Raw genomic sequence first — 288,358 nt, 5'->3', positions numbered from 1 at the left:
TCTATTCTTTGAGTTTCCAGATTTCATCAAGAATTTTCATTTTCTTCAAAATCTCTCTCCCTCTTTATCCTCTCCACCCGTGTGTGTGTGTGTGTGTGTGTGTGTGTGTGTGTGTGTGTGTGTGAGTGTGTGTGTGTACTTGTATTGATAGAGGCTGCACCTAAGTACTTGAGTATGCAAGACATGCAGTTACTAGTGAATTTTGCCCAGTCATGTTTATTTCCCTCTTGATTTTAATATAGAGTCTCACTATATCTCGCTGGAGCCCATTCTGTAGTCCAGACTGGCCTCGAATGCATTCTGTTGTCCAGATAGCTTTCAAACATATGATCCTGCTGACTTGCCAAACCAGCTAAACAAGATTACAGGTCCGTGTCACTATCTTTTGTCTTAAAATATATCTTTATTCTCTCTCTCTCTCTCTCTCTCTCTCTCTCTCTCTCTCTCTCTCTGTTTCTCTTTATCTCTCTCTGTGTATTTGTGTGTGTAAGAGAGACACAGAGACAGAGAGAGGAAGAGAGAGAGGAGAGAGAGTCTATGTGTGTTTTGACTTTTGGCTAGTTTTCTAGAAATGGCAATGCTTAAAATACACACTATGTACCAACAAAACCATAACCTAAATTAAAAGAAAAAAAAACCTATGGGGAAAAGTGACAAAATAAAAAATTGTAGGTGAAATGAACTAAAATATCAATATTTGGAGAGGATATGCTTTAATGTGAATTGAATATATATATGGGTTATTTATTCTTTGCAATCCAATAATAGAACATTTTTTAAATCCAAGGCAAATAAGTAATGAAGAATAAATATTAGCTCTCATTGGCTCTAAAATAAATAATGGTAAAGCTTATTGGAAAAGTTGATGGCAAAGTACTTAGGAATCAATACCAAAGTAAGTTAAGATTCAAAACAATTACTTATTATGGAATCAATGTACTTGTTATATATTTCATTCAAAAGTAAAACTCTCAGCTGTAAAGAATTACAGCCTTAAATTACATTTGATCACATGATTTCTTCTTTTCCTTGTTGTCTGTAAATACTAAACATCATTAACCAGGTGAGACATTCAGCTAGATCTCTGTGAGACTTCTGTGAGGCTGGCTGTCTCTTCCCTTCTGAGATATACCACAGATCCCCTTACTTGTCTTTTACATTTGAGAAAATATTATACCAAGTAGTCCCAAACATATTCTGAGCCTAACTTTTTGCCACTTATATTTTTCTCTTGATAGTGATACTATTTGTGTTATCTCTAATATCATCAGTGCATGAAGCTGTTTCTACATCACTTCTACTTGGCATATACTGTATGCCTTGAGTAGAACAGGGCTAAAAACCACTCTGCATTTTCCCCTTTCAATCCCCTGACCAAATAATTCTGTATGTGGTGTTGCTGTCTTCCCCGGCGATTGCACAAAAGAGAGGCTGGCGCAACATTGTTCTGCCATTTGCTGCATTTCTAGTAACACCCCAGTCAATGTGTTTCTCCTGTCTCTCCACAATGCGCTAGCTATCTCCTAGCGCTCTGAGAATGCGACCCTTTGCTATCTCATCTGTCCTATTAATCCTACTCATGTATAAGATGTTACATGAAGCCTGCCCTCCAGACTCTTTTTTTTTTTGTAAATTGGATATATGTGTGCCATTTTATTTGTTTGTTTGTTTGTTTGTTCATTTAGATATGCTTAATGTGCATCACACTGATTGTTTCCATGGAAACTTGTGGAAATAAAGCTAACAGTTAAGTAGTGCCTAATCTATACCATCAAATTGGCATAACACTTACATAACCACCAAATTCTATGATGTCCATATCCTTTACTCTCCATTACATACATTTGAAAATTGAAGCAAATTGAGTATCTTCTGTGTCAGACATGTAAGTCAAAGATGCAAGTAAGATATGTTACAGAAACCCACAGAGACAGCTGACCTGAACAAGGAGGAGCTAATGGGCTCTGAGACTGATAGCTGGGAATCCAGCATGGGACTGACTCAGACCCTCTGAATAAGGGTCTCAGTTAGAAGGCCTGAGCAGTCTAAGGGACCTCTGACAGTGGAACCAGGATGTATCCCTGGTGCACAAAAGGACTTTGGGAACACATTCCCCATGGAGGAACACTCCCTTAGCTTAGAGGCAGGAGAGAAGGCCTAGTCCCTACTCCAAATGACCTGATAGATTTTGTTGAACCCTCCTGGAAGGCACCAACCTCCTTGTGGAGTGGGAGGGGGAGGGAATGGAATGGGAGGGTGGAAGGAGGGGGGTAGGAAGAAGGGAGAACTGGAATCAATATGTAAAATAAGAAAAATAAACAAACAAATAATTAAAAAAGATCTGCTATTTGTCTGCTGTTTCTTCTGCTTCCTTACTTAACCTACTTCAAAAGAGTAATAAAATTCATAAAACTAGATAATATTAGAAGGCTAATGCTCAGAGTTGTGGTAATAATTAGTAATCTCATTCCCAAAGGCCATTCATTGGATGCTTTGAAACAATGTTTTTGACAGATCACCAAGACTTGCACATGATGCTCCATGTAATTTCAGGCTTTGAAATTTAGTCACCAGGAAGTAGATGAAAATTAGTAATGTGAATGGAAATTAATCTAGTCATTTCCGGGACAATGTATAATATTCTGAAAATTATAGACAACTTTTAAAAAGCTAAGGAAACCGCTGGAATAAAATAAATACAAGAGAAATTATAACAGGAAGAGAATTCATTATCAATACACAGGAAAAAAATGGTTGAGCATTTTTAGAGACTTGTTACTATAAATTTCAGGAATATGCATGCTGCCTACTAGTTCACCAGCATTAGAAGGGTTAAACTAGAAGTAAATAGCTTACCGCTCAAAAAAAAATCTTCTGTGTCAGATTAAAAGTGTAGTTTTCTGTATTTTGTAGGGTCCATCCTGAAATAAAGTCTACTCCACTGTGAAGGTGATGCAGGAGAATATAATACTATGTGAAATCCCATATAACATCTAGGATACACTATCTCTGCTGGGGGGAGGAGGATGGTTTGAATCAGAGACAAAAGAGTATTTTTTTTTTATCCCTCATGGCAAAAGAAATAGCAGAATAATTGTGTTAATTTTCATAAGTCTCTCATGCTCCTATCGCTGAATAGGACTGGGCCAAATCCCCATAAAAAATGTGTGTAATAGGAAAGGACAAGCACTGGGCATGGAGGACGGTGACCAATGATTTCATAGTAAATAAAATCGCATCCACTGTTTGCCAGAAGAAGACATTACCTCATCCCTCAATGTTGCTACACACCCAACCCTCCATTTGACCTGGTTGACGAAGACCTCACACTGTTGGAAAAGCAACCAAGATTATTCACAAATAGGCAGGTTCTTGCTCTGTTTGTTTCCATACAGGCACAAAGACTGATGGGAATTAGGATTCTTTAGGTATTCCAAACTGACTGATTACCAAGCAGTTAATCATAGATAGAGGCATTTCAGTAATATACGTTGTATATAAAAGAGTCTGCAAGCAGTGAGTAATGAATAAGATTTTTGTAAATTAAAAACATGAAAAAAAAACCCAGCTTGTTCTAAACCTATTGAATCCAGGTGGAAGTCATGTGTGTCATACCCCTTCTTGTTTGTATGCCAGAAGAACTAACCTATTTGGTACAGACTTATTTATAACACTTCCAGCGACAAGAAGAACCCATTTTTCAAGTTCAGAATTGCCCAAATCAGCTTTTTCCTATGCAGGAATTTTCATTATATTAAAAAATAATAATAATAACGGGATGGGGGGGACTCATATTCTCAGTGTTTTCAATAAGATAAAATTTTCTTCTACTGCAAGAGTAGTAGATGAACCAACATTGCCACCTAGTGGACATATTCGCTTGTCTAATAACATGAATTCTGTTTTCTATGGCTCTACCTGCTGTTGTGTCAGGAAACAGACAAACAACAAAAAATAGTTCCTTAAAACTACAGCCCAATCAGATTGTTACAAAGAATGAAGAATGATTCTTACACACACACACACACACACACACACACACACACCCTTGTAAATTAATTATTATAGATAAGAGGACGGTGTGCAATGGAATCTACCTGTAAGGGGTCTTGGTTGCAGGATTAAAATTAAGAGACACAGAGCTCTAGGGAATTTCCATAAGGAAAGCAAGCTTTCTTTAGAGAGAACTTGAAGTCAACATAATGTTTAAGTTGCTGCTGCTGCCTAAGTTGACATGTCAAAAATATGTCTCTAAGTTAGTTATGAGTCACAAAGCCATATACAGGGTTTTCGGAATGTTGAGGTTGTACCCATAAAAATGTAGCATCTTACTAGAGACAATGTGGACAATGTTACAGCTGTCAAGTAATGAATAGCAATACTTGTCTTTATCACTTTCTAAAGTTGGTATAATGTTCAGGTCCCCCATGGTGAAGAATAGAGAAATATAGATGAAGCAGAGAAATGGAAATGATTTTGAGGCTGACGACTCTGCCGTCTTGAAATTCTCCAAGTGAAGCAATCTGCCCTTGAAATTAAGATCATGAGCAGCGTCAGCGTATAGCCTGTGAAGTCGTTTGTATGAACCAAACTGGGTCAAATAGTGATAGCTCTAAAAGACAAAACTTACGTTAAAAATAAAGCTCAGACTGTGGCCTTGTTGTTTCATGAGGCAAGATTATTTACTTTACACCTAGGCCATCCATCTTCGCCACGAGGAAACATGCCTCTCAGTGCACCATTGTCATAGGGAAGCAACAGAGGAGCATAGTGCTTAGTAACTTGGTGCTCTACAGTGACTGCACAATGAATGGCTGATGGTTTAAGGTAGCTGCTCAGGGTATGGTTTGTGTAACTGGAGAAAGGAAGCTTGCTCGTCAGCTGTCCGCTATTGAAATATCTGAATGGCACATTGCAAAAACCACCAACTGCCTCCTTATGAGCTACCTCCTTTCTCTTAATGCTCTGCCTTACCTCATTCACCCACACACTTGCCCCTTTAAATAGCTATCATGTTAACCGGCCTTTTTCCCCCCATAGTTACAAGGGATTTGACAGAGTGCTTTCACCGAAGGATTAGCAGCCATTTTTGAAGGCTTCTGTGGATCTACTTTTCTTTTACTTAGACCTGAACAACTAGCAGACTGTGGTACATCTTCCTTCTCTCTTTAATGTCAAAGGACATTTTGTGACGTTCACTCTTTCTGATATGTAAATTTACTTCTGTGTTTATGAGATCTCGATATGGAAATAGAGATGAAACACTAAGTCCTAGTAAGCTTATGTTCTTCTCATTATATATATATATATATATATATATATATATATATATATATTTAACAAAACCTTGCCAAAGACATTTTTTTTCTCAGAAGTAATTCAGTTAAGAAATTATGAGCACAAATAGGAGCCTCACTTGGGAGATGGTCCTCTGGATAAAATATGATTCACAGGCAAGTGTGAAAACCCGCAGTCTAATATTCATCACCAAGCAACAAAAAGAAAAATCAGGCAAGGTAATGCAAGTTCCCACAATCCCAACACTGTGAGAAGTAGAAACATGGAACACGAGGACCCCTGCAGCTGCCACCCTCTTAACTAGCTTGACTATCAGTGAGAAACCATGTCTCAAGGTAAGACAGTGAGTTTATAGAAAATGACAACCTACATCTTTCTCTGGTTTCTCCCTACACAGGGGCAAGCACACCTGAATATACCACATTCACACATAAGTACATTAAATAAATACATTCTAAATAAGATAGCACAGTATGCAAAGTCATATTGCCTCAGATAAAAACTAGCCAAGCATATCAAAGTTATATTATCAAAGACATACTAGTTAATGTTCCCGGTTTCTTTATATGTGAAATGGGAATGACCACATTTGGCGGACATTGTGTAGTCAGAAACACAGACAAGAGTCATTCTTCAGGGAGCGTTATTTGTTGTTATGGGGGAAAGAAGCTTGTTCCAAAGTTCAGGCTGTGAGGAGTCCAGTGAGTAAGGAACTAAATGCACCCTTTCCTTCATTCTAAAAAGGCCCCGGTTGACACGAAAGAGCAAAGGCTGACACAATTTCACTCCCCACAGAATTTACAATGAGAGGATCCTGTCAGCAGAACCCAAAGTTATGGATCTCTTGCTGTTCATAAAAGTGTCTCAAGGACAAATGGACATAAGGAAGAGAATATCTGCGAAAGGAATTGCCTTGTGAGGGCCTGAGGACAGAGGTCAGCCTGATGTATTCAGAACCAGGGACAGCACACTCCAAGCATGCCCATGTTTTAAGCTTCTTAAGGTGGGTGCCTTTGGAAGTAGGTAAATCAATGTTCAGAAATATTGAGCAGTGTGTTTCAGATGACTACCACAGAACATGTTCACTTTAGGTGTATGATTCAAACGCAAATCCACCTCATTCTTGAAGTACATGAGCCTGATTATTTATGTATTTATTTTATTTTATTTTTTGGGTTGTTTTATCCTTTCTTACCTTTTATGTGAACAGGACTGTGAAGGGTTGTTAAGCATAGCAGATGTACATATAATCTTGTCGAATATTCTCTCACTTTAATGGAGAACAGAGGTATCTCAAGTAAAGGGAAAAACAATGGTCTATAAGGATATGTATAGTCTACAGAATCAATACCTACAGGGTAGTTAGGAGAATTAGTTAATGTGAAGGTCAATTGTGTGGGTTGTGGAAATACTAGTCAGGTTTGTTTATTTTTCTTGTGTCTTGTCCTTTTACCACCTGCCTTTTAAGATCTGCATGCTTTCATTACTGCTAACCTGGCATCTTGTTTCTCCCATCGAATCTCCTCCTGGTATAAATAAGCATCCACACTCAAGAAAAGACTCACCAATGGCTACTGTACCAATTTCTTGAAAAATTCACTGAAGTAGCCTATATTGAAAAGATGTTATTGTTGGGGATTTTAAGTTATAATTTTTATTAAAAACTTGAGAAACTCATACGATGTTTTTGATCCCATTGATTCCCAAACATAACCTCCCCTAACTCCTCCCAGATCCACTTGTATTTCCTTAGCATACCCACTTTCATGTGTATTTTGAAAAACAAAAGCATAATCCATCAAGTCCATATTTTGCTGCCCATATACATGCAACCATCTCTTGAGTATAGTTGTCTTACCAGGGGTAACACTCTTAAAGAGACAAGAGACTTTCCTCCAATAGCTGTAAGCTGCCTTTCTCTAAGCTGCCTTTCTCAAATGGGGACTCGTGAACACATTCCTCCATGGAGAAATAACGAAGGCTTTGATCTCATGCCAGTCTTGTGCAGTCGGCCATTGCTGCTTTTACTTCCTGAGCGTAGCGGTACTGTCCCACACAGAAGAGAACATTGAGCTAACATCTTCCCCAACTCCGGACTCTTATAAGTTTTCTACCTTCTCCAGCCTGATGCCTCCTGATGTATGGGTTGGGCATAATAAGAATATCCCATTAAGAAACATCTAATGAGGCCCAAAAGCTGTCCCAATCTAAGGGTAGAACACCCAAAACATAGGCTCTTGGTGAGGTTTACAGCTAGGCGAATGGGTGTATAATCTACAAAAAGTTACTCCATGGCATGTCTGTCACTATTGTACCCATAGGCAAGCCTGGCACCACTGCAGCTGACAGGCTCAGCTGAGTAAGACTGTCAGTGACCATTTTTTTTTCACACAGAAGATTATAGTACCTTTAGGCAGGTGGTGTTGGCACATGCCCCTAATCCCAGCACTAGAGAGGCAGACACAAGTGGATCTCTGTGAGTTCGAGACCAGTCTGGTCTACAAGAGCTAATTTCACTAGTTCCAGGACACAGCCTCCCAAGCCACAGGGAGAAACCCTGTCTCAAAAAAAAAAATAAAATAAAAGTAGTCATCAGGGAGGCAATAACTTGATTTCTCCATGTCCTCTGACCATTCACTGTAAAGGCTTCAGCAATAAGGACTCACCAAGATCAGTGGCAATAGTCTGTACTGTTTTGAAGCTCTGCAGAACACTTCTGGCTGACAGCTTAAGGAGAGGTATACTATATCTGGAACTTAGATTTTTATTTGGCAATTATGGCTTCTGGAAGAAACTTCATATATGAATGTTTTATCATGATAAAAATATCATAATAGGATATTTTACATTGATTTTGTGTGTGAGAGAGATCCATATGTGCCATATGGAGATAGAAAGAAGGTTTTCCCTTCTACAATGTGAATTCCAAAGGTGGAACCTCAGTCATCACAATTGCCTGTAAATCCTTTTGTTCACTGAGACATCCCATTGGCCTCTATATCTTTCTTTATAGTCTGCATATATTCTAGACCATTCTACTCCAAGGCTCTGGTTGAGAAAACTCATCTCACATTATACAGTTTGAAGTATGTTGGACTCACATTTAAGCATCTCCAGGTATTAATGAGGAGTTATCTAATCTATCTATCTTTTAACCATAGAAAAGCATTATTGAGCCATTAGCATATAAATGAAGGGTGGTGTGATGATCAGCAATCAGAAACTGTCTGTGAATTCTTATATCTTCTCTATGAACAGAAGTTCCACATCTTTTAGTAACATCAATGAAATCCTTATCTCCTCCAGTTTCCTTAGATAACTGTCACAGAAATGGAAACAGCTTGCACTAATCTGAAGGGTTCCCTGGCGAATCAAAAATTCGCCTGTGTCTAATGCTGAATTGCCCAATGCATCATGGGTTTACTATCAAGATAAGACTATTCCCAATCACCATGAGCTGGACAAATATCTTACTGGCATTTGGAAGAAAACAGAGCCATTCCATTTCATCTTAATGTATCTCCTACAATGTTTTGGTCACTTACAGCTGTAAAATTAGAGCTAAATCATCAGGCACAAAAATTGAGATCTTCAAAATAAAGTGTCTTGTCATTGTAGTTATTGAACTACATTAATAAATGAGAACTTTAGTTCGTATTTCCACCAAGGAATAAGGAATATTACATTTAGGTCTTTACAAAACCATTCCATTACAAAGCATTAATAATATATGGATTTCAAATTCTGACATCAGATAAAACATTTGTCCATGCAGATAAGGGCTATAAATATTTCCAGGCCACTTTACAGCAAATGAACAATTGACAACTATAGTTGGTTTTTTACTCTTTGGGGGCCCACCATCCAACTCCCCAGTAAACACACAGGAATATTTCCTTACTTATGAGTTGTTTGCCATGCCCTGACTTATTTCTAGGCAGCTTTTCTAACTCAAATTCTCCAGTTTCTCTTTAAGTACATTTTGCCTCTGGGCTTTTTACCTTTCTTTATTCTATACATATTTTTCTTTTTTCTTCCTATTAACTGTCTGGCTGTGTGGCTGGGTAGCTGGGTGGCTGCCTTGATCGGCTCCCCCTCCTTCTCCTCCTCTCCTCACTCTCTTTTCTAGATTTTCCTCCTATTTATTCTCTCTGCCAACCAACCCCACCCATTTCTCTCTCCTGCCTATCTTTGGCCATTCAGCTCTTTATTAGACCAATTGGGTGATTGAGGCAGGCAAACTAACACAGCTTTACAGAGTTAAACAAATGCAACATAAAAGAATGCAACAAATCTTTGCATCATTACAAAAAAAAAAAAAACCCACCGCATAAGAGTATAACATATCTTAATCTAATATTCCACAGCAGACAACTAGAATCCACTAAGAACAAATAGTCTACTAAATTTCTTGCTCTAAATCAGAAGTTTTAAATAAAATCTATTCCTCAGAATCAATATGGTTGTGGAATTATTCCTATAAAGAGTAATATATTGACTTGATTAATGCATTTTTAGGAACATGAAATATATAGATAAAAGGGGGACACTTGTAAGACATGTCCCATCCCTGCGATATAAGACACTGTTTAAGCAATAATCATAGACATCTGTATTCAAAATAATAGAAATGAAACTAGTGTAGAAAACACAAAGAGATGGAGGAGATAAAATGCAGTGCTATCTTTGAAACAGGGAGAATTAAAGGAAATAGGGAAGAAAATTTTCAACAGTTTTACCTGTTTTAGTTTTGTTTATTTGGAATAGGTTCTGACTATTTAAGTACAGGGGATTAAAAATGATAGAGACACAAAACAGGAAAAAAGAGGACAGTAAAATTAACCAAAAGAGGTATGACTTCACCTTAGAGACAAGCCATAGCAAAGCAAGTAGACAGGAAAAACAAATCCCTTCATTTTGTAGTAAGTAATTTTTGAGTAAGTTATATTACCCAAATTCAATTATCGATGTCCTTTACCCCAGAACTTCATAATGTGGTCTCATTTGGTAATAGACCAAATATAGAAGTAAATTGCTAAATGGGGATGATGTCATAATAGAGGAGGAGGGCTTTAAATTCTAATCTCATGGGTATTCTTATAAAATAGGTAAATTTGAACAAAAAAAAAAAGAGGAGTATAACAAAATTGACTCCTTAGCTAGGCTGTATGTTATGATACTTTGTTAGAAGTCCCATAACAAATGTATTTACTGATCCAGATATTAGCTGGATTCAGTTTAAATGTTACATTTATCTCTGTTGATCAATACATTCTATGTACCCAGCTATCTTTGTTAATTTCCAGGGATTTTAAGCAAAAGAAAGACACAGAATCCAGGGAGAATGGAAGAGTACTAAATCATGGGGACAATAGTACAGTTCTCAGGCTGATGACTCTGGTTCGGTGTCACACTGCTGCCCTACATGGCTATATGCATTATCTGAACTTTCTGTCTTCCTATGCCCTTCTCATACTTTCCAGACAACACACAACTCTCAGCTCAATAGCATTTGAGTTTTCCAGCTAGGACCTATCTGTTTAAGATAAAGTAAGGCTATAACTGGTATTAATTGTTTGTTTGTTTTACATGACTGCCAAATCCAATATGAAAAGATATGGTTGCCCAAGGAGCCATCGTGTGCTTCGGATGCTTCTTATCTATATGAACTCAAGTGTTGAGCTTCTCACCACTTACCTGAAATGCATAATGAACTTGTCCAAACAGCATGGCAATTTTCAGAAATGATACAACTGTTATGTAATATTCTTAGGCAGTGAACCCTTTAAAATGCATTAGCCCTGGAAGGTATAAATCATTTTTTAAAAAAAACACCACAGAACTGAAATTTAAACAGGAAATGACTTCAGGAGCAATTTCTTCTATTTTCAGCTTGTAGCTCACCAGCGTTGTAAACTTTCCCCACCAGGGACAGCTATGTAAGAGATTCTGTCACAATGCCAGTATAAAAGATGACAGGTAACCCAAATGACAATTCTACATTAGGAAAATGACTCCTTCCACTTTATTGTAACTACGTCTTCAACAGGAGAATTGGCAGAAACAAATAGGCATAGTTACTTTTGAAAAATACTTCCCCGAGTCATATACTGGAACTTGTACTACTGGTAATCCAGCTTCATTTTACTACAGAGAAGAAAACTATAGGATATATTGTTTTGCTTATTGTAAATGTCTTTAAACAGAGAATATTAATTTTTTTCTAATCCAATACATGACCACAATAGAAAAGCATAATGTCAATGATGATGTCACTCTCCTGGTCTGTTGACTATGAAGTCATAGACATGGAGATGTTGAAACTATTGAAAGCAAAAATAACTGTGCAAGGACTTTTCCAATACTGTGTCTTAAGAGAATGTATACTTTTCAGATTCTGGCATGTTTTGGATCATTGTGACTATCATAGTTTTACCTCCATTAAAAACAGTTGAAGTTCTACCCATGCTCGAAAATTTGTTTCATAATACTTGGTTCATGCTGTGCTTTTAAAAGAGCTTTGTTCCCCTCAAAAAGTTAAAATGTTGGAAGCTTGATCAAGGGGTATGTTATGGCAACAGGTGCAGAAATCTTCAGAGGTGGGGCCTAGAGGGAAATGATTGGATCATTGTAGGCTTATCCTTAGACTGCAGAATTCGAGCTCCTCTGGGTGATGGAATCGCTTTCTCTCCTACTGCCATTTTCCATGATGTCCTCAGCAGAACTGGGCTAACAGCAATAGCAGGCCATGCAGTGAGCAAAATAAACCTCTTCTACTTCCATAGTTAGGCTGCCTCTGATATTTTGTTCAAGTAACATAAAGTAGACAAATATAGCTCAGTAATTCAATTAGTTCAAAATAACTTAATATAGATTAACAACTTTGTTCCTTAATTTGATTCCAGTTGCAGAACATTTAATTTTCTACAGATTTTACTCTTTTCAAACCTTCTACCTATGTCAACTCCAGCAAAGTTTAACAACTTTAAGGTATAGGCATAGGGGCACTTAACTCTTTTGATCTTTGTGTATTTCATAATTCCTATTTATGTAAAATTTATTGTAAGTAATGAGCCACATTACTTAAAGGATATGCAGGCCCAAGCTGAAAATACTTTTTGCAATGAAAATACTTCCTACAATGTGTCATAAATCTCCAGTAACACTGCCTCTCCTCTTATTTTTACTCCCTAAAATTCAACTAGATTTTGGGAGGCAACGGTATATATATAAAACACCACAAGAAAAAATTACAAATAAAACCAGGAATTGTATAGTGTTCCTGCCAGATGTGGTATCTTGAGAAGAACTCATCACTTTTATTACTTTTCAGCCGGAAATGCATAACCTGAAGAAAACCACAAGGCTTTCTCAGACACACACACAAATTAAGAATCAGCCTGTAAAACAACTGCCCTAGATGACTCATCAGAAATCAATGTCATGGGGGGTAAAATAAGATTTAGGAAATTTCTAGGATAAAGCACACAAAGCTTTCAGTATACGTTATACGTTCTGTGGCTAGCAACACAATACAAAATACTGTCTAATTCTCTCTCTCTCTCTCTCTCTCTCTCTCTCTCTCTCTCTCTTTCTCTCTCTCTCCACAATAGGATTCAATTATGGAGCAGAACACTATCTTGATAATCTGATGGGATCCTGCAGATATCATCAAATAAGGCTATCAGTAAGTGAAGTGTGAGAGTACTTGGCTACCATGGCTTTGATCCCAAGCACCAATAAAAGAGGGATTAGATAATCTTTTTAAATATCTAAGTTATTTTGAAACTCTTGAATTGATGTTGATTAGATTATCTTGTTTTTTTCTGCATGTTTTAACATACATTTAAAGTATTTTTTTTAATTTTAAAATTAAAACATTTGGTTGGATGTAGTGGTACATGCCTTTAATCCCAGCAATCCAGAGGCAGAGGCACGTGGATCTGAGTTCAAGACCATTCTGGTCTACATAGCTAGTTTCTAGGCCAGACAGGGACACATTGAAAGACCCGCTCTCAAAACAAACAAAGAAACAAAAATTATTTATAGCCAGTGATGGTAGCACATACCTTTAATCCAAGTATTCAGGATGGAGAGGGAGGTGAATTTCCAAGTTATGAGCCAGACTGACCTACAGACTGAGTTTCAGGAGAGCCAGGGCTACACAGACAAATCCTGTCTGGAAAAATAAAAGAAATTTAAGTAATATTAAAATATATATCAAAATATATTATATAACTGAGAAAGATATGCTTTCACACCTTGAACGTACACCTATGAAATGGTTAGTCTAAAGAAGATATTAAAGTATACTCTTATGGACCTATTGAAAGCAATTTACAAAACATAAGATAGCCATAGGTGGCTTAGATATATTATGCCAGCTACCCTGGAAGCTGAGGTGGGAGGATTACAAGATCAGAAACTGTCAGGTGACAGAGTGAGTTGAACTTCTAGCCATGGGCAACTTAATAAGATCCTGTCTCAAAAACTAAATAGAATAGTCTGAGGTTATAGCTCATTAGTGAGTGTGTGTGTGTGTGTGTGTGTGTGTGTGTGTGTGTGTGTGTGTTCCCTTAGGTTCCAACCTAGAATCCCCACCCAGACAAGAAAGAAAGGGAAGGGGTAAGATAAAGACAATGAGACAGAAAAGAAAATTCAGGAAGCCAATGTGAATAGACCCTGCATATTCTCTACCCTCATATTAAATAAGAAGGTAAAGATGAGCGTATAATCTTTGTATGATCAACTTCCCCCATTAAAGTATTAACCATGTTTGTTGAAGACACAGAAAAAAAAAAGAGTGCTGTAATAATAACAGTGAGTCTAACTCCTCCCAAATGAGCAAAATAAACACAGCTAGACAGGTACCTCGGGTGTCTTTTCTTAGGGAAATAAAGAAAATAAACTGATTAAAAAGAAAGATCCTGTATTCCCAGCATTGCCCACATGTTCACCAGCATGTCAACTTAAAGTAAGTCTTCATTTCTTTTCAGTTTTCCATGCCCTGGTTTGAATCACTCCATTGGCACCCAGCTGAGCTCAGTCAGGCTTTCAAGGTTGAATGTGCCTGCCAGGCAGGCTTAACTATTTCTTGTGTGTCTTAAGGGATACTGAAAAGGTTACTGCTTAAAATTTTTGATATAGAGGAATTAAGATCATCTGTCCTCAAGAGTGAGCTGGCATGTGTTATTTCTGAAGGAGATGCAATCTGGCAATAAATAGTAAATACTGAAGCTGTCGTTCAAATAAGTTGGCTGTCAAGTGCACCTCCAGGATGAGTTTCTCAATGAATTTTATTGACAGTGACTTAAATAGCATGTAGGCCACACCATGATGTTTTCCAGTTAGAGCAAACATGTAAAACACACCCATGTTTTAATTACCGGCCATAAAGATGTCACATTTTACTAATAGTTGAATTCATATGTTCCATAATCACAGTGCAAATCAAGTAAAACTCAATTTTCTTTGCTTATTATTTTTTTAATTTTGATGATTTTTATTGTTTTTTAAAGAATTCTTCCCTCATATATATCATCCTGATCACAATTTCTCTTTCTCCTCTCCCCTCAGATTCTGCTCCCTCCTCCCCTCTTCCCACATATCCAGCCTCCCTCCATCTCACCTCAGAAAAAGAGCACACTTCCAGGGACATGGAACAAATATGCTATTTATAAGACTGGGCACATACAATCAAATCATAGTTGGATGAGCCAAGCCATCAGGAGAAAAATGGTTACATAAATAGTCAAAAATGTTAGGAATACCACAAGAACATCAAGCTACTCAAAAATAACATATATGCAGGGGACATCGGTCAGACCCCTACAGGCTCCTGGATCTCTATGAGCACCTATGAGTTCTGGTCACTTACCTGTGTGGCCTTTTCTTTTGGTGTTTCTGGTCCCTCTAGCTCCTCTGCTTCTCCCTCCCCCTCCTCCACAGGACTCCTGAGCTCCCCCTTGTATTTGGCTGTGGGACTCTGTATCTACTCCTATTAACTGTTGGATAAAGTCTCTTTGGTCTCTTTGATGAGGATTCTGCTACACTATGGTACCAAAAAACTTCAGGTTGGTCATATGTTTTGTGGCCAGGTTGGTGACCCAATGCTTCCATTGAGGCCTTGCCTGTTTGCTGAAAATAATCAGTTCAGACTCTGTGTCTCGCATTAGTAGGAGTCTTTGTTAGGGTTGTTCTCGGCGAGTCCATGGAGTTTCCCTTGCATTGGGTTTCCATCTCACCCATCAAATTCCCCCAAGTTCCAGTCATTTCTCCCAGTACATACCCCCTTGATCCTTCCTGTTCGCAACCCCATCTGCCCCCAGTCCACCTTCAGTGAAATGGTTGAATGCAAGATTAATTTTTAAAGAACCAGTAGCCCTTCTATATAAAAATAACAAGTAGATCAATAAAGAAACCAAGGAAACAACACTCTTCACAATAGCCACAAATAATATAAAATGTAGTGGGATGATGCTAACAAGGCAAATCAAATACCTATACGACAAAGATGTCTAGCCTTTGCAGAAGGAAATTTTAGAAAATATCAGAGGATGGAAAGATCTCCCATCCTCATGGATCTGTAGGATTAATATAGTAAAAATGACCATGCTACCAAAAGCAATCTACATATTCAATATAATTCCAACACAAAATTCCAACACAATTCTTTACAGACCTTGAAAGAACACTACTCAACTTCATATGGAAAAGCCAATTTTTTAAAAAAAAGTATAACTAAAACAATGCTATACAATAAAAGATCTTCTAAAGGTAACACTATCCCTGATACCAAGGTCTTCTATGGAGCTATATAGATATAGTAATAAAAACAGCATGGTATTAGCATAAAAACAGATATATTCATCACTAAAATCAAATTGAAGATCCACACACCTATGGACACTTGGAAGTTAATTAAGGGACTTCCATGGTCCTTTCCTTCCTTCAGTGGTAATATAATCTTATTCATCCCATATCATTTGACCCAGGAAATAGGATCCAAGCCCAAAGCTAGTCTTATTAGTTTATTCACATTTAAGACATATTTGTATACAATGTATTTTCGCCATAGCTACCCTGACAGATCCACATCCCCATCAGTACTGTGTCCTTATAAATATTTTTAATAACTCACCAACTCTAATCCATGCTGCCCATATATTCCTGGATAAGGGGTCATCACTAACATATGACAAACCTGTCAGAATCTACAGTCTTAAGCAAGGTCTGTACTCACACCATCCATCCCATAGTTCTCCAGTTAAGGGTAAGGGCTTAAGAAACCTTTTCTCTGCATGCTACAATGTCAACTGCCTTGAAGCCTGTAGGTCATTTGCAGGCAAGCTCAGCTGCTGTGAGTTTACTACTGTGTCATGTACTGTAATAGCCAAAAGAGACTGTTTGCTCTGGTTCTCTCCATCTTCAAACTCTTTTAAATGTTCTGCCTCCTCTTCTGAGATGGTCCCTGGGGTTGAATTGGATGTTCCTTTAGTAGCTGAGGAAGCTATTGGCATTTTGACTAGCATGCATTTCCATCTTCTGCTTCTTTTACTAAATATTATGCTAGCTTTTAAAAAGCACTAATGTTTAAAAAAATCCAAATCAAAATAGAATTTCCTTATTTAAACCTAAAGAATATTTCTTTTACTTAATTCCTCTGCTTAATAGAGGTAAGTTTTAACTATGGAACATTCAAAATGCAGGCCAAATATAGTAGATTTTGATTGTAATAAAACTGAATATTTTAAGATATATCATCACAAATATCTACAAATATAAATATTTTCAAATTAATTACTTTTGCACATAACCAGATAAAGTCTCAGATTTTCATTGTAACATGAGTCTATCTAGTGTTTAAGAGAGCTTTATAATCTCAAGCCTTGGAAAGTCTTCTTCAAGGTAAATTGTGCAGAGACTTAAAAAGCAGGCATCCTGTGAGCCATACTTCACGGTGTCTGTCTGTGTGTGTGTGTGTGTGTGTGTGTAAATATTGTGTGTGGCAAAAATATAAGTATTTCTTATTTGACGCTCAAGTATGTTACTTAAAATGAAAAGCTCAAGTGCTTTCACATTACACACACAGACACAGATGCGGGTACATACACACCCATTGAGTGGTTAGCATGAACTTTGACTACATACATACAACTTAATAATATAATAGTACATGTTTCACAAGCATCAATTTCAGGATCCCAAATTTTATAGAGTTGGTAGAAACTCTACCAACAATAAACAATAAAAGGCAATGGTGACCTCAATGTTCTTATATTAAAAGAAAAAATGCAACTAGATTAATCTTAAAAAATTAAAAATAGGAAGTATGTAAAATTCATTAGAAGTTTTCTCAAAAGAGGTGGGAATATTTCTTTCAAAATTCAAACTTCTTTTACAGAGCATGGTAAATTTTCTTTATTTTTAGTTCAAAATCTGTTACGAGAAAGAGTTCCAGGGAAGAGAAATATAAATGGCAGCAGCAGACCTCCCAAACACTGCAGATTCTTAACGCCTCCAGGGATGGCAGTTGTCTCTTCGCCTACAGATTTCAATCATTCCTCCACCCTGTCCTCAAACCATCTGAGGACAACTCATCAACGTAAGAGATAAGAAACACACCCTGTGTAGTGGAAGGGAACGTTAACATTGAACATATTCAAACTACCATTTGCCCCCAAAGACACCTGACATCCTGGAGATGAGAAATATGGGATTTAGCTTTGGTTGCAATTTGAATGATTAATAGCATAAACTATAGACTGGCCTCTAGAGGTTATATAGGTGAAAGAATTATTGTTCAATACTTCATGTCATAAATGTAACCCTTTTGTCCTGGCATCTTCTTTCAAAGAATAATAATAATGTTGAATATTCACTTCATATTTTAATAGTATCATTTATTCTATATATATATATATATATGTATATATATATATATACAGAATAAGTATTAGTGGTAGATAGATGCTTACTCTAATGTTAATACTAATTTGCAAGAAAGTTGAAATGAGACGAAATGTGATCAAGGGGGAGGTCATGGACCCCAGAATGATAGCTGGGAAACCAGCATAGGATCAACCCAGACCTCCTGAGCGTGAATATCAGTTAGGAGGACTGGGCACTCTATGGAGCCTCTGGTAGTGGATCAATATTTATCCCTAGTATACGAATGGACTTTGGGAGCCCATTCCACACAGATGGATACCCTCTCAGCCTAGACACATAGGGGAGAGCCTTTGTGACAGACTTTGAAGACTCCCCATGGAAGGCCTCACCTTCCCTTGGGAGCAGAAAGAGGATGGGATAAAGGTTAGTGGGGGGAAACAGGGAAGAATAGGAGGGTGTAGGAACTGGGGTTGACATGTAAAACAAGTTTGTTTCTAATTTAAATTTAAAAAAAGACAGGCAGAAGTGATTTTACCTTATTAAAAAAGAAAGAGAGAGATAAAATAATCTTCTCTCGTGCTTGATAGCTTTTGATGATCCCTCCTGGGAGGCATCATCCTCCCTGTGGAGTTGAGGGGTGAATGGTATGGGAGGGGTGGGTAAGGGGGCATGGAAGGGAGGGAAGGAGAGAGAACTGGTATCGATATGTAAAATAAGAAAAATTAATAATTATATATATGTAAAATGTGTGTGCGTGTGTGTATATATATATATACATAATTTTTTTAAAAATAAAAGATCCCCAGTTCACAATTAGAGACCTTAATGGATTGGAAACAGAAACAAATAGACTATTAACTTTGCGCTTTACTCCTATACACATTGATATAATGAGCATGGCATGGTGAGCCACACAGGAAAGTTAAGAAAATAGATTGTAGAGCCAGACTGGCATCCTATGTTGACTTTAATTAGGATAGAATTATTTAGCATATTGTTTCTGAAAGTTACATATTTAAGGGACCCAATATCAGTGAATTGTGTAAAAATTAGTAAATGCACTAGAAATACACGAAGAACTTTACCACACCTAAATGTTTGAAATTAAACTACATGTTTGTATTTGACACCAATATGTTGTGTACCAAACTTATAATGTTATATATAGATGGAGTGAAATTTCCATTGGAGATATTTGGAAACATTTATTGTGAAAGCAGAATTGCTTCCTGAAGCAGAAGGCTGGACCTCAACTCCAACATCAATAATCTTACCCTTTGCTCTGTAATTATATTTCTATAATACCTTACTTATTTTTGTGACTTAATTCTTTGTAGACTGTAAATAAAATCTATAAGCTTCATACATTAAAAATAAATATCCTTATTTCCTCTGGATTCTGTATAAATTCTTAAAAGAATACTTCTTTCCTAATGTCTGTGGCTATTTTTAAATACTATATTAGGAAGGTAAAGCTGTAAGAATGTATCAATTTGGGAGCTTGGGATTTGGTGCTCAATGGGTAAATTTCTTGCTGAGAATATATATTCATATTCCCAGGACTCACATAAAGCTGGTTGTGGCAGCTTGTGTATATGATTCTAACACCTCTGTGGGGAGATGAGACCCAGAGGCTGCAGAATCCCCAAAAGCTTTCAGGACAGCTAATGCTGTCTTCTAGAACACAGCAGCGAAGAGCAAGAAACACTAACGAAGTAGAAGGTAAAGAGCAATAAGAGCTTGTCCTCTGACCTCCACACATCATGCTCACACTGACATACATGAACACACAGAAACACACACATTAGCACGTGCCCCCACACACACATTTGAAGAAAAAAATATTGATGATTTCATACAATGATAGGAGGGTAAAATTAGAAACAACAGTGGTGAAGAGTGATCACTGGAATTGAGCCACTTAAATCTTCATATAAAACTCACTTGGGTTTAATGAAAACTTTACTATAAAGAACGTGCAAAGAAACTATTGACAACAAAGTACTAAGGTTTTTTTTTTAGGAATTATCATATCTACTTAATATTTTTATATAGATGAAAGGAGATGTGGGTTTCTTCCAGGGGAATTCTTCCTTTTGTTTTTGTTTTTAAAGATATTTAATAGGTTGAAGATATATGTAAGGAATTAATTCATCCAAATTATAATATGGAATATTTCATACTAGAAAGAAGAGAAAGTAACAAAGTAATTGGAGTAAGAAGCATAGAGATGGAAGCCTGTAGATCAAGCCCTCTGTCCCCTTTCTGTTATCTCTATTTGTTCTCAACATTCATTTGGCCTTGGAAGTTCATTTTTCCTCCTTTTTTGAGATGCTGATGCAGAGCTATCTGAACATGCGTTTGCCAAGTTGCAATTCCCAAGTCCCTGGATTCCGGGACTTCTTGGTAAGCTCTTGATGCTGTGAAAGACTGTGCTTAAGCGACACATCCGACATTGACTTCGGGTCTCTGAATGCACATACAACACAACATGTTTGACTGTGAGCAAATACACAATACATTTACTTATCATATGTGAATCTATCTTCCTCTCTTTCTCCCTCAAATAATAATAAATGCCACTTCATGACAAAGGAGAAGACTTGGAATGACAGCTTTCAAGCATGTGCTCTATGAAGGGAGTAGTACAACAGTATTTCAAGGTGGCTTAAATGATTATGAAGTCACGGTGAAAGGCTAAGGAACTTTTCTTTGCACCCTCCAATGATTCACTAAAATTAACTGAAATAGATTAGCAGGAGATAAAGGCATCTCTATTCATTCATACCCTGCTCTGAATCCTGATGCATCCCAGAAGGAAAACTACTCAGTAACTCACTGAGATTCAGAAACTCATGCACCCTACTCCAGAGAAGGAAGAACAATGGTCAGCTGTAAGTATGTGATAAGGATAGTAAGTGATTATTTATGGAAGAAATAACAAGGAATGAGAAGGGAGGAACTTCACTATACACTAGGAGATCTTATGTTGCAGACAAATTCTCTCAGGCATACCTACTCACAAGCATATGAAAGCTCTAACTACACATGTGCAACACATTCAGACTCTTTTAGTCCTTGGGTTGAATCTTCCCTCATTGTTTAATGAGATTTGGGGGGAGGTATTTTAAGACAATCATGTTTCCTTCAGTCAGATTAGAGTGATATAGAGCCAGCCCTCCCCTATGATCAGAGAGAAAAGCGAGGAAATTCAGAGAGACTTTGAGTCCCAAGGCAACTTCTAAAGCTTTTAGCCTTCCTTTCATCCAAGAGCCTAGCATGTCAAAGTGTCACACTTGAGACATATTTTCTGAGTCAAAAAGCAGGAAAAAAAAGAGTAAAACAAAGAAAAAGAAAAATGGATAAGTATTTATTAAAATGGCTGATAACAAACTAAATAATTACTAATTACCTTAAATTAGAATGGCCTACACAGATCAACTTTAAAACAGATATCATTGTGTGTATTTAAAAAAAAAAAGCAATCAAGGAGGAGCTTTGTAGATGACTCAGTCAGTAAATACTTGATATACCAGCATGAGGACCTGAGTTGAGATATGCAGAAACCACATTCAAGTTGGGTGTGACACCACACTTCTGTAACCTCAGAGATGGGTGAAGCAGTATCAGATGACTTGAGCTAATTGGCTAATCTACATAGTTGAATTTAGGAGCATCAGTGTCAGGAAGCAAGCCTGCCTCAATAATACAAAGGTGCAGCGAAATAAGGAAAAGACACCTAATGTTGACTTCCATCCTCTACACACATATGTGCATATATGTGCATGTGTGTCTGTACACATATGTGCATACACATTAGCAATCACATCACACACACACACACACACACACACACACACACACACACACACCAATACACAAATTCTAAATGGGCCTGTTGGAACAGGGTACAATCCTAGCTACTCTGTAGGCTAACATAGCTGCATTCCAACAGCAAAGCCTGCATAGGATGGAGGAGTTCAGTCCCTCTTGAGCAGGTTAGGAAGATCCTCTCTCAAAGATAAAGAGTAAAATCCAAAAACAGAATTGTCTACACTGATGATCTGTAAAGCACAAGGCCCTAGATCCAGACTCCAGTACAGCTGGGCGGTCAACAAATAAATGTATACATTCTCCAGTAAATCCACATTAAGTGTGAAGATTCAGACTAAAAGGAAAAAGTGACAGAAATACAATGCTCATCAAAAGAAGGCCACAGTGTCTATAGAAATATGAAATGAAATTAAAAGAAGTGCACAGTGGCATGTATGAGAACTCCATGCACAATTGTTTTTCTGCCCTAAAACCATGGACACCACATATACTTCCTTTACCTTTCAAGCCTAGACATCATCCATCTTACTGCCTTTAAAGGATGGAGATTTTCTTTTTCACATCACAAAGTAATAACCACTACCAGGTTCACAGTGAGCTATTGTTGACCTACGATATGGCCTTGCAAGGTTGGTTTGATTTCATTTAGCAACATTCACTTAAAGTTTGCCCTCTGTGTGGTTTAACACTCCATTTCTTTTTAGGGGCTTAATAATACTCCGGTGTCCTAATGAATCTCACCTCATCCTTTCATGCGACTGAAGGGACATCTTTGTTACTTTCCAGTTTGGGTGATTATGAATCTCATGTTGTAAATATCTCTAATTTTAAAATCAGGTAGTGCCAAGGGACCTGCTAGATCTTATGGTTAAAAAAAAAAAAAACAAAAAAAAACAAGTCTATTCAGTTTTACAAAACCCTGCGAAATTGTCTTCCTAACTCGATATACTACTTTATATTATGAATGTCGTGGTTGTTTAATTTCATGTCAGCATTTGATGCTGTTAAACATCTCCAGTGCATTTCCAAGTTGTTTGACAGATAGCCAAGTGACAGTCCTATCCCAACTCAGAGCTCCCTGTGCACACTAGAATAATTGAAACAGCATTCTTGGCGATTGTCACTTAGAGTATATGGAACTAGCCTGCAACGATGCCCGTATACTCTCATGGGTATTCTGCTCTGCCCTAACAGTCTTCCAGATGACAGCGACACCACCTTAGTGAACCAGCCACACAGCTTGCCAAGCTGCAGCACCTGCAAACCTGAATGAAATTAAACATGTGATGACCCTGTCTTCGTGGATATCTCAACACATAACCAGTCAGGTAGATCCAAGCACCTGCAAATGCCTGTGGTAGTATCCAACACAACTGGAAGCCCATCATTCAGCTGATGGCCAACTACACTTACAAAGGTCCACACTGTCAACAAACAGTCATCCAGGTGATGCCCCCCCCCATCATATTGGAGCTAGACTACAAGTCACAGACACCAAGGGTCTAGTATGATTATGCAAATTCAGACATTAATGACAAGGAGTACAGCTAAGGAAACTGCAAAGCTACAACACTAGCTTTGACTTTAGCTTGTCTACTATCCAAACATGTAAAAGGAGTTCTTAATTGGTCTAGATAATAAAAGGCTGGAGTTGGATAGAGAGGGAAACGCTGAGAGATCAGAGAGAAGGAGGAAGCCATAGCTTACCTTACCTCCTAAGTGTGTCCACAGAGAAGAGAGTGATTTCCTGTTTGGCCCTGTTTATATCCTGTTACTGCCCAGCTGTCACCTCCTGCCTGTCTGAAGAGACCTCCAGACGTATATAGTTAGCTAGTGGCAAGTCATTCTATGATAGGCTTTATTTGTACAAGAAAGATATCGTCACACCAAAATGTGAAATCTATTCCAAGGAAAACCCCTATTTTTACGGAAAATAGCCTCACAAGAGAGAAAAAGGTGACCCTTGAACCAGGTGTACAGATATCCAAATAGGGGAGAAATAAATATGAGAACAACAAGGAGACTTAGAATCTCTTTAAAAAACACAGTGGGCTTTCTAGTAACAGATCCAAAAAGAAAAATAATTGATGAAATATCTAAAAATTAATTCAAAAGGCTGATCTGAAGGAAGTTCAGCTAGACACAAAATAGTAAAAGCCATTTTGTAAAAAATCAAAAAGGTAAATCATTATTTGAATTAGTATAAACGGAAGATTTCCTGCTGAATTTTATGACTGGAAACATAGTGAGTGAGAGCTGCAGCAACAAACTATGTAATTTGGAAAGATTTCTGAACTTGTAGACAGATCTTTTGAATTAGCCAATTCGGGGAGTGAAGGAAGCTTTGGGGACTTACATGACACCATTAAGCTAACAAATACTCATATTATGAGAGTCCACAGGGAAAGGAGATAGATAAAGGTATAGAACTATATGTGATGAAAGACCAGCTGGGAACATTCCAAGTATTCAAAGGAAGATGGATTCCAAGATCCAGGAAGCTCAGAGCCCCAAAGGGGCCCTCATCGAGTCACATTATATTCAAACTGTCAAAATTTTAAGACAAAGAGATAATCCTAAAAGGATTATAAGAAAAATGTCAATCACATATAGGAGATCTAAATCAATATTAAATTTCTCAACAGAAACCACGTAGGTCAGAGTAAGTATAAAATACTGATGATATATCGAGAAAAACATGAAGCAAGTTGAAGTAAAAAAACAAAACAAATAAAATGTGTAACCGAGACTCTCAATCACGATAAAGACATGCTTCAAAGCTGTGGCCTCAGAATCACTGAACCAGCCTCACTAACATGCTTAAGGGAGTCCTGAACTATGAGCAAGAAGAGATCAATCATCGCCATAAGGAAAACATTCACCAGAAGTACTCATCTCACTCAAGGTATCTTTCTGTAAAGGAATAGGGGTACGTGCCTTATTGGCTACACTGAAACCTCCAGGTCACAATTATAAATAAGAGACGACAAGTACAAAGCATGTAAGAAGCAAGGAGAAAGTGATGGCCTAAACAGCAAGAGCGATAAGTTAGTTACCTAGGAATAATAGCTTGGAATGTAAATTAGTTAATACCCTTTATAAATATATTGATTGGGTTAGTGGCTAAATGAACTAAAACGCTATCAAATAATGTTCTTCATTCTTGTTTTGTTTTTTAAGGCATTTGTCTTTCCAGGATGGTTGGAGCTAAATAAAAGGAAGACACCTGGTAAGATCTGAAGCCCTGTTGTTGAAAATAGATTGACCTTTCATAATTAAGAATAGAGCCTAATGTATAAATTATCTCAGCCTCTGTGTCTCTCTTTGTGTCTGATTGTCTCTGTGTGTCTGTCTGTCTCTGTCTATCTTTAGGTCTGTCTGTCCCTCTTTGTCTCTGTGTCTCTCTGTGTCTATCTCTCTCTGTGTCTGTCTGTCTGCCCACCAACCCCCCCCAACACACAAAGTGTACCTAGAAAACCCTTTTCATCTTTTAACCTAGTGAATAATTTATTTGGCAGCACTCAGCCCATGGGTCACATACTCCAAGAGGCTTCCTTGACATTGGTGTGGATTTTAAATGACTCTGCAGCATCTTATGTCCTAAACAATAATTTATATTTGTGTTTATCTCTCCCTCTAGTCTAAAAGTGTCATTCATTTTGTACCTCTATAATTAAAAGGACGCCTGATACATAATAGACTGTCAAGAGATAGTTAATGAACTTACTTGAACTGAACTAGCCAGTAATTCTTCTCAGGATGTAGCCAAATTGGAGCAAGTGTTCCCCACCTTCTCCCCTCACATGCCAAAAGGTAATGAATCCATTTGAAACATGAAAGCCAAATTGAAAGAAAGTGTCACAAAGGCCCTTGTCATTTTCATGTTATTAAAATCACTTTCCATTTACATCTAAGTGCCTTTACTATTGCTTTGAGAAGACAAAATAAGAGATTTAAAACAAAGAATAATGTCAAAGTGATTCACAAAAATAATTCTGCAAGTCTTAACATTTTTAAAGTACAAATTACAATTAGTATGGGAAAAACATAACTGCTTATTGCCAAGATAATGCCTTCATTGTGAAAGCTTGTGCATATCTGTATTATGGTTACTAATTTGCCATTGGCTCCAAGTATTGCAGAAGGCCCTACCCTTTTTCGGGCACAGGATATTCCACTCTGATACTGTTCATCTGCACTGGCAAGAAAATCTTGTGCCTAATGTAAGTGCTGAATAAAGGTTTAAGGCTGTGATAATTCTGGGTTTATGTAATGTTAATGTGTTTCTATTTTATTTTCCAATATTCTTTGGATTAAATATTAATTTTAGCAAAGAGTTACCAATGTAGCATAAAATATAGCTTTTTTCCCCTTCAAATAAAAGCATCAACAATAACTGAAGAAAACTGAATGTTGAGGCAAAAAGTGATTTTAATAACAGTGTCATGGTCACAAAAGCCTACTGTTTAAAAATTAATTTTTAGTTTGAAAATGTTACTGGCGGCACCAGGAGTGCACAGAACATACGCTCTCATTACCAGAGCTGATTCGTGGAGCATAAATACTCAGAAGAAGGACAAAGGACACTGTGAGCCCCATAAGATTGTGAAAGTGTACACAGCTGTCTCCCAACTAAAATTTCCTAAGTAAAAATGCTTATGAAAACAAAAAGTAAACTGAAACATTGTTACATGAATAAGTTCGATATATCACAAGATACATTTGCAGTCCTTGATTTGAATAACTAAACTATTCTTTAAGAAAGAAGAAACATGATGATACTTTAAATCAGCAACGCAACCTTGGAATATTTCCTTTTAGGACATTTGTTTCTTTATTCAACATTATTTGTCTAATGTAAACCTGGGGCCAAAATAGACGGCACATACAAAGCATAGCTACTAATATCCAAGATTCCTTACTTATCTGGGTTCCAGTCAAAAACACAAATGGGGCCCAATTACAAAGACAGTAGATGCTGTGGGACTAGTATGATGATTCTCTGTGGAGATGAGGGTGACTTAATTCAAGAGTTTGAGGAATATATGTAGGGTGGGTTGCATCCAGCATCCCCACCAAATATATACAGTAGTACATGGACAGATCTGAGATACCCTCCCTAAGTGAAGCATGCAAAAACCCTTTGATATGAAATGGAGATGCTTTTACTAGCCTGGCTTATCTTTATCTTTCTTTGCCTTTGGTTCTTAAGTAATCTACACATGTAAAAAATAACTCACATCACATTATACTGATGGGAGCAAGTTTTATTCACATTAGTGCAAATTATATCTGATTGAGTGAAACTGATTATGGCTCTGTAGGTATCAGAGGGTATTCATAGTTTGCACCCATTTGTAAATCTATTGTAGCATTCCTTATCTGAATATAAATGTGTGCCTGTTCAAGTTATCTAACAAACCAGTTCTCATATATCACTGGTTCCTTTATTCATTAATGAGTCAAATAAATCTTTGACATCTGCCTGTTTTAAATCTGTTTGAGAGTCATAAATTTATTACCCCCTTCCCAACTTTTGTTTAATTGCCCTTTCACAGCTGAAAAAAGAAACCTTAAATCAGAATAAATGTCTGTATTCTGCTGTTGCTTACATTTCAACGGAGTGATTCCGAATGCACAGAGGGTTCACAGACATTTATCGATGGTACTTTTTGGCATTTATTCCTTTTGAAACTGAGAATGATGACCCAAAATCATGGGTTCCAGGAAAAGTGTGTCTGGGTTAGTAGAAAGATGTACGGTGAAAAATCACATGGCAAATATTTAAAAAGGCAGTTGAGAATGCAAAATATTTACTCTGACCAAAATGATGGAGGCTCACAAACACCCTCTAGGATGCAATGTGTCCTCTTAGAACCACACTGCATCAATGAGACATGTGGTGGTCATAATTGATGGAGGCATTTAAGGTGTCTCCATTTGTTGTCACAGCAATAACACTTTTTCAAATAAAGTCAAAGTCCCACTGTTTAAATTAAATCACTCTAAGACTTAAAAAATGCAAGCAAACTTAAAATGGAAGGAAATACAGGCCCTACATGTTCTTTGAGTTAAATGCAATCTTCTCATTTACCAGCTTGTCAGCAATATGCTACAAAATAGTTATAGATGTGTATAGATAGAGATATATGTAGCAGAGACTTAAAATGGAAGATAGAGCAATTTCCAAAGTCGTACAGAAGTTAGAAAGTACTTGGCCAAGAATGGATGAAGTGGTTTTAAAATCCCATGCTATAGGAGAAATATAAAAAGAAAAACAGTTAGAAAGAGGATTTTAAATGTAGTCAGAATATAGAAATTACAATTTAAGGTGATTCCTCTCTACCCTCCTCTAACATTGTTTCTATTCCTCTTCTGTAATAAGCCCTGTGTCTTGGAGGGGGCTGACTCAGTCAGGTCTGAGTATTCAACCATCACTATTTTTACCAACTATGAATCTTTGCATTATCCATCACCCAGTGCAAAAAGAAATCTCTGGCTAAAGCTGAGAGCAGCACTATTCTACGGGTATACTCACTATAGACAGAAACATTCAGAAAGAATTGTGACCATATTCCACTTATCAAAACACCAACAATAGATCCCCCTTCTGGGGCTATGAACTCCCCAGCCTTAGACATTTGTCCAGGTTTACAGCATCCGACATCAACTCTCTCCTGTAGAGTGGGTCTCAAATCCAATCAGCAAGCAGTTTGTTAGCCCTAAAACTATCTTTAAGTCTACAGCAGGCTGCTTTCTTGAGGGATATTTTTCCTGCCAAGTGATACACAGACCTATTTGGAGAAACTCTTCAGTAAGGGGACTATGGTCTGTCTCTGCTCTTCACCAAAAACCCTCTTACTCGATAGTGAGCTTGTCATCCTTTAGACTTGAAACAGTCATATCTCCGTCAAGATTCAGTTCTATTCATTTTGCCAAAAAGTATGGAAGAGAAAAGATTAAAAAGAACTGAAATGTAAGGAAAAGGGAATCTATCCATTTCACCAGGAAGAGATAACTCTTCCTTTATGGACCTCAACAAGAGCCTTGCTGTGTCTACGCTCTTCCCTTTTGTATTATTCCATGTATTATTTTAAATGTTAAGGAACTGTGATTGTGATGCTTTCTCCTTTTCCGTCAGAATGTCTCAATCTACAAGGAAGAACTGTGGTATTTCCTTTTTCTTTTACTTACCACTATTCCCTCCTCTTCCCCTCTTCCCACCCCCTTCCTCTACTCCACCTCCACCCCCCAATGGATTCCTCCACTGTTTCTGTTCAGAAAGGGGCAGGGCCACCATGGGTATCAACAAAGCATGACAAATCAAGTTTCAATAAGACTATGTACCTCCCCTTGCATTAAGGATGGGCAAGGCAATCCAGTATGATCAACAGGGTCCCCAAAGCCAGCAAAAGCATGAGGGAGAGTCCTTGTTCCCTCTGTTAGGAGTCCCACAGGTAGACCAAGCTACACAACTGTCACTTATATGTAGAGAATCCAGGTCAGTCCCATCCAGGCTCCCTGGTTGTTAGTTCAGACTCTGTGAAGTTTTATGAGCCCAGGTTAATTGTTTCTGTGGGTTTTCCTGTGATGCTTTTGACCCATCTGGCTCTTTCAATCCTTCCTCCCTCTTTTCAGCAGGATTCCCCAAGATCACCCTAGTGTTTGCTGCATCTGTGTCTATCAATTAGTGGATGAAGGCTCTCTGATGACAATTGGTGTAATCTATGAGTATAGGAGGATAGCCTTAGGCATCATTATGTTGACTTTTTTTTTCTCCAAGCATGTTTTGCTCTGTCCCAGGTCTTTGGGCCATCCAGCATCTGTGTCCTGGTGCTCCAGGCAATGTCAGTGGTGGGCTCACTCTTGTGGCATGGGTCACAGACCAGGCAAGTTATGAATTGGTTATTCCCATAATCTCTGTGCCATTCTTATCCCGGCACATCCAATAGGCAGGATAGACTACTGTAAGTCAAAGTTTGTATGGCTGGTTGATGTTCCAGTTCCTCCAATGGAAATCTTGCCTGGAAATAGGCTCCCTATACACTGCCGTTAGGAGTTTTAGTTGGGGTCATCATTGTTGATTCCTGGGAGTTTCCTTTGTACTAGGTTTCTATCTGACCCCAAAATGTCCCCCTCAGTCATATCTTTCAGTATGCTGCTCCCTTGCTACAAACTACAGAATTATGCAGTGAGGGTTCAGCACGTACTTCAGGAGTCTTCCCATCAGAGATGTATTTATCTCACGGACATCTAGACTCATTTAACAAGGCTATGAGGAACAATATGACCAGATATTCACATTGATGAAGATACCTTATTTAGCAAGGCAATAAGGAGTACTGCCTTCTGAATGTGTTAAGCTGTCCTTGGTGCAGACTTCTTGTGTGAAGAGTTCTTTCCCTCACCTTACAGCTTGGGGATTCTTCCCACAGCACCCCAGTGTGTTAACTGTTTAATGGGCACATGTTCTGTGGATGGCCTGGAAGATGACTTTTTATTTAGCCAAGTGATATACAGAATATATACTGGGACATATTCCATAACTAGATTTATTTGTCCCACAAGGATGGTGGACTCTTAACAGCCTGCCTTATTCTCCTGCTCAGACTGCTACACACAACTAGCTCACTCTCACCTCAGAGCAAGTTCAAACTCGACTAAAGGCTTTTTGTACAAAGAAAATTTTAAGGCTTACACAAGGTCAGAATCACAGATGTCTACCAAGATTACTAAGAAAAGCATGCTAATTCTTTGTTTTCTAGTCTCCTAACTAAGTCTGTGTCTTAAAGGTGTCATTGAGCCCTCCTTGTCTGTTCATGGGTTTACTCCTATGGCCTTAGACCCTTGTGTTGCCATGGGAAATGGCTCAGCTCCTTATTGCTTTTTCTAGGAATGTACTTTTGACCAATGGGAGAAATTTTTTTTTTTAATCACCTGGAGGCTTCTGAAGGAGAAGAGATTTTAGAATAGAAGAAGCATGGAGAAGTTAGAAGTAGACCAGGGTTATTAGAGTAGAAACAGAACAATAAAGAGCATGGCCCTCATATTGTGTGTGAAGTAACTATAGAAATATTTTACCCTTCCTTCACTCCCAAGAAGCATTTCACCTTTGGGGCCCTGGATAGGGGCTGGAGCAGGTCTCTTAGTCCTTACACGCCCCCTCCACCCATCCTAACAACAAGATCCCTCATGCTCCTATGTCCACTCAGCCCTCAGACCACTAAGGAGATCTCTTCTATTTCCTCTTCCCAGAGAGATTGCTCCTTGTTTCCTAGCCTCTCTAGGTTTGTAGATTGTAGAATCTTTTGCTTTCCAGCTAATAGTCACTTATAAGTGAGCACATACCATAGAAAACAAGATATTTCATGACAAAATCATATTTGCCACTATTTTTTACTTGGACAATTAGTGTATTATTGGAGACACAGAATTTGAGTCCTGTGCTCAGTATGTGGGAGAGATTCATCCTGAATGAGCTCACATATGCTGATTTCTGTACTCTAAAATTAAAATACGCAAACAATTCCAAATGAGCATAATAATGTTAGCATGCCAAAGTAAGCCAAGAGTGTGATAAACAAGGAAGAGAGAGAGACTCACACAGCAAATATACTCCAGAGAGTACTTAGCTAGTGGTTCCAGAGGGAGAAAGTTTAGTGATGAAATTTCATAACCAGAACTGTAAACCTGCCTGCCCGGTTTTCCTGATTAAATGTTGTTAATGTACTGCCTCAATTGTTGTTTTTTTTGGTTGCTTACAATAAATATTTACTAGAAAACAAAATCATTTATGATACCTAGAAATGTCTGTTACGTTGGTGTCTATCCAACAATTCTCAGTGATTCTTTAATACTATGAGTTATTGAAACATTCTTTATAGCATAGTAGACCATTTAACAGGAACTCAGTGCTAAGAAAGATCCAAGTATCACAAATGGGAGAAACTTTTCACCATTATCAATTGAATGACGAGAAAGGATTGTTTAGCTGATAAAGTTTCCAAAGAAATCTAACAGATCTCAAGATAGTGTTTAAACTCTGAGGCATGAAATCAACATTCACTCACAAAGCAATAATGTAAAAACATTTCCTTCTTTTTGAAATGTCTTGTTCCTATTTCAACTTCACCCTGGGGAAAGAGAAGTGAGCTATTTAGAACATTTGGTTTATGAGACGGGATGGGAAAGTAGTTCAGAAGCTATGGCATTGTCTATCTTTACATACAGGCTTCACTGGCTATGCAAAATCAGATTGTTTAAGGACACTGAACATAAAAATATAGACTGTCCAATCATGTGCAATTAATTTAACATAAAGTTTCCAGATGCTCTCTCATAGTGTTCCATGATGCATTGGTCATATTCTTTGTATGTTGAAAAGAGAATTGGATAAAACATGGAATAATAGTGATATAGGAATATCAGGGTATCATTGAGAGTGCCTCAGTTTTCCTTATCCTTGAATAGCTTGGATCTTGGATCTAAGGTAACACAAACTCCATGGCCAACAAATCTGATATGACTACAGAGGGTGGGCTTCCAGAACAAGGTATTTATTACTGGAACAAAGAAAGACAGGGAGGGTTCCTGCAAAGCAGAGGGGGGTTTCAGAAGTGAGACACAGTCCGAGTGATAGTATGAAGTGTTCTAAAATTAATTATGGCAGAAAATAGGCGAGGCATAAAGAGGAGGATGACGTGGTCAGTCCACCAGGCCCAATTGTGAGGTACCCAGGGGTCTCTCCTCTCTTTTAGACACATACACATCTATAGGCACTAGGCCGAAAGGTCTCAACCTGTGTGTAGCTATCACTTTGAGGGGCAAAAATCCCTTTCACATGGGGTCACTTAGGACCATCAGAAAGCAGATATTTGCATTATGATTCATAACAGCAGAAAAATGTGGTTATGAGGTAGCAATAAAAAAATAATTTTATTGTTGGGAGTGTCAACAACATGAAGTACTACATTAAAGGGTCACACCGCTAGAGAGGTTGAGAACACAAAGAACCAGAAACTAGAACTAGCTCCTCCTCCCAGAAAAAAAAAAAAAGGCATGTTTTCTAAACTTTTGCTCTGAGTTCCCTTCACTACAAGAAGTGATCTCCACTTCTCTTCAACTGCAAACTATGTATTTACTAAAAATAACAATAAAACAAAGAATATACTCCATGGAATGGAAGTCAGCTTGAGTGACCATTTGACTGTGTGACTCCGGTACATTCATTGCCATTATTTTTCATGGCAAAGGTTCAGGCAGACGGGGGTGCCAACTCACAGTGGTGGCTAGAATTTAAGAGATCCTTACATTGATTGACAGATGGGCTATCATGTAACTTAGACAAAGATGGTTATGCATGAGCCATTCTACTTTTTTTTTAAGAATATATGTGTCCAAGATACATACACATGATGTGATAAATTGTTTTTGTTTTTTGTTTTCCTAGAATGTATCTTCAAGAATAGACTGTCCCTCATTAAATTTTTATTTAAACTGGCCATGTGCATTTCAAGTTTAACAAGGAAGTGCCATAATACCAATTATCCACAGGTAGGTTATTGTCCTAATGGAAAGAGCTGGCCAAGAGGATGTTACATGCCATTCTTGATAACAGGTGAAAATAAATGCACTTATGTTGCAGCCCATCAGACCTGAGATACAGTCCGAAGATAATTGTTGATGCCATTGAATCTCTCAAGATTTCTTGGAATTTAGATAATATACTTGGCCTTAGAAAGTTACAGCCTTAATTATTTATTTCATAGGAAGTCATCTTCTTACCTATCATGTATAGACAAATATTAATTGAAAAAAATGGAACATTATATTGTTTACTACAAAAATAAATGAGTAAGTCTAATAATGTAAACTAGGAAGTATGTAGTATTTCCATGACACATGCCTATGTGCATTATTTTTAGATGTTTCTTTTGAAAGGGAAGAGAATCAAATTATTTCACTCTGGATGATTTCTCGACTCATGTAAATGGGGAAATTGATAGATGTACAGATGTTAGACATTGAACCAGGGAACAGAGATATCATTGAAAGTATTACTAGCTTCATATTACCCTGCCATCTCCTTTATGTAGTTCAAGCATTTTCTTTCTGTAATCAAGAAGGCTTCTCTCAACCATGTCTTAAATTCCTAAATTCCTAAAATTATATGAAAGATTATATATATATATATATATGGCAATATATATATATTATATATATATATATGGCAATATAACTATTTTAAACTAAGGAAAATGTTTACAAAGTATCATTTGTTCAAAAAGTATTGATTATATGTAGGTAGTTACTTGCTTGTGAGTAATAACTTCTCACTAAACAATGCATTCACCCAAATTTTGGGACTGTTGCTTCAGGATTAGATATCCGTGGCTTGCAGAGGGTTTTCACAGCCCTCCTACTGCCTTCAGTCCTACAGTGTTTGCATTTTCTTGGCTTATATTCACATTTGGCTCTTTGGCATTTACAAAACCTCTCCCACTGTCTCTGAAAATGTAATATTTTAAAATGTGCAGTGTTCCTCCACACTTGGTCATCTCTTTTGTTTCTGCTGATGGGATTTTCTTGTAGTTAGTGGTACATTTCCTTCCTCCTTACTGCGGCTAGAGTGAAGAAAGAAAACAAGCCAGGGCCATCATTCAGAGCATGTGCAGCAGGCTTTCCTGCTTCTGAATTGATGCTAACTAGTAAATAATTCTTTCCTTAGCTTTCCAATGGATTGTCTAATTCTAAATATTAAAATGGTAACCATGGCTGTGCGGTGGGGAAGCATGCCTTTAATCCAAGCAATGTGCTGAGGCAGAGGCAGGCATAGAGCAAGTTCCTGGTGAGCCAGGGTTGTTACACAGAGAAATCTTGTTTCCAAAAACCAAAACAAAACAAAACAAAAGATGTAAACATCGTTAAGAATAAAAATGGCAAAAGATGATAGCAGGAAAAGAGGAAGGGAGGGAAAGAGAGAAGCGGGAGAAGGGAGGGAAATGAAGTACTTTGCGATCATTACAAGTGCAGAGGAGAGAAAAGAGGGAGGGTACACACAGGTAAAATGAGGAAGAGAAAGAATGAAAAGCAAGCAAGAACGAAATGAGTGAGAAAATTCAGATAATTATAGAAATGAAAATTTAGGGGTCACCCTACTGTGCTCTTTAGAAATCAAAATTATGAAAGCTGGTTCTTTCCAGACCACGTTTGTGAGATACTTGTTTTTATTTGCGTTCTTGTGTAAAGGTATTCTTTGCAATCAATGTTGTAATCACATATGATACACACGTAATATGCACATTTGCATTAGTTGTATAAAAGTATTCCAAAATGTTGTCTTCCACATGTATTCTGATACTAACACAATTACATTTCATTATGATTACAGCACGGTATCTAATTTTGAGGAAGGTTTTAATAAGTTTGTGCTTCACCATTTTTGTCATAAATGTAATGCTTACTGATATCTGCCCGGTAGCATTAAGTATTAATCTGCCCATTAGGATTAGTGTCACATAAAAAAAAAAAAAAACTGTGTCTTGTATAATATAAATCCCCACTAACAAAGTGAAATCTCAAAAGTGAATTAATAGTAAATAAATCTACTACTATTTCACCTACATTGATCTGTGTGACTAATTTTAAAACATTAAGGAAAAGATTTCTTTCTCAGATTCCTCATAAGCAAATTATGAGGGTTGCTTTTGTTTGTTTGTTTGTTTGCTTGTTTTAAAAAGAGGAAAGTCGGGGAGATGGGAGATGACTTCAGGTCAGCTGGGGACTGAGACCAGAAAAGGAAGGAAGTCAAAATAGAATATGTAAATGAGACTGTTGCAGTTCTGATCAGCTGGGGATTGCTAAGAGAGGCTGGAACACTCTGCAGAGTATTTCACCCAAGGAGTACTACAATGAAATCTTTATCGAATCAGTCTTTGATATGGAAGACCATAACTCTTTGTATGTTTGAGATGCTTCACACACATGCCATTCAGCAAGCCCCAGTGGAGGATGGCTGCAGGAAGCTTTGCCTTAAGGAGAAAAAGGTATAGACTGGGAAAGTGAAAAGCTAAGAAGACGAAGGTGACTTATGAAGTGGCTAGTTACACATCACTGTAGGATAATGGTGTCTATACATCTAATGACTTCGTAGTTACCCAACTGTCACAAAGCGAAGATTTGAGAAATGGCTGTGTTAACAAACTGAATTTCCAAACTCCACAAACATTACCAGGGACTGCATGTAAAAGCATAGGACCTAGTCATACAAGAATAGAGTCACCGTGATTCACATTTTCCACTTTCTTCTCCCTCTTATATTTGCCTCACTACTTTGAATTGTCTCAACTTCTATAACACCCACTTACCTCTCTGGTAAAACAATATAACAGCGCCTGTTTGGCCGCCACAGGAGCAAAGTTTGAGGTTTACATCTGGTAGAAATCGATTGCCGCACTCAGGAAGGGTAAAGTTCAAGAAATCAGGGGAAAAAAATTTAATTTTAAGAGACTCACAGAAAATAAATGTGTCTTCTCATACTAGCTGTGATATTTCAGCAGAAACAAATCTAGATAAAGATAGATTTTTAGTTTATTTTTCTCACTGTGATCAGATCACGGTTACACGCTGAGATAATCATATAGATAAAATATGTATGCATTTATATATGGTTGAAATCATATTGCTTTAGAAATACAGGATCTTTCATAATTTTTGAAAGTCCTAGGCTCTCCTACTATAGAAATGGCTTGCACTGTGAACAGAATTCTCAAATTCAGTCATACGCAGTCTAAAATGACATTGTAGTAAAGAACAGGGAACACGTACCACAGTGATTAAGTGGATTCACAATGGAGCAGAAAGGAATTCACTTCGAAGTAATATTGTAGCCATTATAAAGTATTGAAATGCATTCCTCACTTGCAGAAAAGTATAAACAAATAGACACTGCTACTGCATACAACTATATATTTAGTACATAATACTTGATAGTTATAAAAATTATTGTTTAGGTATTTGCTCTATTGTGTGTTTTATTGTTTATTTACTATGCACTTGTGTTTATTAAATTTTATTGCAAAAGAATATACTGTCACAGGTCTCCTGTTTACCACGTATTATGATTACTTTATTTTCTTTTGTACATGGTTGGTTAAACATTATGTTGTTTTCCTTATCATGGCCCTAGAAACAATCAGCAATGGCCCACACTATATAAATATAGGATATGGGCCATCTCTATGATATATAAATACACGTATATATGTATGTGAATGCCATATAGTCTACGTATGTGGTGGAAAGGTAATCAACACCTTGCTAGATTTGTGCAACTATACTCCATGATGCTCATGCTACAAGAAATAGCCTAAGAGTGCATTTCTCTGAATGTGCCCCTGCCATTAAGTAATACATGTCCATAATTTGAGAGGATGTGAGAAAATTGTCAGGGTTTAAATACATAGATTTACTCCTTGGGAGCCATTACATAGTGCTGGCAATAATTATAGACCTTGTGTTTGAGCTTTAATAACTGCAAACATCCCAGCATGAGTTCCCAGCTATTGTCACTTTCTCTTTCATTCTTATTTTATCAAATTAGACCAAGAGGGATAGTTGAGGGTCACATTTGATTGGCATTAATGAAGTATGGTAAGCCATCCTTTGAAGGAGTTAGTTAGCTTGGCGTGCCATAACAGTATAACCATAGACTGGGTATATGCTACAAACAGAAATTTCTTGCATTTCTTGATCCTGGGAAATCCACTATGATGGTGTGGGTACCATCTGTGCCTGGTGAAATCCTGTTTCCCAGTTCATAGATGGGGCTTCTAACTGCATTGTCATATTGTTTTTAGGTCAAAGGAACTCTTTCATGACTCTTAAAAGATTCATCTCATCTCATTCATGAGAGACCTGTTCTCAGAGACAAGCCATTTTCCAAGTGATTCATTTCTTTATTTTATGATACTCTTTTAAATTTAAATTTGAAACAAGGTTAATTACATGTCAATCCCAGTTTTTTCACCCTCCCCTCTTCCCCTGTTCTCCTACCATCCCTCATACCATTTCCTTTCTGCTCCCCACGGAGGGTGATGCCTTCCATGAAGGATCTTCAAAGTCTGTCACATCATTTGGAGCAGGGCCAGGGCCCTCCCGCATGTGTCTAGGCTGAGAGAGTATCCCTCTATGTGGAATGGGCTCCCAAAGTCCATTCCTTAACTAGGCTTAAATACTGATCCACTACCAGAGGCCCCATAGACTCCCCAGGCCTCCTAACTAACACCCACGTTCAGGGCATCTGGGTTGGTCCTGTGCTGGTGTTCATGAACTCCCCCTTGAACATATCAGCAGTTTCTATGGGTTTCTTCAGCCTGGTCTTGATCCCTTTGCTCCCTCTCTGCAAATGTATTCCAGGAGTTCAGCTCAGTGTTCAGCTCTGGGTGTCAGCTTCTGCCTCCATCAGCTAATATATGAAGGCTCTGGGATGGTATGTAAGATAGTCATCAATCTCATTATCAGGGAAGGATGATGGGAGATGTCATTATGTATATATGTTTCCCATACTGGTTTAATGAATAAAGCACTGTTGGCCAATAGGAAAGCTAGATTGGCGGGACTAGGAGACGAGGAGGTAATAGGAAGTAGTAAGAAGGAGGGTCAAGATGGAGACTCTGGAGAGAATAGAACCGCCAGCCTCCTCTCGCTGGTAAGACCACGTGGAAATACATAGAAATGGGTTAATAATTAAGACAGAGCTAGCCAATAAGAAACTAGTAACTGGCCAACAGAATTATATCAAATACAGAGTCTCTGTGTGTTATTTGGGGCTGGCGTGGCGGCAGGACAAGACCAGGTGGCAGGTGGAGAAGCCATACTCCTCACAGAAGGACATTTAAGGTGGCCTTTCCACTACTGCTTAGATTGTTAGTTGGGGTCATCCTTGTAGATCTCTGAACATTTACCTAGTGCCATATTTCTCTTTAAAACTATAACGGCTCCCTCTATTATGGTATCTCTTTTCTTGTTCTCCTCTATTCTTTCCCCAACTTAATCTTCCCTGCTCCCTCATATTCTTGTCTCCCCTCTTCTTCTCCCCTTCTCTTTCTCCTAACTCCCTCTCCCCTACCACTATGCTCCCAATTTGCTTGGGAGATCTTGTCCCTTTCCTCTTCTCCAGAGGACCATATATGTCCCTTTTAGGGTCCTCCTTGTATCCTAGCTTCCCTGGCAGTATGGATTGTAGGCTGGCAATCCTTTGCTCTATGTCTGAAATCCATATATGAGTGAGTACATACCATGATTGTCTTTTTGTGACCACTTAGGATGGTTTCTTCTAATTCCACCCATTTACCTGTGAATTCCAAGATTCTATCATTTTTTGTTTGCTAGTTTTTTCCTGTTGAGTAGTACTCCATGGTGTAAATATACCACATTTTCTCCATTCATTCTTCAGTTGAGGGGCATTTAGGTTGCTTCCAAGTTCTGGCTATTGCAAATAATGCTGCTATGAACATAATTGAATGGATGTCCTTGTTGTTTGAATATGCATCCTTTGGGTATATGCCCAAGAGTGGAATTACTGGATCCTGTGGTAGACTGATTCCCATTTACAAAGTGGCTGTATAATTTGCACTCCCACCAGCAGTGGAGGAGTGTTCCCTTCTCTCCCCATTCTCTCCAGCATAAAGTGTCTTTGTTGTTTTTGATTTTAGCTATTCTGACAGGAGTAAGATGGTATCTTTTCTAGTAGTCACTTTATCTACATTTTTGTGAAGCACATATTTAGACATTCCAGTAGATGAACATGAGTTTCCAGGTAGTTTGTTCTTAGAATTTTCATCTCACTTTATAGTAGTAAATTAAGTGATTATTGATTTTCTCTTAGTGCCATTGATCCAGAGGTGAACCTTGGTTTGCTGTAATGTATGCAACTGTGAGTACTCATCTTCAGTCCTCTGGTAGCACTGAAATCTAATTAAAATCACCAGCACTTATAATTCAGGAGGGCTGGAGTTAAAGTCTACCCACTGCTATTATTATTGCTGTTGTTGTGTTTTTAACCTGTGAGCAGCAGTAAAAACAACTCTTCAAGAGAGGCAACTGAATCACATCTTAGGTGTTCTGATGATGCACTATCTCTCTCTTCACTGTTTCCTTATAATTAGTGCTGTTAACTCATATGGAGTCAGCACTTTGTGAACATATGTTGACAGTGTGTCTTCCATTTGTTTATTTTTGAGATTGTAGACCAATTACAATATTTCCCCATTCCCTCTCCTCCCTCTAAAGCGGTTCATATACTCCTCTCCACTCTCTTTCAAATTCAAGGTATTTTCATTAAGTGCTATTGAATGCATATATGTATTTGAATACACATATATTCCTAAATATAACGTCACTAACACATCTAGCCAGAAGTCATGGATGATAGCATAGATGACAAGGATAACACCATCAGAGTTGTCAAACTGTGTGGGGGGAAAGCCCATGAGTCCTCATGCCCACACAAAGAACTACAGACAACTGACTAAACTTGGGAACATGAGGACAGGTGATCATTCCCAGGGAAGAGCATATCAATTGCTTGCTGACAGGAATTTGACCACTACCATGCAAAGATAAGGTACAACTAAACTATGTTTCATGTTAACTTCACACTTCCATTTTAACTTTCTTAGTCATTTTATATTTTAAGTTTCCTTTAAATACATGAAAATTGCTGTTGAATAAAAATTCAGATTAACTGTTTAAAATTACCTAAAAATTGCAAAAATGCAAGTCACATGAAACATCCAGCTATAGTGGAATGATTAAGCAAATGCATCATTGTTTCTCCACACTAATAGTATTGAAGATATAGATGATAAGTGTGGATGTAGATACATTCATGTGTAATGTAGGAATATCTTCATCAATACTAGAATTGAAGGTATAATAGCTTAATTATATATTAGCATGTACATAGCGTCTCATAGTTCTATTTCTTTCACTTACCCAGGGACCTTAAATATGGGAGTTTGCCAACTTTCTGAGGGCAATACTTAAACATTACTACACAATAAACTTTGGAATAAGAAGGAGAGATTTGTGTGATTATAGTTACCCCTTCAACATTGCTATTAGATAAATATCCACAACAATGTAGACAGCTATAATAGAATCAGTAACAGAGTTAACCCATTTTGAGAAATGTAGAACCTCCCAGACACATGCACCCCCTCCACTCGGACAACTGCCTTTTAAGTGATTGTGCCTTGATCCTGATCAAGCGTCCAAACTTAGTTCTGTATTGGACTATCATTCCCTAACAATGTAATTTGATATATTCATTTCTTATTAGATAAAACAGAAGATTTACTAAGTTTGTGCTACAATATTTGCATGCTACATTTCCAATAGCAAAATGGTAAGCAACATTCGATGCACTCTTCATTGCTTTCACACTATGTGATGGAACTTCACAATAATAAAAAGATGAAGGAAATGGAGACATAGTTCAATTAGTGAAGTGATCATTGGGCAAGCATGAGGATCAGAATTCAGATCTCCAACACACTTATTTAAAAACAAATGTTAAAAGCCAAATATAGCCTTAAGTGTCTGTAATACTTGTGTAGGAAGGTGGAGACAGGCAGATAGGTGCATGGAGCTTACTGGCCATCAGGTTTGGTCAATTGGTGAGATCCATCCAGTGAGAAAACCTAACTCAAAAGGTAAGGTGAAAAATCATGATTGTACAGACCTGATTTTAGCCTCTTGCCTCCACATAGGCACAAACACACATGTACTTATACCTAAATATGAACAAGTATATATGTTCTATACATACAAGCACTCACAATCACCTTCCCACACCCAAACGCTGATAAACACAGTTTTTTCTTGCATGAACTTCCATATGAACTAGCATAGTCAATTTCCAATTCAAGTAATTACGCAAATCATTAATTTACATTGTTAAACAAGAAAACACAGGGAGTGTGTATTTTCCCAATCTTCCTCTTTCACACCATGACACCTCTGTAAAACTTTCCCATTATCAGAGGTGTGCATTTCCAGTTTATGGCTCTTTTATCACTCAGATTATACTACTAAATTGAATTTATAAATGCCCTTCTTTCTTTCCAATAAAATTATCTCTTGTATATAAATTTGAACAGAATTTTTGCCTTTGCAATCAAATAGTTCATTGATAACTCATGAACACAAACTTTATAGATAAATATATATATTGTATTGAATTTTAAAAAACAATCTAAATTACAGTAGAATATATTTTTTCAGTGTTAGGAGAGGAGCTTAGGATCTAGTGCATGCTAGGGCAAGTAACATACCATTGAGTGACTTCTCCAGTCCAAGAACATGAATTTATCCCATATGCAAAATTATTGTTTTTTAACTACGAATTTGGAATGTTAGTTTCAGCTAACAATACCAAAGAAAATGATTAAAACTGGTTATTCTGCATGTTTCTTCACAAAAAATACATTATGGCATATTGTAGAATCTGAAATTCTTTGGCATACTCAAGCAATGAAAATTAAAACATACTATAGAAACCAGATCTTTTCTAAGTCTGTTCAAATGTAAGACAGTCACACTTCATATATTTTTCAATTAAATTGTCAGGTGCTCCAAACAAACAAACAAACAAAAAAAAGCAAACATAATTTTCACTGCATAGTAGATCCAAAAGTATCAGGTACTGATTTTTCTGACATCTTTGAATCTCAATGGGTCTTAAAAATCTAACTGATAGTTCTACTATGGACAGATAAGAGTCTTTCCAGCAAGAAAAGCTAATTTCTAACATGTAGACAAATTTCATTCAAGCCTGTTTTCAACTTACCAGGTTTCATTTTCTTGGTAGACAACAAATATAACAATGATATCCACCTGAAGGAATGTCAGACACCTTACACTCTTGTAATTCTGGAACTTGCTTACATGTCAGCTATTTGTTCCCAAGTAGAGTTTTTCATGTTCCACACAGTTTAGGGGGCCTTTTTTTACGGACTATGAGTGTTTTTGACTGATAAATTCCTGTAGGGCCCATTGGTCTGTTGTTAATGGCTAACAACATTGTTAGCCTACTTTATTGTGTAGGATAGCATAATCTTCATTCACCAGAAAATAATGAATAAGATATGATGGAAACACCAGCTGGGACCTCCCTATAAAATTAAGCAGAAGCCTCATAGATTGAGTCTAAAATATACACAGGACTGATGGCTGAGATGGTCAATTCTGGCTTCTTTGTACCATACAAAGATGCTGAGGAACACATGCAGAGGGAATGTTTGGTTCTGGAGTAATGTCCTTCTTTTATACTTCATCCTAATAGTCCAGTAGTTCTCTACATTGATGACCAAAAATCGGAGCAGCTTATTCACATTCGCTCATCTATCAAGTCTGTGTGTATCCTTCAGAGTCCTTAGTTCCAGGATTGCAATACTTTCAGTGCCAAAAGCAATATATATATATATATATATATATATATATATATATATATATATATATATTATATGTATATGTTTTCTGTCCTCAAGGTCATTTAGTTTCGGGGCTTAATTATTTTCCTTACACCTAACTCCCTTAGACTGATAGAATGCGAAAGTTCAATTATTGGTTCCCTTTTCTCCAGAACGCCCTGAGCTCCCTGTGAAAAATATATATTAACTGTTATCTAGTTACCAACTCTGAATTTCAGTCAAGGAGCATGTACCAGACAATTCCACTTTTAAGCAAGCTCTAATTCCCGGAGAGCCCAGTTGATTTGCATTTGCATAGCCAAATGTGTGATTCCTCTCACTTCTACCCAGAACATATGGGAGTTTACTCAATTAAAGCAACAACAGAAACACAGACGAATCCATCCATTCTGTTTCAGGCAGGGGAAAGCAGGTAGTATTGTCTGCTGATTAAAGTGTCATGGGACAAGAACAGACAGTCTAATAGAAGTAGAATGTTAGATATTGATACAATTTTCTATTTACAAGTAGTCTCCATTCCCGAAAGGAAAACATAAAAAAGACACAAGAAGCTTAAGTACTATATCTTATTCAACCCAATTTTAACTATATGCTATTGTTTAAATATTTTATCAATGTTCAAACATCCTTTGTTGATGTTAAATGTTCAGATTTCAGTTTCTATTCATACTGACATCTTATTCTGGGCCAGGACCATTTTAACACTTCAGCAGGCACTGTATCCTGACAGTAGTCAAGTTGCTCAGGGGAATTCTAGAAAGAGACTACAAACCTCTCACCCCAGATTTATGTCTTACTGGCAAGGTAAGCAAGAGCCGTTTCACAATACCCTATGTTTCCTTTCCTCTGCACACATGAAGAACACAGTGGCAATGGCTGCTAGTTCAAATGGTTTGTATTTAAGAACGGGGAACAAGCAGTATTGAAACAGGATAAATTAATGAATGTTCTCAATGTTCACCTCTGGAAAAGAAGTTACAACATACCAGCCTCATGTTTTCCTAAGTTTTAAGTCCTATTCTTTTCCTTTTTTGTGTGAGAGTATATCTAGTTGGCTTTCCATTATGACTGGAGAAATTTCAGGCCACAAGGACACTTTGTTTTTAATGTATTCAAATTTCCAAATCAGTACATTTTAATTAAAACCCTGATAATACCACTCCATCTTAGACTTGTTTCTTTGTTCTGCATTCACCTCATTCACTTGCTCATGATACAATCTGTATGCGACATCTTTTGCTGAGATCCTCATTTTTTTTTGTACTTCATGTGACCATATGACTAACCTCTGTCAAGTCACTTAATCTCAATAAAACACAGTTTCCACATCAGTAAAATTAAGATAACAAATCCTTCCTTTATGTTCTCTGTGTTACCAATCTAAAAGATGGCAGCCATTAGTGTAGGATTTAAAGAAGGGCCTTTAACTCTTGCCCAATGCCTTAAAATCTTCCTTCCCCACTCAGTAGTTGTTCATACAATTACAAATAGTGAGTGCATATAAAAAGAGGATGACAAGATAAAACTCTAGTCAACTTCAACTGTTTTACACTGGAATCTAGGTTTCTACTGCAACATTCTATGCAGATAAAAATAGACATTTGCATCACCAGGAGACATGCACACAGACACATATGCACACACAGAGAACAGATGGTCAGAGAAACTTAGATCTGAGAAGAGACTGTCACAATTAGAAAAATTAATGTGTCTCCCATGTTTTGCAGCTGATATGACAGAATTCCAGAATGTTTATCATTTCCAAGGTCATGCTGATACTACTGGTTAAAAACAGAAAACCAAACTGATAACAGTTTATGTTTCATTCTACTCACAATCTATCATATGTCCTAAAGAAGAGAACTAACAGAATATTCCTCTTGGTTTTATGCCAATTATGCAACATTCATTGTAGATCTAGCTTCTAATAAGTATTTAATTTGGCATTCTTTCATTTTAAATGTTTCTTTAAGAATAAACATGAGATAAAAATGTAAGAAACAAGTATGAAAAACTCATTTTTTTCCTAGCTAAAAGAAATTTGATTTGGCAAATATTAAGCAAGCCCTTGCATACAATCTTCATTGAGGAAGTTAGTATCTCTGATACCTGAAAAATGTCAAGGAAATAAATATAAAGAAGTTGTCATTTTAAAATGTACTATAAATTATCCCATTGGTTGTTAACATGGCTGTATATTAAGTTAACCTCTGAAAACAGTGAGAATTTCGGAATGTATTACCATTAGAAACTACAAGACAAATCAAAATGAAAAGATACAGAAGTCCTTTTAAAATCAACATTTTCCACTACTATACCCCTAATCTATATAACATAATATAGCATATTTGTAAGCACAAGAAGTAATATCTAAAATAGCTTCATAAAATACCTATGTTTATATTACAATTTATGAAAATAATTTATGATTAAAGTAGATAATCCTGTGATAATGGTCATAAGTAATTTTCCTTGTATACTTGTATTAATTATTTCATTCTACTTAGAGTAACATGAACTTTATCTTGAAATGGTTTGCCTCAGAATTTCAATTAAAATGGAAACACATATTTTTAAAAATAAATGGTGTCACAGATGACATGTAATTTTCCTAAATAATGTTAGGAAGAAATTAATAAGTATCATGATATTCTTTCAGTAAGGTAAAACAATTCAAAGATCTATTAATATTCAATTATTTTTTCTTCTTCTTCCAACTTTAGACATTGCTACTGATATTGGGTCAAGCTTCAAGCTGAATATCAGAAAATCAAAGCAGTCAGTCACCAGCTCTCACCTCTACCTCAGTTTGAAAGGGCTGATCCATACATGAGCTCTTCACCAAGTCTCAAACTGCTGCTTCTCCTCAGTGTGTCAGGAGAATGAATCCCTCTACTTCAGTGTGGTTGGAGAATGAATCCTTCTTTGAGACCTTGCTTCTGTCTAATATAGTTCCCTAATGTTGGGATTAAAGGTATACGCTGTAATTCTCTTTTAGACTTATCCACTCTTGTGTATGGCCTTGAACTCACAGAGATCTATCTATATCTTAATCTGATACCTAAAATTAAAGGTGTGTACCACTACCTTCTAGTATCTGAATGTTGGGATTAAAGGTATGTGCCTGGCTTCTAAGATTTGTGGCTTACTTTTTTTCTGAATCCTCAGGCAAGCTTTAATAAATCATGAACAATATATCACCACAGCAACAACCAACTACTTTTAGAGCAGTCAAAAATTTCTCATAAAAACATAAACTGGAAACCAAAGTAAAGGGAATACATAGAAATACATTATTTCACATTTAAAAAAAAACTTAGGACATGTTCTATATGCATAGGGATGTAGATTTAAAATACCAGTCCTTTACCAAAAAAAAAAATGAAAGAAAGAAAATAAAGGAAAGAAAATTGGTATTCAAGAGCCAAGGATATAGCATAGAAGCAGAGAACTGTCTATAATGTGAAAGGCCCTGGGTTCACAACACATACTGAAAACTAGAAAAACAGATTTCATAACACAAGCAAATGGTTTTCTTGATGTAAACAAATTCATCATATTGTCTGTTAACTGACGCATCTTCACAATTCTTTAGTGGAAAAGGAAAATAAAAAATATTAACTATATTATCAGAGAAGCTCAATGGTATATTTTATTGCTACATTTATTCATTTGTCTGTTTGTTTATGGGGACAGTACACATTTACAAGTGTGTGAAGGTCAGAGGTCTGATTGAGGATGTCAGTTTTCCCCTTTCACGATGTTAGTCCCAGAAATGCACCCAGTCATCAGGTTTGGAGACCAGCATCCTCATATACTGAGCCAGCTATTTGGCCCTCAACGGTAGGTTTGAGGTGGCAGAAGAAATCATCATTCTCAGAAGAAGGAGGGGTGAGGTAGCTAAAGGAATATGGCACAGAATCAAGACTAGGAAAGACTACGACAACTAGAGCGAGAGGAGGGATGAAGAAGAGAGAGAGAAAGAAAGAGGGGGGAGTATGTGAAGTGTGTGAAGAATGGTCAAAACTTCTACCACATTCATTAAAACCAGTAGTCTACATTTTAAAAAAAAGTCCAGGGAATGTATATGGAAGAAAACTAGACTCACATAAAGATATTGCTGTAGAAGTAATCTACCTTCCCACCTAGAAATCACTCTGCACACTCTGAGTCTAACAAAGCCGAAGCTCCCGAATTACAGCGTGCATCTGGCTCTGGCTGATGTTCACCTGAGCAGAAGGTTTTGCTAACGTACATACCTTAGGCTTATGAATTGCACGTATCCTCTCACCTGTATATCTCTTCCAGGTCCTGGTCCCAGGATTCACTCTGAACAACTTAAACAGACACAGGAGGCTGAGAGTGTGGCCACGAGGGTAGACGAGAGATTTACAAAGCAGTTAATTACCCATTAAGTGCACCAGTGTCGTTCGTTTGAGTACTTGTTACCTGGGTTCATTCTGCCCACCTGCCAGTACTGGGCTTTTCCTGGTAACAGCACAGGAGAGTTAATGGCAGAGTAGGATGTAATGATGGTTGTGACCCCACACTGCCTCCTTGAGCTCCTCATTAAAGGTATGCTCTCTGATATGGGGAGGCGCCTAATGGCAGGTTGTAAGTCAGGCTTGTATCCTTTTGATATTTGAACAGAGCTTAACTGAAGGAAAAATCTTAGTTGAACAAATATTATTAGAAATTTCTGAGCAACTCTAAGCTTTCATTTTTGCCCCACCCTTCTTTCTTATAGTTTTCTAACAGACCTAGTCAGTACACTACTTACCTTCCCATCATATTGGGGCCAGCGCTCATTTAGCTAAATTCAACTGTATAACTTAATATTTTATAAACAAGCTTATTAGTATCCCTGCATAACATCAGTTTTGTTATTTCAGCTGTCTTATGCATAACAACTATTTGAGGCAGTCTACTCAACTGATTTTTAGGATGGATTTACTATCACATAGGTTACCAACAGTATGTGTGTCAGCGCGTTCTTAAAATGAAAGTAAGTATAATTGCGAAGAAATTGAGGTTTGAACACACATGGATGTGGTCTAATTGTGTCAGCAAACCCTAGAAGTCTAAAAGGCCTGTGATCAGATGATCTCTCCGGCTAACATTGAAAAAAAGGGAGCTTCAAGACTTTAATTTCTTTATTTTGCTTAAACATTCCTTTAAATTAATTTTATTTAAATTAAAAAGAATCTTATTTTGCAAACCAATCCCAGCTCCCTCTCCCTCCTGTCCTCTCATTCCCACCCCCAATTCACTCCTCAGGGAGGGTAGGCCTCCCACAGCGATCATCAAACTCTGTCACATTTGCAGCACTCTGTCACATTTGCAGCACGACCTGGGCCCTCCTCTGTGTGTCTAGGCTGAGACTGTATCCCTCTATGGGGAAAAGGCTCCCAATATCCATTTGTAAACTAGGTATAAATACTGATCCACTACCAGAGGCCCCAGACAGCCTTTACTGGAAGCACAAGCAGAGATCCACAGCTAAACACTGAGCCAAACTCCTAGAATCCAGTTGCAGAGAAGGAGGAGTGATAAAAAAAAGGGGGGGGTAGGGGGTTCAAGACCAGGCTGGAGAAACCCACATAGACAGCTGACCTGAACAAGTGGGAGCTCATGGACCCCAGTCTGATAGCTGTGGAACCAGTATAGGACCAAAGCAGGCCCCCTGAATGTGGGTGCCAGTTGGGAGGCCTGGGCAGTCTGAGGGGCTTCTGGCAGTGGATATATTCCTTTTGTTTGTTGGGCTTGGTGATCTTCCTGCCTATCACTGTTAGGGACTGCTGTCCAGCACTTCATTGTACCACCCCAGATCAAATACGCTCATTGCTTCTGAACATCTGAGAAATAAGAAGGGACGAGCTGTAGGGAGAGTATGAAGTAAAGACCGGACTCAGTGTGTATTTTTGCAAGGGCACTGACTTTGGATGACTTCAAGAGCAGCTGACCCTTAGAAAACTTGGCAAGCTGACCCTTAGGGACCAAGTTGAGTCCCAGCATCAGTGTTTATGAACACTTGTACAGTGAGTGCAAAGACTAAGTACTTGTAGGTGTTCACAGGTAGAGACCTCCCACCTTCAGAAACCTCCAACAAGTCCTGCTAAGATTCCCCCTATGCAATACCTAACAAGAAATTGAGATTCCGGGTTGCAGGCAGGGATAGCACTAAAGAACACTACCAGATTCCAGCTTCGGTCTTAAAAACCAAAAACACCCAGTAACACAATCAAAATACATCAGGCAAAAATGAACAGTATTAGAAGAAGAAGAAACGGACAATTCAAAAACTATGAATTTTTCCCTATTACATTCCCAGGGCTTTGTAGATAACAATAACTCTAGCACGGAGCCAATAAAACTGAGTTCTAATTATAGATAGAGCAAGGAATCGATGCATGGCAACACTGTAAATTAGTCTCGCCGGTATCTGTGGATCGCAGGAATAAAGTCCGTCACGACGGGGGAGCATGACTACACGGAAGCCCAGGGCACACATGCTCAGCTCTAGCAAGAAGCAGACATCCAGAGCAGAAGTGGGGTGAGACCGTAAATGCTCAAGCCTGGCCCAAATGCAATGTTTCCTCTCCAGCATGGTCAAACTTACTAACAATCCCCAAACAGTGCCACCAACTGAGAAGCGAGTGTATAAATGCCTGAGGTTATAGGGAACCTTCTCATTCAAAGAGCTACACAGAAAATCTGAATTCTAAATCCGAGAGCAGGAGCTGGACACACACCTGGACCTTAACCGTTGGCGAGCTTGCGTGTCTGTTTCGGAGTGTTTTCCTAAGCAATACTGAACTGCGTTGTGGTGTCTCCGCAGACACCTCCTGTCTGCATATAATCTCCTCATGAGTGTGCTGCTTCCCATTTATACTAGAATTTCACCTCTTTAATATCCTACTTTGTCTCCCCCCCCCAAAACATGAGGAAAATGTTTTATTCTTGGTGTAAGTGAGCTTTGTTTTAAATTTTTTTTATTATATTTGTCAGAAAAGGGTTTAAGTTTTTGCAAGACAGTTTACAGTCTGATATATAAATGACCAAGTCCCGGGCATTATCATTTCTAAGTTACACTTGACTTGAAACAGAAGCCCGAGGAATACAATAATAAAGATCACATGTTTAGAATACAGGCGCTCAGCTAGTCAGGAACGAATCAACAGATTCATCCTCAAAGTGTTGTTTATACCACCACCACCCTCCTATTCTTTATACATCATCAATCGAATGTTCTACATGTATCATGGCAGTTCAGTGTTCTACACGTATCATGACTCAAGCCTCATGCTCATTTTTACTGCACCCCGTTATTGTTATATTTTCTTATCTAAACAGTTGACACTGTTTCCCAGATGCTCACCCGAAAGATTGGCTCATGGCTCTTCCAAAAATGCTAAAGTTAGTTATATTAACAATACTTTTTAAAAAAATGAAATTCTCAGCACATTACCCCCAATGATACGTTGCATGTAATTGTTTATCATCTAAACTGTTATGGAGGCAACGGAACTCTGACACATAAATAAACCTCATATTAGTTCTTGAGTGAATACATTTTGGCAGTTTCTGCATTGTTTGAGGGTTTAGGACGTATTAAGAGAATGATAACTGTAAGTTACAAAATATTAGGCCCAAACTCATTAATTGAGGAGTTACTCAGTCTTAGCCTACTAAAATATGCCTAGCATAATGGACTAACAAGAATTTGAAGATTGCCACTATCCAATTATTGGTAATATATGTCTTGGTCATTGGTCAAAGTTTACAGAAAGGGACGAACATCTCTATCAGTGTTCAGTGTTAGACTATCTCTCATATTAAAGATGAATGCACAACCTATTGAAGAACTTCTCCGGAACATTGTAGACGCGCGTGTGTGTGTGTATGTGTGTACACACTAGGAGGATACAGGGGGACAGGGGTTCTTCTTTGTGCTTTGATGTGAACGCCAGAGAAAAGCCTCAGATATTGTCCTCTGGGCACTTCCCACCCTTTGTTGTATAAAACAGGTTCTGTAGTTGGCCTGGAATTCATCAAACAGGCTACTAGTCCAGAGAGTCCCAGAAGCCTACCTCTTTACTTCCCCAGTGCTGGTATCACACAGTATGTGACAAAACTGGACTTTGTTTATGCAAGTTTTGAGAATAAAAAATGTTTATAATGCAACCGCTTTGCAAGCAGAGAAGTCTCCCGGGCTTCTGGCACATTTCTGAAGGTATAATACCTGGCATTTTATTTAGAAACTGCTTATTTTTCACTGCTATAATTGTGGTCAAGAAATACAAAACAGCTCAGATAGTATGGTATAAACAACAGCCTTAAATGAGGGGCATTTGAGAAAGGAAACTATAAAGTTGCTTTGCATTAAGCAGTGTGGAACAGAGACAAAAGAAACCCAGGGAGAAGAGGCAGAGTTAAGAATGCAATTAGGATCAATAATCCAGAGCTATAGGTAGCAGCAAAACACCATTGATTGGAGATGGAATTCTAGCAAATACTTGAAATTATTCACGCAACTTGCCATTTTATATGGGCTACAGAGTTTGTGATATATATATATATATATACATATATATATATTACATAATATATATGTGTGTGTATATATATGTGTGTGTATGTGTATACATATACATATGCACACATATGTGTGTGTCTATATCAGCATATATGTAGTGTGTGTAAGTATATGCCATGTGTGTGAAAATGTCCATGGAGGCTAGAACAGGGTGTAAGATCTTCTTGAGCTGGAGATACCAGAAGTCTGCAACCTGCCTGTTGTGTGTGCAGAGAACTGAACTCCAGTCCTGTGAAAGAGCAGGAGTAACACATAAGCGCTTAGGCATCTCTCCAAATAGGAAACATCATTTCACCCACACAATTAATATGGCCCTCTCGGAGGATGGAGCTATTTGGACAGATTTTACATAAGACAATTGACATGGCTGTATGAAGTCATTTGTCGGGTAGACTAGGAATAGAGATGGAGGCCAAGAAGTATTTTTTTCCTTTAATTTATTGCTCTGTGTGTGTGTGTGTGTGTGTGTGTGTGTGTGTGTGTGTGTGTGTTTCTGGTCATGGAATACTGTTTCACCCAAGCTACACAAGCAGCATATTACTGAGCCACATCCTTAGATATTTGTAGACATTTTAACAGTTTTGCTTGTGAGCTTATTAATGCCTTATTAATGGTTTCTGTATTCATTGATCACTGGATAAATAATCACTTGTAGTGTTTTGAATAAGAATGGCATCCACAGGCTCATATATTTTAACACTTAGTCCCTAGTTGATGGAACTGTTCAGGAAGGATTAGGAGGTGTGGCTTTGTTGGAGGTGGGCTTTGGGTTTTTTTTTTTTTTTTTCAAAAGCCCATGCCATTTTGAGTTAGTTCTCTCTGCCTCCTACTTCCAGATCAAGATATGAGCTCTAACCTATTGCTCAAGTTGTAGGCAGCCTGCAAGCTGCCATGTTCTCCCACAGTGAATGTGTAGACACATGCTATGAACCGAAAACCAATTAAATAATTTATCTTAGACATGGCCTTGATCATGGTTTTTTTGCCCCAACAATATACAATCACATAAGACACTGCTTGATGGCTGTCTATAGGGAGGAGCCATGCCTTCCAGAGAATTTGCTACAAACATGTAACTTAGCAGTATTTGTTGAGTGACTACTGACTCTAGGAAGAGTCTCTCAAATTGTGGCCCCTACCACACATCCCTAGAAGTTATCTGAAATGCAGAGTCTTGAGCACCAGATATCCAGACATTTATAAGGTGAATCTTAGAATCATTACCATCACAATTGATCGTGGTGGTTCTGATTCATACGCAAGTCTTAAACCCACGGCTTACAGCATAGCATGGGTCATATAGACTAGACAAAGACAAGTTTCCTCAAGGTGAGTGCGTAAATTGCATGCCAAAAGTACCTCACTATGGGAAATAATCCTTCTAACTTGATTACTCACTGTGGAACAAATCAAATTCATTTTTATATTTCTCTCACTTAATATTACCTCTCTGGCTATGTAAGCTGTTTTTGTTTTTCATTTTTCTTTCTTTCTTTTATTTTCTTTTTTTGCCAAAATGCTAAAACATAAAACAAAACTATCAACCTAATACTGAGTTTACTCACTGATAAACCTTAGGCACCTTATTTCCATAAGAATATCACTTTATACGTTTATGATCTTGCTAAATCCAGTTGCATTTAATTATATTAGCTCAACAGTAGAGCTAGAGGTGCTGTAATAACTCCATGGAAACTAGTGTGTCATTTTCTGTGCATTAAGTATTTAATGGTATGAAATATAGAAAATTAAAGAAAGCTTTTTTTTAATGTAATGATGGTACATACTTTAGAGAAAATAACAAGCCACTGTTTTTTTTGTAGAGTTCTTCAAATCAAACTGCTTCTGTTATGTACGAACTGAAATGCTTATCTATGAGATTCCACAGTTTTCTCTTGGCCAGTGAAGAAGTCACTATGTTAAGAAAAAAAAAATAAATAGAATGACATTAATAAGGAAAAGGCCATAGGTAACAAGCCAGTAAAGTCAGGGTAAAGCTAGATTGGCAATTGCTCCAGTCACCATAGCTTCTAACAAGAACATCAGCATCCTTATGAGCTACTTTGGTGAAACAAAAATAGAAGAAAGAAAGAAAGAAACCTTCGTGAACTTTGACTTCACAACAGACATAATATGTAACTAGGTCCCAGCTAGGCTTCTATACTTCACAAACTTTTATCCCTTGGCTCATCTTAAGTCATACTTGCTACATGTATTCTGTCTGAATTAGTGTGCTTTTTCTGTGTGTGTGTGTGTGTGTGCATCAAACATTTAAGAGAAAAGCAGAGGCAGATAAATATTAAAATATTTCTAATTCTTAGATTTCCCGTATCCAGGGAAGAAGAAAAGGAGACCTGCTGAAATATTCCCTCATAATTAGATGCTCTGAGCTCCTCCGTGAACAAGTAGAAAACCTTAGCAACCTAAGATGTGAGCTTGTAACTCGCACTGACTCTGTGTGACAACATGCTTGACAGAAGCGACTCAGGGAAGAAAGGTTCGCTTTGTCTCGCAGTTTCACAGGCGTCCCTTCCATCATGGAAAGAAAGCCCCGTGGAGTTCGTGGCATCAGAAGCACCAAGCAGAGGCTTTTTTAAAAAAACGGTGGCCCAGAAGGGAAGAACGTGAGGCAGAAACGAGGGGGCATTTAGAATTACTTAAAACAAACATGTCTGGGTATATCTAGGGACATTTCTAGAGAGCTTAAACTGACATGAAGAACCCCAAAAGTGAGTGGAACCATTATATCACCCGGGGTCCCAAACTGAGTATAAAGAACCAGACAAGTAGAGTCTCAGCGTTCATCTGACTCGGCTTCCAGGATGTAGACAAGATTGGCCAGCTGTTTCCTGATCCTGATAATCTGCTCAGACCTAGAGACAAAATAAACTCTTCATTCCTGAAGTTGCTATTGTCAAGTATCTTGTCAACAACCATTCCAGGGACTATTAATAAGAAAGGAATTTCGGGACAGTGTTCTGATTAGGCACGATGCAGGAAAACATCACAAATATAAAAATTAACAAGAACAGTCCTTAAAAGAAGAGGGATAAATAAAGACTAAAGGGAAAGGCTCAAGGCATTAGGCTCAAGTGACAGGTAGCAAGCCAAAGAACACTGTGCCTGTGGCCTGAAGGCATTTATTTGTAGGGTCTAAAGCTTTACCCAAGCTGATATCCCATGGCAAGTTCTAATAAGTAGGTTTGAAGAAAGCAGATATTCCCTGAAGTAACCCTTAACTGAAGCATGGTCAGATGCAGCTGATCTGTGCTAATGAAGCCATCCGGATGTTGCAATTATATGCTCCAGGGTTGATGCTAAAAGGCAACAAGTATATAAGTGTTCAGTGCAGACACACACACACACACACACACACACACACACACACACACTGACCACCCTAAAGACCTGGGGGAAGTGGAATTATGGTCCTGAAAACCATGTTAAGAATGACCAACTCCTGTTTCTGATATAGGAAAGTCCGTGTTGAAATAGATGACATGGTAATGTGTATTTATTTTTGTATACAAAGGAAAATAATATTAACTACAGACTGAAATAAAAAGATCTTACCAAGTATAATGGCTAGCATATAAAGGAGAAGCAAAAAAAAAAACAAAAACAAAAACAAAAAAACAAAAAACAAAAAAAAAAAAAACAAAACAAAACAAAAAAAAAAAACCAGTATTGGGTATTTCTAAAAAAATATTAAATATACCCAAAGTTTTAGCCAAGGAATGGTAGACCTTTGTTTCTAGTATTTCACAATTATACTCATCAAATAATGTTTTATACAGCAATTCTCAAATATATAGATATAACTGTTCATTTAGAAATCAAACATTATTAAAAAGGGATGAGAAAGTGTCCTATCATACAAACTATATACTATAAGGGTTACTTTCTCTTTGATATAATTTAGGGATTACATTAACTCATCAAGAATTAAACACATTTTTGATTGAGTTAATATAACCTCACTAAACACAAGAGGTAGAAAAACGTGCTAGACATTCAGTGGTAGAGATCAATGTAGCTGTGACAATGTTTGAGCTTGGACAGCAGGAAGCCTGAAACAAACCAGTGTGTTCATAGCCATAGTTCTTCTTGTTCGTTGAAAAGAAAATCAGGTATCAAAAGTAAACTTGCACAAGCGATGAGAGTTAAGACGAGTTGTGAATACATAAGAGGCCAGTAGGCTGTTCCAGTAATAGTTGGACTAAATAGCTCAGTCTTGGGGTCTAGGATACCTTGTATGTAGTAGTAAGCTTTTTAATAAGATGGTATGGTTAAGGCTGAAGAGGTATTAGCTCAGAGAAGATAGGGTGGATGTGGAGATGTCTTGAGACTGAAGACAGTATGATATGAATTCAAATTATGTAGGGGTGAGTTGTCAAATCCTCCTAGCTCTGTGCTGGAAATTTTTAATTGTCTTGATCTCATACAGGTTTTTGTGCGAATGACCATGGCTGCTGTGAGTTCATGTGTAATAGTCATGTCATAATTACAGGAAGCACTTCACAGCTGTAATCAGGCAAGCAAAAACCAAACGCAAAAATACACATTCATTGAGTTTGATTATTTTCTCCTTACCGGTAGAAGAGATTTAATAAAGTTTTTTTTTTTCTTTCCCTAAATGGAAAAGATTAAACCAAGTAATTTCCATTAATTGAACTTTATTCTCACTATGAAAGATTTAATGATCAATTTGAAATGGTGAATTTTTGCAGAAGAAATTCAGTGCACACGCACAGACAGCATGTGTTTCAGTCTGGTGGTTTAAACTGGTAAATTAATGAAACAGAGGTCCAGAAGCCCCCGTTAGATTGCTCCCGTGCATAGGGACCTGGGCTCCAGAAGAAGGAGAAAGCAAGGCCATGAATCTTGTGTAATATTCCCTCTCGGGTGAGATTAACTGATAACACGAGAGCATTTTCCCTGGCTTCCCTGACAGGAGCTTGATCCATCTTTCAATCGTAGCAATTTTTCTACCATATTCAGCAATAGCAGCTTCAGAGGGGCTTTCTTAGCTTATTTCTTACTCATCAATCTCAAGAGGACACGTCGGAAACAGCAAAATGCAAATCTCTTTATAAGAGAATTAATCCAGTTCTTTCCATTTGTCTTTTATAAGACGCAGCCTCGTTGTCAGCGGAACGTGGGTAACAGATGCTTGTCATTTTGGAGTGCTCAGAGGACAAGATCTACAAGAGAGATGGCGTCTTTTGACAAAAATATGTCACCCCAAGAAATCACCCTTTTCTCGCTTATTTGTCATAATTCTTAAAAAAATAATACTTTCCTATAACGTAGAGAGGAAGGTTATGTCATTACTTCAGGTAGATGATATTTGGATGGGACGTATATCTTTGAATTTCTTAATTTAGCACTTTCTCAAAGGGGTAAGAAACGTCATATAATTGCATTGTCTCATTTCTTTTCCATAAAATCTCCTTATTAATATGCAAATTTTAGCCTTTAACCTGATATTAACCCAAAATCCTGCACCATGAAATTTAATTGAAGAAACATACTTCATAAAATAAGAGCAGTTTTCTAGTAGATTATGTTTGATTTGCCTCATCTATTTCTATCATTTGACATTTAGAAATTTTCCTAAGGAAACTATAGGAGAAAACGTGTTCAGTTGTATGGTTAAAGTATATGTAGCCTGTAGAAACAAAATTTTATAAGCAAAATCCCAGTGTCTTTAATATATGCTTTTCTTTTTCTCTCTGCATTCCAAAACAGTTTAACATGCTTAATCAATATTTTATCATCTAATGCATAGTAAAACTCTTATGATATGCAAAAAGGGTTATGCTTATATTTCACAATGTAACTTACAAGTTAGAATTACATTATTCCCCAATATACCTTAAATTTTCTCTCCCTTGATAGCTTAAAACTTTTATTTGAGTAATATTTTTTCTGTCTTGTATGATGGTGTTTAATGAATATACAACACTATAAATTGGCCTTATACTTGGCTATAAATAGTACATAAGTTATTAATTACAAAGTGGATTGGTCATCCCAGAATTTCGAGCACTCTTCAGAGACATGCAGTATAATACAGAATAGAATAGGTTAAACAAAATTATTACAAGAAATGTATAGATACAAAAACTTACTCAAAGATGAAGCCTGTTAAAATATTACACCATAGAATTAGAAAAATTGACATTGAAAACAATGTCAACTGCCAACTATTCAACAGAGAGCAGAGGGTGGGAATCCCAGGCAATATATATTTGAAATCTCCATTAAGGTAGATACAAATCAACTACCCAGAAAAAGCAAAATAATTTTAAATATCTTTAGCATAATAATGTCTCCTAAGATTATCCAGGAAAACAACAAAAACAAAGACAAACAAACAAACAAAACAAAAACAAGCCTCGGTTCTGCCCCAACTGATGTGACAGACTTTGATGATTCCCCACAGAAGGCCTCATCCTCTCTGAGGAGTGGATAGGGGGGTAGCATGGGGACATAGTGCGGGGCAGGGATGAGATGGGAGGAAAAAGCTGAAGGGAAAGGGAACTGGGATTGGTATGTAAAATAAGACTATTTTCAAATTAAATATTGGCAAGGCAGACTTCATTGCAACAGGTAACATGTCTTCCTGACCGCTGAGTTGTTTTGATGATATTTTGAGAAATAGAATATGCCAGAAAGTAAAAATTAAAAAAATGTATTCCTCAGTGGAATTTAGAAATATAACACTCCTGTTGGGTGTTAACAGCAAATGCTATCCGACAGATGAAAAGGGTTAGTAAGCTAAGTAGCATGTGTGGGTGTGATCTGAGTGAAGGGCCATACTCATCCACTTAACAGGAAAGTAAGGTGGTTTACTTTACACAGAGATTCCCACTCACTACACAAGAACTTTGGATCAAGCTCAACAGAAAAAAATGGACTGTTCAACTCTACACTACAGAGGAAAGGAAGAAGCTCGCGCTGTCTTGTGTCTTAGGAAATACGACCTTTAATAACAGGGACTGTCATTACAATGGACACTTTTTGCATTACCTACACCTCCCTGCACACAAGAGGGTCACCTACCCTTGGCTTGATAGTGTTATCAAATTGTACAGGTTGAAAATGAAGATATTGGCCAGACATTGTGTTGGACACTGTTCACCCTGGGACTCGGGAGGCAAGGGCAGACAGATATCTGTGCATCTGAGGCCAGTCTGGTCTACATAGCTGGCTGGGTTCAGGCTAGCCAAGGCTATATAGAAAAGTCTCATCAAAACAAAGAAAGAAACCCCAAGTCATATGGTTAGAAAATACTGAGACTAACAATGAGAGTCAGAATTCTTGGCTGCAAATGCTGAACAGGATTCAGAGTGTGATGCTGTCTGTATAAAAACGGAGTAATGTAAAGTGATTTTAGAATTCACAAAGTATATAGATATATATTTGCAAAAGAAGAAAAAGTATAATTTGGAATTATTTTTTTTTATGCTTGAGGAAAGCTGATCTATCTAGAGGGGAATATTTGGACAGTCATATTACCTATCACTGACAGAGAAACAAGTAGAAAAGAAAGTGGCCTTGACTATTTTACAATAGCAAAATATAAGAAATATACAGACAAACTATACTAATTGATTTTTACAAGTATATCAAAAAGTTCATTATTGAAATTTAGGGTCATAAAAGTTTAAATGACTGAATAATGTAAAAATAAAATTGGAGAAAGTTGGTATCTATAGTGGTATTAATTTTGGTGCCAAATGTACAGTACACTTTTTCAAATTTTTTTCATTTTTATTTTCTGATTTCATTTTAAATCTCAACCATAGTTTACCTTCCCACACCTCTCACCTCCTCCCACCCCCTGTTTTGATTCCAGCCTCCCTCATCTCCCAACTAGCCCACCCTCCAATCCATTCCTTCTCACAGGTAAGGACTCCAACGAGAAGTCAACATAGTCTGCTACAATAGGTTTGGGGAAGGACCAGGCCCCTCTCCCTTGCATTAAGACTGAGCATGGCATCCTATCATAGGGAATGGGCTTCAACAAGTTAGTTCACGTACTGGGGTTATGTCATGGTCCTACTATAACGGAGCATGGCTTTTTACCTTAAGGAGTGGGCTCCCTCAAGCTTGCTCATGTACCAGGTTTGTATCATGGTCCTACTGACAGGGGTCCCTCTGATAGTCCAAGCTTCACAACTGTGTCCTGTATATGGGGGAACCTAGTTCAGTGTTCTGCAGTCTCTACAGTTATAGGTCTAGAGTCCATGAGTTTCCGTGAGCTTGGTTCAGCTGTCTCTGTAGATTTCTCCATCATGATCTTGACCTCCATTGTTCATATGTTTCCCCCTCCCTCTCTTTGAATGGAATCCTGGAGCTCAGTATGGTTCTTTGCTGTGCATCTCTGCATATGGTTCCATCAATTGCTAGATGAGGGCTCTATAATGATAGCTAGGATATTCATCAATCTGATTACAGGGGTAGTCCAGTTCAGGCATTCTCATTACTATTGCTAGGAGTCTTAGTTGGGGTCCTTCTTGTGCATTCTTGGGAGTTACCTTAGTACCAGGTTTCTCCCTAAGCCCATAGTGGCTCTCTCTATTAAGATTTTTCTTTTAAATTTCTCTTCTACTGTATCCCTCCTTGCCTAGGTCATCTCATTCCCTCCTGTTCTCATCCCTCCATCTCTTCCCCTTTACCACCCATAGTTTGTTCTATTTTGTCTTCCCAGGGTGATCCATATGTTCCTCTAGATTCTTCCTTGTTACCTAGCTTCTCTGGAACTGTGGATTTTAGCCTAGTTATTCCTTGCTTTACATCTAATATCCATTTATGAATGGATTCACACCACGTTTGTCTTTCTGACTCTGTGTTACCTCACCCGGGATGTTTTTTTCTGAAAATTTCAGGCATCACTTTTTACTGCTGAGTAATATTTCATTGTGTAAATATACCACATTTTGCTTATCCATTCTTCAGTTGAGGGACATCTATGTTTATTTCAGGTTTTGGCTATTCCAAATAATGCTTCTATGAACATTGTGGAGAAAATTTCCTTGAGGTATGATTGAGCGTTGTGTAAATGCTCAAGTGTGGTATCACTGGGCCTTAAGGTAATCGATTCCCAATTTTCTCAGCAACAACCGTACTGATTTCCACAGGCTATTTCTAATACAGTTATATGTGGTTTGACTCAGGTAAAGAGAATTTCAGAATATAAATTTAGAATTACTTACTTTGAGTAACTTGAGACATCCTAGGTTGTGTAGATGGCCCTTTAATGCAAAGGAAATTGTCCTCCTAGGAAAAGAGACCAGACAAGAAGAGCAAACATTCCCACACAATAAGGACAGAAATCAACATTTTTGTCATCCCCACAAACCAATCTCTGGAACCATTAAAAATGAGAAGAACAATGAAATATGTCTCCTTGGTTCCTTGGAGAGACCAGAGTCTTGTCAACCTTGATTTAGGGGCTCTGGCTTCCAGCAGCCTGATAGAATGAATTTCTGTTGTTTAAAACTATCAAGTTTAAGGTTAATTTGTTTGAGCTGCCTTAGGCTAATACAGTTTCTGTCTACATAGATATTTCAATATTCTGATAAAAGGTCAATTTCAATTCACAAGTCAGTCTCACTAAAAATGAAATCGTGTTAGTGGTCAGAAATACTCTGTTCACTTAGTAAGCAGGAAAAAGAAAACTGCTGAAATGAGAAAAAGTAATGTTTGCATATAAGAATCTATGGATAGAGTATTACTGTTCTTTACTTGAAAATGTGATAATGAGAGTATACAATTTAACTTATCAGAAACAATAAGTTTAAAGAGGATTGTCTTAAGGTAGATAATTTTCTACTCACTGACAGTATCATACTCTCACGGACCCATTAAAGATATGGCGTATTAGGAACCGAATCCATATAAGAAGCTAGACATCTCAGTTGTGCAGTTGAGTACTAAAGATCTACCAGAGCCCTAGGAAGTGATGGCAATTGTCAGAGACATGAAAGAAAATGGAGTTCTTATATACGTTCACACTGGCTTCTTTCAATTCCTTAAATCCCAACATTCCATTGGAAGTATCACCCACATTCAGGTCAGGTCCCTTCAAATACATCACCTTCCCTGAGGTCAGCCTTCCATAGACATACTTCATGAACACATCACACCCGTGCCTATCAGCAGTGCTATACATCTATTCACACAACCAAACTGGTGACTAAAACATGTCATCGTAGCTCTAGTGAATGTGGAGGAGTAGTGAAATACAGGAACTCTATTATTATTATTATTAATCACTGTTATCATTATCATTGCTATTATTTTTATTTGTAAATTGCTCTGGATCGTTCCTCTATTATATTTGTATATTACTTTGGGATTTGTTTGTCATTTATTATTATTATTATTATTATTAACTCATTACTTGTTACTCAGTTTTCTTATGTGCATCCTCCTCATGTTTCCTTGAACCTTTTCCAAAGGTTGACAGAGGCTTGCATCTTAGGCTTAAAGAAAGGATAATTTCAGAGGAAAAAAAGATATATCTTTGTAATGTGGCATTTGTCATATATATATATATATATATATATATATATATATATATATTGTATATTGTACACCAACAACATATTTTAAAAACAGAGCTATGTTATCACCTTCCAGAGGAAGTGTTATATACAATAATGTATGTTATATACACACCTCATATGTTTTGTATGTACACATAAATATAATCATATACATTATAAAGTATAAGATTATATAGAAACGCCAAGATGTTCATGTTACAAAATGTTCTAAGCCAACTGCGGTTTTTTTTAAATTTTAAAAACAATCTTTTGATATTTACACCTGAATACGAGTACCCACACATTCCAGTCCTCCTGCTACCCTTCCTTCCCCCTACCCCACTTCTATCCACTCCTCCTGCTACCCTTCCTTCCCCCTACCCCACTTCTATCCACTCCTCAGAGAGGATAAGTCTTCCCATGGGGAGTAAGCAAGTTTTGGCATCTTACTTTGAGGCAGGACCAAAGACCTTCTCCCATACATATCTAGGCTGAGCAAGGTATCTGTTAAAAATTGGCTCCAAACAGCCATTTCAAGGACTAGGGGTAAATCTTGGCCCCACCCACCAGTGGCCCCAAGAATGCCCAAGACACACAACTGTCACTCACATTCAGAGAGCCTGGTTTGGTCCTATGCAGGTTTCCCCACTATCAGTCCAGAGTCAGGGAGCTCCCACTAGCTCCGGTCAGCTGTTTCTGTATCCCCAAACTGGTCATGATACCTTTGATCATGTTATCACTCCTCCCTTTCTTCAACTCAAATGGTAGAAAGACACTTAAGGAATTGCTCAACATCCTTAGCCATCAGAAAATGCAAATCAAGATCACTCTGAGATACCCTCTTACACCAGTCAGAATGGCTAAGATAAAAAACATAATACAGAATACCTAAGTCGTGGATAGTGTAATATATTTGTGCAGTTGATAAAGTCGACAGTATATTACATTTTATTTGTTTAGTTCATTTAGGGAATATGATGTGCATATCTTTTTTCACTTGGGAAGGGAGAAATTCAGTTACTTTGAGCTTACTTAATAATGCCCCATTCCACTAATGTATCATAGTTATAATAAAAAAAACACTGAAACATGTCATTTAGTCTAAAATTGTATGAAGATACAATTCAAAGTATATTATAGTAATACCTGTTGACATATTCCCATTATAAGACAGGCAGTGGCTGTGTATCTGAAGATCCTATATCTTACTAATTACACTTAAATTCCTGAAGTGATGCCTGGCACCTGAAACTGAGATCCTATCAGCAGGGGGTTCTGTGGATGTGTCTAAGTATGTTCCATAGTAAGATGGGACTGGAAAACTGAATTTGGAAACCGAGTTTTCAGGCAGAGATTGCTTGCTGAGGGAATTCACAGAGCTTTGCTGCTGTGTGCACCTGTATCTATATGAGATCTTATTTTCCATAAACACACAATAAAACCCAATTTAGAAATATTGAGCCGGGTGATTTATCAAACTCTTGTATAACTCATAATTGACCAAAACAGCTACTGAATCCTATTTTGGTATTCTGTCATTGGAGATTTAAGACTCTTCCAACTTGAAATGATTGCTCTTAAGTTTCAAGTAAACTCTTCCACTTACATAGACTAGTACACATCTTTCAGCTTCTGAAAATAATATTTAATTCCATCCCCAAAATATACCCAGGTGGCTGCTTCATAGGGTATACAATTCACCTTTTTTTTTTTTTCTTTTTGTAGTGGTAGAACCACTTCACAGTTTCTGCCAAGTTTCTAGATTATAACAGATTCCTGATAGGCAATCGTGAGAGAAATGGCTTAGACAAAGTAAGGGACACTCAGAATTAAGGCCATGAAGTAGGCTCTAGAGCAGAGCTTCTCAAGTTGTGGGTCACAACCCCCACAGGAGTCACATATCAGGTGATTCTTGCTATGTCCTGCATAGCAGATCTTTACGTTGATTGATAACAGTAACACAATTATAGTTATGAAGTAGCAATGAAATAATTTTATACTTGGGGGTCACCACAACATGAGGAATTGTGCTAGAGGATTGCAGAATTACAAAAGTTGAGAACCATTGATCTAGAGTGTTCTCTAGAGAAAAATAAACCTGATAAAATGAGTGTGTGTGTGTGTGTGTGTGTGTGTGTGTGTGTGTGTGTGTTGTTTTAGAGTGGCTTACATGCTGTAGTTCAGCAAGTTCAACATAAAGTCTAAGAATGCAGTAGCTGTCCAGTCTATGAGGGTGGATTCTCAGCTGGCCTTCAGCACATGCAGGAATCCAGAGGAAGCATGCTCTAATACCAGTGAAGGAATGAGCTTGCCAGTTAGAGTGAGGGCAAGAAGGCAAAGAGCAAAAGTATCCTTTCTCCATGGTCTTAATGTAGGATGCCACCAGAATTTGTGCCCAGCCAGGATTAAAGATGGATCTTCCCATTTCAAATAATTTAATTAAGAAAATCCAGTCACTTGGATTTTAGTTAATTCCAGATGTGGACAGGTGGACAGCCAGGAAAAGCCATTACAACTAATTAGCAAACCTATGGTAGTCATATATTATAAGTAGAAATGAATATATGTTTCTGCTTGCTACTGAGATTTGTTTTGTTACTGAGACATTATCTTGCTCATATACCTGTGCTCAAGCAACATTAAAGATTCTTCATGTCCTATAGATTTTTGGTCAATTATAAGTTACACAAAAGTTTGATAAATCACCCAGCTCAATGTTTCTAAATTGGGTTTTATTGTGCATTTGTGGAAAATAAGATGACATATAGATACAGGTGCACACAGCAGCAAAGCTCTGTGAATTCCCTCAGCAAGCAATCTCTGCCTGAAAACTCGGTTTCCAAATTCACTTTTTCAGTCCCGTCTTACCATGGAACATACTTAGACACATCCACAGAACCCCCTACTGATAGGATCTCAGTGTTAGGTGCCAGGCATCACTTCAGGAATTTAGTGTAATTAGTAAGATATAGGATCTTCAGATACACAGTCACTTTCTGTCTTATAATGGGAATATGTGAACAGGTATTACTATAATATACTTAGAATTGTATCTTAACTTCATACAATTTTAGACATGTTTCCATGTTTTTAAAATTTCAACTATAATACATTAGTGGAAGTAAGCACAAAGTAACTGAATTTCTCCCTTCCCAAGTGAAAAAAGATATGCACGTCAAGTTTATAAAATTCCCTAAATGAACTAAACAAATAAAAAGTAATATACTGTTGACTTTATCAACTGCACAAATATATTACACTATCCATGATACAGATACTCTGTATTACATGTTTCAGTCATTCTAAAATATCCAAATGATGGTAGAGCGAATCTCTATGAAATATGCCTGGAGTAAGTTTTCAAGATGCCTTTCATTACTACACAATTTCTGTAGGGTTCATAAGTTTCCAACTTCACAATGTAGGAATTAAAATCACTACGGTTCAAATATTGCAATTTGCTATATTTAAGGTCATTTTTAGTAGAGGCTGTCTGTCACTGTTTTATTCGAAAATTTTCTACAGGTTTAGAGGTAAAATGGTACTAATCATATGATCGCATGGAATTTCATTTTAGCAGGTGGAACTTGTGCCTTAGACTGCTATAATACTTGTCTTCGTAGTAAAGTATACTGTCTCAAGCACACACTTTACACAGCTGTTTGCATTGCTGTTTGTCTAAACAGCATGTTTCACCTTCTATTGATGTTTAACAAACCTTGCCTTTTCTGTATGCAATAAAGTCAGCCTTTATATTTCTATTGGAACATGCCAGACAAACTTTCTGCCTCATTTTTCCTGTATACCTTGATATATGTATGTATGTATGTATGTATGTATGTATGTATGTATGTATGAAACATTTGTAATATAATGGTACTTTCCCCACAAATGATATTATTAGTCATTTTTCTAAAATTATAATATTATCACATCCTTTCTAATTTCTCTCTACACCCTCTGGACCATATTATTTTAATTACCTACCAGCATTGGATTTTTAAGGGACAGACATATATTTTTAATTTTAAAAAGGTAAAATTGTGTGTGTGTGTGTGTGTGTGTGTCCATGTGTGTTTAACATTACAGCTGTATTATTAGCTATGCTAACTATATTTGTGTAGCTGTATCAAAATGCTTGATGAAACGCTTTCAATTGAGGATTAAATGCCATAATTCCAGAAGGAAGGTTTAATCCATGATCAGTTGGTCCCACTCTTTCTGCACCTATATTGAGGCTGCATATTATGACAGTGGGAGTAGATGACAAGTGCTGTCTTCTCGTGGCATGCAAGTAGCAAAAGAAAGTCACTACAGTAAAATACTTAAGAAAGGACAATGACCCCCCCGAGGCCACAGCTGCAATCATCTACTAAATCCACATCAAACTTACTTTCGATAGATCCACCGCTTCCTAATAGTGTGTTCTATTCAGTCCACAAATGAAATATACTACTAATTTGGTAGGGAATCTCATGACCTAGTAGGTTCACAGATACACTGAAATGGATGTTCTGTTACCCTGTTCTTTATTACAATCAAGTTGCTAAATAAGATTAACCAACAATACATACATACATAATGAGTATGTATGTATATTCTTACATATATTCTTACCATATATATATATGTATATATATGAATTAACAAAAATGAGACATAACTATACTTACTACATTTGCTCATTAACCTTTACAAGCTCAATAATTCAAACGTTAGTAACTATAATAATAAAAAAAAGACCCTGCGCATTAGGGAAATCGCTTTGTATAGAGCATCTCTGCAAATGTATAAAATCTAATTAATATTAACTGATATTTTTTTGAGAACGGGAATTAGAGAGTTGAGGAGAATACATGATAAAGACTTTTGTTTTTGCTCCTGCCATTTGATACCTTTTGAATTTTCATAAGATGGCCGTGTGTTGCCTTTAAAAATATATTATTTCACCATAATGATCATGCCTCGCCTAAAATGTGAGATAAATCATATAACCTCTTGGTCACCGTTCAGTTTGAATGACTTAGATGGTCCTCATTATGCATTCTTTGAGAGACCTCTGCCTGTCACCCTCATTCAATAAAAAAACTTGCAGCTGACTCTTCATACCATTTATGGTACACTTTTTCTGACCTTCTCTGGGGCCGCTAGAAATTTCTATTCTCATAAGAGCCTGACAAGGCCACATTCATTCTGCCCTTTCGCTCTCATTGTCATTTAAAGGTCACCCTGTGTCAACGCGGTGCTCATTTGTTTTACCGTGTGCTATTCGAAATCACATAACTCTGTGAAGTGCCTGAAGCCCCGGACAGAAAGCGACAGTTGAAAACTTGAGATGGAAAAAAAAACTGCATAATTTTATGAAACTTATTTTCTAATATATATTTAGTGTGATGTGGAAGTTAAAAATTAAAACTTGGCATTCATTTCCTAAGAACTCATTGGTGCATCTTAGATGAACATAGTTACCAAATGCTGCAGGAACCTCCTGTTCGCCAGGCACTTACCTTGGTGTCTGTTTGACATGACTGAACAAGACAAAGACCTTCCCATTAGTTTTGCATCATATACACTATTAGCAAAGAAAATCACTAAATCATTAGACATGTCCGATTGTGATGAACGATACAGGAAAACGAAACCCGGATGGGGAAGGTAAGGGAACTGGGAGGTATACTGCCTTGCAGAGTGGTTCTTTGGAAGTCTGAAGTATGTGCTTACATTTAAGCAGAAGTTTAAGAAACAAAAAGTGTGTTCTACTCACTGTTCCAGGTAGAACCAGTATGCGCGGTGATCTTTAGGGGAAATGTGCCTTATTGCACCTAAGGGGTAGCAACATGAATACAGAGTATTTTTTAAATTAGTGTTTTATGATTTGTATAGTATGTGAAGTTTGACTGTGACATTAGGCTTTATTTTAAAAATGTAAAGATATTTTTCCTTCATTAGACCTTTGAAACAGATGTTTTATTGTACAGCCCTGTCTGACCTGCAATTTGCCACACAGAACAGGTTGTCCCTGAGCTGGCTGTGATCACCCTGCCTCCTCCTCTCTTGTACTAAGATTTTGGGGTACACCACTGTGCCTGGACTTTTAACCCTTTGTGAAGGCTTTGGCAATGGTTTTGAGTAAGAATGTCAGAGAGAAAGTAGATTGTAGAAAGTAAACGAAAACATTATTATTGATGAGGCAAGAGATGGACATGGGTAGTTAGAGGTTGAGGGAAAGGTAAAAACAAAAGTAAACAAACAAAAAATGTATAATTAATCTGAGTTATCTCATACAGTAGAAGTTTTATTCAGTGCCGTCCATTTACTTTTCAAGTTACATGATTACATTTTTAAGCTAAGATATAATTATAATCTGCATGTGTGCTAAATTTTCATCATTCATTCACCCGTTGGTGGGTATCTAGCAGGGGTTCCATTTCCTAGCTGCTATGGATAGAACAGCATGAACGTATGAAAGGGAGCTGATGTGGATGCAAAAAAAACCAAAAAAAAACAAAAAACAAAAACAAAAACAAAAACAAAAAAAAAAAAAAAACAAATATCCTAACAAGAAAAAGAGGCAAAAGACTTGAAAGTTGTGGGAAGGGAGCTATCGTCAAAGAAAAACCACTCCTGTACTTCCTGTCAGTCCTTTTCTACAATTGTTTTGGATTGCATTTAGCACAGTGCTGTAGGTACTTCTGCTCCTTGGTTTATCCTGAAGAGTTTCCACAGCACAGCCCCTTATTGTGTATAGCTTCTCCTCAACCTGTTCAAAGGTAATGTCACTAATTGAGGTAGACAATTAAGTCCTTAAGTACCCTAGTTAGGCCACCTATAATAAGGCTAAGGAGTTTTACATCTGCCATAAAATATTGAAAAACAGGGACAAGGAAAATACAACGTCATGGGGAAAATAAAGTGTCATTGGGGTGGGTATCCTACTGTGTTATGAAAATGGGTAAGCAGAGCAGTTTATTTGGTGAGGGGTCACAGTTACAGATGTCTATAACAGTGTATAACATCGAGGATTTCTATCATGTCCAAACTGCTGAGTCTTCAAAGAGAAAACATACCAGGCAGTCATCAGCATCTTGTTGGTAGAGGGCAGAGGATTGATGCTCATACAGGTGCTCAGATGTTTACAGCACCTATAACAAAAGCAGCTGGCAAGACAGGAGACCACAGAGAAGTACACTAGAAATTATTTCCACCCATGTGAAAGAGTGATGCTGAACAAAAGTTGGTTATGAATACATATTATTGGATTTGCATCATGCTACAGTGCATGTCAGTGTTTTTCTCAATCAGCATTGCCTGATCAGGATAATTTTATGTTTACTGACTACTGACGGTAAATGTTTCAGTGTACATAGTGACACATTGTAAAGAGCTCACCAGGGATGGGAGATGCCATTCTGTATATTTGTTTCTCATACTGGTTTAATGAATAAAGCACTGTTTGCCAATAGGAAAGGAAGATAGGAGGGACTGGGAGACAAGGAGAAAAGAGGAAGTAGTTAGGAGGATCAAGATGGAGAGACCGGGGAGACCAGACACCTGCCGCACTCCCCAGTAAGGAGACCACATGGAAATACAGAGAAATGGGTTAATAATTAAGACAAAGCTAGCTGATAAGAAACAAGTAACTGGCCAACATAATTGTATCTAATACAGAGTCTCAGTGTGTTAATTGGGGCTGGCGCGGCAGTGGGACAAGACCAGGCCGTGGGAGAAAAAACCATACTCCATACAAATGGTGCCCATGTGGCTAATAAGAACATCCACTTAAAATTTAACAAAAGCTTTAAAAGGGGGTTTTAGAAACAAAAGAACACAGACAAGCAAGGTAGCATCATTTTTCTTGGTTGGACTCTGCTTTGCAAGAGAAAAGCAGATAATTGTGCGGCTCCTTTAAGGAAAATTTCCTGACTCAATATAAGCAGCAAAAAACCACATGGCTTTAAAATAGCACTGCTAACAATGTATTGGTGTGCATGAGAGATAGCAATGGCAGTGACCACATCTCCAAGCTGGCAGCATGCCTGGATGGCAGCGCTGACCAGGGCAGTGGCCACAGCTCTCATTGATGGCGGTAAAGGTACCTGCCGCCATCTTTGGTAAACCACAGCAGAAACAACAAAGACTTTCATTTTAGCAATGTTGTTGTTTTCCAGATAAAAGACTCGTGGCCAGAAAAGATAAAGATTTACAGCAAAGACAGAATCATATTAAGAAAAACCTCCAAAGGTTTACGGTGTGTTTTAAAATATATGTAGACATGGGAAAAAAAATAAAATGGTTTTAAAAAGACAGAGAACAGCTGGGTGTGGTGGCACATACCTTTAATCCCAGCACTCCAGAGACAGAGGCAAGCAGATCTCTGTGATTTACAAATTAAACCTGGTATACAGAGTGAATTCCAGGACAGATAATAGTTTACACAATGAAACCCTGTCTCAAAAAATAAAAAATAATAGAAACAGAGTAATAATAAAGCCACGTAAAGATGAAAAGCTCAGAGAGAATCTGGATACTGTACGGTATTATATTGTCTTTGTATTGTTTGACTGCTGAGTAAATGCTAAAGGAAATGTTAAAAGAAATGCTGCTGGATTAATTCAATTTATATATTTTAAAAATGCTTTGACTCCAAAATTTAAGTCTAAGGTCAAGTTACTGGGGAAAAGGATTTCTATTTTTGTTTCCACAGAAAATGAAAAGCTGTGGATTCCTTCCAGACTAATGTGGTTTCATCAAGCCAGACCCCCTGAAACAGCATTCCTGGTGATCCAACATTCAAAACAGCTTGAACAAGGCAGCCTTGCAGACTACAGCCAGGATTCATGACAGCGCCCTTTACCAGCAGGCAGTAGTTTGGAAAAAACGACGCCCAAATTCCCAAATATTGTTTATAAATGTTTGTTTTCATTTAAATGGACTTGGTTATAAATGGTTAATGATCACAACCAATCTCTTTTTAAAGGTAAAAAGGGGATTATGGTATAGATATGTATACTTTGTTTTGGAATGGATTTTTCATTTATTGATACAATTTAAGGTCAATTTTGTGATATCTATATTTCTCTTGTTTAGGTATTGTGTTTATATTGCTCATTTAGGAAAGTAACATATAATTTAGTACAGATTATAGATAGTTGTAAGGAGTAGGTTTTTTCCTCCTGCCGCTGGTCTGGTCCCACTGCCACACCAGCCCCAATTAACACACAGAGACTCTGTATTAGATATAATTTTGTTGGCCAGGTACTAGTTTCTTATCAGCTAGCTCTGTCTTAATTATTAACCCATTTCTATGTATTTCCACGTGATCTTACCAGGGAGAGGCGGCTGGTGGTTCTGCTTTCTCCAGACTCTCCATCTTGACTCCTCCTTACTACTTCCTATTTCCTTCTTGTCTCCTAGTCCCTCCTATCTTCCTTTCCTATTGGCCAACAGTACTTTATTCATTAAACCAGTATGAGAAACATATACAGAATGATATCTCCCATCAGATAGTTACCTATAATAGTCAAAATTTATAGTGTAAGTTAGGTTTTCTAGATATATAGAGATGCATTTGAGATGAACAGGCATTCTTCAAAACTTTCCAAGACCTGCAGAATATGGCATTTAAAATGGTTTAGGGTTTTTCGTGACAAAGAGGCATAACTGCTCCTGGCAACACTACCTGCATCAGAAAGGAAGATAGACTTGTTATGGAGTTTACTTCCAGTATGGCAAGAATAGCCATTTGGACAAGATATTGCTCTTGTCTGGACTGTTTGACTTTATGATGTATAAACTAGACATGCAGAACCCACCGAAAAGTGACTGCTGATTCAAGATGGATATTGCTACAAAGTTCCTGCTTCATGGAAGAGTCTGCCAGACATTCTGCAGGACACAGAGAAAAGTGACTGACAAACTGCCAATACAAGAAGACAGTTTAAAGTTTCCTGCTTTACTAAAGAGTTTGCCAGACACACTATGGCCTATGGGCTGAAGATGGAAGATTACAGAAGAACTTTGGTTGACTAACCAGGCAATGAGTTGTCTCTGTTATTTCTAGAGTTTATATACTATCCTTCTGTGGTCTTTGAAGGAGTTGAAGACAAATAGTTATGGTTATGGTTTTCCTTAGTTAGGATTAAAGATAAGTTACATATAGAACTTTAGACTCACAAAGATAGGATAGATGATGGAATAGTTTCTTAAATCTTGCTAAATTTTAATGGACTAAAATGTCTTAACTGTGATTCTTATTTGATAATTGTTGTGTGCTATATTTTGCTATGTTAAGGTTAAGGTTAAAACCCTTCTTTTTATTTAGACAGAAAAGAGGAAAAGCCATACACCTTACACACCAGCAGAGACCCTAATGTTTAAAAACAGGGAGGACAGTAGGACAAAAGTAAAGGTAGAAGTTAATTATAAAGTGTTTATTTTATTACCCTACAACGAATTTTCAGAACCAATGCCAAAATATGGAACGAGAATGATTTAGAGTAGTTAAAGTTTAAAAAATATAATAGATTAAGGCTTATATTGCTTAGTTGAACCTGGATTCAATCTTCAGAACCTTAAAAAAAAAAAAAGCTGGGAATCATGGTGGACACATGCTCGCATCTCAGTGCCTGGGTAACGGAGACAAGCAGATTCTCAGGGTTTCACTGCTTAATCACCACTTAGTAAATACTTTCTCAATAGACTAGCTGAAGTCCTAATGAGTAGCCCCTTAAGCTACCACCTTGAATCCACACTACAAATGTGTACATGTACTACCAATAAGTACACACAGTCATACCTTTACACACATGAATACACATGAACACATATATACACTTAAATAAAATACAAGTATCTAATTCTTTCAAGAGAGAAGGCATGCTGTTCTAAGGAAATCACATAAGTAGTGGGGATAGGCAGGGCAGGACTATTATTATTATTTTTTCCAGGAAATACCTATATGGCAACACAGTGTAAAAGGATAAACTTATGCAGAAATGCATTTAAGAATGCTTGCTCTTCATGGAGTTAGAATCATTGGAAGAATATTGGGTTAGTAACTTTCCTATTGAAAAATCCATGTATGTAAATCTCTCACTAGCACTACACCCTGGAAGGTGAATATCACAAACATTGGTCATTATTCCAAAAATTGTCCCTGTCTCCAGTATACATGAACAAATAACATATTTATCTATTAAGAATAGCAATTAATACAAAAAGTGGTGTTTATAAATGCTATGCTATAACGACTTAAAGCCTCATCAACAGTTGACTTCCCCAGACAAACTGCATTACTGGCAGGCTACTGAAATGGGTATAAAAGGGATGCACTGAAGAAATCATACTAGCTGTTTTGCAGCATTCACAGCAAAACTCATCAGTTGGATTTTGTTGTTATTATCTAATAAAAGAAAGCATTGCACAAAAGTGAATTAAATCATATTAGGTTAGTAAAAACAAGAGCCATTATTTGGCTTCCATTCTTGCTAGCTTGGAAACTCATGCATTTTCTTCCGTTCCCAAATCAAAACACGTAGAAGTACATGATTCTTGGGATGGTATTGAGTCTATAAATCATTACCTTTTCCACGTGGAAGAGAACGTGTCCTTCTATCCATATGTGCTTATGGATATGTGTATAACTGTATAATTTGTTTATTCTCCTCTCTATTTATGTGTCTTTTTATGTATCGATCTACCATTCTATGTATTTATTTGTCAACTATCTTTATTTAGATTTTCATGGCCTATTTCATGTATATATAGACTTGTTTATCACAGTAATATGCATCAAAATTTTATAAAACTTTATCATAAATTGAATCATGGTAAAATGACTTTTCTGCAATCATAGATAAAATTAACTTCTTGCTACTTTTTAAAAGGAGATAATGAACAAAGCAATTTTCCTCTCTTCTGTAAGGTAACTGGTATTTTCAGTAGTGTCTCTGTATTTATGTCAAATCAGGAGAGAGAATTCTGTAAGCCTCTCAATAATGAGGTCTGTTGAAAGACTTACTTAGCAATCACATAGTCTGTCTGGAGGGGGTAATAGAGATCATTTTATAATCAAAAAGAATTATTAAATGGCAAGTACGTTCTTGTTTTTCGCCTATTGCAATCTGGGAATATTTTGAGAATTTTTTTTTATATAGCATCTGCTATATTTTTAAACATAAGTGGTATAGGAATATTTTAAAACTTATCAGGCAAACAGCTATTGACAAGTGAGGATGAGATCTCACCATATGGATTCTAACATTTTAATTATTTTGTTCTTTTTCTTTTTAAAGCAACTCTTAGTGGCAATAATTTTTCAACTAATTAAAGACCAGCTGCTACTTAGCACGCTAGACACCCAATTAGGAATCTGAAACCTGTTAAGCAACCTTTACTGCCAGCCAGCTAACTGAATCACCTCCTGTCACTGGAATGGATCTGATTATTTTTTTGTTGTTGTTGTTTGGTTAAATGCTTGTTGTTGGCACACAAACTAGATCTCAAAAATGTTTTTCTTTCTGGGGAGTCAAATAAGCTGATACCTTGTTCTATCTTACCTTTGGATAAGGTTGGGATCTCTAGCAAGGCCCTTCATTTATCTTTGTAAACATACTTAAAAAGTAGCTATGAAAAATTATATTTTATAGGAAAAAAATAAAGCTCAGAAATCAGAAGGTAACACCCACAAGAGCTCAGGATTATTTAGTAACTGACAGTAAGAAAATGAAGTGGCTTTTATATACACAGGGAAAATTACAATAATGATAATGATGATGAATGGCTGTAAGTGTTTAGGACATTAATTTCTTTTCTTCTCTAAACGTAACTTAAATGCAATGATGAAAAAGGGGTTCCAAGAAAGTTATATTAAAATATCATTTCAAAGTGTACTTTTATTATATGTGTACTGTTAGAATTTTTCACTCTGTGAGAATTCAAAAAAAAATGGTTTATCTTCAGAAAACAAGCAAAACAGTTCAAACTTCTGGAGAAAATAATATACTAAGCATTGATTCCTAAATGAAACATAATACTTGAGAAAATGTCTCAAGTATTTTAAAAAGTGTTTTCCTTGACACTGACTCCTAGGTATAATTGCAACTAGAGATAATTGGCCATGCATGAAAAACTGAGACATTATTTGTAAAAAAAAAAAAAAAAATAGTTCAAAACTTTCTGTTAGAATTGTTCAATGACAAGGGAGTCCTTGTCTCCCAGGCACTCCAGAAACTGGCAGAGAAGGAAACTGCCATGCCGCTGGTGGTATTGAACAATGCTTCATGGCCTAGAAAAGCCAATGTTATTGACAGGAGTATCAGGCACTACACAAGAGGTGTGTACAGCTTCTCCTATTGCTTTGTTTGCTACAGCAGTTTTCCACAGCCTTATTTATGTGCTCTGAGCACAGTAGGGGTTCAACAAGCATTGTTGATTGACTGCCATTACATTTGCTGTGAATGACCGTGATTCTGACAGGCCTGCATCCAGAGATGCTCTCAGAAAGGATGAGGGCATCACAATGAGTAATCTGGGACTTCAGGGTTAAAGCCCTCTGTGGGAAATTGGCTGTGACTTCACAAGACTGGAGTTTATTTGGGAAAACACGATGGAGGCTGTCCATCTGGAGCATAGCTCCACTGTTGGTTCAGGTATAAACCCCGTTTGTGATGTGGATTATGCCTAAGCCTTCGGCAGAGGACAGTTGTGGGAAAGAGGCTCTGACCAGAAGGTGCTTTCCTGAGCTAAAAATGATGTGCTCTGCACTGAGCATTGCTCACAGTAGAAACTGAAATCGCCTTGTCAGGTGTGCCACGGGAAAGATGACAGCAATGGGAAGTCAGCTCTTATTTCACAATTCTTCATGTGTAAGGCCGTCATGACAGTTTCCTGGAAAGCAGGTCAGATTATGTCACAATTCTTCTTGAGCACTGTTATGGTCTTCTGCTACCTAAATGCTCATGGTCAGGGTTTTCAGCATAGCAGATTAAGCCTTCAGAGGATGGATCCTTGCTCACTTTTCCTAAGTCTTTACCTGACGTGGTTCTATAGAAAATAATGCATCACATATTTGTCATTTACATTTTGTTAAGTAGTTTTCCATATACTTCATGCACATGAACTTATCTTGCAACTTGAGTAACTATGTACAAGGTAGGCACAATTGGTGCATTCCTGATCTTAAAATCTGACATCCCCCAAACTTCCAACTTTCAAACTTTGTGAGCACAATTACAACATATACAGAGATCCCCCCTTGACCTCATGCAATTGATTGCCATGAAAACAGAGGTGCACAGTAATATGAAAATTATTTTCATGCTGCATGTTTAATGTATACAAGAAACATAAATTAACTACATGTCTAGACTTAGGTCCTATCCCCAAGGTAGCTCATAATGTACAGTCAAATATTTCAAACCCTTAAAAAATTGAAATCTGAAACACCAATAAAGATACACAAACTTTTCATGTATCACTATGTCTAGCAGTGTTTGTTGGCTGGTTTTATTTTGAGGCAGGGTCTCTTTTATCTCAGGCTAACCTCAACCTCACTATGATAGCCAAGTATAACATTAAAATTCTCATGGTCTTGTCAACTGACTACTGAGTGCTCAGCCAGCCATACCCACTTAATTCAGTCTCTGGGATCAGACACAGGGCTTTGTGTGGGATAACCAAGCCTACACAGAGACAGAGACAGAGAGTAATAACACACTGGGAAAAGAGTGTTTTGTTGTTGCCATCGGAATTTTTGCTTTGCTTAGTTTTTGTTAGTTTGTTTGTTTTGGTTATGTATCTCCTAATGTGAGACTTCTAACCCAAGCCTAACTAAACTCATGGTTCCAACCTCCATGCTTGCACCTGAAAATCCACAAGCAATTGCAGATCTTCTTCCATGCCTCTAAATCTGCCCCTTCCTCCATCCTACAGATGTTTCTTCATGGTTAACCGGAGACTCAGGCTTCAAGATTTCATTGATAATGTTTTCTTTCTTTTCTTTTTTCTATTTTCTTTTTATTTGTTTAAAAGTTCATCGTTTCATTTTACATACCAACCACAGTTCAGCCTCTGGCAGCTAAAGTAAGACTTTCCCAATCCTCCCTTTGATAAATGCCATAACATAAACACCGTAGCTATGGGGGGAAACAACAGATATGCACTCTACCAGCATCACCAGCATGGCGATAATGGTGGACACCTTACTTAATTGTTTACCATGCCATATCAAGTGTTTGGCCTTGTCACAGGCTAACTTCCTCCTCTTCAGTATGCTGCGTGAATCACAGGAGAGCACTTTCAGAAGTTTCTGCTGCACATGCATTGAGTCCAACTCGCCTATCTGTTCACAAACAGCAATTTTTATTTCCCTGTTTAAATTTTTATTTTCTCTATATGATTACAGTGTCCTAAATTTATCCTGCGCTTTTTTTTTTAACCACTCATTCATGTTTGCAGAGACTTACTGAAATCATGGGGATGTAGATGGACAGTTTAATACTACACAATATTGGCTTTACTACGTCAGACGGCAAACCTTTGGAAGTCTGTTTTGAAATGTACACTCCATTTGTTTTTGTTTGTTATTCTTCTCAGAACACCGCATTACCTTAGTCACACTGTCTTTATAAATCCTTCATCTTTTGGCTTATCTTTGAATTGAACTATGAAATTTTGCTTTGTTAAGGTTCCAAAAATTCAAGGGTATACTTGACAGGCCCCCCACGCACATGCATAGACATTTTCCATAATTAATCATCAGAAAGGGAGATTTACCGTGCAGTTCAAGTGACTCCCAGTAACTTTGAGAATATCTGTGTGCTCACTGTTTTGAATTTGGCAATCTGTGAAACTGGTGTGTTCTTCGCTTATTTTACTCTTTACTAATTTCTAGAGTTTATTGTTTTCTGTGTAGAAGTGTTATATCTGATGTAGATTTATTCCCAGGTATCTGGTGGTTTTTTTTTTTTTTTTTTTTTTTTTTGATGTTATGTCTGCAGCTTACTCAAATTCATCAGTTCAACTGTAATACATTAAATATACCAATTGTTTAAAATTCATTCTTTCAGTTGTATAGAAGTGAGCAATTGTGAGAGTGTATAATACACAATTTTACTTATGTTTTAACTTATTATTCATGAATTATTTACTTTATATTCCAAAACACAGCCCTTCAGTCCTTCCCCCCATCCAACCCCTACCTCCCCACTCCACAGATCCACTCCTCACCAGTTGCTATTCAGAAAAGGGCAGGGCTCCCATAGGTATAAACAAAATATCAAGTTGTAGTAAGACTAGGCAACTTATCTTATTAAGGCTGGGCAAGGCAAGCCAGCAAAAGAGTTAGAGACTGCCCTTGATTCCACTGCTGGGAATCCCATAAGATGACCAACCTATACAACTGTCACACATACGCATAGGACCTAGGTCAGTCCCATGCAGACTCCCTGGTTGCCTGTTCAGTCTCTCTGAGCTCCTATGAGCCCATGTGAGTTGATTCTGCGGGTTTTCTTGTGATGCCCTTGACCTCTCTGGATCCTACAATCTTTCCTCCCTCTCTTCAGCAAGATTCCCTGAACTCAGCCTAATAAACTACAACTTTAACATGAGAAGAAAATTATCCATTTTTAGATATTCTAAGAATTCTTAACAATATCTTTTGAACATCTTTGACAAGTGGTTGGAACATATCTTGGCCAGACTGATGAAAATTCAGAAAATTAATTTGCTATTTTACAGATCAAAGAGAAGTATTCTCAATGAAGATTAATAATGATCCACAAATTACTCTCTGTGTATAACTTGCACTTTGTTTTTATTTTTAGATAATATCCATATAGAGCAGATATATGATATATGTCCTATCATATATTAGCCTATTTTGGATTATACAAGCAAATCTTATGTCCTTATTAACTTCCACCTCTAATCTTTGGATTCAATGTCTTTCCCTGTATTTCACTAAAAAGGAATTCTGGCCATTCAGGTTGTAGTTCATTTATCTTGACTGTGCACCAAGATTTTCAGACACAGTACACACTCATTAGAGTGCTACGTGTCATTTCAGGTGCAGGTTGATTTTATATTTCTACCCCCATCAATACAAAGGGTCAGCTGCCATAAGTTACCATTATTTTTCTGCTAGGTAGGCAGAGGGCAGCTTTCAAACTGTTGTTTGCCTTGTTGATTTTACTACCGCAATTCCAGTGTTGTGGCTTGACTTTGGCAGCAATAGAGACCTGTATTTCAGGTGTGTAATCAGACTAACTAAGCTTGAAAGAGAAGATTAGCCTTTCAATGCTCCCTACCTGGTTTGATTTCCCCAAAGGGAAGCAAATTAAAATTAGCCTCATAAAACTGAATGGTTAGCATAGAATTAGGAAAAGGAGAATTAGTTCAGCATTTCAATATTGAATTCCATCAGGATTTTAACAGTCTTTGTTAATGAGGATAGAGATGTATATGCCATAAGAAATGAGGAGGCTGCGTGTCTCCCCCAATGCACATAAACACACTCTTCCCCTAGAAATTTATGGAGGAAGGAAAGTAAGTCCCCATTGTTGTCTAACGGTCTATGCTGTTTTCCCACACACTGTATTATGATTCTCAATGTCTTATTCTTACAAACCATCCTGCTTGGATTCACCAATATTTTACTCTAAAGAATCAGTAGCTGTTACAGTCCCACTTTTAGTGAATAATCTTACTTATCTGATTTCCAAACTTTGAGAGAGCATCTCTTTACCACCCCGAATCTATGTGGCGGGTGACAATGGAATTTGAGACAATGTGATCATATTCAGATGTTCCACCTTTGCAGTGAACTTACTTGCTTGTTTCTTTGTCACCATTTAAGGGAGACACAATAGAGTCTAGACTCTTGGGTAATAGCAGTAAAGTGGATTACTTTAACCTTTTGGCTGTCCTAACATTTCACAGGGAGCTACTGAAATCTAAGTTGGGACCCCGCTTCCTACAAATAGTTAGGGCTAAGACATATGGTCTAATCTCTCCAAACTCCTATCTTATTCCTACCTTTTCTAAGATGTATTCCATTCTGATTATAAGCATTTATCTATGAGGATTATGAGGGATCAATGATTAATGGAGAAAAGTTCTTTAAAAGTCTCATGTGTTCTGCAAATATTCAAAGAGGAATTACTCAAAACATTCTCCCTTGGTGTAAAATAACACCCACATTTCTAAAGTCTTTTTGAAAACTTAAAAAAAAAATATAACAACATGACTTATCATTACATATTGGCTAAATTATGTCTTCGATGATCCACTTGGACAATAGTTACATGTACTGTAATGTCTCTACAGAGTTTTATTTATTTATTTTTTGGCAGAACAATATAAAAAGATGCAGAAGGAGCAATCTTTTTAATGCCACCATTTTCAAGATACAAATACAAATTGGAGATGAAGGTGAAGATGAGAAGCAACACTATAAGGAAAATGTGTATCATTTTAAAAGCTAATTGTGATGATAATTGCACTCTGCATTGGAAGTACAGGGATGATGTTAGAGCTTACAATGGATTTGTTCAAAGAAATAAAGTAGATTGGGCTATTCAACATTGACTGAATTGTTCATTACGTTAAGAATGGAGAGCAATCTTGTAAAATGCCATCTCTTGCATTTATTTTAATTTTGTGGGAACATTTATGCCAAATAAATGTAAAAATTCCCCGATATCACTCCTACCTCATTAAAGAGGAAAATTACTATGTGTAAATGCCTTTGACAAACAGTCATGTTATTTAAATAATTATCACTCTGTCTTATTTCAGTAGAGCTACAGAAAAGGAAAAATCAAGTAAAGAAGAAAAAGAGGGATTCGAGACATTTGTCAAGGACAGAGAAATTAGAAAGAAAAAAAATTCTACAGATTTCACTCACAGCTGCAAACACTTCACCTTCATACATGGCACTGTCTTCCCCAGGAAGCATCATGGACCTTCCATGTCTTAGTCACACACATATTTAAAAAAAATAAATACTAGTGGTAATGAAAAAAAAATGAGAAAACTCCAGCTGTAGAGTTTCTGCCATGTGGAGCTTATGTAACCACACACATCGCCTCCACATTCTGCACATCTGTGGCAGTCATCTAGATAACACAGCTACCAGCTCTGTAGGTATGCGTATCTGCACTACACGTATTGTAAACACTGGGCTGGTTCTGTAAAACAAGGAAAGCCCTGCCTAGACCCAGGTTTTACTTGGGCTACTGGTGCAACACAGTCTACACAGTCCTCCTCTACTACTACCTGTGTGCCTTGTTTGGCTTAGACTTTTGGAAGTCATCCCTCACCTGAATGCTGAGCCCAAGGGGGGAAAAAAACTGTCTCTTGTTTCCAAGCTGGACTCTTCAACACACTCTCTCCTGTTTCATCCCCATGCTTCATGTTGGCCGTTTGCCCCCTTTTCATAAGCCAGTGTATAATGAGTCTCTGCCTGGGGCATGTAAATATGAAGACATTCTATGTCTTTGCAAGCATGCTTGACTTGGCAGCTCATGACCATGAAGAAGACTATCAAGATCATATGAGGAATCTTCTTCAAGAAAGGCAGGTAGTCTAAGTACAGATAAGGACCGAACAGAACAGAGAAGGACTACTACATTCTAAAATTCAATAATTTATTAATTTAGCAGGAGAAGTCTGTGTATGAGGCATAATATCCTGCCATGAGTTGAAAGCCAGGAAATAAAACTAAATTATAAAGAATTTTTCTTTGGTTTGCAGTTTAACAACTGTTTAAAAGAAAGCAATTTTCAAAAGGCATTATAGATCATAAATAGAGGGGTTTCATTTGAGAAGGAAAAGAAGAATATATGTGTGTGTGATATTATACATATTACATATATGTTACATATTATAAGATATATATTTGTATACTATATTTCTTTGACTACCCAGTACAAAGAAAAAAATGATATTATATAGGCAAGCCTGGTGATTTCTTTTAAACATTTTTAAGTTAAAACATGTTATTCTCATAGAACAGATTTGCATTCTGTTTACTTTGTTTATCCTTTCAATGATATAAAGGAACAACAGGCCTTTGTTGTTCCTTTATATCATTGAAAATCTGTCAATGTAGACATAGAACTCATATGTTTCCCATATCAATAAAATAAAACAGTAAACAAGATCTTGGGCAATTCCAAATCATGGTGCTTATATTTCCAACATGTAATACATAAAAATAAAACACTTAAAGGCCTCCTTACATGGATATTAATTATGCATAATTGGATGCCCTAAGAGTGAGTCATTAAGTGATGATTGGACTATGATATTTGGTGTTTAGTAGCAGTGGTAATAGGGAATTACATTTACTTCCAAGGGGAGAAAAGATCATTAAATTTTTAATTTGCATCTCAACATTTCAATTATAACATGTTTAATGTACTGGACATTAACCTTGAGGGATTTCATAGAATTGTGGGACTTCTCCAATCAGCTTTACTCTCTTGCATGCATTTCCTTAAGGCGTTGGGTATCTGTAACTGCTTTAAGTTCATTCTGTCCTCTCAAATGCTTTGCAATGTCTTATTACTGCTTCTGTTTCTTAGATGTTTGGTAAGAGTCCATAAAATGAAATAGGACTGCGTGTGTTTCTTGCTAGAATACTTTTTCCTCATGATTCAACCGACAGCTACTTTCATATTAGGTCTGATATTTTCTCTCTGATCTTGAAATCGAACCAGACCCACAGATATGTAGCCCCATTATGTTGACCCAAAGGATTCTCCATATATCAATGAAATAGTCATTATTGTGCTCCATTTCCTGTTGCTAATATGAAAAATGGAAAAGAACACTCAGCAAATTTTGTTTTCATCCCTGCCTTTCATTTATACGTATTATTCATGAGTTTCATTGAAACTAGCTTGCCCACGTCTTTACTTTCATGAAGCACTTTAGGCCAGCATGCTTGGACTTTGAATTTATACTAACATAAATTATCTTATAAAGTTGAAATGTGTGGTTAGGTATCATGTTCTTACCAGATAAATGAATATCACTTTTGAAGATTAAGAAACAAAGTAATACACATATGGACTAATTAGCAAATATGAAGTATGGTTAAGGTATTTATACTGGCTGAGATAACTCAAGAAATGCACATAAAATCACAAAATAATATAGAAGAGTAATCAAATGAGCATTTATTGGTGAATGTTGATTTAAGTAGCATGAAGGACTCATTTAGTACGAGTTTAGAAAGGAAGTGATCATATGCTACATTGTCAAATTGATGAGGTGTGTAATTCATGATCTTGCCTAAAACTGGTTAATTTTTTTATGGGAAATCTGACTGAAATGAATTCAAAGGAAAGTTAGAGTTAACAGGGTACAGCACAACAAAGCAAAGTTTCTGAAGACTTTGCTATTGGTACATTGGGGAAACAACAGGGCTATGAAGTATCCATGGAGCACTTTTTTCCCCACCATTTTAGTTTGTAAGGACAGAAGCTTCCAGAACATATTTGTACTTTTGTGTCAACTGACTGTCATCATACAGAAGACTATATGGACATTTTTCAGAATCCACATATAAGAGTTGACATAAACATTAAAAACTAAGATTCATTGATGAAAATAGAGGGAAAGACTTACAAACATTTCATGGAGATGACTTCAAAATCACAGGCAACAAAAACAAAAATAGATAATTGAGATTTCACCAGACTAGAAAGTTCCACACATAAGAAATTGTTAGTAGCTTGAAAATACAAGGGGGCGTTCAGAAGAAAATATGTGGAAATCAAATATAAAATCATTTGCCAATATCAATAATGTATTAGGAATTAAAGCTCAATAAAAAGCCAAACTATCCTATTTAAAAAAAAAAATGGGAAAAGAAACTCAATAGCCATTTCTGAAAAGAAGATATAGAAACTACCAACTGTTACATGCTACATTTAAAAACATTACAAAAAAAAAAAAAAAACCACTGCCAATCACTCAAGAGATGCAAATCAAATCCATAATAAGATTCTGTGTCTTATGAATTCTGCAGGGTGTTATGAAAAAGATGAAAGATGGAAGATATTGAGAAGGATATAGCAAAAAGGGGCAAATTGTTATCTAATACTCAGAACAGAAACTACTGAAGCCATAGTGGGAAAGAATGTACAGGCTGCTCAGAAAAGTGCACATAAAATTACAACATGTGCCAGAAATCCCCCCCCAAAAGGATATGGAAGTCTATATTTTGAAGATGAATTTGCATGTTCATAGTTTGTAGCACCTTGACATTAGCCAACATATGGAAGTGATATAAATATCCCAAACCATATATATATATATATATATATATATATATATATATATATGTATATATATACATATATATATACCTATATATTGATTTATTTAATCATCACATAAATTTAGATAAAGAATACTGACTGACAGACAGTGCAAGGTGTCACTTATATGCAGTATAAAAAAAAAGTGGCACTTACAGAAATATAGAGTAGATTTTAGCTAGCAGCGTCCGGCAGACTGAGAGAACAGAAAGGAAGGAGAGATGTTAGCAACGTTAGCTGGAAGGTATGTTTCAGCTCGTGAGAGGAGTAAATCCTAGCCACTTTGTGCAGAGTATTGTGACTATTTTTAATAACAACATATTTTATATTTTGAATTGATAATAATACATTTTAAATATTTCCACCAAAAGGGGGAGATACGCATACAGAGTGATAGACCAAACATTCAGTCTAGTTGAATCATTCAGTCTAATTAAAATGTGACAGATATATGAAACTAACATATGATATAGTGTACCTTAAGAACTGAATAAATGTTTACTAAAAAAAAGCTCTTCTGTGGAAAGGTACACCAAAACCAAAAGAACAGGGAATATAATTAGTTATATTTCATTTGAGTATATACAAATTTTCTGATTTTAATTATGTCACGGTTATCTTGTTCTTGTTAAAATTAATTGTGCATTATCAAGACAGCATTAATGGAAAGAAAATTATAGCACATTGAGCATATTTTTGAATCTGTGAATTACTTGTGCATTAATGTAAGTTATTCAGCACATATTTTACAAATGACCGTATAGAAATTTTTATAGCTGTATGCAAGCCAAGCTGCATGCACACAGGAAGAGGTCTCTTATGCTTAGTTCTTTATACTAATAAAACTTGACATATTTTAGAGATCCTTATTATAAAATCTTCAGTCACTATGATGTACATATACAACCATTGGCTTTGAGCTCTCAACACTGAACTGATGTTCTCTTAATGAATTCAGCCAGGATCTAGGTAAAGGGTTGAAGTAAAAAAACCTCATGCCACTCTAAACTGATGATGTATGACTTTCAGTATCACAATAGGTGTGCAGTCTATATGCCATGTTACTCTGTACTAGAACTTTTGATATATCCCATGAAAGGATTTCCAACAATGAGGCAAATCTGGGGAAACCCTGACCCTCAATGTCACCAAATTACTCCTTGAGATCAGTTCTTGAAAATGAAACTCTCTCCGCTCCTGTCAAAGCATAACCCAAACATAGTCGATTTAAACAAGTCTTGTGTCAATTGTGAGTTTGTTGGAGAAGGTATTAATAATCTGATTTCTCCTAATATTTTTACACATCACATCAAGATAGCTCTGAGTCAGAAAACGTCAGACATTGGGACTTAGGTACTCCCATCAGATGAGCACGACAGTTCCTGTGAAATAATTCATCCTTCACACTTTCCAGCACTGCCTTTTGTCTTTTTGACATTTGAAGTTAGAACAAGCTTTTGTACAATTGGGTTTTTTTTATTATTTTCATGACTATTACTCAAAATTAATTTCAAAGTATTACTTATTTGGTCAAAATTGCCTATTTGTGATATTATGTTTAGTCTCTTAGGTTCACACGGATGACCTTGTCTTAATTTCTCTCACGATTCTAAAATTTATCATTGACCATGAAGAATTTATTTTCTATGCCATGAGAAAAGAAATTTCTTTAGTGCTGTGTTTGTCATTAAGGCTAATGAATAAAATTTCAAATAGTTTCAGGTGGGCATTTGAGAGCTTCGTTTCAGAAAATCATTGCTTTGAAGAGACAGCAAGGCTCAATGGCTTTTATATTTTGTGACCAGGATTAAATTCTGTTTTGTAATTTACTTGTTCTCTTGGCTCAAAGTCTTAGGATTCATTTAACTCCATCTGTTTTTCTTTTTCTATTCCTTCCCTTCTTCCTTCATTCTGTTTTCCTTGCTTTTCTTGTTTAATCTTTGAAACATCTTTTAAGTGAAGTATTTTTATGAAAGCTAACTAAAATCAATATCTATAAATCTATATCTAAGGACATGGATTTAGAAATATAAACCTAAATAAAATAGTTTCATTTTCTAAGCGTTAAAACTCAAAAATATGTCTAAGTCTTAGTCAAGAATATAATATACTTATTATAATAAAACAGAATAATATAAAATAATATAAAAATATAGTATTAAAAACTGTTTTGGAAAGTCAATAGTCTGTAAAATAAGGCTGATAAACACTACCTGAATATGTTTTCATAAATCTATATTAAGCATAAAATAAACTATATGTAGATAGTATTCATTTTATACTTATGATATTATTGTTGAATGTGAGTAGTCTCTGAACCTCTGCTCTGGCGTCTTCCATTCAAATAATGAAAACAATGCATGTGAAATGTACGAAGTATAATAAAAGTTTTGGAAGTTAAATGTTGTACAACCAAGTAGCGTCTTTAAACACTTAAACAGAAATAACAAATAATAAAATGTGACATTTACTGGGAATAACATGCATATCAGTACTGCAGTAATTTGAATATGAATATATAGAAACACAGGCTTTAACAGAGTTTTTAATTAGAACCCATCAAAAAGAAAAAAGAAATGAAGGCAGCACGTTATTGAACTAAATCATAAAGAGCAAATGCTAACTTATTCTAAGTCATCACATTAATGCAGTTTACAGCAGTGGACAAACCAATGTTAATTGAATTATAAAAGAAACACATGTAAGAAGCAACTTGTCCTGTTATGAAAGGCAAGCACATATGAAAAAGCAGCTTTAAATTACACAATGCAGTTTAGTGCTGGATGCATCTACAGACATAAAGTAGCATAAATAAGGTATGTCCTTAAGGGCTTATGCTTCTTCTCCAATTTTTATTACATAAACAATTCAAGAGGAAGCCAGGTGAGACCCCACTCATATTCTAGCAATGTCGTGTTATTAAGCTAGTTCCATCCTGCCCTATCACCTGTCCTGTATCTCAGTCCATGAATTCACCTTGTTTCCATCCACTTAATGTGCAATGCCAACATTGTTAAGATATCCCCCAATACCTCAGAATGCAGATCTTTTAAATAAAATTCACATACAATGAAATATACATGGCTTGATTGTGTCAATTTATGACATACTCATACGCCTGTGCAGATTAAATTTGTTCAAGGTCCCGAATGCTATGCACTCCCAAAAAGAATCCTTCCAGTTGATACCCCTGTCTTTCTTAGGGCTACTATTGTTGTGATAAAAATACTAGGAACAAAAGCAACTTGGGGAGGAAAGGGTTTATTTTGCTAATCTTCCACATCATAGTCCATTACTGCGAGAGATCAGGATAGACCGCCGGAAAAGGTACAGCCTCAATAGAAGAGTGAACTCCAAAACTGAGGAGGTCAAGAAGAGAGACCGAGACTTGGCATCATGTTTCTGGGTCACTCACTGAAGGGAGCTTGTGGGAAGGTAAGGTTCATGTTGCAGTAGAGACCTGGACTTTTTGGAGGTTCCAGTATTACTTGATGAATTCCAATGGCGTCTATATAGTAGAGCTGGCCCGGCCCTCGAAGCAAAACTATATTTGCTGTAGGTGACTGTCCAAGCTCTGTGGTGAAAATGTGATTGAATCCCAGATATTGGACATTGAATTACTTACACTGTGGAAGTTTGGTTATGCTTTGACTTGATTGTGCCTATGTTCTGGTTTTCCCTGTTGGAATGAGAAAGTACTTAGTTTTGATTTTGTAGGAGCACACAGTATTTAGAAAACCATTGAGGATGTTAAAGAGACTATGGGCCTTTTAAAATTTGTAATATATTGTATATTCTACCACAGTCTTTATTAATCAGGTTTCACTAGAGAATCAGAACTGATATAATGGATATATATTAAATACTATTATATATTTAATATGATATATATTCATTTAATATATATTAAATATTTGTAATATATATTAAAATAGATTTATTAGAGTGGCTTACAGATTGTAGCCCAGCTACTTCAACAATAGCTGTTTCCTCACAGAAAGGGCAAGAATCCAGTAGTTGTTCAGTCCACAAAGATAGATGGTCTTCAGTCTAGATTGGCATCCTATAAGAAGCAGGATAATACCTCAGCGGCAACATCGATGAACTTGACAAGAGAATGAGGGCAAGCAGGCAGTAGGCAAACATTTTCTTTGGATGCCTCATAAACCAGGCCTACATTATTTGCACCGATCTTAGAATTATGTCCTAAAATTCCACAGAGCAGGTTGCGGTTGCTGATAATCTGGATTTTCTAGAGATTTTTTTCAGCTCCAAGTTCCAAAATACTTTCACAGGTCTCTCAAAACGTGATCTGGTCTGTCAGGGCAATAGCCCACTCCTGTGCTAATTTCTATGGTTGAGTTTCTAATTCTGTGATAACATCATGACCATAAGCAACATAAAAAGGAACAGTATTGTTTTACTTACACTTCCTCATCACATTCTATCACTGAACTTGGAGCAATAACTCAAGTCAAGAATCTGGAGAGAGTAACTGATGCAGAGGCCACGAAGGGATGCTGCTTATGAGCCTGCTACCCCTAGCTTGTCCACCTTGCTTTCTTGCAACCCCCAGGACCACCAACCCAGAGGAGACCTCACCCAAAAAGGGCTGGGCCCTTTCACATCACTCACCAATCAAAACTACGCACTACAGGTTTGCCTGCCTATAGTAGAATCCTACGGAGACACTTAGTCCAAGTTTCCTCCTCTATTTTCAATAAAAAAAGAAATGTCAAAGCCAGAGTTATGACTCAGTTGATTCAGTGCTTGCCAAGCATGTTTGAGGTTCTGAGAATTAACAGCACACCTGAAAGATCAAGAGCAAAACAGAAGCAAACTCACTCAGGAGGAGTAGACGCCAGGAAATAATCAATTTGAGTGCTGACATCAATAAAGTAGAAACAAAGAGTTTGTTCTTTGAGAAAATCAACAAGATAGACAAAACTTTATCCAAACTAACCAAAAGGCAGAGAGAGAACATGCAAATTAACAAAATCAGAAATGAAAAGGGGGACATAACAATGGACACTGAGGAAATCCAGAGAATCATAGTGTCATACTTTGAAAACTTGTATTCCACAAAACTGGAAAGTTCAAAGGAAATGGACAATTTTCTGGATAAATATCACTTACCAAAATAAAATCAAGAACAGATAAGCAATTTAAATAGATCCAAATTTGTACCCTTTCTTGCTTTCTCTCTTTAGAAAACAGGAAGAAGAAGAAAAAAAAAAGAAGCAGAATAAAGTAAAACAACCCTGAAAAACATAAACACATGTACTGGAAAAAAAAGAAAAGAAAAAGAAAAAAAGAAACACATACAGATACAGAAACACACATTTGCATACACAGAAATACCACAAAACCAAAAATGTTTGAAAACATGTCATACAAGCAAAAATCTGTAGGTTAAAAACAAACAAAAATGTCCAGACAAAGCATTATGAAACCAAATACACAAATAACAAACAAATAAATATCATAAATTCCCCAAATACCATTGAGTTTCTTTGTTGATGCACATGACTACGGTGTGTGGTGAGTACCCTTAAGTGTGATTTGTATACCCAGCGAGACTCCACTCAAAAAACCAATTTAGAGATAGCTTCTAGGTTAGGGATGGGGGCTTGTGTCCATGTCCACTCTTAACACTGGGTCCCTCCCTATCTGGCTTATGCAGCCCCTGTGTTTGTTGTATAGTCTCTCTGTGAGTTCACACATGCATTGTCTCTGCTATGTCCAGAGGACCTTGTTCTATCTCCACTGGCTTTTTGCAAAGATTTCCCTCACCTTATGAAGAGTTCCTTGAGCCCAGAGTAGTAAGGATGGGTAGAGATTGATGGAGACATCCTATTTAAGATTGACTGTTCCTAGATCTCTTACTCTTTTGCTATTGTCTTGTTGTGGGTCCCTGTATTTGTCCCCATCTACTGCAGGAGGAAGCTTCTCTGATAAAGACCGAGCAAGGCACTGATCTATGAGTGTAACGATATGTTGTTAGGAGTCATATTATTGCTTCCTTTAGCAGAACAGTAGTACTATTTGGTTTTCCTTATGCATACGGCCTACCTAGCCTCAAGTTATTGGTTACCTGAACAGAGTCAATTCCATTTTGTGGAATGGGACCTTTGGTTGTTTGTTTGTAACTGACCCCCAAAATCTCATGGGGAAATGGCACTACCAGGAGGTGTGACACTATTGAGTAAATATGACCTTGTTGGAAAAAGTGTGCCACTGTGAGGGTGGGCTTTGAGGTCTTCTATGCTCAAGTTATGCCCAGTATGAAGACTGATTCCTTCTTCAGCTACTTCTCCTGCACCATGTCTGCCTGCATGCTGCCATGTCCCACCATGGACTAACTCTCTAAAATTGTAAGCCACCCCAATTAAATGTCTTCCTTTATAAGAGTTGCTGTGTCATGGTGTCTCCTCACAGAAATAGAAACTCTAAGTCAGGGCCTTAAATCCAATCAGAAAGTGGTTAGTTAGTCCCAAAACTTTTGTGCCATGTAATGTGCCAGTGTATCTTAGAGACAGGTCACATCATTGATGAAAGATTTGTAGCACGCAGAGTACTCTCCAGTACCATGAACACGATCTTATATATGAAGGATCTATGTGGGCAATAGCTCATCTCTGTCTTTAAGGAACACTGTACACACTGTCTTTAGATACAGGGGGATATCTGAAGCTATTTCCATAACCTTGGCTGTTTCCATTGGCCAACAACTCAAATAGATACAACACATTTCCGCTAATGAAGGTTTCATTTGGTGTTGAGGGATACCTAATTGTACTTATGTATGCTCCATTATTGGTAATTCCATTTAGATTTCTATCATGTATGCATATATTTAAAGACACTCTGTATTAAGTTTACACATAATGCCTCAAATGGTCCTTAATTTTAGCTGTCCATCCCTCTAATTCCCCCCTTATCCCATCATCCCTCCATCTCATTATCCCATTGATTATCCCATTCCAGCTCCTCACTCACTCCATCAATATATATCAATCTACACTAATTCCCTTCCCTAGGAGGTCCCTCCCTCCCCTTTAGTCCCTTACTTTACAATTAGCCACTGTGATTATATGAATTATAGTCTGAGTCTGCTTACTAAAGAATTAACAGCTAACATCCACATATAAACAAATGCATAGTACAATTGTCATTTGGGGGTCTGGGTTATCTCACTCAGGATGACTTATTTTTTTCTTTTTTTAGCTTTATCTATTTACCTACAGATTTTATATTTCTTTTGTTTGTTTTTCATGACAGGGTTTCTTTGGAACCTGTCATGGAACTCACTCTGTAGACCAGACTGGCCTCCAACTCACAGAGATCCACCTGCCTCTGCCTCCTGAGCATTGGGATTAAAGGCATGCACCACCAACACATGGCTTAAATTTTCTATTTCTTAATAACTAGAATATTTACACTTTTGTTTATAAATAGCCAGTTCTTGCATCACTCATCAAGATGGTATATGTAGGGATATCTTGGGGAACTGTTGTTTTCCAAGTTTTTCTAAAGTTATTTAGTGACTTGCTTGTGTGTGTGTGTGTGTGTGTGTGTGTGTGTGTGTGTGTGTTTTTAACTAATTGAAGGTCTCTTCTATCATTGGTATGGACCCAATGATTCTCCAAGGACTAGCACTACATGAAACAGAGTTATCTCTTTGTTATAGTATAGTTTCTCAATTATAGCTAAATTAGTTTAATGTTTAAAATAGTAATAAGGATGTGATACATTTTTGTATGAATATGAGAAAGAAGAGATAATTATTAAAATGTTTATACTAAAGTCACTTTATTGATGTTAAATGGAGGAAGGGAATATGGAAGAAGCACAAAGCTGTAAAATTTAAAAATAAGCCATTAAAATGTATTTTACGACTGCATACCATCCATTGCTCTTTGCTGGGTAGTTAGTACTCAATGAGTTCTCAAATATAAATATTCCAATTTTATTTCAGTATAATTCTTTTCTACCACCACTGGTAAGTAGAAAGGCATCCAGAACTCCTAACTGAAATATAGGTATTTCTACTGCTGCTTATTCCATGCATTTAAATTTAATCTATTTTGGAAATAACATGTAGAATTTATTTGAAATAAAATACATCTCCAAAATCATGTTGAAAAAAAAATGAGTACTAGTCTGAATGGAAAATACTAGGTCTAGAATCCAGGATAAAATGATAGCTATATAGAGAAAAATAAGAGAGATTTACCCAATCTTCCATTTAAATATTACAGGGAAAAGGAAACAAAGAGTCATCCAAAAACATGAGAACACATACAATATTAAACAAAAGTATCAGTAGCTGGATGCTTTTCTGACCTGAAGCCACTTACAAAATAGTCACTCAGAGGCTTTATTATTAATTGTAATGCTTTGGACAATAGCTTAGGCTCATTACTAACTCTTACATTTAAATTAAACCATTTCTATTGATTTACTTATTGCCACGTGTCTGTGGCATTACCTCACATCTTGCTTCTCTGGCGGTGGTTGGTGTCTGCCCACCTTTTTTCTGTCTGTATTCAGTTTGGCTTTTTCACCCAGCTATATTCTGCCCTGACATAGGCCAAATTAGCTTTACTCATCAACCATTCAAAGCAACACATAGCCACAGCTACAGAAGAACATCCCACATCATTCCATTGCATGTATAAAAATATGGAATATCTTACTATGTGTAAAAGAGCTAGTTGCTCCAATTTATGCTGACTCAAAACTATGTACTTTATCCTGAGATTATAAACAACAATTCTGAATCCCTGCTGGATGCTTGTAATGCATTTAAAATGATTGGTTACAGGAGCTGCTTTGCAGAAGTAATTTAAAATATGTACCAATAGAAATAGCCTGTTTCTGTTTAAATTAAGTGATTGTAACTCACATCTTTTAACATATGCACTAACTACTAGCTTTGATTGTCATTTGAATAGTCAACTATACTAACATTTATTTAAGCGTTTCCAGTGTTTGAATTATGTTGGTTGAGATATTTTAAATATTATTGAAACATTCTGTAGACATAGCTACAGAATCCATCGCTGAGCCTAAGATAAGATGTAATGATTTAAAACTCTGTGATAATTTCTTATTTACCTGTCAGGTGTGTATACTTGGCTTATGAATACACACAACTTTCATGGTTAGGTATAATCTATGCCAATATGAGAATATAAGGATCTCTCTATTAGTAAACTATATCACGTTCAGCATGTAACTTCTAATGAGTTCTAAACTGTTATTTAGATGTCTAATTTCCTTTTCTCCTACATAATTGGAAAATGAGTGATTAACCCATTTGCTTCAGATCTTTCTATCTTATAATACCACACATTTATCTGAGAGAAAGAGAAAAGGTTTTAATTTAGCATAATGATGTTAAGTTCATTTATTAGAGAAGAAATATTTCTTTGAAGGCCTCTCACTATTTTTACATGGCAATAGACTAGCTTGGAAAAATTTTTTAGAAACACGATCGATTCATATTTATTCAAGAATACTGGCTATATCCATGAAGTCCTGCAGTATTATGTGGATGAATATAAAAATCTTTTCATTGGGATAGTCATTTGTAGAAAGTGTGTGGTGGTACAAAGTTTACTGATGCATATTTGTAAAATTGGTTATGCTTTTAAGCACTTCCACCTGTCCAGGGTGACATTTTCTCCTATGATTCTGAACTTGGGTTTTGCATCTTGAAGGTTACAATTAATTGTATTAGAGATAGAAGAGCTTATTCATTTATATCTCCCTGGAGGAATGACCTCTCTCATAGGAAAAAAAATATATTTTCTGAAATAAACCTTCTGTTCATAAAGAATGTTGTATTATGAAAGTTCAGGGACATCGGCTTTGTTGGAAATTAATGTCTCTATAGCACGAATATGTCCACTCAAGTTTTGACTTTAAACACCAATTTTAAAGTCAAAACGTATCTAAAGGGAAGAACATATGTGCTGAATTCATATTTTATTTTGACTTGAAGTGGTTAGTGATATATTGGGGATTTTACTTACCATCTTACTGTTATCATTTTCATCCAGTTTAATATATATATATATATATATAATACATAATGTATAATATGCATATATACATACATTATATACATATAAATATCCCATTTTAAGCAGATGCCCAGGAAATATATGCATCCTTGCCTATGACACTTTCCTACAAATTTTCCACTCATTTTTCTCTAACTGAAACATCAAAAGCTTTTTAAAATTTTATTCTTTTATTCATTTTACGTACCAACCACAGTTCCCCCTCCCTCGCCACCTACCCCAAACAACCCATCTCCACCCACTCCTCAGAAAGGGTAAGGCCTCCCATGGGGATTAACCAAAGCCTGGCACATTCAGTTGAGGGAGGACTAACCCACACCCCTCCTGCATCCAGGCTGAGCAAGGCATCCACATATAGGGAATGGGCTTCAAAAAGTTAGTTCATAGCAATACTGCAGAGGGTGCCCAGACTGGCCTTCGCCTATAATCACATGGGTGAGTACCCTGTCATCAAAGAACTTTCATCCAGAAACCTAGGAAGTTTTAAAGCTACTCTGTACTAGACTGAAAAGTTAGTCTGTCACTCATGAGCTAAATGACCCACTTAGTCTTTATCCCCTAAGTTTTTGACATGGGAAACAATAAGAAGGTGTGGGATGGAAAAGTCAAGAAACATAGAGTTTGAGATATAGTGTAGTCGTCAGTGGTGCATATTTGGGAGGGAGACACAGTGGTCCTATTGGGCATGAATCCACCCACACAATTTTCTCTTTTGCATGCCTTAATGTCCTCCTCAGGCACTTCTCAGAACAGAACAGAGCTTACTTTCACGGTCTGCTGTCAATGCAAGCCATTCTTGAAAGGACTGAAAAGACCTACCTCAAAGGAAGTTCCTTTTTGAGATTTTTGAAGGTTATGGCTAAATGTTAGCTGTTAGGACAATTCAATCAATAAAATGTGGAAATTGGTTTCATTAGTTTGCAATTTAGTATAAAAGGAAAAGAAAACCACTAGAAGCACTCTGAAAGCCAGAGAATAGCTCTTTAGGTAAAATGAGACCTATACAAACACATTAATATAGATTGATCCTGATTATACTATTATTATTTACCAATTTGCCTCATACACTTGACTTATAATGCATGTCTGTTCATTGATGAATTGTACATGTACACAATGGCCATCACAAAACAACTATGTATAAGGTAGTTATTGCTCTGATTTAAATAAAGATATTTTAATATAAAAAATGTAAAGTCTTAGCTTGGAAAAGGTATGAGTTATTAAAATTTGACAATCTACATATACATTCATGAGAGAGAAGGTGTAGACAATTCAATTGTGAACATGTCAAAGTATACTAAACCAAAATAACTGCATGCTTTAAAAGAGACACACTTTAGTAATCTGTAGGACTTGTTAGCGTGTAGTTTCCAATTAGAGATAAATATAGATGCACGTGATGCCAAAATGTTCACATTTTAAGCTTCCGTCTCACTTCTGTTGAGTGGTGTGTTATGGAGGAAATTCCGATAGCTGGTAAGAGTGTGAGTCATCTTTGTACATGCTAATAAGATGTTAAAAAGCATCCCCCATTTTCTAAAGCTCCTGCTTCTGCAATATGCACTTTTCAAATGCTTTAGAATCTAAAATTTGTCTTATGAGCAATGCCAACCGGCAGCTGATCTGCCCATAACGCAGAGCTTTTCCTCCAGTTCTCAGGGCCATTTTGATGAACCACCAGGTAATGTCACTGTAGATCATGGTTGATAACTGAGTTTCCAGGAGCAGAAATGAAAGTTGAGGACTGTCACTCCTTTTAGGAAATACATGCAGGTACTCAGACTTTAAAATAAAACATTTGTTTTGATGTGCTTCTAAAATGACAGAGGACAGTTAGATTTAAAAATTTTTTTTTAAACAGAAAAAGAGAGAATAAAAAGCATTTGATTCATTTCGCCAGAAAAAGTTGACTTCTGAGAGTAATGGAAATAGAGAAGAGTCACACTACAGTGGACTTGCAAAACTATTTTAATTTTTACTCAAAATCGGTGAGATGTAACCATTAGCCCTTACGTTACATTTTGAAAATAGAGACAATCATTCATGAAAAGAAGGAAAGACAGAAGTGGACAGATTTCAAGCCCAACTTTCAGGAGAAATTCCCTTAAGGTAAGTCTAAGCGCACAACACTTTGCCACAAGGCCAATCATATTTATTTCCATATGTCTCTTTATTTCATAAAAATATAAATATCATTATTAGAAATAAGTTTACTAAAATTAAGTTTCCTTCCCAAACCACACAATATCTTGTTTTAAAGGAGGTTCCTCGGTAGTGCCACCAGCTCATAAAACTGCCACGCAGTTCTACTTTTTATTTCAATTACATTTTATTTGGATTTAAAGAATAAATACCACTTACTCCTGGTAAACTCTGTAATCCCTAACAAATAAAAGAGGTTAGCCTTTCTCAGTTGAAGACAGCTCTATTACTTCGTAGCATGTTGCTTGCCTATGATGAGAGAGAGACTGAAACAAGGGATTTAGCACATAGAAAAGACCCCAAATACAGGAGAGGACACAGACTCACCAGGAATAAAGATCAGCTATATAACCTGCAGTTGTAAAACACGTCAACTCAACTTGGGAAATAAAATTAGTAAAAAGTGCTGTCCTTGATGCTAGTGTAGTCTGATTCATGAAAACTCTCAAGTCTGTACCTGATTATTATGTCTCAACAAAAATACAGGGATATGTCATTTCCAAAGGTAGGGGAAATGCTAAATGGAACATGAAGTGCCCGCCTGCAAATGTGTTACGTAATTAGCCACTGGCTCCTTCAAATGGCCACATATTACACACTGGCAGTTGATACTGACAATGCAGAAGTTAAGACTTACAACCTTACATTGTAAAAACGAAGCAACATCTTCAATCAGAAACAGGATAAAGGAAAAATAGCAATGAATCCCATGGTGATGAATTTTGTTCGTACCATAAACACAGTTGGGAGCCCTAAAGAATTGTCTGCATGCAGCAACTGTGCAAATAACATATGGGCTGGATCCATGCACACACTCTTCAGTGCAATGCCAGATCCTCTAAGTAGACACTGAAAAATGTCTCTGAATATGTGTTGGGGCTTGTCTACTGATCTCATAAATGACAGTGACCTGTGCCACCACTGACGGGCTGGCTGGATATTATTGTCGAAAACACTCAAGACACCAGGGTTTATTTTTTCCTAACAAGCAGTTTCTCTTTAACATGTTTTGTTTCTTGGTGAATGAGAATGAATCTGAGGTCACCTCCATGGGCAATGGAATATTTTCTTAACTTCTTGCCTTTGTTCCCAATGTTTGTTGAACAGGCACTACAGTAATCTTTTCCCTTTTGAACTCATTTCCCTTTCTTTTCCCTAAGATGGATGCTATGTAAACCTAAAAATACACGGCAACTTAATATACAAGCCTCTTCAAAGTGCAAAATATGATACAACTTCAAAGGCTTTCATGTACACACAACATTTTTTACAATACAGTACAGATTTCTGCTCATAAATAACCCCCACTTACACAATTACTTTCAAAGATCTGGCCACTTACAGTAACCCAAAGACTTATTACAGTTAATACAATTGAACTTTACAAGTTTCCAGACCAAAATAAAGTTGATCTTATACTTAATCACATATATACATATTTTAAAATGTCCTTTAAATGCTTAGGTATAGATGAACAAATTTCTTAAATACAGAGAAATTTGTCTAGACAAAGGACTTCAAGAATTACAGTTTGATTCCTGGTTTGCACACAACGTTAAGAAAAAAAATAATAACTCGTGTGGTGATTCATTTTATTTCTTTCTGTGATGTCTGTTCATCCTGCATCTCTTTTGGGAGGGTTCTCGACCTCTGCAGAACCACACTAAGCTCCTCGATGACTTTTGATGGCAGCTTATGATCGGGTTCTAAGGCAGTCTTGCTGTTCCTGTCCTCAGTCTTCTTGAGGGTCTTAGGGCCTTTACAGCCCCTTGGTAGGCTGGGTGGGACCTCCGCCTCTGTGTCCTCCAAGCAGTTGAAACTGCGGTGTTTCCTGGCACGATTCCGAAGTTTGTCGTCTTTGTGCTCCAAGCACTGGGCTATGAGGGAGGCTCTGTCTTTCAGGCTGGGGTCCGTGAAGTCTCGGTCACGCGTTTCACCCAGCCGCAGCCGTTCCAGTTCTGCTCTTGCACTCTAAAATCATGCAGAATCAAATCAAATGTGTCAGAGTAAACCAACGATTGAGATAATCGATGCTTAGCAAATACACTCAGCAAAGAGTTGATGCTTCCCATTCTTTACTTCAGTGTGTGTGTGTGTGTGTGTGTATGTGTGTGTGCGCGCACACGCGTGTTGTGCGTTTCATCAAAAAGCAAATCAAAAGCAACTTAACAACAAAACACCTAAATCCTAGAGGACAAAATACAACACCTAACAATAAAACAAGACAGATATCATACTACAATCAAATAAACACACACATAAAATTTGTGAAGTCTATTATTTGTTGATTGCCTACTCCAGAACATGAGATCTGCCCCAGAGTGGTTGAGATACACAGCGTCATTCCATTGGAGAAAGGTGATTATTTTTTTCCCCTCTCACAGCAGGTAGAAATGACAGTTCCGTTGCTGACCTTTGATATCTGGATTTATGTCCATGCCTCAGAGTTATAACCCCTAATTTCATAGTCACGATATATAAGTCAGCATAGTAAAGAAACTGAGAATCAGTGTTGTATACTAATCTACTCAACTTGTCTTCCTGCTTTACTTTTCTCCCATCATGTTTAACCAGTGGAAGTTTTCCCAATATAACACTTGCTCTGATTTCTCAGTCAGCTTTTAAAGTTACTGGAATATGGTGTTTGCATGTATTAATACCCATTTTTATATCAGTAGGTTAGAGTACTGGCGGGTCCTAGAAGCAATCATCTGCAAGGAATAAAGGATGGATTCTGAAAGGCAGAATGTGTGATATCTATTGGCCGGGCAATATATATCTGAGGGAAATTGCCTCAGGTTCTCAGAGTAGTACAATTCAGTAAGTGTAAGATATAGCTCTATCTGTCTGTCTCTCTGTCTGTCTGTCTGTCTGTCTGTCTGTCTATCTATCTATCTATCTCATCTATTATCTATCCATTCAGCCATCATCTATCTCACAGTGATCAACCCTACTATCTTTCAACTATCAAACGGCAAAAACACCAAACCAAAGCAAGCAAACAAGCAACAACTTTGGCTTTTTTTTTTTTTTTTTTTTTTTTTTGATGCATAACTTAAGGGTGAAGTACTCAAGCAGTATTACATACAGCATTAGTGATGTATAATTGTGCCTGAAGGCAGGAACATGTGGTAGAAGTAACATGTTAAAAGTCAAATAATGGGAAAGTGAGAGTACGAGATCATATGTGCGCTACACAACTCATAGTATATGTGTTATGTGTCCTGCATGAGGGGAAGGGTGGTGTGGCAGTGGCATTAAATGATGAAGCCATTACTTCAACAGAGAGATGTAGGTGGCAAAGGTAACCAGGAGAGAAGGTGGCACAGGCAGGGCCAGTTCGTATTGCCTTGGGGTTTGACAGAAATGGAGTTTCAGATAGCAGCTCCCACTCTTACAGCCAGAGCAATGGATGGAGAACAACTTCTCAGAGCAAATCCTTCACATGTTTTGTCTGATGCTCACAGAGTTTCCCAGGCATGGGGGTCACGGGCATCGGATAATTATGACAAAACATAACGTGACCAACACGTATGAATATGAGTGTGGAGAAATCCGGAGTGACTTCCCTTGATGAACTTCTGCATAAATGGATAATATCTGTGTTATAAAATGGGGTTTAAGTCCTGATACAATGTCACTGCTTACTTTGTAAAGGTGCACAAACAAAAAATCCAAGAATCAAGCAGTTTGCATGGAAACACTTAGGAGGGTAGGAGCGGGGTGTCGGGCTGGCCTATGAGTTCTTTTCCATCGCGTCAAATGGCCACTGAGTGAAGATGGGGAGAGAGACTGGAATTCGAATTTACCATCTGTTTTGTTGTTGTTTTATGTGAGTTGTTTTTCTTCATTGTTTTTATTTTACAGATGTTTCAAGATCTTTTTTCCTTTTGACACAAGCTATCGCTATACTGCCGACATTAGCCTGTAACTCTGGGCCCAAGTCTCCTCCTACGCAACTCTTTGATTAGCTTGAAATAAAGGGCCACAATACCATGCCCAACTATGAATAGAGTGTTGGAATGAATAATCCCATTTTGTCCTCCATGCTCCTCATGACTTTGTCTCAGTGTGTATTAGCCGCAAGAAAGGCCTCATTCTCATAAATCCTCGTGTGCAGCGTACAGCAGAACTTAGTCACCATTGATAACACTGTGAAGAAGGGACTACTAGTTCCATATAGGGAAAGCAACTGAAGAACCTAAGTTTAAGAAGGAGTTCACAATTTTATGGGAAGTGGGTGAGCCACAAGGAGTATGGAGTCTAAGTATTTCATTTGCCTCTTCCTAGGAAGTTTCTACAACCAACAATTTTCATTTCTAGATTTCTTCAGTTATCTTACTGGTAATTTACCAACTTAATGTTAGACGTCCCCAGGAAGCCTTCCCTGTCTACATCAGGCACTCATGAAACTTCTTTCAAAGGAAATGTATGAAAATCAAGTCAACATTTGCCAGAATGCCAACAACTACTTTGCAAAGTAACATTTCCTGACTGCACGTCATGATACAATTGTATTATTTCTTAGCAATGCATTCTACGTGGTGATTTTAAATCATATTAATTTTAAAACCAAGAGCAAGAATTCTTAGGTATTTTGTAGTTATATTCTCTAATATAAACATGTTGCTCTAATTCTATAGTAAAATTCTTAATGGTTCATAAGAAAAAAATTGTTTTTAATTAATGTTGCCTTTATACCCTTTAAAGTAAGTTTTAGTGTTTTAAAAGTATTGGGACAGTTTTAAAATATCTCACTGGGCATTGTTGGCACATGCTTTAAACACAGCACTCGAGAGGCAGAGGCAGGTGGATCTCTGGTAAGCTCGAGGCCAGCCTGGTCTACAGAGCAAGTTCTAGGACAGGATCCAAAGCAATACAGAGAGACCCTGTCTTAAAAAAAACCCAAAAAAAGCTCTGCCAAATTTATTAAATTTATTAAATTACAAAAGAATTTGGTTTATTTTAATGATTCATACATTTTTAGCAATCAATCTTACATAGAATTATTCTAAGAACATTCAGCACTTCTCAGGTTTAGTTCATCTGTTTTTTTTTTTTTTTTTTTTTTTTCATTTTTTAAAATTCTAGGTATGTTAAAAAATCATACTTAAAATTGTGGTTTGAGGATTAGGAATATTTTGTAGATTTATTTATCTGTAGCTGATACTGGTTAATGTATTTTTATCTTAAGATTTTATCTTTTATTTGTTCCTTTACTGGTCACAATGCAGTGTCAGGAGACACTGTGTTTCCTGAAAGGCAAACACCCTCTCAATAAAAGCTTCATTGATCAGCCTGTGATTCTCTGGCCCAGGTGCCTACGCGATGCGACTTTTCAAATTAAGATTCTTGACTAAGTACCCCACACCCCTGCAAAGTGGGCTAATGTCAAAAGCTGTAGGTGCAGAATGGGCAGAGGTTCAGTCCTAGTTTCTTAGAGACACATTTTCCTCTTGTTACATAAGATCACGAAGACCAACATTCAAGTATACTCTGGCACAAGCAAAACATGTACAAGATATGCCTACTTCAGTGCAGTGTTTGAAAAGAATGATTCTAACAGCTTAGCCTAAATTAAAGTCAAAGAATATATCATCTGTATCACCTTTTACACAGGTTGTTTTCTGTTTGTTTCTTAATTCTCTGAAAAACTCAGTTACTATGCCAAGGGTCATTTCTAAAGAGAGCTTTGAGTATGTGCAGCCATGTTCTCTCCCAAAAACCCAACTCAACTTTATGTCCTGATTGACAGTGAGTATGTTCTTCCATGCCATAAGACAGCAAAGAGAAAAACAGTCACTTTGTTGCAAAATGTCAAATCATTTGTATTTTTGTATTCATATCCAGAGGTTCCTCCAAGCCTGGGTTGTGATTGTGACATTAGACTTGAGTATCTGTGACATGATCTAAGCACTTTTTTTTTTTTTGCTCCATTTTCACTCAATGGCTGCTGTAAGTAATCTTGTGAAATTGATTTGAGATCGGCTTTGAAACCAGGGTTTCTAGTTAAAGACATAAAATCACTTTACTACTTGAGAGACCGTGAGTGGCGTCATGTACATGTGATGCTTGGTCAATGGTTTTAGGATTACTGACAAAGTTCTCTTCATGTACTATGGACCTTATTGAGCTGGGCAAAGTGGTTACTGATATTCTGAAGCCAATGAGATAATTAATCTACTCAGCCATGTTGAGTCGTAGGAAAAATAAGTGGTGGAGGTTACAATAAGAACAACAAAATGATAACCAACCTCAATATTCTTCCGGGCCTGGGTTGTACCCCTCTCATGTTGGATGGGAATCAGAGGTAAGCCTCCAATCTTGGGATTTTTGGTTATTGAACGCTTTCGTTCTTTTCCAGCTGGTGGCCATATATCATTCTCGTGCTGTGGAAACACAGTTTAGTGCCATCGGTGTGTGATTTCATTATGTGCTACACCACATTAGTCACTTGGCTCCCCCACACGTCCACGCCAAATAATCTACTTTCTGTGAGAATGCCATTTGTAATTACTTCGACATTGACTCCGGCAGGCACATGGCTCCAGGACGTGAAACTCTTAAGTGAACCGAGCTTTGAGGTCTCAGTTCAATTTCTACATTTCAAACACATGCCTTCAGTACTACTTATCAAACCAAATGGTAGAAAACACTGGAGGAAAATGGCAAGTCTCTTTGTAAAACAAAAATAATGTGCTTGTCTATATTTTCTAGCCTCTGTAATCGAAGTAACTCAATATTTACGTCCTGTTTATATCAAAGGTGATTTTTAATATGAAAGTAATTTGATCTTGTATATCCCAAAATGACCTAAGGCATGGATATCTGAAAAAAAAAAATTAGCCCTATTTTGTGGCCTTTTCAAAAATGGTTCTTTTTCATCTAATTGAATTTCAAAGAAATGTTACCCTTTTACACACACATTTATAGTGAAAATCACTCTAAAACAGAAAGAATGGTGCATTTGTCCTCAAATTAGTTCACTAAACCATCATAGTCATGCCTAGAATAAAAACAAAAAACAAAAACAAAAAAAAAAAAACTTAATTTTGCAATGGGGGATAAGTGCCCACAGGTAAAACTGCAAGCTCTGAGAGCTTAATCCTCAAAATACACATATGAAAAGTTATTTAAAGAATTTTTCTATTTCCTAGGGTAGATTAACATTTTAGAAGTAGGAAAAAGCAAATTGATTCTCAGACAGCAATCTATTAAAGAAACAAACAGTAAATACCAAACTAAAACGTGTATAAAGATATTTGATGAAATAAAATGGTAATTATACATAACTAAAACCCTGCCCTTTACATTGTTCAAATTTTAAGATGCATTGGCAAATTTTTTAATGTGTACTTAGGATTTTAACATACAGTTCTATTGTAAAAAATTCATTTCCAGAAATATTGACAATATTCATTATATTGTACTGCTTATTTACAATGAGGAGCACATTTTGCATTTACCAGTATAAATAAATTCATTTAATCCTGAAGAGTTCTACAGCTAAGGTCCAATTATTGTCAGGCTTGATAAATATCGCTTAAAATTATGGAAACATTTATCTCAATCCATAAAAGCTATAAGATAGATTACATAATATTTAATAACTGAAAAAGTCTCAGACTTCACTCTATTACTTTTTATGTTGTGACTCTCCAAAATACCTTTGATGCCTTATCACAAGGATGTTCTTAAGAAGTAAAGCTGAGAGAAAACAGGCTGAACAGGAACTCGGTAATTTTGTAAATTGTGCTTGCAAATTCTTGGGGTAAATGGACATGCTATGCATATGGCGGGGATGGTCCAGGTCTAAGTGAATGCTTCCAATGGACATTTGTAAGATATTAGTAAGTGATTTCAGAAGTCACATAACAAGAGATTATCCAGCTGGGGATTGTATTGTGGTCATCTGCTTCTCACTTTCTTGCCTAGTCCTTTCTTGACTTTTGATCCTGGAAGCTCCTCACTATCATCTAAATTCTCCTTTTTCCTGTCATTGGCTTAGATTTCATAGTGAATTAGTAAATCCACTTCCTCATAATTTTCCTCAAGACCTGTGCTTTCCCCTACCCCTTCTATTACATTTGTCTCTTCAAAGACCTGGACTTCATCATAATTTGCTTGTTTCAATAGTACATGCTAGCTGATGAATGAAATTACAGATGACTTTTCTGTCGATCCATTTCACTTTAAAGTTAACGTACAGTGATTAGCAAACACTGCCACGGGACACTTAGTTTCCTCATTATTTTAATATTAGTTCTTACTTCTCCCCAAAACTTTTAACAGCCTTTCCTGCCTCGCAAGTGCTAGACCCAATGATTTCATTCAAACAATTAACACTAACCAGTTAAATACATAATTTTATATTGTAAGATATACTAATTTCCCTACATCCATAGCCATGTAACTGAGTTTTCCTTTTCTTTGCTGTGAGCAATTGTTTTAATTGCAAGTAACCTTTCTCCATTATATCTTACACTGCCCAGTAGGCCAGGATATAACTGAACTGTAGCCAATCATCTGAGCTAAACAATCTACCACTCTCTCTGATGTATAATGAGTTTGAGTAATGATAAGCAACCGTGTTTCCTTATGTCTGATCGTGGCCTATATGACTCTCCTAGTTACTGGATTATTTCGGTTGGCATATGTGAAAATTATATACTATCCCACATTATAGTCGATTCGATTGACATCACAAAACCTACATTGGTTTCATACCCATAACTAACCACACTAGTCAGAAACTCATTACCTCTACCTGTGATTTTCTTATCATTCCTTCTTACACCTTCTGTTTTATTTTCAAGTCTACTCTACTCCAAAATATGGAACACCCCAGGGTTTACTAAACAGGTCTGTTTCTCCCTCTGTACTTCATTTCTCAACGTCCGTACTCTTCCAGCTTCCAATGCAATCCAAATGCCAACTTGATCCACATATACATTTCAACCTCATTTGCCTACATTTTTTTAAATCTACATTTTTTATTAAATTTTAAAGTACCATAAACAAATTTGGTGTTTAACAATGTTCGTAAAGAAATTTTCATGTCTTTGGACTGTTTGCATACGCAGACTTGATTTTAGTTACGTGAATTATATTCTTTCTTCTAATGTAGGCAATTGATTAAAGCTAAGCAAATATCTAAGTAATGGTTTAAATACTATAAATAATATGCAAATGTAAGAGCCCAATTTCCAATCATAGAGTGTTTTCCTACTATCCCTTTACTTATTTTTTTAATATATATATTTATTTTATATAACCAAGTCCCTTTGACTCCAAAATTTAAGTTCAAGGACAAGTTACTGGGGAAAAGGATTTCTATTTTTGTTTCCACAGAAAATGAAAAGATGTGGATTCCTTCCAGACTAATGTGGTTTGATCAAGCCAGACCGCCTGAAACAGAGTACCAGGTGGTTCTACATTCAGCCTTATGGACTACAGCCAGGATTTCTGTATCTTCTTAGAATCCCCCATGACAGCGCCACTTACCAGCAGGAAGTAGTTTGGAAAGAACGACGCCCAAATTCCCAAATATTTTCTATAAATGTTTGTTTTCATTGCCTACATTTTTAAAGACTGGGTTGCAACCCAGCATGCTGATTTGTGTCTCTCACTGATATCATGAGCTCCACTTGATCTAAGAGAACTCTTGGTTTTCTCCTATAGCTCTGGTAACAGTTTTACTATCATCAATTTTCTAGGTCCTTAAAATGCTTTCAAACAAAGGATGAAAAAGAGCAAAGAAGCCACAAGACCCACACACACACACCAAAAAACAGGTTATCAGTGAGAAGAACACCTATTCTTGTGTTTATTTGCACCCTCAAGTTTCATAGGAAGTGATAAAATTTCACTTACTTAGAAATATGAAGCTATGATAATATCATTACTCCAAATGCAACAAATTAAAAACCATTAAGTATTCAGACTTTGAAGTATAACAAAATTATAATTTACTAATGTTGTACTTAAGGGCTGAGCTATTCTGACTCACTAGGAGGCGCTGCAGAAGGCAGACAGACCTCACTATGGATGTACAGCAAGAAGATGCCAATTTCATGGTCATGGTGCCCCATACACAGGGCTTACCTTTAGTATAAAACATGACATCTAATAAAATAGAAGATTTACTCCAGAAAAGAGCTCAAAAGAAAAAATAAAAATAATAATAAAAAAAAAACAATAAGGCCTACTTCAACAGAAGAAATAAAAGTCTTCTTCTAAGCAAACACAAAATTGGGGTCGTCTTTAATTTCTGTTGTGTCCCCACCCAGCTCTTCTTCCTGTTTCCACCTCTGACTCTGCATTGTTGTCTCAATATTGTTTTCCAATTAAAAATAGTACAATTATATCTTCCCTGGATTCATGCTCTCAACAGGGACCTCACACCTTCCTTGTCTTATGTCTCCCCTTAGTGAGAGTTTTAAGATACTTTTGAAATGAGCAAGTCTAGGAGCTGTTGGTCCCTGCCACGGAACACCACCATCCAATACCCGGAACATTTACATGGACCTCAGCTCACCTATCAGCTTTCCAGGAATCCGTTCCCTGAAACCTACCCTAAGCCTGGGCCTTATATACGACACCTCCTTCCCCAATACGCACGAGAATTGCTCCATCTTATTCCACTTTTCATTTCGGATCTGGTCCAGTTACCTGCTTACTTTACTCATTGTTTTCATATTTTGGAAACTCTAAGTATATATTTTGGAAAGCACAATAGGCTCCATGAGACAGATACACATTTAAGCCAAAAAAAGAAGCTCGTTCTTACTGAGTTTACACTATAGCAGAAGAGGCACAAACAAAACAACTAATTACACATATGCTTTTAATTAGTGCTACAATGGGGAGGTACTATTTAGTCCTCGGCAGTCAACAGGAAGGTCTACTGACTCCACGCATGAAAACAAAAACATCAGTTTAATTGTAATGTAACAGCTTTTGACTGTATGCTTCCAATTTTAAACAAAATACGTGACGTTTAGTTTTGGATTTTAAATACAGTACAGATATCTGATCTTTCAAAATGAAGAAATGACTCAAGCGTTAACAATTCACCTTTTTTTTTTTTTCTCCCTCCCTACAAATGCAGCAGATGGGTGATAAAGCAAAAGACATTAAAAGTGACATCTACTGTTACATTTGTTTATACTTTGGAACATTGGTTTAACCATGGGAAGATGTGTTGCTTTCATTTATTTAACTCTGTGAAGCTATGTTACTTTGCCTGTCTACAACACCTGATGGTTTAAAAAAAGAGCTGAACGGCCAACAGCAAGGAAGGAGAAAGGATGGGTGGGAACGGCAGGCAGGGACAATAAACAGGAGGAAAAATCTGGAAAGAATGGAAAAAAAAAAAAAAAGAGGAGAGGAGGACATCAGGGCCTAGCCACACAGCCACACGGCCACCTAGCCAGCCACAAAGTAAGAGTAAAAGTAAGATATAAAGAAGTAAAAAAATAAAGAGGTAAAAAGGTAGTCAGGATAATTTACTTTAAGAAAAGTTGGCTAGAAACAAGCCAAGCTAAGCACGGGCATTTATAAGAAACAAACAAACAAAGTGGCATCTAAGCATCTATAGTCATCAATGGAAAAGTTAGGAAATGAAGTCACAGAGAAACGCTTTTGAAAAGAAATAAGGACTAGAGTTAACGTATTCATTGTAAGAATTATGAAAAGATCTGAACAGCCAACAGTGACACCTTATTCATTAGCCATGCAATCCAAAGCTCTGTGGGAAGCAGTGTTGCTAATTCAGCCAGAAGAAGGTTAAAAACGAAACCAATTCAATTCACAGGCCTTTGTCAAAATAATGTTTCTTCAAATGGAAGAGTAATTTGGGAAGCTGGGTCTGTGGCTCTCCGTGAACTCTGAGAGGGGTACACTACTTTAATGAACAGTTTCAAGGAAACCCGGGTTCTGGTATCCATCATAAGGGGAACAAAACTTGATTCTTATGAAGTATTTACCATAGGACAGGGATCAAAGAAATGCACTTTCCTAGCCTTCCTTCTGCGATGACAGAGGAGGAAGGATGAGAGGCCAAGACAAAGTGTACCCTTCTGTATGAAGATCTAACTGTATGCCACTGCAGAGCAGCGAGAGCTAAGACAAGGATACTATCTGGACCAGCACATCCTCCCTAAACTTAGCAATACTGCACTGGAGGAACAAGAAGCCTGGGCAGTCACAATAGTTTCCTCCTCTCTCAAAGAATAATGGAAAATGTAGGTCTTTGTATACGTAAAAATACCTTCAAGAGAAAGTGTGTCAATTGTGTATACTACAAAGGAAAATCCAATGGAAATTACAAGCACATTAGCATTTAACCATAGCTCAGAGTAGATTAGAGACTCAAAATAGATTATCATACCTGGGCAATAAAGATACTGGCCATCCACTCCATCTGGGCTTGTAAACTGTCACAACACAGGTGCCTACAAAACAAGGTTTATATAATAAATACTTGCAAATGACAGGCGCTCTACCACACTGTGGTTAGTATCTTTATAATCAAGAAATATATCTGCAGCTAAACATTGAGCCGAACTCCTGGAATCCAGTTGCAGAGTGGGAGGAGCAATAAGAAAGGGGGTCAAGACCAGGCTGGAGAAACCCACAGAGACAGCTGACCTGAACAAGGGGGAGCTCATGGCTCCCCAGACTGATAGCTGGGGAACCAGCATTGGACCGACCAAGACCCTCTGAACATGGGTCTCAGTTAGAAGACTGAGCAGTCTAAGGGACCTCAGACAGTGGAACCAGGATGTATCCCTCCTGGTGCACAAATGAACTTTGGGAGCACATTCTCCATGGAGGGATACTCCCTTAACCTAGAGGCAGGAGGCTGGACCTAGTCCCTACTCCAAATGACTTCTCAGATTCAGATGATCCTCCTAGAAGGCATCAAGCTCCCTGTGGAGTATGTGGGGGGAATGGATGGAAAAGGGGGGTTTCGGGGGGCATCAGAGGGAGGGAGGGAACTGGGATTGATAAGATAAATAAATAAAGAAAGAAAGAAATAATAAAGAAATATATCTGTACTCTTCCAAACTTGTGGTTTGATGAAATCAAACTCGGACTATGTCAGTAAACCTCCCATTGGAAGGAGGACAATGACCAGCTACACTTTGAGAAGGTGGAGTCGGTGTCATTTTGTGTTTTCAGACACGTGGCAGTAAAGAATCTTTTCTCCAGAGACCGTGATTGGAACATATGTGCACTTTCATGGGGGGTGGAGATCTTTTATAGCAAAGGGCTTGGGTATGGTCTCATCAGGTAAACATGACTACATGTCTGCTGGCACTCACTCCACTAATGTTTCCCTAAAACCCAACATAAAGCAGCTGTTGCTCTCAAGCTTTGCGCTGTATGTTATAGAAGCTGGTCGTGCATGCATATAAACAGCACAGTAAGAGAAACCAAGGGACATGCTACAGGAAAACAGAAACTAGAAGACATAGGTATAGGGAGTCTGGAGGTGGTGACAAGTGGTCCCTTTCTAAAGAGGTAAACTTTGTACCTGTTAGAATGAAATAATGAACATTTCCAATAAGTTATACCCTTTACATCATTGGACTTATTTATAAATAATAGGTAAAAACAATTTATTGGAAAAATGGGGGGGGGCGACATTTCTAAAGTTTGTTTTCTATTTCATTCGTCTTGTTAAGGCAATGTCTTTTTCCATCACCAGGCGGTCATGAAATCATCGTCTGTGGTCACAGGAAAGAAGTCAGTGGTGTTTGAGTAGGGAACACAGTAGGAAACTAAAGCAGAGTGGGAAGTGTGAGAAACACTATACTCCCCCATAAGCCAGGCTAAGGGGCCCTGAACCCTAGGACTGGGGTGGAAAAGGCAGGAGGAAGTGTCCAACCATACAACCTGGGGACTAGCTACACAGGTCAGTGAGGAACAGGTTTTTGATGACATCAGGGACACAGGCAGAAGAGAGACAATGTAAAGAAAACCACAAAAAGAAAACAGGTTTGAAAACAGGCTATAGTTTTTTTTTGTTTTGTTTTGTTTTGTTTTTAAAGTTTCAACTTAGGTCTTATCTTTAAAAACCTGAACCTTAATTTTGCCTACTTATCTCCTAAAAGCTGGATTCCAACTCTATCATCTACTATCCAAGAAAGAAATCAGGTGTAGTTTCTTGAAAGAGACATTTACAAGGACGTGAGATTATAATTAACTAAACTTAATACAAGTTTCTTTTTTTTTTTTTTTCCCTTCTGTATGCTTATATCATGATGTCATTCTTTACTCAGGGTTGTTGATATTATGTAGAAGTCAAAAGCTGCCAGTCAACTTACCAGTGGTGCTTTTCAGAATACGCAGTCAATCCCCAACTGCAACAAAGGAAGGCAATATGTTAAACACATGCCTGCCATTGTCTTACCTCATGATGTGAGTCATCTATACAAGGCCCCTTAACAGAACTCAGCCAATAAAGGTACCACATCCTTGAGCCTCTGAATCTTAATCATGAATGATTTTGTGCTATCCTAAGTAGTCTGTCTTGGGTATGGCTTTCTTTTTTATTGTAAAACATATGGTGAATATACTAAGGACAAATATCTATAAAAATAGCTGAAATGAGGTGTGTGTATGTGTGCATGTGTAATACTTATATCTGTCTCAAGCTTAAAAAATAAATAGGGAGGCAGAAGTAAAAAAAAAAAAAAAAAAAAAAAAAAAGAAATAAGAAATAACTGAACTGAGAACCATAGGTCATTATAGAGTTTTCTGGAATAATATAACAGTATTGCTTAGGTAATCAAAGTGGCTGTGATAACAAATTATGGTATCAATTAAAAGATATGTTCATCAAATATTAAAAAGACATAATACTTAAGAGTGTCCATGTTCTTAGAGCTAAGAGAAAATTCCAAAACTAGGATCAAAATATTCTAAAAGTTAAGCATCAGAAGTAGAGGGGAGTGTGTAATTTCTTTTATTTAGTGTGCTTGGACCATTCATCCTCACAGCCCAGATACTGCCCTGTCCTACCAAGGAATGGGAGGCCAGGGATCTGGAAGTTGCTGAAGTCTCCCTAGGATTTCCTAACTCATCCAGGGTACAGGGCAGTCTGCAAGGAGCTTACCCTTTCCACAGTGGGAATATCATGCCTCTCATATACTCACAAGCTACGCAGACTGTCCACCCAAGAACCCCAGGCACAGATGAAGGACTTCTGGATTTACAGGTGTTAAACTAAGGCCGCTCATCCCTAACCCTTCAACAGGCTTAATTCCTGTTTTGTTTTGTTTCCCTCTCATCCCTTTCCTTTCAGCCTTTACCTGGTTGGTGGCTTCATTTTCTTTTTCACACCAAGGTAAAACTTCATCAGGCTGAGAGAAAACATCTTGTCGTGTTTGCTGCTCTGTAAGGGAAGAAAGTATAAACAGGAATTAAGTCGATTTTAACATTTCTGTAGAATATCAGTACACGGTTTCAGAATTCTTTATTTTGTCCCACGGTTATGACCATACTACAAGTTTTAGCAAACATGATCAAATAAATAAATTTAAGTAGAAAATGTATAACATTATAGTTGGCACAAATATGGGGTCGAGATGTCAGGTTGCTTTGGGTTAGATTTTATCACTGAATGAAAGAAGAATTCTATACACTACAGGTTTTACAATTAGGGAAAACAGACTATGTACACGCAGGGACACATATTAAATGACTCTAAGTAGTCACATTGATGTAAATTATAAGGAATAACTTGTTAAAACACATTTTAGAAGGAGTTTATATTTCTCTGGATTGTTTTCATGTTCTCCACACCCCAATGAATACACAGCATCTGTGATTCAGGAAATGTTCAAAGGATGTTAAATGTTGCTTGCAGAAGGAAAATGATAGCAAGATCCAGAGCAAGTGGAGGACTGGAGGAAACAGCATCTTCTAGATACATTAGGACCGATGCATGTATGAACTCACAGAGACTGAAAGCAAGAAAAGACCTGCATAGGTACAAACCATACAAAAGCCTAGCCTTCAGAAAGAGAAGTAGGTACAGGGTCCCACTTCTAGCCAAGAATCTATTTGCAATTGACACCTGCTGAGAAGGAGATATTATTTTTTTTTCCAATGAAATACCCCCTTTCTTTTTTCCCCCTTAGTGATTTTTCATCCCCACCTCTGCTTTTAAGTATTTTTTTGGTTTAATTTAGGACTTTTTTGTATGTTGCTTTTCCTGCTTTATCTACCTATCTATCTAGCTATCATCTATTAATTGACAGAGGAGTTGACATGAAGTTGTGTTAATAGAAGTGGGGAGGGGAGAAGTAAGCAACATAATACATAAAAATTTTGAATAAAAAGTTATTATCAAAATAAAAAAAGAACTCCACACATGCCTGTATGTATTTTCCACATGCCATTTGTCTGACAGAGCTAAATGTTGCATCATGTTCTAATTTAGGCTAGATTTTAAAATTTCACATTTGTCCTATTCTTTATTTTCCTTGTATGAAAATAATAATCATAGAAATAATTTATCATAAGTCTTTCCCCATATCCTAAAACAATGTCAAAAGAAAGGGTTTTAAACTGATAGGAAGATATGATTCGTAAATAAGGACAAGGAGTTTGAGGCCAGAGCAACTGAGTACAGATCTGGTTTGCTGCTTGTAATTTTGAGAGTTTTTGCTATTTCTCCTTGTAAACTGAGGAAATAAAATGACTCATCATCTAGATTGAGCACTGAGAAAAGAGAATGTGTAACCAGACTGTTATTATGAACAGTTACTGCATGTAATGGTTCAACAGCGACAACATAAAAATGCCTATAAAGCTTAGTCTGATAATTGGCATAAAATGAGCTCACAGGAAGTAGCTACTTCTGTAAACAAAGGAATTACAGCCTTGTGCAAATTCCTGTAGTTAATTGTGAGGATGCCAGGAAAACGCACCAAAGCTCAAACATGTAGTTGGACCACGTGTTATATACTAAAGTGCCCCTGTGATGTTATTTCTTTACCACCAATCAGACTCGTAAAGTAAAAGGTGGGAGCTATGTATATACAGTTATACACTGATAGCAAGAGAGTTCAGAGGAAATCCTTACAGGCAAAGTACAAAGAAGGGAATGAGGACTCATGCTTTGCTGACAGGCGGCCTCTGACAGTGACAGAGCCCTGCGGTTTACGTAGGGAACTTATAGTATTAGCACTGTTTCTTATTATCAGGGAAGGTATATGCACATGCATTTATTAATTAATTGGCCATTATGGGCCAGTAACAGCAACAGAAGCACAGATTATGAATATGAGGCTTCACTAATCTAAGACAAAACTTCAATCTCGAACAATGTATATACACGTCTTTGCTTATTTCTTTTTATTAGCACTTAAAGTATTAATATGGAAACAAGGTGTCTTTTAAACAGAATGTTCGATTTCAACTGTCATTTGTCTTAATTTTGCTCTTTTATGAGGTCAAACAAACTGATTATTTCTTTCATTAAAGCTCTTATGTAGCTTTAAACTCCAAACTCACTATGTAGTCGAGTATAACTATTCATATGCTTCCATTTCTCAAGTACCACAACAAAGGGACTAGACATTCATAACTTCTGTTAGTTCAGATATTCTGGGACAGTGGGCAGAAACATATTTTCATGATGTGAATTTGGATGGCTACTAATGTAAAATATTTAATTTTTTATGAACCTGAAATATTCTAGATTTCAATATGAGTGAAATTTTAAATTAAATATTTCATTGACAACTACTTCACTCCAATATATTTAACAAATGTTTTCAGTTAATAATGCAAATTTTATATATCTATTTTAAATATCATAAATTTAATTAATGGATACATATTTCACTGGATTATTTGAGGTTTTTCTGATGCATTTCTTATCTTAATGGTTGGAAAAATACTTCATCCTTCAATCACAAAAAGTACTTGCTAGATTTCTTATCTATTTTCCTTTTGAGGTAAACAATCATCTTTACACAGTTCTAAAAATATAACTCCAAGCATTTGAAAATTACAATATAGTTAGAAATCAATATCAGTAAGGTTAAATCAATGTTTATCAGTGAAGTTCTACTCTTTCCTTCTGAGCTTCTATTTCTTGTTAAAGGCATTTAAAAATACTGGACATGTTTTCTCTTCTAAATGCAACTGAGGGATATATATATATCTTGCTAACTTGCTGAATCTCAAGGAACAAGCATTTGCAATCATTGAATATCTTTTGCGTGATTATGAGGTATGGCAGTTAAGGACTACTCTATAGGCTCTATTCAAGGAGAGAGCTGGTCACTAAGTATGCATGCTATAAGGTGATTCCTGGTTACCTTTGTGGGAGGATAAAACAAACTACAACACAGGCTGAAATTTCTTGCCCAGCAGTTTAGATGGGACACTCCCTGGTACACAATACCATGCTTGGCTATGAGATAGAGTGAAAGGTAGAAGCTCCAATGGCTTGAGAATGAGGGCATTCACACGTCTTAGAGTGCCCATACTCAATGTTGCTGGTGTTTACTTATCCAGGACATTGGTAAGTCCAAGACTGCCTGCATTTCAAAGACTTCCTGACTGCAGATAAAGAGTATAAAATAATGAGATTCCCCACTCCATTCCTGGCATGCAAGCTTATCACTTTATACCACCCTAAAGTCATAGCTAGAGAGGCAAAGAAATCTCTCATGTGTTTTGACAATTCAACTGAACATACCTAACAAGGAATTGCAAACATCCCAATGGAAAGTTCTATAAAAGTAAATCTCAGTTGGCATGATACCTCTGTCTCTGGTATGTCTAGTTTCTGGAGAATGCCTCCAAAAGTTCAATGGACTAAACTTTTATGAAAGCAACAATGTGTTGCTTGAGTTACTATATTTCAGAGTGAAGTCACTAAGTAAGTCAATTAAATAAGGGAGTGTCAAAATTATTCCTGAGGCTAAAAGGAAGCTGCTTATCAGTTTGTGCAACTGTTAAAGGTACCCCCTCTTACTCATTTGCGTTTTTACCTCTCCTTACCCATTTTTTTCACACCATTAACAGTGTAATGGCGATATTCTTTGAAACCTCTCACCTTTTATGCAAATCAGTTCTGAACATATTTTAATTAACATTTTCTGTGCATGGAAAACCTGTGAAAACAAAATCTATCTTCCCTTGTGTATTACCCTAATTTGTTGTTAATGAACATTCATAAATTATTTCTAATTAACAGTTACTTTAAATATACTTCTCAGTTTATAATTTCTACTTCCTTCACAGGAAATAATTTTCTAAATGTATAAAGAGCACATACATTGGCAAAAACCCTCCTAGGGCCAAATCTATACCCAAATAAATATAAGGATTTTACTATTGATTATTTAATGTGCAATCATTTGAAAAGTTAGTATTCATGATGACATAAGAATCAATATTCATAGACCTGTGCTATGAAAAATATGAGGAGCAAAGTAAAATCATAGGATGAAAATAATAGCAATTTGAGTTTAAAGGAAAGAATCCCTCATCTGCTGTCCTTGGTTGTAAGGTAAAGCATGAGATGGATGGATTTATTTTGGTGGGATAAATGGATTTTAAACACTTAGTAATTTATATTATATCCTATAACTGGTTCCTATGGTTTAAAATTCTGAGTGCTTATGAGATGTTGAAAATGACCCTGCATGTATATCTGTCTACTATGTGTGTTGCCTGGCACGCATTTATGTTAGATGAGGGCATATGATTACTTAGTACTTGGGGTACAGATGTTTGTGAACTGCCATGTTGGTTGTGGGAACAAAATCTGAGTTCGATGTTAAAGTGGTCAGTGATATTAAATATCAAGACATCACTCCAACCCCTGTATGGCCACATTTAAGCACACATGGTACTACCTGGATGAAAAGGTCCAATCATCTTCAAATAAATTGTCAGCCAAACTACTGAGCTACACTAATATTAGTGTATTGTCCTCAGGTAATCCGATCATAGAGATCTTGAAATCTGACATCTGGGGATGGATTTTGTCTTATTGCTTATTGGATATATAGTTTCTGGCAATTTCTCTATGTAGCAAGAAGGAATAATAACAGTCCCTATTCTGGAGAGCTTTTAGAAACAAGCCACAAAGCCAGCCAATTCACATATTCTGCTGCCGTATGATAGCTACACCAGTGTTATTGCTATTCCTTTACAACACTAATACCAAAAGATTAGTTGTTTTATGGGCCTAATCCTATTCTTACCTAATCTTATTCTTAGGGGCATCTTTATAAGCATAGTGTTATGATAATATATATTTACAAATGTTTCACATTTCAAAAGATACTCATGTACATAGTTTTGTTTAAATATTAATGCCCTTGCTCTAATCATCACATCTGTAAGAGAGGCAGAGATGCTAAGTTACATAACCACATCACTAACTCTTAGCAGAGATGAGATTTTCTTATGCCAAATTCAGCATTTTGTAACTACATCATTTGTTAAAAATATATAGTTCTCCGTGCTACTTCACATTTCTTTAATAAATTCAAAACTTAGAGGGAATACTCTGTAGAAACCAATCAATATGATATGGCGGTTAATTCATTCAACTGTATAGGGAAGATGTTAACATTCATTGTACAGTTTGAATTTTGTTTTTTCTACACCGCTCTTGATTAAATTTCCATTAGCTCACCCGAGCCTCCTTTTGCCTTTAGAATATAACACGTTCTCTTAATTCCATTGGTGATGATGCTGCCTTATATGACAGTTTGTGTTACCACACTTAAAGTATCTTCGGCGACGAAGTAAATTTCTATCAACAACAACGACATCAGAACCTGAATTTCACAGTAAAGCCACAGGAAGTTCTGGACTAAGTTACTGAAAGTTTTGTCTATACATATCAGACATAGGGAAGTCATCAGCTCACTTCAAGCATTGTTATTTTGAAGAGAGATGAGTGTGAGCAGTGTCAGATAAAGACTTAAGCACCTACACAAAACAATGACGTACATGCTACATCCCCACGTATCCAGTTACCTTCGGGTCCTTGTAAAGAAAGAGATGTCCATCTCGTAAAACAACATAGCGATCTTGAAACTTGTTCCCAGACAGTATTTTAGATGGTTCTTCTTTGAGTTTTAAGGCACCTTCCTTGAAACTTTTCTCTGTAAAACAGAACAGACCTCTGGAAATTGGGTCCATCTTCACTTACTGGGGACGCAATATAAACCATTTGTACATTCACTCTTTAAAGACTGACTTTTATTTATTCACATGCATGTGTCTGTTTGCCATATGGGTATGGGTGCCATTGGGGGGCAGCTGTGGTCCCTACAACCCCAGATGGGTGTCAGCGGACCACTGTGGGTGCTGAGTAGTAAACCCGAAAGCATTAAGTGCTCTCAACCGGGGATCCACCTCTCCTAAGCCATATATTTAAAAACCTTGAAGATTTTGCTTAAAAGAGAAAAAAAATGTCATTTCTCTTTAAGATTTAAATTTATCGATAGTGGGGGCATGGAACATACATGGAGGGTCAGAGGAAAACTTGCAGAATCAGGTTACTCCTTCTTTGTGTGAGTTCTAGAGATCAAACTCAGACCCTCAAGCTTAGTGACAAGAGCCTTTAAGTTCCTGGGCCATTGTGATAGCCTCAAGATCATAATTCTAAATGTCGGCTGCATGTTGACACAATTATGTTTTGAATACGTGATGTTAAATAAGATATACTAACACAATAGTAAAATGAAATCCATGTGTTCATATTTTCTCAATGTGGCTCCTCTAGAGGTCTGATATCCTTATTTTCTTCCATAACACCACAGTTGGTCATAACACAGAGGCAATCACTGGATACTCTTCCAGTTCTCACTGGGTTCTGTTTACCTAACCAGAAGTTGGATTTCACAAATATTGTGGCCAAGGATATAAAAACTAGGCATTATTCTATGTAAACTTTCAAGTACAGAAAGTGTTACACAAAGGAAGACCAGGGAGAGAGTGACTTGGAAGGAAGGAGGGGTAGCTATTTCACAGAATTGTTCTAATGGAGGAGACTGCTTGGTATAAGCATGTGGAAATCATCTAATTCACCTTTGTTACTGTAACAGACCCTGAAGAGACAAAGCACTCTCCAAGGCACTAAGTCTCCCAGAGAATGATCCGGATGTACACTAACAGGAACCACTTCATTTAGTATCTGTTTTCCTCTAATCAAATCCCAACAGGCGATTACCTTCACTGCCACTCAAGCATGGCTACTTGTAGATTAGTGAACCTTGTTTGGCTAGCACTTCAGATAAGAAAACAAATGCTTTCCCCTAATTCTATCGAGCTACTACTTTACAATTAGAAAACCACATTTTTTTTCCCCTCAAGACAGTATTTTTATTGATTATTTGGGAATTTTCCATCATGCTTCCTGATCACACATACTTCTAAGTCCTCACAGATCTGTTCCTCAGCCTTATAATCCCTCCCCCCCAAAAAAAATAAGAAAAAGAAAACACCTCACCCTTGTAATCCGCCCCCCCCCAAAAAAATAAGAAAAGAAAACAAAGGGAAAAAAAAAACCCACAAGTCTAATTTGTGCTACCTATATACTGACTCATAGCAGCATGGTCAAAATCTCAGTAGCCAGCCCCTTAAAGAAAACTGAGTCCTTCCCCACCTGCACCCTACCAGAAACCCTCACTTGTGGAAAGCTATACATCAGTATCCTTACCACAACTTTTTAATGGTTCTCTTTGATGGTCTCCTGTCTAGGCTGCTAGTTCGGGGGACAGGGTAGAGTCGGGGTGAGAATCACATGCGTAAAAACAGAGACAGAACTTCTGCCCTGAAGGCAGAATATTAATTCCCTAACTGAGGCTCCCTAAAACTAATAAAATACATTCTGTGTGGCATGGCAGCAGGAAGGAGAAATTCTGATGACTTACAGATTGTGTCTGTGACTAAAAACCCACTGTCTGATACACGCTTGATTTCAGGGCTGTAGCATGAGTAATAAAGACACAGAGACAGACTGGGTTTCAAACTGAAGATCCGAACAACAAAGTAGTGAGCTCTTACCTCTGTGAAATCCTCAGACTGAAAGGACAGACCCTGCCTCCAGGGATTCTCAGAATGCCGCCCTCCTCCCAGTTTCTGACTCCTCCCACCCTGTATTCCCCTCTGCCCAGCCATATCACCCCTGCCTCCACCATGCTAGTGCAGGGATTAAAGGCATGAGCTCTGATTTTAGACTGATTCACTCTCCTGCAGCTCTGGCTGCTCTTGGCACTCACAGAACTCTATCTGCCTCTGTTTCCTGAGTCCTAGGGTTAAAGATGTGCACCACCACTGCCTGGCTAATTAGTGTGGCTGGCTTTGCATTCTGATCCCTGGGCAAGCTTTATCAAATCATAAACAATGTATCGCCACACAGGGATGCAAGGGTTAAAGACAGACTAGAAGCTGGGCTGGGTGAGGACAAGTGTTGACATAATACCTGCTTCTCCACTTACCAGCAGGTTCCCTGGTGGAGTTATATACTGTCTGCAAGCCCTACTTTTTCCAGGGGTAAAGTCTAGTAATCACTAGTGACTAACTCTCAAACTCAGTAGGAGGAATGAAGGAAATGTTACATGCTGAAACATCATTCACAAATTCAAGTAGAGAAAGAGTATAGGCCACCATCAGTAGACATCAAATGCAGTGTCAGGACACACAATCCCATATATATGATCCTATAAGTGGCAAATGGATTATGTAGGTAAGAAAACAAACTGGTATATTCCCAACTACACTGGGCTATTCATTTGTGAAGAATTACATTATTAAAACCAGTATATGTCCCATTCTTGTTGGAAAAAAAAAAAACTTTTCCTCAAGCCAGAACATACTTTGAAAAAAATAAATAAATAAAAATGCCTTGCTGAAGCTTTCCATGCATAATAAATGCTGAAAGACATAAACAGGCACCACCTACGAGTGATCCCTCACAGAAAATAAGCTATGGCCAAGATGTCTGACCAACATTTGAAGGCAATGTCCAAAACACCATCCAACTTCAAACTTACTCATCTCCCCTTTATTGAATATCCGTTGCATAGTACATGTGTGTTTCTTATAATGTAGAGAAAGTGGAATTGGTGATCTATTCCATTTATTGTGTAGCATTACTAAAACATAGTTCCAAAAGTGAGAAGAAATTAACCTGGGTGTAGTAACTAACTGTGTATTATCTCTCTTTCTCTCCCCTGTTCATTCTGTTTCATTAACGTATAAAGACTTACTTATCTCTGGAAAAGAGTTTTTTTTCCTTACTTATGTAGTAGATAATAAAAAATAAAAGAAAAAATAAAAAAGGAAAAAAATAAAAGTAACATATATAAAGTGATAGTCCACAAAATAAACTATTTCTTAGAATACAAAATATCATCCCCATTTGATGTTTTCTTGTAACATGGGCTCCCTAACTATTCTCAAACCCATGACCCTCCTGCATAAGTCTTAAAAGACCTGTGACTTAAGGTACACGCTTCCGTGCCTAGACTCTATTTCCCTATCTGTTACTTGTTTGGAATGGTAACATTCCATAATTAGATTATGTATAAATAGCTAAATTACAAATGAAGTAGTACTGTAATATAACTGGCTAGGCATTTGTACCAGAGAGATTATTCCAATTTATTCTACAAGCTATAACTGCAGAAAGCACATAATTACTTTTTTATGCTGTGTTTATTATTACACAGAATCACAGTACATTCTTTCCAAAATACACCTACCATGACAAGTAATGCATTTTTTAAAATATTAAATCAGGGTATAGTTTCCAACACACTCTTAATAAGCATAAATGTATAGATACTCCTTTAGCATTTTGACAGTGTTATATATATTGTACCTTCTGTGAGTTTCAAGCCCATTTCTGAACAGAAACAAAGGAGGAGAAAGGGGGAGGGAATATGAGGAGAGGAGGAAGGAGAGACTATGGACTGGATGTAAAATAAATTAAAAATTAATTAATATAAAGAAAGTAGATACAATATCAAATATCAAATTCATAAGTGTGAAAATTGTGGCTTGTTATGATTTGCTGACAAGTTAAGGGAATAAAACCTACAATTAGAATTCAGGTATCTTAGCATCTAACATAGAATGCTATTTTCTACACTGATACAAGAAGCAAAGAATGTCATTTTCCTCAATAGGAACTCTTCCTTGTTAGGGTAGATGTCAACAGTGATACAGAGAGTCTAGTTTCATGGGCTTGAAAGTACTGCATAAGCATTTTGACCCACAACAGTCATTCAGTACATTCTGTACTTGTAGCCCAACATTAAATAGATTTGGGACATTTAGATTTCTTTCTCCCCTCAGGGTAAAGATGATGGTTAACGATCCTTTAAATTCTCTGTTATAGATTCCCGCATGAAATGCAAAGCTAATAAAACTCACCAATTGGTTTCCTCCCTACAGAATTGGTCTATCAGAGACTATATGGACATTCACAGCCTTCAATGACAACCAGGGACCGTTATCATACATCTTTAAGACAATACTTCCCCTGGAAGTTGTCTAGGTTGAACCTTCAAACTTGTATACATATGTGAATTCAGCAAGACTCCATGGAGAGTAGAATACAAATAATTTCAACTAGATTAAGATTAACACTCCTAATTTTGCTGTGATTTTCCTAAGTTTGCTAACGGCAAAGATTTTTAAGTGTTTGGTGTGAATTTTCCAACAGCTATTACATTTGGACTGCTTAAGCATCTGCCCTATAGAGCAATATAAATGGACAAACACACATGGCTCTGAACTTGACATACAATGTTCCATGTTTAAAGTATTTCTTCATTATTCATATTATTAAGACTTGATTCTATGAGTAAAATTTTATTGGATCAATTTAAAAGAATTTGTTTTTACTAAACTATGATTCAGCAATATAAAATTATTTAATCTGGAGGCTTAAAGAAGGATAAATTTAAACTTTAATCATGATATAGATGCAGAAACTTAGTATAAATGAAATGGAATAAAAGAAAGCCTTAGAATAATAGCTATGATAAAGTCTAAATAGCACCTTAAATGATGTTTCATTTTCTTTATCTCAGGGTTTCAACTTGTAGTCCATAGGGGAGAAACAAAACCTAAGGACTATTATTATCTTTCTTTTCAAGCTAATTAACTCATAACAGCAATGCCCATGACACTAAATGATTCTCAGGAATGAAATGCCATTACTGAACAAACACAGCCTGAGTTTTAAGTAATGGCAAGAAATATTTACTCCATACACTTGTATAAAAGTAAACCACATTATCTCATTACCTTAAATGAATGAGCAGTAATTAAGAGCTGTGTGATTCTAAAATCCACTCCTACTTATGATTTCTACATTTTTTAATGGCTTGGGTAAAGCAGGACACCTGAGGAAATTAAAATCCTTATAATAGAGCAAATATCGTACAATAACATTCCAAACTTAGAAAGTGATGGAAGCATGATTTCAAACAGATGCACATGCTCAGTCCATATAATGAGAAAAAAAAAAAGCTTATAGAATCAATAAAATGAAATGCCAACACACAATGTAGGAAGGAAGGAAGGAAGGAAGGAAGGAAGGAAGGAAGGAAGGAATGTTTCAGAAGAGAGATGGTGACAATGATGTAGAACAAATAGGAAAAAAAGAGACAGCAAAGGATGTTTGCGTGCAACTCCTTAAAACTGCTAGAGATTGAAGGCAGGATTTCACACTTGATAAGCACGTACTGTGCCAACTTTGTTTTTAAAGAGATGTTAAAGCATTAGCTGTCTGTTACCTTAGCACTAAATGTGGTTATATCTAATTAACCTCGTTCTTAAAGCACCGATATCTACTTGGCCACTAAGAATTCTTGAAATCTTAAATATAGGGAAAATATCTTTCATATCACTCATTCACTGCTCTTTTTAAGAATTACCTTTTTTCTTAAATAAAATTTTTCCTGCTAATAAATTGCTAGAGAAATTACATCAGCTGTGCTTATATTATTTTTTTATATGTATATACAAATTTTGGGGTGCAATGGATGTCAGAAGGGGAAATAATAATTCCAGCAAAGGCACTCAGTGTGACTACAGAGTCATTTGTCAACAGACCCAAGGAAGACTGAATAGCTAACACACCCAAAATCTATCACAATATATGAAAGATATTAAGACAGTTAAGACTACAGAAAAAAAAAAAACCATAATCATGAGTGAAAACAATTATTCAAGAAACTGACATTTAAAAAGCATATAGCCAATTTAAAAAGACAATCCCAACTTGTAACATATGTAAAAATTAACTGTAATAAAGGAGGTTATTTTACTTCTAAAACATTAATGCGAAATTTATGGAATGAAAAGTCAAAAGTCCTTTAAGCAGTTTGTAATTCCTACTTGGGGGCCCCCAAATAACAATGCTTCCATCAAAACATTTACTTCTGGCACTTTTCTAGGATCTCATTCACTTTAGGGGAATATATATTAATTCCTGGAAGAATGAGCTATAACACAGTATAAACATGGACAGCTGCAAATACACTGAAAAGTGAACTGGGAACAATACAGAAGTGGAGATTTGTTTTGAATGGATTAATGAAAACTTAGCTACTAGGGTAAAGGCTAGCACCTGAACTGTCACATGTATTGCCTGGCAGGGGAGGAAATCTATTTTCTCCAGTGTAGTCATTTTGGGTCTATCAACCACTCCATGACAGATCTCATTGCCAGAAGTCACTGAGCAACTTACACTGGACACGATAGTTCTTTTGTGTGTACTTTTGTTAGGTCACACTTTGCTGTAGGTTTTATGGTGGGATGTGTTGTTTTATTTAGTTTTCTTGGCTGGGGGTGGGTTGTTGTATTGGGTTTTTGTTTCTTTGAGAAAGAACTTAAAGTTGGGTGGGTAGAGAAGGGGAGAGCATCTGAAGGACTTAGGGGAGAGAAAGAATGAGATCGAAATATATTTAAATTTAAAAATTGTTTTAAGATACAATTAAAATGTTCCTTAGGCATAGATCCCTCCCTCTGCTTGAGTTCTGCAAGGATTACAGGGGATGTTTATTTTCTTATATAATTACAGAGACCTTTACGTAAGCACTGATGCATATGTATCAGGAGGGTGTAGAGGAATATCTTGGCAGTTAGATAACACCCAGTTTGCTACCAGTGCTGGTAAGAGCAGGTCACAACAGAGATTCTCCCATTCCTCTTAATCAACTAACTCTGTATATTCCTGATTTTTTTTTTTTGATAAATGAACAACCTTGAAGGGTATTACTGTTGGAAATGCCCAATCCTTGTGTGCACAAAACCTTTCTTACTCTCATAAGCTTTTACATTTCAATTCCTTGTATTTTTAAAACCACATTGTCATGACTAGTAGTCAATCAACAGCTAAAGTATTGCATGTAGGTATGCATTTTAAACAACTGAAAATGTGGACAATTCAACATTAGAAGAGTATTCTATTTAAAACATGAAGTGGAGTGGGGTGTTGGTGGTGCACGCATTTAATCCCAGCACTTGGGAGGCAGAGGCAGGTGGATCTCTGTGAGTTCAAGGCCAGCCTGGTCTACAGAGGGAGTTCCAGGACAGGCTCTAAAGCAATACAGAGAAACCCTGACTCAAAAAAAAAAAAAAAAAAAAAAAAAAAAAAAAAAAAAAAAAAACAAGCAAACAATCAAAAAGCATGAAGATGAAGTGGTAAGATATATGCCATGATATTAAAAGGAGATAATCCATAAAGAAAGTACAAAGTACTTATTCTTTGATATTTAAATTTTGGAGGGTGACAGGAAATAGAACTAATGGCCTTGAATATGCCTGTATTTTTTCCCTAACATACCCCCCCACCCAGTTTAAGAAGAATAACATATAAATAGCTAAAAGACACTCCAGAGATGCCATTTGAACTAGAAAATCAACTCTGCAGGCTTCTCTGAGCTTTCCGGACTGACTAGAAGAATCTGGCATCTAAATATCAGAAATCACCAGTTCCCCACATTTTCCCATGCTGTGATGCTCACAAAGACCTATAGACATCCCCTCGTGTTCCTGGGAGGCACAACTTCCTCCTGTCGAGAACACTGGTCTATAACATGGATGTCTGTGCATCCACACCATCCGGTGTGAAAAGGGCACCGTTAGAAGAAACATAGGGGTAGTGAAGAGATTTAAAGTAAGACAAAGATTGTGGAAGGCTAAGTTTCTATACTAAAATAGTATGCATCTGTTTATTAGATGACTGAGAATTGTAATAATAAATGCACTTGATAAAAATAATCTGAGATTGTATGACAGTATTCTGAAATCAGAAACTATTCTATCAAACTTTGGTGAAATTAAGAACTCTGACTGATGAGCACATATGAAGTTACAATCAAACAGAACACATGCACAACATTTCAGAGCTCTACCACCACCCATTCTATTTATTATTATTATTATTATAATCATTATTATTATCATGGAGATAGGGTCTCTCCTGTAGTTCTGGCTATCTTGGAACTTCCTCTGTACACCAGGCTGGCCTTGAACTTATAAAGATCTAGCAGTCTCTGCCTCCGGAGTGCTGGGATTTAAGACATGCACTACCACCACCTGGCATTTTGTTCTAATTTTAATTTTTAAAATGATTTAACAATAGAAAATTTTGTTTTCAAAACTAGTATTTACTAACTGTGGGATGGGGATCAAATTACTTTCTCTAATTTCCACCTGTAAGATAAAGTAATATGAAAATTGACACAGACTTCTAAAAGAGCTTTCTAAAGGCCCTAAGGGTTGAACCCAGTACTATTATGATATTAAATGGACACATGAATAAATGGAACTTAAGTTATCTTTATTCTCAGAGACTAGCACATCTCTCAATCCTCTTCAGAGAAGCTTCATTGTGCAGTAGAGCCAATCAACCCAGAGATCTACCACAGGTTGCTGCAGAGAGATAAGGAGTGTGCAGCTCTGCATAAGAGTTCCATGTCGCACTCCCTCCTCTCAGGGACTGGGGATTAGTAGTAGACTGCAGGAGAAAGATGTCTGCAGAAAAACAGTGTTTTCTGGACATGACAACACATTTGTACACATGGGCTCACATGCCTGAGACAGCACGCAGAATAACTGTACAAGATTAAACCAGACAAAATCTGGTTAGGGAGGAGTTCACCTCTGTCTAAGGAGCTATTGTCAATTCATGGCTGCTGAATGAGCAGAGTTGGTCTTCTTCAGGGATGCAGGCCCTGAGAGGCTACCTATCATCTAGTAAATGTCCCCGCATCTATGTATGTACAGAAAGGCACTAAATGAAGCATTAACAGAGAAAGAGAGAGACAGAGGCACACACAGACAAACATACATACAGAGACAGATGAAGACTATATAAAGCTAGGAGGTTTTGAAAAACAGTGTTACTTTTTGTTTGCTATGAAGACACCATGATGAAGGCAACACAATCTTCACTTTTCTATCCTGTGTCTGGTTTTTACAAAGACAATGTTTTATAAAGCATTGCTTACAGCTTTAAATTGTGGCAGGAGTATGGCATCAGACAGGCAATAATGTTTCTGGAGAAGTATCTGAGAGCTACATTCAGATCCATATGAAGTAGACAGAAGGAAACTTGGCATGACATGGGCATTTGAAACCTCAAAGCCTTTCCCCAGTAACACACCTCCTCCAAGGCTACTCCTCTTAATCCTTTCCAAAGAGTTTAACAACTGGGATCAAGCATTAAAAAAAAAAAAAAAATCTCACTCAAACCACTCTATGTGGTAAATGGGAAAGGGGAGAAATTGAAGAAGAGGAATTGGTAGAAGGACTTTAGCCAAACATGCTCATATTTAAATAGTAAGTAAAACGTCGTTAGACTTTTAAATGACTTATGGTCTCCCTAGTGCTTTGTTAATTGTATATGGATATTAAGTAGTAATGGGTATTGTGGACATCCCTTATCGATGCACTACACAACTTTATATTTAAAGATCTTAATGCTTAGCTTTGAACCTTGCTTTAAGGATAAGCCCAGATGAAATGTTGATCTGAAGTGTCAAGATCAAGCCTTTGACCTCTCATGCGATGAGAGACTGTTGCCTCTGCTTTGCTCTGCTAGCCGACTTCGTGTTGAACGCTGCAGTGAGCATCCATTTCTTCCAGTTAGATGTTGTACCCCCTGCATTTGTGCTTATTTAATTTTAAACTTCATCAAAATAACAGTGAGTCTTATACCACACACCCAATCTCAAATGGGCAGAAATTAATGTCGACATAATTCAAGATGATGCCACGAAATAAAAACTAGAACATAAGGACAAATTACCCTTAGGGAAAACAAAAAAGAAAGAAAATCTATTACTTCCAGAATATTAACATGTGCCATCACATGAGCCAGCTACCACCACAGTGCAACACACTGAACTCCCTCACAACACCACGGAATCAGAGGCTGTATTTTTCGACTCCCTTTCCGTCATTGTCGGACACCACTTGTGTCTTGATAACTACTCTTCAGCTACGTGAACTTTTAACCACCTTTCAATGTGAAGGAAGCGTGCCTACCTCTGCAGTGTTTAATTGTGTCAACGGTTAAGAATCTCTTCACCACAAGATAAGCAGAACCAGGTTCAGCTAATGAACTCCACTGAAGCACCTGCTCCAACACATTCTCTGTGTAGTGAAGAGGACGCTCTGCAAACACAAACCCAAGTTAAGCTGAAACAGATGCAGAAATGTATTTAATGATTACAGGTTTGCAAAAACCAATAAAAATCCCAGGGAAAGGTAAGTATACAATGGCATACATATATTTTCATTAAAGAGTAATAGCACTACAATTGCAAACGAGAACCAAAATACACTGAGGTAACACACGCAGTCCAAATTATTATATAAATTAATCTATGCAACTGCTATTTCAAAATTTAGAAATGATCCCTTTAAGATAAAATGTCATTTACAACAATGACCATGTGTCATACTCTGTTTTTAATTTAGATAATGTTCTTATTAGCATATGCAATTAAATAACTTTAAGAGGACTAGCAGATTAATCGTTTCCAATATTAATAGGCAAAAACTAATCCTTTGTTTATCTCAATTAGGTTATAATTTTATAATTTCCAATCAACAATAGTAAATAATTTATAGTGTTCTCATACCGAATCAATACCAATCGCAAAATATGGTTGCAGACAACTGTTGAAAGTAAGAATAGCACATTTCTTGTTCTACTTTAAAACTATTAGTAGCAATATGTGAACCTTACAGTGATATCATAAAATAACTCTATACAAGAAGCCTACAAGCAAAGAATTAAATGATGTCTGAAGCAAATCTCTTTGATGACTCCTAATCCATATATATTTTGCTTTAGAAAACTGCATCATACATTCTTAGCACGGTGTTTTACAAAACATTTTCAGCAATAAAAATTGAAATTTCATAAGGAAGTTCCATTTGTGAATTAAATTTTGTCAACTTGTTAATAAAGATGTGTACAAAAGCATTTTCTGGGGGTATGCAAGCTTTTTAATAGTGGGCTGGCAACAAATAAAGAAGAGTGGACAGAACAGAAGTTCTGACATGAAGATGCCACTGCTCTTTCTCAACCCTGCAAGATGTGCATCGGTCCATTTTTTCAGATCCCAGCTGTACCTCACATAAATCCTGGAATATGTTTGTAGTTCAAGTACTGATGCTAACAAGCACAGAAGAGAACACGGCAGGAGTACCTAGCTGCGACTAGTCCTACTGAAACTGATGACAGAATCATGATAACTACGCAATAAATACACCACCTCCTCTCCTGCTATGACTACATCATTTAAGAAGAGAGAAGTCATCAGCAAAACCAGCTCTCCAAGAAAGACATTAAAAGCTTGGCTTCTTATCCATAAATGAAAATGGAGCTCCTTCTGTGCCCATTAAATCATGTCTACTTATTACTGTAATTGCTATTAACTATGAATCTTAAAGGCATACATGCACAAAGCACAATGCTGGCTACACAGTATATTCTCAGTGACTATCTCAGGACTCAAGTCCATTCTGAGTTTATAAATTAACAGAAAATACTTATCAGATAAACAAAACACTGTCATTGTAAAAACCAAAGGACAAAAAATTATCAACTGTCTGTGGTGTATTAACTTTGGTCTATACAAATCTTTTCTGAAAAATTGGACAGAGATCAAAATTGCTTATAATTTGTCTATGTCGTTACTCAATTACTGATTAAAGAGATAGACTCACAAGCAAATCCTCAGAGAGTTGGAAGTAGATAGATCCAAATGTAAATCTAATCATAGTAAGTACTCCCTTTATACAACTGTTGAGTTAACCACATACAGGCTGATAGTACTGATCCCAGTAGAGGCTAGGCTGTCAATTTCTAGGATAACCACTGTGCAGATGCTATATGTATCGTGTACAACATATCAATTATCACTTACATTCTCACAACCCATCTCTTCAGTACCAATCACTAATCTTCTTACTTTCTATTGAAGAGGACTACTCACAGAACTTCTCCCTTTAGCCTACTCATCTACCACAAGAACCAGAGATTTGAAACCAAAACCTACTGCACTTTAAGTTCTAATATTTTAAGTTAAATTCTTAGGTTTATTTTGATAAACGATGTAAGTCTCCCATAATTTTTTCTGATATGTAATTTTTGGGAGGAAAGAGAGCCCAGAGATGTTTTTGAGTCCAAAATAATATAATAAGAGGGAAAAAATCAATTTCTCTTCTTCCTTTCACAGGTAAAGAAACATTATATGCAAGGAAAATGATTGAGCAGTAAGTGTGACAGGTGTGACGTGGCAGGTGTAACACCAGCACTGGATGAGCTACGTAACAGAATTCATAAAGAATTTCCAATTATCAGAAGACCTGTATCACAGAGGGTAACTATCACACTCAATTATAAGCAGATTCTACGTTGATGGAACTGTGTTCTCACTATACGGAAATGTGTTAGGGTAGACACAGAGGCTTGTTAATGGTAGATAATTAATTCTTATCACAAAATTTAAGTGTATTTTTTTTTCTGGTCAGGATCACAGTATGAAATAATTGAGTAGGATGAGAACCTTGCGATTTCAATTTCCTAGATTAAAAAATAGAGTTGAAAATGAAGAGATGGATATTACAGCCCATCAAACACAATTGTACAATGACACAAATTTCCAATTTAAGAAAGGGTTGAAAAGTAGATTGAGGTATGAAGCACTGTTCGACTATGAATAGTTACAATCACTCTGTTGATGGTGCTATTTACAGCCTTTTGTCACTTTGTGTCATGGCAGATTACATAGGATAGAGTATGTACCAGTTATAAGCAGGACATTATATAGAATCAGTAGTTTGTACTGTCTACTTCATGCACACTGACAGAAAGAAATTCAGTGTAAAGAGAGAACAGGGGAGGAAAGAGGCTCTCCAGTTATATAGAAATAATGTCATTAACTGTTTAAAATCATATGCAAAGAATTAACCTCATCTACTTAGTTCAATAGGAGAGCTAGTGAATTTTCACCGGAAATAACAGCTGCTATCAATAAATATCTGCCATTGACAGCACGGGGTTCCACAAATGATTATGGCATTTCCACTTCCAATTCTTTGGGCCAAACTCAGGGCAAAATCCTCTCTTCATTCCTACTGGTATTTGTTAGCATTTTCCATACAGGTGTGGAGGGGAAGAGCTTGAAATAATATTAATAAAATACATGTAGTTCTTCCATACCATAGTATTTATAAGTAAAAGGGGAATGATTTGCTATCATATTGCTGCACAGGAAGTACTTGCTTCATAAACTCAAAATCCTCAGTGAAGTCTACATAAAGGAGGTTCCTAAAGCAGATAATTCTTTGAGAAGTATAGGACATACAGAGAGGGTGAGATCAGTTTGGGGGCTAAGTACTAAGATCACAGCATGGCTTAGAACAGATTAGTTGCTGATGGAGACAAAACAAACAAACAAAAAAAAATCCTCTCTGTTACAGCTTAGGTTCTGAATGATCTCCAAAGGTCAGGTCGTGTGTTGAAGATTCAAGCCAGGGCCTATGGTGCTCTTTGGATATAGTGGAACCTGTGTCTAGTGTCTGTAAGGGAAGGATGCCAGCTCATTGGGGCATGTTCTTGAAGGAGAAACTAAACCAGTAGGTTTATCACTGCTATTTGTGACAAGGACAGAAAGCTGTTGATCAGAAATTCAACAGAAAAAAAACGATGGGTCACAGATATGATCGCAGCTTATACATGAATCAGAAGGCTCTGTAATTGATTTGTGGGAGGAGTGGGTAATGTCTGCAGAAGGATAATAGAGACCTAGCATGGAATAAAGAGAAATTAATAGGCATTTATGATCTGTATCACAAAAGCCCAGATAATAAATGGAAATGTAAATAACATAGCCTAAGGGTAGAAATGATATCTATAACAGAGTATTAGTATTTTATCTTGACCAAAAAAAAAATTGAGCATATTTTATCCATGTCTAGAAATTTTGTGGAAGGTCGAAATGGTGGAATAATCAGGGAATGAGGAAGCAACAAAAAGATGATTTTAATGATGGAACAACATAAAACGGTTTGTGGCTTACTCAGTTAATCTTGGCAATAACTATAACAGATCTCTTTTACCTACAAATACAATGAAGGTGGGAATCAATGTGATTTCTTTTAGGAAAAAAAATCAAAAGCATCTAGATCATATGGTCATATACTATGCTTTATTTAGTCAAGATTTTAAATGTATTGCTATTATTTATAATGCACAGAGTTGGAAATTAGAGGCAAAACCAAATTAAACCAAAAATGCATTAACTAACTCTACCATGAAACATTTATCAAGGCAGGTAGTATGTGCACCGATGTAGGTCACTGCAGAGACAGTTTGGTTCTAGAGTTTAAAAGAGGCCATCAGGTGGCCAATGGTGGGCTACGGTGGGCAAGAGAAAGATACAGATGAAAAATTGCCATCTGCCAATGCTAGTCAAACACAACGAACAAGTAAAAGTAGAAAAAGACAACAAAAGGAAATTCACAAAGACAAACACAATTTGCAACAATGGACGGAAGAGGAAGAAAGTGTAAATCTGATGATACGAGTGAAAAAACCAGAGGAACATGGGGATGGCACTGAAAATAGGCTGGGTGTGACCGCAGGAAAAAAGAAAGGTCATTAACAATAGATGGCATGGAATGTCAGGCAGAGCAAAGATGAAAGCAGGGATGCTGTGCTTCACAGCTGGGGGCTCAGGGGAGTCATTTTCCAGAGCAATTCTGTCCAAGTGGGCACAAAGGGAAATACTGAGAATTGACACCCAGGCACTAGGGAACACTGGGTCTTGACAAGATATATTGGCAACATCATGCTGTACGTCCCATCAATGTTTAAGGAACTAGGCATGAAAAAAAAATCAAATGAGTAAAAATATTGAGATGGAGTGATGCAGGGGAACATACTAATCCCCTCCCACTCCAATTCTGACTTCAATATTACAAATAATGCCTCCTGGGGTGCCTCAACACTGAATTTTCATTTTTATCTTGAGCTTGTGGGCGGCAAGGGCTTCCTTTTGGCAGCTTGACAGCTATACTTGAAAGGGTCCCAAGACCTTAGTAGGCATCAGCTAGACAGATGGTCAAGATATAATGAAATTCTACAACTTATTTTTTTTTTCCTAGAGGTCTTTAAAACCAAATGGTGTCATTAGAATGTTAAGCCTATTCAGCAATTCTCAACCAGGCTAGGCAAGGTGTTTGAAATGGTCTCTTTAGTCTTCAGTTTATTTGGGAGAAAGGATGATAAACTGATAAAATTGATGATAGAGGAAAATGAAACAGGCAAAGGAGAGATTTCTGCTGGATCTAAAATTATTGATTTTCAGTGAGCAATAATATTTGAAATATTCATCACTTGTTCTTACTAAATAAAGACCATTCAGAGATAAGGTGACGGAAGATGACATTTAGGATATTGTTATAAATCAAATTGTTTGTCCTTATAAACAAAAACATTATTTAATGAGGCAGCAAAAATATACCTAAGGATCTATACTTATTTAAATAGTTAATGAAAGAATTCATTATTCTGATGAGCAGCATCATAGGATGTGAACCTCAAGTAGTGATAACATATGTCAAGACAGGCACAGAGGTGGAATGGAATTCACATTGAAATGTGAATCTTCTGGAAAACAGCAAATTGTTACTAATAGCTTGTCACGAAGTGTACCTTTTTTTATTATAAGGCATTAGAGAATCTCTAGCATAAAAACCACTCACCTAGCTCTTCATTTTCAATGACTTCAAAAGTAGCCCAAATATCACCTTTAGTAGGAACAATATTTTTTATTGCTAATATATCATTAGTTAACTCTTCAGCTTCCATTACAGGAGATATCTGAAAGAGAAGGAATATATCTTCAATGATGTCTGGTATATAATGAGTTTCATTCTAGGGTGATCAGGTTCCCCAACTCATGATTCTCCAAGAACAAAGAAAACATCACAGTGAGATTTTTCTCTAAAAAATACATTGTAATATAAAGTTAAAGAGATATTGTAATACAGAGACATTGGGGAGAACTATTTTTCTTAATAAGCAACTAGGTCACTCATGCAAGATATACCCAGTCTTCTCTCTCTCTCTCTCTCTCTCTCTCTCTCTCTCTCTCTCTCTCTCTCTCTCTCACACACACACACACACACACACATTTTATTCGGTATGAACCCTAAATAACGTGAAGAGGATTAAATAGTATCTGCCATACCAAGAAGCCTCAGGGTTTTGGTGTCTGTGGTATTCACTGCAATGCCAAGTAACAGATGGCTGCATACCAACATACAAGGTGCATTTCAGGATTCAGTAGTCTCTGCAGTGGCAGCCTGGGGCCCAGATCCCTAAGCATCTCAAAGACAGAGGCCACTGTATGAGTGTATCACATTTTGGGGGACTCTTGGGTCCCTGGGGTCTTGCCAATCTTGATTGGTATTATTAAAACCCAGCAGACATAGTAATAATTAAAACATTGCAACTGTAACTAAGTTTGTATGAATTTCCTAACCTAAAATTTAGTTCAAATTGCTTATCAATCCATAGTGTGTGTGTGTGTGTGTGTGTGTGTGTGTGTGTGTGAGTGTGTGTGTGTGTGTGTGTGTGTGTGTGTTTCATTATAGATGACTGGCTTGTTATATCTTCATGAAATTCGGGGTTTAATTCATGAAATGTATTGTCTACACAATGAGTATTTAGAGAACCTTCTATTTAGAGAAGCATAAAGAACTGTAAACTTACATTGGATCTGAGCATCCAGTAAAAGTGGAGGACATAAAACAACGGAAATAGCAAGTAGATAATTCCAATTAAATCTGCATTACTCTAAATATTGTTAAATTGTTATTATTTATTGTTTATATTGTCATTTTATTATGCTGTGGGTTCGAATGCTTTTCCTGAATGTGTGCTTACATACCACTTGAATGCATGATGCCCACCGAGGCAAGAAGAGGGTTTCAGATTTCCTAGAACTAGAGTTACAGATGGTGTGAGCCACTATGGGGTTCTAGGAATCAAACTAGAACAGCCATGTCTCCTAACTGATGAGCCATTGCTTCAGCCCTGGAGAGATTTTTTTTTCTTTAAAATTTTTTAAATTTTTAAATTTTAAAATTATTTTTCTTTAAAATATCGACCTTTCTTAAAGAACTAAAATAAAAAGCAAAACATATGTAAAGTAGGTAGCAGGAAGTAACTTGGACCCTACATGCAGGAAAGTATTAATTTATGAATTGCAAACAACAGTGTAATGAATATCGGGGTTAGGGTATGAAGACCCAGGTCTGTGGTGTGCTCCTAAGGTCTTTCAGTTCCCATTTTTCATTCCCTAAAGCTTGGTATAACATCTGCCTCCAGGGCTTGAGGTCAGAATCAGCAGTATGAATACAGAAACATGGCTTTTCACTATTAAACCTGTGTGCAAAAGGAGCTGATTATTTGATTACTGTGTATAGTTTGTTACTGCTGTTCTGCTTTTGGGGGATCATTTAGAATTACATAGTCTTTTATTTTAAGACAGTGAGAAAATATGAGAACTTTGCACAATTAATACAACTTCATTAGAAAGACAAAATTAAATCATGCTTTTATAGGATGGATATATATATATATATACTTGTAACATACACACACACATACATATATACACACATACATACATACACACACACACACACACAGAGTTAAATCATGTATTCTATCTCTTGTAGCATTAGCAATAGACTTTGCTGGGTGATTTATTCTGTTATTTAATTTGTAACAGTCTTTCATATCCATTATGGCAACAGTCACACACTCAGCATAAGAACTATGATGAGACTGCTGAAGAAAAAAATGCCTCCCACGAGATCTGACCATAGACTCTATGATCATGTTCTAGCTACATGTCCTAAACACGGCAGCTAATGACATATAGTCACCATAAATCACCACTGGAATTACCTAAGTTAATAATCACAGCATATTTAACATCTTAGAGTTTAAAGGAGATAATAAAGACAATCTATCTTATACACACAAAAAAGTATACTATTAACACAGCGGGAAAAATGTCTTCTCAGCAAGAAAAGAACACAAGAAACACTTGTATTGTCCCTAAACAGATTAGTTATTGAAGACAATATTAAGAAAAATATTTATTTTTAATTTCTCTCAAAGAAAAGAGTTACCTAATATTTACATTTAAATGCTAGAGATATCACACTGGACATTCATAACACTAAAATAGATACTTATTAAACAGCAGTTTGGAAAATAATTTGTTATGTGCTCATATACTTTTAGATTAATTAGCCATCCCATCAATGATATAATATTAATAGTGTAGTTTTTCCACATTTTATTGTTAAGAAAAAAATGGAGGCTAAAGCAGTGTAAATATTTTGCCGCATGTTAAAATCTAGGAAGAGGAGAAGCAAGTCATTGAGGGCAGTCTATTTCCTAGCATATAGAAAAATTTTAATTAATGCACAGATGATGCTGCCTTCCAGATAATTAAAATTTCTAGAGAATACTGCGAGGAAAGATCAATATTGTTGACAGTCACCGTGAAAAGAAACTAAAATATAAAATGTGCTAAGAAAACATGTCAGTGAACATCAACTCTTAGAATTCCAACAGCACCCTTTGTACCGTTCCTTAGGACTCACCCGAATTATAATGCTACAGTCAGGTTCCTTCCTTTCTACGTATACTTCAATTAACAAGTCTCCAGCCTGGGACACCTAGAAAGGACAGGTGTGAAGACAGCACATGTAAGCATGTCACAGAATCAACAGACACAGCACCTAAGAGAGCTATGACATGCTGCTTGTCACACTTCTCAAAAATGCACGACAATGAAATTACCTCAGTTCCCCTGCTAGTACTAGATATGTACTTCAAACTGTGTGTTGATTCCAGACAAGTGTCTAAAGGTTAGACTAAACAAGTGGCACAGATAGAAAAAACATTCACACTCTGCTTTTTTTTTTTTTTTTTTTTTTTTTTTTTTAAATGTCACGGTCAAGGCCTTGGTAGCTTCAAATAATGAAGCAATGACGACAACACGCGTTAAGGAGCCACAGAGTATGTAAAGCTCTTAACCCGCGTGGACATAATCTTACAAGACGAAAACAAGCCTTGGTAAATTTTCATGCAGCTGACACATGCAAACACTGAAATGAGGAGGGACATGACCTCAAAGCTGAACTAAAATTATAAACAGGGAGAGTGCTTTAGCCAGAAAAGTGAGAGGAAGATAACAGAATGAGGTAGGAAAGAGCAAGATAGGCTTCAGGTTTTAATATCCTCGCTGAAGCATTTAAGAGTGCTTGTCTGGGTCATTAACGCCCAAACAGAGAAAAAGTGAAAAGTCACAAGGAGAAAGGAAAATGACAGACAGCACAGTGTAGCCTAACAGAGTCAAACAGAGGACAAAGAATCAAAACAAGATATAAAAATATAATTGGTATAGATTTTTTTTCCAGAAGTCCCCTGCATAACCACTGAAAACATCTATCACCCAACAATCTAAAGACATTCTGAGATGCAATCATTCTGATGTTAAATTTTCCTTAGCATAAAAGTCTGAAATCTAATGAATAAGAAAAATTAAAATGTACAGAGGGGGAGAGATTAAAGTATACGTTGAGGAGCTACTCCTATTTATTTTGTCAATGTATGCATAGAACAACTTATTTCCAATTTTTCTTTCTCAGTTTCAATTCTACAAATGGTCTCTAAGGAGAAAGCTGACATTTTTTTTGCTTTTCACTCTTTGTATAAACATCACAGCAAGAAGAAAACATTTTAAAAGTTAAAAAGGCAAACACACAAAACAATTAGAGTGGACCAACAAGTAGCTCAGTAGTTAACTAATTAAGTAGCTGATAATTAGAAAGGACAAAGACAGAAACACTAACTCCAAAACAAGGCTTTAAACAGATTGAAGCAATACTCAGGTCAGGAAGCAATAACCATTTTCCACGTTATTCTTATTGTCTTTCTCAATTAATTGATTTCATCTATAACTGTTTTATTTATGGCAAATCCAAGGTGTCCAAGACTTTTTTCTTTGTTGAAAAATGCAAGCAGATACTCCAGCAACAACAACATAGATTAGATGGCCAAAGGCTTCCTTCCTTCCTCACCTAGTATGAATTATAAGCACTGACAACAAGCCAGATTATTTTTAGTTTAGTGTTACAGCTAATTCCTCTGGAAGTTGCATTAATTACTTTCAGTCAAAATGGAGGGAATCATTTGTTAAGTAATTAATATCGTAGTTTAGTTCAAGAGGAACCTAAACATGTGCTTATCTGCTTCGTGTAACATGATAGCTACAATGATTCCTTTAATTAGAAGCAGACGTCTCAGTACTGAAAGCAAACTTTGGGTCTGACTAATAGCGGGAATTTTCCTTATTATCTGTGTGCAATTATGAACAGAGCATATTTGACCCATTCCCATTATTTACAGTGAAACCCTGAATCCATTATCATTCCTAGTTACCAGAAGATGATTAATGATCAACCCTAAGACGTTCCAGTGAATTCATCAAAGAAGGTAAGGTGCTCTGGAAAAAAGCATGGCGCCTCCTGAACACATAAATCCAGTGTAATACGACTAGGAAAGCAAGATAGGATTCAGAAAGGCAGACTTAAGACGTAAGTTAGTATGCGTTGCACAGGTCACCTTAGAAATAGACTCATTAGTGCAATCATCTGATAGCGTGCAGAGCAGAAGCATGTAAGAAATCATTTACATTTCCATAATCATAAGGGAGAAAAATCATTATTGCTGTGGGATTTTGCAATTTAGCCTAGTATTTCTTTGGCTTTAAATGCTTCCTTTGCAATCCACTGGCATAGCCAATAGTGTTTTGTTTTTAGTAAATGCCAACCACTGCCTCCTTAATATTTATGTTATGTCAGTACGTTCCACACAGTATGCGTCATGATTCAGGGTTGCCCCAGTCTTCCCCCAGTCTCTCTTACTTTCCTCTGAATAGGAACGTGAACAAACACACACAAAAAAATGTTATTTACAAACGTTTTGTTTTTAAATCTTTAGAGACTAGCTCTTACTACTCACTTGAGTGTCTTTCCACTTGGTTATAAAGCTATTCTCTATGTCCATTTGTTTGACTTGGTCTTCTTTAACCTGTTCAAAATACAATTTGGGATATTCCAGTAATGCAGAGTACACAGAGCGAGGGTGATCTTTCTCACCTAGCTCCTCAAGAATTTACATAACAACAAATTGCAAAGAGACCAGGATGGCCATCATTATAGTCATCTTGATCACAGGAGCCCCACAATTTGGGCAGCATGAAGCCAACTGAACAGAGTCTCATAGGGCTCAGAACACTCTTTGACAATGTCCTGTCAAACTGCAGAGTTTACTCATGGAAAACCATAGGGATTTACAAGCACAGGTTCCCATGGGCGGTCTCTGAAAGTGCTTGCAGGCGAGAAACGAGACTCATCACTCAAACATAAATATTCCTTAATGGAATATTAAAGTTTTGGTAAACACTTCAGTTCAATAACACTATGAACATGAACATTTAGCTTTATTAACACAGTAAAGAGAGCATGTAAAGCCACATTTATTTTTGTGTATCTCAGCATCAGATCATTTCAAAGAAGCTGCTGTTGATCAAAACAAATGAAAACTCTAGATAAACAGTAGGAAACGAGAAAGAGACCAAAGCACAGCGAAAAGGCAATTCTGGTACAAACACTCCTAGAAATTAAAGTACAGACCGTTATATTAGAAAAATCATTCATTTTCCTATGATAAGCAATACTGTCCCACTCCTTGGCTTATACCCAAAGGACACTTCATCCAACCACAATAACGTCTACACAACTATGGTCATAGCGGCTTTATTCGTAATAGCCAGGAACTGGAAACAACCTAAGCGTCCCTCAACTGAAGACTGGATAAAGGAAATGTGTACATATACCCCACGGAGTATTACTCAACTGTTAAAACAACAGGCAAATGGACGGAATACAAACATGGCATTATCTCACTTAAAAGTGGATATTAGCTGTAAAGTATAGTCATGCTACAATCCACACTCCCAGAGAGGCTAAGTAACATGGACGGTTCAGGGGAGGGAGAAATGCATGAATCTCCCTGGGAAGGGGAAATAGAGTAGATTTAGTGGGTAGATTGGGGGCAGATAGCGATAGGAATAGAAGATCAGGTGTCAGGGGAGAAAGAGAAGGAGAGACAATGGAATTAGGGGGTACTGGGGTGGAGGTGCAAAGTAGAAACCTAGTACAATGGAAACTCCCTGGAATCCATGAGTGTGGCCACAGAGAAGCTGGCTGGTAATGGGTGATATGGAGCCTGAACAGACAAGGGTTCCAGCAGAGGGTCTGCGACACCAACCTAGCTACAAAACCTTCAACCTACAATTTGCCCTGCCTGCAGGATGTGCTAGGGTAAAGATGGTGCAGAAATTGTTGGGAGTGGCCAGCTACCAACCTGTTCAACTTGAGAACCATGCCTGACATTGCCTGGAGGGCCATAAATCAGAGGCTGGATAGCCCAGAGACCTAAGATAGACCCAAAAGACTACTAGTGGGTTTAAAAAAAAAAAAAAAAAAAAAAAGGAAAAAAAGTCAATGAAATTTTTCTTAATGATGTTCTGCTCTACTCGTAGATCAGATTCTAGCATAATCATCAACAGAGAGGTTTCATTCAGCAACTGATGAGGCAGATGTCAGAGGTGTCAAAGACACCAGAATATGGCCCACAGAATCAATTAACCAGGGTTCATAGGGGCTCACAGAGACTGGGGAGATAATCACAGAGCCTATATGGGTCTGACCTAGGTTCTCTGAGTGTATGTTATGGTTGTGTTGCTTGTTGTTCTCATGGGAACCCCAACAGTGGGGATGGGGGGGTCTTTTGCCTCCATTTGGGATCCTTTCCCTCCTACTGTGTTGCAAGTACCTAGTCTTACTGTTATACCTACCATGTTTGGTTGATATGAAGGGGAGACCTGTTCTTCTCTGAAGAGAAATGGAGGAGGGGTAGATCTGGACAAGAGGAGGGGCTGGGAGGGAAGGCGGGAGATGAAACTGTGGTCTGGATGTAGTATGTGAGAAAAAGGATAAATAAGCTAATTAAAAAAAAACAATAGCAAAAATACATAATCCTCAAGGTGATTAAAAGGCCCCACCAACTCATCTTGTTTCATCTGGCACATCTTTACCCACAGAACACAATAGAGCATCACTTGAGCGAGCTCTGAAGCACTCTAGACCAAAGAGGGGTTGGGGGAGTTATTTACACAATGGAAGGGACTATAACCCAGAATTAGCAAGGCCTGGCCTTATGTCCTATAGTCTATCTTCCTTCAACAATGAAACCATTCCTATTCTCATAGTTTACTAAAAATAAATAAATAAATAAATAAATAAATAAACAAACTAACTCATTTCAGAGAACTGCAAACTGAAATAAATACTAGTGAGGAGTCAGTAAAAGCCATAAGGTAATTCTTCAGAATGTTCTTCCAATTGAAGCAGAGTTTAAAAAAAAAAAAAAAAAAAACTCAGAGTAGTTTCAATAGCAGCAGCATTTAACAGTCTTTTGCTGATCACTAAATTTGTTAAACTCATAACTTCACACCTCTCAGTAGACATGCTTAATGCATATACACAGTGAAGAGAAAACACACAACACACACACTCACACACAAGCCCTGTAAATAGTATGCTGTCCAACAGACAACAGATGGTGAAAATATTTAAAAGCTGCTACATTTAAATAAATGGTTTCTGCTTTAAAATCCAGTTATATCCAAAACCTTAAAACCAAACTACCCTTCGTGGTCTCTATTTTTAAATAGTCGCAAGGACCCAAATAACATCCTGAAATAGGCACCACGTTCTACAAGCTGTGGGGCCTAATCCATTGGAAAGGGGAGAAGAAGAAGAATTCTTACCTCAAATATTTCAACATAATTATTAATTAGATCTTCAATGACACTGACTTCTTCACTAGTTTGCCCCTTAGTTTGAAATAAGCAGGATGAAAAGACCAATGCCAAGTTATGAGCATGCATGTGATTGATTTCCGAGCATTTCTGAACCCTGTTATGGGAAAAAATATCTCATTATGGCACATTTGTCTTCACGAATTTCACTGAAATATAAGCTAAAATCCCATTATCATTTAGCATTCCTAAACACACACACACACACACACACACACACACACACACACACACACACACTATGAAGCTCTTCAAAATAAAAGGTTCAGTAAGCATTTACAGACATAGTCTAGCTAAGAACAGAAGCAAATCTACTATTGAAAGGAGGAACAGTATGTGGTACTCTGAGACTGACTACACACAAACAGATGCGACCAATGGACAACCCCATCCCAGAACACAAAAATGCGTGTAAGTCCTGGTTTGAAATAATGTACACAGCTGCATCATAAGTAAAAGAGGGGGAAGGTAGGGGAAGAAGTCAAGATAACACAGGTCCTCCAGGAACTTCCTGGACTTGTGATGAGGAATTTCGGTTCACGGGCAGAGACTACATCTTCCACCAAGTGTACCATCATTTAGGTGCATAAACTCTTTAGCTTCTCATCAGAGCCAAAGAAACTGTTAATTGGTATTTATCATTAACCAGTGAATCCCATCAGATGGGCTGCTAGGCTAAACCAGACTTTATAAAACAACTGCTCTCCCTTTAACAGAATGAAACCTAAATGCTTCTTTATGACAAGTCCCTTCACAGGAAGTGTTCATCTAGTTATTTAAAACAGACTACCATTACATCTCGAAAGGCAAATGCACAATTTAAAAATGCAGCCATCCTCATTTTAGAAACTACTAAGAATGGCTTTACTTAATTATTTATTAATGTGTTTTGTTTTATTGTATGGGTGTTTGCCTACATGTATGTATGGGCACCATGCATGTCTGTACCTGGTACCCACACAGAGCAGAAGAGGCACTGAATCTCCAGGAGCCAGAGTTAGATTCTTTTTGAGCTGCCACAGTGTGTTGAAAATGGAATCTGAGCCCCTCAATGTTCAGTAAGTGATCTTAATTACTGAACTATCTCTTCATCCCCCCCATGCCTTTCCAAATAAACAGATATTAACAAGTAAATTGATTCCTCTAACAAACTTTGGGTATTGTAAAGGGCACTTTAGACATTCACCTGTGTCGGTTAAAAGTGTGTCACAACAGCAGTCACCTCCACAAGGAGGACTTACCAGGATAAAGATGTCAAGGAGAAATACAAATGCCTGTTCATGATCTCTATTGAGTTTTTACAAAACGAATATAGAGCACCTACATGATGCTTGACTTAAGTACATTGGAAACATCACACACACACACACACACACACACACACACACGTGTACTATGAGCATGCTCACATGCAAATGCACCATGAGAGAACAAACTATTCCTGACTCAGAGAGAGGTGGTCCTGTGTATATAGAATATAGACTCTAGTAGATGCATGCAAAAAGAAAACGAAAGAAGAAGCGAACATAGTAGTAACATATATAATAATGTCAGAAGTCCACAATGAAATGCAAAACTGCATAGCAGAGATTGGATAAAGAAATGGCATTCATCATAGGTGATTCACAAGATGGAAAAGGAACTAGGGAATTTAATAAGGGAAGAGATAACAACTGCAAGCAGTCCCCCTCCAAGCCACTTCTGCACTTTTATCACCCGAGACTGTAAACATCTACAAAACTTATCTCTGTGTCCGTCTCTATTCCTAGACTCTCAGACTCTCACAAAGGGGCTTGCTTTAATCATTCTGTAGTGTGTAGTGAATGCATGGTGAGTGGAATTAAGTGGCTGCTGCTGATGGCAGAAGCGAGTTGTTATCCAGGGCAGGTATTGAATTAGAAGCTCTATCATTCTGACTGCATCCAAGGTGACTCCTCACACTTTTGATGGCATTACCCAATTCCTGAATTTCTTGAGCCATCTTCAGCAGCACCATCCCTCTGTGGACCTCTTTAGCTGTCGGTACACTTAGTTTCTCTGAATACCTTAATTTCTGGAATAAGCTGCGTACACCACAGACTGTTTTACTTCTTGGTATTGAGATGTTGTTCCCCAGTATTTCGTAACTTATGCAATTGTTCTGGTCACCTAGAACTCCTATGTCTCAGAAGACACATTCTACCCATGCATTGGGTTTCTCTTCAGAAGAGCTTGCAAGCTTTTTTAGACAGTGTCTGTGGCGCTCGGGATGTTCCTGAACTACTGGGCTCAAGCAAGCAATTCTTCCCTACAAGCTTTCTAGTGGCTGCGACCCCTCTGTTTTATATACAGCTCCTATGTCCCTTTAGCACTGAAGAACTGTCCGAACTACAGACTTTTTTAGACTCTGACACATATCGACTCCTCCATTTTCTCTTTCTTACTTCTAAAATCATATATTAAAGTTTGTCCTAGCATCTCACATCGTTATCCCTATGATACGATATGAATGTATGTTTTATAGGCTTTGCCTGTAGCTCACTATGGAATCACACTTAACATTCACAATCCCAGCAAATGAAAAACAAAACTGGGAGCTAAACAAAAAACACTAAAAATCATATTTATTGTAGCAGTGTTTACATGTTACAAGAGAATATCCGGCTGGTGTAGATAAAACATCATGCAATATTTCTAAACCTCATGTGCAACCCTTTCATTTAAAAAAAACAAAAGCTATGTCACAAGTTTATAAAACTCACGAAGGAAAACACTTGTATTCTCAGAGATCTCCCTACTACAGAACACTAGCCCTTCAGTATGCAGTCACCCAGCCTCTCCTCTGTATCACATTATCAAGTTCTGCATTCAAACATTTGTGCCCATGTGGTATTATCAGAAACAGGTCTGTAAAATATATGCTATGTTGACAGGGTGTCATAAGAAAACCAATTTCTCCTCCAATTTCATACCCAAAAGAGCTTTTAAAATGCCTTGCTTATTAACACCATGCAGTAGGTGTTGTATACAAACATACTCTTATCTAAGAACATCTCCAACATCCTCAACTATAAATACAACTTTATATCCCAAAAGCATAGGGTAAAGTAACAGATTGTAAGATTTGTGAGTCTTCACAAAGGACATGGAAGTCCAGCTACACAACTTTAAGTGTCAAAGGCAATGACATTAAGGCAGAGGCCATGCTTTAAAATGCTGAGACATTGCAAGAATCCACCTACCTGTAAAGGTGTTCAATTATAGCTGCCAGAGTCGCTCTGTTGACCCCCGGAAGAGTGCGGATGAATGCTCTGTATTTCTCAGTTCTTTCCTTTTCATCTTGTGTATCTAGGGAGAAAATTCTTTGCATTTAAACTAGTCATTTATATTGTATATACGTCTCTCAATATTATTTTTAAATAATAGTTATAAGCATATAAATGATACAATAAGGTTTCATGAGAAAACATGCAAATATTTAACACAATTGCGTGTAATTCTAAAAAGCAACAATTTAAATACAATCATACATTATAGTTCTTATAATCTGTAACTCAGAATTAAGCACATTCAAAATGGAAGGGCAACAGGATATTTTTCCCTTTTATATAGCCTACTTTATGTACTTTTACACCTTAACAGGAATACAGTCAAGAAATTATTCAAATCTTAGTACACACTGAAAAACTAAGCCAAAGGTATATTATATCTGGCTATAGTGGGACTTCATCAATTACATTTGAAAATGATATTTCTGAACCCTTTTACTTACAAAATCCTAAAAATCTATCCAAAGCTATGAGACATCCCAGAACTATGAACTGTACTGTTTGTGTGATCTACGTAAGGGGCCTGTTACCAGCCAGGCTGCATTCAAATCTCAGATAAAGGAAAAGGACACCGTGGAAGAGGTGATGAACAAGTCTTAATACCATAATTCAGATTCAGAAGATAATGGGCATCGAACCTTTGTCAGGAAAAGAAATTAATTGGACCATCACAAGACAAATGAGAAAGGATTGTTCTCTCTCCTTTAAACTCCAGAAGACAAATCTCTAGACCCGGGACTCTGGTAACTGAGACCCAGGAACTTCCCACATTGTAGAATTCTGATGGATTATATTGTCAGTTCATCTGAACTATTAGCTGACATGGGAAGTACCAACCACTCTTCAGAGCAACAATTTTTGCTGACTTTTCAATTACTTTCTGGTCCCATCCCCACTGACATTTGGAAGCAAGGGATTTCCATTTCCTGCTTAGCCCTACCTACCTAGCTAGGTATTGTTCAAGAAAAGCCAGGGACATCCCAAAGATTCTTTAAATGTACACAGTTGACAAGTTCTGTAAGATTCCCCCAGAGATGCAGGAACTGTGACACACTTTCCAAGAGCATTCCTATTCAAAATCGCAAGTGCTCGTTTAAGCCACAATGCGCCCTATAAAAGGAACTGTGGTACCCAGTGACGACTCCAGAAAAGGAGGAAGGGAAAATATCCAAGTCACCCAATAAGTTAAGAATTGTCTGTTATTACAAGATAATGCAAATATTTCTCCCGTCCATGTCATCTAGTTAATGGTTTTAGAAGCAATCTCATGTATTCAGTAAAATCTAATTAACACTGTAACACTTAGATCAAGCACTAATTCTAGTAGAACGCTTTTCATGTACTTTATAAAAAAAGTAAAAAGATATTTTTTTCAAAATAAAGCAATTAGAAAGAAATATTCAGTTAAGATTTCAGGTCATATGGAAAATATGATGAGTGGACAGTGGAGATGTCTGGGTGGGTAGGATACCTGTTGTACAAGCATGAAACCCTGAATTTAGATTCTCAGCACTCATGTAAAATAGCAGACACCGCAGTGTATGACTATAATTCCAGCACAGGCAGACAGAGATAACGATATCTTGGGCTCTCTAGGTAGTCAACACAGTCGATCAGAAAGCTTCAAGTTCACTGAGAGACAATTTCCCAACAACAGTTAGGTGAAAAATGACTGGGAAAGTAATAAGATACCAATGTTTGGTGTGTACACGCCCACACACCTGTGCGTAAGCATGCATGCATACATCACACATACATAAAACCATGCACATGTACACACAGGGAAAGGTATACAATGAGGAATTTAGTTGAGAATTGAGATGATTTACCAAATTATGCACACATGCACACACAAAAAAAAAAAAACCATAAAAAATACAGAGCCCATTCTCCATTGGCCATCTACTCCTGAGAACGCAACATGCCCTGGGACTTGTTGACATGGGGAGTGGCACTATATTGGAGAAAGTTGGTTTCCCCTTTCCCTTTCCTAAAAGGTATCAATTAGAAACCATTCCTGGTTAGGGGTGAGGCATTACATGCACTATCCTACTTCAGTGCCAGAAATTGTCTGGTTTGAACCAGTTCAAGGCATATGCATGTTCTCACAGTGCACAGTCTCTGTGCATTCTCTGTGTATCAGCTCTGTTGTTGATTTTACTGAGATAGAGAAAGACCCAAAGGAGAATACATGAGCTTGAGTGGACAAGGAGGTAGAAAGAATCTGGGAGGAATCCAGAGATGGAAAAGAATATGATCAAAATACAGTATGTAAATCATTCAATTATCGACACCATAGTAGGAAAATCTTGGGATTGTAATTCATGTGGAGTACCTATTGACTACGAACACATGGATGAGAGTGTTTGGGGCAGAGTTTCCAGCTCCTGTACACCATGTGGCAACATAATATTATGGAAACTTCAGATGATCCTTATACTGACATCAAGGTAGAATGCACATCAAAAAAGTGATTAAAACTACAATTTTGTGTCACAGTCTCCACTATAATGAACATGCAAAATATTTTAATTTAACAATATGGGGAAGTATCTTGTATCCCATTAGTAAACAAAAAACCAAGAAAAATTTAATAACTGATTATAAAGGATAATTCAGATATTTTAATAGTGTTCTTAGAACATCTATGCATTTTACAAATAATTAATATGCTACTATAAGAATTATTTATGTTTTCCTGTTGCTTGTTTGTTTGTTTCTCCAGATAGATTTTCTCTGTGTAGTCCCAGCAGTCCCGGAACTCTCTTTGTAGGTTGGCCTCTAACTCATAGAGATTCACATCCCTCTGCCTATAGAGTATTGGGATCAAAGGCGTGTGCCACCAGGCCCAGCTTACTATAAGAATTCTTAGCTTCAATTGAGCCAGACACTGTTAAGGTCATGCAAAGTCATGGTTTAAGGTGAGATCCAACAGTATGCATTCAGAAATAGCTGGGAGAGGCATATTGTGTCTAAAAGCAAATGACCTACAGGTTTTTCAAAGATATCTCTAAGAGGCTTCTGAAATATTCATCCCCAAGTCAAAAATGCAAAGTGTACTCTCTGAAAACGGCCTGACTCTGGCTAAACACTGCTTCTGGGTTAACTGACAGCGGTAAAGACTTCCGTTTCACTAGACGATTTTAGCAAAAAGTTAATGGCTGTCTGTTTTTGATGAATAATTTTACATGAAGGCAAATTTTATTTATTCATAAATTATATATACATATACAAATATATTTTATAATTTCACAGTTATTTATACTAACGGTATCTTTAAAAATGTGTATCCAAAGACTATTTGCGCTGGAGAGGATGTGGAGAAAGATCTACTCTCCTCCACTACTGATGGGAGTGCAAACTCCTACAGCCACTTTGGAAATCAGTATGGCAGTTCCTCAGGAATATGGGAATGGGAATCAGTCTACCTCAAGATCCAGTAAATCCACTCTTAGGCATATACCCAAAAGATGCACATTCATACAACAAGGACATATGTTCAACCATAAGCAACCTAAATGTCCCTCAACTGAAGAATGGATAGAGAAAAGATGTCCATTTACACAGTGCAATACTACTCAGCAGAAAAACGCAATGGGATCCTGAAATTCACAGGGAAATGGATGGAATTAGAAGAAACCATCCTGAGAGAGGTAAGCCAGTCATAAAAAGACAAACATGGTATGTTGTCACTCACATATGGTTTTTAGACATACAGCAAAGGATTACCAGCCTTCAATCCACACCGCCAGAAAAGCAAATAAGAAGGGCCCTAAGAGAGATAGATATGGTTCCCTGGAGAAGTGGAAAGGGACAAGATCTCCCAAGCAAATTCAGAGCATGTGGAGGGGGGAGGAAATTAGGAGAAAGAGGAAGGGAGAGGTCGGCATGAAGGAGCAGAAAGATTGAGTCAGGGAAAGAATAGAGGAGAACAAGAAAAGAAGTATCATAATAGAGGGAGCCATTATAGGATTTAAGAGAAATCTTGCACTAGGGAAATGTCCAGAGATCTACAAGGATGACTCCAACAAACAATCTAAGCAATAGTGAAGTGGCTACCTTAAATGCCCTTCCCTGATAATGAGAAATGATGACTACCTTATATGCCAACCTAGAGCCTTCGTCTAGTAACTGATGGAAGCAGAAGCAGACACCCACAGCTAAGCACTGAGCACAACTCCTGGAATCCAGTTGCAGAGAGGGAGGAGTGATGAGCAAAGGGGTCAAGACCAGGCTGGGGAAACCCACAGAAACAGCTGACCTAAACAAGGGGGAGCTCATGGACTCCAGTCTGATAGCTGGGAAACCAGCATAGGACCAACCCAGATTCCCTGAATGTGGTGTAAGTTGGCAGTCTATGGGGCCTCTGGTAATGGATCAGTGTTTATCCCTAGTATACGAATGGACTTTGGGAGTCCATTCCAGCCTAGAAACATGGGGGAGGGTCTGGGTCCTACGTCAAATGACTTTGAAGATTCCTCATGGAAGGCCTCACCCTCCCTGGGGAGCAGCAAGGGGATAGGATGGGGTTAGTGGGCGGGGGGGGAGACAGGGATGGACAGGAGGATTCAGAAACTGGGATTGACATGTAAAACAAGCTTTTTTTCAAATTTAAATAAAAAAATTAAAAAGTGAGTATCAAAGGGAAACAGGCCTTATGGAGACATAGTAAGTAACTACATAGTTTCCATCTCAGGAAATTATGCTTTCATCTCTACCTGGGATTATACTTAACCCTCTCAATTAGAAAGGCACATGGAAGCAAATCAAAAACCACTTTCTGAATTAGGTAGTTAAACTACAAAACACTACATTTTTAGTGATAATTCTAGTCTTGTCTCACTAATATTACTAAGGGCTATTCTGGAAAATTTAAAAACTGCCATTATTTTGTGATATGATTTCAAAATAAACCCCTTCAAAAGTATTAGTTGCTTAAGGTTGAACAATATAGCAAAATTCAAGAGCCATTTTCAATTTTTTTCAAAATAGATTGTATATATAGGAAATATCTGTGTTATTATAGCATATAAAAAACTAAAAGTTAAAAACTGAAACCATAAAGATGAAAAATAGGCATTTCGAAAACACATTAGACACATGAGAAATGTTAGTGGATTGCTAAAAAACACATGCATTGCTTACAAGTGTGGAATACAAACGATAAAACAGAAAAAGTAAAAAATATTAAAATGATTACAATGTTCTTACTGAACGGCTTCAACAAAGGAGCTAGTTTTCATTAATGTTTCCTTGTTTTCATTGGGTTTTTCAAGACAGGATTTCTCTGTGTATTCCTGGCTGTGCTGGAACTCAACTCTGTAGACCAGGCTGTGCTCAAGCTCATAGAGTTTCACCTGCCTTTGCTTCACAAGTAATGGGAATTAAAGGTGTGTGACACCACCGCCCAGCTTTTAGCTTTAATTAATGCACGTAAAATAATTTTTAGTAGAAGTAACATGACCTAATGAAGAATTTAATTAACCACTGGTCTATTAATACATTCATTCCCTAAGATTCCACGTGGTGTAACGTTACCTTTTTATGTGGATTCTCTAGAAAATGAATAAAAATTCCATCAGTTATATTAATAAGAGGTAGAGTAAATGACAAGAGAAACAAATGCTATTCAGTAATTTTCAGATGATTAGAGACTTAAAAGAAAACCCTGAGCATTAAATTAGAAGGCAGGCAGGATGTCCTGACCCGACATTATTACCTAATGTGGAGACCCAGTATGGATAGAGCTCCTTCGTGAGAAGAGCATCATCGATGTCAGACAGGAAACTCTTCAGCACGCTCGTCACATCTTCAAGTTGATGCTTTCCGGCTCGCAACTTAACACTCCTCGCATCCTTTTTAAAACTCTCCAGGAGTTCACTTACGTGTGAAGGATCACCGTTCTTTTGATAAATGTGTTTACAACCTAACCCTGTGATACAAATGTAGAAAGTTATATGAGAACTATCTGTGGCCTTTCTGTTTTGATAGCTCAGGAACAGAACAGATTCTTCCATGGAGATCATGAACAAAATAAGTCATCAGGCATGAGGTTGAAGACCTTGCACGCCCTCAATTTTAAATTCAAACTTGGTGAATAGACCACCCAGTCCTCAGCTTCAGCTAACCTCACTCACGTCTCCCTCTGGCTCTCCATATTATCCCTTTCAAAGGTATTTTCTATCTCAAGGCGGATTTCCCCATGTTCTCAGAAAACAAGCTTGCCTGCATTTGGACAGAATAGTATAAAACTTGGGTACATAGTTCCTAATGTTCTCAACACATATTTGTTTATTGTTTTTGCAGTTTCTACCTATACCACTGTCCAATGTTTCCAACTCACTGTCTCATCGGGCACCCCATAAAAGACAAAGTAGTGATTAGTGGCAGGACGGGGGGAAAACCGATGGTGGTGGTGATACAAACACACAAATCCTTTGGTTCCTCCCTAAATCTTTCTCTTTATGAAACCTAGCTAAATTCATGGTCTTTTTTCTACGTGCTCATATTCTTGTACAATCTCCCCAGGCAAGCTCCTGGGTTTGGAGTACTGTCATTAAGCATATCAGTGGTATTATCTAGATGTTCTTCAGTTCTAGATAATGACAGCAACTTACAGCATGTGACAAGCCCTCAGAACCCGCTGCCAACATTCTGTTACAATTATGACTTTTTATGGTATCACATCCATTTTTCTCTCCTTCCAGGGCAATTTTTCCTCAGTGTTCTATTTATTTTGCGCTTTCAGGCTCAATTCTATTCTCTTCTTGCCACATTGGAAAATTGTCTGGTTGGACCTTCCATCCTTATCAACCCATATATAGTATACCTGTTTTTACCTGGATTTCAACTCTTAAAAATTTCATTACACACGCACACACACACACACACACACACACACACACACCACAGTACACCATCATATATATACACAGACAGACACATACACCAGTAATAACCTTACAGGAAATCATAAAAACCTAAAGGAATTGATTTTCTGCTCCATTCATCAGCTTCCCTTCCAATTATATTTTTTAAATTTAGCTCCCTAATATCAATAGATGGCTTTACTTTTTCCTTACCTTAACCCAAGTCAGAATCTTTGTAACTCACTTCATTAAAAATATGTCAATATTCATTCTTCTTTATGTTCACATGCTATTATCTATGTCGTAGGTTCGTCATTACATTATATAGCACCCTGGCCACTGCTCTTAAGCAGGTCCAATTTGTCTGTTAGTATATGGTGAGAAGGCTAACAACCTGGGTGCAATCTTCCTAATGCCTGTAGAGAAAACTTAAACAATTTTATAAGGATGCATTACAAACCTATATAAACAATTTTATAAGGATGCATTACAAATCTACCAGAGCTGGTCTAACTTCGTGCCATTTGTATGCGTCCTTTCTTTGCATACTGAACTACACGTACATTTTCTTAAACAGGCAAACATAAAAGCTATCTATTACACCCTCTACTCTGGAGGGAACTTCCACGCATGCTGTAAAACAATGAAGCCTCTCTACCACAGAATCTTATACCCCAAGATGTAATTGTCTGCCCATGTGCTGAACCATCAATCTATGAGCCCCTAGAAGCCAAGAACTAAGTCTTGATTTCTTTTTATAACTGGCAGGAATGGGACATGGGAAAACTCAAAAGGCACTTAGCGACTAACTACTTACTGCAAAAGTAAATAAATTCAACAAAGTAATTTCAGCTATGTGCCTCGGAGAAAACATTCCATGCTGAGGGCATTTCTAATACCCAGGAATTGAACAACTTCTGCAGATTCTTGCTCCAAGCTCGCGAACCTTGAATTTGACCCCCAAGGACCCACAGGCAGAAGAGAACTGAGTCCGGCAAATTGTCCTCCTCTGACTTATACACACACGCTGTGGCACACACACACACACACACACACTCACACAAATGCACACACACACACACACATATACACACATACACATCAATGTTTAAAAGTACTAAATATCATTTTATATAAATTGAAATAACTTCCTCTAAGAATTAATTATACTTGATTTAAAGATTAAATCCATAATACAGTTTGAACTTGGTAAAATTCAAAACATTACCTTGAAGAGCACAGAAAATTATCCTTTACATTTTAATCCACCACAGGCTCAGACATTCAAAATAATTGCTACTGTAGAGACTCTGAGGCAAACTTTTGCATCCTGTGAGTGGTGTGCAATACCCTAGGTCCTATCAAATCTTTATGCTAGTGCATAGAACATAAAGGTTTTTATCTTACATTCAACTAAATGTAAACAATCATTTATTGGCTTTATTATACTAATACACTTTGTGTTAGTTATAAAGCTCTTAAAACATAACAGATATAGTTGAAATAATCTAGTGCTTAATTATTTTAAATTCAAATAAACACCACAGGGAAACTTTCAGTTGGTTATACTGGATCTACCTGTGTTATTGTAATCATTTGTCAGCTTAAAAAGATTCTATGCCACTATGAAACCAACTCGATGTGAAAGTTCCCTATGAGCTTATACCCTTGCTAACATAGTATGTGTCCCTCAAATCCCTGTGAAATGTAGCCAAGCTAACATGAATGAGCACAGTACACAAAGACAACCATTTCTAGTTCTCAAATACAGAGGACTACAACACTATGGTAGCAAAAGGGAAAAAAATCCCCATAGTAAGGCCCACACATATGATGATGTGAATAGCCTTGGTATAACTACAACACAAATAAAATGAATATGGAAAATTAAAAAACATACTTGGATTACATTTGAAAATACTTATGATGATACTCTTGCCAAAAGAGCTTATTATAAATAAGTTGCAAATAAATATAAAACATGTTAAATTTATCTCCCGAAAGCAACTTTGTATCAGAGTGCTTATTTCTTATATATTGTTATCTATCATGTCATCAACTTCATATACAGAAGATGGGATCCAAGGGGAAACTACTCACTCTGGCTGCATGCTTCTTAATAACATAATATCTTCCTATGTTTTCCTCACGATTTAAGTCTCCTTTTAGAGTTAAAATACACTAAAAACCTATAATGTTAAAAGACTAGGAAGCTAATACAACTTTAGAAATATTATCATTTTATTCTTTTGTACTTTCTTTTTTGCATAAGGACATTTATCCATCTATGAAATGGTGAAAAACACATTATGCACAAAATGCATGTCAACGAGCATATGATCAGTAAAGTACTAGTCTGGCTTGCACAAGGCCCTGAGTTTGAACCAAGAGAGACATAAATGAATGAATGAATAAATACTTTCTATCTTTCAGACAAATGAATGATGTATGTATGCATCATTTGTGCATCAATACTAATTTGAAAATAAATGTGAAGATAAAGATTATTTTCTAGGTAAACCCTGAAAACCTGCCCTGCTGCACGAAATTAAAATGAGGCAGAGAGAGACATAAATGAATGAATGAATAAATACTTTCTATCTTTCAGACAAATGAATGATGTATGTATGCATCATTTGTGCATCAATACTAATTTGAAAATAAATGTGAAGATAAAGATTATTTTCTAGGTAAACCCTGAAAACCTGCCCTGCTGCACGAAATTAAAATGAGGCTTGACAAAGCAGATACAGAGTTAGTTACCTTCGCCAGCTACTCACTCACAAAAGTATCCGTAGCAAATGATCCAGTCGTTAAAATAATGAATGCTCACCCTTAATAGAAACTTCTGACTGTCATAAGATTAATGAAATAAACACGCACACAGCTTTTGCTCGCTAACAGTAAGGGTACCAATTTGTACATCATGCTACAGTTTTACTGTTTTTGGTTTTTTTTAAGCGTCCCTTAAGCAGTGACTTACTCTTGGCTTTTTTCTCAGCTTTCTACCAATAAAAATCGCCTTTACATTTATACACGTTTTATGTTACTTTGTTTAATGCGTTACAGGCATATTCACAGACGTGAAGGACCATGGTAGCCGAGAGAGCAAGCGTTACCCGGCGAAAATGAATGTCCCTGGGAGGAGTGGGAACAACTGAGCAGTGACTGGTGTCCTTACAAAGGGAAAGGACACTGATTCGTTCCGACGGGGATAGCACTTAGAAGCGGTAAGAAGAATACCCCCAAGTTCTAGGAGTTGAATAAACATCCTGTGATACGTACCATACTGCGTAACAAATGCTATGCACCTGTTCACAATAATGGGCACGTCATTTTTGCAGAGCTGTTGGTCTTGTAATGCGTTGCCATCTGTACCTGCTGCTTTCTCGATCGCAGTGTGCCAGACTGTGAAATCCAACTTGGTGTGCCCGTGGATGTACAGCGTTCTGTGGAGTTTTAAAAAAGCACTTCATATCATAATTTCGCTTTACTTAAAATTTACTCTCAACACAGACTGCCCTAAAATCCACATAAACGTGATCTGGTCTCACACTTTACACAAAGATAAACCCTTTATTTTCCTTTCCACCCACCAAGTGTCTCTCTGTCCCTCTGTTGTCTGTTAAGGTCACATAGCATAGAGGAAGCCATACTAATTACGTCTTCCTCTTCCAACTACCCAGCTCTCCAATTCTCTCTCTAAATAACTCAATGGAAACCACTGAAGCACCATCACAAAAATCTGAACTCTTTTCTTTTCTTGTCTTTTTTTTCTTTCCTGGTTCCTCTAATCTGCAATATTCACTTTGCAGTTTTGCAGTGTTACTTCAGAACTTTCCCTCCTGTTGAAGTCACCAAAACCCCTGGAAGAATTCGTTTCCTGATGACCTCTTTTCAGTCTCTACTCCTTACTGCAACCAAAATATTATTTTAACGAGAGGAGGCTGTCTACGGAGCCCCTGGTAATGGAACAGCGTTTATCCCTAGTGCATGAATGGACTTTGGGAACCCATTCCCCATAGAGGGATACTCTCTCAGCCTAGACACATGGGGAGGGCTGAGGTCCTGCCCCAAATGATGTGACAGACTTCGATGATCGCTCATGGAAGACCTCACCCTTTCTGCAAAGTGCACCCTTTCTGAGGGGGTGGGATGGGGCAGTCAGTGGGGGGCATGGGAGGATGGGAGGGAGAAGGAACTGGGATTGATATAGAAAATAAAATTGTTTCTAATTAAATTTTTAAAAAATAATAATAGAAAAAGAAAAAAGGATGAGGCTAATGGTACCAGTTTGCGATAATTTTCATGTCCTTAAAAAGCTTTTGTTTTCTCAATAGGAGTGTCTTCATGAGTTGCCCTGTTTTTGTTATTGTTTTGTTTTCTTCCCACTGTGACTCAGTAACATCTCATCTTTGCCTACACAGATACCTACTCCCAGCCAATGGTGTAACCCAAGTGAGGCTCCCAGATGCTCTTTGAGGTCGCTGTAGTTAAGCAAAATGGTACTTTAGTCTCTTCCCAAGACTGGTCTCTGGCATTTACTGGTATTTACCTCCAAACAATACCCTCACTACAAAACTTAAAAGCATTAAATACCAGCGCATCTCGTTTACTTACTCTAAAGGCACACTACTCAATCTTGGTTTTTAGCTAGGGTTTGGATACTCCAGATTCACAAGAACAAGGTGATGAATCTTGGGGCTTTTCTGGGGATTCAGTTAGAAGGAATACAATCATTCACATTTCTGAAAACCAGTCTGTTACTTTAAAAGAAAAAGGAAACCCGCCATCCTTTCCTATTCTATTTTATTTTTCTCTTCTTGCAATGCACTTCCAGGAACACAAAGCCAACAACAGCACTCTGACACCATTCTGAAGCTGCTGGAATTACTTTTTACCAGCCCTTGTGCTTGTAATCCTTGGCTCTTGCAGTCTGACATCTTCATCTATTGTTTTCATTTCCACTCTAACCCAAATGCCTGGACCCACACATTCTGTAAGTTTCTCTTTGACGAATTCTGACAGTGGTCCAATAGTTCTACAGCCCTTTAGCTTTTCCATTTACTGTACATCACCCAAAGCACCCTACCTTTGAATTTGTATCTACATGAAATAGCCCAGCAAATTATCTTCAAAAACAGGAAATACTTGTGTGTGTGTATAATTCTGATTTTTCTAAATTCATGTAAAGACAATAATCATATTTTCCTGATTTTTGATAATTTTTACTTCATAATTAAGTTGCCAGTGTGACTTAAAATACCTGGAAATCCAAAAGCAAGTATTCTAGCAGCCAGTGAAACAAACCCGAAACGTATGAGTGGCCCTTTAAGACCAATATAACCCTGTCACTAACTGTGGATATCTCAAACTCTGAATTCTCCTTCTAGTCAGAAGAAATCCCACAGTGGAAGGTTAGCTGTCGGCTTGTGAACTAGTGAGGGCTAGAACAAGTAATGACAAGTCAACTCCTGCGTCAACTTGTCAAATGGCGAACCTTAAAATATATCATCTACTACCACCCATGGGATGATTGACATTTAGCTACATCAGTTCAACAGCCTCATATCTGTTGCTGATTTAAACTCCAGGCACGCCGAGTAAAGCATCACAAGACATTTCAATGTAACTGCTGACCAACTTTGTAACTTTCAGTGTCCCTAAACTACCATTTCACATGCTGAATTTCAGATGAAAATTCACCTGTGCACTCAGTATCTGGAAAAAGTTATTTTGATAAACTCTGATCATAGCAGACTTGTTTATTATAACTGACAATCACCCAAAAGTAAATCTCAGTCACATAAAGGAACAATTAACATTTTTATTATCAATAAGGAAGTTTCACAGGCAGTTTTATGCAATATATAAATGAATTATCATTCATAATGGTTTGAGTCTAGTCAAGTCAAATGGACCTGAAGTCTCTTGAAATATCAATCAATAAGTAATCAGACTGTATAATAAATACATTTATCCATAAATACCTAAAGCTGAGAAGCAAATACCATATACCATAAGTATGACTTTAAAAGTGAATATCCTAAGCATTTATAGAAAAAATAAAAACTTTGTCTACTGCAAAATTACGGATATCAATCATTAAAGAATAATACATGTAAAAAATGCATAGATAATATGCATAAACTAGTCTAATAATCATATATATGTATATGTGTCACACACACATATATATATATACATACATACATATATATGATAAAAATATCAGAAGTTTTCCAAACATTTAAGATGAAACTAAAGAGTATGTAAGACAAAATATTTTATAGACTGCACAGATATTCTGAAAGACATTTGCCAATATGTACAAAGAAACTTAACACATATTTTGACAATTCTAAGCACAAGACTCTGAAACAAGCACACACATAATTTGATGTGAAGGCAAAAAAAAAAAATCTGTGTCTATCCCTCTGCCATGCATGTGTACTTAGCAAAAAGCATATTTACTAGAGTATCTGAAAATGGACATAACTTAGATCTGCCAAATTTGGGAAAGGTCAACTGACTTGGAATATATTATTCTACACATCTGGATAATGTGTATACAGGGCAGAGAATACGTCATTATACCCATGCATAAATTCTGAAGCATAAATTCTGTCTTATTTCCCAAAACATCAAACTGTCTCTAGTTAGAACACTCATGCATATTTTCTCTCTTTCTTCCTATATACCCCTGTTTTAAAAAAAGCTGTAAGAAGCAAATGACGTAAATCAAAGTATTCATTCATCACTTACAGTCCAGGCTTCTGAAGCCTGGGACAGACTTCTGAAGCAAATGCCACCTGTGTTCTCCAGTGAGCTTTGAAGCAGAGAAAGGGGAACCTGTCCACCAAGCTCTTCACTTTCGACAAACACACTAAAGCATAGAAGGCATTTGTTTGAGGCCCAAAGATCAGGAAGGGCTGAGAAGCTAGGTTTTTATTTATTTTATTTTTGAGAATTTTATACTTTCTGATGAAATGGGCCCCTTTTATCCCCTGAAATTTCTCCTCTACCCACTCTCCCACCACTTTTCACTCCCAACATCATGTAGTCTTTCATTGAAACCCATTGAGTCCACTGAGCACTGCCCATATGTGCATGGATATAGAGCCATCTACTGGAGAGGTTCGCCTCTCAAGACCCACATCTCAGAAAACTGATTCCTTCTCCCTCAGAAGTCAGCAACTGCCAAGATCGCCATTCTAAATCTACCATTTATCACCTAGTCCATGCACTAGAGAAATGAAATCCTGAATTCTTGGTCTTCAGTTCCAAGACATGCTTGTTCAAGAAGTGACATTATTGTCACTACTTCTTACTCTTCTTATGACAGAATCACAAAACATGGTTTCCCGAAGAAGACAGCACTGGAAGGGGCCTGGAACTTGATCTAATGGAACACAGTAAGATCTATTTCTCTTCAGTTAAAGGAGTGGTCATGTAAGCCTTTAATCCCAGAACCAAGGAAGCAGACAGACAGACCTCCCCAGCTGGGTTCAAAGTTGGTCTGATCTACATACAAAATATCATGTCTTCAAGTAAGAGAGAAAGAAACAGAGACACAGAGCCAGAGGTAGATAGGAAGAGAGAGAAAGTATATTTTCTGCCTAGCAAATTGTTCTATATCTGCAAAGGATATGGCTCTAAGACACCTGGAAATGCCCACTGTAGTTTCTATCTCCTAAGAAACGCTCAAAGAAGAGCACAATAATCACCACAGTAGGCTTTTTGTGTCTAATAGGAAAAGATGAAACATATTACTGCGATGAGTGGCATTTGCTAATTAGATTTGTAATGCACTCATTTTAATTGCGTGGTCAAAACGTCCATGTGACTCCTAGCAAAATCAATACGTAAAACATTCCCATCATTTACAAAACTCCCACATAATTCTTTGCCATGAATCCTTTCTTCTATCTGTCATACACACACGCGCACACACACACACACACATACACAATAAATAAATAAATACATAAATAAATAAATAAATAAATAAATCTTGTCAGTTCTTTATCATCGTATATTGGACTCCTAGATGATCATTTCCTATAAATGAATGAACACGCTGTTACACTTGGCATCTGGTTTCATTTAATCAGTACAAAATACTCTTACGATTTGGTTATATTGTTAATACAGATATCTCTAGAATAGTAATTAATTAGTATTCAATGCATGAATGCACAGCATACTTTGTTGGTCCATTCACTCACAAGGGAACGCCTATTCTCTTCCAACTTTTTAGTTTTAGAAACTGAGCTGACTTGTACCATTGTACTGTTATGGCTGCATGTTGTAATGCATTTTGAATATGCTAAAGCTAATTCACTAGAATATAGAGTAAGTATACGTTATTTTAAAAATTAATGTCACTGGGGAGATGACTCAGTGTATAAAGTGTTTGCCACATAAGCTTGAGGACCAAGTTTAGCAACCATGCAAAACCAACAGGTATGCTGGTCTACCTGATACTCAAGAGGTAGGGTAGATATGTTGGATCCCTTAGCAAATTGGTTAAATAGGCTAGCCAAATCTTAGAGTCCAGGCTCAGACTGTGACGCTACCTCAGTAAATAAAGTTGAAAGGGATTAAAAAAAGGCATCCACCCAAAGTCAACTTCTGTCCTCTACACAGACCAGCAAACACGTGTGTGTGTGTGTGTGTGTGTGTGTAGCACATACATATGCTTACATACAATCCAATATACCCATATGACAGACATACATACACAAAAAAAAATCTGGCTAAAATTTTTTCTAAATTGACTATTGTATTTTATCATTGTATCACCATATTTAACCAATCCACTTACTACTGTTTTAAATTAATTTTCTAATTACCAACTATTTGACTGTTTTCTCTCTCTTTTTCTTTAATGAGCTTGTTACATAGAACAAACTTTCTAACTTGGGGGACTGGTGGGATTGAGACAAATATTGGCTAGAACTTAATATATTACCTAGGCTGGCCTCGAACTAATAATTTTCCTGCTTCAGCCCTTGAGGTACTGAATAAGAGAGGTGAGTCATCGAGTCCTAATTAAAAGTTTCTGAAATTTCATCTTTCAATTCGAGTTCCAAGATTTGCAACTATATTCAGCTACCCTTCCAATATTGGTACTTATCAAGTGTTTTTGTCATACTGATCCACAAATAAAATATTTAATAAAAGATGTGAACATGATTGCTTAGTTTAAGTATCTGAACTGTTCATTTGCGTCTGAAGTGTTAAAGTTACTTATGAGATGTTTATAAAAATTCCATTTCATTTTACAGGGTAGATGACCCACAGTTAATTTTCCCCTTGCCATTGCCTCTGGTAATATGTATTTGCTGGGCCTGCTTCTACTTAGAATTTATAGAGTTCATTAATTTTTTTCCCATTTCAGTAGGGTAGGTCGAGCATATGACTGTTGACATGTTAGGTAAATAATCCAGACTTGTACTGAATATGTCTTTTAAAATAATTTTTTCAAATATTGTGTTCCTGAGCTCGAAAAGTGGCATTTGACCTGTGTGTGTGTGTGTGTGTGTGTGTGCCATCCTGTATACCTGCAATCTCAATACTCAGCAGAGGATATGAATAGTAAGTCTGGACTATGATACACTGAAACCCCCCCCCAATCATTTAATTTGATTTTGCTTCAATTAGACATATTTGTAAATATGTGTATATTTTCTTTGACATCTCAGAATATATTCATAATAAAGTTTTTGATGTACATATTAACTGGTTATGGCTCTTTACATCACTCATAATTCGACCTTAATGTTGAACAAACACCATGAGCACTGAGTTATTGAGACCAATAGTGGTGCCTTCCCACAGAGACTATTTACGCTGGCTTTCACATCGCTTTCCTGTTCAGCCCAGAGAACTAAAGTATTTGTGAAGCCACTGTCCTTTGAAAGGTCCTCTTTCAGCTTACATAAAACAGAGCGCCCGCTAAGGTAAGGCTGAGTTAGGCACTGTACTAGGATGTTGTCTTCTGCGCAACCATACCAAATGCCATGCACATGTACCGGTATCGTGCTAATCAAGGTGGATAAGAGCAGTGAGCACACTCCATCAACTATCTGTGAATTAAACATTATTTGGTTGGTGACACTGCAGGAGGTGTTTGTGTCTGACCTCTTAGATGTCCACCCTGGGAGAGAACAGGTTAAGTGCTGAGGAAAGGACACAAAGCAAACTACTACAAAGACATCAGAGCTTTACATCTCTCCTTCTTCTGGGACACCCCTGTGAAGCCAGGCTGGCGGGAATCTCCCACATGGCGCCTGGCTTTCCCATTCTCTGTACCATAAAGTGCATGAGAAAGCCCAGACCACCTGAAGTGAAGGCTCATCTCATTTGATTCTGTTCCTTCTGTAATGGCATTCCAGAAATACCAACTGTTACAAAACCTGAAAACAGTCGCTCCCTCTGTGCTGTCAAGCTTTCTAGTTATTTAAAGAGGAACGACATGCACCATGTGAGTGACCCCATGGTGACAGAAACAGGTGTCAGACACACTGTCTTTACCAGTGTGACCCTAACATCTACATTTTACTTTAGACACCTTTATTTTTTCTGCTTCTTCATATAAGAAATTGGGGATGCAGAGATGGAATTTTAATAAAAAGGAATATGCTAATGATTAACAAAGTATGCAGAGGTATATCAACACGAATAACGAATTAAAGTATTATAAGTAGATTGCATATTTTCAAGCCTGGAGCTCAGTGAAACAGCTTCAAGCCACCTGATTCCTCAGAGAGAATAGAGCTAGTCTGTCACTCTCATGGCTCACAATAGCAGACAAACACTGGCACACGGGGTGTGAGGAAGAAAAAAAAAAATTGTTTCAAGTCTGCTCAAAGCTTTGTTGATATTTCACTGATTGCAGGATGAACCTACATCCTCACATTTAACAATAACTTTTAAAATGTCCTCTTATGATGCTTTCTGAATTCTTGAAAAGGTCCTGAAATCTTAGGAATTAATTTAACTGGAAATGCAATATGCCATCCACTTATCTTCCCAAGCCACTGGCTCACATTTTTGTCTTCATGTTCTCAAGGTTAAGTCCTACTTGGACTGCATCTGTTCCTAGTCTGCACAAATTTTCTCAGGCTGTAGTGTCTAACTCTTGAAAAACCTTGGTCTCTTAGTCCCATCACTGTATTTCCACTGGTATCAAGAGCTAGTAAAAATGTACTTTTCCTCTGTGGGGGAGATTATCCTGCTCACATATACCACGAAAGAGAGTCTCAACATTTGCTAAATTTTTCTTCTCAACTATTTATTTATTAACTAATTTATTTATGCTCTGTAAGAGAGAATCTTACTCTGCAGCCCACTCTGGCCTTAAATTCACTATAAGCCCACTGCCTCAGCCTTTCAAGTATTGAGAATACAGCCATGAACCATTATAACCAGATTTTCTCCATAACCTTACATACTAGTAAATTGAGACACTTCTGCATGAAACCAAATTTTGAAACAAATACAATATAAACACACACTACATTTATCTAAATTCTCTTTACAATAAAATAATTTTACATTTACACTGTAATAGTTCTTTGCTTCAAAAAAAAAATCTGTAGGTATGGTAAGAAAAAAAATTCACCTTTTTTTTTTCTGAGCAAAATTCTGATGAACTAACTCATTGCTAAGAATTAAATCACAAATTTTGCAAAAGCAGTCAAGCTGATATTGTGGGCAATGGGCTACTGTTTAATTTGCAATTACACGGGCAATTACGAAACCACTTTAAGATAATTTAGCCTCAGGAGGATCACTAACATAACCTCTCCCATAAAGCACAATTCCAAGGGGAAAGGAATCACATGCAGAATAATTTAACAGAAAATAAGGATCTTAAAACTAAGGTACTAATCTCCCAAACTGAGCAAAGTCCTCTGTTCCAAAATTGGGGGAGCATACTGACGCAGTGTTTATTCCCCAGTGTTAGATTCATTATGTCTGGGATTTGCAATTAAAACTGAAATGCAGTCAGCCTTGGGAGCCGTCGAGCACAATGTGCTTTCCTACAGGTCAGCCAAGAGACTGAAAACAAAAACACACACAAAACATACCACTCTGACTCCTGCTTTGATAACACAGCTGAGTCAGTCCCTTTGTTTAATATAACCAAAGCCTTTCAAGCTAAGGCTCAGTGACAGGTGGTTTTGGCAAGTGTGCATGCAGCTTTGGGACACAAAGTCACGGAAGGAAGCAGCTTATTTGAAAGACATACTGAGAGAGTGGGGGGTTAGAGAGCACAGACAGTTTCTGATTTTGAGAAAAGGGTGTTGTAATCCACTGAGTACTGCAGTCAGTTGGAGATAGGATCCACTGTCTAGAAAAACTGCTCTCTGACCTCTTGGTCTGTAAATTCTCTTAGTTATCAAACCATGATGGTTTGTTTGTTTGTTTGTTTATACAAACAAATTCCAACACAGATTCTAGAACCTGGGAACAATCTCAACCAGCAAACCAGAAACCCATAAGTATGATCATGAAAGCTTTATTTTCCAAAATAGTAATTTTTAAAGAACACAAAGAATACACACTGAAGGGAGGCCATCTGGTTTACCTTCTGCTTAGAGCTTTTTAGAGCGAAATGGCTCTGTGTGTGGAAAATATTATTGCAATATTCTTCTCTCTAAATACACTCATGATATGCATATAGAGATAGTTATCAAGACTAAAATATATATTTAAATAGGGATTATATGCAGTGGGTGATTATCAATTTATGAAGTTTTTCAGTTCAGAAAATTGTTTTTTTCCATCTTGCCAGTAAGAAATATTAATGGATTTACACAAAGTTGAACAGGGATGGGGAATATTTTAAATTAATTCATTATTTATGATTCATGTCTCTGGCTGTAGGTGTTAATAGCAAAACAACAACAGAAATAAAGGTTAAAGCTTGCAATTGCAAAGTTTCCCTGCACCTGACTTATTTACACTATCTCTACATCAACATGAGTAATTGGAAGTTGTTTTATTTCCAAAGCAACGATTTTATCGGCCACCCAAACTCTATTTTAGCTTACAGTCATTATTTACCAAAGATCTAACAAACCAAAGGAGATGACCAAAAAAAAAAAAAAAATTGTGTTATTTTGACAGAGCATTAAAACAACTTTTCAACAGTCATGGCATTAATTATCAAGCTAAGTGTGAGACATCTGAACATGTCACCCAGACTAACAGCCCACGATTCATCCTTACCTGCAGTCCACAAAGCAACATCCCAATATCAAGGAGAGTGAGATCAATGTTCCATATCACCCACCTGTTCTCCTCAGAGTGTCTCAACTGGGAATAACTGTCTCAAGTTTGGCCCTTTACACTTTTAATCCTCCCTTTTCTGGTCTCTTTTTATCCTTTGAATTTATTCAAGTCCAGGCTATTATAAAAGAAACTGTGCACATATTAAATTCCTAGGTCAAATATCCTGTCTCTCTAATCTCATTATCCTCTAGACATCTTTGAAAGTTTGTCCTCGCTAAGACGTGAGCTGTAATAAACGCAGTGACTTTTAAATGACCTGTGTTATAAATGGTAACTTCTCAGGGAGAGGCAAGGAAAATGAGTTAGCTATGAATGTATCACCATATTTCATTTACTCTAATTCCTCTTTATTTCTTACTTTTCATCTTGCTACCTAACAGACATCTCCATGTTACTATTTCCAAAGATGAGTTCTTGATAAATTGATCCAATCTTACTAAAATCCAATTTTACTATACATGTACTTTTATCCTCAAAAACAGCACCACGTTTTGGGTGTCAAAACTCTGGAGCCATCCTTGCTTGAGAAGAACGCAGATCTAATCAGTCAACACAACATCTTTTTTTCCTGATACACACAACCACTTTTGCTTGACTGGACACCAAAGTTGACTCCTGTCCCCCAAAGTCATCAGGAATCAGAGAAGAAAGGTTTTTTTTTTTTTTTTTTTTTTTTTTTTTAAATATAAATGAGATAAATTCCACTTTCCAGTTTGAGTCACTTATCATTGTAATTAGAATATATATTTAAAAAAAATGATAGTTTTTTCTTTATATACTGTGACCAGGCCCTAGGGATATGTCTAAAATATTTTTTTTTCTGTTTTTTACTCTTTTATCCTCCTCCATGAACTACAATGCCCTTGTACATAACAAGCACAGACTTCTAAGTGTATGTCCAACAATGGGTTCCCGCATGTCTGGAACACAGTACATCACAGGATGCCTCACTTTATGCAGGCATTTATTCACCACAATACCTCTCACTAACACAGAATACTGTTCTCATTCACGCTTTCATTGACTTGATCATTTGTCTTCAGAGGATTTATAATTGATATTCAATAATAAAGAACAGGCTTTTGTTTGTGTGTTTGCTTTGGGGTTCTGTTGTTGGTTTGTATCATATTCCCCCTATCATACTTGCCTATCATATTTATATAAGGACAGCGAGCTTGTTCAGTTTCACATGGCCCTATCCCTAACAAGCCAAGCATCCTGATGCATAGGAGATTCTTAATTAATAGTTCTTGGGAAAACAAATGAATTCAAAAAAATCAAGTTCTAGCTATGAAAGGCTCATATGCACAGGCCATCCGTAGTGTTACAGACCCTAAAAGAACACCTACAATCATCCAAGTCCTATCATATTCCTAAATGAGAATCTCCCAGGTCTACAGAAAACTATAAGAATCCATCATGCTACTTTGTCAAAAGGCATATAAAAAAAATGTACTTTTTTCTTCTATACTCTGTGACAAAAACCTATCAGAGTTTATATAAATATGAGTTTCTAAAGTTTTAAGATAATGGTTTTCCCTTAAGAACTTTACTAACTGAGAAATAGTGGGAAAAAAAGGTACTTACCTCCCTTTTTCTACTAAGAGTAACACATCTAATTTTTCTCCATTTTGAACCATTGTGCTGATTGCTGGAGAGATAAAAGGAAGAATATTTCTTTTTAATGTTAAAATGTGCTTAGAGACACAATTAATATAATTCAGTCAGAAGTTTGGGGTTAAGGCGTCTAAAAATTCCACTTGAAGCTACCATTACCACATGCAATAGGGAGGCGTGCCCCAACAAGGGTCAACAACAATGTCCTCTTACTTAGCTCCTGTAGTCTTCTTAGGTGCATTCTCTCTTCCTGAGCTTCTTGTGTTTGAAGGCAAAAACACAAACTAGACTTGTCCATAGCAAACCAGCCTTTTCTCCACTGGTCCAGGGCATGGCAGTCTTTGTAGAAGAGTTGACCAATCAAATCATAGTCAGCTTCTGTTAAGTTTTCAGCAACAAAGGGAACAAAATGCTGTTAAAACAAATACAGAAAAGTAAGAAAGATAGTGAAAACAGGAAAGCCCTTTCCTATCTACAGATAAAGGCAGAAGAAATGAAAAGCTTGTCTTCAGTTTTCTATGTTAAAGACTCAAATAAATTCCTAATTGAAACTAATTAGTAATAAAAAATGCTATGGGATTTAAAGGAAATAGGTAATGTATATTTTCAAACAACAGCAAAATATGCCTTGCTTTCTTAGTATATAGGAAATAGTCTTTCTTGGTTGGTGGAATCATGGAAACAGCTAGGTTCTCATGCGTCATCCATTTGCATCAGTTACCAAATCTTTTCTTTTCCTCGTGGACATTGGGATAAGTAACATATCCATGAGAAAGCACAGGGAAAAAATGAGTTTACAATAAGAAGATGCTACCTTAACCATCAAAAATACAGAATTAGCTTGTAAGAATGAATTCTATCTATGTTCCACATGAATTGCTCGTCCTTTTCAGGCCCTAGAAGACTGCATCTATGATGGCCAGCTTTGAAAAATATGAAAAACTTTCTTCCTAGGATTGTAGCTAAAATGTTCCTGGGTCTTTGAACTTCAACTAGAGACCCCAAGTTTAGGCACTTTCCTGGATGTAGCAAATACACAATTTAAATACCTTGGCTATGGTCTCAGCCCATTTTCTTTGAATCTGAGATGTTTCAGCTCCGAACAAAAAGACACGTTCTGAGGGTAAGTAGATCTCAAAGATAAAGATCGGCCTACAGCAACCACAATTAAAAAAAAAAAAAAAAAACACACACACACACAGAATAAACGAATGCAACTATAAAAATCAAAAGAAAGGCAAATTAATTACTATCAGTTTATGCAGCATTGATAAATATGTAATGGAAAAATAGCACCTTTAAATAACTCTCAAATAGGATATATTGATAATGATGTAACAATGACAATAGTCCTTGTAATTTAATATAAATAACATCATCACAGAATCTTTTATAATAAAAATAACTAAAGTCTTTTTATTTTAATATTTATATATTTTCATTAACTACACTATAAAGCAAACACAGTGAAAATTCTCACATTAGTATCTCTCAGGTTGTTTCTAAAATTCCTCAGAGGTTCATTCAAGTTTTTTAAAAAGTAAAATATATTACATAAATAATTCTTACGCTTTTAATTTCAACATTTTCAGACCACAAATGTACCCAATTACACCTCAAAATTTATCTTTTAATGAGATATTTACAATTTTTAAGGGTTGATGATGTTGCTCAGTGGTAGTGTTCATCTGCTATCTTGTTCACTTTAACATAAGCCAATAATCACAGAACCTTCTCTTTTCTTGTCTGTTTTACATATGATGGCATTTCAACAAATATATGACTTTTGATTTTAGTCCACTATTTAAGCAGAGAAACTAAAGCACTTCAGTGATCAACAATGGAATAGTATAGTGCTAACTAGTTTTCAGAGAATTTCCTGTGGAGGTTTTAGATCAAATGAACTGGTTTGAGGAAAAACCACAGAATCATTTTACAGGAAGCAAAGGAAGAACATAAAAGGTAACTAAATCCTCATCACCTGGCACAGGGACTACCAAATCCCTTTCACCTCCCAGATACATAATCAAGGGTAGACATACCCAGTATTCAAATAGAAGTCCTCCTTATGGACAGCCAGGCAGATAACTTCACTGATGTTAATGGTGCCATTAGGCGTGGTACACTTGTCATTTTCATAGTAACTCAAGAAGCCGCCTTCCAAAACACACCACTTTTTATTTGTCTCTGAGAATTGAAAACAAAGCAAACAATAAATGGAACTATAATATAAACTTTAAAAAAAAATACATGACTCATTCAAATAAAGAAAAATGTACAAATTCCCTGTTTTAAAAAGGAGAAGCATCAGAGGACCTCATAGGATATAAAATTGATACACTTTTGAAAATAACGTATCACTGCAAAGAATGCATCAGATGACATTAGTGACCAGAGTAGCCAGTTGACTCGTAGAGTGAAGTCTGCAAAAACAGCTCTGGAACCAGAGACTGAGGTCTTCACAGAGCACTGTGGGGAGAACAAACTGATTCCGAAGGATGCAAAGAGGTGTTCAGATTCTGCAATGTCTGTAGTGTCTTATTTAGGAGTTTTCAAGTTCTTTATTCACAGGAGTTAGCACATCATATCGACCGCCATCACCTAGTACAATAAAGCTTTGTTGAGACACAGTGATGCCTGTGGCTCATTTGTCACTACAAGAACTGAACTATGTTAGGGCAGAAATTATCTGACCCACAAACTCTAAAATCGTGCTACAAGTTCCTTTTAGGAAAAGGTTGTTACCCCTTGATTAGGTCTATTGCCGTGGGGCAGGGAGGAGCCACAAAAATGGTTTTAGCTGTGGAAGATACTCAGGTATGGATTTTGTGCATTTGGATTGCTTTAAGCAATAGAAGTCTCTTTGTTTTTGAATCAGGGGATGAAAAAATGTATATTTGAGAAAGAAGATAAGCAGAAAAGGAAGACAGGGAAAATTAAATGAACGTAAAAGTGTAAAGGAAACCTCTACTGTTCTGGAACCGATTTATGTTTCTTGCTACCTGGGAATGATCAATTTCAGTACAACTGACCAAACCTCCAATGAAGGAATGCCTGCACAGAAACTGCAGATCTGAGAGATACCCTGAACCAGCATGTTAAAATAGCCGACGAACCATGCTTAGGGTCAAAACATGTATGCCTTGTTCACACTAAGAATTCCTTTCATTTTCTTTCCATGTTTTTGTCTTCACAGAACGCCTTTATCAGATGGAAGGTTGCACTGTGCCCCTCATAAAAAAACACTTTGTAATGTTATTTACAAAAGAAAAGCATTTTGGCAGGAAGAAAGAGATGAAACCATTCCTTCCCCTAACCACTAAGCCAAGGGTACTATAGGACACAAGATCTAATTTCAAAGCAATCTCTCTCTCTCTCTCTCTCTCTCTCTCTCTCTCTCTCTCTCTCTCTCTCACACACACACACACACACACACACACACACACACACACACACACACACACACACACAATCATGAAGAATTAAGGCAATGTCCTACAAAGTTCCAGAAAGGGTCAGTGGGCTCACACCTCATGAGTACAGAATGAGAAGAGAAGAAATTAAGTTTGTATTTGTTCAGGTAGGTTCACCCCCCCTCCCTCCCAGCACTACCCTCCAACCCTCATCTTACCAACCATACCCACCTCGACTCCCCACCCCATCCCCCACCCTCGCCCCATAGCTAAGATGCTATGCAACATCACTCCTAAGCTACAGGAAAACTAGGTCTCTTGCTCTGAAGAGAGCAACAGGTGAAAATCTAAACTATGACTCAAGCACTGCCTGAGGCTGCAGGAGAGCTTACTACAGGAACAAAGTAACTACATGACAAGAACACTCACCAGGCAGAGTAGCTATCAATTATCTAGCCACATTTCATAGAAGCTAAGAGGGAGGACTCACATAATACTCTGCAAGAGACCAGGTTCAGCCTTCTGATTGACACCAAATATTTAACAGAAACCATGGCGAAAGCAATTCTCTGAGAGCCCTCAGTGCAGCCTTGGGGACACCTGGATTTTAACCCAGTGACCCCTAATACCAGGAGTATAAAGGGCTGTATCTCTGTTGCTGGATGCCACCAACTTGGTGAAAATTTGCAAACTTGTAATTTCACAGTAGCATGATAATCACATAATCAATAAATGGTAATGTTATTTTTAAAAGTTTAAACTTGACAGAAGACATACTACTTTGGAAAAGCAACAAGAGAGAAGACTAGACATCAAAGGACTTCCTACGTTTGATTTGGTACTATGGTTCTTTCACTATGGTTATTTTACTTGCAAGTGTTTTTGTGAAGAAATGCACACTGAAGTAATGCGAATAAAGGAAACATCTGAAAATAAAAGGTAAATGAAAAGCAGGAGCGAGAGAAAGACAGAGAGAGAAACACAAAGATGAGGATAAAACACTAATGCTCGTATCTTATGAGCTATACATACACGGAAATTCTTTGTACACTCTTCTAAGTTTCTGTAAGTCTCAAGTCAAAGCTGTGAAAGAACAAATACCCTGACTTGATTCTTGAATTTTCTTTTAGCCCTTCATTGGACTCTTAGGGAAGAGTAGGCATGAGAAGCTGAGAAAAAGACAACATTTGGCAAAACAACAGCAAGAGCAGGTGAGCAGGACTGACGTAGGAGAACCTGCAAAGGAGGCAGATGAACATCAAGCAAAGTAATTCCTCCACGGCCACTGGAAAAGAAAGCTAACAGAGGCATGGTCAGTTCTTAGAGGAAGGCGACGCGGTTATTCAAAATTCTGAGTCACAGCATGTATCCTGTACCATTACAGAAGAAGAGGGAAAAAAAAAAAAAAAAAAAAAAAAATCCTGAAAGACCAGTAAGTTTCAAATGAAAATTTTAAAACATTTCCCTGAATTATTTTAAAAAGGAAGCCTATATATTAGCAAAAGGTAAGTCCATGCACTAATTTGAAAGGACAGACGAAGAGAATAACCTTCATAAAAGAATGAAACGAAAATGACACAGAGACACACAATGCCAGAGATTACTATTCTACACCAAGTCCTCCCAGTGGTCTACAACCCCCTTAACGGGAAACGTGTGTGGCGTGATAACAGTCAGATAGCCACATCAGGGACAACAGAGGAGCAGAGCATCCCCAGAAGAGAGCGGTGGGGGTAACCTCCATCCTTACCACAGCTTCTGCAGTGTAGTCTTTCATGGCTGGGGAACAGGCTTCTACAAGAGTGCACAGATTTCAAAACAAAAACCACCCAGGCTCCTAAGAACCCATGGGGGGGTGATGGGGGGGAAGCAGCCACAGAAAGGGACACTGTGAATATCCTACCTGGCCACCTGGCCGGATGATCAGGTTACAGAGGATGATAGGAAATTTGGAAGACAAAACTACAGAGCCCAGCTCATAGTCCTTCAAGAGTCATGAGTTTGTTCCTCCCTCAGAAGACTACTGGGAAACCATTCAAAGGCGGCAAACACTCAGGACCCAAAGTAATGATATATACAGAACAAACATGAATGCCGAATCTAATTAGGTCATGTCTAATGGAAAACAAATGGTAGACCTCTTTAAAGAGGGGGCTCCATACAGGTGTGGGCTTGAAGAGAATCACTCTTGTAGCTCTGACATGTCTACAACAACATCACTTGCATTAGAAATGGGTCAGAGGTCAGACAAGCCTCCGTTCTTCTTGTCGAGGATGGAGAATAACAAAGGTGTGATAGGAAATCTTGACATTCTTGTTAATTTGGGAAGCAACAAAAACCTGCAAAATGTTATTTGTCAATGCCCCCCCATCATGGAACCCTTCTCTGCTAGAGAAACCAAAAGCAGTTTTTGCTGAATGTCCACTAAAGTGAAATCAGGGCCATATATAATGAGTAAGTCCCAGAGCTCGGCCGGCTGCAGAGGAGTCTATATGTAAGAAGAAAGTGAAAGATGGGGTCCTTCTCTTCAATTGCAATTTTTGGGACAAGGAAGACAAACATTCATGTAGGACTTATCCAAACCCTACATTCATTTCCTCAGGCAGTCTATTACAGTATTCCATGGAGTGGTATGGATGTTCTAGTTTAGAACTGGGGTGGTCCAATGAGGCTCAGAGGACAAGGCACCTAAACTCAGAAGCTGACAGTGATCCAGAAGCTGCTGTGATTACAGCAATCCCTCAACATCTCCTCTCCTCATCCCCTGCTCCATCAGTACTGATCATTTTCATAGACCACGCAAGTTCTACCCATCTTATGGGTATGAATCCACGGAGCCTGCAGAATAACGTCAGAACTGGGCCCAAATCACTATCTTGTACCCTTTAAAAAATGATTTATTTATTATGCATACAGTGTCCTGGCTGCATGTTTGCCTGCAATGCAGGCCAGAAGAAGGCACCGGAACTCATTTACAGATGGTTGTGAGCAACCATGTGGTTTCTGGGAATTGAACTCATGATCTCCGGAAGCCTGCTCTTAACCTCTGAGCCATCTCTCCAGTCTTTTTATAGGCATAGAAAAGGTTAACTAAACTTCCCCAGGTGACATGAGCAGTCAATATAAGAGGGGAGGAGATTTCAAACAGGTAACATCTGGAAGCTACCCTTTAACCACTGAGTAAAGCACCTGGGTGCATGCTACATCAACAGACCACATAACCACTTTTAAAGTGGCATGGTAGGGAAGTCCCAAATTCTAATATGTGTGTGCACAATAGATCTGACGTAGTTAAGGCAAAGCTATTATCTTCCAAAAAAACCATGAAGTCATTTCCTAAAGTGATGATATTCAGCTTTCACTTACGAGAAGAATACGCATCAATGATTTTTTTTTTTTTTCATTTAAATAAATATGCTTTGGCATTGGAAACACATTTAAAAAAAAAAAAAAGTAAAACAACTTAGGCTTTTCTTCAGAATAAGGGGCTTTAAAAACCTATCCTTAATGTATGAAATTGAGTATAAACAGAGTGAAATAGGAGACCAGTAAACCCTATCAACCACTTTCTGTTCAGAAAGCAAAGGCTGCACAAACTAATCAAAGCCAAGCACCAAGGGAAACACACAGGCTTGAAGGCGGGAAATGGGAAACAAAACCTGGATGCTGTATTATTCAGCTTTGTGCGGAGGTATAACGGGGGCTATCAAGCTTTCTTTTTCATGATCTGTCTTCCTAAGCAAGCGCCAGGAGAACTTCAAATCTGGAAAGGCTGCACTGACAACTGGGAGCCTCATTTCATTCCCAGACACTCCCCCACCTCCCCACCCCCATCTTCCTGTTGGATCCTCCCATTCCCACCACTGACCCGCCCCATCCCACCCCAGGGAGGATGAGTCCTTCCATGGGGGACCATCAAAGTCTATCACATCATTTGGGGCAGGGTCCAGGCCCTCTGGATGTGTCTAGGCTGAGAGAGTATCCCTCTATGTGGAATGGGCTCCCAAAGTCCATTTGTGCACTAGGGATAAATACTGGTTCCTCTGTCAGAGGCCGCATAGCCTGCCCAGGCCTTCTAACTGACACCCGCCCCAGCAGGCCAAAACACCCAGTCTGCCACCTTCACAGTCCTAGTTCCATCTTTTAGTTCTGATGTGAACTTTACCAAAAATATTTAGTTAACTCCTGAAATCTAATGGGGAAGATTCAGCAATATACTTTTATAGCATCAAATGTGCATTACACAATTCTAGGGTTCCTTTATTTTTTTTAATCATATTTGATAAAAAAGACCTTAAAGAGGTCTGATGAGCCTATTATTAGTCTAGACAATAGTCTGTTATATTGGGAAACTTGGAGAAATTTCAAGTACCTGACTATATGCACTAAATTAAAGACTGAAGGATGGTTACAGAACACTCTAGAAATCAGCAAAAGCACTGCCAAATACTTTATGATGTTATGCAAAGAGCTTAGTAATAACTGTATTTGATATATAGTTTAACCTCTCAAAACTTTTGGAAAGCTTAGCATTTATTATCCCTTAGGCCAAGTAAAGACAATGGTAAAAGTCAGTGTGTGTGTGTGTGTGTGTGTGTGTGTGCGCGCGCGCACTCTTAAAGCAGAAAATAGTATTTCTTCCTACTATCCCCCATCAGATTGCAGTCAGGATGAAAAACTACAATACAGCTAAGATGTATCACAACTGGCTCTTTCCTCCTTCCAGTGAAAACTACTTAATATCAGTTTGATCTATTATGTGGCCACCAATTACTGGGCACAAAATCCTTAAAGCAGGATAGAATTTTTTTTTTTTTCAGAAGAATCTGATACACAGTTCATCCTAATTTATTTCTACTGTGAGATATATAACATAAAAAATAAAGCTTAAACATACTTAATAAATTTGAAACTAAAAGTGATCCAAATGTCTGGAAAAAAAAAAAATCAGTGTAGACTCAATAGCCACAAATTCATAATTTCTTAGATTTGATAATCTTTTTATTTGTGTAAAGAACATTTAATTAGTAAAGGCTATGGAAATATCCAAAAAGAAGCAGCAAACAACAACAAAGCAAAATAAAACAAAAAACCCATGAAATCTGAAACAATTCTGGTCAGAAGCCATTTCTGACATGGGACACCACAAAGAATTTACAGGGAACAATCACTACAAATGAGCAAACATCAGGTAAAAGAGTTTTACTCAGGCACGAAATCTAAGGGGAGCAGAGATGATACCTTCAAGAAGCTTTTTCTCTGTAGAGACCCGGGAAGCAGCCGCAGGAGCGTGGTATAAGAAGTCACAGAGGAAGGTGGAGTGGGCAGCCTCCTGACTTGACCCACCCTCAGAATGGACCTCGTGCTGGGGGAAGTCTGGAAAGGACAAAGAGATGTTTACACTTAGTTCTGAAATGTGGTAAAGCTGCCTTTCGCTTAGGAATCTGTGATGGCATTTGGAACTAGAAGCAATATAGGTCCTGATTTATGACCAAATAAACACAGAGAGATTTATTTCACTTTGTGTAAAATTTGCAAACGAGCACTTTAAGCCACATTTATTATTCAAGTATGAAAACTGGATTTAACTTTGAAAGAAATGATTATGCAGGATCAACTACTTTAATCCTCCATTTATAAGATTGAAGGACATGAAAGATATAAAAATCCTATACTTTTTCTACTATAAAGCAGTACCTGAATAATGACATGATTTTCTTGGTCAAAAAAAAGCAATGTGTTTGTGCTTCATTTCTTTTCTCTTCCTTTTGGGGATGTATCTGAAGAGAGCAGTCAGCACAGAGCGAGAGACAAACCTGAGAACTTGTTGTGGTAGAGAAATTCCATCTGCAGACTCTGCCCGGCCTTCTTGGCCAGCAGGTAGGGCGTACTGTGCACGGGGTCTCCTGTTGCACACATGACATCTGCTCCACTGAAAAGCAGGGCCATCGTTTCCAGCACATCTGGCTTTACAACCGCCGCACACAGAGCCTGGCCGTTAAAAGAAGACACACCATTTACGGGAACCGCATGCGAGTCCAGCTCTCAAAAGAAATGCATGTTGAACGATGTGTTTAGGAAGCCTGCATTCCTTTCTTTCCCATACTAATAAAATGGCCTGAATCGGTCAGTGGGCATTAAAGGGCTACTCCTCATGGGGTAAAGACATATAGCTAAAGGGTTCAAAGACTCTGTCCACTGTCTTGGTTCTGGAATGGTCTCCTTCTGAACCTTCCATACCATCACGAATCCTCTGGAAGACTTGTTCTGCTATGATTCTGTACTGGTTGGAGCTAAGAGATTTAAAACATTTCAAATGTAATGAAGTGACCCCTAAATGATCTACACTAAGAGTATTGGTTACATAACGATAAATGCCACTGAAATCTGTGCATCATGTTATATTTAAGTCACCTTATTTAACTCTTCTTTGGTCAGAGATGCTAAGAGAGTCTTTCTGAATTTTCCTTCTTTGTATTTCTGGGTAATAAAGGTTTTTCTCTTTTCGACTGGTGAGTCCATGTGTAATTCTTCATCTTTTTGAAGGTTACCAGCCCAAAAGTCGTTTGCTCTCTTGTTTCCAATAACAATAAATAGCTGAAACGGAAAAGGAAAAAAAATGTGTGATTCCATTAAATATGTTTGGACCTCCAAAATCGACTCACATCCTAAACTAAAACCTGACTGAACACGAGATACAGGAGAGAGCATGAAAGCCAGCACTCTCTAGGCAGATGAGGACAGATAGTGGACAGCAGACAGGGGTTCTAAATCAGCATCCGCTGGGAAACCAAGCACAGGCTACAGAAACGCAACAGGGGCGGCCTTACTCCATGAACTCACATTGAGACAGATTATTATTATTATTATTATTATTATTATTATTATTATTATTATTATTATTAGCTGCTACTAGGATGTCTCAAGGAGAGGCAGTGGAACAGGAGAGGAAATAGCGAGACTGTAAGATAGGACCAGTGGGTTAATGACAAAGCTCAACCCACATAAAGAATGCAGAACTTTGCCAAATATGTTCATTTACTCTTCTAATACGTTCCCGTGCGGGTTAAAAAACAGAAACAGAGTTCTCACTTTCCTCAGAGTTGCCACATCGTTACATCCTGAGTATCATTAAAGTTCTTTGTAGTCTTTATTTTAAAAATAACTACCTAATTCGGGGAGCTATGCACTGCCGTTTTCACACCACCGGGAGAACTTCATCTAAGAACTTCTGAAGAAAAGTAACTGCTGTCTACTGCCAATCTCCTCCTGTCTCTGCTCACACACACCAGGGAACAGGACTTACCTCAATGAGCTCATTACTCCAAATACTGGCATCCATTTTCAGACTTCTAACCTTAGAGTCTTTTGGACCCAATGATCTATGTTGTCCTGAAGGAAAAAACAATTCCATTTCCATTTTCATTTGAATGTGAATGTATTTTGCCTTATTTTTCTTTTCTAAATGTATAAGGAGGGCAGCAAATATAGTTCAGGGGTCAAGGACTTGGCCACATGTGTAACACCCTATGTTCGATTCCCAGCAATCCCTTCCCTCCACAGACCATACACAGACATGTGTGGGTGAGGGATGGAGGGATAGTTCAGTTAGTAAAGTACTTGCCTTGCTAGTAAAGAGCTAAATGCAATCCCCAGAAACCACATAAAAATATCGAGGCATGGTGGTTGTTTGTGTCTATAATCCTAACACTGGGGAAGTTGTGAACCCTTTGGGGCTGGTGATCAGCCAGCTTGGCTTACTAGAGAATTTCTAGGTTAGTAGGAGAACTTTGCTCACAAAATTAAGTAGCCAACAAACTAAATACGTGAATAAATAAATGTATATGGTACCTGAAGAACAATACAGAAGGTTGTCCTTCAACCTCCACATGAATGCACATACATGTGCTGTGTGTAGCATATATGTGTACACCTGCTAAAACACAAACATGCACACATGCACACAATGTATATAGGTGTGTGTGCATATATGCATGTGCATGTGTGTATGTGTGCATGTATGCATGTGTGCGTGTGTGTGTGTGTGTGTGTGTGTGAATAAATAGCCTGGAGCCACAAAACATTTTTTTTTTTTAATCATTGCTTTTTTGCCCTTGGTGGTATGGGGATCACCCTAGCCCTTTGCTGCTACTAGAAGTGTTCTAATCCTGAGCTATTTTTATAAACAAGGAAAATCTTTATAGTGGGTTAAATCTCGTGCATGTAAATAAAACTATCAATACCAGACAATCTAATGTGACAATTACAGCAAAAAAAATGAGCTTTTAATTATGACCTAAAAGCAATATTAGAAGCCTGAGGGTTGCAGAAGGAGACAGGGATGCTACAGCAGCCTACGTAAGAATAGATAAGCCCAGAGAACCAGATAGATGGCTCGGCGGTCAAAAGAACTTGCTTCTCTTCCAAAGGCCTAGGGTTTAATTCCAAAAACCCACAGAGAAGTTCACAAACATCTATAACCCTTGTTTCAAGGGAACCTATGCACTTTTCTGGCTTACATGAGTATCAGGCATGGCCATGGCCACAGACATGCATGCAGGCAAAATACCAATACTGGTATAATAACTTTTTAAGGTAGAATATATGAGCTCTAAATGGAGGGAAGAGGACCAGACAGCAATGGAAATGCCATTGAGATGACTTGGGCTTTAAGGACACCATAGGGTTTGAGAGTGTCTCTTTCATTTTAGGCCATTGTATAAGGCAGGCAGTACATCTTCTCATCAGTATGGGACAAGGATGAAAATATTCAGACTTACACACTGGGCTAGAAGCAGCAATGACAACTCTACTTCTGACATTTTTTTTTTCTTGAGTGCCTTTGGAAAAACTAATCTGAGATTCTCATAGGCCATGAACACCATCTTCTTAATGAGTGCTCAATACCAAGGAGAAGCAACCTTTATACAAAGAGTGAGAACTGAAGACAGAGCTCAAGGCACACATGTACTTCGTGCAGCAGCGTAAAGTGGTGAGGTCACTTAAACACGGATGACAACCATTAAGACAGCATGACAGCGTTGTTTACTGACGCTGTTGGTAAGGGGGACTGACGTCAGAGAGAGACGTACCAGCCACAGGTCTCAAATTTTCCAGAGAAAGCAAACAAGATAAAAATGGACCAAATGAAGACTGAGAGGCAAAACAGACTAGTAAAATAAGAGAAAAGAAGGCTTGTTACAAAATGCCGAAGGGAAATGGAGTTAAAGGAACGAAGAAAACCTGTGCTGGTCACTGGATAGCAGTGAAAGCCACCCAAATTTGAAAGGGGAATAGGGACAGGGAGTGATGCAAAGAAGGGAAGGGAGAACTTTAAGAAAGCTCAGTGGTATAAGGGGCAGACTGATGCAAGTCTTCACGATGAAACGAGAAACTGGTCTAGAGCCTAGGTGAGTGATATACCGACTCTAAGGGGGGAGAGAATGAAATGGGGCACGGAGGAATAGGTAGGAACAAAGCAATCTCTCCTGATGAGATGGGAGAGACAAGGAAGAGAGAAAACACTACAGAGAGGATCACGGCAGGGCCGATGTTTCCCACTGCACTTATGTGAAGTGGTCAGGAAAGCTGTCACAGTAGGATACAGAGCTCCAGAAAGTGCAGCAGCTTCTAGACAACTGCTGGTGCTGTGTTGCTCACTCTCTGCCTAGACTGAGTCAGAAGTTCCTGCCCCGCCCTGCCCCGCCCCGCCCTGCCCTGTCCTGTCCCATCCAGTCCAGTCCTGTCCAGTCCTGCCCTGTCCTGTCTCTGGGTATGGTAGTAAATTCTAATCTCACTCTCATCACCGTCTATTGTAATAACAATTCCTGTATTTGTTGAAAGAACGTCATGTCATACAGCTTTTTACCTCTGTAGACCAGCATCAGAACAGCTAGTAGTCTAGGTAAATTCTGCATCTGTGGTGTTGGACTCAGGTATCTGAACAGGGGAAGGCAAGTGGCCACAGAGTTTGGGAGACTGGACTTGGCTAAGTTTCTCCAGGTCCTCCCTGAGGCATTGCATAGAGCTGCAGTCTACTTCTATCTACCCTCTTGAATATAGATCAGGGATCACAAATGCACTGAGATGCCAGAAAACAAAGTATAAGTTCACAAGAAGGAAGGCATTTGGGGCACTAGCTCTTTCTATAAGAATCAATTCTGATGGGAAGCACTCCATTAGGAGATGGCAGATCCAGCATACCAGAACAGAGCCAGAACTTCTTCAATATAAAAATATACACCTTGAAGCAATGACGAGACCTGACTGAAAGCATTTGTGCAAGCAAGCAAACTTGTTCTGTAGGTCTTCTAAACCCCACCCCCACACACACGCACACACAAAAACATTGACCATGTTATTTTAAAAACCTATGCATGGACCAGTAAACCCAAGATGTTATTGCATATTTTAAAACTAATTATTTTTATCAAATCCGCATAGAACTGAATACAGGATTGTACGGTATTTCCGAGCGGTCTTCACTCTACTAAGGTTTATCCCATTTATTTCATTTGCACAACCTTTCCCTAGGACACATTATGTCTCATGGCAAAGAATGGCCAACCCAGTCAGAAGTGAGCACAGCTCATCACTAATTACCTGCACACTTCTTACAAATGACAACGCAGAGATTGATGGATGCCCAGTCAGGGTCTGGGGCTTTGCAGTCTGCACAGCTCCTGTTGGATTCATTGAACCAAATCTTCTCTGCTACTTCATAATCAGAGAGAGTTTCTGCGATTGACTGCTGCACAGCTTCAATCCAGTCCTGCCTCTCTTTTTCAGACTCCGCTGTAAAGCTAAAACAATCAACGTCTCTGCATTATTGATCTCCCTTACACGGGCCAATTAAGCAGGGTGTTCAGTTTGCATATTCATCCCAGACACAAATTAAATAGAAGCTGAAATTATGCCCGCTGGGCAGTTCGAATTGTCTTTTGCTATTAAAAATTATCTAATTTAACAAATCATCTTCTTTTTCCTCTTATTTTCCAACTGCTTACGGCCCTATTCACATATCTTTAACCAAAATTAACACACTTATTATTTCTGATGAAGACACACAGGAATTGCCTTGGTAGGTCAAAACAAACAGAGCCATGCCTCTGAAGCAATGGGTTATATAATAATCAAAAGGAGACTGGCAGTGTTTCATGACTGCTGGAATATTTTTGCCAGGAAAGTATGCCATCATAGTCTAAAACTAAAATTATATATATATATATGTATATATATATATATATATACACACCCACCAGAAATTGTGATTTTTGTCAGATTTAAAAATGGATTTTTTTTTTAATTAGAAGACTGTCCAGATGGCATTAAGAGACTGAGAAACAAGAAAAGTTTTAAATGGTTACTATTTCAAAGGATTCCTAACTCAATTTTAGCCAGCTCTGACACAGTCTCATTTCTTGGGGTTGGCTTGATGCCTCACAAAAAAGGATAAAATATTAAAAAGAAGATTGATTACTATAGGTAATATACACATATGCCTCAAAATAAAACCCCCTGTAAGTTATCTGCCACATTCATTAAAAAAAAAGCTTATGAACTGTAATGACTTGAAATATAATGAAAATAATTGGTAGCTTAATATTCTAAGGGGGTTCATAAAATCAGTGCCTTATAGGAAATGAATTTTCTGAATAACTTTATGATTACACCATAAAAAAAAAATTCTTACTGATTTCAAGTTCTTCAAGAGGTTAGTTACAGCCAGCATTTCTCTTTAGCTGAGGCTGTAATCGTTCTCTCTCTCTCTCTCTCTCTCTCTCTCTCTCTCTCTCTCTCTCTCTCTCTCTCTCTCTCTCTCTCTCTCTCTGTGTGTGTGTGTGTGTGTGTGTGTGTGTGTGTGCATGTGTGATGTGTAATGTACTGAGGGTGGAAGCCAAGGTTTTGTGCATACTAGGCAAACACAGTGCCAATTAGCTTCGATCCAAGCTTCAGTTCTACAAGTGTAAAAGTAAAACTTACTCTCCTTTATTTGAACTTTTTTATTTAAATTAGAAACGATCTTATTTTATATATTAATCCTAGTTCCCTCTCCCTCCCATTCAAAGTTGGAGCCCATAGACATATTTTGAGAAACAAAACGTACCAGATACTCAAGAGTACCTCAGAAATAATTAAGTCATTCAAAAACCTAAAACAATTGCCTCTGATTCACAAATAGCCTGACCTGACAAACTGGGACAAATGTGTTGGTGAAGTTGCACTCAACAAACTGCCCATGTCTATACCACACATTGAACCTACAGAAGAATCATTATGCATGGTTAAAGTATGCTAAGTACGTTAAGTAGCGTTCATTGTCATAGTGGTGAAGTTGCTCAAATACCACAATACATTTTGTTTTAGGCATAAAAAAAAAAAAAAAAAAAAACAAGATGTTAAAATTTGAGTCAATAACTTTATGTGATCCATCAAACCCAGAATGACTCTTAGCTGAGTCACTGGAAGAAATCACATGAGGCAGCTTTAATTAAAAGTCAATCCTAAAGTGGGATGCACTCAATTACGCTAAAAGAAAGTAAATACAACACAAACACAATGCAACACTATTTCATTGCCCCTAAAGGTAAAAGAATTGTAATGTGTCCACTGTGCTCTGCTTATAAACCAAACACTGAAGAAAGAGGCAACTCAGGACTCATGAGGAAAATATGTACGCCAGTGGCACAGTCCTCCAGGTCACTTTCAGGGGGACTTCCTACATGCCTAGCAAGTTGGGCAACACGGACACGATTATATTAATTGTTCCAGAAGATGTAAAACTACCTCCAGCATTACCAAATGGATTTCCCAGGCCTTTTAGTAATCATAAAACAAATACTCACACACACACAAAAATGTTTAAAAATAGCTTACCTGAAACTCCTATAGGGAGTGATTATCTCAAAAGATTGCTTCACAGCTCGATCTACTTGTTTTACATTTGCAACATTCATAGGAATTATGGTAATGCCGAGTCCACTCTTAAAATCCTAGTATGGGGCAAAAACAAAAACATAATGTCTTTCTGATTCAAAACCTCCTAGGAACCTTACTCCTTATACCTTGGGAGATAAAGAGACTCAACTTGAAAAGGAAATGATCAGTTCTCTCAGGAGGCCGTCCCTTCCTGTATCTGCTAACACTGCTCCAGCCTAAGCTACACTGGAAGCTGATGTCTTTCATATGAAAGCTAAGTTGACAAGGTCATAGATATATATGTGCCTTGCTTTGAACAGGGGGAACTATTATTTACCTGCATCCAATCAACAAAGGAGACTAACAAATCAGCAACCTTTGCCATATGCCAAACATTTATTTGTTAGGGAAGTCAAACGGCATTATGAAGTCAGCATCCATCAATAGCCTTAGTATGAGAAGATGGCGAACAGAGACTCAAAGACATAGTTACAAGTGGTAAGAATCTAGCTTTGCATGAGGGAAAGGAACAAAATGCAGAGCTGTTGGTGTTTGGTTAATCGGGTTGCAATGGCCCTGCTGTGGGAATGCATTCCTCTTCATTTACATTCAAAAGGCATCGCCCTTTTATCAGTTATACCAAGTTTACCTTCCTTAATATTCCAATCAGACAAAATGCCCCTGTAACATGAAAACTACCCTTTGTTCACCACTAATAGGCACTGAGTTCACAGTGCCCTACTGAAAATTAGAATAGAGGAGAGCATAATCTGAAAGCAACAATGTTGGCAATATGCTGCCTAATCATATGGGCTTGGTAGCTTAGCAATAAATGAGCTCAATGTTTTGCTAAAACACCACCTCAAGAAAGGTGTGATCTGTGTAAATAGATTCAGACTAAATGTTCCCGGAGCTCCTAAATTGTGGTAAGACACATCCGTAATAAAGCAAAATACAAAAAAATATTGTTCTATTTTCAATAAGGACACTTAGCAAAGATAATTTAGAAAAACCGAGAAGAAGGAAAAGCAACTCCATCGAAAAAAGCTATTGTAACTGTTGTGTGGGGAGGGAGAGTACTATGAATTTCTGTTACAGGTAAGGCTATATGTCCCACATTTGATCTATACAATATAAAATATTACATGCGAGGACATGCAGATACCTATTATAAGAAGAAACTCTTTCACCCCTTATCTTTTCCACATTTGTGTAGCAATGTCATCTAGGAGCAAACAGGTCATTTTAGAACAAGGTAGTCCTTGGGAAGTCCATGGACAAATGAGTGTGAAGATCCCTGTTCCTGTCCACAGCGATGCTTCTCTGCCCTTGCCGAGTTTCACTATAAGAAATCCTGTGTCTTAACTGTTCTGTAGGCCTCTGTGGTTACCACTAATGCGTTTTTAGTTGATAAAACTAAAACAAAATAGTTTTCACACATGTATACATGTGTGTATGTAAACACATATGTATCATGTAATCAGAGCCATCAGTCACACATTGTGAAAACACATTTATTACTGATATTATCATTCATCTACTTTTCATTATGTGTGTATTTCTAGTCTTGGGAATGCATGTTTTTATGCATGGAGGGAGATCAGAGGAGGATGCCAGCTCATATATGCTCGCTGCTTTGCACCTTATTCTCTAGAGACAGGGTCTCTCACTGAACCTGTAGATACGCTGGTGGCGTTGAAGTCCCAGAAATTCTCCTGTGGCTATTCTCCCTAGTCCCGCAGTTACATTCACATGTGTGGACATGGCTGGCCACAGTAGCATGCATATAACGTAGACATGCCTGGCTTAAGTCGCAGTCATATTTGTGGAATGCCTGGTTGTAGTTAAATATGCACGTGTGGACATGCCTGAGTGCGAGTCCTAGGATCTTAAAACAGATCTTCATGCTTACACACTAAATGCTCCTACACACTGAGCCATCACCTCAGGCCCTATTTATTATTCTTCCATTTAAACATTTATAGATAAAATCAGAAAAATTATTTATTTAGAAAACAAATCAACAATCTATTACATTTTCTGATAGCACATAATAAATGGCTCACAATGTTAGGATAGAAAGGCAGAATTTGAGAATAAGGAATATAAAATCATACATATATCTCAAAAAATTAAAAAAGAATGTTAGAGCAATAAAGCAAAATGAAATATTGACTATTATGAGCTCATTACAATGAGAGAATGATACATTTCCACTTTGTGTAGTTAGCCTCCGATGACAAGCAGCATGCCAGGTGAGGAGGGACATGACGCTATTCCAAGCAGCCAGGTATTAACACTTTTCCACATATCAGCGCAGGGCTGAACTTACTTTGTAAGTTAAAATACCAATTTCTAATTATCCACCTTAATGTCCCTTTTGGGTAACACAACTTCTGGATACACTCTCAATGTTGTGTACCTGGAAACTTAAGCCTTCTTTTATAAAGGAGGACTTTGGATGAGACCAGCAAAATGAGTCACCTGTCTAAACTTGATATAGGGATCAAGTCTAGATAAAACAGTGTGCCTTCCCCGAATGGCCTTCTGACAATTTTCCACAATGAGGCTGGTGACAAGAGATGGATATCAGGTCACTCCACAGTATTCCGTGAGGTGTCTGGCCTGTGAGCATTGTGTGACACTAAAGTTAGAGGCTCATAATGCTTTAACCACCAGACTAGAGGACAGTGGGAATGTCAACCCATTATAGAAACTGATGAGGCCCATCTCGGTTTCTGCCTGGATGGATGGCCCCTCGTCTCTACCAAGGAGGCATAAAATCTCTACAGCTAAAACAGTAATTCCTGGTAAAGTAGGGGTCAGTTCAGCATTCCACTGTGCTCCCCAGCAAGACAAAGATGATATTTTCTTATCATAAAAAAAATGTAACCCATTTATCAAATGTCTGCCATGGCCATATGGTTCTGAGTAATTAGAGGATACACATAGCTCACAAGCACCGATTGACTGTAAAATACAGAACAGAGTAACAAAATAAATGTCAGTGCTCTTGAGAGCCATTAAATGTGAAACAACATCATTTCTTATTAAGAATACTTTGGTGATATTTGGCTCCCTTTCAGACTAATAGAACATGTTCAGACTATGTCCTATTTCTGTGTGTTTGACAAAATTACCTATGTCCATCTCTATTTCACATCATGAGAATTAACATCATGGGAAAATAAAAAAGAACACAACCATAAAAGTCTACAATTTAAAAAACTAGAACTCTCAACCTAAGATTCTCATAGTTACACTGAATATGAAAGCAAAAATGTTAACAGAATTTAGATAGTATTGAGTCTAGACTGTCTAGGTACCAAGACCCAAACATGTCCCTCTGCCTTCTGTAGAATGAAATACAGAGAACAATCCAAATATAGAAAATTCCATTAAGACTACTAGTTGCAAATAAGCATGAGGACGCAATAGAATTCAGTTAGTTCTATCTATCCTGGGCTCTGAGTCCTGTGCAGGGCTGGAAATCCATCTTGCTGTATCATTTTGGAGAGAAGCAAGTTCATGTAAGTAAAAGAGGCTCAGAAGACTGTCCAGTCACAGTGAGTGGCACAAGTCTAGTTACCTATCACGAACCCTATCTCTCCGACCACTTCCATCTGCAGCCAATGGAAGGCATTACCTATTCTGAAGTCAAGCTCAAGAAAGTACATGTTCCAAAGCAACAAGCTCACATGACGCTTTTGAAAACACACTAAAACAGGAGTGTTAAACGTTCAAAAAAAAAAAAAAAAAGCTAAATTAAATTACACAATATTCTGATTATGAGTTTTATTCTCGGTCTGAACAATAATGGAAAAGCGAGAGAAGCCAAACGTTCAATCCTTAAAAGGCTGTCAACCATATAAACTCATGAAAGGTAGAGGGCTAGGGAGGGCTTCTAGGGTAAGCAATTCCCTATATTTAATTTCTGTGGCTAACGCAGATTTTTCAGAAAGCAGGAAATTACTACTATCAACAAGGATCACATGTGTTGCTTAACATAATCCAGACATTGCAACTCTGCAAATGCCTTGGCACTGACAGGCTCAAGGAAGAAACCTGGCTAGATAAGTAATAGCAAGCTACCTATCTAGACCATAACCACATCATTTGTAAATAGCGTAACTCTACCTTAAAGTACTGTTATAGGTATTAAATGAAATGATATAAGTAAATTAAAACCTTGAAAGAGTTTTACAGGCAGAATTTGGTATTCCTAAAACAATCCATTTCATCTGTAATCATGTAAAGACTCTGGACTAAATATTCAGAGAGAATTTATCACAAATATTGACCAAGAAACCAAAACGAGTCATTTACACAAATTTATGCAATGAGAGTAATTCTGAATTGCTAAAACCACACCACCCAAGAGCAAAACGAAACGCTGATCCCTAAAGAGAGAAATTAAAGAAGAGTTTGTTAACCCCTAATCTGCTGAAATCTCAAACCCATTTTTAGAAACAGTGAATGCTAGCTTTCCCCTGCCAGGAATTTAAGAACTTGGTGCTTAGACATTTGTTGAAAACAGATGTGGCATTGTACGACATTGGCACCAGACTTCTAGGAAACACCAGATGCAGAGCTTGGCCAGTGTGAGAACCCAGAGAATGTGAGGTCACCCCCTACATCCTGTGGCTTCGTTCTGTGTTATGCAAACCAAGCCTTCAGAGGACTATTTAAATTCTATTAGTACTCCATCCCCATGCCAAAGTGTCAAGGGACTTTACATCAGGAGGAAGTGCCTCTTGTTTTACTGTGATTGGCGGATATTTAATGGAATGAGTTTGTGTAGTTAAAACCCAGTGCCACAATCAGCATCAAATGCATGCCCAAACCCCAACAAGCAAGACATCTGGTTGTAATGAACGGGCTAATTTTAGCACGATATTTTAAAAACTCATCAGGAAGAGATGGTAGACTATCAGGAAACCGGAACAAACGGAAACCAAGGCCAGTTTTCTTAAATTTGTCTCATGTCCATGTGCTGAAAGTCTAACCAACTAAGAATACCAGGAACAAATATTTCAAAATATGTCCATACTTGATTATTGCACTAGGTGTGGTGATATAGACCTCCTGTCCATGGAAGGCTGAGGGAGAAGACCTACCACAAGCCTGAGGCTGCCTGAGTTACACAATGAGCTTAAGGCCAACCAAGACTACTCAGTGAGGCCTTCTCTCAAAAGACCACACACAGAGACAGAAAAAAAAAAAAAAGTATGACATTTACACATACTGGCTCCTTACCTAAAATAATTTTGAAAATAATAATTGATTAAGAAAACAGAGGGCCTGTGTACTTCAAGCTCATAAAAAAAATGCTTTAGTTACATTATGCACACAATTTCTACAAAATAAAATTAACAAAAAAGAAATGTAACCAAATGACCCCCCCCAAAAAAAACAAAAACATGTCCTGAAATCTAATTTCTTAACTACACAAAGGGATCAAAGGAATTGGCAACAAAATAAAGTTAATATGATACCAAAGAGGACAGAAAAATACAATGAGATTAATCTATTCAAACACAATATAATCTTAAAAGAAAAACTTTTTATAAAAAGATAGACCCTCAAGGCAAGGAGACAACTACAAATGGCAATTAATTCAATAACTTGTTTCCAATTCAAAAGTTGATGCTACATGTTAACACATTAGAAGCTTCTTGCCTGGAACTCACAGTGATAAATGAGTCAATGGGGGAAAAAAATAAGTATTCTCACTGCTACTTAGCAATACAAAAACTTGCAAGTCTCTGTAAAAGTTAAGAGGATGGAGAGAAGGCTCAGTGGCTAAGAACACTTGCAGCTCTTCCTGTGGACCCACCCAAGATTGGTACCCAGCACCCACACAGTGTAGATCATAAGTGTCTACAATACCACTTCCGCGAGATCCAACACCTTCTTCTGGCTTCTTCACTGCTATGCATACACAATCTTACACACACACACACACACACACACACAGAGTAAATCTTTAAAAATTACTTTTAAGAAAAAAAAAATGTTAGTGATACCTATTACCCTATAGATCACAGGTTTTCAACCCGTGGGGTCGTGATCCCTTTGCAAACCTCTGTGTCCAAAAGTATTTGCATTATGATTCATAAAAGTAGCAAAATCACAGTACTGAATCAGCAACAACAACAACAAAAAAAAAATGTTATGGTTGGGGGTCACCCCAAATTGAGGAATTGCATTAAAGGGTCATAGCAGCAGGAAGGCTGGAAACCACTGCTGTAGACAGTATTTCATTTTCTAAAAGAATTATTTTATTATGTGTGTGAGAAAGAAGTAGAGAGGGACAGAAAGACAGAGAGAAAGGGGCAGAGTGAAGAGTGTCACACGAGAATGCAGATGGCATTGGGTCCCCCTAGGGCTGGAGTTGTGCACTACCAGAATTGGCTTCTGGGAATGGTCTCAGTCTCTAGTGCACATGGTCCTCTGGGAGAGCATTGCTTGCTGCTGAGCTATCTTTCCAAATCCCAGTAGCAGAGTTCTAAATGTGAAAGACCCTTTATGAAAAGTGTGTGCTTGTCATCATGTCTATGTATCCATACCTATGTGTGTCTGGGAATGTAGGCCTATACCCCATAGTGCATACCCCACAGTGAAGACAGGGAGGCTGGGGGACAACCTCAGATGTTATTGCACTTCTGTCCCACACCAGGAAACTTATCTCATGGGTTCCTGAGGGATCCCCTGTGTCTGTGTCCCATCGCCTTGTAGGAAAACTAGAATACTGACACCCAGGTAAAGTATCAAGTTTTCACATGTGTCCTGGGGGTTCAAACCCTAGTCTTGGTGTTTGCTTGCCAAGCTCTTCTGATAACTGATTCCTTTCCTCAGTCCTTAAGAAGGCTGTATGATTAAATACTGAATTTACATCGACCCTTTGGGGGCTGGGCAGACAGAAGAAGGAGGAAATAGAGAGAGAGACAACAAGAAAGAGAACAAACTGATTTGAACTGATTGAGGACAGTGTGAGAATGGAGAGGCAGCTCAGTGGTTAAAGTATCTGACATTTTGAAAACCTGAGGAACTCTGGAACACATGGAAATGCTAGCCTACCTGTCACCTTGGTGCTAGTGCTTGGAATATAGAGATAACAGCTCCCCAGGCAACCCGGCCTATCAGACAACCCTCTCTGGTGAGATCTTGGCTCAACTGAGAAACCCTATCTCAGTTCAAAAGGAAGAAAAAAGTAAGGAAGACTCTTGAGGTCAAGCTCAACCTCTGGTCCCTTCATGCATTCACACATGTGACCTCTCCACACACCTTTGCATGCACACATGCACTCGCATGTGCATGCACGCGTGTGTACACACACACACAGCCATACATCACACATATATGAATACATACACAACACACATGGGGGGGGAAAGAATGATAAAAATGCTCAGTGTTGTACAGAGATTCTCAGAAATTTCCTGGGGATCAGTAGCAGTGATATATTCTCACCACAAACTAAGTTTCCAGATAGCAGCAGTCAGTCAGCTTTCCACAATGGGAAGCATGCCTCCATACCAGCCAGAATGGAGTGCCTGCTAAACACTCCCTAGATAGACAGATGGATCTAGAAATGTATGTCGATAGTATAACCTATGCACATCCAATTATAGAGGTCCTTTACACAGTGTAGAAATCATAGTATGAAAATGCTGTCACTATTATGCCACACTGCAAGTATATAAAACATAAGCAGGTATAATGAATAGAAGCAAATGCACAAACATTAAATAAGGGAAAACTTTTTGAGACAGAAATAAATATGGAAGGGATGGCATTTAACTTAAGTGATGGGGGCAATATACACTCACTGTTTTGCAACAGGGTAATTAGACACAGAATCCTAGTGTTGGTATCTAAGATGTTATTTGCCTCTCTTAACAAAGGTCTTCTCTAATTCTTTATCTCTTTCCCCTTCACTTCTCCTTAGAGAGCAGCTGGAAAAAGAAGGCTAAAAACACCTCAGGCTACATTTACTCTAAGTCCCCTCCAGTCTCTGCCCTAGGCAGCCTGAGAGCCCCTCTGGGTTTCAGTTCCAAGGATGTACTAATAAAGTAAAGTACACATGGCAAAAGAGAAAGGAAGCCTCTGAACTGAGCAGCCAGGAAGCCAGAAGCTCCTGTAAACACAGGAGTGAGGACCAGTCGGAGAATGCAACACAGATGAACAGCAAGACTGCCAGCAGGCTCACACCGTTGCTCTTGAGAATGAGTGGGAATTTCAAAAGTCACAAAAGCGTTTGTGTCAACCATGTGTTCGCGGTGGATTTAAGCAAGAAAATGCATGCTCTTGTCTCAGTACTAGCGACAGGCTCAGGAAAATAAGAAATAGATTACTGAAGATGTGCCTGCAGGCAGGCTGGCTCTGTGACAGCATCTTCAGAGGCCCCAGGAAAAGCTCTGAAGAGCAACTATTCAAAGGAGAGCAATTTCTGGCCACACAAAGTGAAAGGAACCCAGGGGATTAAGCAAATGAACTATCTCTAATGGCTTTCCCCTTTTCCAGAAATTCTAAAAACTGGATCTTTTGTTTGTTTGTTTTGTGTGTTTGCTTTTTGGTTTTTCAAGACAGGGTTTCTCTGTGGCGCCCTGGCTGTCCTGGACCATGCTTTGTAGACCAGGCTGGCCTCAAACTCATAGAGATCCTCTTGCCTCTGTCTCCTAAATGCTGGGATTAAAGGTGTGTGACACCATGCCTGGCAGATATGTTTTTTAAACCCTGGTAGAAGTCACTCTGATAATACATGAAATGAAAAAGAATGAGGTAAAGCAAAATTTTCCAGAAAGGCTGAGCACAGTAAACCCTTCCACAAATTACTGACACTTGAGTAAGGGTGCAACAACAACAACACAGGCTCCAGACGCCTTCAAAATTATATGCCATGCTCTGTGCACGACGCTTCACGTTCTGAAACTACACTACAATACCGATTTTTACTAAATACCGTCTTTTACTAAAATGTCTGTCGGTTCCTACGTCCATGTTGCCAAATGTTCGTCTGAGCAAAGGTTATCCTAAAGTAAAATTGATAGAAAGCAAAGGACACCATCCAGGGAAGAATAAGTGAATGAAAGGCCCATTGCCACTAACATAGATGTAGGAAGCTTTACATATTATCCAATTGCAGGGTTTCCATTTCCCCCTTTGGTTGGATGCCTACCACCTTGGGAAGAAAAAAAGGAGAAAGAAAGGAAGGGAGGGAGGGAAGGAGGGAGGGAGGGAGGGAGGGAGGGAGGAAAACTGAGCAGCACTGCATTGTATGTGGTTGATGGGAGATGTCATTCTGTAAATATGTTTCTCTTATTGGTTAATGAATAAACAACTGTTGGCCAATAGGAAAACAAGATAGGCGGGACTAGGAGACTAGAAGGAGAGAGGAAGAAGTATGGAGGACAGAGAGAGTAGAACACCGGGCCCTCTCTCCAGTGAGATGACCATGTGGAAATACTTAAATTAATAGAAATAGGTTAATCATTAAGATAGAGCTAGCCAATAACTAATAACTAATAACTAGTTACTAGCCAACAGCATTACATCAAATATAGCTTCTCTGTGTTATTTGGGGCTGGTGTGGTGGTGGGACCAGACCAACAGGGAAAACCTACTCATAACATATGGTTTGGGATTCACATGCTACTGAACCAAATATGAGATACCTTCATGGATGCATATCCACCACAAATCCCAAAGGTTAAGTCAACTCATCTGGGCTAGGCCCCCAAAATCTGAAATGACCACCTTGGAGACAGCCATCCTCCTCCCTTCCTGATGATATGAGTTCATGGGAATACCTGCATTACCAGAGACAGCTAGTTACAGCATAACAGGAATAAAAACCCCACACTGCAACCTCCCACGCTCCTCACATGTGGTTAGGATAAATGTGATCTCTCAGTAATAGCCAACACTCACATCTATCCTCTATTTTACTCTTACTGGAATAATCAACAATTTAGTGAAACTGTGTATCCACTGAAAGAATGAAAACTGAAGATAATTCCTGGGTTACAGTGATATGGTTCAATTTCTCTCTTTAAAAAGTATGCAAGTCCGACAGTGGTGCCTCACACCTTTAATCCCAGCACTTGGGAGGCAGAGGCAGGTGGATTTCTGCGAGTTCAAGGCCAGCCTGGTCTACAAGAGCTAGTCCCAGGGCAGTCTCCAAAGCCACAGAGAAACCCTATCTTGAAAAAAAAATGTGCAATTAGATTACATGTACAATGAATTCACTGCTTATAAATAATAATAAAAAACAACTAAATTTTGTTACATAGCTATTATATAGATCCAACAAAAACGATACAAAAATTCAAATATAAATATCTCGCACTTTTAAATGAATATGTTTATTTTATAACCAAAATAACTGGTGTGTGAGTGTGCGCATATATAAAACATTTAGCTTGTTTTCTTTGGGAGGGGGGCTTGTTGTTACTTTTCATTTTTGAGACAGAGTTTCTCTATGTAGTCCTGGCTGTCCTGGAACTCGCTCTGTAGACCAGGCTGGCCTCGAACTCAGAGATCCACCTGCCTCTGCCTCCTCGGTGCTGGCATTGGGATTAAAGATGAGTGTCAACCTCACCTGGCTCAAACATTTAGATTTTACATACAAAAATATATCCCCATCATTCCATGCTATTTCAGCAGGCCACAAGATTGTCGCCATCACCTGCTTCCCTATGAGATCAGCGGTAAACAGCTTTCCTCCAGAGAATAAGGCATTGACCAAAATGAAAGGCATCATAAGCTGGATTGGTAATGTTGGGGCCAAAACATGCATGATTTCTTCAACTTATCCACATTAGTCAAGTTGATTCTATATAATATAATACAAACATATCTCTCTTCCTTTCTCTCTCACACACACACCCTATATCTTTAAGGATAAAATATAGGCACCTTAATGTGAAAAATACTGAAAATGTACATTAAAATATGTTTACTAATCTAAAGATGACATGTGCTCCAGCTTTGCTGATTTGTTTTTAAATGACTTACTCATTACTTGCGTAAATGCAAGTGTCTCTGATTCTCAGATTTATTTACCGCCCAGTGTTTTGGACCTCTCCATAATGCCTGCCCATGGAATACAGCACTGGTTGATAAAATGGCACAGGACTATAACCTCAACACTTTGAGAGGTAGAGACAGGATGACCAAGGGTTCAAGGCCATCAACTACAAGAGATCTTGTCTCAAAAAAAGCAAAGCAAACAAATACCCAGGCAGCAGGACCACTGAGTTTATTACCTGTAGCTGTCCTTGCCTGACATTTCACCGTCAAAGATAAAACTGCCCTGCTAGATAAGCTCACCCCTTTGAGAGTGCACAGCCTGAAACAACATTAACTGAGCGGCCCTGAAAGCCCTAGGCAATGAAATTAGTTACAAAACTAACTCTTGCCTATTTCTGAAAGATAGGAACTCAGGAAAGATTTAAACCAAACCTTTAATAAGAAACAAGATTAGTGTTAGAAAATTCTAGCTTTAAATTAAGCTTGGCATCATGAAACAGCCATGTACAAACTAGGTAAACCTCATTTTCCTCATCTTTAATGCACACATGAGAGGATCTTCTTCCTATAATTATAGAAAAGATTAAAAAATGAGTATGTATAAATTAATTAGCATAGATCCCAGAACTCCACTACGGACAAGCATTTTAGATTTTGCTTTCAAATACTGTTACTAAAGCAATGATTTCATATTAAAAAAAAAAAAAAAAAAAAAAAAAAAAAAACCTACTTCTCTCAAAGGGTCCATAAAGCTCAAAAAAAAAAAAAAAAAACCCACATATTATTTCTAGAAATTAATACAAACACAGATGATCTAGCTAATGTGAGCAATGCAATGAATAAAAGAAATTATATTTGTCTGTGCAAGTGAAAAAAATTAATTCCTCAATTTGCCAGAGTAACTTCAACACAGCACATGCAAATTATGAATTTTTAACCTGAATTTCAATGAAAAAAGTTTTAATCATCTAACTTCAGAGACTTCAGAAGGAATATCCAGTTCATATACATTGTTAAGCTGTATGTCACTGTTTTTAGGAATACGATAAATATTCATATTAATAGTTTGCTCATGTCACTCAATGATTCCTTCCTCAACTAATTCGCTAAGATATCCACCCCCACCCACAAAAAAGAATAATGAATACACTCATGCTGAAGTAGGAGAATGCCTTGTCTGGGATCTGTAGTTTCATTTTGTAACTACTGCTTTTTTTGAGTTGATAACTGTCTTTGACAGGAAAAGAGGTCATGGTGATACTTATCATAGTCCATTATTAAATGAATTCACCTTAGATTAGACACTCAAAATACACTCTTTAATCCTCAAATATGAATTAAGCATCTAATGAGGAGGAATTTTCTTTCACATATGAAGGTCTAAAACAATAGGGAAATGGAAGTCTATACTACCAAATCAAGTATAAAGCTCAAAAGACATAGAAAAACACAAGTCTCCACAAAAATATTTAACTCTCCATAGTGTTTTCCTACTAACTTAATTTAATGATCTAACAGTTAGATCATTATACATATGTGAAATGTACATATAGGAAGATGCATTTTATATATCCACCTCTCTTTAATGTAGCTCTATCACGGTTAAATAAGGATCAAGATAAACAAATAGGCCGAATAGATGTTTATTTAGGGAGAAATAACTTACAACCTAGACAGATGAACACCAGGAAATTCCACCCGATCCTCTCCTGTCCAAGTCACGCCAGAAAGAGCGCCTTTCCTGGCCCCCTCCGACCTCCTTCCACAGGTCACTCCGCCCATGGCTCCACCCCCAAATGGGCGTGGTCAGTGCCACAGAACTATCTCACTACAATTTATGCAGTCTCATAACAAACAGAATATATGTTCACAGAAAAACAAGAATGATACAATGGTGATTTCATTAAGATATGTCACCCATGGGCTCAGATTTTTGAATACTTGGTATTCAGTTGGCAGCACATGTTGGGGGAGGTGTAAGAGGTGTGGCGATGTCGGAAGAAGTATGGCGTGGCTGTTGGACTTTGAGAGATTTCGTCCTTGTCACTTTCAGATCACTCTCTCTGATTTGTGCTCATGGTTATGGTTCAAGAAGGGTGCTCTCAGATTAATATTCTCACTGCCATGACTCCCTGCCATGATGGATTCTTATTTATTCTAGAACCTTAAGCTCAAAATCAATTCCTTCTTACATGGGTTGACTCCTTGGTCATGATGTTTTTACATCAACAGAAAAGTAACTAATGCACCTGGTTCCTTGTTATTATCTTCTAGTTTTCTATCACACACATATGGAATTAGTCCCATTCAACAATACCTGTATTTATTCTCTAACACCTATATTTACTTCAACTAAGGTATACATTTCACATTTCAACAATTCTTTTCAACAATGCTACTTCCTCAGTCTGTTAAAAAGAAAGAAAGAAAGAAGGAAGGAAAGAAAGAAAAGGTAGCATGCAGCCTTCAGTCTGCTGGAAATATTTCCTGAAACAAAGCATTCAACCAAATTTTCTTTGTAATTGTTAGTGGAGTATTTAAAGCAACAGCAAGGCTATAAATAAAAATGCAAATATCTCTCAAAAGCTAAATACAGTGGCTACCATCAGAGAACAGTAATTTACAATTAATGTAGCAAAGCTTACCTGCTCATTTTTGCAAAGCCACACGCTGTTTCCCCTCAACACAGTAAAAATTTTGGCTTTATAGCCTCTCAATTCAAGATATCCACATTTCTCGGGTGCCATAGCTGCTTGCAACTGTGCAGTGAGGGATGGTGACTTCAGTGCACTTAATAATACGCTGATCCAATCATTTCTCTCTTCTGAAATTAGAGAACATATATGTATATAAGGCATATGGACATAGAAGCATCAACATGAGATCTGCTTGCTTTAGACCAAGTAGCATACAGATTCTTTTTTTTCACAGCCACAGTCTAAATTCCACTCTCAGCAGAGGCAAGAAGAGCTCAAGTTTAGCAGAACGGAAAAAACTATGTAGCGAGGTGTCCTGGAGCCGGTACAATGAGCTTCTTCTGGGACCATACAAGAAAGACCACACCTCAGGCTCCATGCCAACCACAAAGAAGGTCCAGCATTTTAGGACGAACTCCAGAGGACCTATGAGACTATTCGTGTCTGTGAAACACTTTTAGATGATTTAGGGGATTGGGTTTCTTCTGTCAGTTTATGCCCCTCCATCCCCCACTTGGTGGTACTATTTTGGGAAGAAGTGGATAGTGAGTAGAGGGTTAGAGCTGGAAGAAGTAGCTATATGAACAGTACTTCTTTTGAAGGCTATACCCATTGACAAGTGTTTTTCTCCCTCTCTGCCTTTTCTCTGTAAGTAGGTGAAGAAACTTACATTTTGCATTCTCCCTGTCCTGCTCTTCCCAAGAACCTGAGGCTAAGTGCCCAGGTACTGAGCTCTCTGAAACCATGAGCATTGCAATGTAAGACTTTTTCCCTTAAGCTGTATGTCAGGAGCTAGGGCAGAGCCACCTGAAAATACTGAGAACAGAAGAAAGTAGCATCAGTACTCAACTGGAGATGGAACAGGGAAACACTCAGAAAAGAAAGCCTTACAACTCAGCTGGCAAAGTAAAACATGGTATTCACACCTTCTCCGTACAAGCCCAGTGACCTTCAATTATGTAGCACATACTGTATTAGGGACATAGAAATGTGATACAGTCTCCAAAGAGCAATCAAGACAGTAAGTCAAGTTAGATCTGAACAGATAATGGAGCACAGACTAGAATAAATGTCGTACAAATGGTATCAAATAATATATGAGTCCATTCAACTGAGGTAAGTGATTTGCTGAAGGTCATTGGGAAAGGTAGTGCTAAAATTATAATATAAATTATTTCAACTCCTATACAACTGGCAGCATAAGAGATTGGGGAGTGGAGGTGGGGGGAGACTTGTGATAGATCTTGAGAATGAGGACCAGTGTAAAAACACAATCTGAAGACTGAAGGGCAGAGCAGGATACTGAGCAAGGGCAACACAGGAATAAGGCATCAGAAATCCATCACCGGTTCAGGGATCTAAAGAGACCACATGGATACTTTTGTACCTACAGGGGAATCATGAGAAATGTGAACAGAAAACATGCACTAGCTGCTTCAGATTACAGAAACAAAGGAAAAGCACTTCAGGGGAATTAGCAAGGAGGAGACAGGTATGTCAATGACCGGTATGCCAATCTGGGAATGTGGAGTTCAGGAACAAGACAATAGAGATCAAGTACAATAAAAGTACAACATATGAACATTCAAAGCGTTGGCATATTAAAGGGAGTAAGACATTGTTGATCCATGAATGTTAACCTAAAAATAAATAGCCCAGAATAAAAGGAAGCTTGATATTAGAAGATGACCACGCAAGGTGGCAGGAAGATCCAGCTCACAGAAAACTGGCCATATCTCAGCAGACGAGCAACAACCTGTGAGCAGAGACATCCTCTACAAGAAATGACCCACAGATGTGGATAAATGTCAAAGGCATGATGAGAAAAACACGCAAAAACCAGGAGTCAAACTTTATCTGTAAGGATAGCAGTGACTCCCAAACCAAACGGGGAAGGGATTATCAGGACAAAAGAAAAAATAAAAAATAAAAAATAAAAGAGACTGAATCTCAAGTAGCAAAAAATTAATTTCATAGAAGGGTAACCAGAGCCAAACTTGGGGATACAGCACAGGGTTTTTTATTGTTGTTGTTGTTGTTTGTTTTTGTTTTTTGTTTTTTGTTTTTTGTTTTTTTTTTGGACTGGACTATCTATCAGAGAAGCCACAACTTCACAGTAAGTCTCCTTTTGAGATGTACTCATATTGAATTAAGAATGCAAACCTACTTCACAATAAATCTTAATTGCTAAATAACCAATGCTCAAATCCCTCGTTGCTTTTGCGGTATTACATAATCCCCGCAATCGGATGTTTTCCTACACATCTGAGATGAAGGACGTTTCAAATATCCCCAGTTCTGCAAATATTCCAGAATCCTTAGTCAGTGATAACGAGCAGCAATTGCTTGGCCACGGTGTGACATCTCCAGCAGCAGGTTCAGCCTGCATTAGGAAAAACGTACAATAATACCCTTACTGCGGTTATGACTTGGGCATGTTGGTTACACAAGTCATGTAAAGGACGGTTGCTTGGCTAAATACTCACAAAACAGTTCCAAATGTATATATGAGGTAATGAAGCAGAACAAAGCTTTGTGGCTTTTAAGACCACGGTTAGCTATGTCTCAGCTTCTCAGTAAGTAATTTGAAATTGTCAACTGCATCTTTTTTGAGTGTTCTTGTTAGAGCAGTACTGAAACAAATGTTGGCTATCCCTAGGATTATTTAGCTCCCGAGTCTTCCAATAGTAATGGGAAATAAAGAATTAAGGAATGAATGTCCTGTTTGGGGCTGAGACTCACCTGTCATTTATTCCAAGCCCCATGAGGATCCCTGTGCTACACGCACTACTATTCACTGTGAAGTTTCTCTAATGATAAAAGTAGATTCTATGGATGCACATATAGATATTGAGACTCTAGTTTAGTGCCAAGGCTATTTAACTATAAAATAGTAGCGAGGGTGTATGACCTTCCTGGCCATGGGGTTTGGACCAGGTTTACGGGTTCTGTGTTTCTTCATATGAAACAGCCCTCAATTTCATAAGGCTCAGAGAATGTTTCAGAAACATTGTAAGAATTTAGGAGGCAAAAGGGGGGAGGGAAGTAAGCGACTTGCAATGCTATCTTCTACACAAAACAGTCCTTGTGATTTCATTACATCTATAGTTACCGGAATTGGTCCTGAACAAGGCTGCCAATTGTCAATCACAGATTGAGGATGGGCTCATGGACCCCTACCTTTTCAAAACCGTTAGATTCTGGGAGAGGAACGGTCATCTTCAATTGTATACAAAACTGTTACGTCACCAGGCTTCAACTGACATTTGTATACACAGGACAAACAGATTAATTGTGGTTAAAAATCAGGGTGTCACAAGACAACACAAAGAAGACATAGATATGGGAAGTGAACCTTTAGGAGGACACTGTGGTACCGGGGGCAGAGGGGAGAGAACTATAAGAAGGAGTGGGAAATGAGTATAGAGAATACAGTGGGTGTGTGTTGCTTTTATTGACGAAATTCATTTGTTGATACTATATATGAAATTGTCAACAAACAAATCCCATGCATTATAAAAAGCAACAAGAAATAACAGGGGCATCCAGTTCGCTCCACAGAGAGAAACAGTAGACAGATAACACAAACAGAACAAAGCAGATTGTGAGGGTCACTTGTCTTAGGTTGTGCATAAGTGCATCCTTAGATGACAGAAACATGCTTTGGCAACTTCCAAACCAAATAATCATTTTCCATTTGATGAGTGGTTTGAGACAAGCTAAGTGCTACTGTAGCTGAGCCAGTGAACTACAGTTTAAAAAGAAAAATGTATGAAATTCCAGAAATACAAAATTAATAATAAACTTTAAATTACATGCCATTCTTAGTAGTGTGCTAAAACCTTAAGCCATCCCACGCTGTTCTGCTTTAAGATATGGGGCATCTCCTATACCAGTGTATACAAGCCATTTTGTATGATATGTTCTTCTGCTAGGCACGAAGAAGCCATCTCTGTCATCAAGTAAAACACCATGGCTGTGCAGTACCTCTATTCCCTAAGCTTTTATACTGCTTAGTCATGGCATGGAGGTGTGGCCCTGGTGATACATGGCAATTTAGAAGATGTCCCAGGAGACATGGAGTGCTTCCAGTGAAAAAGTTAAAAGGATACTCAGATATTTTTAGACAGGATGATGTGTAACTTTTACAAAACATAATTTGTCATAACTGTTCTGCTTTATCCTAAGATATTGCTGGTCATCTTTTACGGTCTCCAATTTAAGGATTAAACTATCATATATATGTATGTATAGGAAACAATGTAGTACATATGTTACTTGATACTGTATGCAGATTCAGACACCACCTGGGTATTGAGGGTCTATCCTCTAGTGACTAAGAGCACAGACTGCCATATTGACTCCTTCTAAAAATAAATATCGAACTATATACCAATGGTAGCACTTATCTAAACACCATTCCTTCTGGAATGTGCCATAGTCTGGCTTTTCTCCAAGGATGGCAACCCAAATCGGTGGAAAAATATGAAAACACAGAACACAATTTTGTTATAATGTACACAAAATAAAATAGTAACCTCTTCATTCAAACTTAAATTAGTTTTTTTTTGTACTTTCAGAAAGACCAAAGAACCAAGAAAGTTCAAAATGTCAACAAAAAGATCATATTCTCTGAGTTCAACCTTAGAATAAGTAATTCATTAATTACAAAGGATACCAGACAATGTCACACGGAGGCATGCAAATAACCACCAATAGCACCATAATCACATACTGTAACTCAGCCTTCACTATTTGATTGTTTTTGTTTCATTTCTTTTTTCCCTTTAGACAAAACTTTCCTTCTATAGCCTAGGATGACCTTAACTTGTAGAAATCACCTTCCTCTGCCTCCTGAGTACTAGAATGTCAAATACCCATCATACCCAGCAAAGAGCTTTACTTCTAACATGATCTGATCTAAAGATTGGTGTAACTGACCATCAATGTGAGAGGCAGAAGTGTTGTCAAAATGATAACCACTACCTGTGGGAATAGTAACTGCTATGATAGAGGGCTTACTCTGAGTACTAGGAGAAAGACCAGTCTCTCCCAGAGATTACACTCTACTGAAAGGAAGAAGGCCGTAAGAATACAGACATTCACTAGAGTACCCTACACAGTGACGAGTGAATTGGGACACAAAAAGGCATGAGATGGGGACAACAGGAGAGTCACTTCATGTAGGGTAACAGAAAAGGGGTCAGAAGAAAGAAACTGGTCAAGCAAAGCCTCAAGAAACGAAGTAATGGCGTAGGATGGTTAGAATAACAATATGGCACGATGGAGGCCAGTGAATGCTGCGGCCCCAAGGCAACTGAGACTTTTCAGATTCTGCTCCAAGAATCAGTTGTTGCTGAAGGCAGCAAAGGAGGGAAGGCATGGGAGGAAGGAATGAAAGACCAAAACCAGATCAAGAGTCGAGAGTGCTTTCAGACATCGTACATACTATGTTTGTTCTCAGTAAGACAGGAAGACAATGGGTGGTCACACATGAGTTGATTTGATCAAACTTCCTTACTGATTGCTTTTTCTGACAAGAGGAATGACGACATGATTGTAGTGGGTCAATAAAATGACTAACACAGACGAAAGGGATTGCTCTGAGCTAAGAGGTGATACTGTAGGGATTAAGAACTAGTCATTACCAGTGACAGGATTTTGTAATAGATTAGATGATATATAATAAAAGAAGGAAAAGACTTAAGGAAAAGGTCCCATGGCTTGAGGACATGAGTCTTCCATTTCTGGTGATGAAGAAGATTAGAAGGGAAGAAGGTTTGGCAGGGAGGGTAGAAACAGAAATTTGGGCATCTGCGATACTACTGAAGACCATGCTGAGACGTCAAGTATGAAGCTGAATGTATGATTCTAAGATACATGAAGAGGACACAGATGATAATACACATTACAAACTGTCACCTTAACCCATAATTTTCAAAACCAGATATGTGGCCTATAGTAATTTTTTTTGCTTTATTTAAATAAAATCATTTTTTCTAATTAACTCACAAATTAAAAGAAGTCACACAGCTGAAGAAGCCACCCAATTGCTTCAAGCTACAGAAAAGTTCACAGAGACATAGAGTTTAAACTTCGCGAATGTCTGAGTAGTAGACATCTTTATACTGAGGGTGTGTGTGTGTGTGTGTGTGTGTGTGTGTGTGTGTGTGTGTGTGTGTGTACATATGGCTGCCATGGTAGGAGTGTGGAGATCAGAGTACAATCTGGGATGTCAGTGTTTGCTTTCTGTGTTGTATTTTGTTTGTTTGTTGGTTTAGTTTTTTATTATTTTATATATCGATCACAGTTTCCTCTCCCTCCCATGCCCCTTGGCTCCCATCCCACTCCACAGGAGGGATCAACAAAATCTGTCAAGTCATTTGGAACTGGGACTAGGCCCTCCCTCCTGCCTCTAGGCTAAGGAGTATCTCTCCATGGGGAATGTGCTCCCAAAGTTCTTTTGTGCACCAGGGATACATCCTGGTTCCACTGTCAGAGGTCCCTTATCTAACTGAGACCCATGTTCAAAGAGTCTGAGTTGGTCCAATGCTGGTTCCCCACCTATCAGTCTGGGGTCCATTAGTTCCCCCTTGTTCAGGTCAGCTGTCTCTGTGGGTTTCTGTAGCCTGGTCTTGCCCCCATTTTCTTATCATTCTTCCCTCTCTGCATCTGGATCCCAGGAGTTTGGGGTAAGAAAATACAAGAGGGGAGGGAGGGAGGGAGGGAGGGAGGGAGGGAGAGAGAGAGAGAGAGAGAGAGAGAGAGAGAGAGAGACCATTAAAATGGGAGCCATTATAGGTTTGAAGAGAAAACAGACTCCAGAGAAATGTCCAGAGACCTACAAGACTGACCCCAACTAACAATCTGAGCAACAGTGGAGAGGCTACCATAAATGCCCTTCCCTGATAATGAGACTGATGACTAACTTATCTGCCATCCTAGAATATTCATCTAGTAGCTTATGGAAACAAAAGCAGATACCCCAGCTAAACACTGAGCTGAATTTCTGTTTTATTTATTAAAAGCTCTTGTTCACTTACAAAGTAGATGGCCTATGAATGCTCATGGATTCTCCTTTGTCTGCTTCCCATTTTTCTGTAGGCAGCACTGGAATTACAAACGTGTGCTTCTATTCTGGATGGAACTCAGGTTCTCACCCTAGTACATCAAGTGCTTTACCACTGAGCTATTTTCTCCAACCCCAGTAGTATGTTACTAGCATTACTGGGAAATCCCAACATAGCTATGGTGAAAAGTAGATACATAGTTATGCATTCCTTTGTTCAATGTCCTCAAAAGACATTATTTGAAATCCTAGCGTGGTCCTAAAACATCTTTAAGAGATTTCAATAATACCATGAAGTAATCAACAAAGCAGATAGTTACCATTAATGAGAATAAAGACAATAACTAATGAAGAATTAGGAAACATTTCATAATTTGCTTCTGAACCTGTTGTAACTCTCCTGAACAACAGGGGTTTATTTCTTATACCAGGTCTAAATAAACTGTTTTTAATTTAAGAACCTCTTGGATAACAGTCAGAGAAAACTTGTGGGGCTGTCTAGTGCCTAGCATTGAGTGACTGACTAGCCTATTTCCCAGGGTAGCACCTACAACTGACAATCAGGTTCTGAGGACAGTGTCGGACAGCGAACCCCCAATCAGAATTGTTAAGCTCTGCTCTATCCCTGAGAGAAGTAAATCCCCAGTGTCACCTGTCTGAAAAAATTCTGTATTTACAGCTATGACAGGGACCATAATGCCATGAACTAACTCAACACCCACCCCAGTGTTTCTGCCCCAGAACAAGAGGAGTCAATATAAAACTTCTTCCTGAGGAAAACAATTTTCAAAGCAATACTATCTTAATATAATTTACATTTAATTCAGAAGGTTTCAATATTTTTATTATGACATCCAGAATAATCCAAACATTATATAGCATGAAAGTGAAAGACGCCAAACTGCAAAGGCATTTTAGTTATAAGTTGCAGAAGCGGCTACTCACACACAATGTGTTAGAAGACACTCCAGGGTGGAAACCCTGACTGTGAGCCAGATTTAGGTTGTAGGCCGGGTTAATGATCTCTGTGCTAGTGTTGTTTCCTTGTAAATATCAAGTCAACTCAGATAATCCGTGTCCTGAGTGTGCTGTGTATTCAGCAGCATGAGCTTACTTTCAAATTCTGAGAGTTAACCAAGGGTAACAGTCATAGTCTATATTGTTTTGGGAGTCACTGCCCTGCGGTATAGTTTCCATAATACCATAAAAGAGTATGCAAGCTGCCAAGGTAGGGAAGCAATGAATAGTCCGACCCAGCTATGACACCTATGAACCACAACAGTGACTGGTAAGAAATCCATACAGTTGTGGCAAATGGTACTCACATGTTGATGGCAACCAATGAGGTCTAATCAGAGTTAACACCTACTCTACGGGAGGGACTAATGCTTGGTACTAGAAAGGCAGCCAACTTTCCAGGGCTGGCGAGGTCACGGGTCTTAGAATCTGCGATAGCCACTTGCTAGACCAGCAACATTCTTTACTATACTCTAAATTTTATTCTTATACATACCCATAAGTGGTACTAACCTTCATCAAAGCTGCTTCTCTTTACAGTAAATGGAGACCATCATGCAAAAACAAAACAAAACAAAACAAAACAAACAAACAAACAAAAAACCACAAAACAAAAACCCTCAACTAAACACAATGCAGAGACCAATGGATGGTGAAGAACCCAGACATAATGGATATATCTACATAACAGCTCCTGTATCTATGGCTTGGGTAACAGGAAGGAAGAGGGGGTAGAGAAGATTTTTAAGAGCCAGGGTTCCAGAAAATCTGCTTTTGTGACACTGCCTCTCCTAGAACTGTCAGCATAAATACACACAATCTGAACAATAGTAATACAAACAGACATGTTACATGGAAGGGGGGAAATTCTCATAGGTCCACAGCCCTGGACAGGAGCTATAGGCAACTGGTGATTGATGAGAAAGAGAACATTAGCCTCTTCCAGGGATGAGCACCTGAATTGACTATCCAATACAAATTATTATCCCTGAAACCATATACACACAAACAACAAAACCTCAGCATTCTGAATACATGTGTGTACACATGTGATTGTGCATGATGTGTGTGTCTGTGTGTGTGTGTGTGTAAAACAATAAGCGTGATGTGTGTGTGTCTGTGTGTGTGTGTGTGTGTATGTAAAATAATAAGAGGAGGCTATCTTGAGCTTGAGGAGAAAAAAAAATGAAAAGATTTTGATGGTGAGCATTTGAGAGGGCCTGGACAGAGGAAATAGAAGGGAGAAAGTGTTATGATAACCTTTCATTTAAAAATGTATTTAGAAAATGTTTAAATATATATAGAAATATGAAATTGTTTTCTATATTAGCCATATGCGATGTCGACATAGATTTGTTACACAGCACAGTATGCCCTCTAAGCAATGCTCTTTGATATTTTTGATGCTATTTCAGAAGGGGTAGTGTGGCGTTTTTGTTTTCAGCATCAACATAAGCTTCTAGTTTGATTTCATAAATCATCAGTAATCAAAGTCTAAAAAGCACTGCTCCCTGACAAGCAGCTGGGCACACTCAATGGTGATTACCTTCAGTAATAATGAGAGCTTTCTAGAAATACATATTTATTGAGCACTTTCTTTGTGCCATAGGATAACACATGTTCTGGGAGTGGAGTAGTTTAACAGGTAATGCTGTTGTACAGTGCCTAGCATTGCAGTAGTTTCCATCTGCAGCTAGATGTGCTTGTGTATGAAAGTAAGGCAATGCTCATGCAAACTGCCTTAAAAAGTTGTTATGATGCCGAATTTGGCAAAATGTCTGGTATATACACAACATTCAGTAAGTTCCTTGTGCAATTATTATTGAAACAGAGTACACGAAGAAAATATTTGGTTAAAAAAAAAACAGGTCAATTGCAAATCTATCTGAAATAGTTCCTAAAATAAGGTCAAGCTTTTATAATTTAACCTGTGTGGTTTAAAACTGCTAAGGGTTATAGGCAGAGCACATCATGAGAATCAAACAAGTGCACAATGCAGATCTTGTGATTCCTCTCACCTCCAAACACTCTTCTGTATATTTTTAGACTCAGCCCAGAAAGCACAGGTCACATTTCTATTTTGCATTCCCATTTGCACTGCAAGAACTCAAGCTCACAAACACAGGCACTTAGGAACGGAGGTACACATGTGTCTTGTGTGTATGGAGTCTGAAGACAACTTGCAGGAGACAGTTCTCTCCTCCCAAGATGTGGTCCCCAGGGATAAACTCAAGCTACCTTTCTCAGCAACAAGGATCTTTCTCTGCTGGACCATCTCTCTGCCCCAGGAGACCCAGAGTAGACGATTCCCATGAAAACAACTCAGGGAGTACAGTCAGTATGAAATCTACATCCCAAACATCACTGGCCAGTCCATTTCGTGAAGACTCATTTAAAATTAGGACTGTTGCTTATTTTAGCTTTAAGTACATATTTTGCATTATCAAAATCACTCATTAAAGTGGTCTCTGTGAGAGAATATTTCTGTCCATTTTCACTGTTATATAGTTACAACTTAAAGAATTATCCCATACTTATTAGCTCCTGAGAAAAATAAAATCGATCTTGTTTGTATCAGTAACCTCACAAAGAGTAACTTGCCAATTCGCCAATTTACGTAGGTTCTACTATTGTACGCGCAAGAAGACTCTTTTTAAAAGGTAAAATATTTGAAAGTAACGGAGTTAAATGTAGCTTTGTATTTTTCTTTGCCTGTTTTATTAACCTGATTTGTAAGAAATGAAGGGCTCTAAGTATCTTGATATCGATAACAAAATGATCTTAGACACAGGTATGGTAGAGCTTGCCTAAATTCTCAGGGCTCATGGAAGTAAGGCCAGAGGACTCAGACTTCAAGGCCCGCCTGTCCTTGTGGACTGAATAGTGAGTTCTGTGAGAGACCGAGTAACACAGATTCTTAGAAGGAAGACGTTGAGAAGGGGGTGGCAGCTAGTGGAAAATAATCTTACCTTCTTTTTCTACTCTAAAAACAAAAGTTCTTTGTGTAGTGACAATTTCAAATTTGTTGTCTCCTTGAGCCCGTACTGTGGATATTGCAGTGATGGGGATTATTCCTTTTGAGTACATCTCCTGTATTAGGGAAGAAGATGAAGACAGGTGAACGCCAAACCCCGAAGATCTTGTGAGAACAGCTCAGGACTCACAACCGTTTTTTGATGATTTCTAGGCAAAAACACAAAGTGACAAACAACTCTGTAACTGACTTTCAACTCTGTAAAAGAAAAGAAAACACAACGAGGCATCCTGTCCTTTTAAGAGAAATCGCCTTTTCAGTTTTCTAGTCGCCTGGATTTAAAAGGCGGAGAAGAACCACATAATAAAAAAATAACACTAAGAGACCAGCAATATCTACTCCCTATACCCAGTGTCTAGATCGGTCTGCTCACAATGATTCGACGGTGTCTGCAGGCATCTGGTGGCCACAACGGGAACTGTCACAGAACACTAATCTCACACCAAGTCACTTTTTAATTTCATTCTGTAATGAATGAGGGGTAAGGCAAAGCCAGGCATGGATGACGTTACACGGCTTTAATCCCCAAATCTGGGAGCTTTGAGGCTTGCCCTGAGATACAGAGCAAGAAGATGTCCCCGACAAAACAGCAACTAATGAAGTGTTGAGAAGTATTTTATAAACATGGTGAAATTCGATGCTGGCTTTTAGAAAGCTTAACTTTCATTAGGCTGTCAATTGGAAAAGCAGAACCCTGATCAGACAGACCAAATAAAAATAACAGAGGCAGGGTAATGAGAAATAGACAACCCCCCCGCACCCCTCCAAAATAAAAAAGGTAAATAATGAAGAATGCAGAGCTGTCAAATATATGAGGTTGTAAAAACACACCCTCACATCCCAGAAGGTATGAATATCAGAAGTGTTTCCCAAGGCCCTCATTGGCTTTTTCTTCCATTCCCTTCCAAGGCAGCATCTACATTTCATGTTTGAGTAGGAAAAGTCTTCTTACAAGGCCGTGCATGTGTCAAGCCTTTGGGACCTCACTGGAAACAGCATTGTAGAATGTGGAGGAACTTTAGGAATCAGCCTAATGGGGGAATGTGGGTGTCATCACAGGGGTATTTTTTTTATTTTAATTTTATTAACTTTTTTTTCCATTAATTTTACATACTGATCACAGTTTCTCCTCCCTGCTCTGAGCTTGTGCCCCACTCCATCTAACCCTGTCCCCATCCACTCCTCCTCAGTCTCCATTCAGAAAGGGGCAGGGCTCCCATGGACTTGAACAAAGCATAGCATATCAAGTTGAGTGAGCCCCTCCTCCTGCATAAAAGCCTGGGCAAGGTAATCCAGCATGGGGAAGAGGTTCCCAAAAGCCAGCTAACAGATCTCAGCTCACTGCTAAGAACCTTACAAATAGACCAAAGTCTACACAGCTGTCACACACATGCACAGGGCCTTTCCCCAGCAAATGATAGAAGCAGATGCAGAGATCCACAGCCAAGCACTGCTCACAGCTCTGTATTCCTGAAGGGAGAGAGGAGGGATTGCAGGAGTCGGGGGGGGGGGGGGGTTCAAGGTCATGACAGAGGAAACTCACAGAGACAACTGACCTGTGCCAGTGGGAACACACAGACTCTGGACCAACAGTTAGGGAGCGTGCCTGGGACAAACCTTGGCCCTCTTCATATGTGAGATTAGGATATTTTAAAGGTTGTATCAGGCCTTCAGTGCTCTCTTGATCTCTGCTTGTTGGCCACCATGAAGTAGGTTCTGCTGCGCATGCCTCCACCATGCTGTTCAGGGTTCCCACAGAACCAATGGTACCAATTACTTCAAAACTACAACCCGGAGTGAATCTCATCCCTTTTATGTCAAATATTTTGCCATGTAAACACAAAGTCTAAACTAACATCCTGTAGAAACTCCAGTTCAATATGAGCAGAAACTCATATTGAAAATAACAGTTTGGGAGACTACACTAAACCATTCAATGCAGGGAGCACTCATCCCTCAATAGCCTTCTTCCCTCAGGGACAGAAAAGGAATAGCTGTGAGCAACACTATGCTCTTCCGGAAAGATGGGTCCTCTGCACCTCATCTACCTGGTATCTTCTCTACTGAACGCTCTACTGAACAAATCCTTTCTGCCGGGACTTTTCTCTGAGACTTTGACCCTCGTTGTGGGAACATGGTCCGGGAATGGAGTCAGTTGAGGAGAATTCCGAGTGCTCATAAGAACATGCCAAGGAAATACAACACTAGAGTCATGTGACCTCAGCTTCTCCGAAACAGAATGATTCTTGGCATGTGTTTTCACATTATTGCTTGCGGATATTACTCATTTTAATGTTTAAACTGTCCTTTGCATGCTTCCGTGGAAAAGCATGTTTTTGCCATGTGTGGGTTTGTCCTTATGACTGTATATAGCTTGAGCTAATAAGAACTTTACTCAGGTGTTCTTTGTCAATCCTCACAGTGTAAACTGTCTGAGCCTCTGTGAGGCTATTATTGCATGAGACTTTAGTCTACCTCATCCCTCAGCTCCATCCTACCACTTCTAGAGGGCTGACCGCTATCAGTGCAAGTACTCCAATTTAACAGCAACTTGTATATTTGCTTTATACTAACTATACTTTGGAATTCAGATAATGACTTAAAGTGTCATGAAATGTGATGATCTGGTTAGCGATGTCTTCTCATGCAGACATTAAGTAACTCATCTATTTCCCTTACCAACTTTCTTACAATTATTGCTATAGGAATACTTTTTTGAATGACTGAATCCCACGTACAATCAATTGCAATCACACCAAACTCTGAATGCTCGTTTTTAATACTTTTGAAATCTGCTTTCATCACTTCTAACCAAAACCAAATATTAGTACGTAATTTCACAATTCATAATGCCTTATTTATTACCATCCTCTCCTGCTTTGACTCCCTTCTTTCAACATGTTTTCCAACTGTCATCAAGCTAGAGAAGATAAAGCAGAGGATGATGGAGGACAACCCTTAGGTGGTTGAAATTTATACATGGTTTAAAATTTTTTAATTAATTAATTGTTTGTTTGTTTGTTTATGTGTGTCTGTGTGGGCATGTACATGCTGGTCAGACCAAAACTTGCTGGAGTTTGTTTATTCTATCCTTCCAGTGTGTGAGTCGCAGGAATTGAACTCAGGCCCTCAGACCTGGGTGCCATTGGCTTTACCTGGTAAGCCATTCTGCAGGTCCCGTGTAGGTTTCAATGGATAACAACAGTTTCGGTGGCTAACAGTAGCTAAGGAAGTTCAAACGGAAGAAAAGAACGAACATAGAAAGAGTGAAACCAGGCAAACGGGGCTCAAGTTGCAGCCCAAAGTATGCAAGCAAATGTTAATAGAGGCCATCCCAAAGAAACGCGTAACTCCATTCGTTTACCAAAGGAAACTCTGCAAACACACGTGAGTTAAAGCGGAAACATGCAGTCAAATCTAGAGTACTAAATGTCCTAGAGAAAGTGAAGAGAGAGAGAGAGAATATCTTCCCACTGCAGGGCAACCCAAAGAGGTGGAGGGAGCAGGATATCTTTATGGGCAGGTTTTGAGTGTATTTGTTTTGCATGTGTCATGGCTGACACCAGCCAGTGGGAATTTCTAAATATCTGAAATCATTATTTACACATTGTTACCTAGGTAATCTTTTCCAAAGCTTAGTTTACTAAGAATTATAGCACCTTACAAAAAAAAAAAGTACTCTCTGATGAGATAATTAACAGTTTGCTCTGTGCTACCTGTAACCCTTTTGTCAGTGAAAAAAATACAAACAGCACTAAAGACTTAGGGGTAAAAAAGAAAAAAACAAATGCCCATAAATAGCAATGATATTATGTTTAACAGGTAACGGCTTCTGCAACAGAAATGTGAAAAGTGAAGAAGCGATCAAAATACATTTTGCAATCTAAATACTGTGACAGCTCAACCTCAGGAAGCCAGAGGTTATCATTTATAAACTATTATGAGACCTCCAGGCAAAACTCGTAGGTTTTGTTTTTTTTTTTTTTCTTTTATCTTTTTAACATTGTAGGGTAGACTTTATATTTTCCTTGTAGCAACAATATAAAGACAATACAAAGTAGAAAGGAAAAAAGAAAAATCCTCAATGGATAGCAGGCTCAAAATGCCTGTTTTCAAAAGTGTGAAATGTTACTTAAAGAAATTTTAAAGCACCCTTGAGGTTGTACCACACAGATATCTAGGTCAAATCTGTCATTTATTTGCCACTTTCAGATGATGAAACAACCACAGGGCAATTTTTCCTACAGATGAGTGGGAATGGGGGTGAGTCAAATTTCCTAGCAGGGGATCGGATGTGAAGGCTGTGTGGAAGACACGGTTCCTGTAATAAAATGCAGAAGTCCTCATGCTAGAATCATTAGACAACATGGAAGAAAATCAGAAAAACGGAAACCTCTCACACCACCTCCTGATGCCCAACAGACACTTAGGGGCACATCGAGATCTTCAACGACTCACATGTGCTATCCACACAGTTGCTAAACTGCACAGCCAGCCAAAAGGCACTAGCTGGAATCCTTAAGTCCGTGTCTTTTCAGAGGGGCCCCGGTTACAAATGGCCTCCTTTTAAGAAACAACTCTCAAATGGTAGAGGGTTTTTGGTAAGAGGAAATCAATCATGTGGATGCAAGTGTGTCAAATGTTTGGAGAGTTATAGTACTGGAATAGGTTTAAAGAATGTTTAGCTAAATTGTTTCTAGGAAACCACATGACTATAAACTTTTAATAACAACTTGGGTGGCACTATGACTATCTGAAGTGACAACAGTGACACTGTAATGGGCTCTGAGATGATACAGTCCACTTGAAAACAAAGTAGAAATTCCTTCTTAAATAGAAGTCATGAAACTGGATCAACAAAGCCACCAGGCAAGGAAGCTTTCCTTGCTCAGGAATACAGTTCTTCTGCAGGTCAATAAAACCAAAGAGAAAACCCAGACTTTGAAGGAAACTGGCAATTAGTTTCTAGGACATCATTTTGGTTATGAGTCTAATTTTAAACAGCTAAACCATTTTCTTTGTGGGTTTTTGTTTCATTTTGGCATATTTTCTATCTTACATTTTTTGGTTCATTTTAACTTATATTTGAAGAAAATGGATGAACACAAAGTTAGGTGGGGAGGGAGGTGTGAATGATCTGTGACGAGTCAGGAAAGTGGCCAAACAAACATGATTCATATGGTGGATGAGAAAAATAATTTAAAAAAAAAAAACAATAACCACTAAGAAAAACGCCTTCAAGTCTAGGAACACTGAATTCACTGTGTACGTCATGGACACATATGAAACATAAAGATGATCAAACATATAAACAAAGTAGAAATAGCAGATATGGCATCAATGATGAAAAACCTTCCTCCCACAGCTTTGCTAACCATGTGGGTGTTTGTTTAAATCAACTTGTTACTCTATATAGGTCACTGTAAAAATGAAACCAAACAACCTGAAGCCTTCTACAGTTCTCAGCATGGCTGCAAGCATTTGTTGCAGGCCAGGTTAGTGTCTGTCTGTAAGTATATATACTCTCCTGCCTTGTGGCAGTAAGGAGACACTTTTCTTCAAGCCAACAAAAAAAAAAATCACAAATATTATACAGCATAAACTTCTAGTGAGAAAACAATGTTAAACAATGGTAAATGGAAAGCTAAGAAGCAAGGAGGAGGGTTGCCCGTTATATTCCTCTGCTACATCCATTGACAAGATTTTCTGTGGGCTCTAACTACACAACCCTGTTACCATCACCTCCCAAGTCTCCCATTCACAAAGCTCATTCACAAAATAAGGAGAAATGACTACCTGTTTTGTGAAATGGCCAATACTTTCCCGTGTGAGCTTCTTGCATTTTCTTTTTGTAAATAACTCTCATCATCTCTCATTTCTGCACATGCATACTTCATTTTTCTTCCAAACTCACAGCAAACAGAATTTCATCAAATCACTTCTCAGTCTCAAAGGATGAGGCAACCCCCCTCCCCTCCTTGCTTCTTAGCTTTCTATTTGTAATATGATTTGTTTACATCCCTTGATGCTTTACTGGGTGAAGGCAGTTTTGTAATCACCTCTACACTGCTCATAGCATCCCCTATGGTTTACAGAAGACGATCCGTAAATAACTATTAAATACTTAAGCTTAAAAAAGTTGACCGTTCATATCTATGCAAAGTTAAGTTAATAAGAGATACTTGTCATATTCCACCCACTTCTTCTCAAGTTGATAATCTGTTTTCTATTCATTAAATTGCTAAACTATGAAGTTTCCTAAAGTGTACTTAGCATATGTAAAATATTCTTTGAAGACTATAAAATGTACTTACTCTTTCATTGTTGTAGTAAGAAATGCTAAGGCCATCAAATTTCACCCATCTCTTCTGAAACATGCGTTTTCTGTAAAATACACAAAATTGTTATCTTACATTCCAGTACTGTGAACATGGAATTTAAGTGTGTTTATAGTGTCACTATGCTGAGTGTGTTCCATTGCTCTGTTAGACCTAACAGAAGTAACGAGAGGCCAAAACAATGCTCAGGTCTAGCTTTTTAAACACTGTACACAGGGAAAATGTATATAATAACACTTTCTTGTTATATGAAGTTTATATTTCGAAAATATCGTCAACATTGCTATCACACATAGATGTGAGGGTCACTGCTAAACAAAATGTGGTCCCATGGACCATCACTAAACCCACATTCCATCAATATGGAATCTTTCACTGAACTTATTACACAATGCTCTCACCCCTCATTAAGCATGTAAGTGCATCTTACTTTGCCTTTACCTTTGGTGAATGAATACTATGTTGCTTAGCCAACATGGCCTTGTTAATTGGATTTATACATAAAAATTATTGAATTCAAGTAAATACATTGAAAACTTCCTGCTAAATTAGAGAGTCATTACAACCTCTTTACACGGGATACATTTGAAAGAAAATAATATGAAAGGCAAACTTGTTTAAAATTTTGACAGGAAAAAAAAAATCAAAGCCCAAATTAAATTATCCCATTTTGACATTTAAAGATGATTCTGAGGGTTTACCAGGGATGGCTTAAGAAGCTTTTGTGTGTGCACACATTTGGCTTCTGTTTTGCTTTTAACCCCCTCACCCAACCCACCCACACACTGAAGTCCATAGGTTTTGAATACCCTCTCCTCTATATACAGTTGACCTGGACGGATACATGCCATCAAGGTATCCTCTGCTCTTAACAGATACCAAAACTAGCTTCCTATTTCAGAAAGTAAAACAGATCAGCATCAAGCATTTCCCCTTCCTACTCTTCTGCAGTTTTTAAACACATGTAAGAAGTTGGTATCACTTCCTGTGGCTTTCAGGAGAGTTAAAGATAGAAAGAGAACTTTCAGGCCCTGGGAGAGTTCTTCTTACTGTTTCCCAGTCAAAGGTCTATGACTTGGGTAAAACATAGAAAGATTCCCACATTAATCATTAACAAATGTATTCATCTGGAGAGCCAACCAGTCCTAATAACCAAACAGAGGAAAAAAAATAAATAAAAAAGTGAAGCTCACCAGTGCGTTCAACAATTTCACATATAAACACTGGATTAATGATTAATAAGAGCACCCAGGCTATAACCTCAACCAACCACTCTGACTACTAGCCTTTTTCCATCGGATCCCCTCATCTATCAGCTCCTTCCCAAAGTCTCTTGGCTTGTCCTATCTCTTCTCTTTTCATAGCAACGTCCTGCAGAGTTGGTCATCTGGCTTTCCACTTCCAACAATCCCAGGGTTCCCCCCAGTTTCCCAGCACTAACAGCCCGAAGGGTAGGCAACAGTCAGTAAACACACATTCCTTGAATTACCTAGACTCTCTGCACCCACTGTTCTCTTCCCCTCTCCCATTCTTAGAGGGCAAGCGAACGGGCTTCTTCCTTCGTAGTCCCAACAGACATCAGGGGACTTAAGAGGTCTGCATGGAGCACCCACCAGTCTTTCATTGAAGAATAATACTGAGCTCAGTTGAAGTTTTCCATTTTAAAACACCAATAACCAATATCCATGGCGAGAAAAGTCTTTAAAGCCCTTCTCCATTTCCCTCTTTCTTCCTTTACTACTCTTAAGAATCATCCCTGAGGTACCTGCATAAAAATCCCTTCCCTGATGAACTGGTACAAAGCCAAGCACAGAGTTTTACTCCCAAAGTGACTTCTACTTTCCCTACAATAGTTAATGCAATCTCTCTATCTACATGTTAACTTCCTTAATGCTAACCTCCCAAACCGACCTCTGCTTTATAGGCACAAAGTCCAAAAATGTTTCATTCCCAACTCTTACGATCAACTGTGAACACTGAGAGCCAAGTAACACACACACACACACACACACACACACACACACACACACACACACACACCACTGGAGAAAAGAACAAGTAATATAACTAAGCACAGTCCTTTTACAACACATCAGGGAGACAGAAAAAGAAAACATCCACACCCTACTCATATCCAATCACCTTCCTTTGAAACAGCAGTTGCAGAAGGGCAGTTAAATTTTTGAAAATTCAGAATTAAAAATCACAGCCTGCAAAAGCAGCCAGTGAGAAGGGCTGAGAAACTATGTTAGTGCACCTTAACTCAGATCATTTAGTTGCAGCCATTGGGACCCATAAGCTTCCGCTCTTTGCTTTTATGTGTGGAGGTGTATAGGTGTTTACCCCTGTGTGTGCATGTTGTGTGTGCATACTTACACAAGTGTCCGTGCCTGTAAATCCCAGGAGTCAAGCTCCAGTGTCTGCCATTGCTAATAACTGCAATAAATTTGTTTTTTTTGTTGTTGTTGTTGTTTTGTTTTGTTTTTGAGACAGAGCCTCTGACTGAGCTGGAATCTTACCACATGTGCTAGACCATTTGCTATGGAGGCCCTGGGACCTGCAAGTTTTCCTACACAGATGTGGGCTTCCAGATGTGAGTGGACATGTCCAACTTTTTACATGGGTGCTACTGAGTCTACAGGTAAGCTCTTCACAGAATTCTGGTCAAAAGCCAGGAGTTTGACTCTGTGTGCTGCCATCTGTATAGTTCAAGCTGGAGAACAATGTGCTTGGGTTACAAACAGAAAGACCAAAAAAAAAAAAAAAAAAAAAAAAAAAAAAAAAAATCAATCAAACAAACAAACAAACAAAAAAAAAAACCCAAAAAGTTTGCTAATTTTAAAGTCAGTTTAGGGTTCTGTGTAGGGCCGAATTTGCAGCTGACCTCCCCTGCAGGGCAGGTCATGCTTGCCTGCCTGGGTGAGGGGCAGAGGCATCGTGCAAGTGCCTAATGGAGGAAAATATGGAAGACAGCAGGAAGACTGACAGCTCAGTACCAGGTATGCTAAGGCATTGCTTTGAGAAAAGAAAAAGAAAACTTCAGTCTTGTAACAGCCTTAGTGTGTGAGACTCCCAGCACCAACATAATACTCTCAACTGCAGTAACTATTTCATGCGCTCACTGATTTTAAATGGAGTTTATTTATTTATTTATTTATTTAAGTTTGCTAAATCTCTCTAAGAATATACGAAGTAAACGTTAAGTCCTGGCCTGTAAAGAACAGAGTAAGAATCATATGGTATGAGCCCAAAGAACATCTTTCTAGAGAAGAAGTTAAGCATTTTGCTCTCTTAATACAAAAAATGCCACTTGGGTCATGCACTAAGTCTTTGGATACTGGGGACACCGGGGACAGTTCCTTCTGAGTCATATCGCCTCTTTCTATCCCTAGAACCTTCCTTGCCTCTTGGCCTTCTTGTAAGACATATTCAATGCTTAGAAGTTTCCACCTGGTTCCTCACATGGCTCATTCCTCTTGTCCTCAAGTTCACAGATTAAACACCATTCTAGCCAAATATCAATATGGCCAGTCACAGGGGTCCTACAGACCCCCCCTTGTTCTCCTCTTCAATTTATTAATAGCACTCAGCAAAAACTTACATGACACATATTTGTTTCCATCATTCATTTCACACACTGCATTTGAGATTCTCACACACAAAATCATTTTGGTTCCCTTTGGTGTCCATGCAAATCAAGTGATTACCGGATTTCCTAGTACCCAAAATATACTCATCAAATGTTTCTTGAGTAAATGTGTACTGCACTGAGAGAAAAATAAAAAAAAAAAAAAAGTATACTCAAATTTGTATTTTATAAGCAGAAACTAGTTTAGAAACATGACTCCTTAACTTTTATATATATATATGTTTGATTATATGAAAAAAAATCCGTATAAAACTATCCTGTAATTAAAGTTAAAATATGAGCACCTACAGGCAGTTCTAACAGCTCATCATTTATGTGATTAAGATTAAGTGTTTTCTATAACCAAAATCTCCTGTACTTCCCGTCTTCTGCCTGTGATAACTGCCCTTGAACTTCCTGCTTGCATGGATTCAACTTTTTTTTTTTTTTTTTAGTTTCCACACATAAACTGACAACTTTGCAATTTTAAGAAGAACGAGTTCTTGGTACCTATCATACAGATTGGTGATTATAGTTAATGACCATTATTTTAGACACAGTTGGATAAAATGGCTCTTAAGTAGGTCAAAACTGGATAAGAGGCTAGATCTGACACTTGTGAGAAGACACCGTGATGTAATCAATGCTCCTCTTGGCAACGGCTTCACAACGTGCACATGGACCAAGTCATCCCATCATGTATATTATGTACCATGTTTATCAATTATACATTTTAAAAGCTAGGAAAAAGAATCAAATATGGCTTGTTATATGACATTTATTGAAAATTTTCATTTAAAGTGAAAATAATCAATATAAGATGTATCTATAAGATGTCTATTAACATTGAATAGCCTATGTTGTTGAATAAATGTGTCAATATCTAGTGAGCTATTTTTTACATCTAAATGTCAATACTGAATTCTAATAATAATATAGACAAGACAAAATAATATGACGGGACTACAAACAAAAAATAGTAGTTTTATGCTACCTCATAGCAAATATAAAGTTGAATTTAATATCATAATCCTACAAACTCAAATGACAACTAAATAATACAGGGAAGATCTTGAGAAGTATCTTGCTAATAAATTCCCATGTAAAATTTTTTGTTTTTTAAATTTAATTTTGACAATGCATGGTAAGTAAATACAGCACAGAGGAGGCTGAGGCAGGAGATTTATCTGTTGGTGGGCAGCCTAGTAAGACACACCCCTCTGTTTTTTTTTCTCTTTTATTTTAATTGCTTTAAGGTTTTCTGTGTGATAACATCAGTCCTTTGAATTCCATTTAACAGCGACTAGAGAGATGGTTCTGTGAATAAAGTGTCTGGCATTCATACATGAATACTGGGGGGGGGGGTCAGATTCATGCCACCCACTTAGATGGCTAAATAGCACATTGATGTGAAAGCTTGTCTGTAATATTTGCATTTGGGAAGGAGACACAAGAGGATTTCCCCGAGCAAAATAGACAGCCAGAAAAGCCAAATCACCATCTCTGTGTTAACATGCAAAAACCTGCCTCAATGTTATAAAAGATAGACAGTCATCATGGAAGATTCCACATGAACTCCTAAAAGCATGCATGTGCATCTAAACATACATGCTATATATGCATACATACCACACATACATACACACACACACACATACACACACACACACACACAAGCAAAACTATGCATTCAACAACATAGTTTGCAACATGGAATTCTAAAATCAATTAAAAAGGAATTATGAAAGGCAATGCCATGTTAGCCAGTATTTCCCGTGTGATGCAATGCAAGTTAAATCAGACACACTAATGCATTAATGCATTACAGGGAAGAAATATTAATGTTCCAGTCAGTAACACACATAATGCCTTGTTCCAGGCACTGTGCCAAACCACTTCCAAACATTAACACGTTTAATCCTCTAAACGACCAAAGGAGAAAATAATACTAGCCTTACCTTACAGACTCAGGCAAAGAGTCACAGGTCAGTTACATAATCCCCCCCCCCATCACACTGTCAATACAGATACCCTTTCTTAACAGCCACCCACAAGTCTCCAGCACATCTAGCAGCCACAAGGTGTAGCCATGCCAATAGTTAATAGCAAGCAATAGAGTTTGACCTCCACTTGGTTTATACTCAAGTTCAATTTTGAAAACTGTTTCAGAGTTCTTTTAGGAATAAAGGAAACAACACAGACAGGAGGTATATTAGCCTGGGTTTTAGCTTCTTTTACTTTTAGCATTCTGAAGGGAAACATTTCTTTAAGAAGTCTTTTCAGAATAATTTATAAGGCTTGTGAAGTATCACCAAACAGTTTTCCATAAACTTTTCCCTTGAGCTCTGGTAGGGCAGGTGTTTTGAAGTTTCAATTGCTTTCATAAAAAACAGCTTTGGCTCCTGTTGTCAGGTTCTGTCTCAAAATGTATATCTTAGAAAGCTTTCTTTCAAAACAGTGTAAATACATGCAATTATAAGTCTCTATTTATGAAGGACTCACACAGAGGCACCCTCCTTTAAATTCATTCTGAGGGGCCAGCAGGGATGGGATTTTTGTTGCTGTTGGCAGTGGTAGAGTTGATAGTTTTGTTTTACTGTGTTGTGTTGTGTTTTGACGTTGATACATGGTCTCACCATGTATCTGTGGTTTGTCTAGAACTCACTGCACAGAGAAGGCGGGCCTGGATCTCATGAAGATCCACCTGCTTCTGATTTCCAAACGCTGCAACAAAAGGCTACCACACCTGGTTTGTTTTAAATCTTTAACCTTCAGGAAAAAGAGTTTTCATCTAATAAACACGCTAAGCAATAACATTAACAAAGTGTGATAGCCATCTTGTCAAATGTATGCCTTTTATTAGTTGCGGTATTTATGCTCAGACTATACTTCCCACTTATTCTAAATAACATCAAAGGGAAAAGGACATCATCAGCATGCTGTTGAGGTCATCGCCTTCTTTGCATAATCCTAAAATAAATGCACTGTCCTTTCTTAGTCATTGCTCTGACACTAGCCAGGTTCAGTCTGTCTAGAACACTACAGTCTAGACATCTACATTTTATTTACTTAATTACTCATCTTAGTTTGCTATTTGTCTCTAATTCCTCTCCAAAGCATGAAGCTTTCAAATGATTCAGTATTAACAATGAAGTAACTTCAACGCAAGTAGATACAAAACGATGCTCCAGTATTTCTATAAAACGTCAGCAGTTTTCCACAGTGCATTTCCTCATGTTTAAGCAACTCCAAGCAGTAGTTTCTAAGAGTACCTCACCAGATGCTTTGGGTAAAAAAGTAAACAGATTTCTCTTCAGACCCAGTTTCCAGTTCTTATATTTAAATCATACTGACAAAAAAAAAAAGTGAAAAGTGTTTAGTAAAAGAATTCAAGAACTCAAGAGTTTAGAAGTCAAGGTATAAAGCCAAATTTTATTTTTTTAACTTTATTTTTTATCAGTATGTTATTATTTGTACATATTTATAAGGTACAAAATGGATGTTTTCGTTCATGTATATATTATTTCATTATGAGTAACTCAAGGTGATTAGCATGTCTATCATCTTAGATATGTACAGTATTATGGTGAGTACCTAAAGTTCCTTTTCGAACTATATCATTGCTGATTTAATTCATAAATGCTGAGGCATGGAACACCAGGTCTTACTCAGATCTTAGTATAACTCTGTGCTTCTTGAATAACCTTAACCCACCTCTCATACTGTCTCCTTCTAGTAACTGCTATTTTACACTCAGCTACAATGAGGTTGATTTTAGGTTCTACATCTAAGTAATGTTATGTTTGTCTCTTTCACTGCACACAGAATCTTCCAGGTATACCTATGTTATCACAATGTCATAATTTCATATGACACCTGAGGGGTGTGTGTGTGTGTGTGTATGCACGCGCGCGCGCATGCACACACATACATATGTGCACACACATGCACACACACACACATATGTATACATACATATATGAGAGAAAGAGAATATATAGGGTTCTGTTCTCTCCAAGGTTTACGGCATCTACTGAGGGTCACAGGATGCTCAGTGGTTGGAAGAAGGGCTACTATAACTCAAAAAGGGATTGTAAGGGGTGGGCAAGAGACTGACAATGGGTATGGAATATATGAGACCCACTGTCATATATATTACACGTGTAATAAAAATATTGATATTCCATTATATAACTCAAACATGAATAGCTTCGGTAGTCAAGAGTATTCTATTAAATCACAGATACAATCTTTTGAGTACTATACTAAGAGAATGATAGCAATTGCTAGAGGAGAGGACAGTGGTAGAATAAAACAGATCCTTCTCGGTGGCATACCAAAAATTAACTCCTAATAGCAGAAAGTCCTAGCACATGAGAACATGGTACTACTAACATACACGCCCAAGGGGGAAATAAATGTCAAAACAAATTACCAAAAAAAGTTGCTGAGTAACATTTGAAAGTGCAGGTATTTTTTTTTTTTAACCTGACTGGGCATTCCAGTATGTACACATGCGTGGAAAGATCGCATTATCATTAAATTCATTTGCTACGCCTCCTCCATGTGTCAGTTTAAAAATAGGCTACAGTTGTAACTCAGTGAATGAGCATGTGATCAACACATGCAAAGCTCCGAGTTCAAGAAAAAAAATCCAGTCAATTGTTCAGTGCAAGAAAGTTCAGTGTGGAGAGTTACTTAAAGACATGGACACATGAAAAAGTTGGAGGCATGCAAATGAAATGTACTGTAGAGGAAGAGAAGACGCCAAGCATTTCTGCCTGTGTATTTGCTTGTTTAGAAAAACTTTCTGACTCAAATAAGGTGCTCTCAGAGCAGTAAAAGGAACTGGTCTCTCAAAGTTCAAGGTAGACAGATGACTTCTTCAACCTTAAGTCTGCCAAGGAAAGAAAATGACTAGGACTACCTGCCAGCAATGGGGTCCAAGGTCATCTGCAATAAAAGTGTTCTGAAGGGATAGAAGACTGAGGGTTACTGAGCACCAATTAAGAGTCAGCTCTACAGATGCTACAAAGCTGATCTTGGCCTTGACCTTACACTAGCATGTGGGAAATGCAGGTGCTGAGGTCTAAGAAGGTTTGAGTAGCATTTGGAAAGAAAGGAGTCTAATTTAGCCTGTCTGGCTCCCATAACCTTCTGTATTTTTCTACAGCCGGACCGACTGAATTAGTCAGTTTACTTTACCAGAAACTAAAAGTAATCCCCCCCTTCAGACTGCAAATAAAGTGTTTTGTTTTCCTGTCACAGCCTTTACAGGTAATATGCAATTTGCAAAACACACAGGCATTTCCCCAGTATAAAAAAGATTATTAAGATCAAGGATTTTGATCCAACTTTCAGTTCAACCAAGCAGTTGCTAGTTGACATTTTTGTCAGAAAAATAAACTCGCCAGATTCCCACAGTCGCCTTCCACTGCAATACAAGGACGTCTGTGATAACCACATTCCTGCATCAGGGTGGAGAACTGCCCTACTAAAACAGCCAGGTGACTGGACACTGGCTGAACAACCACTCACAGACAAAGGCCCAAACGTCATGAATTCTAAACTCCCAAGAAGTCACAGGCTGGCCAACCTGGTCTGACCCAAGCCTCGCTTGATCTGGCCTTCCGGTGGTATCTGTCCACTGGCTTTTTACATTCCCCTTTTTCCCCTGTTTTAACTGGAAGTTTAATTTCACTGTCAGCTTCTGCCCACCAGTCCTGGGGCATTTTCTTCCTACTCTGTCCCATTCTGCAGTATTTCCTCCTATCACCCACTTTAGAGCATTTTCCCCTCCTGGCAGCCAATAAAGTTACCAAGGGATCACTGCCCTGCTAATGTATATCCACTGCTTTCAAAGCCATCTGCGCAGTTTCATGCACTAAACCCAGCACTGAATCCCTGTCGATTTAAAACATTCCTGTCCCAGAAAAATCAGAAGAAAATGATGTTTGACACCAGGGACTTCAGGGGATCAATCAATGACATATACTACGCATGTATGTCGTGGTAGGTAATCACTGACGAGGAAACGACGTGGTGAGCCAAACATAACACAGATGGATTTTGCTAAGGAGGTGATGTGGAATTAAGAAATTACAGTATATGAACCCTGGAGAAGGAAATTAAGTGATCGAGGTCAATATAGGAGAAATCCTGTTGTAATATTAAATGTGAATGAGACACAGAGAGGGTTGTGGTCATGACCTTTTTTCCAAGAGGACATTTTGGGTAGAAAAGAGCTAATATAGATCCCCCCCCCCAAAGAACAGTCTTACCTTTTAGTATTTCTATCTTCGGTTATATTCCTACCTAGATATTTTACTTTTCATTCTGGTTTTGTCTATCTGAGATACGATGAGATAGAGTACAAAGGTTATATGACATATGAGCCAACCATCTCTGTAGTTTATGCTTTTAAGGGTCTAGAAGGAAACCTACCCCCCCCCCGTGTGAATTTGAAGTAAACTTTGTTGGAACACAGCCTCGTGTACTGCATTGCGTCTTCATGATGTCTGTGTTCCTGCCCTAGCAACGGAGTTCATCAGTTGCAATAGAAAGTGTATAGCAACAGGGCTTAAGATAGTTACCATTTAGCCCAGTAATGGGAAGTTTGCTGGTGCCTTTACAGAATTCAGAATGTCATGTCAGTTGGTACACTATGAACCAGAGTCAATGGGTCATGAGTCAAAGCTCAGCAAGTTCTGTATAGTAAATGAGGTATGTCACCTTATAAGATCAGCATCATGGACAACCTCAAAGAGCCCACAACGTCCAAACAGGAAAGGGCGAGTTTCAGGTTCTACTTAGACCCTAATACAAGTTTTCTCCCTGTTACAGATACCTCTTTCAAGTCACAGAATTATTATCAAGTACAAGAGTTTTTAAAGTACTGCATGAAAAAAAATTACTTTCTTATCTTCATTCACACCAAGTGAAAATGATTCCCAAAATGGAAGAGTATAAGTCTAAAATAATCATATCATCTCCCCGTAGGCAGGGTCTGATGGAACAGTAAAAAAAAAGAATCAATGTTCTGATAAAAAGGGGAAATGTTCTAATTATCCCAGAGGTGATTTAAAAAAAAAAAAAAAAAACCAAACAAAAACTGGTCAGGCTTTCTCAGTGTGCTCAGAGCACAACCATATCAAGTCTATATAGTGCCACAGGCTACTGTGGTTCACCCAAGAAACCTTAGATAGAGAGAATCCTCCAACTCTTCCTGTGGTAATCTGCAATCACACCTACACCTGCCTAATCATTTATATTTTACACACGAAGCACTGCAAAACTATTCTAGCTCATTTTTTCTCTCTGCTGCTTTATTATATTTATTATATTATATTTATATACATGAATATTGGCCCTTGATTTTGATATTTACATACGCATTTATCCATAATGCTGAAGAAGACCCATAAGGAAAGAAAAAATACACACGGGAAACTAGTTTGTCATCACAATGTCAAAAGAAAGGAGTAACATAAATAACAGTGAGACCATATACTACTGAATTCTCTTCAAAGTCTGCTTCCTAAAGGACACGTGCCTCGTGCCTAGCATCTGGCCGACACTCAACTTATGTTCGGCTTTACTTTTTGAGAAATATGATGTCTATTCTTACTGTGAGTCAGATTTTCTTCTAGTAGATATTTGTTCTTAAACTTATTTTGGTTTAAACCAAGGCTTTTCAGAGAAGTCATAGGGGGAACAGTAGACAAAAATAGCACATCATCAGAACTCATGTTAGCAGCTTGCATGTGAGAAATCTGACCCCAAACTAACGTAACAATTCTTAAAGAACAGTACGAATAAATATCTTTAAACTAAAAACGTTGGAAATTTGAATTAAAAAGGCCAGGTCATGTATCCCCTAAGATTTCTCCATACTATAAAATGTGGAAGGGAAATTTATTTTTAAATATCTGAAGTAAAATCTGTTCTAAAATTGTATTTAACATTCTGACTTTCTGAGCAACATATAAAAACTAAAGCAGTATAATCACAATATGAAAATGTCATAGCAAAGCTATATTAGCAATATGTGTTCAAATATAAAATATACATTAAAATACTTTAAATAAAATAGAAATCCTTGACTTATCATTTATCACATTTTTTTAAAAAAAAAATCAGGATATAGATAAATAATAGTAGGCCTAAATTTTAAACAATAATGTTCTTCTCCCTAACTACAATAAGCACTGTTTTCTCAAACAAAACACTGCTATGATATGGGGAAAATCCAAACAGTGTGGGCCGAGCAATGATAACTCTGTCTGTATTGTTTTGTTTTGCTATGAAGCAAGACACAGGAAAGTACATTTTATTATCGAGTTAAAAAATAAAACTTAAGAAACTGCTTTGAACTTGTAACTTGAAGTTCTGTTATTCCAAACCTTACTGCAGCCCTTCACTTCATATATCTTACAGGCCTAGGACACAGCATTTGCAATCATGGGCTGAAAATCTCTTAAAACAAAACAAAACTTGGGGTTGTGGGATGAGTACAGAAAACTGGTGGATTTAGAAATGAATAAGTTTGGATTTGTCAGGTGGCCACTGGGGAAATAAAATGTATCAATGCATACCCTTGAGGAGACAGTTTGTCCAGCCATCCGGATTTGACCTTCGCTGCAGAAGACCCATAGAAGCAGGCATAGGGAGAGATGGCATTTGAGATGGTCGAAGAATCAGTATTCCCACTTGTGGAGCTTAAAGGATAACTGTGCCTGTTAAAAGGGTCCAGGTAGAAGGCTTTCTGAGTCCTAGACTTAGATGCCTTTGAGTTTTTTCTTCTTAAACTCTGGAAGCACTCCTCTACTGTTGAGTACTCTGACTCAGAAGCAGAGTCCTTTGGGAGGTTATTTTTATCCTCTCGGGGTATCCAAATGTCTTCTGCTTTGTCTTCACTCACTTTCTCCTTGCTGTTATTGTATATGCTAAACAGTAAAGAATGACAAATTCAACATGGTTTGGTTAATTTAAGCTGACGGTCCAACCTTTAAAACTTATAAACCAGCCAACCATGAAAGTTTCAAAAAACTTATTTAAGGACTTATCACCCAACTAAGAGAATTTGAGCTTAGGTCCACTGAGGCCATATACCTGCCAGAAATGATGCTGTGTGTCTATAATCCCAGTACTGGGGAGCTAGTGAGGGTCCCTTGAACTTGCTAGCCAGCCAGATTAGCCCATCAGAAAACACTGGGTTAGAAAAAAGAGACCCTGTCTTAAAAAGCACAAAATTAATGTGGAGAGCAATTGAGGAAAACATGTAACACTGATCTCTAGCCTCCACACTCATGAAAATCTGTGTGTGTGCGCACGCATGCACGCATGCACGCACGTACACACACACACATACACACACACACACACACCTACCCTTTTCAGAGAAAGAAAATCAATAGAAACATTCTATTATCCTGTGACAAATGTAAACACACTATAAAATGTCTCATGTATAACTTAACCAGATTCTATCCTTAGAAGAGTAAGTGAAGGTAATAATGCAGGGAAAACACAAGTTTTTCCATCAAAATTTAAACTTCACAGAGAGCACAGATATCCTACTCAATCTCTAGTCTCCAGGCAACAAAGTGAACCATGAACTCATCTATTTGAGGACATTAGTTCCTACTTATCTACCTGTCTAATCTACTTGAAGGACTCCATGTTCCACCCTCAGGTAATGCAGCAGAGAACAAGGTTTCAGCACTAGGGGACAAACACGGCACCCATCGCTAGCCAACAACCAAGCAATGGGTAGTATACATCACAAGGCAAAAGCCAAGTCAGGTATATTTACTGGAATGCACTTATAACTGCTAAGCATAATCCTTCAGATTTCACAATTGACATTGTAAGCTCAATAATTTATATGAAATAAATCTTATTATGAAGAATTTTTTTGCTAATCATCAATGAGACAGTATATAGGTCATACAGATCTTTCTGATATACTGTTCTAAATATTGTTTCTTTTTTTTACATTTTTCTTATTTTCCATATCAATCCCAGTTCCCTCTCCCTCTCATCCTCCCATTCCCCGTATTGACTCCCCCCCCCCAGTCCTATCCTCCATCCACTCCCCAGGGATCATGAGGCCTTCTAGGAGGGATTATCAAAATCTGTCAAGTCATTTGGGGAAGGGCCTAGGCCCTCCCTCTTGTCTCTAGGCTAGTGGATATCTTTCCATGGGGAATGTGATCCTCAAGTCCTGGTTCCACTGTCTGAGGTCCCTTAGACTGCCCAGGCCTAACTGAGACCCACGTTCAGAGGGTCTGAGTCAGTCCTATGCTGGTTTCCCAGCTATCAATCTGGGGTTCGTGAGCTCCCTCTTGTTCAGGTCAGCTGTCTCTGTGGGTTTCTGCAGCCTGGTCTTGACTCCTTTGCTCATCACTCCTCGCTCTCTACAACTGGATTCCAGGAGTTCAGCTCAGTGTTTAACTGTGGGTGGAGAAGTTACCTTAAATACCCTTCCCTGATAATGAGAATGAAATTGATGACTACCTTATATGCCATCCTAGAGCCTTCATCCAGTAGCTCATGGAAGCAGAAGCAGACGCCCTAAACACTGGTTCTTAACCTGCCCCTTGCCTGTTTCATATCATAAAAGATTCTGATCACTTACTGAGGGGGCACTATTTACTTTTAACTCAAGTAAATCCACAACAGTGTTAGCTTTGTGAAATTAAGGTAGAAAGTAAAAAATATGACTAATAGTCCAGCATACTAAGTCCAACTAAAACTGAGATAAGTAAAAAAAATATAAGTTTGGGTCTTTATTTTATGTGTTAACACAAAAACTGAGTCTTCGTGTACTCATCTCAAGAGTGAATTTCTAACACAAAGGACATATTGTTTTTGTATAATTCTAAGCTCATTGTGATTTTCTATCATCTCTTTTTCCTTTCTACTCACATAGAGTCCATCTTAGAGAACAATCACCTAATGTAGAATAAAGTATTATATATTTACAAGATTGTCCCATACCTACAAAGTATATAATAGGTATTTGGTGGTTACTCTGATTGCAGACACTTTAAAGTCAAACATGCATTTAATTTGTATTTTTAAGCAAATTCATTGCAGTTAAAATACTTAGATATTTTATCTCAATCAGTATAAATAAAATAGCCTATTTCAATCTGTATAAATCATTTTAACCTTACTGTGTCTTTAAGATGATTTGTATAATGTCCAACCAGATCTGAAGAAGCTAAGTTTAATAAATTTCAAATCAATTTTCTAGGGGGAGAATGTGTATACAATCACCAGATACCTCATTAGGCAAGGATGAATGGCTACAGTTAGTAGAAAACAAAAAAATAACACTCTAGGGATTGTCATCCATTTTCTAGAATTAAACCAGCCACTCCGTTTAATTATAACAGGTCATCTATTAAAATGAATACTGTCCAGAGAACATCCAGAACAGAAAGGGAAGCTCTGAACTTGACCAGATAAACTCCTTTCTTAGAACTACTGAGCAAGGCATCCCACCATAGCAAATGAGCTCCAAAGAGCCATCTCATGCACCAGGGATAGATCTTGGTCCCACTGCCAGGGCCCCACAAACAAGACCAAGCTATACAAAACCCACAGGCAGAAGGCTTAGTTCAGTCCCTTGCAGGCTTCCCAGCTGTTGGTCCAGAGTCCATGAGCTCCCACTAGCTCCGGTCTGATGTCTCTGTGGGTTTCCCTGTCTTCTACATCTTTTGTTTGTTTGCTTGCTTGCTTGCTTTGTTTTCCTTTGCTTTGCTTATCTTCTGAGACAGGGTTTCTCTGTTTAACAGCTCTGGCTATCCTGGAACTCAATAGGTAGACCTGGCTGGCTTAGAACTCATAGATATCTGCCTGCCTCTGCCTCCAATACTGGGATTAAAGCCTTTTGTTCTGTACAGACTCATCAGCAGTCACAGGCATACCTTGATTTGGCTGAGATGGAGTTCTTTGCAGTGCCTGCATCCTCTTTGTCTGTTTCTTCATGGGCCCAAAACTCATTCTTTATAGACTTCTTCTGTTAAAATAAATAAATAAATCCTAGTTCGACTCAGTGTTTAGTTATGGGTGTTTGTTTGGTCAAGGTGCATGTGAGAGGGGATAGAGGGTAAGAGGGAGGGAGGGAGAGAGGGAGAGGCAACTGGGATTGACATGTAAAATAAAAAAATAATAATAATAAAATTAAAGAAAAAGAAAACGAATAAATAAATCCATTCATTGCTTTGCATGTTGGTTGTGGTAATTATTTGTGGTACAACCAGCCACACACTACAAAGACCTAAAATATTTGAGATTTTTATTAAACAAATTTAATTTCTCAGATTTTTTTTTCAGGTGACAACAATCTAAAAGAAAACATCAAACAATCTCTGATGTCTTCAGTAATTAATTTAAATTAATTCATTATATTAACTAACAATAAGCACTCACTTTCATTCCCCTATATGATTTGTTTGGTTGTGGATTTTAGCTGTTTCTGTTTTATCTTATGGAGAGCAGCTATGAATCAGACCCAAGGCCTTGAGCATGCCAGACAAGCGCCTCCTTAACTGCTTCTGGTACGTACTTTTCTCCCATGATTCTTTTATCAAGTCTAGCACATAAAATAATAAATGGGGGCAGTACTAGTAACAAAACACGAGTCATTAGCCTGAATAAAATAAGTGAATGCAATGTTCCAGGCTTGGGAAAACTGCTTCTGTAGCTAAGGCCAAGAAAAGTCTAGGGAGTTTTTAAGCTTTATCAATGTTTAATCATTTTAATGTAGTAAAGTTACATTGTGGGAAGTCCCTCAATACACCATTCCATGCTGCTGGAATCAGTGTGAAAATGTGTCTTCACGATCCATAGCTAAAGGCATAGATTATTATAATTGACCAAGCTCAAGTTTTACTGTTGGTGAATCTCATATTAAAGCATCATTACAACTGTTTATAGGAAAATGAAAAGGCATGGATAAGATACAGAACAAATAACAGCTTATGGAACATAAAATAAAATGAATGAGACTAACCTTGGAACTTTCTAGTCTCTGGAAGAGAAATGTCTCTCCATATGGAAAGATGGAAGTTGAATTATCCTCATTTGAATCTTTTGGGGGGAATTACAGAATGACAATGGGAAAGATGAATAAGGTAAAAGAGTGCAAAAAAATAAATATAAAAGCAGTGTTTAATTATTTTATAGCAACATCACGTTCTGAAGACTACTCTAAAAGTGTCCAAAATGACATGCCCATCTCTTACTTCCCAAATCAACTCTTCCCATGATCGTAACACATATCACTTAGCAATGAGATCACTAACTCTGAAGTCAAAACAAGTTACATATATATGGTCCTACGAGCTTCCAAGATGCACACGGATATAACCAAGAACCCTTCCTATCTGCTACAGTGCCATTTAAGCAAGTTCAGGAAGTTAAGAATATTTTAAAAGGCTCTAAATTCTAATGTTCAAAAAACAAATGTAAACAGTTCAATAATATACAATCTGGGTATCACTTCAAACCTTGAACCTCACTGATATATAACCCCTCTCAGGAGCTAACATGCCTGTAGAGAAGTAATTTCAAGAAACTGTCCTGTACCTTCAAACTGCAATGATCTACAGGACAGAAGCCTCATTACTTGCATTTTTTCCAAAAGTACAGTAGCCAGTCATTTCCTTATCCATATATATATATATAGTTTGTTTCAAACACCAAATAGAAAGATCCAATAAATGATCAATTTACCAAAGCAAGGGTATCAAACTTTTTACAGAACCAAAATACTTTTCAGGCATGATTATTCAGTAGCTTGAAGCACCACAGAACTTCTCATTTAGCTGGATATCACTGACTAATGATAAATGAAGAGTGTATTTAAAATATATTTTGATGTAAGCATGGGCGAATTTCCTGGAGTCCGAGTGATCGTTTCTCCATCTCTAATAGTCACTACCTTTAAGGTCCTTAAGTGATATGGAAGTGAGAATAGCTATCCATCCGTATTAGTCCCTGTTCCACAGGCAGGCTGCTGCCAAGACACATCTCTAACTCTATCTTAAGATGATCGCCTGGGGATAAACTAATACGAGAATTGGATGCAGAGACTCACTTTTCAACGTCAAAGGTTTTCCAGATGAGGTAGTAGCACTTCTCCTGTCACGGAAATAGCTTAAAGAAAAAGGAAAAGTTATGTTATCATACCATATTGAACACAGGATGTATAAGACTTAGACTTTAAGTAGAAGCTCCAATTCTCAAATACAGATCTGACTTGAATTATATATCAAGGACATATTCCACCAATTTGTTTTGTTCTATTTTGTTTTTATTTAATAAGTACCCAGTGGAGAGGTTTCATAGGATATTACAAATCATTTAAATCCCCTCCCTGCAGTAACCAAATATTTTTAAAATGTATTTGTCCATGTTCGTACGCACTTGATTTCAAAATTGTCAGAAACAAAGTAATTGGATATATAAGAGTATTTATGTGGCTATTTTGACATTACCTTTATCGCATTTTATCAACAATATATGTTCCAATAGCTTGGTATTAAAATACTCCTTCAAATGCCTCACAGTCTGTGAGTCAGTTATGACAATGTATACAATGAGGGAATAGTATGAAAACGTCAACATTGGGGCAGACAGGGCACAAAAGAAAGCACAGAATGTCTATTGCTAGATGAAAGTTTGGTGTAAGCATGTAAACGGAAGGATCGAGGCATATTTAATTGCTGTTAGATAAATATGTGCCCAAGGAGTTAGAGGCCAAGAAATTGCAAAAGTACAGAAATCAGTGCAATAGAATACGGACAAAATTTAAAACTTAACTGTTACAAAAGGGGCCTCTGTGGGATCAACAAAATGGATGAATTTCAGTGAAAGAAAGTAGGGGAGAGAGAGAGAGAGAGAGAGAGAGAGAGAGAGAGAGAGAGAGAGAGAGAGAGATGAATATGAACAACAGCAGAAGCGAAAACAGAAGACCTTACTACAAACCCTGAGAACACCGGAGAGACAGATTAGTAAGAAAGGCTTATAGCCAAAGTACTAACAAACTGGGCATTATTCAAATGATTACATCTGCAAAGTTTAAGGAAAAAACTTAATGGTTCCATCTCTACCAAAGAAGGTTAAACTTAGTAATAATGATTCATCCACTCACAAGACTTCCAGGCCTAAATATTTCAATAGTAAATTCCAACACACAATGAAATAATGTCAATCCAAAAAATATATTGGGAAATAGATGACAAATTATTGTTCCTCAGCTTATCCTACTAACTTATCCTATAAATGGCAACTAATTAATAAGAAGCATATACGTAAGTGTTGCTCACGACATAAATGAAAACTGGTAGCAAACCAAGTCCGCAAATACATAAAAGCAATAATATAAGTAAACAAGATTTAGAGCAAAGAAATAAGTATTTATTTGGCAGCAGGAAAGAAATGTAATAATAGCAACAATATATGACTATAACAAGACACAACCATTTACAATAAAAGTTGTCAAGACTTAGAAGTCAGCCTCTTTAACTTAGGAAGGTCTTTTTATAAAGGAGGTACTAAAAGCAGTAACTAAAGACTAAGTTTCTCCCTAATAGAAGGAGATCTGCTCCTACCCTTCATGTTCACAGTAGTCCTGGGGTTTTAGCCTAAGTAACAAGATGAGCAAAATAATATTAAGTGCCTGCAGATGTGAAAGGGAAAGAAATCACCCTGTATATGTTTGGTTAGTTGCTTGCTGTTTTTTTATTTTGTTTTGTTTTGTTTTGTTTTGGACTTTTATTTTTCTCTCATATATTACATCCTGTCTTCTGAGATAAAAAAATAAATCACAAGTGATAGCTCACACTGACGAGGATGTCGAGCAAGGGAAACACTCCTCCATTGCTGGCGGGAGTGGGAGCTACTACACCCGCTGTGTGGAAATTAGTTGCTGCTTTAATGACATAGCTCAGGTCAGTCTTGAATTCACTCTGTATCCCATTCAGGTCTGCAACTGGTAGCCCTGAAGGCTCTTTGGGCCTTCTGGGTATAGGGATAATAGGTAGGTGCCAGCACAGGATCTTATCACACTGTCCAGCACAGCAAAATCTCAGAAAGAGTTAATGTTAATAACTCCGATAGTTCTACATACTAGCAATGACAACTGGCAAAAACTTTTTAAAATTCAATTCTTCTTAAAATAGTACATATGAACATGAAATACCACTAATTTTTTAAGAAAAATGAGTAAGTCCTGGACAATAAAAACTGAACAATTACCGAGGAAAAAGTAAAAACAAGAATTCTTAAATAGATATACCACATTCATAAATTGGAAGGCTCCATGTTATTAAAATGTTAATTCTCCCCATAGTGGTACATGCATGTGTGTGTGTGTGTGTGTGTGCACACGCGTGCACACGCACATGTGTGAGCATGTGTAAATTTTACAAAAGAACTCCAGGAAAAAATTACAGTGGGATTTAAAATTATATGTAACTTGCTGTATTCACCAGATATCCTGAATGTTCACAACAGACATAGCTGTCATAAAATTAGAAAACCTGGAGAATTAATATTGAAAAAATATATATGTTACTAAGATGACTTGCAAGTTTACATGTAAGTACAAATGAGCTAGAATGTTCAACATATATTCTCAAAGGACAGCAGAATTTTAAGACACATACTCTGTAATTTCAATATTTATTCTACAACTGCACTAATCAAACCAGCAAACCAATAATGAAACCCTAAACATACATCAAATGAATGAAACAAAGTCCACATACATCCCCACAGTCTATGACCCAATTATTTCTTTAAAATATATAGAAACACTTACCATCAGCTGGAAAGTAAGAGAAGCCATGAAGTTTTTAGGTAAATGGATGGAAATAGAAAACATTACACTGAGCAAGGTAACCCAGACCCAAAAAAACAAACATTGCATGTCCTCTCTGAGGTTCCTAGCTCCAAATATCCAGATGTAAGTATGCCATGCTGAAGAACTCAGCAAAGCAAAAGGGGGCATTGTAGTGGGACCTATAAAATGGGGAACAGTAAGGTACAAGGTATCTGAGGGGAATATGAGGAAAATGGGAGGGCTCTACATTGGGACAGGGAGATAAATACAGAAGAAGGAGGGTGGAGGGTAAAGACAACAAACAGTAAAGATGTCTGAAAAGTCATAAGGAATCATACTATTAGCTATCTACCTACAAATACCTATAAAACACATAATAGTTTCCCCCAAGAGCCACAGACTTAACAGAAATCCCTTCACCCAAGCATGAGAAGTCCTCCTTTAAGTTGTTGGTCGTGGTTGTCCTGAAACATTGCAGGTTATTCTTATTACTCTTGGTTGTCTTTCATAGGTGGAATATACATCCCTACTGAGGAAGACACCATGTACTTCAGATACATGGCTCAGAGGGTCTTGCTGGATCTGACCTGAGAGCCTCCTCTCTGAGTACCAGAAGGTACCAGAAGGTGTAGCCATGCAAGTATTCAAACAAAGGAAACAACCTACCAGCTATGTCCCCCATGGACCACACCAAAGACTAACATGGCAAGATAACTCTGAGGATTCAGTATGGGTATGCATACCTCAGCGCAGCACTAACCAACAACTCTCTAACTGGACTTAAGACAAGAGGGAAATTTTGTATCATACTGGCACCCTAAGCAACTACCCAGGACAAGTGAGGAACCACTGTGGAAGAGAGGGTATAAACTGTGGTGATATATTGTTAATGATCTAATACAATCACCAAAGATCAGAATGCAGAGCCAGCAAAACTAAGTCAGGCACAGAGCTGGGCAGAGGTAGCACACATCTTTAATCCTAGGACTCGTAAGACAGAGGCAGATGGATCTCTGTGCATTCAAGGCCACCCAGCGCTACATGAGAATGAATCAGTCTGAAAGAGAAACAGAGCTCATGCCTTTAATCTCAGCACTTGAGGGGTATATAAGAAGGAGCACAGGGTTTTGTCTGGGATTCGGTATTCAGTCTCCAGCCACATTGAGGATAGGAATTCCCTAGCGTGGTAGAGGTAAGTGGCTTGGCTGCTTTGCTTTTCCGATTTGCAGCTTGAACCCCAATATCTGTCTCTAGGTTTTTATTATTTGTGCTACAACAAATACTGTAAGAGTCAGAGGAACCGCAAGTTTCCTATGAGATCGCATCTCCTACAAATGTCAGAAAAGCTACACTTGTGAAATCTCTAGACCATGTCTGCCTAAAGATGGCCTGAACAAGGAGGCCTGAGCAATAAGCATGCTAATAAACCAAGACAAAGGACTGCAGGCAACCAAACAATATTGACAACAGGAGAAAGTCTTATTCAGGAAAAAGCATACCAACTGGCCATTCTTGAAAATACACACACGCACACACACGCACACACACGCACACACATAAGCACACACACGCGTACACACATGCGCACACACACACACACAGGCACACACACGCACCCACACACTGGCACACACACGCACACACACGCACACACACGCACACACAAGCATACACACAGGCACACACACGTGCACACACACACGCATCCACACACACAGGCACACACATGTATCCACACACATGCGCATACACACGCACACACACACACACGGGCACACACACGCACACACACAGTCATGCGCACACGCACACACACACACACACACACACAGAATAATGAGATGGCTCAATGGTTAAAGCACCTACTTTTAGGGGTTCAGAGTTCACAGTCAGATGGTTCACAACTACTTCTACTCCTAACTCCTGATATCCAACATACTCTTCTGGTCTCTGAGGACACGGAAAATCACAAGCAACACACATACATGCACACACACACACGCACACGCACACACACACAAGCATGCACATGCACACACGTGCATACACACACTTAAATGTAAAGTGTCTTTTATAAAAGGAAGCAGAAGGGAGAGCTAGAGAGGAAGGTTACCTGTTGGAAGCAGGGAGAGAACAAAGGGCATGGCTTTACGGGGAGGGAAAGAACAAAGAATGATATACATGAAGATATCATGAGGAAACTGGTTTTTATGCAAAAAAAAATTATTTAGAAACAATTAAAACCCTACATTAAAAAAAAAATAACAAAGTGACTTTTCCTTGAAGCATGAGAATGTCTTATCCGAAGCTCATGAGTCAACCTTGGACCTTTGACAGTCTCATAAAGGAGTGGCAGATGATAGTCACTCAAAAAGCTGCAGCTCTTATCCGAGCTGCTGTCTCCTCTGCTTGTGGCCAGGAATACGCCATTGTAGTTAACTGTCCTTGAGGCTGACAGCAGGTTCTTCCCAATACATCAGACATAAAATAGAAGGCCATTTCCCTGGGCATATGTGCTAGTGTTGGGTCTGGGTCTGCGCCCCTCAGAGCCTGCCTTTACTATAACATCCTCACCACCCATGTGAGCTTTTCTGGAAGACGATAGTATGAGCACCCTATAAGGAAAATCGTGTCTACCATAACTTGGGAGTAAAAATGGTCACCTTATGTCACAAATGCATCATACACTTCACAAATGTTAACCAATTATTTAAAATCCACAACCCAGAAGCTACTGGACTCATGGCCCCTCTTTAAGAAAGCCTCTATCTCCTTGTGGAGCGCTTGCTTGCTTTGCTAGATCAACTTTGTCTTCACCCTTTCTCTCTCAGCGAAATTTGTATCACCTAGAAGCTAAGAACTAAGATCCCACAACAAAAGCCTTGCGCTGCTTTCCTTGTTCTAAGAGATGGCGCTTAGGGACTTGTGTAGGTAATGAATCCCCCTCCGCCCCTTTATTCCCATTCACACTCATCTAGGGCTGACTCACTGTTATCGGAGCTCCCAGCCCAGCCGCAAGCCTGACTCTGCCTGGCTCCCCCAGCTCATATCAAGAGAAAAAATGATAAACTACATAAAACAAAGAGGCAATATATTACACTTTGGCCCAAAGCAGGGAGTAAGCCCAATCTTAGCAGGGTCCCCTCTTCCCTGTATAGTGTTATACAATGTATGGAAAAGGCACAAATATGCACGTGTAGAGTCAGCTGTGGTACTCTGTTATCCCAGCCCTCAGAGATAAGGCCTCTTGGTTCCAGAAGCCAGGCCTTCTGCTGACTGAACAACTCCACCCTCGATTATTTCCTGGAGTGAAAAGATACTTACTTCATGAGTCCATTCACCATTGTGTATGGTTATGCAAGAGCTCAGAAAAAAAAAAAAAAAAAGAGCCAATTGTCACTATGTTTATTAGAGGGAGAACGGTTTGCCTTTGGTAAATCTAAGATGTGCACTTGCTCTGGAAAATCATTAAAAGGAACTCCCTACATTTATAATAGTGAAAACATTTCAACGATGCTCTAGGTGAATGAATAACATTTTCACATAATATTATACATAAGTTATTGCATAAAGTACCTACCAACACGGTAAGGTGTTCATTTTAGTACTGAGACACCAAGATACAGAAGAACATGGCATTCAAACATCTACAGAAGTCAACAACAGTGGCAGCCTAAATTGTCCAGCACTAAGGAAACCCGGCACAGGCCAGACGGTATTACACAGGGAGACAGGCCCTTTCCCTAAACAGAAGAGGTCTAAGGCCAAGCTGCTGCATCTGTGGTTCAAGCTGAAAACCACGCAGAGAACAATGAACACTAACTCCAGAGCACAGGTGACCTCCACATGTAGGAAGAACCAAGCAAGCTGACATGGTGATTTGTCAACCTACTGAAGTTTGGGTCTACTATCAAAAGATGTTACTGCTCTATCCGCACTGTGTTTTGTGGTAACTTGGTTTGGGGATGCTTGACATTTTCCCAATTATGACTAAATTTGTTTATTATGAAAATCTTGGATTAAAAAAAAAAAAAGAAAAAGGGAAAAGACTAAGTTAATTGAGCAACTATTCAGTACACCCATAGAGTTCATTTTCACATGGTGGTATATGTGTGCGTGCACGTGTGATTGTGTGCGCACGTGCATGTGTGTGCACGTCTGTGTGCATGGGTGTGTGTAAGTGTGTGTGTGCGTGCACGCGTGTGCGTGTGTGTGTGAGTGTGTATAGCATGCACATAAATGTACAGGTCTTCTTACCCATAATACACATGTGGAGGGCAAAGAAGAAACAACTGACCAGCAAGCCCTTGGGATCCAGGAATCTCAGCTGGAGTTCCGGTCTATGTCGCCATGCCTAGCTTATATTTGGGTACTTGGAATTCAAACTCAGGTCATCGTGCTTACACAGCAAATGATCTCACCTGTGGAACCAACCATCACTCCAGCCCCTTTCCCACAAAAATTTTTAATCAGTAAAATTGCTAAGAAAAGCACTGATAAACATACTATTTGGGCAAATTCAAACCCCAGAAATAATCAACCATGTACCCCGAACGGATCTTCATCTCAAAGAATGTTTTTAAAGCTGCAGTTACTACGGTGGTAACGAGCGATCATTATAGACTTGAAGCCAAAAGGGAAACGACCACACTCCTCAGGCAGCAGTTAAAAGTACCCCGAGGTTACATAATATCTACCTAACACGGGCAAATCTATGTTCAGAAAACTAAGGGTAGGTTACCTACAGCATAGATCAGTAATGCAGAAGCCATAATTCACAGGTCAGTCTCTACCAGTGAGCATCTCACAAATGCCCTCAGACTAAGCACAAGTGGCCATTACAGAAAGGATGCAGTGCCCAAGTCTACTTACTATGCAATTGTAGGAGCCTTTTTGATTTAATATATACTTTTTTAAGCGAAATACCTTTTTGTTTGTAAGAAAGTTTAAATTAATGACCTTTTAATTAAAAAAAAAAAGTCCTAAACATACGGAATCACATTCTTACCCTCTAAAGATGAATCTATCATTTAAATCTGAATTATGTGTTCGGATCAGAAACTTGCAGATCTTGAAATATTTGCCAGGCTTTGTTTTGTTTTATTTCAGTTTTGATGGGGTTAACAAGAAGGCCAGGTAGACGGCTCAGCAGATAAAGGTGCTTGCTACCAGGCCTGAGGACCCGAGTTTGATTCCTACATGATGGAAGCAAAGACATATGGACAAGCTGCCCTCTGGTCTCTACATATGAAACAAACTAAAACAATTTTAAAAGAATACATTGTTTTAAAAGAAAAAAGGCTGAATTGTAGATCTCCTTAGCAGTTTTCTGCTGTTCCATAAAATATGAAGTTTTCCCTCACCATGAAATATGGACTTATTCCAAGGCTCTGTAGGTTCCTCTTAATATTGCCTGCGTACAAACACTACTTAGACTGCAATAAAAGTGATTTTACCCATTCTATCCCATTCCCTATAGTATTCGTAGGACCCCTTGGTAGCCGTTCTTCAACAAATCGAAAACCTGCATTTGATCCCTACATTTTAACCTTCTAAACTTTGTGTTTTCCAGACTCGGACACCTCCATGCTAGAAAGACACTACTGCAATGTTTATAGCCCGCCCTAACTACAGGGTCACCAGCAGTGCCTCAGCTACCCCAAGATCAGTCAGAAATGCCCCTCCCTTCCACACCAAGGTCAACAGCCTGGGGTCAGCTGGAGTAGTTGCGGGAGACAGATCTCCTTCACTTTTCAATTCCCTAACAGGAAAATCTCTACGTAGGAAAATGAAGTAGCCTAGATCTAGACATGCATGGGCAGCGTAGGGGTTTAGGGGGCACAAATCCCATGGGGCCGGAGACTGAAATAAGCACATAGTTAATTATACTGCAGCAAGACTTCCTCCACTCCCCTAGGACCAACAGGACCTACCAAAAATGACCTTCCTTTAGGGCACTGACGTTTCCATCATCAGCTGCCTGCCCACACCCTGTACATGAAAGCACAACACATCTGAAAATCCTCATATAGGGCAAAAACGGGGATAACCTATTCTGGGAAAGTCTGCACGCATTCCTGGAATCCCCCTTTTGTCTCCCCCTTACCTTAACAATAATCCTCTCCATTAAGATTTGCTTACCAACCACACCTGCTTGTTAGATCAGCCGCTCAGGAGGCAGAGGCAGGGGATCCTAAATTTAAGGACTCCTGGGCTATAGACTGAGATCAAAGCCAAGCTTGGTAAGTATCTGCTCAAAATAAAAAAGTTATAAAGAAAAGAATGGTTCTGCTATAGAGCATTTGCATAGCCTGCAGGGGCCCCTAGGCTCAGTCCTCAGCACCAACTAAACAAAACACAAGTAATGTATGAGCTTTGTAGCTGTATCCAGGGAGATTGGCTCCACAACTCTACATTTTGATTGGTTGTAGTTTTCTGTAGTTGTCTCTGTTGTGTTGAGAATTTTCTTTGACTGGGATTGAAGACGACACATGTTTGGGTGTAAGGGAAAATGTAGTAGTATTTCAAGGGATTATGCTGGAGGTTTAGTAAGTCCTCATTCAAGACCCATGACCTTGCTGTCCCTGGGTCGTTCGCTAAGTTTCCAGTACAAGGAATGATTTCGCTCTTGAAGAGTGGGTCTTAAGTCTAATTAGAGAGCTGTTGCTCACCACCTTGGTATGCATGTCTCTACTGTACCCTTAAGGCCATCACAGCCGCCTGATGGTGGTGGCACATGCCTTTAATCCCAGCACTCGGGAGGCAGAGGCAGGCAAATCTCTGTGAGTTCGAGACCAATCTGGTCTACAAGAGCTAGTTCCAGGACACAGCCTCCAAGACTCCAAAGCCACAGAGAAACCCTGTCTCAAAGAAAGAAAAGAAAAGAAAAAAAAAAAAAGAAAGGAAACAAAAAGACTATTCACAGTTTACTGGTGTAATGAACCCAACTTCTTAATCCTGATTTAAAAGAAAAAAAAAAAGTTGACCTCATATGTAAGAATTTTACTCCAGATTATAGATCAATCAGCACTGAGTAACCTTCTAGCTTTAAAATACTTGCCAAGTTTGAACAGGTAAGTGGAAGGTAAATCCTACAAGTCTTCCTATGTCAGAAGCATTCTCTGTGTGAGCGAGGTCGACTGTGAGTGCGTACAGCAAAGCTGAATCCCTCGTTAACCCTGGCAGGTGACTGTGAGATGAGAAACACGAGGCTTAAGGCAGGTGGCATGTGCTACCTTTTTGTAAGCTTTAGAGAACATGAGCTGCACAGGACCTGTGATGCTGCTGGGTCCTCTGAGAGTCCTAACAGGTCTACAATCAGATGGGTGCCAGAGTAAGAGGAGAATGTTTACATACTGAATGGAGCAAGTTATAAAAGGAAACTAATTCTGTAGAAAGTGCAAACAAAAGCTGCAAGGCTTCTTTTTATTATGAAGTCTGTACAGATTACTCTGGGTCTCGCCGTTCACTTCTGTCCTTGATGATAAGGATGCTATTCCTCTCACTGGGGAAATCTCATCTTCTGCTCTTAAGAAAAAATGCCAAGGTTAGAGCAATGCCCTCCCACCTGCTGCTTTTTAAACACCTGCATCCAGTGCCTTTATTTAAAATAGTTCAAATGCCAGGGTGGTATAGTTTTGACTCCTTTGGATGGAAACAACTTCTGTTATCACGTGAAAGCCTGTTGACATTAAAACCGAGGACATTTAGAAGTAAAATAACATTGAGATAAATTATAAATTACACACTATTTCCTGTCTGTGTACCATTTGCTCTCAGTGTGGTTTTTAGACTTGCTCATTGAGATCGTTTTTTCTACTGTGGAGTAGAGAGAAATATACGCATGCGTGAGGAATGGGAAAGCTGAGGACATCGCCCACTTGGGCATGTTTCCCTAGCATGCAGGAAGCCCTGTGTTAAAAGACTATCAGCACTGAATAAACCAGGTGTGGTGGTGCACGCCTGTTATCGGAGCTCTCGGGTGGCACTTAGACCATAAAAGGAGCGAGCAAAGAAAGCAAATACTTCCTGAAGGCCACTGTCTGTTTTCCCTAGTGGTCATCTGCATTGCAAATAGCACAGTTTCCCGGTGCACCAATATGACCCCTTCATGTTGGTTACAGAATGGGAGCTTCCCTTTGGTCAAATAACAACATCTGCAAAAGACACTGCACTCATTTTTTTTTTTTTTTTTTTTTTTTTTTTTTTTTTTTGGTACCAAATAACAATATTCCCTTGTCTCCTCCCTCTGTCATCTCTCAGTATCAGAAGCAGATAACATTCTAGTTCGAGGGAATGTTCCTCTTCTTGCCCTGACTTTTTCTGAATTCACACCTGTCCCTTTTCTCTGGAGGGGAGGTCTAGTGTGGTGGGGGAGGGCAGGGGCTGGCAGGCTAGCTTCCTCCTTTACTGTCACTACTTTGAGTTGGTACTATCCCTTTGAAGCCTAGAGCAGAGAGTAAATAGCCTCTTGCTGTTTGCCTTCAGAATTCTGGGAGCATCCTGGGATCCCATGCAGGATAGCCCTGGTGGAGGAAGAATGTGTGTCTTAGGCTATTTAAAGAAATATGTTCGGTTCCCCTTCCCTCCCCTATGGTTTAATGGATTTTGTGCATTGTTCCTGATTGGCAAATGTGAAGGAAAAATGAAGTTGGGTTCTAGACATTTTAGAGGAAGCTAGGCACTTTCTTGTGACATCACCACTGATTTCTGATAAACACCAGGCTTCTTCCTGTCTGATGGCGTTGACACCTCTCTGGAATGAAGTCTTAGTTCCCTGACCCTGAGATCCTGAGAAAATTAACTTCAGATTTCTACCTCATGAGTAAGGCAGGGTGACCCCCCCACACACACACACCTCCCTATTTCTAGGCCCTCTGTGAAGAAGGCACAACAGACTGAAAATTATAGAGCAAGCTAGGGCCTGCATATTTTATAAATGATATTTTTACTGCTGATTCCCAGAAACATCAGACTTTGCTATTGGTATCAGACCTATCATGATGAAGACAAATCAATTAGGGTCTTTGCCCTCAAAGGCTTTATGTCCTAATATATTAGAAATACTTACATTCGACCAAGTCATAGAATGCTACTATACTTTATAATAATGTGTTGTTAACTCTTCTCTTATAAGTACAATTCAATTACTAAGAGCGCCAACAGAACAAAAGAAAAAGTGGCACCCACAGATTCATCTGCAAAGGACCCTCGGCAGAAAGCCTGGAGTGTGTGCATGAAGCCTGAATCATATCTGAATGCCCAGAACAGACATGTGTTAGCTATCAATGAAACGATGGGCCAGGGATACCCAACCCGTTCCTGGAGAAAACCCTAACTTCCACCATTGATCAGTTAGAAGAAGGTTCTTTCTACTATAAGGCAGCTTCTCTGACATCGCCTAACTACCTCAGAATACCTGCAATTCACTTGTATTTATTTAGTAGGGACCCTCTCATTGTACTTCCAGAGATCTATGGTCCATGAACATGGCTTCAAACCTTACTTCCGCCATCTTGGTTACACTTGTCTTCTGCTCTAGACTGCAACCCCATTTTGCTTTCTATATCCTAGCACACGTACTTGTACTTCCAAGCTCAACAGATTTGTGCTGAATCATTAATTGGCGCCAAACACTGTGCCAGACAATGAGAAACTGCCATTAAAAGTGTACTCCCTGCCAAAGAGTAAATAATGAATTAGGAGGAGTCAACAATTCAAACATGTGACCTATGGTAATGGAAGACAATACCAGATGAGAAGATAGAGGAATGAATATTGGGGGAGTGGGTGTTAAGGGGAAGGAATGCTGCCCCAGTGAAACGGAAAGTCTGCAGTCCCCAGTAGCTATGTAAGAACTTGAAACAGACTCTAGGACTGAAAAGGAATACAAATAATATGGGGGTAAAATGTCTGGAAAAAAAGCATTATGGCTGGTTCAAATATACAGAGGTCAAATACACAGAGGTTAGCCTTAGAAAGGAACCCTGAAAAATACTGTTGTTGAATGACAAATAAAGCCCCCCAAATCGAATACATACGGTTTCTTAACAATTCTTACCTCCCAGAAATTGCTTTTGTTGACCCCGGGATCTCTGGTACAGGTCGATGTCTCAGCAGAAATGATCGAGAAGGCCTAGAAACCAACTTGCTCCGGCTTCTCATGGGTGTGTGGGCCGGCGATGAGGGAACATACAGATCATTCACAACCATCTCTCCTTGAAACTGGAAGAACAGGGATGCTGGGGAGCTTTCTAATGAGCCATTGGTGCCACTTCCAGAATGTGTTTCCGATCTTGGATAGTCCACAGGGGGAAGAGAGTCACAGTTTGTGCTAAGAGCCACTCTGGAATTCTCTGATATCAAGCTGACTTTTTCTGTTTGTTCTTCTCCAGGTGTACAATCCCCTGCCTTCTGGGTACTCAAAGAATCTGTTGTAACATTTACACTACCAAGTAAAGAGTCTTGCGAGGAGTCCACATTCTGGGGTAGCTCTTCTCCCCGAGGAAGACGTAGCTTATCATGTGATATAGGAGAGTGGCAATTTCCCACACCAAACGTACTCATTGTAACAGTCTCCACCGGTGTCAGGCCAGGTCTGTGAACACTAATGCAATCAGAAAATTCTACGCAGGTGCTGTTGCCGGAAGACGGAGGATCCTGACGCTTTTCTGAGGTGTTGCCATTCTTTGCTTTGTGAACATTTGCATATATTGGGATGTCTTGCATTTTTGAAAAGATCATTTGTAACTGTTTAAGTATCCTCCTACGGTGTCCCGTAGGTGAGATTCCAATTTGGTGTAGCACACTATCATTTATCGACGCGCAGTCCTTCACAGTATAAAAGCCAAATTCCCGGAAATGTAACAGGTACTGCTCCAAATTGATGCTCATTAGGAAATCTCTGATGTCCACATTTACTTCACTGGCTGAGGACATAATGGTGGCTTCATTACTACCTGATTATTAAAAAGCAGCCCGATGAGACACACACAAGGATCTACTTCTTATGTTTGTTTGGTTGATTTTTTTTTTCTTCTATCACTCTTTAGAATGTTTTCAAAATGGTTTGTTGTTGTTGTTTTAGAAGGTTATTTTCTGTTTGTATGCTCAAGCCTGAAAAATATTACAATATTTTTATTACTGGGAAACATACATCTAAAGCGTATATACATAGTTTCTTTCAGCGGTGCTAGGTATCAAACCAAAACCTTCAGACATGCTAAGCCAGCACTTTACCCCTAAGTTTCATTCTTAGCCTAAATACTCTAATTAGTAACACCTGTTTCACAAACAAGAGAGGCAACAATTGCTACCTGCTGAGATGGGACTCTTTGGTGGCATTGGAAGTGAATCCCTACACAAAGTTGTAGGACAGAAATGCTTTGGTAATGCCAAAACTTTTAACAAAGAGAAGAGGAACGAGTCTCACAAATACAAGAACATGCATGGCACAACAAGTTTACTTATACTATTACCTGATGAAATGATATAAAAGAAACAATGTATCATTACCTGATGAAATGATATAAACAACTAAAATGATAAGACAGGCAGGTTCTCAAAGCATTTGTGGAATAATTTCATAGTGTTCACCAAAAATAAAACCTTGAAAAAGGATTCAAAGTAGATTCCCACAGCTGGGCAAGATAAAGACCTGGTTAATAGTCTACATACCTGGCAATACAATTATACCTAAAGATGTTAACTCCCTGAATAAAATTCCAGGTGCTACTAGGTAACTTCCCAAGGCGTGCCTCCAAGCAGCCAGTCAGACACAAGACTTGGAATTAATATTAAATGTTCACAGGTGGGTATATTAAACTGCAGCCCCCCCCCCCCCCCCCAAGGCATCAACAGTCTTGAACTCTCAGTGGCTGGTAATTTTTCTTAACAGTTGCTCAGTATGGGTCTCTCCTACTACTGTTCCTGACCCTGCAGAAGCAGCCAGGCCCTGCTGTTCCTTACATTTCAAAGGAGCCTGTGGCCTCGTGTGTTAACAGTCAATATCAACGTGCAAGATAGCAGCAGCTGAATAATAATTAGGTAATTTCTAAGTACACTAGTTATCAGGAAACACAGTAATACGAGGGTGAAATGTACAAGTTAAAGGTCACATTTTACTTCCATGTGTTCCCAGCAGAATCTAGTGGCAGGTACATTTTTCTCCAAAAACAAGTTTTGTTTGTTTTCTGTGTTTTTGTTTTTTCCTTACTTATATTTTCTTTTTCTTTATTTCTTTTTTTTTCCAGTAGTAAATATGGAGCCTAGGACCCTATTTATACTGTGTGAGCACTCTATCATGGAGCTACACCCCTAGTAGCCCTTTCTACTTTTTAATAAAGCTTGAAATGACCTCACTATGCTGACTAAGCTGGTCCCAAACTGATTCTATAGCCAAATCTATGAACTCTCCCAAGATTAGCTCATCTCCAGAGGTGTGTGCCACCAGCCCTAGCATCATAGGCCTCTTAAAAAGCAAACTTATTTCAGTACTATATATAAGGGTGTATTGGGTATGTGCAGATACCTATGTGTCATGCTTCATGGAAAAGTAAGTAACTGAATAAAAGTTATAACATAAAACAAAGGAGATAAAATCCCCTAAGCAATTTCCTTTCTGCAGTGTGTCTGGAATCCACAGCCTTCCAAAGGGAACAAACTGTACAACCACTTGCCTTGGATGTTTAAAAAGATCTCCAAACACTGTCAAATGCAGAGCTTCAGAGGAGAACACCCACCTACATCCGGTCTTCGAACAGAAGCAGAGAAGTCAAGATGCCAGAGAGGAAAGCAGGAAATGCATGTATCAGGGAGAGTGTGGGGGAGGGAGTAGCCCATACTACCAAATGCACCCTTTACTTTGTAGCTGGTTGTGCATATTTTAAGATGCTTACTGTCTGGAACTAACTGCTACAATATATAAAATAAGTGAGTTTAGAATCCAACGTGTAATACATTGTAAACACAATGAACTGCTTAATAATTTTTAAAGGCAGAAGCGCTGTCCTTTTGGATAAAATAAATTTCCACATGCCACAGTCATGGTTACCAGCCCTCTCATAAAAATAGATAGATAGATAGATAGATAGATAGATAGATAGATAGATAGAATTGTAACTAAACATATACAAAGAAAATTTCAGATTTTCCCATAAGTGGTAGCCATCATCCACCCAGTTCCCCAAATCTGAGACCCAGATCTGAGGACCTGAACCCACAGTTGTCTCACCAAGTACAAACAAGGAACAGGCAAATTACTGATTTCATTCTGTGTTGCAGCCCAAGTGTGGCCTCCACCCAAAAACTCCTAGGCTAAAGCCCTAGCTAGCCTTCAATGGGATTATATTTGAAGACAGTGATTTCTGGGAACTAATTACTTAAACGATGCTATTCTGATACAATGGGAACAGATCCTTGTAAGAAAAACCACAGAGCTTGTTATTTCTCTGCCTAGGTCATAACAACCCCACCCAATGAGGCCATGGCAAGAAGAGGGCCTGGAAAAGCCACAATCTAAAAGTCAGCAACTTGACTCAGCCTCTAGACTGAAAATGCGTTTCTGTTGTTTAAGCCACACAGTTTGTGCTATTTCGTCACATCGACTGGTCTTACTCACATATTCTCCGATTCTCACTGTCTGTACTATGGCCCAGGATCTGATAATACCCTCTGCCTGAAAAACTGCAACTGTGTCTGAATAAATCCCTCATTCCTTGTATCAGTGAATTATCAAAAATTGTAGTCTCAAAATTGTCTAGTTGAAGTTTCTTATACTGCCATACCACATACTAGTCTATGTTTAATAAATACTACTACTACTACTAACAATAATAATTGCAGAAGATTCTACTAATGGAAACAGCATACACCAAGTATCATATTTCCTGGAAGACAATCCTGTTAAGAACGCTACTATTATATTAAAACTGTCTCAAACAGTCTAATACCATTCCTCACTCCCTTCAGCTCATTGTTAACTTTTTTCCTCTGAGGAAGGAAGCTCACTTATCTTTGTTCCTTTAGCAGATGTTACATCTGCTTGTTTATGTACCATGTATAGTTCTGAGGAGGCAGGTATTGTAGGTAACAGCCGGATTCCCTAAAATAGAGCGGCATGCCCTTTTCTCCATATGTATCTATAACTAGTGCTGAGAATGTGAGTTAAGGAGCTGCACCATCAGGGATGTAAGTGGTCAGAAGTCTCATATGGCTAGATTTGTTTGCTGTGTCTGAGCCTCTATGGTCTCATAAACAAAGCCTTTCCTTTCACAGTATATACTTTATTTCCTGGGTGTGTGAGCCAAAAACAGACACATCCGTGTTCTGCTCAAAACCATCTCTCTGCTACCATTCAAGATGCTATGTATGGCTACACGGGCAATTCTGAGGACATGGAAGAGGCTCTCCACCCATAGACCTTGCAGCTCTTTGAACTTTAATACTAGATCTATCTTCTAATCAATCGGCTGACTTTTTAAACAGTCTGACTTTAAAGGCCAAGCAACCAATGGTGTTCACATGTTTGTCTTTTCCCAAGAGACTTTAGCTCCAAAGAAAGCAATGAGATTCTAAGATGCAGTAGTACTCCTAAATATGAGATAGCACTAGTCCTCTGTAATTTGACTTCCCATCTGGTTATCGGAAAAAGCATGGCCTGACTCAATGGCTCTCCAGGGACTGGTGTGGGAATCTGCTAGGCAGCAACCATTATGAATAGCAGGAACCAGAAATGTCTCTTAACAGCCTCCAGACATGACTGGGATGTGTGCTGAAACAGGCAGTTAGAGTTCCAAATCCTCTATCGTCCCCAAGACTGCTCCAGAGAAGCCCACTCAAGTTGTACCTTATCATTTTTTCCCCTTGAGTGGAAAACCTTCTTAACACTACACGAAATACACTGCACACAAAACTGGGGTCAAACTATGTTTATGTTTTGTCTCCTTCACTTCCTAGAAGCAAGAACTCAACTACGGGTCAATGGGGTGATTCTGTTTCATTTTCGGTAAAAAATGCGAACACTCAGATACACTCTAGCATTGGCGTAGATTAAGTGGCAGAAGCCATTCCACTAAAACACTGCCTAGTAGTGGCCACCCATATTACATATCAGCCCCATTACAAGATGTATATTTACTACATATACGCTCCCACGTTGGTTCCTTTCTATTCTTAGAGAAAGGAGTTAAAGTGTAGAGAGGATTTAGGATCCACAGATACAGATCTTATCACACTTCCCAAAAAGGAACAAGGCACTTCAGCACTACTCAATATGTCCAGTTACAGCAGGGAGAGTTTTGAGTGTAGACTTTGGCCTGCTTGTCATTGATTAAGCCACCCAGAAGAATATATGCATATGACAAAGGTAAAAACTAGGTACTAAAACACAACACAAGCGTGTGTGTGTGTGTGTGTGTGTGTGTGTGCGTGCGCGTTTACCTATGTGCATACACACACACACACACACACAGAACTTTTTTTTGAAACTGTCTCTACCGCTCCTAGCGACTTCTCTCCACCCTTTAAATGTGTTCTACACCGTTGATAAAGTTCTGGGGTGCTAGATATAGATGTATGTGGAGAATGGAGAATGGAACATTTCACTCTCCGTTTGGAGGTTATCTTAATTTCTTAATACCCTAAAGCAGTGATTCTCAACCTCCCAAATGCTGAGACCTTTCAATACTGCTCCTCATGTTATGGTGACCTCAAACCATAAAATTATTTCCTTACCACTCCATAACTGTAATTTTGCTACTATGATGAATCCTAATGTAAACATCTGTGTTTTATGTTAGTTTTGGACAACCCCTTTTAAGGGGTCTTTGGACAACCAAGGGGGTATAGGTCTTAAGCTTGTATGTTCTTAATTTTCCTTTTCTTAGAGCATATTTGATATTTACTGTCTTGTATATAGTTTTATATCAACCCTAAATCTTTTTTTTTTAGACTAAAAGGGGAATTGTAGTGAGATATCTACCCCACCAGCACACTTTGCACTGACCACACCCATTGGGGGTGGGGACAGGTGCAGGCATGACCTGGGGGAACTAGGTCTGGGGTCAGAGACCCCAGCATACTCTCTTGCTTCCCAGTTGGAGACGGAGAGCATCTGGAGGCATCCTTGGGACGAACTTGCTGGCAGTCATCTGTTTCTGTTGTGAGTGATTTCTCCCCAAATAAACATCTATCGGCCTATTTGTTTTCCCAGATTCTTATTTATCCACAATAAGGGGGTCTCAATCTTAGGTTAAGAATCGCTGCCCTAAAGGGTAACTGAAGAAACACGGAAAAGGAAACATTTACTTGTTGTTCTGTGGAGAAAAGAAGGAAAAAAGCCATGTTTCTGTTAGATCTCAAAGAGACTTACAGAGTTGCTTCACAATAGTTAGGCTGTTGCAACAAAATACCTTAGACTGGATAACTTATAAGCAACAGATAAGCATTGCTCACAGTCCTGAAACACAATAAATCCTAGAGGAAGGCACCTGGAGGTCTAGTGTCTAGGGAGGGTATGTTCCTCCCAGACATGCTCTCACATTTGGCAGAAGAGCAAGAGAGATAAAAAGCTCACTATTTCCATTTTATAAACTCAGTAATCTCATCCATGAATGCTCCATAGTTTTGAGTCAATTGCCTCCCAAAGATCCCACCAGTAAAGATTGTTACTCTAGGGCTTCTGACTTCACATATGAATTTGAGAGGAGGAACACATTCAGACTATAGTCTTAGCCATCTTCTGTGCATTCCGTGGGCTACTTCAGTATAAAAAGCAAAAAGTCTAAACAAAAGTGATATGGAACAAATAATAGGTCCCCACCTACAAACCTTGTGTACATGGGTCTCTATATACTTTAGTTTCCCCAACAGGAAAATGGGTATAAGTAGTTCCTACACCTCCTCCATAGGGCTTCTGTGAGAAGTGAATGCATTAATACATTTGAATCATTTACAACACCAACTAAGACACAATGAATGCTAAGTCAGGTTTTCCCACCATTAATTATTAATGAGAAATAATGAGAAATAATTATTTCTCATTATTATTTTGCCATAAAACATTCTGTCAAGATGTTGATCACCTTCTAAAGCTTCCCAATAAATGCCCGAAGTATTTGTTTACAAACATCCTATTGTAAAGATTCAGGCATTATACTGGGCTGCCCCTGTCACCTGGCAGAATGTACTCAGGCAGTACCCTGGTCAGCCCAGGTGCAAAGGACCCCTTTAAAAGAAAGACTTCTGCCCACTTAGACTCTCTTTCAAGCAGGTCCCCTGGGGGAGATAGGGTTTTTCCTGTCTCCCTCTTCTCTTCTGTCCTCTCTGTCTCTGTGTCTCTTTACCACACTTTTCTCTTTCCTTCCTCCATCTCTTCCCTTTCTAATAAAACACTTCACTGAGCCCTATCTGCCTGGCATGTTTGTGCCGAACCTAGGTCAACCTCACCTGCCATGGAATCCGACAAGGTCCCCCACGTGCTTTATTCCTAACACCTCTAGTATGTGTTGAGGGGCAGTACAAATGATGAGCATTACAAATACGAGTGAGCACATACATGACCACAGTGCCCTGATATTCTTCAGTGAGGAAGCATACAGAAGCAGAACACCACTTAGACTCATAGGACATAAGCCTGACCTGTGTGTCACTTAATAAACAGTTTTATCACCTTACCAAGCTCTACCCTGAATCCAGCTACATCTCCTCGATCCCCTGCTGCTATCACTCAATCTACCATCTTGTTTACCTTAGACCGCTACAACAGGTCCCTGAACCAGTATCCTTCACTGTCTACATAACAGATTCTCCATATCTGAAGCACTGTGGTTAATTTTATAACATAAGCCACATCATAAACACTCCCCACAATTTCCCAAATTCACTTTCCCTGGCTTTCCGGCTAAACTGACAACTACCAACTGGCCTCAGCCTGTTCCTAAAGTAGACCTTTTCTCTCTCGCTCCCATCTCTTCCAATGTCCAGTGTGTCAGCTGAAGATGTCTTACATTTGATTATGCTGTGGGACATTTGTTTAATAGTGCAAAGATGTGCCGTACCCTTCTAGCCCTTCTATGTCGCATTTGTTTAACTGCGAAGCTGTGTTACTTTACCATCTAAAATACCTGATGGTCTAACTAAGGAAGGCGGGGCTGGCAGGTAAAGAGAATAAACAGAAGGAGAAATGTGGGGAGGGTGGTGGGGGTCAATTAATGGAGGGGCCAGACACACAGCTACACAGCAAGCCAAGGAGTAGGAAGTAAAGAAAAGTATCTAGAACAGAGGAAGACGAAAGCCCAGAGACAAAAGGTACACAGGATAATTTAGGTTAAGAAAACCTATCTAGAAACAAGCCAAGCTAAGGCAGAGAATTTATGGGCAAGAGTCAGCCTCCAGGTGTTTGGAAGCTGGGTGGTGGGCCCCCAAAGGCCATAGAGTAAAAACCAACTACACCACTGTGTACTCCACATCCCCATAGCTAATGGCTCACTCCATAAGTTGCACGGCCTCATCTATCATACCTTTTTCAGGAAGGGCTTCCTCCACCTGCCACGCTGGTAAGCATGCCTTGCTACTCTCCACTCTTTACTCTTACCTATCTATTCGGGGTGGCAGCCAGGAAGTGTTCATTGTTTTAAAATTCAGTGTTTCTAAGTCAGCGAGCTAGTAAGGAGCAGAGAGAGAGAGAGAGAGCAGATACAAATTCCTCCAATCCAGCCAACCACTTATAATTCTTCAGCATGGGAGTCGAATAAGTCAGAAAACCAGTGGGAGTCATTCCAAATCATCTGCTAGGCACCTACAACTTCTCCTCCTTCCTCATGTTAGAAAAACCAGGCCACTGAACGCCTCTTCACCTGTCTAAACACTTTCCCAGTAGAGTGTGGTACATGCCTTTGAACCAGAAAAGACAACAAGTGACAATTTTGGGATTGTCCTTCAGCCACTTCATTAAATGTAAGGGTACTTAGTGCTGTCAGGCAAGTTCTGGAATCACCTTTCTTGATTCTAATTTCCTATAGGAAAACAAAATATGTAGAATTTAATTTCATTATATGTTTAATCCATTAAGTAAACACATCATTGATGGGAGATGTTATTCTATAAATATGTTTCTCTTATTGGCTAATTAGTAAAGCCCTGTTGGCCAATAGGAAAGCAAGATAGGTGGGACTAGGAGACAAGGAGGATTATGGGAGATGTGGTGGAGGAGAGTCAAGATGTAGATACTTGAGATGAAGAGGTCTGACCCTCTCTCTGGTAAGATAAGACCACATGGAAACACTTAGATTGATAGAAATGGGTTAATGTTTAAAGACAGAGCTAGTCAATAGGAAATGCTAGTAACAGGCCAACAGATTTATATCTAATAGAGCATCTCTGTGTGTTATTTTGGGGCTAACACGGCTGTGGGACAAGGCTGGTGGAAAAAGTGCCCATACACATCATCTTAACTCTAGGTGAGTTAGAAGCTGCAACTGTAACAAAATAATAACCTTGATAATCATATGGCCACATGATTAAGGGGAACTTTCAAACATAGCCATAAGGGAGGGGGGTTGCTAAGTGACTAATGTAACTTTCAATGCCCTACAATACATGTCTTACAGAGTCTAATAACAATAGATGATTATTGTCTTCAAGAACAGTAGTTCCCAGTAGATTGGTACTGTCTCTTGGGGTTAGAGCCCAAGGATCCTAGAAACTGTTTCTACTCATCTCAATGACAGAGTAGTACAGACAAGAGCGGTGATGTAATATATCCTACCATGGTACCAGTTTTCACTCCCTACAACAAATCATGGCCCCATATGTTGTGAGAACTATGGATGGTCATAGAGAAAAATGCTTCTGCCTTCAACTTGTCAGCAAACCTTCAGAGGACACATAACTTATTCCCTGGGAGATTAAGGATGCTGCACCAACTAGTTTATGCCACAGAGTGTAAAGACATTCACCTCTGCTTTGGTGAAGAATATAGTCACAAGAAATGGGAACCATGTTATCTGCATACAGATATTGCTTAATACTGAGACACTAACTTCACGTATCCATAAAGGCAATACATTCAACAATCTTATTCCATACAATCAAGGAGAAGAGAAAGTAATGCTGAGAAAAAAAAATTTTTTTCATTTTACTCAATTCCATAGTGTACAGCACACTAGAAAGTTGAAGGTCTAAACTAACTCCCCCACAGTCATGGCCTTACACCTTAGATATTTAGACACAAGTTAAAAGTTGGTCATTTGCCACCCCTCTACACTGCCATTTCTTTATCTACCCTATTATGTAGCAAAATTAACCTCCTTATAGAAAGGCAAGTCCCCCAATCTGGTCATCTTTCTTAAATGTGGTCACCTACAGGTATAATCTTCTCAGTCCTGTGTTCTTAATTTAAACCACTAGTCCATCCTCATTTCTCCAGACACATTCATTCTCTTTCCTTTATTCCTAGGACTTACATTGTTAACAACAGCCCATTGCCATGACTCATCTGTTCAGGACCTCCTGCTAACCTTGCAGCCCTCTGTCCAATCAATCATGCGGTAGAAAGGTCATAGTGTCATATTCTTCTCATTTGGGGTCCTGTGCATGAACTCTCAAGATTTAACAGAGCAGGGGTTCTCAACGTCACCAGTGCTGAGACTCTTTAATATACTTGCTCATGTCGTGGTGACCCCTAACCATAAAATCATCTCATTACCACTTCATAACTGTAATTCTGATACTGTTATGAATCATAATATAAATATCTGATATGCAACCCAAAAGGAGTCATGGCCCACAGGTTGAAGACCACTATACTGAAGGGTGCTGTTTAAACTATCTACCACACTTTGCAAGCTCAAGTCTTACATAACTCTTAGGTTGATCGTGGGTATGGGTGTCCATACAGGTCCTCAAATATAAAAGCCTCAGTTCATTTCCACATCAACTGCCTGAGGTTTAACAGCCAATAACAAGTTGATGGAAAACATCTTTGACGTCACGTCATATAGCAATGGTAACTTACAACTCAGTAATATTTATTTTGCACCTACCATTGCAGAAAGATAGCTTTTGTCTATCTGTGATAAAAATCCCTCCCCCACCTCCAGCACAATATTAAGCCAAAGTCTTAATAACAAAATCTTATCCACTGACTAAATTAGCAAGCAGTGGTGGAAATAAAAATGCATCTGGACTGCAGGGGAAAGGATTGACAAGAGAAGACTCAGCTTCCATTGAGAACAGAAGGAGCGACCCAATGTATATAGGCAGATGAATGGAATAATCAAAATGTATATACCAGCAGTGGGAGAAGGAGTCCTTTTTTAAAGAACTGAAAGCCGGAGAGATGGCTGTCAGTAAAACCAATGGTGTACAAGTGTATGGACCTGAGTTCGGATCTCCAGAACCCATGCAAATGCCAGGTGGGTGTTCCCATAATCTCAGCACTCGGTAGACGAGGTAGGGAGGGGATCTGGAGGTTGGACTGGCTAGCTAAAGTAGCAGAAGGTTGAGTTTTCTGGGTTCAAGGGAAAGACCCCGTATGAATAAGTAAAACAGAAAATGACTTAGTCTCTGTGGTTACCCTCAGATTGCCACATACACGTGCACCCACACACCTGCACACACACACACACACACACACACACACACACACACGACCATGAACACACGCATGGATGCAAAACACATACAGATGCACACACACAGAGAAAGGAAATATCACTATGTTGAATCTTTACAACTTGCTGCCAACTAAAATAAGCCAGTGACAGAAAGGAAAGGACCCCATGAACACTCTTGTAAGAGTTATCTTAAGCTGTCAAATTCATAGGAGTCAATGGTGAACTTGCGTACATCAAGGAGGAGTAGAGAGATGGGGAGCTCTTTAATGGGCATGATTCAGTTTCTGCAAGAAAAGAAAGTTCTGGGAATGTGTTCTACAAGAATGTAAACAGGCTTAACACTATTCAACCATAAAGATGGTGATTGGATAAAGCACAGAGGAGAGGGGGAAACAGAATGAACTCCGTGTACATGTTTTCCCCTCCTTTGACAGTTCAATCTTGAAAGTGCAGTACTATCAGTCTGCGAGATTGTCCCCTTCCATCTGCCCTTAATCCCTCATTAATTCCACCCACACCAGACACCATAATGCCTGAATTCCAATCCAGGCTTCTCCACTTTTTATTTGCACTATTTAACGTCTCTCCCCCTCCTCCCCTCCTCCATCCCTCCTCCGTTCACTTCCCTCACCTCTGGGGCCCCTGTGCATGTGTGTGTGTGTGTGTGTGTGTGTGTGTGTGTGTGTATGTCCACGCGCTAGTGTGAGTACATGTATGTATGTATGTACGTATGTATGCATGTATATCCCCCAGGCTTGCATGAGTTTTAGGGTGGTGTGGGGGTGAGTTCTCAGTATTTCCCCTTCTATTTAGCATATGCAGCAGCAGATATCCTGGGATCACCAGGCATCACTGCACTCAGCATTTTATGTGGGTTCCTAGGACTGATCTCACTCGTCATCACTCTTGCAAGACTAGTGATTTTACCCACTGAGCCATTGCCCTGACCTAGGTTTCTCTGCAGTTTTACTGAGTATCTTCACAAAATTACTTAACTTCTCTGAAACTCAAGAGTCCCTACTTCTAAGACGAGGATAATATAGCTCTTCTCTTAAAGAAGAAAACTCTATATGTACATACATACATACATTCATACACATATATATGAATGTATACACACACACAATGACCTAACTTGAACTGCAAGCATATGATGAGTGCTGGCTATTATTAATTCATCTATTCTAATCAATACTGCACTTAATTATATCATATGCTATGAATGCACCCGGTTTGAGTGCTACTCTTTGGCTTACATAGTAATATCATTTTCTTTATAAAGGACTGTAAATGCATTTTTCTAATAAACCTGCAAAGCTTTGTTTAACCTAGTGAGATACAGGCATGGTGTTTTGAGATTGGAAGACTGTAGGCTTAGGACTAGGACCACAATATAAGTACCTAAGATCCCAGCTGCTCTGCTGCAGGCAACTTTTATGGACTTCAACAAAGTGTCACTATTGTCTTCTGATAAGCAGGAAAGATAACAATGCATACAACTCAAGGCTGTTGTAAGGGGAAATGTTTGAATGTTCACTGTGCACGTGGCTCTTTGAATGGTTTCTGGCAAACTGCAAATATTTAGTCATTAGCTGCTACATGCAAAATAAGTGAAACTTGATCTTAAAATAGCCAGATTCTCAGCAAAATCATTTGGCTTTTGGATCAAGGGAAAAGATTATTCTGAGATATTTTTATTTTACTTACTGTGTATTCAGAGAAACACAACTCTGCAATCTAAAATTCAGTATCTCTGTCTAAGCCTGGAAGAGTCAGTTCCTTTGATTAGTATGAGGGGTTACTGTACTGTGCCATGCCCAATGCCTAGGTTTGTGTGTTTTAGATATTATCTTAATACTTAAGTTCCTAATAACCTCCTTGGTCACTGTATCTCTGCAAGTTCCCATCTACATTTAAGTTAATTAGTTGGGGTTTGAAATGTCTTCTAAATTCTAACGCACAATCTTCCAAGGAAAGCCATGGTTTGGGAGCAACCAAAGAAAGAGTTTATCTCCCACAGGTTCAATGAGAAATGGCAGGCTCAAACCAGCATCTGTGTAGTAGATGCCCACCCGTGTTCTCCAATACCTAGATCTTCTTCCATTGAAGACAGGCCCTTTCCCGGCCCTGGCCAGTCTGTAGCACATCTGTAGCTAATCCTGATGCCTTCAAAATCTTCAACTGAGAGGCAGGAAGGTTTAAAACACAACTTTAATGTTCAGTTAATCCAGACAAAACCAGAAGCAATATGACAGCTCAGTACAGAGTCCTTTACATGTAGAGTTATGCCATAAACATACTTTTTGTGTGCATTCATCTCACAGTGTTGTAGTACAAATATCTATTCACCATCTCTCTGAATTTAAGAGCCTCGTTTTTTTTTTTTTAGACCAACAACCAGATGTTTCAAAATAGCCTACTGTGAATGTTTCCTCTCTGCATTTATAAATAGCACCCTGACCTCTTTTCCAACTGAATTCAAGAGCTTCCTCTTGATTCTGTGATTCTTACAAGTTTCTTGTTCTTACCAAAAGACAAGGACCTCAACTGTCTCTGAACTGACATGCCCCCTTGTTTACATTTATTCCCTGGATAAATATTTAAGGGACATTGCTCCCTCCAAGAGAATAGTGGGAAGTATTTTCAGTTCAAGATAACAGTACTCCTTATCTCACTGGTGAACAGTGTCAAGGGCTACAAAGTGAAGATACAATGTCTTCCCTCCAGTAGTTTAAAAAAAGACCAGGCTCAGACATGACAATAAGCAAAGGAAATGGCACGGGTACAAAGAGTCAGCCCTGAGACAAACCGCTCAGTTCAAGCAAAGAAGGACTAGGGGGACACAACAATGTCCTCAGAGGAATGTGGCATATGCAAAACAGACCTTACTAGGAAGCAATGGGGGGGGGGGGGATCAAATTGTATGACCTTGACTTTTATAGGGTTTGCAATATAATGCTTTATTTAAGTCACAGAGATCTGGCACCGTCCTTGAGAAAGGATGGAAAGGGTGGAGCACCCTATAAAATCTCCCATCACTTTGAGGAGTATAGTTAAAGGCTGCTGTAAGTCTTGGCTTTCCAAATGCAACGTAAGGGCTACTGGGTAGGGTTTCAAGAGGAAAGGTGGAGAAACTAGCACCTGGATGTGGACCAAAGGCCATGGAGGGGGTGTATGGAGAGAAGATAAACATCAGGCCAGGGCCAAGAAGGCAGAGCAGGAGCAGTGAATCTAGAGTTCAACAGGGAGTGATGTCAAAATGGCAGGTGGCATCCATCACCCAAAGATCTGCAAGAGTGAGTGAAGAGTCCCAACTTCTTGAGAATGTGTGAAGAGCTCTGCACAGGCCTCTGACCATCTCCACCCTGTAACCCAAATCATCTGACAACCAGGAAATGACCAGTCTCTGTGACTTGCTCTCCTCATGCTCATACACAGCATAGTCAGTGGTGGTCTTTTGGTGTTTGTTTTTGTCTTACATTCTATTTTTTGAGAACCTTTAGGAAATGTAAACCTTCAAGCAACCCACCTGAGATTATTTTCTCTACTACTACTACTACTACTACTACACACACACGTCAGAAAAGAATTCTCTGCACCTCTCACAAATCTCTCTCAACAAAATGACTCCCTTGCCCATATCACTGTATCTCTATATGTACTTGAGCATGGATAGATAGAAAAGTCTGCTATGCTGGGTTAAAACTTCAAGAAAATGTCTACACAGACAGAACAATTAGATGAGAAATCCATTAGCTGTTTCACTCAAGGGAACAAAAATAAACAAGCCCAATGAATTCACTACTAATACATATTTGATTTGGTTGACATCTGGCCTATAAGTATTTACCGTGTGTGTGTGTGTGTGTGTGTGTGTGTGTGTGTGTGTGTGTGTGTGTATAAGTATGCACATATGTAGAGATGACACGGCATTTGTATTGCAGACAGGGGACAACTTGCTGGAGTCAATTCTCTCCTTCCACCTTGAGGTCCTGGGTATTGGGGATCAAACTCATGACTACGGGCTTGGTGGAAATCATCTTTACTGGCTAAGCCACCTACCTAGCCAGGCCCTGGCAAGTATGTTTTTTGAGATCTGAAATAATAAACTCTAAGCTAGAAATGATTTAAGATGGCATCCCATACTTCTTTCATATTCACCCTGTTTGGTTAAAGTTGAGACGTATTTCCAGCACCAATAAGAAGTAATCCACTTGACTAGTGTTTTACCAAGAATCCAAAACACCTCACTGTCTACCAAGTGGAAAGGCAAAGCCCAATAACTGAATGGATAATAAATAAACCTGAAGGGAAGCAGTGGGAGCTGTAGCAACAGAAGCTATTGTGCTTTGAATTTTATGTCACTTTCACCACAGAGTTAGTTAGTCGCAAGGAAGTGTGTTAGAAAGTAACAAAACAAAAGATGTCTTCTTCCTGGACCTCACCAAGTCTATAACCCAGACCCAGAAGCAGGTTTTCAAAAGTGCAATTCATTATAACCTGAGTTCTACTTAACCATGGCAACTAAAGCATTCACTAAGTGCCCGTGAGCCTCATAGCGGGGAACTTGAGATGCCAGGAAAACAAGAATTTGTTCTGGAGTGGACCATCAGCCTCTCCTTTCACAGACAACCCATAAAACTCATCTGACAGGCTAAGGAGAGGAAGGTTAAAAAAAAAAAATACAGGACAGCAGATCCACATAAATCCATTTTAACAAGCCATTTGACTTACCCTCTAGGTACATTTTATTTAAAAAGAAAATATTTGGCTCTGACACATCAGGTCAATATACTGCCCTCCTGGTGCGAAGACCCACCTTAAATGTGGGTTCAATCACTTCCTGGATGGGAGCCAGGGGATATTTCCATTTTAGGATGTAGCCTACTTGCACGACCCACATTTTTTTTCTCTCTCTCTCTTTTAAACATTGTTAAATGGTGAAATACCAAGTGCCTTTGCCCTCCACATTTCTCTTGTACGTGCATAAAAGTCATTTAAAAAAATCGTATAGATATTCCTTTTCTGTAAAAACTTATTGCACACATAGTTACCTTCCACTTGCACACAGGAAATTCTCCATACGCTTCTGGTGCAGAGCCCTTAAGTGAGGAGAATCAATACTGGGATTTTAAGTGCAAAGCTATTATTGGTAATAACAATGACATCCGATTAAATATACTTTTAAAAATAGCTTATTTCAATACTTAAAAAAAAAGTATATGCCACTAAGCGTCCTATATGTCAAGGACAAACTTGGTATCGCTCTACCAACTTACAAGAGAGCCTGAGACAGTTTTCCACACAGCGTGGTTTATCACTCCTTTCGTATTTTTTGCTCTAATTATCATCAAAGGTTCACGAGATAATCCCACAAACCTTCTTCCAAACTAAAGTAACCCCAGACCGCCACAAAGAAATCCAAGACTGTTTAAAGACAGACAGACAGACAGAGAGAGAGAGAGAGAGAGAGAGAGAGAGAGAGAGAGAGAGAGAGAGAGAGAGCCCGAATGAAGTAAAAATAAAACTTACTTCAATTAATAGATGGACACCACCAATTCTCCCACGAGAACTGCTTCCCACACCAAAGGAGGAAAAAAGAGTTGCCTGATAAACGCACTCTGGAGAGGTCCCCGGGTACAGTGCTGGGTTCAGGCAGGTGGAGGCCGAATGATTGTAATTAAAGTTAATTAACAGGGCTGCCGCCTTAAGTGTGTAACCAGCAGGGTGCGGGGGAGCACGGAGCCCCAAGTCATTACCTCTACCGAGAAAATAACTTGGTGCCTGGAACTCGCCCAGGCTGCATTTGGTCGGGGGCGGGGGTTTGTGGGGGGGGGGGCAGGATGAGGCCGAGTCTCACCGACTGGATTGTCACCAGGGCGGGTCAAATCCCAGAAGCAAGCGCAGCCTCCAGATAGACAGATAGATCACTTACCGGCTCTGGCTTTCTCTTCCGACGCCCACTCGCGGGAAGCAAGCGCAATCCAAGCCGCACAACCCAGAGCCCGAGCGCTGTGCGAGCCCCGAAGCGCGTCCTCCGCGCACCCACCCGGGACTGTGCCCGCCTCCAGCCCACCCCGGGGACTCGCCCGCCTCGCGCGCGGCCGCCGAGCCCCGGGCAGCGCAGCGCCGGCTGCTCCCCGCGGGGCGCTGTCACCGACGGGCGGACCCCGCGCCGCACCTGGAGGCGGGAACGCGGCTGGGCTCGGCGAGCGCGCAGCCCCGGAAGCCGCGCCCGCCCGGGCCGCCCAGGTGCTCGGCGCCGCGCCCGGGTGCTTCCTCCCTCCCGGGCCTCGGGGGCGGGGATCCGCGGCCGGCGGGGGCGGCCCGAGCTCAGCGGCGGGGGCGGCGGGGCAGGCCGTCCCGGTTCCGCAGCATTGCTGCGCGGCTGAGTCAGCCTGCCGCCGCGCTGCCGCCCAGGCCGGCCACCTGGAGCGCGTCCGCCCGGTGGGGACCGAGGGAGGGCGCGTCCTGGGGCGCGCGGTGCGACCCGCCACCGTCCAGCAGGGACCCTCGCCGGGCCTCTGCTGCCCGCCCGGTGCCCCGGGTTGGGCGCGGCTGACCTGGGCTGGTGGCCGAAGGGGCGGAACCTTGCCTCCACCGCTGCCTGTGATTGCAGAAGCAAGCATACTCCACCGAGAACTTTCCCTGTTGCCTCAGCGTTTCCCAAACTTCAGGCTCATCTAAGACACCGGTTTTTCCAGGTTCCCGGAATCAGTGTACTTACCCAACCCTTCTATAGGATTCAACCATGTCTCCACTGTGGTCAGATATTGAAATCCCCTTTTCTGGATGAATCTGAGGAGCAGCCTTAAGTCAGTGTCCAGAGGAACCCTTACTCCTGGGAACCCAGGTCTCAGATCTTGGGGTTATGAGAGTCTGGAAGGACTTTCTCCTCTTTGAAGCAGCCCTTTGTCTCATCTTGGTGATAAGATGTAAAGAGAGGATCCCAGAAACCTACTTGACAGCCAGTAGTAGGGTCATTCCTAACGTGCTTCATTCTACTGTTTGGGGCTTTTTATGTGTGTTTGTTTTTCATAGATTACCTACCTGAATGTCTCTTTCTCTTAAAACATGAAAGTGCTTATCTTTGCGCTCTATCTGTTGACGACAGTGAAGCAATTACATGAGGCACAGACCTTATTATGAAAATTAGATAATGGGTGAAGTTCACAGAGTGGAGGCCAGGCCTTGTCAATCCACATCGCCAACTGCCTTCAGACTAACAACCCAGGCTAAAGCAAATTTCCTTGGCTTTCTCCAAAGTCTGGGGAGTTGTTTTTATTTGTTTGTCTTTTATTCTTGCTTTCCACGGTGTTTAGAATAAATTTTTTTCATGTGGCTCTTTTCTGGATTCATCATAGCCCCATATTCTTGGCGTCTTTTTCTTTCTTTCCCAACAGTTCTTATTTATTTTTTCCCCTCATCTTTATTAGCCTTCTTAAATCCTTCTCTGAACAAGACAGGTTATAAATACACAAGTGTTCTTACATCAGGTATGGTGTCTCAGGAGGTCAAGCTTAACTTGTCCTCAATTGACTTTCCCTGGCTGGTTTCATGAGATAGGGTTGGGGTCTCCTTACCATATCTTAGTTCCTTAATTTTGTCCTTTAGTTTGTTGTTATTGTTGTTGTTGCTTATTTGGTTTTGTTTTGGTTTTTTGTTTGTTTGTTTTGTTTTGTTTTCTAAAACTGGTCTGTCTGGTTATTTGGACAGAGAACAGTGAACATGCAATGATAAACAGCTACAAAACAATCCCTGGATGCTGCCCTCTCCCCCAGGAAGAGAAATCAGTCTTGCAAGGTACTCCAGTGATTTCATAGCGGCAGTGACAAATAAATAAAACTGCACTCCACCACTGGCTGTCTCTAACTGCTAAGCCAGTCTCATATTATTAATTGCTTGTTAATTACCAGTCTCTAGCCAAATACTCGATACATATTTTATATGTATGCCACAACTCTGAATTGAAATAATTCTTCCACTTTTTTTAAATGCAGGCTTAATCGAAGCAGAAAGAGGCTGAGAAGTAGATACCAGATTAAATGGGTACATCTAGGTTGTATTAGCACTACATAAATTATTTAAGTGAGGCATTAAGAGGACAAAGTAGTCAAAGACATTGACTTTCTATAAGAATTAATGTACAGAGATCTTATCCATTCCCAGTGTTTTCCATTGAGGCTGGAATTATTCCAAGGTGACCTGCCCCTACCCCTACTTCCTAGGTTTTTGACAGCAGAGCAAATGGAACTGCTTAAACCTGTTCCTCTGCCTTTGTTGCTCTGGTCCCTTTTTGACCCTTACTGCATTGTCATGAAAGAAGTGATGAATGGAAACTCCTCCTTCCCAGATCTCCTCTTTCTCTTCCTTTCTTCGTATTCCCTTTGTCTAACCTCATAGCATCACTGACATCCACAGACCACACACATTGACAGCTGCTGCTCTGTGCACTTTACTTGTAGGAGCTCATGGAATGATGTCAGCAACTCTTTGAAGAAAGGGGAAATAGTGGTGTTATCCACAAATAAGAAACCTAAAGAAATTGGGAGGTGAGTGACTTATACAATCATGTAGTACTATAAGGGGGGGGATAGTTCCAGGCCAATCTACTCCAGGAATTGCCTCAGGTGAAGACCATAGGGCTGGGCCTAAAGAGGCTGCTCTCATAATGGAATTAAATGTACCAAACTGCTGAGGCAGTTTGAGCACATTCTACTAACATTTGGGTCCCTTGCTTCTCTATCAGTAAAAACAATGTCTACTGGAGCACAGTGTGATTACTCATCTAAAGAACCTAGGAAATAGTAACTCCTGATACATCTAATTCTATTGTTTTATTTTGTTTTGTTTTTCTCCCATGAGGCTCCGAGATGAAAACTGAAGTTTGATTTTCTTCTCAAGACTGCGCAAATATCTCTGGTAGCCGGAATTGCTTACACATGAAATTTAAAGTAATCTTCCGTGTTGTATAAAATGCCCACTATTATTTTGCCAGACAGAAAACTTAAAAGTTATAGATGCAGCAGGCAGATACTTCACAATATTTGTAAATAAACAAAACAGTATATTAATTTATAAATATCGTTCCTTCCACTCATATTTTAAGAATTAATATTATTGAACATGCAATTTAACACAAAAATTTATCTGGAGAATTATATGTAAGTCAACTTATGTTCTCCCCTCTTTCTTAACTAAGTCCCCTGATGCTCTGCTATTAAACACCGGTATTAACTTTAGTTCTATATTGTACAGTGAAACTATTTGTTCATTTTATCCACTTGAAATTGTATATCCTTTCAACAGCATCTCATCAACACTCCTTATCCCCTGGCTTCTCTGGTGATCACTATTCTACACTGTACTTCAGTGAACTCTTTCTCTCTCTCTCTCTTTCTCAGAAAGGAGTCTCTCCTGGTTGAGTGTATGGTTTGTTTGTTTGTTTTTAACACAAGCAGAAGTCAACTTAGAAGAAGGAACCTCAGTTGGAATAGCCTCCATCCAATTGACATATGGGCAGGCCTGTGGAGCGTTTCCTTTGTAGATTCATGTAGGAAGCCTAGCCTACTCTAAGCGGTACCATCCCTGGGCAGATTGTTTTGGGTTACATAAGAAAGCAAGTAGTAGAGTTAGCCAAAAGGATCTCGGTTCCTCGGTTCCTGCCTTGGCTTCCTTCAAAGATAAACAGTGATCAGAAGGGATAAGCCAGATAAACCCTTCCTTGTTGGTCACAAGTAATGCTCAGACTCGGCTGACACCGTGCCATCCCTCATTACAACAGTTTTTAGATTTCCTGTATAGGGAAGATCATACAGTAATGTTGTTTTGCATGAAGATTATTTCACCCCATGTCTTCCATCCAGCAGTTCAAGGCCACTCTGAAACATACAGTAAAGCACTGTTCTAATTCACTCTCTACTGCTGTGATAAAGATGATGGATGATACTGCTAGCTGGGGTCCTATTCTACAAGGAGAAAACTCTTCCTTGCTCCTCCACCTTCCCAGCCTCTCTAACACCTCTTCATGTGTCCTGGTTGCATAGGAAATCATAGTATGTCATATGGTACACCCTTTGGTCCAGTCAACTTTACTTGCAAATGTTAACTCACTGCAATGAGTTGCTACTGGTCTGGGTCAGGACCTCTGGTTTCTGGTACACCATCATCACTGGATCCTTACAGGAACTCTGGCTGGATCTCTTGCAGCCATCCTGAGTCATGGAGATCCTGAGGGTATTGTTACACAGGACCAGCCCCTTAAGGGACTCCTGTAGATCCTAGATAGAGTAGATGTTAGGGTGAGCTAACCCTAGGTCCAGCTATAAGCCTGGGTAAGATGGTCTGACTAGGCCTCTGGGGCCACCCTCCTTAGGCAAGGGGTAGATCCAGCTACCTCCCCCAGTACCAATGCCATCAGGGTCAGCTCTTTTTTGCCCATGGTAAGGGGTGAGGCCAGCTCTTTTGAGTGCTAGGGCCAGCTATCCAATGAGGGTGGGTGCCATATCTCTTGCTGCAGCATCCATGAAGGACCAGGAGCCAGATATCCTAGTGCCAGTGAAGGGTAGGACCTACTCAGCATGACTCTCTGATTCCATCAAGTATGGTTTCTGGGACTCTATGAAGTGACACAGGCCACAGACATCAACAGAGACCCCCCCCCCCCAGCTGCAGCCTAACCACTGACGCAGACATGGCCAGGGGCAGTAGTGTCGGGCCAGACAACATGTTGGCTCCTGGTGGGATGTTTATGGTTTGAACCAGGTATTTTACCATGCTAGCTTCTTTAGCTTCCTCAGTTGGGCTGAGAGTAGGTTCTCTGTCCTTATGTCCTTTTTAAAATTTCAGAAACTGCAAGTACAACCTGTAAATAACAAAGCTATAATTCAAAAAGCCTGTGCTATGGTTTCAAAGCCTGTGCCTTGCACATCACATTCTGTGATGATACAGAATGCAGAGCTAGCCACAGCCATAGAGGCCAGGTAGTGGTGATACACACATTTAATCCCAGCAGCCCCACTCAATAGAAGCTGGGCAGTGGTGATGCATGCCTTTAATCCCTGCACTATAGAGGAATGCAGGTCAGGGAACTCACACTGCAGTCTCACTGAGGACGGGATCACCCCAGCTTTGGTAGATGTGAGAACTCTCTACGGCTGGCTGCTTTGCTCTTCTGAGCTTCAGCTTGAACCCCAATATCTGTCTCTAGGTTTTTATTATCCATGCTTTAAGAAAGTTCTTATAAAAACATTCAGCCACAAAGAAAAGTAAAACCACGATATTTGCATGGAAAACGATAAGGACTGGAAATTATGAAGAGGGGTTATAAGGAAAACGAAAGGAGACAAGGGAGTGTGACACATAAGCTGAAAAGAAGTTCCTAGGGGGAAGGGAGCAGGGGGTGGGACAGAGCTGGAGAGGGGAGCAATAGGGATGATGAACCCAAGCAAACTTTGAATGGAAACACCCTAATGGAGCCCACTGGTTTCTACGCTAAGTTTTAAAAACTTAAAAAAAAAAAAAAAATAGTTTGACCCTACAGACTTCTTTTCTGAGGCCAGCATTTTCTTGAACAAGTGATCTGCCTGGTGCTGAGTTGTAGCAGTATTCTCTCATGATTCTCCATGTAGCTTTTATGAAGTGGGAAATCCTTGTCAGTCAGCTGTGTACTCTGGCTACAGAGATACACCTCTTCTTGCTGTTCATAATTCCTCAAGTACCCATCATCAGACCTTGGGTAAATGTTTACTTTATTAACTTGAAATACTCTGACATCGTAAGTAGACTCCTTGTGGCCCTTAGTTGTCTGTCGTAAGAGAGTTACTCTGAAGGTGTCATTTAACTCCTCACCATAAGAAAACAGTAAGTGGTGGGTAACCCCAGACCACAAGAGACATGGCAGCTGCAGAAAATGTTGGGAAAACTCAACTGTCCACCAAAAGGTGATGGTATTATGGAAACAACATATTTTAAAGAAAAGCATTAAATACTATAAAGAAAGTGGGTAATAAATGTTTCCCCATAAAGCTACTACTTTAGAAAATCGTTTAGGCACAAGGGCTGCTGTACATATTTATATTTATTTTGTACATACTTATGTTTATACTGATGTACATATTTTTATACCCTCCTGCTTCTGAAGCGGACGGCGTCTTAAAAAATGGATTGCTGTTGGCCAGGCAACAGTCATAATGGAATTGCTATTGCTAATGTCCCAATGAACTAGACCGTAGATAAGTATATTGTCAGCACTTCCTGTGAGTTCTCTACACCTACAGTTCTACTCATGTGGGGCTTGTCCATTAATACTATTTCAGGCAGTTTACTGTAAGTTTCAAGAGAAATCACGGAAACAGGACAGTGAGATATTGCTAAACATCTACGTCTAGACAACTTCAAAAAAGCTTTCCTGTATATAATAAAAAAGATTATATAATTGTTGAAACTACATGTCATAGTGTGAGACTCAGTATTTTTTTTTTTTCTGAGAAAAATGTAGGAGATGGGAAAAAGAGGTCTTAAATTTGCTCACATGCTCTGATTTTTAATTGCTAACAAAAATAAATCTACCTTTACTCTTTTCTGGTGTAGCATCTCCTAAGAAAAATAATTACGAAGAGATATTTCACCAAACCTAACTGCTGCCACAAGGATTTGTAGATGAGATACACCCACTGGACATTTATTATATAATTTTGATGTGTCCGTTCTTTTCTCTTTATTTTCATTGTTAAATTTACTAGATACATTTTTGTTGTTGTTGTTGTTGTTTAAATCTAGTCTTCTCTACTAGAGCTTGGGAATACTGTTTGGCTCCATTTTTCCCCCTCTTTTTCCTAATCAGTATACTTATAAAAGCTTAGAAAGTGTCAAATAAAGTAGATTTTTTAGCAAAACAAAAGATAAGATGTATGACACAAAATCCATGGCTAGAAATAGACTCCTTACAAACCAGTGAAGCTGCACTGTTAAGAAAGCATTTGCGAGCTCTCACGTTACCAGTGTAAGTGGTAATGAAATGCAAGAAAAGGACTGATAAGAGAGTGCACCACAAGGCATCTTTAATGAAGGCTGAGGTCACGAAGCAGGCGCCTGGGGTTATCAAGAAAGCAGGAAGTCTACTGTATGTGCTGGGCCACAGAGTTCACCAAATTTTAATTGGTTCCAAAATGGAGTTTTACACTAAGAATATATATATATATATATATATATATATATATATATATATATATATATATACACACACACACATATATACACTAGAAAAATCAAAGGCCCTAAGAAAAAGCTAGTCTACATTGCAAAACTGGCTGCTCTTATTTGGTCAGGTCAGTCTTTTGCTGTCTTCTACACAAAGGCTGCCCCTCCCTGAGTTGATGACTCAGGAACTGTGGCGATCACAAATGTGATTCCTCCCCCCCCCAAATTATCAGTGATAGATAAGCTTCCCCTGAGGCCAGCTTGAGAATTTCTAAAGTAGAAATCTCAGCAAAGCACAGTCCAGACAGTAGACAATTTTTAATACCAACCATTTTATCATGAGCAGCAGTACAATTCATGACACCCACTTCGGCTATTATTGAGTCTTAAGCCAAATCATCACACAGTAAATATTTTCAACATCCAGCTTATTTTAATAGATATTCTGGTATGTGAGGGGTCCCATATGCAGAACCTAAGAAAGTAGACAATCTTTATTAAACTCTTGGGGCCTACAGAATGATTGCAGAGGCAGACAGTACCCAAATCAAGTATTTCACATGTGTACAAGTGTGAGTACGGTATCTGTATGTGTACTATGTATATATTATATGTGTGCACATATATACTATGCATATAACATATTAATAAATAATGTACATGCATTGTGATATTTGAAACATAAGAACCGTTAAGTCATCTCGAAAGTCTAAAATAGTCATTCGTTGTGTTTAGCTTAAATTATTAAATTCGAATTGGAAATGGGAAAAAATATTTTCTGCTACCCCCAATCTTGTGTGCTCACGTGGTAGGAGATTCTAACCTTCCTGCCCCACCCACCCATGGCACACTGTCTGTCCAGTGATGGGGTAATTTATCTGGTGTACTTGGAAGGAGTCATTGCCTTCGGGGCCCTGCTCCTTAGTCTCTGCTCTCTCTCTCTCTCTCTCTCTCTCTCTCTCTCTCTCTCTGTGTGTGTGTGTGTGTGTGTGTGTGTGTGTGTGGGCCTCCATTCAAGAATAAGAGTTTCTGCGCAGGTCTTCCTAGCTGAAAAACCCTGGGAGATCTCAATCTGTCCACGGTTTCCCAAGTCTGACATGTTGTCTAGAATAATAAAAGTAGTATTTGTCATCATGTCGCCTGATCCCTTTCAATCTGCCCATTCATTTCAAACCAAGTTCCCCATTTATGGTATTGGAACAAATAATGTTTTATGCTAGAAAGAATAGTCAGGAAAGGGAACAGTTTTGATTGGTAACTCAAAAAAAAAAAAAAAAAAAAAAAAAAAAAAAAAAAAAACCCAAAAAGTCTTTTTTTAAACAAGTGGCATTTAAGCTGAGAAATGAAGGAGTAGGGTGTGAGATCTGTACTGTGCGTGTGGGGGGAGGCAGAGGCATGTTTCAGGCAAAGAGGAACATTTCCAAAACCTTAGAGGGAGGAAAGGAGAAACCATAGAGGAACTGAAAAAACGAAAAAGAAAAGAAAAGGTCTCTCCGAGTGAAATAGCAAAATCAAAATAAAACAGGCTGGAAGACCAGGTTTTTGCAGGCCACATACAAGGTGTGAGATTTTTTATAAGAAGAAAATGGAAAGCTATTGGAGGGATTTAAAAAGGAAACACGTCGTTACTTTAATTTTTGTATTTTATATAACTTTCAGTTCCTGATAGAAAGTATTCCAGCTGGATGAATTCCAATACATGGAGGTTTGATTGCATATAATAGCTACAACATGGACAGGAGTCTGTGGGCTATTTCATATATACAGAATAAGTCCAAGATCTATACAGAAACTGAAGGACATTTGTGAATTTCCAGGTCATATCTTAGAAGATTTATGTATGAACAAGTCAGCAGCCCTTAAGCTTTCTGAAAAAAATATTTTGTACTTGGTACCTCTGTAGAGATTCCGGTAGTGTATACTTCCAATTTCTGCAGTGAAAAATCTAATAAATATTTATGTGTTTTATTAAGCCTGAGCTGCTCTGTGTGGCATGTGTTATAGAAATAAATTCAACTGCCCTCCCCAAACCTAGTCCCTAAAATTATTTTACAAGGCAAAGCAAAAAAACAAAACTATAACAACAAGAGGCTAGAAATGCCCCAGCCATTCACGAAAGTTTTGGTTGATCTAATAGAGATACTAATCAGTTAATTCCTTTATAGCCAAGAGTTCCAGAAATTGGCACAGGGGTAAATGTTCTTGGCTTAGGCCACACACAAGCCTTACCCGTGTTCTTGCTTTAGGAAGCAGATTCCCATGGAAGAGCATTTTTCTACGGTCCCACACCACCTCAAGTCATCCGACAGCAGGTGCAGACCTTCAAAGTCTTACTCACAAGCTTGCATTTCCTGCCCTCCACATGGTTTCCGTTGCATCCCGTGTGATGGCTTTGTATCTTTTCCTGTGGAAGTACTCAACATCCCCGCTACTGTACTTCCGTCTGCTTTTGCAATCAAAAACGTAATATCCCAGTAGGTTTTGCAAGTCCTTTAAGAACACCATGGCAGCCATGCATGATTGAGCTGTTCTTTATTTTTCTAGCCACGAAAGAACTATTATTGCCCATGCATTCACTGAGGTGCAACTGTGTGAATTTTCTCAAGGCAGTTTCTAGGGCACCAGAGAGAGAGATATTGGTTTCTCAGTGGTTTCCCGAAGGGGGAGAGGGACAGCAAAATGAAACAGCATTGGAACTACTTCCTTCCTTCTATGCTCTGGATAATGACAATTTTTACTAAGCAACATGTCTTAAAACTACTGGCTTAATTCATCGAAACATCTTCGTGAAGGGCCAGGACACCTGCCAATAAGGCGCAGTGCATCTCAAATGTTACCACATGGGCAGATAGATGCTTTATCAGTATTTTATCCAGTCCCACTTCTGATTTGCTTTTGAGCTTACCCCTGCCCCTGCTTGAGATATACGAGTCTCCCCGAATTTCCATTTTGTGTCCGTGATGAAAACACCCTAACCTGTGTGACAGAAATACTTAGAATGAAGCAGCATACAGGACCAGCATCAGTCAACTGTGTATGAAACTCGTTGGTCCTTTCTCAATGCATTGTGCCACAAGCCTGCTTCAGGGCTGAAGCCAGCCACACGATAATGGGTAGGATGGGAAGGGCAATGCATTTCCGTTCCTCTGCGCAGGTCAAGGAGGGGCTGAGAAACAAGGGAATGTTTTGGGCGGTTAGTGCAGCTACAATTCTTTGCTACTTTCGCTTTCAAACCTCCACTCCACCTTCCCTTCCCCCAACCCACATACACATACACACATACCCTTTAACTCTACCTGGAGATGCTAGGAAGACTCTCTCAGCCGCTATTGATATGCCTGGTAAGCCCTTTTAAATGTTCTTCGTTTAATAAATCGACTGTCTCCAGAGGTCTCCCCAAGCTTCTCACACATTCTCCACAGTCCTAGCAAAGTTATACATCTACAACTGGTGTAGCACTAATTCTCTTTGGTCTTATTAATAAAAGCTCGGAGTCAGCTAGCATGGGTGAAAGCTAAAGGATCAGAGAAGCAGACCGGGTGCCAGTCATCAGAGTTCTTACTCTACCAATGCTCAGACCAAAGGGGCGATCCTGTCCCTATGAACCCTCAGAATGCCTCTGAGCTCCTGTCTCCACCTCTCTAGTGCTGGGATTAAAGGGGTGTGATCCCAAGTGTTGGGATCATCTTTGTGTGAACACAATATTTGTCTAACTATGTAAAGGTGCATTGCATTTGCTTAAGTATTTGTTTTACCTTGCCTGCCTGAGGCACCAGATTGTTCGAATAAAAAGCTGAATGGTCAATAGTGAGGGAGGAGGTATATGGGTGGGACTTCTGGGCAGAGTAAGCAGGAGGAGGAATTTAGGTTAGGGGGAGTAAGAAAGGGAGATAACAGGGAGACACCAGGAGCCAGCCAGTGAACAGGGAAGAAGCAGGAAAGTAGGACATACAGAATGAAAGAAAAGTAAAAAGCCCCTAAGCAAAATGTAGATAAATAGAAACATGTTAAATTAAGTTAAAAGCACTGTGGGACAAGCCTAAGCTAAGACCAAGCATTTATAAAAACAAGTCTTTGTGTCTGTTTGGCATCTGGTTGGCAGCCCAAAGAAAATGCCAACCACAAAAATCTTTTAGCCAAATGTACTATTTAGTACATGTGAATTAGGATATCATCATAGCATTCTGCCAAGAGAAGGAAGTCTTTCATTAATGTAGGAGTGTGTGCATGCATGTTCTTGTAGGGCGTCTTACTTCCTAAACTCTACTCAATCCCAAACCCAGTAGACAAACTATTTCTTTAATCCTCAGCTTGGGTGTTGTACTGTATGATTGGTATTATTTTCTAGCTGGTGGTTCCTAAAGGTATAAGAGTCTAAATAATTTATGCAGACTCACCCAGATGGTAAATAGTAGAGCTGCAACTGAAGATGAACAGCATTGTGAATACAGAACCTAGCTAGTTCACTATAATTACCACATCAGCCTATCTTCCCGTAGATAGAGTGTTATTAACTTAACTAGTGGCTGGAACTGGCTATTAATTTTTTTTCATCTGTTACCAATGTTGCTCAGATAACAGGCTTCAATAGCAGCTTTGATCTCTGTTATTGATAGACATCTACTGAATGAGACCTGTCCTGGGTACAGGCCTATACATGACTGTAATCTTCTTATTAACTAATTTGAAGCAATGGCAAAAGCCAAGTCTTCAACATATTCTCCTCTTCAAAGAATTCTTGCCAGTACTTTACACACATTTTCACATATTGTATCAATAAAACAGTCAAACACATCCTGATTGAAATTCCTGCTGATGACTAAATAAAGTCATACTTCATCTAGCTGTGATTTCTTAGAATCAAGCTATGAATTTCGATTGCTAGCTTACAGATTCCTTCTTGTGAGCATTAGGAATGACATTATTACCCATATTAGCTCGTGAGAAAGAAAATAGAATGAGTCAATTACATTACTGGGAAGGTCATCCACAAACCACATTGGTATCGTGGTAACTTCAAAGTAAATATACTTGCTAAGTACGCAAGACAACATGTCAGAACATAGAATATATGAAGGTTCTTAGCTCGAAGGCTACAGGGATGTCAGTAACAGTGGAGAAAAGAGAGCATGGCCTGAGGGCAGACCCTGGTAATGGTTGCTATTATTAATGTAGAATATTGAGATAAGTTTAAGGAGCAACAAAGACCAGGTCACAAAGGCATTGTATTAATGGTCTAAGTGAATAAAGAGATACGTTAGCAGAGGCTCACAGAGCTCTTTCTTCTGACCCCATTGGCAATGGTAGAGTAGTATTTCCTAACTCAAGTCTCATTTCCGATCTGTGTGTAAGGCTTTAGGAAGAGAAGAAGTACTTGGTTAAGGAATCCTGGAAAATGCTTCAATTAATACTCTCTCCTGAAAATTTAATGACACGTGCTGTGTGAAAATGTTCAAGGGAATCAAGCAGAGAACAATCACCGATAATCCCACTTAACTTAGCACTCCCTAGAGTCATTTCATCAAGGCACCAAACTTACATTACCGAACCACACTTTCAAAACTGCTGATTCTGCTAAGAACACTTACCGCTTTTTCAGAGATTCAGGGTTCAGTGCCCGATGCCTACAGGAATCCCCGCAATCATCCTTATCTCTAGGTCCAGGGGATCTCTCACCCTGTTTTGTCTCCCATAGGTACCAGGCATGCATGCGGTACACACACCTATTGCGAGCAAAAGACACACTTAAATAGACAAATACTTTTGTTTGTTTGTTCCGGATGTTGGTTTTACACATACCAGGAAGTTCAACAGCAATACCCCTTCTAAAAAGCTGATTAGAAATGGGTTACGGATGTGAAGACACATGTGTGCCATGTAAATGCTGATCAAAAGGTGACTTCATAAGCAAAGGAGGAGTTCAGTAACAAAGCAGACCAGACCTGTTCTATGAAAAGCGAATCTCTTTCCACAGCCATTCTTGCTATTGAGCTGAGGCCCATGAACAAGGGAGCCATGATAGAAGAAATGGAAGTCATAGATGGGCTCAACAATATCGATTACTGCTCACCAAGGCTACCTACCGAGTGCCACACCTGCTAAGAGTGGAGACCAACACTGAGCGCCAAGTATGGCACCATTCCTTGTGTTGACCACCCCACAACCTGGGGCCAGACTGAGCACACCTGACCCATTCCTCCGTGGAAACAACAACACTTTGTTCTTACTGGAGTAGATACTCATTCTTGTTATAGACTTGTCTTTCCAGCACTTGACACTTCTGTCAAAACTACTCTCCATGGATTTACAGAATGTCATATCCACCGCCAAGGTTTTCCGTATAATATTGCTTCAGAACAAGTGATTCATTTCACAGCCCGAGAACTGCAACAGTGAGCCCACAAAAGTCTCACCACTTTCCCCACCACCCCAAAGCAATGGGCCTGACAGAAAGATGGAATGGTCTTTTGAGGACAAAGTTACAGCACCAATTAGGTGGCAGCAGCCTGATGGTCTAGAGCAGGGTTCTCCAGAAGGTAGTATATGCTCCAGTATATGATTATGTTTTCCCCGATAGCCAGGATCCATGGGTCCAAGAATCCAAGGCGGAAAAGGGAATAGTTCCATTCACTATCACCCCTAGTGACCAACCAGGAAAAAAATTGCTTCCTATTCCTGTGCCCTTAAGTTCTGCTGGCCTAGAAGTTTTGGTTCCAGAGAAGAGTGCTCCTGCCAAGAGCCACAATAGACATTCCATTGAACAGGAAAGGAAGCTCAGACTCCCACCTGTTTATTTTGGGTTTGTAAGGTCCATAAACAAACAGAGTAAGAAAGTGATAGCAATGTAATGAGGGGTGATTGATCCAAATTACCAGGGGAAATTGGACTGCTTCTCCACAATGGAAGTATGAAAGATAATGTCTGGAGTGCAGGAGATTGTTTAAGATCTTGATGCTGCTACCACGTCCTATGATTAAAGTCAATGGGAAACTACAACAATATTAATCTAGGAAAGATGACAAAGGGCACAGACCCTTCAGGAACGAGGGTATGGGTTACTCCTCTAAGAAAAGAGTCACAACCTACTGAGGTTGGAGGAAATATTGACTGTGTCAAACAGAAACGTAGTTATAAAAACCAGTGACTGCTTCATGACCCGTTTTATAAATAATGATTATAATTGACATGAGGGTTTCTCTCATGCTTTGTTAAGAATGTGTTTACATAGATATTTGTATTTTATTTCCTTGATTTATTTATCATGTAATGCACATCAAATAAAATATTATCATTCATTATCCTACTGAAGTTTGAAATACTAAAGGAATGTCTTTTGTCACCTATTCTAAAATTGATATTGTGTTGTATTTGTGGTTGTGTGGGGTTAGTTATATCGTGTTACATGTAATTACTGCCTGGTTGAATATACTATTTGCCTATATGATTGGATTTGGGATAGTTATATCATGTTAGTCATAACCATGACCAGATTATTTGGAAATTAAGCATATCAGAAGGAGATATGATTTGTGTCAATTTGACAAGGAATATATTTGTGATGACTATTCTTTCTTCTCAACTTGTCTATATCTGTAATTAACTGAAACCCAAGCAACTGGGTATACCCGTGAGGGATTTTTCCTTTAAGAAAATCATTTGAAGTGGGAATGCCTACCTTTAATCTGGATTCCTTAAAGTGGGAAGGTCTACTTTTAATCCAGATTTTTTAGGTGGAAAGAACCATCTTTAGTCTGTGCCACACCTCTTGCCTTTGAAGGTAATTAAGAAGGCTAGAGAGTTTATAAATGAGCTATTGTCTTCCTCAAATAGAGCCAGGAGAGTTCACTAACACTATTTCTACCATGGAAGGATTGCGTGAGCAATCAAAGGGAATCTTACCAGCAGATGTTTACTCTGCTGCTATGCTGATCTTAAACTTTCAGCTCTAGATTTTGAGACCTTTCTGTTGTGTAGCCTCAGGCTACATACCCCAGGCTATGGTAATTTTTTATAGTAACCACGTAATCCAAACATAGGCCCTGTCTTTATCAACATGAAGCAAATATGGCTGCTCTTACCACATCCTCACTGGTAGAAAGGAAAATAAACACACAGCAGTCCATGGGTTCATAGACTAGACCAAAAAGTAGCCTGTCACTTTTACCTAAGGTCTTCATACACTTAATGTAGCAGCTGCATACACATTCAATTGTTTTGTAAGGGGTGAGATATTAATTCTGGGTCTTCATGTTTTACCTTAACATCTCAGGTTCTGTTGCTTACAAGAGGGTGTCCATGTGTGTAACTACATAAGCATAAAGTACGGGTTAGTTACAGCAATTTATAGCAAATATTTTAATTCCTATTCAAAGGAGTTAAGTTAGGGATAACATCAATACTAGTTGGGTGGAAAAGGATGAAGTTTGGGTCAACACAAATATGTTCTTTCTAAGGATAGTAGAGAATGTAAACTTTATAGAGGCTTAGAAAATATCACATGATCCATTGAAAGAGATCACAAAGACCCATGGTATTTGTTGTAATTTAAGAGAAGCAACTCATTCGAGACAAAGAAACTTCAAAAAAATAAAACATAATTATCACATGGGGTTCCTAGCCCAAGCCTTTTGTATTTTGCATTTAGTGGATAATATACATGGAGGAGAAAGCTAGAAATGAACCATCACCATGAAGGCAGGAAGGAGAGCAGAATTTGGAAGCCACAACAACTTTGTAACATGATTTAAAAGTACAGCTTAAAAATGAAACTTAACTTTGAACAGAGCATTCCTGAAGGGGTGGACAACACTATTCTTACAAGATATGGATTACTAAACACAACTCAATCTCTTGCCTGGGATACCGATCTACAAGTTATTTGTCAAGGAGTCCCAGAGTCTACCAATACAATACAATGAGTTGGCATCACTTTTTCTTGCACACAGTAACTAGATGGTAAGACTGTTTTTGAAGACCAGGCACACTGAATGCAAAGTGTAGTAGAAATCCCTCTTTAATTGACTGGGAAACTTCCTTCCTCCTGGGTAGCTTTTAAAGGATCACATTCCCCATGTAGGGATACTCCCTTAGGCTAGAGGCAGGAGGGAGGGCCTAGACCCTACTCCAAATGACTTGACCGATTTTGGTGATCCCTCCTGGAAGGCCTCACCCTCCCTGTGTAGTGGGGGGAGGGGTGGGAGGTGGGATCAGAGAGCATGGGAGGGAGAGAAGAAGGGAGGGAGAGAGAACTTGGATCAATATGTAAAATAATAAAAAATAATAATAATAAAAATCAGGAAGTGCTATTCAGTTAAATGGGAGAAAAGAAGTCATGGATGGATCTGGCATCCTGCGTACCAACCTGCTAGGCAGGATGCATACTATAGTGCAATAATGACATGCTGTTACAGGAGTGATCAACTGCTTTCTAACTGTGTTTGTAGCCTGCTCCACAGGAAGAGATTGAAGCTTGGTACCAGAAATCTATTCAAAAGCTCATGGACCCCCTAGGACAGAACACACTGTTACTACTATTAGTAACTTTACCAAATATTCACATTGCCAAATTGCCATCTAAATTTTATGTTTATGTGCTTATATCTGTGCTGCTCTCAACCTTGCTTTTCACGGTGGAAAATAGTTAATGGGAAGACTTATAACAAGTCAAGAAAGCTGAGGACTGTTTGTTGAGCATTTAGCTCTAAATTGGGCATCTATGTCATCTTCCCCCAGGAAACACTACAGAAACGGAGGAGGGAAGTAATGTAGGAGCTAGCGGACCGGGAGGAATGCTATGGAAATCCTTCCTAGGGACATGACATGGGCATTATATTCGTGAATTGACAGCAGCTGTTCTTACCTTCATAACAACCTAAAGAGATCAAGGCAGTCAGAATTCCAACAAAGATGAGTTAGAAAATTATGGTGTCCCACCCCTAACTGAGCTGGGCTGTTGGTAGCTGATGACTGCTGGTGTAGGAAGAATTATTTTACTTTAGTGGTACGGTCAATGGTAGGTCACCCACACTAACATGGATGGCCCCGTATCTATGTGTACTAACTGAACTCACAGAGTTGCTAAGAACAAAGAAAGTTAACAAGAAGTTGTGGCAGTTGGGGGGGTCCAAGGGAGGGCTAAGGGGGGCAATAGTGGATAGAAACAAAATACATCGCATATGTGCATTAAATTATTAAAATGTAAAACAATAATAATGAAGGGTATTGTGGAAATTTATACTTTTGGAAAAAGGTGCATATATATTAAATATATTACTGTGGGAAAGTATTTCAAATGTGCTTGAAAAGTAACATATTTTATAATTGCTAATGAGCAGTAGTATTGTGAGTTTGTCATTTTGGGACAGGTAAGTGGCTTGAGTCCTGTTTTTATATGGTTTCCACTTACCTAGCCTATACTTCTAGTGACATTTTCTACATTGTCATTCACTTTCTTGCCTTTTTTCCAGATGTTTTTCCTCAACATTCATTTTTATTGACAAGGGGAACTTCAAATATATGCATTTCATTCCTTTCAATACTTCATAACGTCCAAATCCTTTCATATATAATTTTTCATTTACTCCCCAGAACTAACGCATATTAAAGTGGACTATAATGACTTGGAATTGTGGTAGCTCAACGTGTCTTTTAGTTTAGTCTAAATTGGCTAATGAAATCCTGGGAATTAAATATATAATTTCTTATAGTGGTGAGCTCGTCTTGTATTCTGGCATTATGAAGTTTCCCTGAATGTACCTTTTCTGATAAGTCATTTGAAACCGAAAGTACAATCGTAAGGAATACAGGCTTTGAATTTCTGTGTGCTTTACATGCAAACAGCAATACCCTTGCATAAATAAGGTGAAAGTAATTTTTCTTTTCAAAATATTATAACACCTGAGAGAAAATCATATACTGAATTCTGAGTTATAGGTGATGTAACATTTTAAATATTTTAAAAGAATGTCTGTCCTTAAGATGCAGAATTTTATCTTTGGATTCAGAGGAATCCTATGCACCTATGGAGGAGAATTTATGCTAACAGTATTTGAAGTGTCGGGAGAGTTCTTTGTTCAAATGAAGTCTTCAGGTAAAATGAAAATTAAATCACATTGATAATCTAGCAGAAGTGGGACACAGTAGGCTGGGGCCTGCCCCCTTCTTGTAGTGTGAGTAATACAAAACACTAAGGCCTAGCAGTCAGTTTATTCTTCAGATTATCCCCATGGCTCAGGTCTCCATAATGGAATAAGACCATCAGCTAAGAAGATTGCAAATGAGAAATATGTTCCCTGCATGCCTGAAAGATACAAAAACTCAACAGAAACATAATTTGCAAAGCATATCTAATAAAACAGCCCAGGATGGAGAGATGGTATCACACAGGGTACTTTTAGAGTAGAATGAGGACAGCAAAATGAGCTACAGGGCCCATCTGGAACATCTTTGATGTCTAGAGCCTGGAAAGTCTGACAGTACCTGCAGAGTCAGCAGGGGGAAGCCGCACACAGAAGTTTCATGGCTTTTAAGGGCTTGACTGCAGAGCTTCTTGAGGACAATTTGAACACATCACAGAAACAGCAAAAAGTATTCAGAGAGAACGAGATGTGCAAAGAGATCTAAGACTCCTTCCATATGCTAGAAATCCTAAGATGCTGAACGTATTAGACAGGATGTGTAGAGGAAGACTCTTCTAGTGAGGTCTTTGACAGAGAAACATTTATGGGTGAAATGGTGAAATCGTTGTGGGAGGCTCTGAGTGAAACCCAAGTAAAGTAAAGAAAGAATGATTAAGAGCAGAGCCTCTTACCCCCAGGACCGTGGGGCCAAAGAGTATGAGATCCCATCTCTTGGCAGAGCAGCAGCTGGGAGGAAAGGCCACCTGCCTGATTCTTATGTGTTCAGTGCTTTCTGATTCATGGGTTCCCCAGATACCATAGTGAATGAGGATAAATGGGCAACCCTAGGGTAAAAGTACCATCACCCTCCCTTTAGGCCCACTCCCTTTATGTATCTCATTAGGAAAAAGTTGAGAGATAATAACCAAATAAAAGACAATAAGATGAAGGGGGACCTGGGGGAGTAGACGGATGGGAAACCATAATCTGGAGAGCACATGAGGAAAGAATCTATCTTCAGTAAAAGGAAAGAAGGAAAAAGGAGGAAATGAGGGAGTTTTAACTAGTTCTCAGGGTGAACAGAGGAGCAGACAAATGGGGCAGTGGGTTCTTTCCCTGGATGCCTGAGAACGACGTTAAACTCATCTCACCCAGCATATACACAATGGGGGGGGGGATCTATGCCGTAAAACAGTGCAGCCCGCCTTTCCTGAAGATGGCTGTAGAGACACTTAACTCTGAGTTGTGTTTTCAGGGTTGCTTACACCCAGTCTCAAAATCTAGCCTTTCACAAACTTGAAAATCTCATTGCTTTATCGTTTGAGGGGTATTTAACACAGTGTGGCCAAGTTATGTGTATGACTCCCAGTATGGCCCTAAAATTTTTCACTCAGGTGCTATTAGTAATATTTTTATTCTACTCTTATTTATATATTCAAAATTTAAAGTATAAAAGTAGAAGATTTAAATTTGTCATAGAATTACTCTCAAAAAAATTAACACAAGCTATAGCGATTCCATCTTTTAAGAAAATGTTTTTCAATACTGGGTTTCATATTCCAAAATATTAGGTGTCAACACTAAAAATCCAGAAGCATTATTCTTGACTGATAGACTTTACTCCACCAATTTCCTGAGAATAAGATGCTATCCCATTTCTTTACATGAAAACAGAGTTAGAACACATACAATGGTGGCCTTATTCTATTTTGACAAAATTCTGGTGTGTATCATGCACTGTGAAATGGCAGAAAGAACAACCTCTTGAGAAATTACAAGTGAGGCATTTTATGTATCGAAGGGGGCTGAAATTTTATTATATGGCCAAATTTTCTTCTCATAGTTGACATTAGTGTGTGTGTATGTGTGTGTGTACGCACGTGCACATGCACGCACCCGATTTAATGCAAACAATGGGGTTTTCAACTCTGAAGTCAACCTACACAGGTTTGATTCACCAGATAATTGCTGCTCCCAGTCAGAGACTAGGCAGAAGGTAAGAGTCACTATGTGCTTTAGACAACAGAGCAGACAGGAATCATAAATGGAAAAGGACAGCTTTGATAGGAGACATAGAAGTTAGAAAGTAGTTAACCTAAGAGAAACAAGTAATCAGGGTGCACATTGGATCCATAAAGAGGAAGCCATGGGCACTTGTTCCCCTTGTAGAGGCAAATATCTGACAAAGGTCTGAGACTGCCGTTGACCATGACAACCAATAGACTGGAAGAAGAGCTGACAAGCAAGTGAGGGAGGATGAAGGTATTGTGGAAATCGAGTAACACTTCGCCTTCCCATCACTGTTTAGAGATGACCATCAGCAGCATCACTCTTGAGGTTCTCTGAATGAGAAATGCCCCTGATAACTACATGGTTTTGAACACATGATCCCCGATTGGTGACACTGTTTGTGAAGTTTGTAGAACCTTATGAGATAGATAGAGCCTTGTTGCAGGAATTACAACCGTTGGGGTGGACTTCGAAGGTTTACTGCTTTGCTGAACTTTCTGTTCTATCACTTGTTTCCTCTCTCTCTCTCTCTCTCTCTCTCTCTCTCTCTCTCTCTCTCTGTGTGTGTGTGTGTAGGAAAATGTGATCAGCTATGCTTTGCCTGACGGTTTCCATACCTTCCTTGTCATGATGGACTCTATCCCTTTTTGATGATGAGGCAAAACAAACCCTCTCTTCATTAAGTTGCTCTTGTCAGCACAGTGTTTCATATTATCAGAAAAATAACTAATGCAATTTCCAGTTTTCAAATGACTTTGTCATTCTTTTTTTTCTTCTTCTTCTTCTCTTAACCATGTGTAAAGGAACTACCATTCTTAGCTTAATCAGGCTGACTAGCCTCTCATAGACTATGAGAGAAATTAGACTAAGTAAATGTTAAGATATGAATAGTAATGGAGTAGTGGCAGAATGAAATAATAAAATACTTGTAAAGCTCTTAACAGTGTATGCTACACAGTATATATGCATACACATTAAAGGGGGGGGAAAGTTTCAAGATTAATTTTCCTCACGATAAATCAAGGCTATAATATGTACATTGCTATGGATGCCACAAGAAGTTACCTCAGAGTTCTAAATGCTGAGAGAAAAAGTAAGCAATGGTTTCAGTCCCTAAACTCTGGAACCAACCGCCTCAATTGCGTCAAAATCCCTTTTGCAACATGGCCCCCCAGGTCAAGGTCTGGGTATGGTGGTAAAAATTAGGTGTGTGTTCCTGTGTACAAATAGGCATGTGGAAACTTCCTTAAAACCGAAAGGCTTACTATTGTACAACACTAACCTCCAAGCCAAATAATGGCCTTCTTCCAAAAAGCAGCTATGTCTACTCATAAAAATCACAACTAGACATCTTGACTGCTGATATTCCCTCATAAAAGGGTGGGGGAGTGAGTATAATTGGATATTCCTCTGATTATCAACCCAGTTCTTTCCCAAACAGTAGCATGCCTTTCTGCCCTCACTACATGTGTTTGTTTGGCTTCTAGGACATACTGTAGTGCATAGATGGGAGAAAACTATCTGAGAAGAGAGCTCCTTGTATGCAGCCATCAAGGAATCAACCTCCACGATGGATAAAAATTTTCCACTGTGGCTGCTTTGGGGTCACCCATGCTCTGTAAGCCAGTGCAATAAGCTCATCGGTCAAGAGAATGAACTACAATAGAACTGAACTTTGATTGGTTAGTATGGCCTTACAAGGAAGTGTGTAGGCTTTTCCTCCTCCTCTCCAGGAAGCTATTTCTGACAACACCTGTATAGCATGACTCTATACCTTTGTTCCTTCACCTTTCTCGTTGATCTAACGTCAGGCCAAGGTTCTTTCCACTTCCTCCCCATTCTCCAATTGTGGTTTTTCTAATATATTTAACTTGGCATAGTTATTTGTTTCTGAAAGTATACAGATGCATGCATTCTCAAAGAAAGCAAGATGGGGTAGGAGGCAGTGGAACACAATTATAAATCTAGCGTGTGAAAAGTAGAGGCAAATGGCTTAGGAGTTTAAGGATAGCATTGAATACATAGATAGTTTGAAGTCACCCTGGGATACCTGAGATCTTATCTCAAAAGCAAAAACAGCTAAAAAGGAGACAGGAAAGAAGTCCGGAAACCAAGACTAGAAGCAAAATACTATTAAAGGGAAAAATTAATAAGCACGAAACCAATTAAAAATTGCCCTTAATCTACTGACAATGAATTCTTGACTGTAGACTTCATTCTTTGTGCAGAATTTAAATGGTGTGTTTTTGAAAACTCGGTTTACACTTATATTTCACACATCCTGTTCTCCCTCACTGGTTCCAGTCTAGCCAGTGAGTTCTATACTTAGGAGAGGAACATCCTGCTGTTGAGAGCCTATGCAGATAACAGCCCTGGAGAAAACTCTTCCAAACGTCCCCACTGCACTGGATCTATGGGGTGATGATATTATTAGGATATGTGTCAACTTTAACCATATTCAAATGAGTTAAAGTGAATATGGTTAACTAAATTAATAAAATAAATAAATGGAATTAATCCGAATTTGGCAGAAATCTACCTCAGCGCACTCTTTTCAAGGAAACACTGAATGGACCAGACCGGATCTATTCTGGCTTTAGGTGTAGATCTTCTAATAGTTAGGTAAGACTGTTAAGAATCAGTTAATGCTCATTTTTCAATTGTACTACCCCTTTCCCTGCATTAGTTGATATTATTGTAATGTATCTCAATTAATAATCCTTTGATTTTGAAGTTCTCCTTTCAGGAATACAATTTAAAGTTCAAATATTTTCACTTAAATCAATACAAGGAACACACACACAAAAAAATTATGACATGTTTCATACCTTCTTTTGGTGTACTTCATTATATTAATATTTTTAGGTAAAGATCTAGAAGGTAAAAATCACTACTATAAAAAATTGACAACTTCTGCCTTACTGGCCAAAAACCTCAGGGTTGATTTCCACAACTGTAAATGTTACTATCTCAATTCTAATATTACCCTTACCTTTATTCTGCATGATTTCAGATCTTGGTCATTTCATTTGCAATAACTAAATTGTTTGCAATTTTAAGAATACTTAGGTGTTTTGACTGTTTTCAAATATAGGGTAATATTATAATGCACATGTGTGCATTATAATAACGTTTATTCTTTACAAACCACAACTAGGCGCCACTAAAAACACTATTCAAAGATTTAACACTTGCCTGAGATTGTAGTTCATTGGTGGAGCCCTTGCTAGCAGTCATCTACAAGGTCCTGATTTCAATCCTAAGCACCATAAACAAATGTACAATTGTAAAGAAACAACGCAAGGGAGTTGGGCTAAGATGAGGTCTGTAGTAAGTCCTCACTGAGATAAGGCAACGGTTTGTCTCCAGCACCACCATTCATAAAACACAGGAGCTGCACTAGGGAGCAATAAAGGGTTTCTAGTTTTAGAACTGGGTGATTCCTTCTAAATTTAGCCTTTTTTTTTTTTTTTTTTTTTAAATCTTGCCATTTACACACCTACTTATCTAGGGAGAATGTAGCCAGGAAGGGCAAAAAGAGATGACCTTGCCATGTGGGAGTTTCAAAAGTCCTATGTATTTACAAAGTCATTCTCAGGAAATAGACCAGACTAAAGCATTCTCTTCCAAAATAAATTAGAATATTATTTCACACAATAAAGTTGTGAGTTCTACGAACCCAAAATTCCATTCGAGTAGCTGGTACTAAGAAAATAAATTCTGAAGCAGTCAAAAGAGCCAGTTCGTTGTGGGAGAACATGTCCAAGAATACCTACTATTTCTTCATCAGCACAATAATTTAGTGACACTACTATTAGTTTAAAAGTATGCTTTTTGGTGTATCCTGTGGAAAACCCTTATTAAGCTTGATAACAATAGAAAACAGTTTTAGTAACTAACTAACAAGAGTTACTGTGTAGTAATTTACATTGTTTCAAGCATAATTGTTAGTGACTATTCTAACAGTCAAGATAAACAAAACTACTATTAACTTTGTTGTGAAATGTGGGATTATCTTTAAACATGCCCCTACAGGCTAGGAACTACCCATTTGCCAGTAGTATGAAAAGAACTCTAAAGTCAAGTATACACACACACACACACACACACACACACACACACACACACACACACACACACTCACTCACACTGACACACGCACAGGCAGCTTATATAACATTTGAAATCTGTTTAAGTGAGCCTTTCCTTGTTACCTAGCTGGCTGCTCTTCCTTATAGACTAAACACAAACGAATGGGGGTTTTATCCAGTGCCTAAACAATTAAATCAAAGTAAACAAAAGACAAATGCGTGGTAAAATGTGTTGAAAGAATAAAAATACCTTGGGTTCTTTTGCTTAATTTAGTGTCAAAAGTTTGACTGATCAGTACTTATCAAAATAGAATGGCTTTCCATAATACATGGAGTGAATGTGAGCATGTTGTA

General features: G+C 38.3%; 2 protein-coding genes across 3 annotated transcripts; both read right to left on the bottom strand.

Annotated features, from left to right (window-relative positions):
* Window positions 1-97,042: 97,042 nt before the first annotated feature.
* On the bottom strand, window positions 97,043-246,999 carry Arap2 (ArfGAP with RhoGAP domain, ankyrin repeat and PH domain 2). Of its 2 annotated transcripts, XM_051174028.1 has the most exons (32): window positions 246,033-246,998; window positions 233,225-233,283; window positions 232,139-232,215; window positions 231,051-231,142; window positions 227,709-228,059; window positions 215,463-215,532; window positions 209,084-209,204; window positions 197,978-198,156; window positions 184,257-184,372; window positions 181,983-182,182; window positions 178,687-178,772; window positions 177,795-177,977; window positions 177,197-177,371; window positions 176,622-176,756; window positions 170,010-170,154; window positions 169,017-169,119; window positions 168,181-168,379; window positions 167,938-168,001; window positions 156,331-156,494; window positions 151,896-152,108; window positions 146,090-146,195; window positions 142,818-142,965; window positions 139,943-140,011; window positions 137,518-137,592; window positions 134,596-134,713; window positions 128,860-128,988; window positions 118,321-118,448; window positions 112,617-112,699; window positions 111,630-111,665; window positions 109,688-109,751; window positions 103,551-103,685; window positions 97,043-99,267 (listed from the first exon to the last, which is right to left on the bottom strand). In XM_051174028.1, exons 1-32 carry the CDS (start codon window positions 246,908-246,910, stop codon window positions 98,884-98,886), a joined length of 5,085 nt encoding a protein of 1,694 aa, XP_051029985.1. In that variant the 5' UTR covers window positions 246,911-246,998; the 3' UTR covers window positions 97,043-98,883. The 2 variants fall into 2 exon arrangements, with proteins under 2 accessions (XP_051029985.1, XP_051029986.1); XM_051174029.1 differs by lacking the exon at window positions 139,943-140,011 and having other exon boundaries at window positions 246,033-246,999.
* Window positions 247,000-247,019: 20 nt separating this feature from the next.
* LOC127213585 (translation initiation factor IF-2-like) lies at window positions 247,020-264,215 on the bottom strand. Its single transcript, XM_051174027.1, has 2 exons — window positions 263,522-264,215; window positions 247,020-247,087 (listed from the first exon to the last, which is right to left on the bottom strand). Exons 1-2 carry the CDS (start codon window positions 264,213-264,215, stop codon window positions 247,020-247,022), a joined length of 762 nt encoding a protein of 253 aa, XP_051029984.1.
* Between the last annotated feature and the right edge of the window lie 24,143 nt (window positions 264,216-288,358).

This window comes from Phodopus roborovskii, unplaced genomic scaffold (genome assembly GCF_943737965.1).
Source record: "Phodopus roborovskii unplaced genomic scaffold, PHOROB, whole genome shotgun sequence".
Classification (NCBI taxonomy): domain Eukaryota; kingdom Metazoa; phylum Chordata; class Mammalia; order Rodentia; family Cricetidae; genus Phodopus; species Phodopus roborovskii.
Note: the sequence above shows the minus strand (reverse complement) of the source record. Positions and strands in the feature narration are given on the sequence as shown.

Excerpts from the sequence above, each read along its gene's own strand:
- Arap2 (XM_051174028.1), bottom strand. The coding sequence starts at position 246,910 with ATGTCCTCAGCCAGTGAAGTAAATGTGGACATCAGAGATTTCCTAATG. Across the intron at positions 178,773-181,982 it reads CATTTGTAAGAAGTGTGCAG|GACAACATAGATCATTGGGT; the intron begins GTAATTAGTGAT and ends TTTTTCCTTCAG. Across the intron at positions 118,449-128,859 it reads CACAATTAAACACTGCAGAG|AGAAAAGTTTCAAGGAAGGT; the intron begins GTAGGCACGCTT and ends TCTGTTTTACAG.
- LOC127213585 (XM_051174027.1), bottom strand. The coding sequence starts at position 264,215 with ATGCTTGCTTCTGCAATCACAGGCAGCGGTGGAGGCAAGGTTCCGCCC. Across the intron at positions 247,088-263,521 it reads GGAAGAGAAAGCCAGAGCCG|GCTTGAGCATACAAACAGAA; the intron begins GTAAGTGATCTA and ends AATATTTTTCAG.